The sequence below is a fragment of the Elephas maximus genome, chromosome 3 (assembly GCF_024166365.1).
Source record: "Elephas maximus indicus isolate mEleMax1 chromosome 3, mEleMax1 primary haplotype, whole genome shotgun sequence".
NCBI lineage: Eukaryota > Metazoa > Chordata > Mammalia > Proboscidea > Elephantidae > Elephas > Elephas maximus.
The window spans coordinates 113,186,325-113,474,682 of NC_064821.1; the positions used below are offsets into that span (position 1 = coordinate 113,186,325).

General features: G+C 40.4%; 2 protein-coding genes and 1 pseudogene across 5 annotated transcripts; 2 read left to right on the forward strand and 1 right to left on the reverse strand.

The window, feature by feature from the left end:
• The first annotated feature begins 54,136 nt into the window (after window positions 1-54,136).
• Window positions 54,137-147,451, forward strand: IL12RB2 (interleukin 12 receptor subunit beta 2). The gene is made up of 16 exons (XM_049879540.1): window positions 54,137-54,606; window positions 70,357-70,468; window positions 72,528-72,815; window positions 79,764-79,878; window positions 80,807-80,991; window positions 82,222-82,364; window positions 83,662-83,812; window positions 96,845-96,924; window positions 110,135-110,354; window positions 117,950-118,141; window positions 123,282-123,380; window positions 123,471-123,629; window positions 129,377-129,517; window positions 131,773-131,863; window positions 140,972-141,071; window positions 146,930-147,451. The coding sequence occupies exons 2-16, from the start codon at window positions 70,393-70,395 to the stop codon at window positions 147,449-147,451; spliced, it is 2,562 nt and encodes an 853-aa protein (XP_049735497.1). The 5' UTR covers window positions 54,137-54,606; window positions 70,357-70,392.
• A 13,199-nt stretch (window positions 147,452-160,650) lies between these two features.
• Window positions 160,651-179,265, reverse strand: SERBP1 (SERPINE1 mRNA binding protein 1). Of its 4 annotated transcripts, none has more exons than XM_049879545.1 (8): window positions 178,834-179,265; window positions 174,700-174,850; window positions 173,784-173,924; window positions 173,582-173,653; window positions 172,663-172,737; window positions 169,179-169,356; window positions 164,672-164,845; window positions 160,651-163,254 (listed from the first exon to the last, which is right to left on the reverse strand). In XM_049879545.1, exons 1-8 carry the CDS (start codon window positions 179,144-179,146, stop codon window positions 163,198-163,200), a joined length of 1,161 nt encoding a protein of 386 aa, XP_049735502.1. In that variant the 5' UTR covers window positions 179,147-179,265; the 3' UTR covers window positions 160,651-163,197. The 4 variants fall into 4 exon arrangements, with proteins under 4 accessions (XP_049735502.1, XP_049735500.1, XP_049735501.1 ...); XM_049879543.1 differs by having other exon boundaries at window positions 172,663-172,782; XM_049879544.1 differs by having other exon boundaries at window positions 173,582-173,671.
• Window positions 179,266-260,855: 81,590 nt separating this feature from the next.
• Window positions 260,856-261,175, forward strand: LOC126071334 (vesicle-associated membrane protein 3-like; annotated as a pseudogene).
• The last annotated feature ends 27,183 nt before the right edge of the window (window positions 261,176-288,358 follow it).

The following is a 288,358-nucleotide window of genomic DNA, read 5'->3' on the forward strand; positions in this document are numbered from 1 at the left end:
AATACCTCTCTCTGGCCATCTGTTGAGAGGGCGAAATAAAATAACATTCATGAGAGGGCCTGGCAGAGTGCTTTACACATAGTAGGCACTGAGAGAGATTTTGAGATAGCAAGAATGGAAATACTAGATGCCTGAGAGGAAAGACAGAACATGGCAGTGGGATTGTGGTTGAGGAGGTGAGGAAACAGCTAGGAAACTCTAAAAGCATGCACTTTTAGGTAAAGCAGGACTGCACTTGTCCAACTCTTAAAGCACCAACCCTAACATCCTATCATATGTCTGATCCTTTGTTTCAGTGTTTAGGATTTCATAACAAACATAGAAAATTTGATATTCATTTACTGATGACCGATGTGATATTTATCCCAACTCTTTTCTTATCTGGATTTAAACAAAGGTCAGCTCTCATTTTACTTTGAGATTCAATGTAGAAGATTTATTTTATCTTGGTGGCTGAAATTGGAAATGACTTAAAAAAAAAAAAAACACATTTCATTAAATGAGGAGATTTTTAGAGGATTTTAAGAAGCTGCCAGCTGTGAAATATTTGCAGATTTGTTTTTCTTTTTTAGTATTCATTGCACATTACATTCAATTTGTCACTTTGGAGATTCCGTTCCACTGAATAGAGGCAGCATGTGCAGAATCCAGGGAGAGAAGGACGGGGGCTTGCAGAAGCCCAGAGTAATAAAGATAGGCTATTCTAGTACAAAAAAATAATAAATAAAATAACACAAGCTTTGGGAACACAATAGATGAAAGATTCAACCCATTCTCATCACTGCAATAAATAGAGAAGATTTTTTAAAATGCTCTTTAAAACTCGTGTTTTTTGTTTTGCTTGTTTTGTTTTATTTTATTAAAGCAATAGAAATTCAAATTTATCAACAAATTTCCAGGAAAGCATGTGAATCTACAAAATGTGGCCAACATTGCAAATCGGTAGACTAAACTTTTTCTTTGTTTGTTTTTTCCTTTTAAGAGCTTAGATTAAGATTAAACAGTCAGGTGGGTTTTTGAATTTCAAATCTGCCACAGGCAAAGTATGTGCCTTGGGTAATTCCCTGGAATTTCCTTATTCTCTTTCCTTGTCCTGTTTTCTGAGACAGAAACACAGATCTTCATACCTCGCTTAAAAAAATTTGACTGAGCTGACAACTCTCTCCTTGAAACACTTTCTTCATTTTCACGTGGAGGACACCACATACCCGTGGTTTTCCTCCTCATTCTCTGACCCCTCATTCTTAGTCTCTCCTGTTCTGAGTTCCTTGTCTCCCTGTCAAAGGTCCTGTGACTCAAGTCTTTTGCCTTCCCCTGGGGATCTCGTGCATTCTTGAGGCTTTAAACAGTATCTACATGCTATGAGGAGTCCCTGGGTGGTGCAAAGAATTAATACACTTGGCTGCCAACTGCAGGCTGGAGGTTGGAGTCCACCCAGAGTTGCCTCGGAACAAAGTCCTGGAGACCTACTTCCAAAAAAATCAGCCACTGAAAACCCTATGGAGTACAGTTCTGCTCTGATACACAAGGAGTTATCATGAGTAGGAATCAACAGCAACCACTTGGTTTACACGCTATGAAAAAAAAATTTACCTCTGTCCAGAGTAGCCACAATCAACACCCATGCAAACAGCAGTCAGGAAATAAAACGATGTATTGCATTGGGCAAATCTGCTGCAAAATACCTCTTTAAAGTGTTAAAAAGCAAAGATGTCACTTTAAGGACTAAGGCATGCCTGACTCAAGCTATGGTGTTTTCAATCCCCTCATATGCATGCAAAAGCTGGATAATGAATAAAAAAGACCAAAGAAGAATTGATGCCTTTGAATTATGGTGTTAGAGAAGAATATTGAATATACCATGGACTACCAGGAGAACAAACAAATCTGTCTTGGAAGAAGTACAGCCAGAATGCTCCTTAGAAGCAAGGATGCGAGACTTCATCTCACATACTTTAGACATGTTATCGGGAGGAGCCAGTCCCTGGAGAAGGACATCATGCTCAGCAGAGTACAGGGTCAGAGAAAAAGAGAAAGATTCTCAGTGAGGTGGACTGACACAGTGGCTGCAACAATGGGCTCAAGCATAACAATGATTGTGAGGATGGCACAGGATCTGGCAGTGTTTTGTTCTGCTGTACATAGGGTCACTGTGAGTCGGAACCAACCCGATGGCACCTAACAACAACAATAGAATAGCCCAACATCTACCTGATTCCAGATTCACATATTCAACTGTTTACTTGACATCTCCACTTGTGCATCATCAAGTCATGTAAGACCCAATATACCCAAAACTGAGTTCCTGAGGTGACTTCCCAAATCTTCTCTTTTCACAGACATCCCCAACTCAGTAAATAATAATGCTCTTTTTCCAGTTCTTCGAATATCTTGGTGTCATCCTTAAATTCTTTTTTTCTCTCACTCCTCATATCCACCCCATTGGGAAATGCTATCCACCCTACCTTCAAAATATATCCAGAAATGGAGTGACTTCTTACTACCTCAACTGAGCCATGCTAGTCCAAACCACCATCACCTCTCACCCGCGTTATTGCAAAAGCCTCTTAAGGTCCATTTTCAAGAGAGTAGCTAGATGTAGCAAGATGATCCTGCTAACACAACACTTGTCTGTTCAAAACCTGCCAATGTCTTCCTATTCCATGTACAATAAGAGTCAAAGTCACTACAATGACCAGTTATGCCCTAACTGGTTTGCCCATGCCCTCACCTCTCTCTGCCCCAGGACCCTTCACTGTAATCACTCGGCTCCAGCACTGCCACCTCATGAGCACCTCAGGGCCCTTGTACTTGCTGTTCTGTCTTCCTAAACTCTCTTCCCCCAGGTATTGGCATTGGTCACTAGTACACTTCCTGCAGGAATTACTGTTGTCCCCTCATACAAGCCTTCCTTGGTTACTCTGTCTAAAATTGCAAACCTCTCCTTCCTACACCTAATACTTTCTATTTTCTTTCTCTGCTTTTCCTTCCTTCATAGCAGTCTAAAATAGCACCACCATCTAAAATTGAACATACTGCATATTTTACTCATCTATCTTGCTCATTGTCAGTCACCCACACTGGAATGTAAGATCTATGAGGGCAGAAATTTTGTCTGCTTTGTTCACTGAAAACCCTCCATACAAGAATATAACCAATGTCACTGAATCATATATGTAGAAATTGTTGAGGTAGTACATGTTGTGTTATGTATATCCACCATAATAAATTAAAAAAAAAAAGTCTTCAATGCCTAGAACAGTGCTTGGCACATAGTAGGTGCTCAATAAAATTTTGAATGAATTCTAGAAAATGGCCTGACCTGGTCTTTCCATCTGCTTCCCATGAGAGGGAAAACAATATTATGTGCAGGTACCGAAGATACCAACGTGTTTCCTGAGATCTCCCATAACGCTCATTATTTTTTTAATATCAACATTTTCCCTAAACTGCCACCATAAAATTGATGAGAAAGCAATGATATTATGTAAAAATTTGTGTTTTCTTTTCATAGGAGCAGCTCTCTAGCTTTTATTTTTGGGACCATTCCAACATGACTGGTTTTCAACCATCTTTCTACTTTTGACTGAAATCCTGTCTTCAGATGGATTCATAGTGCAGAGTTAATCACACCTCAATGAACAAACCACATCATGCATTTCTTCGGGAGGAAATGTTTCTAGCCTCCGCACTAATTTAACAGCTGTCTGGCTGATAATCGGGGCCGACAAATGGTGCCGCACATCAAAGAAAATGAGCAACAAACAGGCGTAATCACCATTCAAACCCAAAACCCACTGCTGCTGAGTCAATTTTGACTCATAGCAACCCTGTAGGACAGAGTAGAACTACCCCATACAGTTTCCAAGCTGTAGATCTTTCACAGAAGCAGACTGCCACATCTTTCTCCCAATGAGCGGCTGGTGGGTTCAAACCAACAACCTTTCAGTTAGCATCCCAGCAGTTAACCACTGCAGCACCACCTGGGCTCCTTTGTAATCACCATACAGAACATTAATTAAATATCTTACAAATGAAAAACAACAGTGGAATTCTGCAAAACCAGGCATTCTTGTAGCTGATATGAAGTTTGGCATAAAGAAATGTGTTGCTTCAAATATAGATATGATTCTACTTCAAATAGTCATTGAATGTACTTGTTTATTTATTATTGTTCTTAATACCATCTAATTCAATCCAGTGTGTCAATTTTCCAAATGAAGTGGAATTGGCTGGGTGATTTGCCCAGAGTGGCAGATCTGAGGGCAGAGCCTACCCCCCTGACTCCTCACCTAGTGCTCTGTCCCATCCCACCTCAAATTAACTTTTTGGAAATGGATCAGTGGTTCTCGCCCTGCCTGAATGTTAGAATCACTGAGAGAACTTGAAGGTAAACGAAAAACCCGCTGAAGCCTGAGCCCCATCCCAAGCCCCAGCGGTATTTTTTAAAAGCTCTTCGTGGGTATTTAATGTGCTGCCATTGTCGAGAACCACTAACATAATTGCTCCTTCTGGATCTTGGGAAAGGAACTTTTTGCCTTTGCTCATTATTAGTTAGCATCCACAGTTGTCCTGTCGCTTCTTCTCCTCAGGGAAAATATTATAGATGCCAATCAATGGGTGCCTCCTTACCTCACCACCACCCCATCTATGAGCTTACCTGCATCTTCAACCATCCTCTTGCCTTTCCCCATAAAACAGAAAGTATGTTTCTTCTTATCAGGCGTATCTCCACCCGGCACTGGACCCCACTGTCTCATTCCACCTTAGGAGCTGGCCTCAACTCACTAATGAGTCCCTTTCTTTCTGCTTTTTTTTTTTATCATTTTCCACTCTACTGTTTGTTTGTTTTGTTTTTAATCACATTTGAAATATGCTTAAATCTTCAAACTTGGGGAAAGGTGGGATGCAGCCTTAAACTTCGCTTTATTACTCTTCTATCTCACCAGTTTCCTTCTGTTGTACATAAGGCCTTTATGAGTTGGAACCAACTTGACAGCACCTAACAGCTACAACATCTCACTCCTACCATTGAGAAGCTCCTGTCTCCAATCCTCCCTTCAACTCATTTTCCAACCCACCTCAATCTGGCTTCCTCCCGACCCTTCCTCCTTGATCAACTAACTCCTCCTTCAGCTAAAGCCAAAGGACACTTGATTTTTGGTTCAAGAAGACTCATCTTAATTCACAATTCTGAAGCATTTCACTCACCTGCCATTTTGAAACTTTCTTCCCCTGACTCTTGTGATACCACACACTACTGTTTTTTTTCCTACCGTTCTGGCTACTTCTTCTATGCCTCTCTTTTGGGTCTTTCTTCCTCTTCGAATTGTTAAATATTCATGTCCCAAAGGGTTTTGGCTTCAACCCCCTTCTCGCCCTACCTTTTTCCCTTTGATCATACGCCTTACCCAACTCAGTTACTGTCTATGTACTGATGATTCCCGAATATGTATCTCCAGCCCAGGTCTTTTTCTAGATCCCTGCATTCCTATACTCTACAACACACCTCAAAAATGATCAAAAAGCATTTCAAGCGTCACTCATCTGATACTAAACTCATCATTTTCCCCCTAAGGCCTCCTTCTTGTTTTCTCAACCGTGGAGAATCACCATCCTCCAGATGCCCAAATACAAAGCCTCCTCCTTTCTCACCACTCCTCCCCAGCAAGTTAACAATTACTTCTTGACCAGCTACTCCATAATTATCTCTTAAATCTGTTCCTTCTCATCCTTTCTACTGTCACGTTTTAATTCAGCTACCGTAATCTCTTGCTGGACTACTTGAACGGATTTTTCAGTGGTCTCCATGTGTTAAGTATTACATCATATTGCAATCTCTCTAAAAACATGTCTTTCTAACATGCGGTTTTTGCATTTCTTCCCTCTTTAAAACCCTTTTTTAAAGTTTATTGTGCTTTAAGTGGAAGTTTACGAATCAAGTCAGTGTCTCATACAAAAACTTAAACACATCTTCCTATGTAACCCTAGCTGCTCTCCCCCTAATGTGACAGCACACTCCTCCTCTATATCCTGCATTCCCTGTGATCATTCAACCAGCTCCTATCCCCCCGCCTTCTTATCTCACCTACAGACAGAAGCTGCCAACATAGTCTCATGTGTCTACTTGAGCCAAGAAGCTCGCTCCTCACCAGTATCATTTTCTATTTTATAGTCCAGTCCACTCCCTGTCTGAAGAGTTGGCTTTGGGAATGGTTCCAGTCTTGGGTCCAGGAGCCATGACCTCTGAGGTGCCTCCAGTCTCTGTTAGACCATTAAGTCTGGTTTTTTACGAGAATTTGAGGTCTGAATCCCACTGTTCTACCACTCCATCAGGGATTCCCTGTTGTGTTACCTGTCAGGGCAGTCATCAGTGGTAGCCAGGCACCATCTAGTTGTTCTGGTCTCAGGCTGATGAAGTCTCTCGTTTATGGGGCCCTTTCTGTCTCTTGGGCTCATATTGACATTGTGTCTTTGGTGTTCTTCATTCTCCTTTCCTCCAGGTGGGTTGAGACCAATTGATGCATCTTAGATGGCCACTTGCTAGAGTTTAAGACCCCAGACGCCACTCACCAAAGTGGGATGCAGAACGTTTAAAACTCTTGTAAGTGTCCCTGGTACAAATACCACAGCAAGGCATAACAGTAGCTTCACAAATGATTTGCTGAATTCTGTTGCTTCATCTCTTGCCTCTCTGCATGTCACACTCTGCATTCCAACCATACCAAGATCCTTGGAGTTCCATACTGGGCAAGATTCTCCCTTGCCACCAGGCTTTCACACATACTATTGCCTTTGACTAAATCACCCTACTCCAATCACCCCTTTTAAATTGGGAACTTCAGCAGTCTAGTTGATACCCCCCTTGGGAACTACCCATAACCATCAACTGGAGAATGAATAAAAAAAAAAAAAAGTGTGACATATACACATAAGTTATACTACTCAGCCATAAAGGGAAATGAAGTCCTGATGCATTCCACTACATGGATGAACCTTAAAAATATCATGCTTAGCAAAATAAATCAGTCACAAAAGGACAAATACCGTATAATCTCATTCATATGAAATAAGCAAATATACAGAAACCAAAGATTTCCCCTATGTGTCTGTCAGTTTGCCATACTGTGGGGGCTTGCATATTGCTGTGATGCTAGAAGCTATGCCACCAGTATTCAAATACCAGCAGGGTCACCCCTGGCAGACAGGTTTCAGTTCCAGACTAAGACAGACAAGGAAGAAGGACCCAGTGGTCTACTTCTGAAAAGAATTAGCCGGTGAAAACCTGATGAATAGCAGCAGAACATTGTCTGATATGGTGCCAGAAGATGAGCCCCCAGGTTGGAAGTCATTCAAAAGACAACTGGGGAAGAGCTGCCTTCTCAAAGTAGAGTTGACTTAACGATGTGAATGGAATCAAACTTGCCAGACCTTCATTTGCTGATGTGGCATGACTCAAAATGAGAAGAAACAGTTGCAAACATCCATTAATAATTGGAACATGGAATGTGAGAAGTATGAATCTAGGAAAATTGGAAATCATCAAAAATGAAATGGAACACATAAACATTGATAACCTAGGCATTAGTGAGCTGAAATGGATTGGTATTGCCCATTTTGAATCAGAGAATCATATGGTCCACTATGCTGGGAATGATAATTTGATGAGGAATGGCATTGCATTCACTGTCAAAAAGAACATTTCAAGATCTATCCTGAAGTACAACACTGTCGGTGACAGGATAACATCCATACGCCTACTAGGAAGACCAGTTAATACAACTCTTATTCAAATTTACATACCAACCACTAAGACCAAAGATAAAGAAATTAAAGATTTTTACCAATTTCTGCAGTCTGAAACTGATTGAACATGTAATCAGGATGCATTGATAATTACTAGTGATTGGAATGTGAAAGTTGGAAAATATGGCCTTGGTGATAGAAACAATGCCAGAGATAACATGATAGAATTTTGCAAGACCAGCAACTTCTTCATTGCAAATACCTTTTTTCATCAACATAAATGGTGACTCTACACCCAGACCTCATGAAATGGAATACACAGGAATCAAATCAACTATATCTATGGAAACAGACAATGGAAAAATTCAATATCATTAGTCAGAACAAGGCCAGGGGCTGACCGCGGAACAAACCATCAATTGCTCATATACAAGTTCAAGTTGAAATTGAAGAAAATTAGAATAAGTCCACAAAAGCCAAAGTACAACCTTGAGTATATCCCACCTGAATTTAGAGATCACGTCAAGAATAGATTTGACGCATTGTACACTAATGATCGAAAACCACATGAGCTGTGGGGTGACATCAAGGACATCATACATGAAGAAAGAAAGAGGTCATTAAAAAGACAGGAAACAAAGAAAAGACCAAAAACGGATGTCAGAAGAGACTCTGAAACTTGCTCTTGTACATTGAGTAGTTAAAGTGAAAGGAAGAAATGATGAAATAAAAGATCTGAACAGAAGATTTCAAAGGGCAGCTCGAGAAGACATGACATATGCAAAGAGCTAGAAATGGAAAATCAAAAGGTAAGAACACGCTTGGCATTTTTCAAGCTGAAAGAACTGAAGAAAAAATTCAAGCCTCGAGTTGCAATAGTGACGGATTCTACGAGGAAAAAATTAAATGATGCAGGAAGCATCAAAAGAAGATGGAAGGAATACACGGAGTCACTATGCCAAGAATTGGTGGACATTCAACTATTTCAGGAGGTAGCATATGATTAGGAACTGATGGTACTGAAGGAAGAGGTCCCAGCTGCACTGAAAAAAAAAAAGCAAGGCTCCAGGAATTGACAGAATACCTATTGAGATGTTTCAACAAATGGATGCAGTGCTGGAAGTGCTCACTTGTCTATGCCATGAAATTCAGAAGACAGCTACCTGGCCAACCAACCGGAAGAGATCCATTTTTACTCCCATTCCCAAGAAAGGTGATCCAACCAAATTCGGAAATTATCGAACAAAATCATTAATATCACACACAAGTAAAATTTTGTCGAAGATCATTCAAAAGCTGTTGCAGCACCGTATTGACAGGGAACTGCCAGAAATTCAAGCTGTACTCAGAAGAGGACGTGGAATCAGGGATATCACTGCTGATGTCAGATGAATCCTAGCTGAAAGCAGAGAATACCAGAAAGATGTTTATCTATGTTTTATTGACCATGCAAAAGCATTCAACTGTGTGGATCATAACAAATTATGGATAACATTTCGAAGAATGGGAAGTACAGAACATTTAATTGTGCTCATGAAGAACCTATATATAGATCAAGAGGCAGTCATTTGAACAGAACAAGGGGATACTGGGTGGTTTAAAGTCAGGAAAGGTGTATTTCAGGGTCATATCCTTTCATTGTTTTATCCTTTCACCATACCTATTCAATATGTATGCTGAGCAAATAATCCCAGAAGCTAGACTCTATGAAGAGAAATGGGGCACCAAGCTTGAAGGAAGACTCATTAACAGCTGATGACACAACCTCACTTGCTGAAAGTGAAGAGGACTTGAAGCGCTTACTGATGAAGATCAAAGGCCATAGTCTTCAGTATGTATTGCACCTCAACATAAAGAAAAAAATTCCCACAAGTGGACCAATAAGTAACATCATGATAAATGGAGAAAAGATTGAAGTTGTCAAGGATTTCATTTTATTTGGATCCACAATGAACACCCATGGAAGCAGCAGTCAAGAAATCAAAAGACACATTGCATTGGGCAAATCTGCTGCAAAAGACCTCTTTATATTGTTGAAAAGCAAAGATGTCACCTTGAAGACTAAGGTGTGCCTGATTCAAGATATGGTCTTTTCAATTGCCTCATATGCATGCGAAAGCTGGTTGATGAATAAGGAAGACCGAAGAAGAACTGATGCCTTTGAATTGTGGTGTTAGCGGAGAATATTGAATATACCATGGACTGCCAAAAGAACAAACAACTCTCTCATCGAAGAAGTACAACCAGAATGCTCCTTAGAAGCAAGAATGGTGAGACTATGTCTCACAAACTTTGGACATGTTGTCAGGAGGGATCAGTCCCTGGAGAAGGACATCATGCTTGGTAAAGTAGAGGGTCAGTGAAAAAAAGGAAGACCCTCAATGAGATGGATTATCACAGTGGCTGCAACAATGGGTTCAAACATAATAACAATTGTGCAGATGGCACCGGACAGGGCAGTGTTTCGTTCTGTTGTACATAGGGTCGCTATGAGTCGGAACCAACTTGACAGCACCTAACAACAACAAGATTATTAATGGTTACCTGGGATTGGAGGTGGGGGGAAAGAGGGAGTTTTTGCTTGGGGGCATTGAGTTTATGTTTATGGTGGTGGAATGATTTAGAAAAAGATATGGTGAATGGTTGCACATCTTGAAGAATCTAATTGATATCACTGAATTGTATATGTAGAAATTACTGCGTTGGCATATGTTTTGTTGTGTATATTTTCACCACAATATATAGAAAAAAAGGAAACCCTGGTAGCGTAGTGGTTAAGTGCTACGGCTGCTAACGAAAAGTTTGACAGTTCAAATGCACGAAGCGCTCCTTGGAAACTCTATGGTGCAGTTCTATTCTGTCCTATAGGGTCACTATGAGTCAGAATTGACTCAATGGCAATGGTTTCGGTTTTTTATATTTAAAAAAGTTCAGAAGCTGTTGTCAGTCATGATTTTTCATATGTGGCCAGAGTCAAAGGGGGATGGTCTGTAGACAGATAAGATGGCAAGAAGGATAGACGGATAAACAACATCAAGAAAGCAAAGATGAGAGATCGAATGAGAACCCCAATTGCATTCAAGTGCCTGGTTTCAATTGTTAATAAGGTTCAGTCACATTTGTGACTTACGGTTCATGAAGAAGCCTTTATCACGTGGTCTTCTTTTTTACTTAACCAACTTAGGCCTGTGTTTCTGTTATTTATAATTGAAAGAGATAACAAATACAGCTTCCCAGAATTAAGAAAGCTTTGTATTTTGCTCCCAGAACCTGCATGATTTTTTTTAAAGTAATTATTAGTGTGTGTCATGGATTGATTATGTCCCGCCAAAAATGTTTTAGGCCATGATTCCCAGTATTGTGTGGTTGTCCTCCATTTTGTGATTGTAATTTTATGTTAAGAGGATTAGGGTGGGATTGTAACACCACCCTTACTCAGGTCACCTCCCTGATCCAACGTAAAGGGAGTTCCCCTGGGGTGTGGCCCGCACCACCTTTTATCTCTCAAAAAGAAATAAAAGGAAAGGGAAGCAAACAGATTGTTGGGGACCTCATACCACCAAGAAAGCAGTGCTAGTGTCCTTTAGACCTGTGCAGAGAAGCTTCTAGCCTGAGGGAACATTGATGAGAAGGACAGAGAGAGAAAGCTTCTCCTGGAGTTGACGCCTTGAACTTGGACTTTTAGCCTACTTTACTCTGAGGAAATAAACTTCTTTGTTAAAGCCATCCACTTGTAATATTTCTGTTATAGCAGCACTAGATGACTAAGACACTATGATTGAAGGTATTTGTTTGTTTTATCTTTTCTTCTAATTTACCTGAAATTGGACCAGAACAATTGCACAAAGAAATATTGGATATTGTTTTCAGTAAATTGTTACTCGTGTTAAATCTCAAGCCATCCTGGCAGCTCCCACCTACATCAACCTCTTTGCAATCACAGCCAGAAGAATTGACAATAAGTGCAAGTCAATTGGAAGAAAACACGGTCATTTTTAAAAGCTCCTGAAGGACCACTGGATTGCATTATCAATTCATTATGCATCCTATTTGGAAGACTAAAAGGGAACTAAACTTGTGGTGTTTTTACTTTTATAAATATTTATCACTATCATCTTTCCATCTCAACAATTACACCTGAATAAAGACATTGCGTGCCATCTCAGAAGAGGAAAACCCCTCTAAACTACATGGCTAGTTTCAGAATGTGAGTAGCCTATGGCTAACTGAAATGTTTAAGCAAACTGATGCAGATTTCCTTTTCTGTGACTACATAAGCAAAAATCTTTTGCACGGTACCAAGTTTGATGTGGTGTAGCATGTAAAGAGAAAGCACCCTTCTCTGTGTTTATGTAGAAATCATGTGACCTTGTCATAAGCTGGGGAAGAACTGACTTAAGCATCACCTCCCACATCGTCTGCTGTGAACAGACTTTAAGGCTATTCCGTGTCATAACCACTCACATGCCAACGTGATAGAAATGAAATCTCAGTGTACGTATTGAAGAAAATGTATCTACTGCAAATGAGTTCTATGAACACAAATTAACCTCAAATACATTGTTTCACTTGATTTTTCCTACAACCTGTGAAGTAGGTATTATCATTACCATTTTACAGCTAAGGAAACTGAGTCAGAGAGAAGATGCATCTTGCCCAGTATCACCTAGCTGGTAAGCGGTGGAGCTGGCTTTTGAATATAGGTCACCTCACTCCTGTGTGCCTATTATGCATTGTAAGGTACAGTGGCTTTCTCGAGGGATATGAGCTCCTGGTTTAAATTGTGTCTGTAAGTTAACATTTGCCCCGTAAGACTGGATGCTTCTTCTTGGTGGTTGTGATGCATTGAATTCTGTCTCCCAAAAATATATCTAAAGTCTTAACCTCTGATACCTGTGAACATGGCCTTGTTTGGAGATTGGGTCTTTGAAGAGGTTATTAATAATTAATTTAACGTGAGGTCATACTGGAGTAGGGTGACTCCTAATCCCATCTAAATGGTATCCTTAAAAAAGAGAAGAGCAGAGAGAGAGTCAGAGGAAAGACTGCCATATGAGGAAGGACAGAGGCAGAGTTGGAGCTTTGCTGCAGCTGCAAGCCAGACGCTGGATAGACAAGAAAGCCTCTTTCCCTAGAGCCTTCAGAGCGAACGTGGCCCTGCGAACACCCTGAATTCAGACAACTAGCTACTAGAACTGTGAGACAATGAAGTTCTGTTGGTTAAAGCCACCCAATTGGTACTAATTTGTTACCACAGCCCTAGGAAACCAGTACAGTAGCAATAATGTAGACAACACCAAGGATATAGCAATTATACCAGGAGTAGGTGCTAATTAAAGTCAGCAGGTGTGTGTAGTAGAGCGATTATGAAGGGCACACCTGTGAAACTGGTGTTCAGATTCAGCAAGAATAAATAATTTTAAGACTAGGCTTGGCCACTAAATGCAACACATGATCCTGGACTGAGTCCCTGTGCCCCAGAGGGAGGTGAGAGGAGGGATTTGCTATCAAGACTGCTATTCTTGACATTCAGCAAAATTTCTATATGGACTGCAAATTGGGGGAGGGGGGAATATATATGTAGAGAGACACACACATACATATCAATGTTAAGTTTTCTGAATTTGATACCTGTACTGTGAAATTTAAGTGCTAATCTTCATTGATATGAAATCACCGTGAAGAATTAAAGGGGCATAATGCATGTGAGCCACACGTATCATGATAAAATGAGAGGGGGAGAAAAGAAGGAAGGAAGAATAAAAGAACAGTGGCAAAGTGTTACAAGTGGGTAATGTGGGAATTCTTTGTATCTTTTTCAAGATTTTTCTGTAAGTTTACAATTATTTCAAAATACAAGGTTAATAAATAAAGAGTGCTAGGCTAAGACCCAGGAGTCCTGGATTCTGAGGTTCAGATTGTCCATTATTTGCTGAGTGACATTTGTTGTTTCACATAACCTCTCTTGACCATGCCCCTCTTCCCTAAAATAAAGAAGTTATTTGTTTAAATGCAGATCAGATTCTATTATACCAATAAACCTCTGCTCATCCATTCCCCCACACTGACAATTTCAAGGTTTTCACTATTACAAACAACGGCGAGGTGAACAGTCTTACACATATTTCCTTGTGCTCATGGGCAAGCATTTTCTAGAGTAGATCCATGTGTATCGACATGGATAAATCTCAAAAACATATGCTGAGTAAAAACAACAACAACAAAATAAAGCACACAGCAAAAAGATGCATTTAATGTTTCCCTTTATGTAAATTTTCAAACACTTAAACATTATAAAAACACAAAAACATACAGTGGATCGATACATAACTTTGCCATGGATCTTACCTCTAGGGAGGGAAGTGAAAGAAGGGACAGGGTAGAGTTAGAGCTTTAGCTTTATTTCTTTTGAAAATGAGAGAGACAGAGAATAAAGGGATTCAGCGAGAGAATCTCTCAGGCCCCTTATGGTCTATATTCAAGTTAGATTTGCAATCTCAAAAAAAAAAAAAAAGCTTTATAACTTTTACCTTGCGTATGAGTGTCTGTAGACTTAATTTAACAAAATTCAACAAGCAGGCAGTGAGAAAGTTCTCTACACAGGCCATCGAGCTACCTACCTTCAGTACAGTCAGAGAGAGATAAGACATGGTTTGGAATGCTTTGAAGGGAAAAGGAGTCTGACGTATCTCTAAAAAGCGTGGTTAATCATTTCCTTGAGTTAATAAAACTTCAGGTATAATTAAAAGGAAGCTTTGAACATGGGTGGGGGCTGTGGAACTTTGGTCAGAGATGGCCGCTTTTAGCCATGTATTTCTGATGTGAAAACAGGAGCTTTTCATTCTTAGCACTGTTGGCTCAGTGAACCAACTGAGGAAGTTACACCCAGAAGGAAACGCGTTATTACACATTGGAATTTACTGGCGCTCCTTTAATAGTTACAATTGAATTGCATGTACAGAAAAGAAGAAAATAAAAACACGCAAAGGAAAATATCTTTCATCAAGGATTGGTATCATTTAAAATAAAACGAAGTGGAAATTTGTTAATTTTTCATGAATTTCTGGAGCTTGATAATCCAATTGGATAATTCAAGCAAAACATGGATCTACTGGTACATACAGAATATGGCAGCAAAACATGTCTCTGAGTCACCTTATGTAAATGGTGAACAGAAAAGGGGTATAGCCAAGATGGCTCTTTTAGTATCCAAGAATAGAAAACCTGATGCAAATTAGCTTCAATGAAAATGGGTGTTTATTGGATCAAGTAACTAAAAAGTTCAGGAATGTTGAAAACTTAAGTCCACAAAAAAAAGCTGTATACAAATGTTAATAGCAGCTTTATTCATAATTGCCATAAATTGAAAACAACCCAGGTATTCTTCAGTAGGTGAGTGGATAAACTGTGGTACAATCATACAATGGAATATTATTCAGCAAAAAAGAGAAATGAGTTATCAGACTACGAAAAGACATGGAGGAACCTTAAATGCATATTGCTAAGTGAAAGAAAGCCAGTCTGAAAATACTACATACTGCATGATTACAACTACATGACATTTTGGAAAAGACAAAACTCTAGAGATAGTAAAAAGATCAATGGTTCCCAGGGGCTCAGGGAGAGCACAGGGCTTTTTTAGGGCAATGAAACTATTCTGTATGATACTATAATGGTAGGCATATGACATTATGGTTTTGTCAAACCCACTGGACATTCCAAAGAGTAAATCCTAATGTAAACTAAGGATTTTAGTTACTAGTAATATATCAATATTGGTTCATCAATTGTAACCAATATGCCACAAAAATGCGAGATGTTATAATAGGAGAAACAGTATGCATAGGGAAAGGGGAAAGTGGGAACTCTGTACTTTCTGAACAATTTTTTTTTGTAAACTTAATACTTCTCTAAAAAATAAAGTCTAAAAAAAAAAAAGTGTCCAGGGATAGATTTAACTTCAAGTACAGTTTGATCCAGGAGCTCAAATGATATCATCAAGAGCTAGTTTCTCCCATCTCTTGACTTGCCCTTCTGCAATGCTTGGCTTCATTTTTCATCCTCAAATAGCTGCCCTGGCAACTTCAGACTCAGACCACTCATACTGCTAGCAGTCCAAGGGAAAAAGAGATTGTCTCAGCTGAGTAATTCCTATACAAATTGAAATATTTAGGTTGCTGGGCATAACCTGGGTCACATACTTATCCCTAAGTTAATTAATCACCACTGCCAGGGGAGTGAAATGTTCTCACTGGCCAGGCCAAGTACATGCCCACCAGAGGAGTCAAGGGTGGGGTTAGCTTCACTCTTAGCACATGTAGAAGATGAGCTATTCTCAAATAATGCTTCCCCAATTTTAAGGTGCATTCAAATTGCCAAGGGAGCTTTTTCAAATGCAGATTCTGATTCAGCAGGTCTGGAGTAGGGCTTGTTGTTGTTGTTACTGTTAGCTGACCATTGAGTAGAGTCCAAGTTACAGAGATGCCATGTGTACAGAGTAGAATTGTCACATAGGGTTGGTTTTCAGGGCTGTGGCCTTTTGGAAGCAGATTGACAGGCCTGTCTTTCAAGGTGCCTCTTGGTGTAAGATCACCAGCCTTTTGACTAGTAAACCCACTACTGTCGAGTCGATTCTGATTCATAGCGACCCTATAGGACAGAGAACTGCCCCATAGAGTTTCCAAGGAGCTCCTGGCAGATTTGAACTGCTGACCTCTTGGTTAGCAGCTGTAGTACTTAACCACTACGCCACCAGAGTTTCCTTTTGACTATTATGTTATTGTTAGGTGCTGTTGCGTCAGTTCCGACTTATAGCAGCCCTATGCACAACAGAACGAAACACTGCCCGGTCCTGCACCATCCTCACAATCGTTGTTATGCTTGAGCTCATTGTTGCAGCCACTGTGTCAATCCACCTCATTGAGGGTCTTCCTTTTTTCCGCTGACCCTGTACTCTGCCAAGCATGATGTCCTTCTCCAGAGACTGATCCCTCCTGACAACATGTCCAAAGTATGTAAGACGCAGTCTCGCCATCCTTGCCTCTAAGGAGCATTCTGGCCATGCTTCTTCCAAGACGGATCTGTTCTCTCTTTTGGCAGTCCATGGTATGTTCAATATTCTTCGCCAACACCACAATTCAAAGGCGTCAACTCTTCTTCGGTCTTCCTTATTCATTGTCCAGCTTTCACATGCATATGATGTGATTGAAAATACCATGGCTTGGGTCAGGCGCACCTTAGTCTTCAGGGTGACATCTTTGCTCTTCAACACTTTAAAGAGGTCCTTTGAGGCAGATTTGCCCAATGCAATGCGTCTTTTGATTTCTTGACTGCTGCTCCCATGGCTGTTGATTGTGGATCCAAGTAAAATGAAATCTTTGACAACTTCAATCTTTTCTCCGTTTATCATGATGTTGCTCATTGGTCCAGTTCTGAGGATTTTTGTTTTATGTTGAGGTGTAATCCATACTGAAGGCTGTGGTCTTTGATCTTCTTTAGTAAGTGCTTCAAGTCCTCTTCACTTTCAGCAGGCAAGGTTGTGTCATCTGCATAACGCAGGTCATTAATGAGTCTTCCTCCAATCCTGATGTCCCGTTGTTCTTCATATAGTCCAGCTTCTCATATTATCTGTTCAGCATACAGATTAAATGGATATGGTGAAAGAATACAACCCTGACGCACGCCTTTTCTGACTTTAAACCAATCTGTCTGAACAACTGCCTCTTGATCTATGTAAAGGTTCCTCATAAACACAATTAAGTGTTCTAGAATTCCCATTCTTCACAGTGTTATCCATAGTTTGTTATGATCGACGCAGTCGAATGCCTTTGCATAATCAATACAATACGGGTAAACATCCTTCTGGTATTCTCTGCTTTCAGCCAGGATCCATCTGACATCAGCAATGATATCCCTGGTTCCACGTCCTCTTCTGAAACCAGCCTGAATATCTGGGGAGTTCCCTGTCAATATACTGCTGCAGCTGTTTTTGAATGATCTTCAGCAAAATTTTGCTTGCGTGTGATATTAATGATATTGTTCTATAATTTCCACATTTGGTTGGATCACCTGTCTTGGGAATAGGCATAAATATGGATCTTTTCCAATCAGTTGGCCAGGAAGCTATCTTCCCTATTTCTTGGCATAGACGAGTGAGCACCTCCTGCGCTGTATCTGTTTGTTGAAACGTCTCAATCGATATTCCATCAATTCCTGGAGCCCTGCTTTTCGCCAGTGCCTTCAGAGCAGCTTGGACTTCTTCCTTCGGTTCCATCGGTTCCTGATCATATTAAATGACACAGGAAGCATCAAAAGAAGATGGAAGGAATACACAGTCATTATACCAAAAAGAATTAGTTGATATTCAACCATTTCAAGAGGTGGCATATGATCAGGAACCTTTTGACTATAGTAGAGTGCTTAACCATTTGTACCACCCAGGGAATCTTGGAGTAAGGCTGGAGAGTCTGCATTTACAACAACAATACTTGCCAGATGACACTCCCAAGGAGCATGCTTAACTGCTACCTAAGGATGAGGAGTGCATATTATTCCTGTTACTAGTGACATTTCCCCCACCTCTAAAAAACTCCTCTTACTAGATGATAAGGAGCCCTCATGGCTCAGTGGTTAAGCACTTGGCTGCTAACTGAAAGGCCAGCTGTTTGAGCCCACCAGCTGCTCCAAAGGAGAAAGACGTGACAGTCTGCTTCTGTAAAGGTTGTAGCTTTGGGAAGAGAAACTAGGTAACTGGGAGCTCCCAAAAATCAAACACTTATGCTCATCCAGAGACTTCACCAAAAGAGTAAAAAGACAACCTACAGACTGGGAAAAAAAATTTGGCTACAACAAATCCAATCAGCATCTAATCTCTAAAATCTATAAGATATTGCAAAACCTCAACAACAAAAAGACAAATAACCCAGCTAAAAAATGGGCAAAGCATATGAACAGGCACTTTACCATAGAAGACATTCAGGTGGCTAACAGATACTTGAGGAAATGCTCACGATCATTAGCCATTAGAGAAATGCAAATCAAAACTACAATGAGATATCTTCTCACAAGGCTGGCATTAATCCAAAAAACACAAAATAATAAATGTTGGAGAGGTTGTGGAGACTGGAACACTTATACACTGCTGGTGGGAATGTAAAATGGTACAACCACTTTGTAAATCAATTTGGCACTTCCTTTAAAAGTTAGAAATAAAACTACCATATGATCCAACAGTCCTATGCTTTGGAATATATCCTAGAGAAATAAGAGCCCTCCCAAAAATGGACATACTCATACCCATGTTCATTGCAGCACTGTTTACAATAGCAAAAAGATGGAAACAACCAAGGTGCCCATCAATGGATGAATGGATAAACAAATTATGGTATATTCACACAATAAACAACAATGATGAATCCGTGAAACATAACATGGAGGAATCTGGAAGGCATTATGCTGAGTGAAATTACTCAGTCACAAAAGGGCAGATATTGTGTGAGACCACTATTATAAGACCTGAAGAAAAGGTTTAAACACAGAAGAATACATTCTTTGGTGGTTACTAGGGTGGGGAAGGAGGGAGAGGAGTATTCACTAATTAGAAGACAAGAATTATTCTAGGTTAAGGGAAGAACAACACACAATACAAAGGAAGTCAGCACAACTGGACTAACCCAAAAGCTAAGAAGTTTCCTGAATACAACTAAACACTTTGAGGGACAGAGTAGTAGGGGCGGGGTCCTGGGGACCATGGCTTCAGGGGACATCTAGGTCAACTGGCATAGTAAAGTGTATTAAGAAAACGTTCTGCATGCCACTTTGGTGAGTGGCGTTAAAAGCTAGCAAGCAGCGATCTAAGATGCATGAATTGGTCTCAACCCACCTGGAGCAAAGGGGAATGAAGAACACCAAAGATACAAGGAAAATACAAGCCCAAGAGACAGAAAGGGCCACATAAACCAGAGACTCCATCAGCCTGAGAGTGGAAGAACTAGATGATGCCTGGCTACCACCAATGACCACCCTGACAGGACATACAACAGAGAATCCCTGATGGAGCAGGAGAAAAGTGGGATGCAGACCTCAAATTCTAGTAAAAAGACCAGACTTAATGGTCTGACTGAGACTGGAGGGACCCCAGAGGTCATGGCCTCCAGACTCTCTGTTAGCCCAGAACTAAAACCATTCCCGAAGCCAACTCTTCAGACAAAGATTACACTGGACTATAAGACATAATGAAACCCTGATGGCATAGTGGTTAAGAGCTATGGCTGCTAACCAAAAGTTTGCCAGTTCGAATTCACCAGGTGCTCCTTGGAAATTGTATGGGGCAGTTCCACTTTGTCCTATAGGGTTGTTAGGAGTCGGAATCAACTCAAAGGTAATGGGTATAAGACATAAAATGATACTGGTGAGGAATGAGCTTCTTAGCTCAAGTAGACAAATAAGACTATGTGGGCAGCTCCTGTCTGGAGGTAAGATGAGAAGGTAGAGGGAGATAGGAGCTGGTTAAATGGACATGGGAAATACAGGGTGGAGGGAAGGAGTGTGCTGTCACATTGTAGGAAAAGCAACTAGGGTCACATAACAATGTGTGTATAATATTTTGTATGAGAAACTGACTTGAATTGTAAACTTTCACTTAAAGCACAATTTAAAAAAAAAAAAGAAAAAGAACCATGAAGGTATCCCAGGTTAGATAGAACATTACCAATACTTTTGAAACCCTTTGGGTATTCTAACCCCCCAAGCTGTATCCTCTCCAGCTCAGAGCTAACTAGTCTCACGTTTTCTATTTACCATCCTTGACTTTTCCTTAGAGTTTAACCATCTATTTGTATATGCCTAAACAAGATAAAAACAAGATACTCTTTTTTTAGCCTGTTTTTTCAATTTCTATGTAAATGGCACCACATTGTATATATTGTTTTGTGTTTGTTTTTGCTTAATATTATGCTTTGAAGATTTATCCAAGATGAATAAGGAAGACCGAAGAAGAATCGACGCCTTTGAATTGTGGTGTTTTGGCAAAGAATATTGAATACACCACGGACTACTCAAAGAACTAACAAATCTGTCTTGGAAGAAGTACAACCAGAATGCACCTTAGAAGCAAGGATGGCTAGACTACATCTCACATAATTTGGACATATTATCAGGAGAGATCAGTCTCTGGAGAAAGACATCATGCTTGGTAGAGGGTCAGCAAAAAAGAGAAAGACCCTCAAGGAAATGGATTGACACAGTGGCTGCAACAATGGGCTCAGGCATAACAAAGATTGTGAGGAAGGCGCAGGACCAGGCAGTGTTTTGCTCTGTTATACATAGGGTCACTGTGAGTTGGAACCTACTTGACAGCACCTAACAACAACAACAACAAAGTTTATACATGTAGCTGTAGTTCATCCATTTTCACAGCTGTATGGTGTGTCATTGTATAAATTTACTGTAATGATTTTCCCATTCTAGTATTGATGGATATTGGGTCGTTCCCAGCTTTTTGTTATAATAAACAGTGCAACAACAACAACAAAAAGATTGCAGTCTTGGAAACCCTATGGGGCAATTCTGCCCTGTCCTGCAGTGTCGCTATGAGTCAGAATTGACTCAATGGCAGTGGATTGGGTTAACCAGTTAACTTTGAATTAATCAAAAGGGAGACTATTATGGATGAATCTGACCTAAAGTTGGCAGTTAAAATCCACCAGCCACTCCTTGGAAACCCTACAGGGCAGTTCTACTCTGTCCTATAGGGTCGCTATGACGTGGAATCCACTTGACGGCAACGGGTTTGGTTTTGGGTTTTTGACCTAATGAGATAAACCTTTAAAAGGGTTATCAAGGCCCTTCTTGAGTTTAGATTCTTCTTCTGGCCTTGAAGAAACAAGCTGCATGAATCCACAAAGAAACGAATTCTGCCAACAATCGTGGGAGCTTGGAAGAGGAGCTCAAGCCTCAGACTGACCCAGGCCAACATCTTGATTATAGCTTTGTGAGACCGTGAGTAGATGAGCCAGCTAAGCCATGCCCAGGTTCCTGACTCATGGAAACTGTGAAATATAAATATATGTTGTTTTAAAATGGTATGTTTATAGTAATTTGTTATGCAGCAATGGAATGTTAATCACTAAGGGAAAGAGAATGTAGAAGGAAACAAAGAGGGTCAAAAAAATCGTGAGAAATATACCTACATTTGATTGACTAGTAAAAGAAATAGGGAAAGTAATGGTGATTAGAAGCATTGGTGGTTCGGTGGTAGAATTCCCACCTCTCATGTAGAAGACCTGGGTTTGATTCCAGGCCAATGCACCTCATGCACAGCCACCACCCATCCACCAGGGCATGTTGCAAGGTGCTGAATGGATTTCAGCAGAGCTTCCAGGCTAAGACAAAGTAAGAAGAAAGGCCTGAAAATCTACTTCCTAAAATAAGCCAAAGAAAATCTTATGGATCAAAATGGTCCAATCCACAACCGATCATGAAGATGTCACAGGACCAGGCAGCATTTTGTTCTGTTGTGCATAGTGTCTCCATGAGTGAGGTGTCTGTCAGTTTGTCGTACTGTGGGGACTTGCATGTTTCTGTGATGCTGAAAGCTATGCCGCTGATATTCAAATACCAGCAGGGTCACCCGTGGCAGACACATCTCAGCTGAGATTCCAAACTAAGACAGACTAGGAGAAGGACCCGGCTGCCCACTTCTGAAAAAAAATTAGCCAGTGAAAGCCAGATGAATATCAGTGGAACATTGTCTGATATAGTGCCGGATGATGAGACCCCATGTTGGAAGGCACTCAAAATACTACTGGGGAAGAGCTGCCTCCTCAAAGTAGAGTCGACCTGAACGATGTGGATGGAGTCAAGATTCTGTGACCTTCATTTGCTGATGTAGCACAACTCAAAATGAGAAGAAACGGCTGCAAATATCCATTAATAATCGGGACCTGGAACAGTATGTGAATTTAAGAAAACTGGGAATTGTCAAAAATGAAATGGAACACATAAACATCGATATCCTAGGCATTAGTGAGCTGAAATGGACTGGTGTTGGCCATATGAATCAGACAACCATATGATCCACTATGCCGGGAATGACAACATGAAGAGGAATGGTGTTGCATTCATCGTCAAAAAGAACATTTCAAGATCTACCCCGAAGTACAGCATTGTCAGTGATAGGATAATATCCATATACCTACAAGGAAGACCAGTTAATGTGACTATTATTCAAATCTACGCCCAACCCTAAGGCTAAAGATGAAGAAACTGAAGATTTTTACCAACTTCTGCAGCCTGAAATTGATCAAAAGTGCAATCAGGATGCATTGATAATCACTGGTAATCGGAATGTGAAAGTAGGAAACAAAGAAGGATCGGTAGCTGGAAAATATAGCCTTGGTGATAGAAACGATGCCAGAGATTCCATGATAGAATTTTGCAAGACCAACAACTTCTTCATTGCAAATACCTTTTTCAACAACATAAACAGTGAACATACACGAGGGCCTCACAAGATGGAATACACAGGAATCAGATTGACTACATCTGTGAAATGACACAATGGAAAAGCTCAAAATCATCAGACAGAACAAGGCGAGGGGCCGACTGCAGAACAAACCATTAATTGCTCATACGCAAGTTCAAGTCGAAACTGAAGAAAATTAAAACAAGTTCATGAGAGCCAAAGTACAACCTTGAGTATATCCCACCTGAATTTAGAGACCATCTCAAGAATAGATTTGACTCATCGAATGCTAATGACTGAAGACTAGAGGAGTTTTGGAATGACATCAAGGACATCGTACATGAAGAAGGCAAGAAGTCATTAAAAAGATAGGAAACAAAGAAAATACCAAAATAGATGTCAGAAGAGACTCTGAAATTTGCTCTAAACTGAAAGGAAGAAATGATGAAGTCAAAGAGCTGAACAGAAGATTTCAAAGGGCAACTCGAGAAGACAATGTAAAGTATTTTAATGACATGTGCAAAGACCTGGAGTTAGAAAACCAAAAGAGAAGAACACGCTTGGCATTTCTCAAGCTGAAAGAACTGGAAAAAAAAAAAATCAGGCCTCGAGTTACAATATTGAAGGATTCTACAGGGAAAATATTAAACAATGCCAGAAGAATCAAAAGATGATGGAAGGAATACACAGGGTCACTATATCAAAAAGAACTGGTTGACCTTCAACCAATTCAGGAGGTAGCATATGATCAGCAACTGATGTTACTGAAGGAAGAGGTCCAAGCTGCACTGAAGGCATTGGAGAAAAACAAGTCGCCAGGAATTGATGGAATGCCAATTAAGATGGTTTAACAAGTGGATGCAACACTGGAAGTGCTCACTTATCTATGCCAAGAAATTAGGAAAACAGCTACCTGGCCAACTGACTGGAAGAGATCCATACTTATTCCTATTTCAAAGAAAGGTAATCCAATGGAATGTGGAAATTATTGAACAATATCATTAATATCACCCCAAGTGAAATTTTGCTGAAAATCATTCAAAAGCAGCTGCAGCAGTGCATCGACAGGGAACTGCCAGCAATTCAAGCTGGATTCAGAGAATACCAGAAAGATGTTTACCTGTGTTTTATTGACTATGCAAATCTGGATGCTGAGCAAATAATCCAAGAAGCTGGACTATATGAAGAAGAACGGGGCATCAGGATTGGAGGAAGACTCATTAACAACCTGTGATTAGCAGATGACACACCCTTGCTTGCTGAAAGTGAAGAGGACTTGAAGCATTTACTGATGAAGATTAAAGACTGCAGCCTTCAGAATGGCTTACACCTCAAAATAAAAAAAAACAAATTTTCATTGTCTTATAGTATTGGTTAAGGAGCCCTGAAGGTTCAGTGGTTAAGCACTTGCCTTCTAACCAAAAGGCTGGTGGTTTGAACCCACCAGCACCTCCATGGGAGAAATATGTGGCAGTCTGTTTCCTTGAAGATCACAGCCTTGGAAATCCTATGAGGCAGTTCTACTCTGTTCTATAGGGACACCATGAGTTGGAATTGACTTGATGGCAATGGGTTTGGTTTGGTTTTGTGATTGTGTTGGTTATTTGGAGTTTTCCTTGTCCCATTTTACAGGATTATTCAAGCTTTCCATCAAGGATGGGTTTGCAGCTGATCTCTTACTGTCCTTGAAAGTATTAAACCCGTAGTTCCAAAAGCCTGTAATTGTTTCTTTTACCCCTGTGAGCTATTCTGTTTTATTTCCCACTAGATCCTCTGACTTTGGGCCTCTTATCATTCTGACACATGGGGCTATTTTTCTTGTTTTTGACTTTACCATATATTAAAAAAAAAAAATTTTTTTTCATATTCTAGACTTCTATGTGTTTGGAGTTGGAGAGTGTCTTAGTAATCTAGTGCTGCTATAACAGAAATACCACAAGTGGATGGCTTCAGCAAACAGAAGTTTATTCTCTCACAATCTAGTAGGCTGGAAGTCCAAATTCAGGGCACAAGCTCCAGAGAAAGGCTTTCTTTCTCTGTCGACTCTGGAGGAAGGTCCTTGTCATCAATCTTCCCTTGGACCAGGAGCTTCTTAGATGCACGATCCCTGGGTCCAAAGGATGTGCTCTGCTCCTGGCACTGCTTTCTTGGTGGTATGAGGTCCGCTTTTCTCTCTGCTTGGTTCTTTCTTTTACATCTCAAAAGAAATTGATATAAGACACAACCTAGTCTTGTAGATTGAGTCCTGTCTCTTTAACACTAATACCACCTCATTAACATCATAGTGGTAGGATGTATAACACATAGGAAAATCACATCAGTTGACAAAATGGTGGGCCATCACACAATACTGGGAATCGTGGACTAGCCAAGTTGACGGGTATTTATGGGGGACACAAGTCAGTCTATAACAGAGGGGAACTACTTGTATCCATCTAGTCTGCCATATTATTATCTGGAGGTCTCTATCTGATCCCTTGCAGCCTGTTTTTTAATCCTCATTGTTGTCATTTGTTGTTGTTAGGTGCTGTCGAGTCAGTTCCAGCTCATAGCAACCCTACATACAACAGAATGAAACACTGCACAGTCCTGCGCCATCCTTATAATTCTTGTTATGCTTGAGCCCATTGTTGTAGCCACTGTGTCAATCCATCTCATTGGAGGTCTTCCTCTTTTTTGCTGACCCTCTGCTCTACCAAGCATGATGTCCTTCTACAGGGGCTGGTCCCTCCTGACAACACATCCAAAATATGTGAGACAAAATCTTGTCATCCTCACTTCTCAGGAGCATTCCGGCTGTATTTCTTCCAAGACACATTTGTTCATTCTTTTGGCAGCCCATGATACATTCAATATTCTTTACCAACATCACAACTCAAAGGTGTCAGTTCTTCTCCAGTCTTCCATATTCACTGACCAGCTTTCACATCAATCTGAGGCAATTGAAAACACCATGGCTTGGGTCAGGCACACCTTAGTCCTCAAAGTGACATCTTTGCTTTTTAACACTTTGAAGAGATCTTTTGCAGCAGATTTGCCCAATGCAATGCGTCTCTTGGTTTCTTGACTGCTGTTTCCATGTGTGTTCATTGTGGATCCAAGTAAAATGAAATCCTTGACAACTTCAGTTTTTTCTCTGTTTATCATGATGTTGCTTATTGGTCCAGTTGTGAGGATTTTTGTTTTATTTATGTCGAGGTGTAAGCCATTCTGAAGTCTGTGGTCTTTGATCTTCATCAGTAAATGCTTCGAGTCCTCTTCACTTTTCAGCAAGCAAGGGTGTGTCATCTACTAATCACAGGTTGTTAATGAGTCTTCCTCCAATCCTGATGCCCCGTTCTTCTTTATATAGTCCAGCTTCTTGGATTATTTGCTCAGCATACAGATTGAATAAGTATGGTGAAAGGATACAACCCTGACACACACCTTTCCTGATTTAAACCACAAAGTATCCCCTTGTTCTGTTCAAAAACAACTATGTACAGGTTCCTCATAAGCACAATTAAGTGTTCCAGAATTCCCATTCCTTGCAATGTTATCCATAATTGGTTATGATCCACACAGTCAAATGTCTTTGCATAGTCAATAAAACACAGGTAAACATCTTTCTGGTATTCTCTGCTTTCAGCCAGGATCCATCTGACATCAGCTATAGTGTCCCTGGTTCCACATCCTCTTCTGAATACTGCTTGAGTTTCTAGCAGTTCCCTGTTGATGCACTGCTGCAGCTGCTTTTGAAAGATTTTCACCGAAATTACACTTGGGTATGTATGATATTAATGATATTGTTCAATAATTTCCACATTCTGTTGGATCACCTTTCTTTGAAATAGGAATAAGTATGGATCTCTTCCAGTCGGTTGACTGGCATAGACAAGTGAGGGAAACCCTGGTGGCGTAGTGATTAAGTGCTACGGCTGCTAACCAAGAGGTCAGCAGTTCGAATCCGCCAGGTGCTCCTTGGAAACTCTATGGGGTAGTTCTACTCTGTCCTATAGGGTCACTATGAGTCGGATTCGACTCGACGGCAGTGGGTTTGGTTTGGTTTAGACCAGTGAGTACTTCCAGCGTTGCAGTTTGTTAAGACATCTGAATTGGTATGCTGTCAATTCGTGAAGCCTTGTTTTTCTGCAATGTCTTCAGTGCAGCTTGGACTTCTTCCTTCAGTACCAGAAGTTCTTGATCATATGCTACCTCCTGTAATGACTGAATATCAACCAGTTCTTTTTGGTACCATGACTCTGTGTATTCCTTCCATCTTCTTTTGTTACTTTCTTTGTCATTCAGTATTTTGCCCATATAATGCTTTGATATTGCAACTCGATGCTTGAATTTTTTTTTTTCTTCAGTTATTTCAGCCTGAGAAATGCTGAGTGTGTTCTTCCATTGTGGTTTTCCAACTCCAGGTCTTTGCACATGTCATTATAATATTTTACTTTGTCTTCTCAAGCCACCCTTTGAAATCTTCTGTTCAGCTCTTTTACTTCATCATTTCCTCCATTTGCTTTAGCTACTCAACATTCAAGAGTAAGTTTCAGTGTCTCTTCTGACATCCATTTTGGTCTTTTCTTTCTTGTCTTTTTAATGACCTCTTCCTTTCTTCAGGTATGGTGGAATAACCAATTAGTAAAGTTAATAAAAAGGTTTCATTTATAATAGTGACAAGCAATAGAGCAATAAAGTAAGCCAGAATTAACATAATAAAAATATCAATCCTTTCTGTAGAAAATATAAACATAAATTCTTTATATACAAGTTAATTCTGGCTCTTAACGTCCCTACAGCACAGAGTAGAACTGCTCCCATAGGGTTTCCAAGGCTGTTATCTTTACAGTAGCAGACTGCCCATCTATCTCCTACAGATCAGCGGGGGGGTTCAAACTGCCAACCTTTCAGTTAGCAGCCATGTGCTTAACCACTGAGCCACCAGGGCTCCTATGTATATGGAGCCCTTGTGGTGCAGTGGTTAACAGATCAACTGCTAACCAAAAGGTCAACAGTTCAAATCCACCAGCCGCTCCGTGGAAACTCTATGGGGCAGTTCTACTCTATCCTATAGGGTGGCTATGAATCAGAATTGACTCGATGGCAACGGGTTTTCAGTTTTTTTTAATGCGTGTATATAGTTCTAAATTTAAAAATACAGAATGTAAAAAATATTGTTAAAATATTCCACCCCACCCTTCTATAGCTATGCAATTCCATTCTCCAGGGTACAATCACTGTTAGTTTCTTATGCATTCTTTCAGAAATATCCTAGGCAATTAAAAAAAAATTTTTTTTTATTGTGCTTTAAGTGAAAGTTTACAAATCAAGTCAGTCTCTCATACAAAAATATATATACATCTTGCTATTTATTTTAGTTGCTCTCCCCCAAATGAGACAGCACACTCCTTTCCACTCTCTATTTTTGTGTTCATTCAGCCAGCTTCAGACCCCCTCTGCCCTCTCACTCCCCTCCAGAAAGGAATTGCCCACATAGTCTCATGTGTCTACTTGATCGAAGAAGCTCACTCCTTACCAGTATCATTTTCTATCCCATAGTCCAATCCAATCCCTCTCTGAAGAGTTGGCTTTGCAGTGGTTCCTGTCTTGGACTAACAGAAGGACCATGCTCTCCGGGGTCCTTCTAGTCTCGGCCAGACCATTAAGTGTGGTGTTATTACGAGAATTTGAGGTCTGCATCCCACTGCTCTTCTGCTCCCTCGCGGGTTCTCTGTTGTGTTCCCTGTCAGCGTAGTCATCAGTTGTAGCTGGACACCATGTAGTTCTTCCCATCTCAGGCTGATGTAGTCTCTGGTTTATACAGCCCTTTCTGTCTCTTGGGCTCATAATTACCTTGTGTCTTAGATGTTCTTCATTCTCCTTTGCTCCAGGTGGGTTGAGACCAATTGATGCATCTTAGATGGCTGCTTGCAAGCATTTAAGACCTCAGACGCCACTCTCCAAAATGAGATGCAGAATGTTTTCTTAATAGATTTTATTATGCCAATTGACTTGGATGTCCCCTGAAACTATGGTCCCCAAACCCCGACCCCTGCTACGCTGGTCTTTGAAGCATTCAGTTTATTCAGGAAACTTTCTTACTTTTGGTTTAGTCCAGTTGTGCTGACCTCTCCTGTATTGTGTGTTGTCCTTCCCTTCACCTAAAATAGTACTTGTCTACTATCTAGTTAGTGAAAACCCGTCTCCCTCCCTCCCCACTCTCATAACCATCAAAGAATATTTTCTTCTCTGTTTAAGCTATTATTCAAGTTCTTATAATAGTGGTCTCATACAAATTTGTCCTTTTGCAACTGAATAATTTCACTCAGCATAATGCCTTCCAGATTCCTCCATATTACAAACTGTTTCATGGATTCATCATTGTTCTTTATCAATGCGTGGTATTCCATTGTGGGAATATACCATAATTTGTTTATCCATTCATCTGTTGATAGGCACCTTGGTTGCTTCCATCTTTTTGCCATTGTAAACAGTGCTGCAATGAACATAGGTGTGCATATATCTATTCATATAAAGGCTCTTATTTCTCTAGGATATAGTCCAAGGAGTGTGATTGCTGGATTGTATGATAGTTCTATTTCTAGTTTCATAAGGAAGCACCTAATCGATTTCCAAAGTGGTTGTACCGTTTTACATTCCCACCAGCAGTGTATAAGTGTTCAGTCTCTCCACGGCCTCTCCAACATTTATTGTTTTGTGTTTTTTGGATTAGTGCCAGCCTTGTTGGAGTGAAATATTATCTCTTTGTAGTTTTGATTTGCATTTCTCTAATGGGTAATGATCGTGAGCAATTCCTCATGTATCTGTTAGCTACCTGAATGTCTTCTTTAGTGAACTGTCTGTTCATATCCTTTGCCCATTTTTTAATTAGGTTATTTGTCTTTTTGTAGTTGAGTTTTTGCAGTATCACGTAGATTTTAGAGATCAGATGCTGATCAGAAATGTCATAGCTAAAAACTTTTTCCCAGTCTGTAGGTAATCTTTTGGTGAAATCTTTGGATGAGCAAAGGTGTTTGATTTTTAGGAGCTCCCAGTTATTTAGTTTCTCTTCTGGTGTTTGTGGATTGGAGTAATGTTTGTATACTGTTTATGCCATGTATTAGGGCTCCTAGCATTGATCCTATTTTTTCTTTCATGATCTTTATTGTTTTAGATTTTATATTTAGGTCTTTGATCCATTTTGAGTTACTTTTTGTGCATGGTGTGAGATATGGTTCTTGTTTCATTTTTTTGCAAATGGATATCCGGTTATGCCAGCATCATTTGTTAAACAGGCTGTCTTTTCCCCATTTGACTGACTTTGGATCTTTGTCAAATATCAGCTGCTCGTATGTGGATGCATTTATGTCTGGATTCTCAATTCTGTTCCATTAGTCTATGTATCTGTTGTTGTACCAGTACGAGGCTGTTTTGACTACTGTGGCAGTATAATAGGTTCTAAAATCAGCTAGAGTGAGGCCTCCCACTTTGTTCTTTTTCAGTAATGCTTTGCTCATCTGGGGCCTCTTTCCCTTCCATATGAAGTTGATGATTTGTTTCTCCATCTCATTAAAAAATGTTGTTGGAATTTGGATTGGAATTGTATCGTATCTACAGATCACTTTTGGTAGAATAGACATATTTGCAATGTTAAGTCTTCCTATCCATAAGCAAGGTATGTTTTTCCACTTATGTAGGTCTCTTTTGGTTTCTGGCAGTAGTATTTGTAGTTTTCTTTGTATAAGTCTTTTACATCTCTGGTAAGATTTATTCCTAAGTATTTTTATCTTCTTGGGGGCTACTGTAAATGGTATTGATTTGGTGGTGACTTCCTCTTCGATGTTCTTTTTCTTGGTGTAGAGGAACCCAACTGATTTTTGTGTGTTTATCTTGTATCCTGATACTCTGCTGAACTCTTCTATTAGTCTCAGTGGTTTTCTTGAGGATTCTTTAGGGTTTTCTGTGTATAAAATCATGTCATCTGCAAATAGAGATACTTTTACTTCTTCTTTACTAATCTGGATGCCCTTTATTTCTTTATCTAACCTAATTGCTCTGGCTAGGACCTCCAGCACAATGTTGAATAAGAGTGGTGATAAATGGCATCCTTGTCTCGTTCCCATTCTCAAGGGGAATGCTTTCAGGCTCTCTCCATTTAGAATGATGTTGGTTGTTGACTGTGTATAAATGCCCTTTATTATGTTGAGGAATTTTCCTTCTATTCCTATTTTGCTGAGAGTTTTTATCATGAGTGAGTGTTGAACTTTGTCCAATGCCTTTTCTGCATCAATTGATAAGATCATGTGGTTCTTGTCTTTTGTTTTATTTATATGATGCATTACATTAATTGCTCTTCTAATGTTGAACCATCCTGCATAGTTGGTATGAATCCCACTTGGTCATGGTGAATTATTTTATTTTTTGATGTTGTTGAATTCTATTGGCTAGAATTTTGTTGGGGATTTTTGCATCTAAGTTCACGAGGGATATAGCTCTGTAATTTTCTTTTTTTGTGGTGTCTTTAAAAAAAAAAAAAAAAAAAAAATTTTTTTTTTTTGTTTACCTGGTTTCAGTATCAGGGGTATGCTGGCTTCATAGAATGAGTTTGGGAGTATTCCATCCTTTTCTATGCTCTGAAATAACCTTTAGTGGTAGTGGCATAAACTCTTCTCTGAAAACTTGGTAGGACTCTGCAGTGAAGCTCTCCAGCAAGAGCTTTTTTTTGTTGGGAGGTTTTTGATTACCTTTTCAATCGCTTCTTTTGTTATGGGTCTATTTAGTTATTTTACCTTTGTTTGTGTTAATCTAGGTAGGTAGTGTGTTTCTGGAAATTCACCCATTTCTTCTAGATTTTCAAATTTATCAGAGTACAATTTTTCATAGTAATCTGATATAATTCTTTTAATTTCAGTTGGGTCTATGGTGTTATAGCCCATCTCATTTCTTATTCAGGTTATTTGCTTTCTCTCCCGTTTTTCTTTTGTCAGTTTGGCTAACGGTTTATCAATTTTGTGAATTTTTTCAGAGAACCACCTTTTGGTCTTGTTAACTCTTTCAATTGTTTTTCTGTTTTCTATTTCATTTAATTCTGCTCTAATCTTCATAATTTGCTTTCTTCTGGTGCCTGAGGGTTTCTTTTATTGCTCTCTTTCTATTCGTTCAAGTTGTAGGGATAATTCTTTGATTTTGGCCCTTTCTTCCTTTTGTATGTATGCAGTTATTTATATAAATTGACCTCCAAGCACTGCTTTAGCTGTGTCCCAAAGGTTCTGATAGAAAGTGTTTTCATTCTTATTGGAGTCTATGAATTTCTTTATTCCATCCTTAACGTCTTCTATAACCCAGTCCTTTCTGAGCAGGATATTGTTCAGTTTCCAAGTGTTTGATTTCTTTTCCCTGGTTTTTCTGTTATTGATTTCTGCTTTTATGGCCTTATGGTCAGAGAAGATGCTTTGCAATATTTTGATGTTTTGGATTCTGCTAAGGCTTGCTTTATGACCTAATACGTGGTCTATTCTAGAGAATGTTCCATGTGCACTAGAAAAGAAAGTATACTTGACTGCTGTTGGGTGGAGTGTTCTGTGTATGTCTACGAGGTCAAGTTGGTTGATTGTGGCATTTAGATCTTCCATATCTTTAGTGAGCTTCTTTCTGGGTGCTCTGTCCTTCACCAGAAGTGGTGTGTTGACATCTCCTACTATAATTGTGGAGCTGTCTATCTCACTTTTCAATGCTGTTAGAGTTTGTTTTATGTATCTTGCAGCCCTGTCATTGGGTGCATAAATATGTAATATGGTTATAACCTCCTGGGGTATTGTCCCTTTTATCATTATATAGTGCCCTTCCTTATCCTTTCTGATAGATTTAACCTTAAAGTCTATTTTGTCAGAAATTAATATTGCCACTCCTGCTCTTTCTGGATTGTTGTTTGCTTGATATATTTTTTTCTATCCTTTGAGTTTTAGTTTTTTGTGTCTCTAAGTCTAAGGTGCGTCTCTTTTAGGCAGCATATAGACAGATCATGTTTTTTAATCCATTCTGCTACTCTGTCTCTTTATTGGGGCATTTAGTCCTTTTACATTCAGCATAATTATGGACAGGTATGAGTTTTTTTTTTTTTTTTAAAGTTTAGTGCTGTCATTTTGATGTCTTTTTTTGTGTGTTGTTATTGACAGTCTCTTTTTCCCACTTAATTTTTCTGCTGAGTAGTTTATCTTTATACATTGTCTTTTCCTCTTATTAGTTGTTGTTGATTTTGTTTCTGCTGAGTCTCTATTTTTTTTCTTGTATTTTATTTTGATGAGTAGGATTGTTAGTCTACTTTGTGGTTACCTTAATATTTACCCCTATTTTTCTAAGTTTAAACCTAACTTTTATTTCTTTATATTGCCTTGTCTTCCTCTCCATATGAAAGATCTATGACTACATTTCTTAGTCTTTATAGTTTTAATGTTGTCTTCTTCTATATAATGACATCGCTGTTTCCCTGTTTTGAGTATTTTTTAATCTGGATTTATTTTTGTGATTTACCTCTCTGGGTTGCTCTGTCCTATGTTCTAGTCTTGGGTTGATATCTGTTATTATTGATTTTCTAATCAGAGAAATCCTTTTAGTATTTCTTGTAGTTTTGGTTTGGTCTTTACAAATTCCCTAAACTTCTGTTTATCTGGAAATGTTGTAATTTCACCTTCATGTTTGAGAGACAGTTTTGCTGGATATATGATTCTTGGCTGGCAATTTTTTTCCTTCAATGCTTTATATAAGTCATCCCATTGCCTTCTTGCCTGCATGGTTTCTGCCAAGTAGTCCAAGCTTATTCTTATTGTCTCTCCTTTGTAAGTGGTTTTTCATTTATCCTTAGCTGCTCTTAAAATTCTCTTTATCTTTGGTTTTGGCAAATTTGATTTTAATATGTCTTGGTGCTTTCTTTTTAAAGTCTACCTTACGTGGAGTTTGACGAGCATCTTGGGTAGATATCTTCTCATCTTTCACAATATCAGGGAAGTTTTCTGCCAACAAATCTTCAACAACTCTCTGTATTTTCTCTTATCTTTCCCTGTTTTGGTACTCCAGTCACTCATAGGTTATTTCTCTTGATAGAGTCCCACATGATTCTTATGGTTTCTTCATTTTTTAAAATTCTTTTCCTATTTTTCTTCTAATATATTGTTTTCTTTTATATTGTTGCCAAGTGTTTTATCTTCAATCTCACTAATTCTGGCTTCCGCTTCCACAATTCTGTTCCTCTGACTTTCTATTGAGTTGTCTAATTTTGTGATTTTGTTGTTAATCTTCTGAATTTCTGATTGCTGTCTCTTTATGGATTCTTACAGCTTATTAAATTTTTCATTATGTTCTTAAATAACCTTTTTAATTTCTTCATCTACTTTATCTGCGTGTTCCTTGGCTTGTTCTGTGTATTGCCTTATCTCCTACCTGATCTCGTTCCTGATGTCTTGAAGAGTTCTGTGTATTAATCTTTTCTATTCTGCATCTGGTAATTCCAGGAAGGCACCTTCATCCAGAAGATACCTTGTTTCTTTGTTTCGAGAGCTTGTAGAAGCGATCGTGGTCTGCTTTTTTATGTGATTTGATATTGACTGTTGTCTCCAAGCCATCTATAAGTTATTGTATTAGTTTATTTTATGCTTGCTTACTGTATCCTAGCTTCTTGCTTTGTTTTGTTTTGATATGCCCAAATGGGTTGCTTGAGTGAGCTAGCTTGATTAATTTCACCTTTGAAGCTCTGGCGTCCTGTTCCCAGAGGGCTAGAGCTGTTATCACATGTATGAGCCTAGGAGTCCATTCATGTTTCTCATATGGACTCAGCTCAGGTGTCAGGTAGTTGGTTATCAAGTGTGTGGTACAGGCTCTTTCCTACAGTTTTAGAGGGGCAGAGGTGATTGGTGTAGGTACCGGTTTCTGGTTGCAGCAGGGGGTCATGCTCTGAACAAGGCAGGGGGCTGACAACCATCCCCCAAGTGTCTGTGAGGAAAGGGCATCCCTGTTCCCTAGAGTGCACAAGTGGGTGGGTTCTGCAGATGGACCATGGGCACCCAATGCTTTTGATTGTAAGGACTGGGAGGTACCAGTTATCCTGTTGCAGGTGGCTGGGTGACCTGAGTGGAACGACCAGCTCTTCGGCCCCTGATGTGGGTAGGTAAGGACCCTGTTTAATAGGCAAAGTGGTGTCAAACATCAAACACCCACCTGTCCGCTGCACAGCTGAAACAGTTGCAGTCTTCCAACAAGAGCCTAGTCTCCTGAATAGTCCAAAACAGGTCCATGCAGTGGGAAAAGGTATTCAAAGTCCATGGACCATTTATGCCTGGACAGGAGCTGCTTCTGTCCTGAGTTCCCCAGGTTAGTGGATCTGGCAGGCTATCTTTTCCCCCAGTTGTGAATTTATTCCTTCTCAAAGGCCAGGAGAATGGCTCAGGACACTCAGCAGAGCCTATCTCAGTCCCAGGTTAATCAACAGCCACTGAAGCTGGCTTGAGGTAAAATATATGCAAGTACTTAGCTTTTGCCAAGAGCACCCTTCTTGTCTGGTTCCAGAGATGTGAGTAGCTGTGCAGCTGGGTGTGTCTCCTTGAGGAAACTGTGGCAGAATGCTACCACCAGCCTGCTGCAGTCACTCCCGTGAATGGTGCCTGAGGGTTCCCGGCAATTCAGGTCCGGCAACTCCTCTCTGCTTCTGAACTGTCTCTCCCTCCCCCTGCCACTCAGTCCGTTTTCTAACTTTGTCTATGATGTTCAGGGCTCCTAATTGTCATAAATATGATTGTTTCACTTGTTTTGGGGGGTCTTTGTTGTAAGAGGGTTCACCAGAAGCATCTGACTACTCTGCTGTCTTGGCCCTACCTCCCTCCTCTTTTGTTTTAAACAAAAATGACAGTATAATAGAACATTGCCCTACACCTCATTTTTTTTCATCTATCAATGTATCTTGGGAATAATTTCATATCAGTACACAGAGAGTTGCCTCAGTCTTTTTAAGTGTAGCATTGTATCCATTCACGTAAGCAGTCAGATATAAATGGAGATTAACACTGGTACAAATAATGTTATTGTGAAAATTCTTGTGCATGTATCAACTTCCACATGTGCAAGAATAGTTCTGAAACCCTGGTGCAGTAGTGGTTATGTGCTATGGTTGCTAACCAAAAGGTCAGCAGTGCAAATCCACCAGGTGCTCCTTGGAAACTCTATGGGGCATTTCTACTCTGACCTATAGGGTCACTCTGAGTCAGAATCGACTCAATGGCAACAGGTTTGCTTTTGGTTTAAGAATAGCTCAAATTGCTAGTGGTAGAATTAGTGAGTCAAAGGGTATGTGCCTTTAAAATTTTGATGGAGAGGCCAAACTGCCCTTCATAGATGCTGCACCAATTTACATTCTCAGCAGCAATGTCAGATCAGTGCCAGTTTTACCCCAATGCTCTCCCCATTACAGTGTTTTATATTTTGGTTTTTGCCAGCATGAAAGGTAAAAAATGGTGTCATGCAAATCAAAACTACAATGAGATATGAGATACCACTTCATTCCCACTACCAAAAAAACCAAACCCATTGCCATTGAGTCAATTCTGATTCATAGCGACCCTATAGGTCAGAGTAGAACTGCCCCATAGAGTTTCCAAGGAGCATCTGGCAGATTCGAATTGCTGACCCTTTGGTTAGCAGCCGTAGCACTTAGCCTCTACACCACCAGGTTTTCCTCATTCCCACTAGAATGGATATAATCAAAAGATAGATAATGACAAGTTTTGTCTGGGATGTAGAGGAATCTGAATCCTTATACATTGCTGGTGGGAATGTAAAATGATGCAGCCACTTAGGAAAACAGTCTGGCAGTTTCTCAAAAACTTTAACACAGAGTTACCATTTGACTCACCAATTCTACTCCTAGGTATATATGGAAGATAAATGAAAACATATGTCTGTATAAAAACTTGTACACAAATATGCATAGTTATTCCTAATAGCCAAAAAGTGAACAGAATCCAAATGGATAAACAAACTGTGGTACAGCATGCAATGGATATACCACAAAAAGGAATGAAGCAGTGATACCTGCTACAGCAACCTGAAAACATTACGCTAAGTGAAAGAAAACAGTCACAAAAGACCATATATGATTCCATTTATATTAAATGTCCAGAACAAGCAAATCTATAGATAGAAAGTAGATTAGTGGTTGCCTTGGCTGAGGCTGGCAGGGGGGAGGGAGTAGGGTACTTGGGGGATGATAGGTAAAAAGTGTGGGGTTTCTTTTGTGGGTGATGAAAATATCCTAAAATTGTGTTGATGGTTGCATAACTCTGTGAATATACTAAAAGCCACTGAATTGTACACTGTAAATGGATGAATTGTACAGTATGTGAATTATATCTGAATAAAGTTGTTACCAAAAAAAAAAAGTCTCAGTTTAAATTTGCAATGCTATTATTAAGAGTGAGGTTGAGCATCTCTCCATATACATATTACCCTTTCAGTTTTCCTCTTTCGATAATTGTCTATTTGTATCCATTACTTATTTAGTATTTATTTTCTGTATTTTTCTTACCAGTTTACAGGAGTTGTTTGTACATTTTAGATACATTGAGCTATTTTACAGATTGGCAAAAATTAGAAAGTTGATGTTAGACAGAAAAATGGCCCTCAACCCTATCTGCATCCCGGTCCTTGGAATGTGTGAATATGCTAGGTTACATGGCAAAGGGAATTAAGGTTGCTGATGGAATTAAGGTTGCTAATAAACTGACCTTGAGATGAGAAGATTATCCTATTTTATCCTCATGGGCCCAATGTAATTAGAAGGGTCTTGATAATGGAGGAGACCCTGGTGGCCAAATTGTTAAGAGCTCAGCTGCTAATCAAAAGGTCACAGTTCAAATCCACCAGCCACCCTTAGAAACCCAATGGAGCAGTTCAACTCTGTCCTATAGGGTCACTAGGGGTCAGAATCAACTTATAATGTGGCAGAGAGAGGCAGAAGACAGAGTATCAGAGTGATCTGAAGTGAGAAAGACTTGACTAGCCATTCTAGTTGTTCTGTGTGTTGTTTCTGTGATGCTTTCAAATCACATAAGGTACAAGTCACTGTTATACCTTCAAAATACATATTCATATGCACTCATAATCTGAAAGTAGAAATATTACCTTTGTAATACTCTCTAATGTTAACTATAAGTCATTAGAAACTTATAAGCCATTAGAAAGTTATTTAGAACATTTCTAAACTTAGACATAGAAGCATGTGGAGTATGTGAAGAATGTCAACAAACTTGACTTTGACTTTGACCTGGCATGCTGTAATAGAAGAAAATATAATATAGTTATTCTTTGTAAACTAGCCTTGAGACATAAATCCAAACAACCTCCCTAATCTCTAACTTTGAAGAAAAGGTTCGACATTTGGCTGACCTCTAACCCTGGAGAGAAGACATAGCATACTTGTCTTTGATGTCACATTGGCCTTTATTGTGTGAGGCCAAGGTGAAAAGTTCACATATAAACCCTAAATCTCTGTTTACTCACTGAGAGAAGGCAGAGATGGAACCTCCCTCTAGAATCTGACTCTCTATAAAAATAGGTACTGCACTAAGATTCTGTCCATTGCTACTGATGCCAGACCCTAGCTATGAGGGACCTCCACCAAGTTTGAGCCATGGTCAAGACTTCCTCCCAAGACCATTCATAAAAGGTAAAAGTCTAAAATCTAAAGATCTGGACTCTAAACATTGAACTAACATTGTAATTGTTAATTCTGATTCTCCAGTTTTAAATGAATGTTGTGAGGTCTTACTTGCATGTCTCACCATGACTACTTTGCAATAAACTAAATAAGTTTATACATGACAAACCTGAGTATCTATTAATTTTAAAGATTAAAACCCTACATGGTACCAGCTATGAAGATGGAAAATCAAAAAAACAAACCTGTTGCCATCTAGTCATTTTTAACTCATGGTGACCCCATGTGTTACAGAATAGAACTGAGATTCATAAGGTTTTCTTTGCTGTAATATTTACAGAAACAGACCACCAGGCCTTTCTTCTGCAGCACCACTGAATGGGTTAGAACTGCCAACCTTTAAAAAAAAAAAATTTTTTTTTAGTAGTTGAGCACAAACCATTTGCACCACCCAGAAACCTTCTTGAAATGGAAGGTCCATGAACCAAAGGAATGAAAACATCCTCTGTAATCTCAGAAAAGCAAAGAATAGATTCTCCCCTATATCTTCCAGAAGGAACCAGCTCTGGCAGGACATTGATTTTAGCCCTGAAAATTCATTTTGGACTCCTGACCTTTGGAACTTTAGGAAAATAAGTTTGTGTTGTTTTTAAGACACTAAGTCTGTGGTAATTTGTTTTTACAGGAGCAATAGGAAATGAATACAATTGGATAATACAAAATTCTGGAAAGAATAATAAGAAACAGATTTTTTTTTTTTTTAATCCTCATAGGCTGCTAGCATGAGTGCCAGGCAACTACTGCAGCCATGTTCGGACAGCAGTCCAGCAGTTCTTACAGCAATTAAATGTGTACATCACTTATGACCCAGAATTTCCATTCCTAGGTAGGTACCTCAGAAAAATACTCACATACATGCACAGGAGACGTGTAAAGATGGTCATTTATCAAGGTATTATTTGTGGTAGGAAGGATTTGGAGGAAACCAAGAAGCCTATCAATATGAGTAAGGATATGTAAATGTCGTTTATGCTTATGATGGGTTACTATGCAGCAGGCTGAAGGAATTAACCCAAACTTGCAGCAACATGGATCTACTACAAAAACATGACTTTGAGAGAAAAAAGAAGTTATAAAAGTGTATTAAATTTATAATATAATACTGTTTCTTTAAAGTTTTAAAATATACATATATAAACAAACACATGGAATGTGGATTGGAAAGGAATACATTATATATACATACGAGAGTATCAATGGGAAGGAGAACAGGACTGGAGATGGAGAGTAAATGGGGAGAAAAGAAAAGAAGATAAAACAAAAAATAAAATAAGGTATAGACTATAACAGATGATTGCGTGCCATGTACTCCGCATATTGACAATTAGACTCAACACAATTCTGTTTTTTTTTTAAGACAGGGACCCAAAAAGGTTTTCTGTAAAGGGGCAGATAGGCTTTGCAGGTTACATACAGTCTGTCACATATTTTTCCTCATTTTTTAAATAGCCCTTTAAAAATGTAAAATCCGTTCTTATCTCATGGGCCGTATAAAAACAGGCCACAGATAGGATTTGGCCTGCAGGGTATTAAAAAAGAAAAGAGGCTTCTGCTCCTATTCTTGATGAAGTAAGTAATACTAGATTTGTCCTCCCACCACAAGCAACTAGAAACTGGACAAAATATATGAAAGAACTATTTTCAGGCATTGGACAAAAGGTAGCCCCAGGACTGTGATCTCTGAAAGAAGAAAAATAGATGAGATGAACCTTACCCTTGTCCTGGTTTTCTTCTGGAAATAATTTTCTGAACTGGAACACAAAAAGGAAAAACTCAGTCAAAGCATGGAGGTCTCACTGAGTGAAGGAGACAAAGATCAGAGACAAAGGAGGTGAGGTAGCAAGAATTTGTAAGTCAGAATACCAGAAAGGAGGAAGACAGATACATAGCTATCTTTAAATCTGCATAGGGACCCGTTGGGAGTTGGTGTATGTACTGTGAAATTCCACACATCCAGACATACAAAAATGACTGGGGAGCTGTAAGCACAATTTTCAGAGTTTACACAAGACTATAATTTTTTTTTTTTTAAATATATTTAAGTTCCAACCTTTGAGAGTGGACTTTGTTTAACACCCGGGGCATTCGGTAGAGACCCCAGAAAAGACTACTTGAAACTTGCCCTAGCAAAATTAAAAACAAGACTCAAAAAAACCTGATTTGCAAGTAAATTAACTGTCTGCCAAAAAATTCAATAACTTTTAAAGGAAAACAGTAGAATCCAGGCATTCAACAACATAACGTTACAGTCTCTAGTGTTCAATTAAAAAGAGAAAAAACTACTAGACAGGCAAAGAAGCACAATAACGTGGCTCATAAAAAAAAATAATAATAACTAGGAGAAAAATCAGTAAATAGAAACAGTTCCATAATTGACAGAGATGATGGAAATAGCAGACAAGGATTTTATAACAGCTATATAAATATGCTCAAGGATTTAAGGGTAAAAAAAAAAAAAGGAGAAATGGAAACTATAAAAAAGAACTAAACGGAACCTGTAGAACTAAAAATATTTTAATATATTTTATGTGAACGAGATTAGGGGTTGTTCACTTATATGAAAACTTCATCGAATGGAGTTAACATATTTGACACTGAAAGAGAAAGAGAAACGAACTTTAAGATATAACAATAGAAACTACTCAAACTGAAGCAAAAAGGGAAAAAAAAAGCTGAAAAAGTATGAATAGAGCTCAGAAACCTCTGGGACAATATCAAGTATTCTAACACTGTAATTGGAATCTAGAAAAGGGGAGCAGAACAAACATTGAAAGCAATAATGTCTGAAAAAATTTCCCAAATTTGGCAAAAACTATAAAACCAAAGATCCAAGAAGCTCAACCAACACTAAGTAGGATAAATGCCAAAGAAACCACACCAAGGCATATCAAAATATGATTGCTGAAAACAGTGATTTAAAAAAAAAAATCTTAAAAGCATCAAGAGAAGAAAGACATTGCATTCCGGAGAACAAAGATGAGAATAACTGCTGACTTTTTTTTTTTTCCATCAGAAACAACACAAGCCAGAAGACTATGTTGTTATTGTTAGGTGCCTTCTAGTCCCAATTCATAGCGACCCTATGTACAACAGAACAAAACATCGCCTAGTCCTGTGCCATCCTCTCAATCACTGCTATGTTTGAGCCCATTGTTGCCGCCACTGTTTCAATCCATCTCATTGAGGGTCCTCCTCTTTTTTGATGACCTTCCACTTTACCAAGCATGATGCCCTTCTCAAGGGACTGGTCCGTCCTGATAACATGTCCAAAGTACATGAGATGAAGTCTCACCATTCTCACTTCCAAGGAGCACTCTGGATGTATTTCTTCCAAGATAGATTTGTTTGTTCTTCTGGCAGTCCACGATATATTCAGTATGTGTCTCCAACACCATAATTCAAAGGCGCCAATTCTTCTTCCATTTTCTTTATTCATTTTCCGGCATTCCCATGTATATGAGGCAATTGAAAACACCCTGGCTTGAGTCAGGCACACCTTAGTCCTCAAAAAGACATCTTTGCTTTTGCAACAGACTTGCCCAATGCAATGCGTTGTTTGATTTCTTTACTGCTGCTTCTATGGGCATTGGTTGTAGATTCAAGTAGAATGAAATCCTTGACAACTTCAGCCTTTTCTCTTTTATCATCATGTTGCATCTTGGTTCAGTTGTGAGGCCTTTTGTTTTCTTTACATTGAGGGGTAATCCATACTGAAGACTGTGGTGTTTGATCTTCACCAATAAGTGCTTAAAGTCCTCTTCACTTTCAGCAAGCAAAGTTATGTCATCTGCATATCACAGGTTGTTAATGAGTCTTCCTCCAATCTTGATGCCCCATTCTTCATCATTATAGTCCAGCTTCTCAGATTATTTGCTCAGCATACAAATTGAATAAGTATGGTGAAAGGATACAACCCTGACACACATCTTTCCTCATTTTAAACTACAGAGTATCCCCTTGTTCTGTTTGAACAACTGCTTCATGGTCTATATACAGGTTTTGCATGAGCACAAGTAAGTGTTACGGAATTCCTATTCTTTGCAATGTTATCCATAATATATTATGATCCACACAGTCCAATGCCTTTGCATAGTCAATAAAACACAGGTAAACATTTTTTCTGGTATTCTCTGCTTTCAGCCAAGGTCCATCTGACGTCAGTAATGATATCCCTCATCCCATGTCTTCTTTTGAATCTGGCTTGAATTTCTGGCAGTTCCTTGTCGATGTACTGCTGCAACCTCTTTTGAATGATCTTCAACAAAAATTTACTTGTGTGTGATATTAATGATATTGTTTGATAATTTCCCCATTCTGTTGGATCATCTTTCTTTAAAATGGGCACAAATATGGATCTCTTCCAGTCATTTGGCCAGGTAGCTCTCTTCCAATTTTTGGCATAGACCAGTGAGACCTTCCAATGCTGTATCGGTTTGCTGAAACATCTGAATTGGTATTCGCTCAATTCCTGGAGCCTTGTTTTTCACCATTCCCTTCATGCAGCTTGGACTTCTTCCTTTAATACTACTAGTTCTTGATCATATGCTACCTCCTGAAATGGTTGAATGTCAAATAATTCTTTTTGGTACAGTGACTCTGTGTATTCCTTCCATCTTTTTTTGGTGCTTTCTGTGTTGTTTAATATTTTCCCAGTAGAATCCTTCAGTATTGCAACTCAAGGCTTGAATTTTCTCTTAATTTCTTTCAGCTTGAGAAATGTCAAGTGTGTTCTTCCCTTTTGGTTTTCTAACTCTAGGTCTTTGCACATTTCGTTTTAGTACCTTACTTTTTCTTCTCAAGTCACCCTTTGAAATCTTCTGTTCAGCTCTTTTACTTCATTACTTCTTCCTTTCACTTTAGCTACTCAACATTCAAGAGTAAGTTTCAGAGTCTCTTCTGACATCCATTTTGGCCTTTTCTTTCTTTCCTGTCTTTTTAATGACCTCTTGCTTTCTTCATGTATGATGTCCTTGCAAAATTCCTCTGGTCTTCAGTCATTAGTGTTTAGTGAGCCAAATCTATTCTTGAGATGGAATTCAGGTGGAATATATTTAAGGTCATACTTTGGCTTTCGTGGACTTGTTCTAATTTTCTTCAGCTTCGACTTGAATTTGCATGTGAGCAATTGGTGGTCTGTTCCACAGTCAGCCCTTGGCCTCGATCTGACTGATGTTATTGAACTTTTCCATCTTCTCTTTCCATAGATGTAGTCCATTTGATTCCTGTGTATTCACCTGGAAAAGTCCATGTGTATGGTCACCATTTATGCTGGCGAAAAAAGGTATTTGCAATGAAGAAGTCATTGGCCTTGCAAAATCCTACCATGCAATCTCCGGCATTGTTTCTGTCACCAAGGCCATATTTTCCAACTACTGATCCTTATTTTGTTCCCAGCTTTCACATCCCAATCACCAGTAATTATCAATACATCCTAATTGCATGTTTGATCAATTTCAGACTGCAGAAATTGGTAAAAATCTTCGATTTCTTCATCTTTTTCCTTAGGGTTGGGCGTAAATTTGAATAATAGTCATATTAACTGGTCTTCCTTATAAAACCCAAAATCCAGTGCCATCGAGTCGATTCCGACTCATAGCAACCCTATAGGACAGAGTAGAACCGCCCCATAGAGTTTCCAAGGAGCGCCTGGTGGATTTGAACTGCTGATGCTTTGGTTAGCAGCCATAGCACTTAACCACTATGCCACCAGGGTTTCCTAATAGGCGTATGGATATTATCCTATCACTGACAGCGTTGTACTTCAGGATAGATCTTGAAATGTTCTTTTTGATGATGAATGCAACACCCTTCCTCTTCAAGTTGTCATTCCTAGCATAGTAGACCATACGATTGTCTGATTCATAATGGCCAATACTAGTCAAATTCAGTCCACTAATGCCTAGAATACCAATGTTTTTGGAGTACATTTCATTTGTTATCACTTCCAATTTCCCTAAATTCATACTTTGCGTATTCCAAGTTCCGATTACTAATGGATGTTTGCAGCCATTTCTTCTCATTTCTGACTCAAGGAGACATCGTGTGTGTCAGAGTAGAATTGTACTCCACAGGGCTTTTGGTGGCTGATTTTGGAGAAGTAGATCACCAGGCTTTCTTCTGAGGCACTCCTGGATGGACTCACCTCCAACCTTCCAGTTTTCAGCCAAGTGCATTAACAAGTTTCACCACCCAGGGATTCCTTGTTCTAAGAACCCACAAAAAAACTTACCTGGAGCACCAAATTTCTATCTTTGATGACCAGGTAACAAGCCATTATATTACAGAATCTGTGAATCCTGTAACTCATATGTCTTTAACACTTAGCTGCTGAGAATAGTAGAGCCAGATTGTGAATGAAGTTTATACTTTGTAGGACCTCGTAACCAACGACATCTTAAAATTGCCACACATCTCATTTTGCTCTTTAACCTTTATTTTCATTTAACACTGCTTTTTTTTTTTATTAACTTTTATTGAGCTTCAAGTGAACGTTTACAAATCAAGTCAAACTGTCACATATAAGTTTATATACACCTTACTCCATACTCCCACTTGCTCTCCTCCTAACGAGTCAACCCTTCCAGTCTCTCGTGACAATTTTGCCAGCTTCCAACTCTCTCTACCCTCCCATTTCCCCTCCAGACAGGAGATGCCAACACAGTCTCAAGTGTCCACCTGATACAAATAGCTCACTCTTCATCAGCATCTCTCCTACTCACTGTACGGTCCCTTTCATGTCTGATGAGTTGTCTTCGGGAATGGTTCCTGTCCTGGGCCAACAGAAGGTTTGGGGACCATGACCGCCGGGATTCCTCTAGTCTCAGTCAGACCATTAAGTATGGTCTTTTTGTGAGAATTTGGGGTCTGCATCCCACTGATCTCCTGCTCCCTCAGGGGTTCTCTGTTGTGCTCCCTGTCAGGGCAGCCATCGGTTGTGGCCGGGCACCAACTAGTTCTGCTCTCAGGATGATGTAGGTCTCTGGTTCATGTGGCCCTCTCTGTCTCTTGGGCTCTTAGTTATCGTGTGACCTTGGTGTTCTTCATTCTCCTTTGATCCAGGTGGGTTGAGACCATTAACACTGCTTTTTAAAATCTATTTATATTTTAAATTCTGGTGTCATATGTATTAGAAGAAGCTGTCTAAAGCTCTTTTTGGAATGATGTTAAATATAAATAAATAAATTTAAATAAAAGAAAAAAGCTCTACCCACTGGCCTGTAGAAGCCGGAAGGAATCTGGCTCCTGAGGCCATGGGTAGAGAAAGATGTAATGGCAGAAATCTTAACCCCAAGACCACACTACAGATAGTGATAAGGTCGAATTCACACTGCCCCTGCCAAGTAGGAACTCAGAGCATATAAAAATTTACCATAAAAGCTGGCCTAGTATGGTGAGGAGTGCCTCGCTTAACAAATGGTTAAGCTCCCAGCTGCTAATCAAGAGGTTGGAGGTTCAAGCCCACTCAGAAGTGTCTTGGAAGAAAGGCCTGGTGAGCTACTTCCAAAAAATCAGCCACTGAAAGCCCTATGGAGCACAGCTCTACTCTGACACACATAGGGTTGCCATGAGTTGGAGTCAACTCAATGGCAACTAGTTTTTCTGGTTTTTAGTGTGGTCAAGCTTGTAGGGCCCCAGTACAAGCAAAAGTAAAACTATTCTGTAACGGTCTTCCCATAACTCAGAACATATGGGACTCCCACAGGAAACAGCTCCCACTGGACATGAACCCAAAGTAAAAAAAAAAAAAATTACCAACTACCATGAGAGCAAATGCAACAACGGGCTGCATTCACACTCCAACAACTATAATAAATGAGCACTGCGAAGAGATTTGAATGTTTAAATGAATGTTTAAAATGTTCAAGAAGATAAAGAAAGAAAAGGAAACAGTGGTCAAAGAGACAAGAAGAGAGAACTTAATGTCACGTTACAGAAACCAGGCGAGTTGAGAGACTTAACATAGATGAACCGGTCAACAGTGTCAACAGTTCTGGGGAATAAAAGGTTAAGAATAGCCCAAGATTTGCTGGTTGGTTGACACTATTAGCTTTTAAAAGAGGAGCTTCAGGACAAAGGTTGTGGAATTCTTCTGATGTGAAGACATATGGGGGTGAGAATGAGGTAAAAAAGAATGAGACATCAAGCGTATTTTATTCTTTTCAGAAGTTTGACAGTAAAGGGGGTGATGGGCTACAGTTTGAAGGGCCAGAAGACTCAAAGGGAAGGTTATTTAATTTTTCCTTTTTTAGAACTGGTATACATGAGCCTGCTGAAAGCCATGTAGAAGGAGACAGTGAAGAAGAAGAGCGTAAAAATATAGAATAATAATAATTGATGGAGAAAGCAAGACCCGGAGTTGAGAACATCAATGTTCTTAGCCTTGGCCTTGACCAAGAGCAATGATTTTTCACCAGAAGCATGAAGAATAAAGCACAAACATTTTGAGGCAGAAAGGAAGAAACCTAAGGCTGTTAATAGCAGATAACCTTTATCTTCTCAATTAGATAAGGAAGTGAAGGAGGAATGAAGTGAGAACTTGACAGCAGTGAAAGTTTGTAACTACAGCTGCACAAAAAGTAATGGATGATAGGCAACTTACTGGTTGAACCAAATTTTTGTGTCCTTCACACACTTGCTCAGGTTGGCTTTCTATGACTTCACTACAATTAAATTAATATTTATTGATTGATGATTAACTAATACAGTTCATTAAATTCAACAGATATTTAGCACCATTATGTGCCAGCCACCATCTGTCTATAAGTTTGTTGTACTGTGATGGCTTACATGTTGCTATGATACTGGAAGCTATGCCACTGGCATTTCAAATACCAGCAGGGTGGATAGGTTTCAGTGGAGCTCCCAGATTAAGACAGATGAGGAAGAAAGGCCTGGTGATCTACTTCCAAAAATTAGCCAATGAAAACCTTTTGGATCACAACAGAACATTATCTGACTCACTTGATCTGGACATATCATCAGGAGGGATCAGTCACTAGAGGAGGCTATTATGTTTGGTCAAGCAGAGGGCCAGCAAAGGCAAGGAAGATACTTGGTGAGATGGATTGGCACAGTAGCCACAATGATGGAATCTCGAACATGCTGACGATTGTGAGGATGACACAGGACAGGTTAACATTTCATTCTATTATACGTAATGTCGCCATGAGACAGTATTGACTCAACAGCAGCTATCTCTCTCTCTCTCTATCTATCTATCCATCCATCCATTCATCTATCTATCTACCTATCTAGCTCTATGTGCCAGACTCGGCACTAAGGCTGGAGATACAGCAGTGAACAAGGCAGACGGGGACCAGGCCCCATAGGTTCAGTCTAGCTTACAGTACAAGTGACATGATTTCATATGCATTATCTCATTTAACCTCAGTCATTATTTAAAATGGTGAGCAAAATGTATTTAAAGACAAAGAACCTCTTGCGTTTCTCTATGTCCTCACCATCTAAGTGAGAGCTTCTGGTCATTCACTCAATCATAGGCTGAAGAGAACAGATTTCCCACCCCTGAAAGTGAGGTATAAAATGTAAGATCCTGGGGGCTTAGACTGTTTTGTTCCCTATCATGAAGTGGAGCTGAGTTTGAGGAAAAGAAGCCAGGCTGCATCTTTCCTCTTATCCTGACAAACAAATGACCCATTATCTTTCTACTAAATTCACCATTTTGCCTAGACATTTCAAGTTGGGTTTCTACTGCTGGAGACCAAAAAATCCCGGCTAATCCAATCATGACAATGGCTAATATTCATGGAGTTTTTAAAGGCACAGCTGGTGAGTACTTCTTCATGAATTAACTCACTCCTCAACATAATCCTGTGAGGTAGTCACCATTATCAGGCTAAATTCACAGAAGAGGAAACTAAGGGACAGAGATGGAGTAATTTACTCACCTAGTAGGTAGCGGAATCAGAACTAGAATCTAGTCAGGGGCAAGAGCCTGTGGCCAAAATTACAAAGCGTACTGCCTCTCAGAGTGAGCACTTGTCTACTGGAAGAGATAGGATGTGCATGTAAATAACTGCACTGCGAAGTGTTTCTGTTGTTGCTGTTATTGTTAGTTGCTGTCAAGTTGGCTCTGACTCATGGTGACCCCATGTACAGCAGAACAAAACATTGCCCAGTCCTGCACCATCTTCACGGTTGTTGGTATACTTGGGTCCACCCTGCATTTTAAGTGCCTTCCAACCTGGGGATTCATCGTCCAGCACTATATCCAACAATAATCTGTTGTGATCCATAGGGCTTTCATTGGCCAATTTTTAGAAGTAGTTCACCGGGCCTTTCTTCCTAGCCTTAGTTTAGCTGCTCTGCTGAAATCTGTCCATCATGGATGACCCTGCTGGTATTTGAAATACCAATGGCATAGCTTTCAGCATCATAGAAGCATGCAAGCCCCCATAATAAACCGACAGATGGTGGCAGACTATAAAGTAGAAAGTGGTAAATACCTTGAAAGCTATAGAAAATGCACTTCTTGCTAAGGAGAATCCACCCTGTAGACTTAAGACATTGTTCTAGAAGAAGATACCAGCATCAGGTCAAGTAAATGGCAAAGGAGAGAGAAGGAAGAAAAGTCTTCCTTAGAAACTGTTTATTGTAAAATAACCTATCCCCCTGCACCAATAACTGGACCAATAAGCAATGTCATGATAAAGGAAGAAAAGACTGATACTATCAAGGATTTCATTTTACTTGGATCCACAAACAACACTCATGGAAGCATCAGTCAGGAAATCAAATGGCGTATCACGTTGGGCAAATTGCTGCAAAAGACCTCTTTAAAGTGTTAAAAAGCAAAGATGTCACTTTGAGGACTGAGGTGCACCTGACCCAAGTCATGATATTTTCAATGGCCTCATATGCATGTGAAAGCTGGACAATGAATAAGGAAGACCAAACAATAGTTGATGCCTTTGAATTGTGGTGTTGGCAAAGCATACTGAATATACTATGGACTGCCAGAAGAAAGAACAAATCTGTATTGGACAAAATACAGCCGGCGTACTTCTGGAAGCGAGAATGGGGAGACTTCTTCTCACATACTTTGGACATGTTATTAGGTAGGACCAGTCCCTGGAGAAGGACATAATGCTTGGTAAAGTGGAAGGTCAGCGAAAAAGAGAAAACCCTAGACAAGATGGATTGACACAGTGGCTGCAACAATGGGCTCAAACATAGCAACGACTGTGAGGATGGCACAGGACCAGGCAGTGTTTTATTTTGTACACAGGAACCAGCTTGACAGTGCCTAACAACAACAACAAACCTATCCCCTACCTCCAATAATGACAAAAACAATGTATTCTATAATAGTCTTCTAATCCCAATAACAACAACAAGAAAAAGCAAGTTGCCTGCTGTATTAAGACAACTGTGGTTATAAAACTCAAGGTCTCTTTGAAGCTAAAAAACCTCTTCAAAATGTATTGCTCCTATCCAAGCCATGACATCTTCCATGTGATTCATTCATCTATAAACAACATCTGTGCTTGGTCAATGTCAGCCTTGGAAAAGTTCTGACTCGGCGTTTTTATAATCTTTGGGGATTGCTCATAATCTAAGAATCTTGCATGGCACTGTTTAGACAAGCCTGTTCAGCATATGACGCTGGAAGTATATCTGGAGTTATACTAATACCCTAAAAATATAAAACTCCAGACAAGTGTGTAAACCTGTTAGGTGAGAACTATTAGAAATGAAGCTTTGGCAAAGGTTGGGTGAGTAATCCATCTCTGATGTTGAGTCTCCTTACTATAAGTAAAATGTAAAAGTATATGTCAAAACCTTCTTATCAAACTTAACTGGTACAAGCCTTTGTCTGATGCCCTAAATCACTATCCTGGCAACCATCTCTTGATAATTATTCTAACAAGTGACTTATAGCAGAGCAGAGCTCAGTTGTTCAGAAACTGTGTGATTAAGTATTTTCAGGACTTTTGCTATCAACAATGAACCAAAATAGACATTTAAAGGAATGGAAATGTACCAGAAATGGAAACTGAACTATTTCCTAGAAAAGGCTTTGTCACTGTCAGTGTGGTTATTCTCTTAGACAAGCTTTTGATTCGTAAGTGTATTCATCTAGCTACGACTACACGGAAAGCTATGTCACACCCGTAGGCTTAAAAATAATTATCCTAGCAATCATATTTTGACATTTTGGTTTGTTTGGTAGGCTCTTGCTTCATCAGGTATTTGCCACTGTAGAGGGGTTACTCTTCTGAAAATACAGAAGCAATATTTTTCCCTAATTAGACAAGCAATTGCTGGTAACAGCTATACATCTACTAGGGAATCTCCCCAGATAATAAAAGAAGACAAAGGAGGAGGAGGAAGAGAAAGGGAAAAAAAATAACAGTAATAAAGAAACTTATCTAGAAGTGTTAAACTCATATGGAAGGATCACCGACTTGCTAAGAAAAAGGATATATAATTTTTCAACTGCTTTTTGACTCTGTTGAAAGTGTTGAAGATCCAACAACACCTGTAACTTTGGTTGGCCAAAGAGAGGGAGATCCCTCCAGAACAAGTCAATTCAGCTCAATAATATTTATTAAGCACCTGGCCTATACCATTCACTGTGCCAGGTGCTGGAAAATATGGAGTGAAAAAACAAGAAAGATGTGGCCCTTGCGCTCACAGACCTCACAGTCTAGGGAGGATGCAAGATGAGAGAACTGTTTTTATCAATAACTATTGGCCAAAGCCTTCTCTTGATATTTAACCTTCAGTGGAATGATATACTGATGGACTTATAGCATGATGATGTCTCTGATAATATTTATGTAAGATTGGTCATCTTATTCAATGAATATTTATTTAACAATGCATCTTCTTATTTAGAGAAAAAAAGAAGACTATCATCATTTCCTGCATTTTGTTGTATTTTTGTAATTCCTTGTTCTTGTTAAACAACCAGATTCAAGTCCTGTCACCACCACCTCTCCTCTAGTCCCCCAAAGAAAATGGCTCAGGTGTAGTTGGAACACCATTTTGTGTTTGACTTACCAATGTTGTAAGATATTGTAATTTGAAGTTAACAGACCAGTGGTCTTCACACATTTTAGATTGTGCATTTCTTCAGGGAAAAAAAGGGGGTTTTGAAAGCACATTCTCAATAAATGTTCAGTTGTTGTTGTTATTTACTTAACAAATTTCATATACATTTTGAAATGTATACAAAAACATAAATTAAATTTTAATATGAGATTCCACTGCCATCAAGTCGATTCGATCTGATTCCGACCCATAGCAACCCTGTAGGACAGAGTAGATCTGCCCCGCAGGGTTTCCAAGGTCCATGGAAGCAGACTTCTATATCTTTGTCCTGCCGAGCAGCTGGTGGGTTCGAACTGTCGACCTCTTGGTTAGTTAGCCCAGCACTCAGCCACTACACCACCAGGGCTCCTTTTAATATGAGATAAAGAGTAAAATACATATTTTGGAATAATTTGTTTTATTTATTAACAAAACATTTCTTCTCACTAAAAACTATTATAAAATAATCTAATCCATGAGCTATGCAAGCTCGTTATTAACACTTATCTGTCATCATTAAATTATCCTTGGCATCCATCAGTTGTCATGTCAAACTATTCAGAAGCTGGTGTATCTTTGTCTATTTTCACAAATGGGTTCAAAACCCACTGAAATGTTCAATTGGAAGATTGAAACAGGATAACAAATTGTTTCTGAGTGTTTTAAGAAAATTTGTTTTGTAAGTGACAAACTTACATAATTTCCAGCAACAAAAACACATGACAATGGCAACATCTGAAAATACTTGTTTACAATTGTTCTCTTCATAGCACTTTCTCACTCAGTCTTACGAGGTTAGATTTACCTTGAGGAAATAAAGAGGCCTGTGATTTTTTTTTTTTTCCGAAAAATTTAGTAGGTAGTAAACTACTAAAAGCCATATAACCTGTTGCAGTCAAGTCAATTCTGACTCAGTTAGCCTATAGGACAGAGTAGAGCTGCCCCATAGGATTTCCAAGGAGCGCCTGGTGGATTCAAACTGCTGGTCTTTTGGTTAGCAGACAAGCTCTTAACCCTTATACCACCAGGGTTTCCAAAAGCTGTATGTCATTATAGAAAAGATCAGCAAATTTAGAATATTTGTCTTTTTGTGAAAAAATAAATAAAAATAACTCATCTTTAAATGACAACACTTTTAACTTTGCTACAAATTATTTCCCCGAGCGTTCACTATCTCATTAGACAATAATGCTAAGCTTCTACAATTTCAAAGACTTATTTTTATCAAATATTCACATAGATAAATTGCTGAAGCGTGTCACAAGCCCGTAAAAGCAATCTAGCATACATTCTTAATTCCAAGGGGTACACTTTTCATATTTATTATCTCCGAAATTCGGAGGTCTTAGGCTATTGCCCAGGCAGCGATGGTGATGTAGTTGTCACTGTCTGTAAGTGCTTGAGAAAACTGGGGTTTAGTAAGGGGAAGAATATCCCAGAGACCATAGTGGAGCACTCCTTTAAGAAATGCTGTTTTATTAACACTCTTACGGCCCCAAGGATGATATTGAATGAAGCAAAACAAAACAGATCACAAGGGTTGGACTCTGCATGTGGAGACATCTGAAGAATATCTTAACCAATTTGTCTTGCTTATACTTTCCTTTTTTGAGTGCACAAACTTGACAGATAATAAATACGTCTAAATAAATCTAAAGAAGATATTTCAATAAATAGTTAATTTAAAAGAATCTAAGTGATAAGAAAGTATTGTGGCAGTGTATGGGGCAATCCTTTTCATTTCTTACTGGTACAAAAATAATGGTATTTCTTACGGTTGATGCATTCCTAGATTCAATGAAATATTGCCTCAGTAAGGGGGCATTGCTCTGCATTGTGTAATTTTCCTTCTTTCCTCAGAACCCCACTTATAGAGCATGTGACCATTTAAGGCCAGTGTCATGCCATCTATTAAATGCTTTTCTTTTTTAAATAACAAATGCAAATGAAAGTTCTAATATTTTCTTCCCACACTCCAGTGGATCACGTTGCACACAGCCCACTTTGGAGACCGCAGACAATTACGCTAAAGTGTGGTTAAGAGCTGGGAGGTCCAGAGAACACAGGGGAAGAACATCTCTGAGGGAAGTTCTCTGATGAGCGTCAAAGAAGTGCCACTTCTTTGCGGCTGTGAAAGCTGAGAACACGGTTTCACCACACTTTTTCAGTCAATCCTTGCTCAGTCTTATGAGACAGGCTTTATTATCCTCGTTTTATATCAGGGGAAACTGAGGCGGGAAAAACTTACCTTGCTCAAGGTGACATGGGCACAGCCCACAAGTGACAGAACCCGATCCTGGCCCACTCCAATCGCTGCGCTGAGACCACAGGCGCTAGCCTGGCTGAGCGCCAAGCAGCTGAACGGTAAAGCCTAGTTCCCTCCGCCCTGGGCCACGGCGCGGCCCCCACCTGCCACCGCGTCCGCGCGCGCTTCTGCGCCTGGGGGCCCATCCCCGGGTCCGCGCAGCTGGCGCGGCGGGCGCTGGGACCCGGCACGCCGGAGCGCCCTCGGCGAGCGCGACACGTGCGCCCGGGAGCAACGGGGCCACCCGGTCCGCACCGACCCTGGACACGGCCCCCGGGCTGGCGACCCCTGGTGAGTAACCAGTGGCTCAGATGGGGCGGGAGCGCCGGGACCGCAGGGCTTCGGTGCCTCGCTTCTCCCCGTGGGGCTCGGGTGGAGGCCTCGGTTGAACGCTGTCTCCATGCTCTGGGCACCAACGTTCCCTTGAGGGTGCTGGGTTGGCGTTTGAACCGGTAGAGAGGAGGGGGCGCTCAGACGGATCTGCCAAGGCGGGCGTAAAGCGGTGGGCGCGGAGGGAGGGGATGGTATCTGGAAGAGTAGAGGGCAAAAGGCGCCCTTCCGGGCCCAGCCGTGGTCCAGACTCAAGAGTGTGGTTCGGGCTTGAAAACGGACCTTCTGTGGGTAAGATATTGGGAGGTTTAACATACTTTGGATGGGGGTGACCCTGCCGGTCTCTAGGCAGGCAGCACTTTCCTGTGGCCTCTCTTGACAGATCTGCAGTTCCTCCTGGCCAGTTAGTAGCAGGATGCTGGGGTGGGGGGAGGGAGGTGGCAAGCACTGGACCAGCTTCAGCTTTCAAGGCTGTGAAATGTCAGCTTTAGGGAGCCCCTTCTCACCTCGTTGGGGGGCATTAAATACAGGCATTCAAGCTATTATGTACTTGTATGATTGTATCCAAGCCTTATAAAGAGTGACCCAAAACTTTAAGAGAAGACTTTTTCCGGGCATGTCCCAAGAACAGGGCAAAATTGGTCTTTTTTTATTTTTTGAACTCTGAATATTTTATAATCTACTTCTCTGTGTGTGTGTGTGTGTGTGTGTGTGTGTGTCCTGGGTAAATGAAAATCTTTGCTGAGCACCTGCTGTGTACCTGGGCCTTAGGTATACATTGTTTTCCTACATGTCTTTAAAAACCCCAGTGAAGCTGTTATTAATATACCATTTTATAGATATGGAAAAGTGCCCACTTTCACACGGATAGTGAATTGGAGGTTTTTGGGTCCAAATTCTGTGATCCTTCCATTGACACCTCTGGCTCATAACAATATATTCATCTCCACCTGAGCAAACCAACAGATTCTCATTCTCCATTAACAAAGGATGGTACAGTGCACCGTTTCTCTAAAGTGTATCTGAAAGGATCTTAGTGGCCAAGAGCTGGCACTGTCTTCATCCAATTTTTTACTTTTTTTGGCGAAATCCTCAGTTCATTACTATCTCTTTGTTAGGTACAGCAGAAATTTCTAGATTTTGCAATGTGCTCTTTATGTCATGCATTTCTTGAATGTCATGATGGTTATATTGGATGATAAATTTCCAAATTGTGGCAAGCTCTGTGTTAGAATGAGTTTTAGTGTAAAAAAAAAAAAAATCTAAAGCACATGTATGAGTTTTCTGGCAGAAGAATCCTCAAGGTACAGTGAATGTTGTGCACTGTTTTTCAGTTGTGAATCTATTTTTGTAATACTGCACCCACTTTGGTCTCTGGCAAATTATTTGTTGTTTCTGTAATTACTCTCACAGTGTTGCTCTCCACTTACATACATTTACATATATATGTATTGTATATATACATTTATGTAGAATAGCCCAAAAAGAAATCAAAACCCCAAAAGAAGATTTATCCAAATTTCCTTTGCTCTTGGAATCTTGTGGTGCTCTTTGCGTTTGGCAACAATACTGCTTTTCAAATACAAATATGTACTGAACATCTATCACGTCCAAGTTGTTGTGCTAGGCACACACTGTAGTGCCTATAAAGAAATGTTAAGACCCAGTTCCTATCCTCACGAAGTTGAAACTGTTTGGGGAGACAAAAATTATAAGAACACTTACTAAAAAAACCCAAATCCGTTGCCAAGTCAATTCCGACTCATAGTGACACTTAGTATGTCATAAATGAGCAGTGGTATAAAGTCAGGTGGTCTGGGACGGAGTTTTAAAGAGTAAATCTATCAGTGGTGAGCCAGATGGATGGTCAAGGAAAGAGGTCAAAGACAAGGCTATCCTACTTAATTCTAACATCCTTGAAAAAGTAAGTAGTATTACCCTTTTTTATATAAAAATAATAACAGCAGGTGGTAGTATTTATTGAAGTCTTACTATATGCCAGGCACTATGGTAGGAGTTTCTCATTTAATCCTCAGGACAATCCTGTGAGATTGGTGCCGTTTTTATTCCCATTTTACAGGTGAGAAAACTCAGGCCGAGCAGTAAAATGATTTGTCGCAGGCCACAAAGTGAGAAGTGGTAGAGTTGAGACCTGAGTTCTTTGCTCATTTTGTAGCTACCTCAGTTATTCAGGAGCCCTTCTGGAAGATGAGACTGAGGTGGTGAGGGTAAACATAGTTCATTCCTCTTTGAGTGGATTGCTTTCCGGAGTCAACATGGGGAAGCACTGGCGCTTGCTGAGAATAAATGAGGGATGTAAGCTGAATTTAAATGGATAATTTGGATCATTTAATATCATCATTAATTATATTATTATTATCCATTATTACAATGGATAATTATCCATTTAAATGGGTAATCCCTGGGTGATACAAACGGTTTGCACTTGACTGCTATCCTAAAGGTTGGCAGTTTGAAGCCACCCAGCAGTACCACAGAAGAAAAGACTGGGTGATCTGCTTGCATGAAGATTACAGTTGAGAAAACCCTATGGAACAGTTCTACTCTGCAAGACGTGAGGTTGCCATGAGTTGGAGTTGACTTGATGGTCACTAAGAACAACAACAACAATAAACTGGAAAAAAAAAAAAATTCTAGTTAGACCAGCAGAACATCAGGAGTGAATTTTTCTCTGGTGATCATGAAGTAAGAAGGGAAGTGTGCAAGGTAGTTTTAATTAATCTAATCTGGGTTTACTTCTGGTTCTTCTTTATTATCTTGGTCAATTTGCAGATTTCTTCACCTGCAGAATAGAGATACTACTAGTAACTTTACATAGCACTTTTTTATAAAAGTGAGGTCATACAATATTTGTCCTTTTGTGAATGGCTTATTTCACTCAGCATAATGTTCTCCAGATTTATGTTTTGAGGATATATCATTATTCTTTATGGCTGCATAGTATTCCATTTATATATATACTGCTTTTTGTTTATCCGCTCATCTGTTTATGGGCACTTAGGCTGTTCCCTTATTTTTGCTATTAACATAGGTGTGCATACGTCTGTTTGTGTCACTTATGTTACATTTTTAAGGTAAATACCTGGAAGTGAGATTGCTGGATCATAAAATGGTTCTATTTCTAGTTTTTTGAGGAAGAGCCATACCATTTTCCATAGTGATTGTACAATTTTACAGTCTCACCAGCAGTGGATAAGAGTTCCAATCTTCCTACATCCTTGCTGGCATTTATTGTTTTCTTTTTGTTGCTGTTGTTGTTTTGATCAGTACCATTTTAGCTGGGGTGAGATGATATCTCATTGTACTTTTGATTTTCATCTCTCTAAAGGAGCCCTGGTGGTGCAGTGGTTAAGCGTCTGGGTGCTAACAAAAAGGTTGGTGGTTGGAACCCAGCAGCAACTCCTCGGGAGGAAGATGTGACAGCCAGCTTCTGTAAAGATTACAGCCTTAGAAGCCCTATTGGGCAGTTCTACTCTGTCCTACAGGGTTGCTGTGATTCAGAATCAACCTGACGGCAATGTGTTTGGTTTGGTTTCGGGAATGGCTATTGATTGTGAACACCTCTTCATGTATTTATTGGCTACTTGAATGTCCTCTTTGTGAACAGTCTGTTCTTGTCTTTTGTCCATTTTTAAATTGGATTGTCTTTTTGTTGTTAAATTGTTGAAGCTTTCTATATATTTTAGGGATTAAATCCTTATCAAATATATCGTTCCCAAAGATTTTTTCCCAGTCAGTAGGTTGTCTTTTTACTTTTTTGATGAAGTCTTTTGATGAGCATCCGTATTTGATTTTTATGAGATCCCAGTTATCTATTTTGTCTTTTGGTGCCCTTGCATTTGTAATTGTGTTTAATAGTCTATCCTTAAAAAAAGTCAGTCCCATAGTTTTGCCCCTATGTTTTCTTCCAAGAACTTTATGGTTTTAGCTTTAACATGGAGGTCTTTGGTCCATTTTGAGTTAGTTTTTGTGTATGAGGTATTGGTCTTGTTTCATTTATCTGCATGTGACTATCCAGTTTTGCTAGCACCATTTGTTGAAGAGACTGCTCCTTCTCCATTGAATGGTCTTTGACCCTTTGTCAAAATCAGGTGTCTATAGCTGGATGAATTTATTTCTGGGTTCCGAGTTCTATTCCACTGGTCTATGTGTCTATTGTTGAACTAGTACCAGGCCATTTTGGTTACTGTAGTTATATGGTATGTTCTGAGGTTGAGAAGTGTGAGACTTGTACTTTGTTCTTCTCTTTTCAATATTGCTTTGGCTATCCGGGGGCCTCTTTCCTTCCCATATAAAGTGGGTAATTAGTTTTCCATTTCGGTAAAGAATGTTGTTGGAATTTGGATCAGGATTGCATTATATCTATAGATTGCTTTGGGTAGTATTGACATTTTCACAATATTAAGTCTTCCAATCTATGAGCGGGCACTATCTTTCCATTTATGTAGGTCTCTTTCAGTCTCTTATTTAGTGTTTTATAGTTTTCATTGTACAAGACTTTTACATCCCTGGTAAGGCTTATTCTTAGGTATTTTATCATTTTGGAGGGGGGGAGATTCTCGTTTTTGAAATGAGAAAATGGAGGCTTTGAAATATGGAGTCACATATGATGGTGACAGGTGTAGAAATGGAGGAACCTGGGATGGTATTCGAATCCCCTAGCTCCAGAAAACGCACCCTTTCTGGTACATCAGCCTTCCCAATAGAAGGTAGCTTATTTCATCTATGCTTCTAGAAGGGCACAGAGAGTAAAAATAGAAAAGTTTGGATTTTTAAGATGTTATTGTACAAGTACGATGAAAATTGTAGACTTGTGGGAACTAATTAAGGAAAGAAAAGAGGAAATGTAGCAAGTAATATCCAGTTGATTTGGAAGTGTCTTGTTTCTTTAAGACTCCATTCATATCTTTTTCTTTCTTTCTGTTTCATTGGTATGTAGGGGGAATGTTTATTCAACATATGAAATAGTTCACAGTACAAATGATTCAGGGGTGTGGAAGGGAGGAGGTGGGATAAGATTCCTTAATGCATTTTAGGAGCCCATCTGCTATGTCAAGTGTGATATATCTGAAATGGAAATAAATACAACAGGATTAAAAGAAAAAAAAAAAAAAAACAGAAGAGAAGGGAGAAAAGATAAAGGAAAACTTTTTTAGAAAAATGATAAGGAGGTCCTAAAGAGGGAAAGGAGAAAACACACTGACTGGATTAAAAAAAAAAAAAAGAACAAAAGTTCAGAAGTCTCTAATTCAAGCAAGAGAAGAAAGTTTCTATACTTAGTTAAAACTAGGGTTAAAAAAACTACAACTACAAACACCAGTGAGAGGAGAGAAAATTCAGGGAAGCCTAAGCATCTGTACAAGAGAGAAACAGGTGTGTGCTGGATCAGCTCATGGAAAACATGTTTGGGCTATTGGGTAGAAAGAAGAAAAAAATAAAGGGAGCTGTTGTGGTATCACTTTCCTTCTCCATCAAGCCAATATGCCATTATGAAGGGGCCGATTTGATGACTGGAGTCCAACAGGCCATCTTTTGTTCATGCCATGGCTTATTAGGTTTTTCATCAAATGGTAGACTCAGAAGAAAGAAGCAAGTAAGACTTCAGTCAGGAGAATTTTTTTTCATGATGTAGCTCCTGAAAAGCCATAGACAAGAGAAGGTCAGCGCCAATGGCTAAGCTGAGAGTTAGCAACTTGGTGGATTGCAACTACTGTGCCAGTCCATCTTATTGAAGGTCTCATTCACTCTTGCTGGCCCTCTTCTTCACCAAACAGGATGTCCTCTTATAGCGATTGATTGCTACTGATGTTGTGTCCAAAGCAAGCAAATTGGACAATGTGCTGTTGTGATCCATAAGGTTTTCATTGGCTATTTTTCAGAAGTAAATTACCAGGCCCTTCTTCCTAGTCTGTGTTCTTCTGGAAGCTTCTCTGAAACCTGTCCACCATGGGTAACCCTGCTGGCATTTGAAATACCAGTAACATAGCTTCTAGCATCACAGAAACATGGAAGCCACCACAGTACAGCAAACTGACAAACCAGTGGAGGATATATTGCATACGTGCTGGGTTTTGTTGTTATTGTTTGACCTTCTTTTGAGGGGGGTGGGTATCAGAAATAATGATTCGAGCTTCTGAAGATTAAAGCATGAGACATTTGTTATAAGTAGATTGATATCATAGTGATGAAATGCAATGTGCCTGGCACATGGTAAGTGATCAACAAACTGTAGTATTAGTGTTAGTGTTAGCATTAGGCCTGGTGTTAGTATTATGCTGCCATTCTTGCTATTGATCAAAAGCAATCTCACATGCTAGAAAGAATGTTGGATTAGAAAGCAGGAGACCAAAGTTCTGATCTGGGTTCTGCTATTAATGTGGGCTTAGTCAAGTCAACCTCTTTTTTCTAGACCTTGGTTTATCCATCTGTAAAGTGGGGAAGGTGGAATAGATGACCTCCAAAATATTGCCTTTAATAGATACATCTGCTACATTACTAATATGTTACTGGAAGACATGTCTGTAAGTAGCTTTGCCAGCAGTAAGATTTTATCCCTGTCTCACTGGGTGACTAACATACATTTACCAGACAGCCAGCCTAACAAATCGACATAAAGATGAATGACCGATTAGATCATGAATTGATAATAATGGTGATAGGGCAGCACACTAAGAAAGCTTTACAAAATTTCCATAGAGCTCATCTAGATAATCAGGGCCTATGTTTCTACCTTTAGTCAACTGTAGTTATTGTGTGCCTTCTAAATGGTGGGGACAGTTACCGGTCCTGACTTCAAAACAATAAAATTAATCAATTGAAACATTTTTGGGGGCACAGAGAATGTCAGCAATATGTTAGAGATAAATAGATTCTTTTAGGAGAAATAAATATAAGAAATATAGAAACATTATTTTAATAATTTTTTGAGACTTAACAGTACAATTGATAACCTTAAAGTTAAACTCTGATTCATTATATTTAGAAATCACTGATATTGGTGATCTGTAATCACTATTTATAATCAAAAGTATAATTTACTATGGGAAAAGAAACATTTACACTCAAAGTAAATTAAACTTAAAGTAAGATTATTATAATTTTTTCCAGTTTCCATCTTCTACAAATGTAAATTCACCAATTATTTGTTATGCAAAGAATATAAGACATCAGAAGGCTTGCCCTACTGAGATGTAGTATATTATTTATCAATATAAAGTTCTAATTTAAATTAGATATTCATATTTAATCAACTTTACATCAACAAACATATTGAACATGGCAGTTTTTTACTGTTTCACACCCTTAATGCCATATCTTCTCAACATTTTATTTTGAGTGTTTGATACATTATAGAGGCAATAAATGACCTCCAGGGACTTATTGAAAACTTTGAAATTTTTACACATTTTGGTATGGTATTTTCAAAATTCCTTTCAATTTAAAAATAATTATATGACAGGACAATGCAATTGTTTGTTCTTGAATGTGTATGTGATTGAAAATATCAATAAATTACTACAAATTTTTTTTGAATGCTGAAAAATTACTTACTAAATGTAAAAACCTTAAAATAAGAGTGTCTTGGTTATCTAGTGCTGCTATGACAGAAATAACACAAGTGGATGGCTTTAACAAAGAGAAATTTATTCTCTCACAGCCTAGGAGGCTAGAAGTCCGAATTCAGGGTGCCAGCTCCAGGGAAATGCTTTCTGCCTGTCAGCTCTGGAGGAAGGTCTTTGTCATCAATCTTCCCCTGGTCTAGGAGCTTCTCAGCACAGGGACCACAGGTCCAAAGGACACGCTATTCTCCTGGCTCTTGTTTCTTGGTGCCATGAAGTCCCTCTGTCTCTCTACTTGATTCTCTCTTTTATATATCAAAAAAGATTGGCTCAAGACACAATCCAATCTTATAGATTGAGTCCCGCCTCATTAACATAACTGCCACTAATCCCATCTCATTAACATCTTAGAGATAGGATTTACAACGCATAGGAAAATCACGTCAGATGACAAAATGGTGGACAATCACACAATACGGGGAATCATGGCTTAGCCAAATTGATGCACATATTTTTGGGGGACTCAGTTCAATCCATAACAAAAAGTAATTCACATTGTGGGGGGAAAAAAAAAGATGAGCAGCTGCTGAGAAACCCTTTCCTTTAGAGAAGCATTGATGCACATTCTGGATCATCACTTGGTTGTTCTATGGCAGCCCAGACTGAAATGTCAGCTTTTTTGGGGGGGCGGAGGGGGCAGCAGGTACTTACTAGATAAACTTTAAGGTTCCTTCCTCCCCTGAGTTTTAAAGATTCTTTGATAGACAGGATTAGAAATAAAGATTGCCTAACATGTATCCTAACAAACATACAATTCTAGTATGTTGAAAGTCACAAGTGATATGAAAAAGAAATGAAGGGAAAATGGGAACTAGTCTCTAAGGGGTGCCTACTTAATGCTATGTATTCTCATGGGTCCTTGACATTATCACTTATTCTTCACAATAATTTTGTCTAGGTAAATATTACTATACCCGTCATTGTTGTTCTTGTATGTTGTCAAGTTGATCTCGACTCATATCAACCCCATGTGACATTGTAGAACTGCCCAGTAGGGTTTTCTAGGTTGTAATCTTCACAGGAACAGACTGCCAGGTCTTTCTCCCATGGAGCTGCTGGGTAGGTTAAACTGCCAACCTTTCTTTGGTTAGCAGCCAAGTGCTTAACCGTTGTTGCACCACCAGGGCTCGTTTTATATGGATGAGGAAACAGAGCTCTCACAGTTAATTATATACAGTACAACTGAGATTCAGTAGCCCTTTTCCACAATATCATACTGCTTCTTGCACTTAATATGGGGCTTCAGGAAAGAAAAAAAAAAAAGTAGAAGTAGGAAAGCATCCTACCTATGTGGAATGATCACCTGAAGACGAAAACAAGGGTTTCTTCCTAGCCTGGTAAAAAACGACTTTGAAGGAAATGCATACTTTGTGCTTCTCTCTGGAGCTGTGGGAAAAGAGACTGTCTGAGAGGAAGTTGTCCCCTCTGCCCTCTGCCAGTCACTGTTTCTGGCTCTGGTTCCCCCTCATCTGAGACATTGTTTTCACCGCCTGGAAACTGTCACAACTTGAGCGATGAGTCAGCATGCTCTTTGATTTTCTGATTCAAGGTAGGGTTGTAGTTTTAATGTTGACCCTCCAAGGAGGCTGTATGAAGGATGTTTACAGTTGATAGGAGGTTTCATTTTATTGGAAGATACCTCATTTACTTGAAGGTCTTTGGGGTTCTGAGTTTCTCATAAATGGAGAAGCTGCTTTTACCTAGTATTCAGAGAAAATGAGTGAGTTTATATTTTAGATCAATGTACTATATAAAACTCCAACTTATCTTCTATTTTATCTACTTCTGATACAAATCTTCATTTTAAAACTCCTTAGGATGACCAGTTGAATGTTTTATTTGTTTGGGGAATGTTATAGCTTCATAAATTGCCAAGCACATTGAAAATCCCTGTAAAGGTGTGCTGTAGACATCTTTTGCAGTTAGGAAGCAGAGACCTATTTAATTCCTATGTATTTGTTCATCCCATTATCTTCTAGTTCAATCCATCAGAATATTCCGGATTTTAATGCAGCAACTAAAGTAGCTTCAATAAACAAAAATTTACTAGCGATGTCGACCACAAGGCAGCAGAATAAGATCTGATTATTTTAAACTGAACTTACTTTAAATTAAACTGGAAATGCAATAGATCAGTGGAGAAAACTCATTTAAGTTTTGTCAGGCCAGCACATGTACTGGGTATTTACTGTGTGCCACATATTGAGGCCCTGTTCCTGAGGAGCTTGCAGGCTAATGGAGGAGAAAGGCAAATACCAAAATAGATTAGATCTATTTGATACAGTAGGTGCTAAGATAGGGGTGAAAAAACAAAAAAAAAATTTTTTTTTTTTTTTTTAAGATAGGGGTGGAAGCCCTGGGTAGTGCAAACGGTTAATGCTCTCAGCTACTAACTGAAGGATTGGTGGTTCAAGTCTACCTTGGAAAGCACCTCGGAAGGAAAAAATCAGTGATTTTCAAAAATTCAGCCATTGACAACCATGTGGAGCACAGGTCTACTCTGACACACATGGGGTTGGACATGAGTCCAAACTGACTCAATAATAACCAGTTAAGATAGGAATATGCTAGGATACTGAGTATACTGGTAAGACTTGCTGAGATCTGTTTCTTTCTATTCCCACTTCTTCAACCATGGTCCACATCTCCATCATTTTTCCCGGGGCCTCAGCAATTGCCTCTGCAATTGCTGGTCTGCCTGCTTCCACTCTGGCCCTCACACCCAGGGTCCAGAATAGTTTTTTGTTGTTGTTATTTGTTTGTTTTGTTTTTCCCAATGTAATTAATATCTTGCAGTGCCCCTAATTAAAACCTTTCAGTAGTTTTCCATAGATTTGAAGATAAAATCCAGGATCCCTTCCACAGCAAACAAGCACATGGTCAGTCTGGCCCCTGCTTTCTTCTCTAATTTCATTTCATACCACTCTCCTCACATTCACTTTCTCCAGCCACACTGATCTTATCTCTGCACCTTACCCATGGCAAGCTCTTTCCTCTGCTCCCAGGCTTTGCACTCACCGTTTTTTTCTGTCTGGATTACTCTTCCTCCAGTCTTCACTTGGCTGGTGCTCCTGGTCATTTGAATCTCAACTCATGCATCACCTGCTAGAAATGCTTTCATTGACCATCTTCTCCCCTCCCCAGGCTCTCTCTCCTCTAACTCTCTTTTGTATTCTTTTTAAATCTGAACTTATGTCCTTGTGATTTATTTCTTTGTTTTCTGCCACCTCACTATACAATGTTTGTTTCATGACAGCAAAAACCCTATCTGTCTTGTTCACCCCGTATGTGAGTCCTTGACACGTCATTATTGTTAGCTGCTGATGAGTTAGTGCCAACTCACGACAACCCCTTGTCAGCAGAATAAAACGTTGTCTAGTTCTGCATTATCTTCACAATTGTTGGTATGTTCAAGTCCGTTGTTGTGGTCACTGTGTATTTAGAGTGCCTTCCAACATGGGGCTCATCTTCCAGCACTATATTAGACAATATTCTGTTGTGATCCATAGGGTTTTCATTGGCTAATTTTTGAAAGTAGATTTCTAGGCCTTTCTTCCTAGTCTGTGTTGGTCTGGAAGCCCCTCTGAAACCTGTCTGCCATAGGTGACCCTGCTAGTATTTGCAATACTGGTGACATAGCTTCCAGCATAACTGCAACACGCAAGCCACCACCGTACAGCAAACTGGCTATGGGTGGTGGCCCCTGGCACGTAATAGGTACTTAGTGCATATTTATTGAATGGATGACTGAATGAAAGGTGCCTGAGCTGAGTTTAGACTGTCAGTAAAATTTAGCCAGTCTAAGAAAAGTGCAGAGGTAAAGTGATTAGCATGAGCAAAGACTCAGAAGCATAAATTGGCATAGAGTGTGCAGGGAAACTACAAGCAGCTCAGTGTGACTAGACAGTAGACTGTCAGCAGAGAGTAGTGGTGGATGTGGCTGGTGGTAAAGACAGAAATTAGCTCACAAAGATCATTGTATGTCATGACCTTGGACTTTATAGTTTAGAAGGAGGGGAAACCATCAGATTTTGGTTTAAATCAAAGCTTCTCAAACAGTTTAACCACGACCCACAAGAAACACATTTTATATTATCTGTAAGCTGAGGACCATCCCCAGCTTCTAAAGGCCCCCTTCATCTATCTTGAAAGGCAGCAGTGGGAGGTCATGTTCATCTTACATGACATCTCCCTGACTCACTCTTCTGCCTTCCTCTTCCATTTTTAAGGATTCTTATGCTTAGATTGGGCCTACCCAGAAAATTCAGGAGAATATCCCCATCTCAAGATCCTTAATTTTAATCACATCTGCAGAAGTTCCTTTTTGCCATGTAAGGTAACATTTCACAGGTTCTGGGAATTAAAGCCCTGAGCATCCTTGGGGACCATTATTATGCCTGTCACAAGAATGTTTATAGGGAGTTTTCTGTAGCTCACAGTCCTCCCATTCTTTTCCTTCTTGTTTTAATAGACGCTTATTGAGTACTTACTTCTTCCCAGTGCTAAGTGCTGGTAAACAGCAGTGAGTAAGAGAGTCAACGTTCCTGCTCTCACTGTGGTTTATATTCTAGCATATAAGATAGATGACAAACAAGTAATCGGGTAAACAAGGTAGTTACAGATTGTACCACGAAGGCAATAAATAAGATAATGAGCAGAAAGTAACTGGGAACAACTACTTTGATGGGTGATCGGAGAGGGGCTCTCTAAGGAAGTGGCATATGACCTGAGATCTGGAGGATAAATAAGCCAGCCACACTAAACCAGGGGAAGAGAGTTCTAGCAGAGGAAACGGAAAGTGCCAAGTACCCCAGGCAGCTAAGGGCTTGTCTTGTTAAGGAACAGCCTGAAGGCCAGTGTGAATGGAGCATTGGGAGAAGGGCAAAACAAGTAGAGCTGATGATGTTGGCAAAATGGGGAGAAGTGAGAAGTGCCTGAGAGACGGGGTGCGGTAAGGACTTTCGATTTTATTCTAACAGCCATGGGAACCTGTTGAAGGGTTTTAAATGGTGGCGGTTGGGGGTAACATGACCTAATTCATGTTTTTCAGAGATTAGTTGGTTATGTGAAAATGATTTACAAAGAGTCAAGGTGGCATTGGAGAGACATGGCAGGGGACTATTAGAGTGGCCTAGAGGAGAAAGGACCATGGTTTGGACTAGGCTGAGGATAGTAGAATGGATAGAAGTCGATTGATCTGTGACCTATTTAGGAGGTAAAATTGACAGGACTTAGTGCTGGTTTGGTTGTGGGAGATAAGAAAGAGGATAGAATCAACGATGAGTTTTATGTTTTTGAGCAACTGAGGGGATAAGAGAGTCAGTCACTGAGATAGAACAGAGTTGAAGATGTGGATTGGAGAGTCTTTAGCATAAGGATGATATCTAGAGCTAGGAAACCACGTGAGACCCCCGAGAGAGAGTAGAAATGGAGAGAAAACAATGTCCTTTAAAAATTAAAAAGCCAGGAAGTGGGGGAGGCAAGAAAGACTATTGAGAAAATGCTGATATTATTTGGGGCTTCCAAGAGTCATGACCGGGCTAGAGGTAGACGAGTCCAGGGAGCGAGTGGACACCTTCCTAGAACGCCAGTGAACAGATCTGCTGTATCTCTAGCACCTAACGTAGTACTTGGCACATGAAAGGTGGCCATCAATACTGAGTAAGTAAATTTCTCCTGAAGATCTCTGATACATTTTGGCACATTTCTAGGTATAGGGCTAAGAGGTAAACATTTGTGTTGGCTATTCCCAGTGGTCTGACATCATATGACTTTCCAGCCTAATTTACGGATTTTAGAACCACTTTGAATAGAACTTAGAGAATCTGCTAATAACTAGTAGAGCCATTCCTTAGGTTTAAATTGGAATGGATCAGAAATCAGCAGCTTGTATTTTCTGAACTACTCAAGATGAAAATACTCAGTAAAATAAATAAGAATATACACAAATAAAGTGGGGCTTTACGAAAAACCCAAATATTTCTTTTGGAACCCTTGGAATTCTTTTCTTACTGCCAGAGATGGATTTTTTACTTAGTTCTAGGGGGTGGGGGAAGGCAGGTTGAGTCGTTTTTGTCTACCGTTATTTCCAGAAGCACCTGACTAGATTAGAATTAGTAGTCCTTTTGGGCCTTAACATTGTTGTTTCACAGTCATGATGCAGCCCTCTTTAGAAGAAAAGTTTTGTGTGGCATAATTATTATTTTAACACTAAATATGAAATCCATCTTGTTTTGACAGTTTTGCGTCAGCCTTGGAACAATTGGTAACCACAGTGTAATATCGCACACACTTCTTTGGGAACAGACTGTAACCGTTGCTTATGTTATGGTCCCTTTGATGAAACAATTGAAATTGTGCTAACATCTTTTGCAGAAGTGTGAAGAAACCTCCAGACTATCTAGAACATCTGGATCACTAACTTTTGCTTCAGAGTTCTCTAGTGGGAGGATTTCTCTCTAGTCTAACACATCAAAGCCGAGTGTTTGAACCCCAAGAATATTTTTAATGACTCTCATAGTTAACTTAGTTAACAAAATTCAGAAATATTTGGTTAGGGCTGTCTAGTAGACAGTACATTCTAAAAGTCTTCTCCCATTTTTCTAACTAGACATCCTTCCAACCAAATTTAAATGTCATTTATTTTTCTTGAAAGTGTTTTGTCTTGCTGGCCTGACAGAGACTGGAGAAACCCTGAGAGTATGGCCCCCAGATACCCTTTCAGCTCAGCAGTGGGGTCACTTCTGAGGTTCACCCTTCAGCCAAAGATGGAGCAGACCTATGGAACAAAACAAGACTAAAGGGGTGCAGCAGCCCTGGGGCAGGGACTGGAAGGCAGGAGGGGACAGGACAGCTAGTAATAGGGAACCCAGGGTTGAGAAGGGAGAGTGTTGGCATGTCGCAGGGTTGTTAACGAATGTGTGTACTGTTTGATGAGAAACTAGTTAGTTCTGTAAACCTTCATCTAAAGTACAATTTAAAAAAAAAACAAACAACTTTCTCCAGCCTTTTGTTCAGGGAGACAGTGCTTTGAGATGGATCTCCTTGTCTCCTTACTTGCTGCAAGTAAGAAACTGTTTTCAAAAATAAATAAATAAATAAAGTGCTCTGTGACTATCTTTCCACCCCCTTACTGCCTCACCTCACCAAGAATCAATTGCTCCCTCCTTGGTCCTCTAATAGCTGTGTTCCTTTATTACAGGAATATCACATACCACATTGCATTATAGTTACTGATATTTGTTTCCCTTCCGCCAGCACAGTGTTTGGCATAAAGTAGGTAAATGACAAGTCTTTGGATGAATAAATGAATGAGTGAATCAAAGAAAGAATCATATTGACATTTCAGTTACTTGGAGATGATAGATGTCAAAAGAGGGCCTTACCTGCAAGAGGAGCTCTGGTGGCACAGTGGTTAAAGCACTCTGCTGGTGACCAGAAGGTTGACAGTTCGAACCCACCAGCCACTCCGCAGGAGAAAGATGTGGCAGTCTGCTTCCATAACTAAAAAAGGATTTGGAAACGTTATGGGGCAGTCCTACTCTGTCCTATAGGGTCACTATGAGTTGATAACAGAGGGTTTGGTTTTGGTTTTACATGCAAGAGGAACTTGTCTGTATTTGGATCATAATGCCATTGAACACTGAAGAAGGGGGTAGTTTGTGAACTAATATTATCGAGTATCAAGCACTATGCTTTTATATATATGACTTTTTTATATCTAAAACTCTGAAAGATAAATTTCATAGTTCCTATTTTCTCAATGAAGGGACTGAAGCTCAGAAAGGTTAAGTAACTTACCCATGGTCACAAAATATTTAAAGCTGGGTCTAAAGGACTCCAGAGCCCATCACCTCTCCTCTCATCCAGTAGTGACCCCAAGACTCATAACTTGCGGGGGAGGGTAGCCAAGATTTTCAATGTAGTACTTTTAAAGGTGTGCTTTATTTTTTACAATAACAAAATCTTAGCAGTGTGGAAAAATGAAATGACATTTTAACTCTTCTGAACAATCTTGGTTTTAGTATTTTCTAGATGTATTTTACATGAATGAATTTGTCTCTTTTACAAGGAAGAAGACAGAAGTTCCTTCCAAAGTTGACCGTTCATGGCATGTGCTGTTAGAGGCTGCTCACTGGCATTTATTTGTATAACCACGTGGCTGCTGGTTAAAGCAAAAATAGGTAAGATGGTTCTGTAAGCTAATCTGTGAAAGGATTTGAGATTTAAATTCTCAGTTACAGCTATAAGATGCGTTTCTGGCAAAGGTTCTGGTAGGTGGTCTTTTGTAGTCAGTCTTCTGTCACTTACGTGGTTATGTTAGGTACCCAGGTCTACAGCTAAATGTATTTTTTAAATTTATACTCATTATTAATGTAAGAGCCCAATCATATCATTTTCTCTTAAGAAAGTGGCTAGGTAACCCAGCTAGGCTTCCTATATGCATGTTTTACGTTAGTGTGCATTTTAACAAAGGGTTTTCATGGATGAATTCAGCTATGCTCAAAAAAACAAATAATGGCTGGCATTTTCTTTGCTTTTTATTGGGAGCTTGTTTTTGGCTTTCTTAAAGAGGAAACAGATCAAAGTAGCAGAAAACAAACATATAAATAAGATAAGAGACCGGGAGACTCAGTCTGAAAATAAAAATGAGAACTTTTTATTTAAAATGATTTTCATTCTTGCCTTTACCTGATTTCAATAACTTTTTACCAATTCTTGTTTATGGCAGTTTAAAATCCAAGCAACGTTACAATTACCCAAAGAAGATTTTCAGTGGAGACTTTATATCACATCTGAAAATGCTGGATGAATCTATAGTTCTGAAGTTCTTGTCATCAACAATTACTGAATACCACAGGCAACTGTTAATTTCCTAGTAGCTGTCATACTTATTAATATGAAAGCTTCTGGGGAGTAGGACAACCTCTCTTCTAAATGTAATTTAACGTGGTACCTGGCGTATGGGAAGTAGTATGGAGAGCTTCTTTTTTAAAAGGAGGAATACATTTATGTAATCTCATAGGAGTTATAGAGGGTAATGGTTCACCCAGCCCAGGGCCTTACCTATTGAAAGCCTTACCAGAATACAACATTAAGACTTAATGTCCACCTTTGATGACAACTACAAACACACCAGGGCCCCGGATATTTTCTGTTGTTTTTTTTTTTATAATATAATCTTGCAGATTATACATACTTTACACTACTAACACAGTGTCTCTGTTGTCTGGTGCTGCTGTAACAAAAATACCACAAATGGATGGCTTTAACAAAGGGAAATTTACTCTCTCACAGGCAAGGAGGCTAGAAGTCCAAATTCAGGGTGCCAGCTCCAGGGGAAGGCTTTCTCTTTTTGTGAGCTCTGGGGGAAGCTCCTTGTCATCAATCTTCCCCTGGTCTAGGAGCTTCTCAGCACCCCAGGTCCAAAAAATACACTACTCTCCTGGCTCTTGTTTCTTGGTGGTATGAGGTCCTCCAGTCTCTCTGCTTAATTCTCTCTTTTATAGCTCAAAAGAGATTGATTTAAGACGCAACGTAATCTTGTAGATTGAGTCCTGTCTCATTAATATAACTGCCTCTAATCCTGCCTCATTAACACCATAGGGGCAAGGTTTACAACACACAGGATAATTACATCAGATGACACAATGGTGGACAGTCACACAATGCTGGGAAATGATGGTCTAGCCAATTAGACACACATTTTGGGGGAATACAATTCAATCCATAACATATAGCAAGAGAAGGAATTATTCCTAAATCTGCCCCTAAATTTTCCAATACCCTTTTAGAATGTTTTTTTTTTTGGGGGGGGGGTATGAGTATTAAAGTTAGCATTATAAATTATAAATGGTGATAAAAACAAATATGATTTATTCTGAGAAGCCCTCTTTAGCAGTCTGGTGAATGACTTGCATACAATAGAGGCTGGTTGTTCCTGGAACTGTGTTCCTGTGTGTTTTTCCCAGCCCTGTTTTCTCACCACTTCCTTATTACAGCACTAGTTACGATACTACCGTTTTGAGAAGGATGCATATTTGAATTCAAATACAGTTAAAGTTTAATATGGTTGCCTTCTATTCTCCTTATGTATCACCAATACAGCCAGAACGGTATGGACTATATGTCCATGATGTGATGGGATTCATGTTACCCTGCCTTTGGGAATTACACAGACCCTCCATTCTGAAATAGATTTCCTCTGTGCCGACTGAGTGTTGCATTTGTATCTTATTGCAGACGTGTGCAAGAGAGGAGGTGTGACCGTGAAGCCTTCCCATGTGATTTCTCTTGGATCAGCCGTCAATATTTCGTGCTCTTTGAAGCCCAAACAAGGCTGCTCAAGCTATTCCAGTTCTAACAAGTTAATCCTCTATAAGTTCTACAGAAAAATCCATTTTCACCATGGCCTGACCCTGAGCTCTCAAGTCACAGACCTCCCCCTTGGCACAACCGTGTTTGTCTGCAAACTGGCCTGTCGGAGCAGTGATGAGATTCGAATATGTGGCGCAGAGATCTCCGTTGGAGGTGAGCATTCCATTCTGAATTCCTAAAAATTGCTGTACTTTTGGTACTTGAGATGGGTTAAACAGAAATCCTAATGGAGAACGCTGTTCTTTCTTCCCCTATTACATGGAATATTTTATCTTGATAGCAACACAGGAGAACCTCTATGTGAGAAGTCCAGAAATCAGTAGAATTCGGGGCTTATTTGTTTTATTTTGTCCATTAAGACCATTTACCTGTTTTCCTTGGACTGCAATGACAGGAAATTGGAATTTCTGCAGCTCAGTCTTTGCGCCTCTTGACATGAAATTTTGTTCAAAGGTACAATCACCAAAGGAAAAAAACAAAAAAAGGAGATATCTCTTTCTACTTGCACAGCCCAGGCCAACTACCTAAGCTGAACACCTCTCCCTGTCTCTAACTTAATGTGCAAAAAGCAGTTTGCACTTCTCATAAATAAATAGACAACATCAAAAATACAAATCATGTTTTCAAATATATTTTTTTAGTTAGTTCTCATAGTCTTCTTCGTTCCCTTCCGACCACAATCACCCCTGACCACTGGTTATCTATCATACTTAGCAGAGGTTAAAAGAGAACTATCAAAACCGACTCGACAGCACCTAACAGCAGCAACACCATCACACTTACTATCTTTTTCAGGGTTCTCTAGAAAACTGCCGGAGACAAAACTGACATGCTAACACTTTGTTTCGGGGAGGGAGGTGTGTATTCATGGGAGGCAAAAGTGAGGAAGTGAGCCAGGAGAGGAGGGAAAGCAAATCCAGAGTGGTTAAGTTATTAACTGGCCACGACCTTGACAGAAAACACAGAGGTTGCTTGGTCACTAGGGGCATGCCCAGAAAGAGCATACGGAAATGAAATGACAGGAGAAGGAGAGAAGAATTTATCTGTCTCTCATTGATCAAAGTTCACCCCCGGGGCAGCAACCCAGCACTTCTGTGATGCCCTGATGGTCCCTCCAGCCAGCTGCTGAGAAGTAAGAACTAAGACGTCAGAACTGGCATCTGTGGCGTGAGCCAGCAGCTCGTGTGCCTGCAGCACCTAACAACAGCATCCAGCAGCCTACAGCATCCAGCCTTGTAGACCCAGCCAGGCAAGCCAGTGAGCAGCCATAGCCATTAGTGATCCCATGGTGCCCTGTGCCTCAGTGGTTCCAGGAAGCTTCAGAATGGAGGGAGAGGCATGAGGAGTTGCTGCACCAGGCTGGCTAACCAACATGCAAGTACAGGGTTTCTGCTCTGAAGGCAGCAACATGGAGCTCAATGAGATTCTTTCCAGGAAAGAAGTGAACCTCTCCTCTGTGACCTATAAGGATATGGTTGGTGTCAGGCAGTTTTCCTAGAGGGCCACCAGAAATATTGAGCAGACAATCATGGCCAAGCAAATGAGTGGGGATAAGAAGAGTAAGAGGTGGCATAAACTAGATCCAGCACCCTTTTCCCAGCTCAGGCCTCCCATTTATAGCACTTACAGATCATACACAATCAGCTTAGACTGCCTGTGATGAGTAAAAGGAGCTTGGCCTTGAATCCCAACTCTGCCACTAGCAGTGTACCCTTAGACAACTTACATTGTCTGAGCTTCAGTGTCTCCATTTGTGTTATAAAGATATGAACACCTGCTGCATAAGATGGTTGTAGTGATTAGGTGGACAATGAATAAGGAAGACAGAAGAATTGATACATTCAAATTTATGGTGTTGGCGACAAATATTGAATATATCATGGACTGCCAAAAGTACGAACAAATCTGTCTTGGAAGAAGTACCACCAGAATGCGCCTTAGTAGCACGGATGGTGCGACTGCGTCTCACTTACTTTGGACATGTTATCAGGAAGGACCAGTCCCTGGAGAAGGACGTCATGCTTGGTAAAGTAGAGGTCAGCAAAAAAGTGGAAGACCCTCAAAGAGATGGATTGACACAGCAGCTGTAACAATGGGCTCAAACATAGCAAAGTTTGTGAGGATGGCAAGACTGGACAATATTTTGTTCTGTTGTACATAGGGTTGCTACGAGGGAACCAACTCCACCGCACCCAGCAACAACAACAGCGATTTGATGACACATTATATGCAAAGAGCTTAATCTACAGCCAGCCACATAGGAGGCACTTAGGTAATGAGAGCTAGGATTGTGATTTCGTCCAATTTTACTCTTTTTTTCATGTGTGCAGTCTGCTGGCTACCTGTGCATGTTTCCTTAAAAGAAAGTACAGGCATTGGTTATCCATAAAATGAAATAAAACACACACACACACACACACACCATTGGTCCTTGCTTCCCGTGCCCTCAAAACACTTGAATATTTCAACCAGGTAATTCACTGTCTCACCAGACCAATATTGCATATTTGTATAAGACATTCTCAGCTCTGTGATATCAGTTCCAGGTGTCCACAGTGCGGCTGTTTTCTTCTTTTTTAGTACACCAGCAACAGCCTTGGCAATCAGCTCCCTTGCAGAGGTACTTAGCCATTTCATTCCGTTTCATATCTATGTTGAGTTACATTAGAATACTGCCATCCTCTTTACAGTTTTTACTTTTCCATCCAGTGCACGTGGATACATTTATAACAATTTATGGGATCCGAAGGTCTAGGGAGATGGTGACACTTATCTGTCCTGGTGCAGCCCTGTTGGCTTGTGCAACATGAACAAGTGGTAACCACACCATCAAATGACTGCTTTTTGAGGTGAAGGACTGACTGGAAGTGACACCTTTTTCTGAGTATAGCCAGTCATTCCAAGAAAAGGCACAATGAATTTTGGTTTCACCCAATGTAATACACTCAGTCCTATCTAGTGAGGAGGCAAACAGCCCATTTTCTTTTCTGTGCTAAGTGGTAGTACAGAGAGCTATCACATGTCCCGAGAGGGTCTATAATAAATTTGGCTGGTTTTTCAGAACTGGAAATAGGTAGGCTGCCTAGCCTCATAGAATTGATCCACAAACCATTTAGATAATCAAGGCAATAAATTAATTCTTGCTTGGTGGTTTTTAATAGATGCTTTGACTGTGAATATTTCTGAAAACTATTTTTCCTCTATTTCTGCTAATAAGTAGGACTTTTAAAAACAATAACAACCATAATACTTATAACAATTTATTATATTGTAAGCTATTTTAACTTTTCAAAGCCATTGATTGCTGTTCTTTCCTTGGCACTGACTACATTAAGGAGAATTATGTCTGGTTTCCCCTGGGGCAGACAGACTCTGCCAAAACCAAGTCCGTGTCAAGATCCAGTGAAGGCTTTAGGGTAAAAATGGTGGGTTGAATGTATGTATTTACTTTCATTCCCCCTGGAATAAGGTCAAATTACAAAAATTTCGAGTGGCGTAAACCCTCAAAGACAAAAAGAATAGGGAGAGGAGGACATATCAACAAATTTTTGGAAGCTGGAAAGCAGGTGGGCCAGTGATAACTGACTTAGCCTACAGCTGACAGTGAGAAAAGTCAAGAAGAAATTTGATTTAAGGCAGAAGCCTTCCTCCTCAGACTCAGAAATTGGTGGCAACATGTACTTCTGGGGAAACCCTGGTGGTGTCATGGTTAAGACTTTGGCTGCTAACCAAAAGGTTGGCAGTTCGAATCCACCAGGTACTCCTTGGAAACCCAATGGGGCAGCTCTACTCTGTCCTATATTCTGTCCTATACAGTCAGTATGAGTCAAAATTGACTCAATGGCAATGGTTTGTTTGTTTGTTTGTTTGTTTATGTACTTTTGGAAGTGAGGGCAAAAGTGGGGCTAAAACAAGAAGTTTGATTGAAAATCTATTCAAAATGCAGCTACAGTCTCAAATGCTGGCCCCCTAGTCTAATGTAAGACTGGAGGTTTGGTATGTGGAAAAGTAACAGAAAGAATCTCTGAATTAGGGAACACTTTTTTTAGAGCCCTGTAGTGTAGTGGTTAAGAGCTCAGCTGCTAACCAAAAGTTGGGCAGTTCAAGTCTACCAGCCACTCCTTGGTCAGCAGTTCTACTCTGTCCTATAGAGTCGCTATGAGTTGGAACTGACTCAATGGCACCTAACAACAACAACAACAGTCCCCTAGTTGTGACCCCTGGTGGTGCAGTAGTTAAGTGTTTGGCTGCTAACCAAGAGATCAGCAGTTCAATCCACCAGCTGCTCCTTGGAAACTCAATGGGGCAGTTTTACTCTGTCCTACAGAGTCACTATGAGTCAGAATCAACTCGATGGCAGTGGGTTTGGTTTTCAAGTTTTTTAGTCCCCTAGTGGGCAATAGCGTACTGAAAACCAGGAATGTTAAGGGAACACTTAGAGTTCTCTTCCTCCATTCAGCTCCCAGAATGCTGGCAGCCAGGCCTGTACCCTCTAGGTAGAAGATTAGAAAATTCTTTCCTAGGAAATCTGATGAGGCCAATAGGAAATATCTAAAAATATTGACAATAGGGGTTCCCCAAAATACCTAGCCAGATCACCATTGGATGAAATCCAGAGTTAACAAATGCCCTCCCCCCTCCACCCAGTCAACACACAGGCTGAGCTTCCAATCTGTAATTTAGTGCCCCATTCCCACACAAGTTGCCTCCGAGTCCATTCATGGTGACCCCATGTGTGTCAAAGTAGAACTGTGCTTCATAGGGTTTTCACTGGCTGATTTTTCAGGGTAGAGCACGAGGCCTTTCTTCCAAGATGCCTTTGGTGGACTTGAACCTTCAACCTTTAGGTTAGCAGCCAAGTGTGTTAACTGCATCACTCAGGGACTCTCCTCTAGATGAGTGAAAATACAAGATTTTGAAGAAACTGCCTAACAAGAGAGAGGTAAACCAAAAAAACAAAAACAAAACACATGGTACAAAGCAAATAAGCAAAGTGGAGAAAATAGAAAGTATTTATGGAGAAGAAAATGTTAAGAAAAAAAACTATCTTTAATACCCTTAGAGAATTAAGAGAAAATATTACATACATAACAAGAATAAACCAAAAAACCAAACCCATTGCCATCGAGTTGATTCCAAACAAGAATAGGATGCTATAAAAAGGAAACATTCAGGGAATAAAACACATGCCCCTAAATGAGAAAGATGATAAGCAGAAATTAAAAACTCAATGGGAGGGTAGAAATGGAAACTGAGGACATTTCCCAGATAGTAGAGCAAAAAGACCAAGAGTTTAAAAATATGGACAATAAAAGATAAAATTAGAGGCAGGTCCAACTTATGAATAATAGAAATTTTTAGAAAGAAATATAGGAGGGAGGGAGTCATCAGAGAAATAATTTAAGAAAAATTTTCTCAAACTGAAGGCCAAGAGTTTGCAGAATGTGTGAACCCTCTGAGAACTCATAAGAATGGATGGAAATAGACCCTCATTTAGCACATCTTTGTGAAAATTGAGAATACTGGGGACAAAGAGAAGATTCTACATTCTTTCAAAGAGAAAAACAGACCATTTATAATGGTTGAAGAATCAGAATGGCTTCAGGCTTCTCAAGAGTAGCCTGAAATCTCAACATCAACAGAGCATTCCCTTCGAAAGACCTGGCAATCTGCTTCAGTAAAGATTACAGACAAGAAAACCCTATGGAAGTTCTACTCTGTCACATGGGATCGGTATAAGTCAAAATTGACTTGATAGCACTTAACAACAACAACAATATCTGAATGGAGTCTCTGGTCGGTGCAAACAGTTAACACGCTTGGATGCTAACTGAAAGGTTGGAGGTTCGAGTCCATACAGAAGTGACTTGGAAGAAATATGTGGTAATCAACTTCCCAAAAATCAGCCACCAAAAACCCTATGGAGCACAATTCTACTCTTACACACATGGGGTTGCCATGAGACTGAGTCAACTTGGTGGCAACTTGTTTTGATACTTGAATGGGCTTCACTCTAAAAAAGTTAACTCCCCATCACCCAAGGTAACTAAGCAGGAGCTGGATGTTCACCTCTCAGGGAGAACAGAAGAATGTAGTGGAGAAAGGCTGGGGCTCAGGTGAGCCTCATCTGATTCTTCTACTGCATAACTTTGAGACCTTTGGAAAGCTTCTTAACTTCTCTAAGTCTCAGTTTCCTTGTTGATAAAATGAGGCTAATAATAGTATTTAGGCCGAGTTCTCCAGAAAAGCAAAACCAGTGAAGTGTGTGTGTGTATCTCAAGGAAATGGCTTGTTTTGGAAGCGGCAATTCCTTAATCCTTGGGTCAGGCATCAGGCTGGAGGCTTCTCCTGACTTAAGTAGTGGCAGGGGCCGACAAACCCAAACTGGCAGGTCAGATGACAGGCTGCTGGCTCAAGTTCCAAGAACTGGAAGTCAGATGGTGGTGAACCAGATCCAGGTTTCAGAGTGAGAGCAAGTGTTTCCAGAGCATCTATATATATATATATTGGATGTAGGTTACACCCTTGAGGAAACTCCCTTACATCAGATACTTGAGTAAGGTGGTGACTTGAGTAAGGCGGTGACTTGAATCATGCCCTTAGTAAGGCCGCGACTCAAGATACACTGCACACTAATCCTGCCTCATTTGCATGTAGAGGTTTAGGATTTACAAGACATAAAATGGAGGATGATTACACAATATCACAAAATGGAGGACAATTACACAACACTGGGAATCACGGCCTAGCCAAGCTGACACATAACATTAACCATCACACTCCTCATAAGGCTGCTATGATGTTTAATTGAGAAAAACAGCACATAAAACACTTAGCATAGGCCTTGGTATATACTCAGTGTTTGATCTGTATTCACTACTGTTATTATTGTTATTAGAAAGAATGCATGCCTTGAAGGTCAATTTTAACTCGATGGACTCTATAATGCCTCCCAGCTCATCTGGATATGCGGGAGAGGGGGTGGGGGAAGAGTTGAGTTGGTAGGTATTGTCATCTTGTTAGGCAAATACCTAAAAAGTGACTTAAGTATCACTTATGTGATATTTAAAATGTGAGATTTTGCTCTCTTTCTTTTTAAAGTTGTTCCAGAACAGCCTCAAAATGTATCTTGCACACAGAAGGGAGAACATGGAACTGTCGCCTGCACTTGGGACAGAGGAAGAGACACCCACCTGTACACTGCCTATACTTTACAGTGAGTGAGAAGCTGTATTTCTGCAGCTCTTTCCTAGAACTTCTCTTAGATGACCTTCAAAAATATCCAACAGTTCTATTTTTACTAAAGAAAAAAAGCAACAGACACCTCTAGACCATTAGATCCTTTACAAAAATCCAGCGGTCATCAGTTAAAACTGGTTCATTCACCTATAGCGTGAGGCTTGCTGTCTTGGAAAATAATTTCTGCCTCAGTTCTAACTCAGTGCTTTTCAGGCATCCAAGGCCCAAGTTTTGGAAGTTCTTCCTTGGCCTAGTAGGGTTAAACTAACTGCATAATATAACTTCCCTCTTTTGTAGTCACAAACTCTTGGGGTCATGCTGTGTAATTAAATTCTTCTTGTGGTAGCTTTCTGTTAGCCGTGAAGGCCTTTCTTTTTAAAGCACCTTTTCCTGACCTGAGAGTCCACAAGAAGAGAAGATCTGAAGAGTTGACTCCATGGTCCCATCCAGAGAACCAGCTGGCTTCTAGTAGGTGGCACCACACCTGAATGAGCAGGAGATGGAGCAAAGGAGCTGGGGCCGGAATTCCATCCTGGCCACTGCTGTGCTAGGAACTGGTTCTTTTGTGCATTTGATGCCAAGGTGGCCAGAGATCCTTTGCCTAATGATTGGAATTGCTTTCAGGGGCTGAGATGGTCATCAGGGAATTCAGGTAGTATATTCAGGAAAGTTATTCGTCTATGTGAACATCAAAAACAAAAACAAACTAAGTTCTACCAAAAAAAGAGAGAAGGGAGATATGGTCATAAGAATACAAATATTCTCATGGTGTTTCCCTCTGGTAATAACACTGACCTTAACAAATTGTCTGGAATTTCAAGTATTTGAACACTTGGTTCTTTTATATTTAAAGGAGAAACTAGCACATAAAGTATCTTCCTAACATAATTATCTTTTATTTAAAGGTTAAATGGACCAAAAAATTTAACTTGGCAGAAGCAATGTACGTATCATTTTTGTGATCATTTGGACCTTGGAATAAACCTAATCCCTGAATCACCTGAATCCAGCTACACAGCCATGGTTACTGCCATCAATAGGCTTGGAAGTTCTTCTTCATTGCCATCCACATTCACATTCTTGGACATAGGTACATTTAATTTCACTTTCGATAGGTGTCATTCATTGGCACGTGGATTTTTTTTTTCTCTCAAATTGTCAAATCTTCTGTATGTGCTTGTTTCTTTTACTGGAGACAGTGGTTCATGAAAGTGGCTGATGGGCATAGGCAAAGGGCAGAAGTTACTTCAATGCAAATAAAAGAGCACACTAACCTAGATCTATTTAGAGATGGCTGTACAAGAGAGAGAATAATGTTTAATATCCCATTTCGTACAGCCAACTTCATGAGGGCATCAGCTGCTGACAATGCTATCTGACTGTGAGGTCATTCAAAAAGCTCAAAACAGGCCCTTCTTGGTGGACGTATCTTTTTACCCCCATGGATACTCCCACTGTTCTGAGATGGCTGTATGTTGGCCTGCTGGGCTAGAGCAGCCAGGAGCAAATTATAAGTAAAATGTATCAAGGTACAAATGCAACTTTCTCTGGAAATATTTACCTCCACTATCCGTATCAGTTTGAGAGCTGGAGTGAACCAGCTCTGGCACATTTCTGAGCAAATACAATGGGCCCAGTTAAATCAGAGGCCAACCTCCGGCGTCCCTGAGTTCTCACCATCCCAGGTAGAACTGAGCTTCTAGCATATCTGAAATTCCAGCCCCACACAATGTGTCTATCTTCTTTCTTCTCATAGCACTTTTTGCATACATAATGTTAATTATATGAGTCTGAAAATAGGCATTTTCTATACACTTTCCTACTACACTTGTCCCCACCCTGCTGTCGCTCTCTTCCCATACATAGACCATTTCTAAGCCATCTTCTTTCCTCCTTATTCTTTTCTTCTGCTTCTTTGTTTCTCTGTCCCTTTCCTATGAGTTTTCCTACCAATATTTCTTCTCCTCCTGGGAGCAATCACCGGCAGACTCTGCCTTCTTATCCCTTGGAATCTCCTGGGTTTGGCACTCTGGTTTTTGTTAAGTCATTGGATTAAGTGGAGTCGACACTATCAGGAATGTTGGTATTATTTTATTTGGCAAAAATTAGGGAGGATTAAGGGGAATTGTTTCAATGATTTAGAAATGCATCAAATTTTTTTCTTTTTTTTAAGGCATGAATTTCTCTCATATATTTTTACCAAATATGGCGGTTGTACACCTTAGAAATGAAATTTTTCAGTTCTTTATACCTCATGTTAACGCATCAGCCAATTTCCAAGCATGGAGCCTGAATTACACTTTTTTGTCCTGTTTGCTAGTGAAGCCTCTTCCTCCGTGGGACATCAGAATCAAATTTCTAAATGCTTCCGTGAGAAGATGTACCCTTTATTGGAGAGATGAGGGAATGGTGCTACTTAATCAACTCAAATATCGTGCCAATAACGGCAGGTCCTGGAACATGGTAATGGCCTTAAGAGTAAATAGGAAGGCATTCTTCCTTGATGTTACTACACAGACCTCTGTCTTTTCTTGCCAGCAAAATATGGAGTTTAAGAAGATTTAGCCCAAAAATACATACTTGAGATATATCAGAAAGTCAACTACACTGCCATTTATTAAGAAATATCTTGAATTTTTATTATTAATTCTGAAATCTTTAAGCCACAGACTTCTGTAAACCAACATTAATTTTCCATAATTTATTTGTTGTATAGTATTCATTTCTCCCTGTTACTATATCCCTCCATTATTACTTTTTTAGCAATTTTTTGACATATTGGGAACAGAAATATTAGAGAATACCCATAGAGGCTTATATGGAATAGACTACACTGTCTCATCACTTATTGACTATCTCATTATCTGACATTTCACATTTACGATGATAGTGAAAAATCTACTATCCAACTATTTGGCGCACTAACAACGTACATCTGGCAGTAACGAAGTCTGAGGTGCAAGGCAAGAGTAATGCTAGCTTTGATGGTCAAGGTTATGTGTCAACTTGGCTGGGCCATGATTCTCAGTGGTTTGGCAGTTATGTAATGATGTAATCATCCTCCATTTTGTGATCTGATGTGGTCATCCTCCATTTTAATATAACACCAATCCCGCATAACAACTTAGTTTTTGAAACCTAGCCATGTCAAGAAGTGAGGAGTGTATTGCAAAGCTAAAGCACCACAATTTGATACACTATTAGGCATTAATTTTTTTTTAATAATATAAAGTATAGAATAATGATTTTTCTAGTATTTTTGTAAAATACAATGTCTTACAATAATAATAAGAGATTAGTTCCATATATAGCTGATAATCAAGAGAGATGTAGCTAATTAAAATTTTCTTTTTGAAACCAGTTCTATGCCTGCATTAAAACATTACATTCTAATTATCACCTAATAAAATGTAATCTCAAGTGTAGATTCTCCAAGGTTTTTGAGAACAATGGTTTTTCAGTCTTTATTCACTATTCTGCTGGTTTCAGGGTGCCTCTTAGAATCCACGTAGTTGAGTTCTTAGTCCAGGAGTTTTTTTATGTCTTTCTTTTATTTATTTTTTTAATGAGGTGTTATTATTTCAGATTAGCATCATGTGTATTTAGAAATCCAGTTATTGACATTTCTTCTCACTGAATAATAGAGTTGAAAAAAAATATCTAAAATGGGTCATCTTGTCTAGCTTCTTCCGTTTATGTTAAGATTCTTTAAATCAATTTAATATTAATATGCACCTTTTAAAATCTTGTTTGATTTAAGGTTAATGTTACAAATGCCAAAGGAAGATATGATTTGCTTGATCTGAAACCATATACAGAATATGAATTTCAGATTGCCTCTAAGCTACATCTTCATAAAGGAAGTTGGAGTGATTGGAGTCAAACATTGAGGACAAAAACACCAGAAGAAGGTATGTGTCCAAAAAAAAGAGGGAGATGGAAAAAGAGGAAGGGAGAGAAAGGAAAAAAGTTTTGGAAGGAGAATATCTTAAATTAGGGATGACTAAACGTATTAGTTTGCTCAATGGTTTTTGCTATTTAGATAATCAAGTATGCCATAAATCATGATTGGTTTTATGGAATAACAAAAATTTGTCACCACGGCGATTACCTTGTGAGAATGGTAGTTATTCGCATTTTCCAAGTAAAGAAATTCAGTAGCTTAAGACACTTGCCTGAGGTAAAGCAGATAGTAAGTGGTGAATCCAGTACTTACCTAACTCCAGCTCTCTCCATTATACCGTTACTGTCAGTCTTATCATTAATGAGACATTATTTTTTACATAGATATCAGGATTCATTTTTGTGCTCTTTGTTTTATTTTACATTATTTCACATAGTCTCTTCAATTTATCAGTATAGACCACAAGTATATAATCTCATTCATTCCAGTAAATATTTGATTACAATCATGTGGGATACCCCAACCAGGGTATTAAGTATTGGAGATATAAGAAAAATTGACAAAATCTTTGATTTCATAGTGCTTACATTCCAGTTGGGAAAGATAAACTAAGCAAACAAAAAAAGTAAAATAGCAGATATCTGTGTTATTCAGAAAAGTAAAATAAGATTATATTATAGCAATGGAATGGCTATCCTTTACAAGGAAGTCAATGAAGTGTTCTCTGAGGAGGTAACATTAAAGCTGAATTTGAATGGAGAAAATGCCAATGATATGAAGGCCTGAGAGGAGCAGGATGATATAACAGGTGAAAATAGGCAGGGGCCAGATCATAAAATGTTTAAAAGCCAGAGGAAAGAGTTGGATTTTTTTCCTAAGTGCAATAGGGAGTTATTCGTGAGTTTTCATTTGTCTATATTCTATAACAGTTTACTCCAGCTGCGAGGTAGAGAATAGATTGTGGGAGGTTGGGGGCAAGAGTAAAAGCAGGAAGACCATTTAAGAGGCCACTGCAGTTTTCAGGGAATGGGATAATGGTGGGTTGGGCTAAAATGATAGTAGTAGAGATGGAGAGAATTAATGGATTTGGAATGTATTTGGGGTAGAGTTAACAGAGCTTACCAATGGATACGATGTGGCAGATTAGAGAAAGAGAAGATGAATGATAGCTCCTAGATCTTTGACTTGAGCAACTGGGTATATAGCGATAACTTTTCCTGAAGTGGATTTGCAGAAGGGAAGGGAGAGAGAAATAAGGGTTCTGCTTAGGTCTTATTGAAATGCCTATTGGACATCTTGATGCAACTATCAAGTATGCAATTTGATATACATGTTGAGAGTCCTAGGGAGGGTTTGAACTTGAAATACAGCTTGGGGAGTCATCAGCATAGAGATGGTATGCTTAATGTAATGGGACTGAACGTGACATCCTAGAAAGAGTGTGTACAAGGGACTCCTAAGGCTCCACTACCTTTAGGGATTGGGCTGAAGAGGAGAGGGCTGACAGAGGAAACTGTGAAGGAACAACTAGGGAGGTAGAATGAAAACTGGGAAAGTGTGGTGTCACAGAAGCTGAGAGGAGTGTTCAAGCAGTACTGGTCAAATGTGTTTGATGCTGCTGAGCGTCAAGTAATAGACAGGGAATTCTTGAAGTTTGCCAGCATCTAGGCCATAATGACAATGACCAGAAGGGTCTCCCTGGAGAAATGAGACAGAAGATCATTTGGAATGGGCTGAGAAACAGGTGAGGGGAGGAAGAGGAGACATCTATAGGCAATGAAGTTTTTTGCTTTGAAGGAGAGTAGAGAAATGGTGAGATAGCTGGAGGAGTTTTTTGCTTTGAAGTTTTTTGCTCTGAAGGAGAGCAGAGAAATGGTGAGATAGCTGGAGGAGGGAAGAGGATACAAGGTCAAAGGAAGGTTTTGTTTTCAATACTTTGAGATTCTCAAGTTTGTATGTTTAAGATGAACATATTAAAGAAGCAAGTTACTTGATGAGCCAAGTGGAGATGGAACTAGAGCACGAGTGAAGAGGTTGGCCTTTGATAGGAGGAGGGACAAGGCATCTGCAATGGCAGGAAGGTAGGCAAAGAACCTGGGTACAAATGCAGTGTCTTGGTCTATTGGGGATTAGGATAATATGGGAACTTCTTTCTGATTTTCTCCATAAATACAAGGCAAAATCATAAGCACCAGGGATATAGGATGATGAAGAGAAAAGGAGAAAGAAGGTTTTACTGGAAGAATAGATTATTGAATACAATAGAGAATTATGGCTAAATAGGCAGCATTGAGTGTCCACTTAAGATTTTTGATCATGGATTTAGCATCATTTAGTATTTTTTCTCCAGTATCTTCTTTGATGCAGACATGAATTAGGCTGACAGTTGAGTTTAAGCAAGTTTGTAATTTGGCTAGGTTGAGAACGGTAGAAAGAGAAAATGTGAACAATAAGTGATTTTATGGATGGACTATGGAATTTAAATAAGTAAAGAGAAGTGATGGTATGAGGAAGACATATTTTAAGGGCTATCTTACATTCCATTAGATTACTATACTAAGTTCACTACTTTTCATATTTATTGAGTATTTGTGTGTATATTTATTTATTAATTTTGGATCTTTGTAGAGCTAGGTTTTGGTTTTACATTTACCTGTAATAATTTCCTTGGAATAGAATTTCTAAATTACTGGTGAAAATCAAAAACATGATTATATTAATTAACAAATTAATTTTTACATTATCTTAAGTACTAAAACTGTCCAAGGAGATATGTTTATACTGCTAGCAAATTTTTAACATTAGGTAAGTCCTACTCCTCTTTGCTACAAATCATGTTGGTTATAACCTTATGCCTCAATTCTAATTCTTATCCCTAATACTCTTACATCTCACCAGCACTCCCCTGTTCTGCAAAGCTATAAATGAGTAATTAATCTTATTCCTTAATAGTTAAACCTTGATATATTTTACCTTTTTAATTCTGTGAAAATTAATATGGCTCTGTAAGTCAGACTAAAAGCCTGAAAGAAAGTAGACTCTGGAGACCAGATTTTAAAATAAAATTTAACACCCAGCAATCCTCTCTCCTCCAAATATTACAGCACTGTACTTCTTCAGGGAGTCCCTGGGTGGTGCAAATGGCTGCTAACCAAAAGGGTGGAGGTTTGAGTGCACCCAGAGACTCTTCAAAAGAAAATCCTGGTGACCTACTTCAGAAAAAATCAGCCATTGAAAACACTATGGAGCACAGTTCTACTCTGACACACATGGGCCATGAGTCAGAGTCAACTCAAAAGGCAAACGGTTTAACTTTTAAATAATTCTTTAAGCTTTTGATACCCATTGCTCAGATGAGCATCACCAGGCTGTCTATAAAAAAAAAAAAAAAAAAACCCAAAACTGTTGCTGCAGCACCAATTCCAACTCATAGCGACCCTGTAGGACAGAGTAGAATTGCCGCGTAGGGTTTGCAAGGATCATCTGGTGGATTTGAACTGCCAACCTGTTGGTTAGCAGCCAAATTCTTAACCACTATGCTAACAGGGTTTCCTAGACTGTCTATAATAGCTATGGAGAATATCAAATCTGTTTTTCAGTCTGATGTACTTTTCTTTTTGGTAGTTTTTGGGAAAGCAATTTTATTGAAGTGTAATCATATATTTTATTAAAACAAAAATGCATGCATATACTTTATGCCAATATTAAAAGGTCTTTGGAGACACAAGGAATAGCCATCTGACTTCACATTCAAAAGCACTCAATTAGTGATATCGCATAGCACTTTCCACAATTTGTATAAATTTGGCTCTGAGGAAAAATTATTGACTTTATTTTCCATTGCTTTATTACCCATAGCTTTTCTAGTATTAATGTGAGAAAATCTAAATGCTTTTTTATGAGACTTGTGTGCATGTAAACGAGCCTCATGATTAAGTTGCATTCATTTTCTAGGAGCCACTAATGATTTGTGGTAACTGATCACACTCATCAATGATACTCCAATGACAAGTAAGGACCAAAAGAGCCTATTAACAGAATATATAACACCTAGTACATAAATTGTAGAATAGCTTCTATTCTTTTCTTCTTATCTTAATCACATTTTTCTGTTTTTAAAAAATAATGTTTAAAAATGAAATAGTCCAACAAATTATAATTTGCTTCCTCTCATTTTATGATAAACTCTCTTAAATTATTAAGTCACTTGCTCTCTGTTTAAATACTTGTCATTTTTATAAGCAAAAGCTCACAACTATTAGCCTTATTTTTTTATACAAAGTACTGTATTAAAAAAAAACTCACGATTTAGATTTTGTCTATACACAGTACAGATAAAATTCTTTAAAATGGGCCATATTTTATGTCTAAGTCCAAGGTAGGAAATAGGCTGAGAAATATCTAAGTTATATCATATTAGTCTAAACTATAAACTAGGGAAACTCTGGGACTGTGAATCCTTGTCACTGTTATATTTGATAATGACCTATGTACAGATGTGTGAAAGGTTTTTCTTGTTGTTGGTTTATTTTTGTTTTTTAAGTGTCTATCTATTGAATATAAAACTCTTCCAGATAGGACAGTTACTTTCTCAAATCCCATAAAATACACCACCATCATAACAATGAGTACAGCAGCTCATCTCTGTGTGTGGATGGTTCTGAACTGAACTGAGGAAGGTAGCTTATTCAGAGTAACTGCTGACATTCGTGAAGAGAAAAACCCATACTCTGAGATACACCACATTTACCAGGCTCTGTGGGCTTCCTTTCAACGTCTGAATCTCCCTTTTTTGTGTTTGATCTTTCTGTGGGTTGTTGTAGGATCTCTTTTCTCTTACTCTAAGCTGCCTGGTTTTCACCTCATACCACTGTTTCTGTCATCAGTTTCTTTATGAAATACCAACTGATGTAAACCTAAAAGGTGTGAATTTTTTTTAACACTTCTTCCTTTTAACCCTTTAAGTGTATACTCATATGTAACTTGGCATTTACAAAAATTAATAGTAAGCTTTTCTAGTTACTCTCTAAAACTGTGAATGATTTTATGATAGAGCTCTTTCTTGTAGCCTTTGCCACTCAAAACTGAGAGGAACATAATCTCTTCTCATGGCTTGGGCTCAGTTGTTTATATCGCTTCAGCAGAGTATAAAGGCATTATTTACTCCATATGGCCCTTTCCTGTGTCGTTAAATTTAACTCCTGTCATGGTCCACCATGAGAAATGCTTTTAAATGACTACTAAGTAAGGGATAAGTGTTAAAAAACCACTTTCCCATGTTTAGAAGGATAGTCTCACAATCAGTCATCCATCTAAGGTTGGCCTTATTCTGGGAAGCAACCAACCATATTTTGCTTCTAGTGGGAAAACATTCTTGAGTTTGGGCTTCATGTCTGAAAATATGCTCAGATGGCAGAGAAAGCTGATCCCTTGCCACTTAGAACACCCAGGAGGAGTCTCCAAAATAAAGACAAAGGGACTGTTCCTTAGAGCTAGCTCATCAGTTAAGTGTTTCTCTCTGTTAATTCGCCATCTTTTAAAGTCCTACTTAAAAGTTTTGATCTTGCTCAGCCTTACTGTGGACAAATAATAAAAGAAGCATTGCATGTGAATACTTGGGCCAGAGCATTGAAAAGGAGTCCTCTCCCATCATACTGGTGACACAGGTGACAGGCAAGAGATTACCAGCTCCAGCCACCCTCCCCTACATTGAGAAGCTAAGTCTTTCATTTACTCATTCATTTGTAACTTAACAATATTGCCTTGGTAGGTTAAGTGTAAACAATTAAATACTAGAGGTGGTTTTACCCTTTGGGGTAGCAAGCATTTCGTAACAGTTTAGCTCAGGAGTCAGCAAACGTTTTCTATAAACGGCCAAAGAGTAAATATTTTAGGCTTTGCAGACCATACAGTCTCTGTCACAACTGCTAAAATGTGTCATTGTAGCATGAAAAAAGCCATAGACAGAGCATAAACAAATGGGTACTGAAATTTTAATTTCATATAATTTTCACGTTAGGAAAAATTCTTTTTTAACCATTTAAATATGTAAAAAACATTATTAGTTCATGGGCAGAACAAGAGCAAGCAGTGAGCTAGGTCTGGGCTGCAGGCCGTAGGTTCTTGACCGCTAAACAAGCTAAACTTGGCAGCATCGTGTTGTTGCTGTGGCATCGAGTCGATTCTCCGTCAGTGGCCCCATATGACAGAGTAGAGCTGGCGCCTTAGGCTCCAATCTTTGTAGGAGTAGATCACTAGGTCTTTCTCCTGCAGAGCTTCTGGGTGGGTTTGAACCACCAAATTTACGATTAGCAGCTGAGTGCTTAATTGTTGTACCACTATGATTCCTTGAAAGCATCATACTTGTGTTATACTTAGGTCTTTTTGCCTACGGCTTAAAGAAATGAGAATGTATGGTTCTTTCCCCTTCTAAAGGGACACATGTGCAAAAATTTCATTGGAGAGAAAATGTTATGTTTGAGATCCAATAATAGTCCTTTCCCTCTTTTCTCCTTTTGGTCTCGCCTAAGCCCTACACTTACCCTGGAAGAAGTAAATGCCTGAGCTCAGTCATTTGACAAAATAGTAATCACCTCAATAAGAAGAAATGCTTTCTACGAATCCCTCCAAACAGAAATTATTGAGAAAAACAAAACAAAAATTAAAAAAAGCCTTCTCTGTATGGAGTGTAAGGAATATATGAATCAGGAACTGTGCCAGGTGCTGGGACGCAATGATAACCAATCCGATCCTCAGATTCAAGGGCTTATATTTTATCTTGGAAGGTCAGGGAAAGGTTGCTGGAGGAGGAGACATCAAGATAAAATGCAAAGTCCAAAGGGAATATGGCAGCCTTCCTCCATCTGGAACATATGGCCTCCAAAGTCATTACAGCAGGGGACAGGAGCTATTCCCTCCTTGAAGGACTTGATTTTCTTGACTTCAGTGAAATCTCACATTCCTAGTTTTTAACTCTTGGCCAGTTTGGAAACCCTGGTGGCATAGTGGTTAAGAGCTATGGCTGCTAACCAAAAGGTTGGCAATTGGAATCTACCAGGCACTCCTTGGAAACCCTATAGGGCAGTTCTACTCTGACCTAAAGGGTCGCTATGAGTTGGAATTGACTCAACGGCAACGGGAATTGGGCAATTCTGCTTGATCTCTTTTGCTGGTCATCTTGCCCTTTGCAGTCTCTAGAGATTGGATGCCCAACGATTCTACACTGGGCCTCCTTCTTTTCTCAGGTGACTGCATCCAGCCCATGGCTCTAAAAAGAAATATAAAAAAAGACCACTGCCGTCGAGTCGATTCCGACTCATAACGACCCTGTAGGACAGAGTAGAACTGCCCCATAGAGTTTCCAAGGAGTGCCCGGCGGATTCGAACTGCCGACCTTTTGGTTAGCAGCCGTAGCACTTAACCACTAAGCCACCGGAGTTTCCATATATATATATATATATTAGCCTGGCCTCTCTCCAGAACTTCAGATTTGTATTCCAACTGCCTATTTGATATTTTCACTTAGATGTCAACAGCCATCCCAAAATTCGCATAACCTAAACAAAAATTTTTACTTGTCCTCCAAAGCAAAATGCTTCCAAAATGCTCCACGTTAGTCCCTCCTATCTCATTAAATGACACTACTGTCTTCCTAGTTACTCAAGTCAAAAATCTAGGAATCAGCTTATTCCTCATTCTTCTATCTGAGCAATTGACTCTCTCTTAAATATATTCAAAATCTATTCACTGCTCTCCATTGCCACTATGACCATCCTAGTTCAAGCTACTTGGTAATTACAAAGATGTTTGGTACATGAAACAGCACACTGACTACAATAGACTACAGATTCCTCTTCTCTGGAAGGTAAGTTTCAGTATCAACTTAAAATCCAAGGTAATTACACATTCAGATGATGAGTTTCAAGGCAAAAAAAAAAAAAGATCTTCCATTTCCATAATGGCTTTGCAATGAGACTTCAGTATGCTCGCCTATACACAATATGCCCAACAAAATGAAGACTTGCTAATGTACCACCTGTCTTAGTCATCTGGTGCTGCTATAACAGAAATACCACAAGTGGATGGCTTTAACAAAGAGAAATTTATTCTCTCACTGGCTAGTAGGCTAGAAGTCTGAATTCAGGGCACTTGCTCCAGGGGAAGACTTTCTCTGTCAGCTCTGGAGGAAGATCCTTGTGATGTATCAGTCTTCCCTTGGTCTGGGTGATCTCAGCGCAGGAACCTCAGATCCTCAGGTCCGCAGGAACACTGTGCTCCTGGCACTGCTTTCTTGGTGGTTTGAGGTCCCCCACTCTCTGCTTGCTTCTCTCTTTTATATCTCAAGAGATTGCCTCAAGACACAATCCAGTCTTGTAGGTTGAGTCCTGTCTCACTAACACAACTGGTGCCCATCCTCCCACATTAACATCACAGGGGCAGGATTTACAACATGTAGGAAAATCACACAATACCAGGAATCATGGCCCAGCCAAATTGATACACACATTTTTTGGGGGGACATAATTCAACCCATGACACCACCCATCTTAAGTACTATTATATTACCAATATATTCTTACATCTCTCATGCCTTCTCAGAAGTTACCACTGTTCTAGATTTTGTGTTTATCATCCCTGTATTTTTTTTTCCATAGTTTTCACAAATTTATGTATCTCTAAACAATGTTTAGCCTTGCTTGTTTTGGGGCTATGTCAAAATCGCATACCACATGTAATCTGCTGCAACTCACTTTTCTCCCATCCACACTCCAATGCAATGCTTCCATTGATTTTAGCATGGATGAAACACCTCTGCTTCTAAGAGAGGGCAAGCTTTTCACTTGTGATCTGGATGTTAAAAGGTTATGGTCCCAAAAAAAGGTGGAGGGAATAATCAACTGTATCGAATGCTGCTGAGAAGTTCAATAAAATAAGAACAGAGAAGAGACTGAGTGCTCATCTCAGAAGCAACACATGGCTTGACTCTGACTTGTTTAGCACACATGCTGTTTCATAGACTCCTAGAACCTCAGGGTCTTAGAATTGAAAGAACCCTCGGGGTCATTTAGGCCGTGTTTAAATTAGAAGCACTTTTTTTCATATTGATGGTTTCCTCCTCCTCAACACTGCAATTTTGCCTTTAAAAATAGTAGTTTCGTCTCAAGAGACCTAACTTTCATTTCTCATATTTGTATTTTTAAACATTTGTGCCCTTCTGCTTTGAACATACTGGCCTTAGACTTTCTCTTTCTCACCTGTCTGTAAGATCATAGTTATAGCTAGCTATCTTTTGGTAAATAACACTGAGGTTAGAAATTTAACTGGTTTTTGTGACAGTTGAATGTCAAAGATTCTCTTCAGTTTTAGCTCTAGTGTTGCTTTAAGCTGCAGTGGTTTGACACCTCTGGTCAGGAAATCTTACACTTTGAAACCCATACAGATTCGACTAATGATTTCTCTCCCACATAAACTTACACTGCAGGTGGGCACCATTAAAATTTAAGTTTCACTTGCAATTTATCCTTTGAAGAAATTAGGCTTCTAGAATCCATTTTTAGCTCTGTAATAATCTTTAGGTTGTGGGTTTTTAGTGAGACAATAAGTGTTCGCTCTAAATTTCTTACCAAAATGTAATTACCTGAAAGTATTTAATGCTATGGAACAAGTTACCTGGCTTTGAGAGTAAGCACACTCAAGCTTCCAAATCCTAATTACATAGTCATTGTCTGGATTATGTAGTTTGTGAAGTGTTCAGCCCTTTGCTCAATATAGTGAACTGTAATGAGAAGAGAAAGGGAGTCCTGGTGGTGCAGTGGTGAAGTGCTCAGCTGCGAACTTAAATGTCAGCAGTTCAAACCTACCAGCCACTCTGCGGGAGAAAGCTGTGGCAGTCTGCTTTTGTAAAGATCGCAGCTTTGGAAACCATATGGGGCAGTTCTACTCTGTCATATAGGGTATCAAGGAGTAGGAATCGACTCAATGGCAGTGGGGTTAGTGTTTTGGCTGTAATGGAAAGAGCAGAGTCTTAAGAGGCAGCGAGATGGGCTCAGCTCTCAGCTTAGCCATTTACCAGCTCTAAGTCTTTCTTAAATCATTTAACCTTTGTCAGTCTTCTTGCCCTCAGCTCTAAAACAGGAGTAATCAATTGCACCCTCATGTTGTATGAGGATTAAATGAGATAATGTATATAAAGTGCCCAACATTGACTGGAACATTTGTTTTTGTTGTTAGTTGTTGTCAAGTCAGATTCCAGCTCATGGTGACCCCAGGTGTGCAGAGCAGAACTGTTCCATAGGGTGTTGAAGGCCGTGACCTCTCAGAAGCGGGTCACCATGCCTGTCTTCCAAGGTGCCTCTGGGTGGGTTGGAGCTCCCAACCTTTTGGCTAGTCGTGGAGCAATTAACCTTTTGCACCCCCCAGGGACATAGTAGGTGGTTGGTAAATGACAGATTACTTTTTCCCTCTGTTGCTTGTGGGGTTTTGTTTGTTTTTCATTTTTGCATCCAGACCAGCAGAAAGAAGTCCCTGGCTTGATTCCTGAAGGATTGCGAACATTTTCAGAATGTCTTATATAGACCTTTCTTTACCCCTAAATCCTTGACGCAAGGGTAAATACAACCACTAGTGGGAAGGCAGGGGAAATAAAAGAACGCTTTAGAAAGGAAAAGAAGTGAGTGTTTAGAAAAAACAGAAGAGAAGGAGGTGAGAGAGGCAGGAAGAGGAAGTGACAAAGGAAGAGAATAGAACAAGAAGGAGCCACACATGATGGGGGTGGAAGCATTGTAGAGAAACATAAGCCTGCTCTGAGCCAAACCACTGCTTGGTGCAGAGCAAAGACCATGGGCTATGCACTAAAACAGACCTGTGTCCAAAGCCTGGATTCTTCACTTATTAGTTCTGGGAACTTGTCAAATGAAGAAAATAACAACAGTTAAACTTATTGATGCTTGCTATGTGTCAGTCTATTCATTTAAGTTCTCACAGCACCTCCATGTGATATATAGCATTATTATTCTCATTTGACATTGAGGAAACTGGCTAATGTGTGCTGAAGATCATAGTTTGGCAATTGCCCATAGATGGTCTGGCTTTGGAATTCACCCTTTAACCACTGCACTATGGCTACGTCCCAGGGTGTGAGGAGGCCATGAGACAGCACTGGTGAATGGGCCCACGTACGACTCGTGGTCAGTCCTCCTTCCCTTTTCCGTTTCTCCTCTTCCTGACTGCTTGTCTTCTGTTACCCAAATGAGGACTTACTTTTCTGGAAAATTCCATCTGGTGAAATGGACTTTTGCTACACCAGAAGAAATCCCCATGCAGCCTCACCTCAAATACACATTAAGTTTCACTGTTTAAGAAGTTAGAGTGGTGCCGTTGAAGTCTCTTTTTGTGGTTGTTTCTATTGATTCTCTCCCTGGCTGTGAATCAAAACAAGTACAAGTAATTTATAAAAAACCAGTTGATATGCTTTGTTTAAAAAAGAGGGAGAAAGAAGAAAGGAACATGGGTCTGACAAATCTGCTTATTATCTTATTATCCCAAATGCCACACTAAGAAATAAAGGCCGCACAGTGTGGGGTGAGGTAAACTTAGCTCTGAATCTGTGTCATCGTACACTTTTGCTTCTTGCTTGTTGTTGTTTTTGCTTTTGTTTGGATTTACTTTTCTTGATTATTTTGATAAGTTAGCATTTCAACCATGCCCAAATTCTTGTGCCTCACCCTCTTCTCTCAAATATTTTGGGGAACTTTAAATTTAAAAAAATGGCATTTTAAAATATACAATAAAAGGTGAAATGTTAGCATGTAAAAAAAAAAAAAAAAGTTGCCATCGAGTGGATTCTGACTCATGGCTACCCCATGAGTGTAACAGTAGAACTTTGCTTTCTGAGGCTTTCAGTGGCTGATATTTTGAAGTGGGTCTTCACACCTTTCTTCTGTGGCACCTCTGTGTAGACTCCAACCAGCAACCTTTTGGTAGTAGCCAAGGGCATTAACTGTTCATACAACCCAGATTCCTAAATAACTGATAGTAGAGGAAAACTACTTCACACACTCACAAGCACGCACACACACACACACACACACACCCGGTCATGTTCTTACAAAACACACTCACACACAAAACCAGAAACCTGTAGCCACTGAGTCAATTCTGACTCATAGCAACCCTATAGTACTGAGTAGCACTGCCCCACAGGGTTTCCAAGGAGCAGCTGGTGGGTTTGAACTGCTGACCTTTTGGTTAGCTGCGGAGCACTTAACTACTGTGCCACCAGTTGATTAGTCAATCTCATTTCAAGTATATTTGGTTGACTTTCTTAAGTTAGGTCACTTTGGGCTGTTGTCTTAGTTTATTGGTCATTTCTTCTATCAGTTCAGCCTGGGTTTCCACATCAAATAGATAATATCGCCTGATTTGTTTACTTGTTTGTTCATCATTTAACAAACAGTTATTGAGAGCCTAATGCATTCCAAGTGCTGTGCTAATAAGTGTGCAGAATATTAAGACAAATGGGATAGGTCTTGCCTTCAGATAGTTCATTGCCTAGTCATAAAACTAAATACTTATCTACAACATGATAGGTTTAGGAATGAGATGAACATAGGTTTGCCATTTGTATTTTACTTTTTTAAAGAGGGTTTTTGTTTAACATACAGAAGTCTTTTTTTTTTTTCAAGATCAAAAAACATTTTTCTTTGTGATTTATGTCTTTACTTTTCTGTTGAGAACTCTTTCTCCAGCCCAATAAAATAGAAATAATCATACATATTTTCTTTGTGGTATTTTATTAAAACAGTATGTTTTCAAAATTTTGTTTTTAAAGTCACCTTCTTTTTTCTGGCCAAAGATTTACATGTCCGTTCTGTTATATCCTTCCTTTTTTTTTTAAAGGAAAATTCTGGAGTAAACTGAAAACTAAAGTTATCCTATAACCCTACTTTCCCAGCATCATTTACTGGATGAATCAATTGATTTTAAAGGCTTTATTTGTGTAGATACATATAAAAATGATGTTTTTTCCCTTTCAAAACAGAGCCTGCTGGAATGTTAGATGTCTGGTACATGAAACAACACATTGACTACAATAGACAACAGATTTCACTTTTTTGGAAGGTAAGTTTTCAGTGTCAACTTAGAATTCAAAGGAATTGTATATTCAAATAAACGATGAGTTTCAAAGCAGGAAAGACGTTCCATTTCCACTGTGGCTTTGAAATGAGACTTCAGTGACTGGGTTGGAGCTCTTCTCCTCAGGCATATCCCCATGACACATGGTTCAATGTCATTCGCCTTTGACAGATGCAGGTGAGAGTTCTGACCGTGTTCCCTCCTCTGCACAATCACATCCTTTCCTTATCCCATTCCCAGTCAATCAAGGCCCCTTTCCATCCTCCAGGCATCCTTACCCTCTGACCCCAACTACAGCCTCTCTTCAAAGTTTTCTCAGCTCTGACTCTGTGCTCACTCCCATCTCTCCTACATTCAATATACCCAGCAGTGACCATGCCATCTTACTTATTCACTGCACGGGAAATAAACAATGGGGAAGCTCTGGATGTGGATACTTAGAAATATATTTTCCATAGTCATTGAAAGGGAGAGGATGGAAAGGAAGCTGTCTTACTCTGAAATACTAATAAAAAAACCAGTTGTAGTCACGTCATCTTGGCTTATGGTGACCGCATGTATGTATGTCAGAATAGAACTATGCTCCATAGGGTTTTCAGTGGCTGATTTTTCAGAAGTAGGTCGGGAGGCCTTTCTTTTGAGGCACCTTTGCGTGGATTTGAACCACCAGCCTTTTGGTTCACAGCTGAGCACATTCACCATTCGAACCATACAGAGACTCCAGAATACTAGTAGTAATAGAAAATAATAGGTATAGAAAGCAATGTTATCTCAGGAGTCATAATAAACAGTAGAAAATTGAACAATCTTCCAGAAAACAGTGAGGTCTAACATTATTACAGAATGTGAAAGTTTCACAAAGTACTGAAAGCTGGTGTTGTTATGTCATTTCATCCTCACAAAAGCCCCGCAAGGTAGGTACTAGTATTTCCACATAGATAATAAAAAAATCTTGGGGGTTAGACAGAGCGAATACTTGCCCTAAGTCACCCAGCTACTAAGTGGCAGAGCTGGGACTGAAACCCCACCCAGAACTCTTTCACCCACATCATGACTTATCTTCAATGAAAGAAAATAACTGTTGGAATGGAGCAACTGATAGGCATGCTCATAAGAAGAAGTTTTGAGGTGAGCTGTTCTCTTTTTTATTTCCCCAACCCCACATCTCTTTCATTTCATTTCTTCCAGTTAAAGTTAAATAAATAGTTTTAGAATTATGAATCTGATGAGCATCAAATCACAAGAGTCAGAGTTATGACTATAAAGTCCTCTGATGGGGTTAACGTGATGGGTTTTGGTAATTGCAGTTGCCTTTGGTTTAAAGGAATGAGCTCTTGCTCCCTTTCTCTCTCTCTTTCTCACACACACACACACACAAAATGTCTGCTATAGAAGGAGACCTACTATAAATAGCTTGGTGAGTCATAATCAAACTCTTCATTTTGAAATTAAAACTGCAGCTCAAGATTTATTTTAAAATAACGCCACTTTTAACGGGAAGACAGCTCTCACAGCAAAACATTTAGAAGAGCCATAATTTGTGAATATTATAGAAGAACCCAGCTCACTTCTTGGCTCTTGGTTGTCATTTTCTCAAGTAAGCAACTGGTTAAAACCAAAATTTCTCTCCCATAAAAACTCCTCCCCACCCGCCCCCCCCCCAAAAATTTCCCCAACAGTGATCTGAAAGATAAGTTGTTTTAGTCTTACTTGCTCTCTCTACTCAAGGATTTCTCTCAGCCAAATGAGAGTGAGGCGACCAGTATCTGCATAACTGACTAGACCGTGTGGCGCTCAGTAAATGACAGGCCACAAATACAGACAATTACTAGGTAGGGCCACCAAGGTAAAATTAAATGGCTAATACATCATGAATTTTTACTCTAATAATGAAAGCCCGGTTTCATGGCTGATGGTGCTTCTCACTGTAACAGAGTTTATAAAAGGCATGATCACTCTGAAACCGGTACGATAGTGAAGTCAAAATAAACATTGGTTAGCCACAGGTGATACTTAGCACACAGGCATATGCAGCTCACTCTGATTTTGTTTTTATCCTTCCAATGCTCCCGTTCTAAAACGGGGTTGCGGATTTAGAAAGGATTTGAATGTTCTTCCGGTGTTCCTGGGTGGCACAATCGATGAAGTGCTCAACTACTAACTGCAGGGCTGGCAGTTCAAACTCTCTCAGATGTACTTCGGGTAAAAGGCTTTACAAAATGCGTCTAAAAGGTCACAGCCATGAAAACGCTATATAACACAGTTCTGCTCTGCAACACGTGGGGCCACCGTGAGTCGGAATCAACTCAGTGGCCAACTGGTTTTGTTTTGGTTTGGGTTAATGTTCCTCTAGTCCGCCCTTGATCCAATTTGCAACTGATCATGGGGATGGCACCGAACGGGGCAGCATTTTGTTCAGTTGTGCCTTGGGTCACCATGAGAATTCTAACAACAGCCCACCCTTCCTCCCATTAGAGACATCACTCCTGCTCCAGCCAGGACAGACGGATGTCTCTGATGGGACTTTCTGAGACAGGGCGATCCTACTTTGTAGACTGTCCGTGCTGTGGCTGGACATCTTTTATCATTAGAAAATCTTTCCTTTTATGGAGCCAGAATTGTGGGATGTTTTGGGCTATACACACACACACACACACACACGTATATATACACACACACATATATATATACACATGCATGTCCATATATATATTAAACCAAAAACCAAACCCATTGCCGTCGAGTTGATTCCGACTCATAATGACCCTATTGGACTGAGTAGAACTGCCCCATAGTTCCCAAGGAGCGCCTGGTAGAGTCGAACTGCTGATCTTTTGGTTAGGAGCTATAGCACTTAAACACTATGCCACCAGGGTTTCCATATATGCATATATAGATATATATATATATTTGGTGCATATAAGACCAAAAACATAAATGCCAGAAGCTTCTACAACTTGATGCCAGATGGTAGTCATGACAGGGCAACTTCAAAACCTTCAGTGGTTCTCCAGCCAACCAGGCTTCTTAAGAAAAGGCCAGGTCCCACGCTTTGCAGGGCCATTACAAGATTAAGTCTTGTTCTGTCAAATCTGGGCGTTTTCAGTAGCCCCAAACAGGTTGCTCACTGGGGGGTGCAGGGGGGCGGGGTAGGAATAAAAACACTGGCCAGAGTACCGAGATGAGCAGTCCTGCTTTGTGTCACAGAATCACAGATGGCCAGACTGAGAGGGATGTTAACTGGCATCCAGGTCCACCTCACATTTTACAGCCGTGAAAACCGAGGTCTAGAGATGTAAAGTGGTTTCCAATAAGGGAATTTCAGGTAACATGGCGTTAGCTCATGCGGCCTTTCCAGGGCTGAAATCGCTGCTGTCTGTGTTTTGAACCTTGCCTGTCCCACTCCTGAAATTGGAGATTCCTGATGTCACTCTCCGGCCTTTTTGGGGGACTCGAGGGGATGGTGCAGTGGCACAAGGAACTCATCAAAATGTCAGACGAGATGAATAGATCAGGTGCTTGCGGTAGAGCCCAAATGACATCTTGCTGGGGAAAGGAAGCAAAGACGTGTGTGTGGTGGTTTTACGTTGATTTTTTTTTTTTTTTTCTTTTGAGCAATAAGGGGAAACCAGGTGAGAGGGACACCCAGTCACTGCAGAGAGGGAAATTTCAGGTCTTGGTACCAAAGGAAGCCCCGAGTACAGCCCGGTTAGTGAGAACAAAGTGAGAGCACACCTCTCTTGCAGCTGAGGTGTCCTTTCACTTTTATAGGATGTTTACAATAGAGGAGAACTTGGTGATGAATGGGTGGGTACGGCTTCTGTGTGTGTGTGGTGTGTATGTGATGTGATAGGTCTGAGTGTGTGTGTCTGTGAGCGATGCCCATGTGAGAGTTGTATCTGTGTGTGAGTGAGTGTGAGGGGTACAAGTATGGGTGTGAATTGTGTAGGTGCAAGTGCATGTATGTATGTGTGCATGTATAAGTGTGTGTGTGAGAGCTGTGTATGTGTGTATGTATGTGTGAGAGTTGTATATGTGTGTGAGTGTGTAGGTGTGTATGTATGTGCATAATGCATGTGAGAGTTGTGTATGGGTGAGAGTGTGAGGGGTGTGTGAGTGTGGGGTGCATATGTATGTATGTGTGTGTGAGAGGTATGTGTATATGAATGTGGGGTGTGTATTATGTGAGTATGTGCGGGTGAGGTGTATGTGTGAGTATGTATGTGGGTGTGGATTGTGTGCATGTGGGTATATGTATGTATGTGTGAGTGTGAGTGTGTATGTGTATGAGTCAATGAGTATACGTGCTTGAGAGGTGTGTATGTGTGTATGTAAGGTGTATGTGTGAATATGTGTGTGGGTGTGAATTGTGTGCGTGCGAGTATATGTATGTGTGAGTGTGTATGTGTATGAGTCAATGCATATATGTGCTTGAGAGGTGTGTATGTATGTGAGCGAGCTTGACGGGTGTGAGTGAATGTATAACTGGGTGTCTGTGGAAGGTGTGTGTGTATGTATGTTTATGTGTGAGCGTGTGTGTGTTGAAAGTGAAGGAGCCCTTAGCTTTGTTGCCATGGTTCCTGTATAGTTACTCATTTTCCCATACCTTGGTTCCTCCTCTAAAATCTATTTCCTCAAAGATATCCTGTACTATTTTTTATCATAGCTATTTTTAAGAGAAAAAAAATTATTTGTTGAAGCCAAAACATACAATTAATCTATGAAACAAAACGAAAACACCCAGGTGCTGTTAAAACAGTAAATATAATAACACAAAGCAACTCTTCCCCAACTAGAACGTGCTACTTTATGACAAACAGCCCCAGTGTTATGTTAGACCCTTCACAGTTGGGGTCTTTTAACAATCCTCTTCTCCAAATTCCCTCTGTTATCTCTTTCAGTGCCAAACTCTATGTTGTTTCCCTTGCCTTGATTAAGCAATTCAATCCAGGATTCTTTTCTTCTAGTTGATACAGTGTGTACTTTTTATGAGGAAAATCACCCCGAATACATGGATAATGTGTGAAAAAGATAAGACAACTGGTCAACCTCCCACTAACCTTTCCAGTTTCCTCTGTTGGCTCCTTCAGAGTCCTCTCGCTGGTCTGATCATGGCAAATCACAAACTTCCTGAAATTGTGGGGGAGGCCATGGGTCTGGAGGAGAAATGACGTATGTACAGATCAAGTGGAATTCACTCATTTGTTTATTTATTCATTCATTCCTTCAAGCAAATACATTTAAGCACCTCTTTAGTGCATTTTTTTTTTTTTTTTTTTTTTAGTGCTAGGTGGCGCCCTGGTGGCCCAGTGATTAAGAACTTGGCTGCTAACCAAAAGGTCAGCAGTTCAAATCTGCCAGGAAACTTGGCTGCTAACCAAAAGGTCAGCAGTTCAAATCTTCTAGGAAACCCCATGGGGCAGCTCTACTCTGTTCTAATAGGGTCATTATGAGTCAGAGGGGACTCAATGGCAATGGGTTTGGTTAGTGTGGGACACTGTGCTATATGCCAGGGACATGGATGTGAACAAGACAAATCCTACCTTCTTATTGGTGAGCTCACAGTCCAGCAGGAGGACGGGAAGAGGAGCGGAATGGTAAGAGTGCTTAGGGCACTGAGGATGAGTTCACAGTTCCATGGGAATGAAGGTCAGGATCGCCCAGCAGAAGGGGGCATGAGAGATGAGTCTGAGAGGGACCTCTGGGTAGATGATACTGGACTGACCCTAGAAGAACGGGTTAGCCAGGACAGAGGTGGGGAAAGTGTGTAGCAAGAGGCCCTCGCTGTCACACAGAAATATAACGCAAGCCACAAATGGGAACCACGTGCCTAATCTGAAATTTTCTTGTAGCCACGTTTAAAGAAGTAAAAAAAACAGGTGGAATTAATTTTAATCATGTATTTTATTGAACCTAATATATCCGGAATATTACCATTTCAGTATGTAATCAATATTTTAAAATTATTAGTGAGATATTTCACATTCTTTTTTTCCTACTAAGAAAAACCATAGCATGTTTTACACTCAGAGCACACCTCAGTTTGGGCTGGCTGCATTTTAAGGGCTCAGTAGCCTCTTCCAGAAAGTGGCTCCCACTTGGACCACACTGCTTGAGCGCCTAGACAAGCAGTAAAGAAGAAAATTAAGAAAACTCTTGGTTCCAAAACAAGGAATAAAAGATGTTGTGCTTTTTATTAATTTATTGGAGTCTCTGGGTGGTGCAAACGATTAAGATGATCAGCTGCTAACGGAAAGGTTGGTGGCTCAAATCCACCCAGAGGCATCTCAAAAGAAAGGCCTGGAAAGCTACTTCTGGAAAATCAGCCACTGAAAACCCCATGGAGCACAGTTCTACGCCGACACATCTGGGGTCACCACGAATCAAAATTGGCTCAATGGCAGCTGTTTTACTGATTTATTCATTTATTGAATGAGATAACTCACTTTGATAAATAGCTACCCTCAAACCACAAAAGGAAAAAGAAAAAATAACAAGCCCTTCCACCAAGCTTCCCCCAGAGGAGACCCAGCACAGCCACAGAGAGCTGGTGCGATTGGGAGCAGCTCATTCAGCACCCTCGCTTTTTTGCCCTGCGTTTCTCTTTTTCATACGGGGAATATTTCAAACTATATCACATGTTGCTGTTGAAGGGATAAATTCTTTGCCCTTCTCGTATGAAAGAGGTTCGGTAAAACTAGATTCTTCGTAACCTGTTTTATATTGATGTGGGACAAAGTAAATTCCCAGGGAAGACTGGCTGCTAGGAAACTGAGGCCCTTATATTATTACAGGAGGTATCCAATTTGGAGACAATCCTGAAGTTGTCAAGGATTTAATTTTACTTGGATCCACAATCAACGACCATGGAAGCAGCAGTCAAGAAATCAAAAGACGCATTGCACTGGGCAAATCTGCTGCAAAAGACCTCTTTAAAGTGTTAAAAAGCAAAGATGTCACCTTGAGGACTCAAGCCCTGGTATTTTCAATTGCTTTATATGCATGCAAAAGCTGGACAAGGAATAAGGAAGTCTGAAGAAGAATTGATGCCTTTGAATTATGGTGTTAGCAAAGAATATTGAATATACTGTGGACTGCCAAAAGAACGAACAAATCTGTCTTGGAAGAAGTACAGCCAGAATGCTTCTTGGGTGTGAGGATGGCAGCTTCATATCATATACCTAGGACATGTTATCAGGAGGGACTAGTCCATGAAGAAGGACATCATGCTTGGTAAAGTTGAGGGTCAGTGAAAAAGAGGAGGACCCTCAACAAGATGGATTGACACAGTGGCTGCAAAAATGGGCTCAAATATAGCAACGGCTGTGAGGATACTGCAGGACTGGACAGTGTTTCATTCTGTTGTACATAGGGTCGCTGTGAGTCAGAACCAACTTGACAGCACCTAACAACACCACCACCACCTCAGAATCAATATTTTAATACAACAGCAATAGATGGGAAAGTTTCTATTGTTTTGTTGCAATATTCACCTCTATCTCCTGCTCTTTCCCAACTCTTACCCCATCACTGGCTGGCACAGAATTTCTGAAGATATTTTAAGAAAGAATGAACCATCCTTCCTTGCTTGCTAGTCACACATGTATGTCAGCTGAAATGTAGGGGATTTTCAACTGGTTAACCCAGAGCGTGGCCAGTGACAAAGAGTGTAGGTAGCAGAGAATTAACAGATAAATAGCAGCAACAGAAAAGGAGTAAAATTTTTGTTCTCATGAGTTTTTATTATTTTGCTATTTTTTCTAGCTGCAAAACAAGTTAGAAATTTTTATGCCAGAGTAACATATCATGAGGCATGACTATTAATTAAATCAGTCCAAAACCAGTAGCCACCAAGTGGATTCTGACTCATAGCGACCCTGTAAAACAGAGTAGAACTGCCCCAGGGGTTTCCAGGAGCAGCTGGTGGATTTGAACTGCCAACCTTTTGGTTAGCAACCAAGCTCTTAACTAAGGTGCCACCAGGGCTCCTAAACTAGTCGAGTGTACCAAAACACCTGGGAGTGTCTACGAAGTGCCAGTATGGTACACAGGTTAAAAGTTCATCATCCAGAGAAAGTTGTGCTACCTGGATTCAGATTCCAGATTTACCATTTCCTGGCTGTGTGTTCATGAGTAAGGCACTTGACCTTTCTGTGCCTTACTTACCCATAAGTAAAGGGAAGATAATAATAACACATACTGCATGAGATTGCTGTGAAGATTAATGAGATATTCATGAAAAGTGTATGTTAAATAATTGTGCATGGCACTGAAGATGCAAAGATGAACCAACGGGCCAGCAGAAAGATAGATTCATAAGCGGAAAATTTCAATACAGTGATTTTTAAAATTTCCAGGTGAGAACTGTCCTTTGAGTCACCCCCTTACTTTAGACTGGGGTTGCTAAAGGTAGTCACAAGCTCTGAAATCATGGTGGTGGTTGTTATTAGCTGCCATCGAGTTGTCCCTTGACTCATGGTGGTTCCATGCACAACTGAACAAAATGGCTGCCCAGTCCTTATGCGTCCCCATGATCAGTTACAAATAGGACCATTGTGAATCATAAGGTTTTCAGAAATAGATTGCCAGGCCTTTCTTCCTAGTCTGTCTTAGTCTGGGAGCTCTGCTGAAACCTGTTTAACATCATAGCAACCCTCAAGCCTCCACTGATATGAAGGTGGTGGCTTCACGTGAGGTGCATTGGCCAGAAATAGAACCTGGTCTTCTGCATGGAAGGCAAAAGTTCTACCACTGAACCACCAAACCTGTTGCTGTTGAATAGATTCTAATCGTAACGACACTACAGACAGGGTAAAACTGCCCTGTAGGGTTTTCATGGCTGTAATCTTTATGGAAGCAGACTGCCACATCTTTCTCCCATGGAGCAGCTGATGAGTTCCAACGGCAGACCTCTAGCTTATCAGCTGAGAACTTAACCACTGCATCACTGGGGTCCCTTACTAAACCACCAATGCCTCAAAATCAAGGTACCCAGCCTTCAACCCACAAATTATATATGCATTTTAGAATCAATTGTATGACATTGCTGAAACTTGTATATAGAGCTGTAGTATAAGCCAAGGGTCAAGATGGCATGGCTCTCCATAGATAGATACAAAGGTCCTATGGATATGATAAGAAAAGCACACCAATCATGACAATTTCTATATTACTCAGAGTAACTAAGAGAAGGGAACTCACCAGATCTCTTAACATCTGTTACATGCCAAGCACTTTGAGACAGTTTACATCCCTTAGCTTGTTGAATCCTCCAATGAACCTATGCAGTGCATGGAATTCTTGTTTTACAGATTATCCTTATTTTACAGATAAGGCAATTGAGGCTCAGAAAATAAAATAACTTGCCCAAGGTCACATAGCTGCTATGTGGTAGAGCAGGAAAGCAAAGGATTTGCCCTGATAAGAACTCAAGTCAACGGCTTTCCAAAACTAAAACAAACAACAAAAGCCCTCACAGTCAAAGCTGTGACTAGTAAATGTTCGGATTCCCCCAGCTTTCTCAATGGACTTGATTGTGAATACTCTTCGTTATATAGGCTGAACTCTAACAGTTTCTTTTTATTTGCGTCAGAGGAAGTGTAGAAGTTAAACATTACTTTTTGAGAAATAACAGCGGTTTTTTAATTTTTTTTTTTTTTTGGTAAGTCCTCAGAAGAAATGATTTATCAATTCATAGAAACATTCCTCCTCCGTCATGTTATTTTTAATTTAAAAAAATGTACTGCATTCTGAAATGTGGGTGCCAGATTTCGTCCTTTCCTGGATTACATTCACCAAGTTATTTTGGATGCTGAAAGCCTTTTCAGGCAGCAGGACTCTTATAATAGGCCTATTTAGGGAGCTGTTTGCTCTTTGCTCTTTTCTTCTTGGACAAATATAAGTCAGAAAGGCTTCCTATACTAAAGTTGAGATTGTTTTCCACAGAGAAAAGCAGAAATAAAACCGAAGGAGAAAGGACAGCATTTAGCATACTCTTACCAATGGGAGGCCAGGAATGTGGGCCTGAGAGCCTCTTGAGCACCGCCTGGGGAAATATAACAGGTACCCTGTCTTTAGAGACACTCCCAGGGGTGCCAGACAGCACATCCTGGGTATCTCGTTCCTCCTCACATCCACCAGGGGGCGCACTGAAAAACCTCACATTACTTTCTTAAGGGCCTACTTGAGACAGTTCCTTAATTTCTCCAAGCTTCAGTACCCTCCTCAGAATGGGTAGTTATGAGGGCTAAATGTGATAACTGACCCCTGGTATGTGCTCAAAAAATATTACTTTCTCTCTTATCGCCCATCCAAATAACAAATAAACGCTAGAGGAAAAATAAGCTTATCTGGGAAGAGTCAGCTAGCACCTCAGGTCTGTAGTTCTTCTGGATTTACAGAGTTATCTCCTTGTGACTCAGGGCCTACCAGCTCTGGAAGAAAAGAATTCTGTGTCCCCATCCTCCCCAAATTGCTTAGCGCATGTCAGGTGTTGACACTCCACATTAGAATGTACCACAACGTCACAGTTAGAGAAGCTGCTTTGCAACTTTCTGCAAGAAGGGTGATTGGGATTCCAACTATGAAACATGGAGCCCATACTTACCAGTACATTGTCTCAGGCTTGCCATTGTAAGGAGTAGTACTGCGATGTTGAACAGGTTTCAGTGGAGCTTCCAGACTAAGACAGACTAGGAAGAAAGGCCTGGCAATCTACAGCGAATGGACACAATGCTCCAAACTGCAACTGATAATGAGGATTGTGCAGGATGGAGTAGCGTTCTGTTCCATTTTGCACGGGATCTTCTTGAGCCAGGGGCCAACTTGATAGCAGCTAACAATAACAAAGATCATAACAGAAGTCTAGAAGTCAGGAGCCCTGTATTCCACTCCCTGGTCCTCCATTTATACCTTGAGTAGGTAACTTCACTTTCCTGGGCCTTTGTTTTCCCATTTATAAAATGAAATGTTGAATTAATTGTTAATCTCTGGAATTCCTTCCTGGTCTATGGTTCTCTGATGCTATTCCATTCCATCAGGGTCAAACTAATTATACTGTTGCCCAGCTGACTAAATACCTGTTTCTCATTTGATGGCCCCTGTTGGACAAGTTAGGCTTGTTTTCCAATTTGGTTAAGGAGAGCATTTACCTGAAAGACAATAACCTTTATCCCAAAACTTGTGCTTTCACAAGCATATCACACAAGCTATTTATTTGCATAACTACATCTATCTCGCCTCCCCCCCACCTTTTCATTGATATTTTCAACCCCGAGACATGGAATATGGAGGTGAAAATACAAGGCTGTGGGTCTGAGCCTTCACTACTCTCTGGGAACCTTCACTTCTCTTTCAGATGCACACCTCTGTTACTACATGGGTGTGACTCAGCCACATTTCCACAGCAGTCACTATTTAAATTCATGGCATCCAGGACAACTTGACATTTTCCCTCTTTTAGCAGTTTATCATCAGTTTGAATGAGATTTCTTGGTTGTCTATGAAAAACAGTGAGAAGGAAATGATAAAGGATGAATTGCAAGGCTCTCTTTCCTTAATTGTCCAGGTAAGACTGAAACCCAGTTGGTCCCTGGCATGTGAGAGCTCACTTGACTGTCGAGGACCATCTTAGGGTTGGGATGCACGGGTCTGGGGGAAGCAAACAGCCCTACCCCTGAACCTACAGAATAGAGCTACAGAGAATGGGGTAAGAGATAGCTGAGGGAATGACCTTCCCCAATCAGCTTTTGCTTTAATTTAATCTATTCCATGTTGTTTATTAGTAACAGTTTAGAACATTACAGTTTAAAAAGCGCTTGCATATTTTAATCCACACAACCACTGTATGAGATCAGCTGTGAAGTAGATCTGAAACACTCATACTGTTGGCTTTTGCCAGTGCACAGGGGTATCTCCTAGGGAGGACACTTGGCACTCACCTCCGTGCGGTGATGGTGGTTTAAGATCCAGTCTTGGGCCTTGTAGGTCCAGAAGGGCATCCAGGACAGGACCCGCCTTAATTGAGCTCCCGGCGACTGAAATAGAAAAAGCTGGATGCTCGTGGATTAATTTACATGAGCAATGCAGCTGTTGGGCCAACCAGAAAGCTTGAGTCAGCAGATCGAAACAGTCCCTCCCAGTATGCTGATTGTTTCAGCAGCCAAATTATAATCAGATGGCCAATTTACTCGCTTAAAGTAAAAAATACAAACCTTAAGTGGACCAGATGTTCATATTAGCCAGCCTCTTCTCACAGATAAACTACACAGGAAACCAAATTATTAAAAGACTCTTTGATAAGCAGGGAAGCAGAGCAAGGGCCATTTGCTGGTCATAAGCTGTGTCTCTCAGCAAAGACAGCTGAAGGCCCCCTTCTCATGGAAGAGAGAAGCTTGCCAAGAAAACAGTAACATCGAAGTCTGGTTAGCCAGGCTTTCCTCTCCCTGCTCGAGGCATGAATGGGCACTGCCAATGCTGGTCTCAGCAATTTTCTGTGCCCAAAATTCTCCATTTTCTATACTTCTCTTTCCCATGGTCCTTGTCCAAACTGGGTTACAATACAAATAATTAATTTTTAGCCTACTTGGTGGGATTGCTCTCAAATAATCTCAGTTGGAATTTTTGTAGCTTTAAAACTCTTTAGTCACTCATTTTTAAACAGTGTCTGAGTTTCCTAGTACAGATGGCTAGTAATCCAGTTCACCATGTGTGGATTTTACTAGTTTAGCCCTTGAAAATCTTATTTTTGATTTCTTAAGCAGCACTACACTTTCTGTATTTAAAAAGCTCTACTGTGTGTATGTGTGTTTCGCAAATTTCGCTCAGAGAGGCTGAGCACCTTTCCCTGGATCAAGCAGCTGGTGATTGGTGGAGCTGAAACTCAGACTCAGATCTTCTGAGTTCAGACTCCATGCTTGTTCGTCGGATATGATCAAACTGGCTACTTTTAGTAAATTTCATTTTGAACCAAGAGAGGGAAGTCAATGTGCTTTTAAGAATTATGTTTAGAGAATGTTAACTGGTTCTGTTTCTAAATGAGGGGGTGCATAAAAGTGTGTGGTGGAAGATAGGAAAAGATGTAAACAGAAAGGTCACTCGGTGTAGCCCTCTGCTGCAGTGGGCCATGAGCTCTAGGCACAGAGTATCTGGCAGTCTTGTCTGAGAGTAAATAACAAGTGAATGTGTTTTGTTGCAGAACCTGAGTGTATCAGAGGCAAGAGGAAAAATCCTCCACTATCAGGTGACCTTGCAGGAGATGGCAGGAGGGAAGGCCACACTACAGAACATCACGGAACACACCTCCTGGACATGGGTCGTTCCCAGAGCTGGGAGCTGGGCTGTGACTGTGTCCGCAGCCAACTCAAAAGGCAGTTCCCTGCCCACTCGTATTAACATAACGGACTTGTGCGGGGCAGGTAAGCAGCAACTTCTCTTTAATGTTGCCCGTGGGAAACTGTCTTATTCATCCCTTGTCTCCAGCTGGCCCAGCCCAGGTCCTGGCATGAGTAGCATAGGAGGTAACGCTTTGGAGTCAACAGCTTTCAAGGCTGTCTTTCCACTCAGTCTGTGAGTGGCCTTGGGCAAGTGAATTCACACTCTTGGGCTTCAGTTTTCTCCTATCTAAAATAGAAATTACATTTCCTGTCTTGCAGGTCATTGTGAGATTAAATACAAAGACTTGTACATAGCAGGTGCTTAATAAATGTCAGTTAAGGAAATAGTAGTCATATTAAATTGGACATTTGGCATCTGACTAATGTTGACATAAGCAAGAGTAATATGTGTTATCAAGTTCTAGAAAAAAGCATTTTACACTTATAGTCAAAATATTTTAGAACCAATACCCCAAAACCAAACCCGTTGCTGTCAAGCCAATTCCGACTTATTAGCGCCCCTATAGGACAGAGCAGAACTGCCCTATAGGGTTTCCAAGGAGCACCTGGTGGATTTGAACTGCTGATCTTTTGGTTAGCAGCTGTGGCTCTTAACCACAATGCCATGAGGGTTTCCCCAGAAGTATATGGTGCCACCAATTTCTGAGTCTGGTTAAATACATCATGGTCCTCACCTGCCTTAATTCCATGCCATAACTTAGATTAAAGTGATGTTAGTTACAGCTATGTTTTTACTGGTATGGAAAGATGCATATAGTACCCTAAGTAAAAAAGTAGGCTTTCCAAAGTATATATGGGACGATGCCATTTAAATTATATATTTACATGGCAAGACTTCGGTTCACAAACGTTGGACATGTAATCAGGAGAGACCAGTCCTTGGAGAAGGACATCATGCTTGGTAGAGTAGAAGGTCAGTGAAAAAGAGAAAGACCTTCCACGAGATGGATTGAGACAGTAGTTGCAACAGTGGGCCCAAGCACAGGAACAATTGTGAGAATAGCACAGAGGTGGCCAAAGTTTCGTTTTGTTGTACAGAGGGTCGCTATGAGTCTGACATCAACATTTACATGAGAACATATTTTTACATACTTAAAAAAAAATGTCTACTAGAATATACATGGAAATCTTAACAGAGGCTATCTGTGTATTATGGGATTATAGGTGATTTTTCCTCCTTTTTGCTTTTTGTATATTTAAAAAATTTTTTCTTCAGGCACCTAACAACAAACAACAACAACAAGACCACATTTGAACCATCCAATACAAGTAGATGTGCTTCTCAGGGTGATCTGGAGGACAAATTGGCAAGTTGTGGCTCTGTCCTTGAGGGCACTTGCCTCGCATATCTGTAGGAAAATAGTCCCGTGATTTTGTGTTTCCCTTTCTTTTAATATATGCTTACACTAGTCACATATACATTTTCCTTCTAGGAAGGGAAAAATAATGCCCTCACAGGCAGAATTATGTTGATTTTGAGAAACTAGGGACACGTTTATTGTAAAAGGCAGCTGCCCTGGCATTGTATATTAATATTTCAAAGACCCAGTCCCTGTGCTCAAGAACTTTTGAAGCGTGGGAAGAGTCAGAAGCCAGCCCAATCATAGACAGAGGCCCAACCAGATGTCAGAGTCTGAGGCACCAAGAGGTGAAGCAACTTAGCCAAGATCATACATCCAGTCAGTGGCAGAGCCAGACTGAAAAACAGGCCACCTGTTGCTTAGGTGGACACTTTTTCAAATGTCCTGTGAACTGCTTAACTCTATGCAGAAGCTCTCAGTGAAAATAGAAATGGAAAGTTGAATGATTAAGGCTACAGGAGTAATTTGGAAAGGCAACAGGAAGAACGTGATTTGTATGCAAAGTTTCGAAGGAGAAAAACATGCCCTGACAAACATCGTTGGGGAGAGGAAATTTCAGGCTGTTCCTAGCAAGTATGGTGACTCAGAGGCTGAGGCTGTGGACAATGCAAAGTGGATTTGCTTAGGTAATTCCAGAGAAAGCAAAAGCAGTGGTTAGACAAGCTCTTTGGCAATATTAGCCAACCACCTGGCATGTTGTTGTTGTTAGGTGTCGGTTTCAACTCATAGCGACCCTATAGGACCATAGGGTTTCCAGGGAGCAGCTGGTGAATTTCAACTGCAGACCTTGTGGTTAACAGCTGAGCTCTTAACCACTATGCCACCAGGGCTCCTCATCACCTAGCATAGGGTCTTCCAAATCTTAGGTGCTCAAAAAATATTTGCTGAGTGGATAAATTTGATTCCCCCAGACAATCCCATGGCATAGTCAGGACAGCAAATACCAAAGCGAATGAAGGAAAAAAAACCACCACTAGGGAATTCCAGATCCTAACGGGGTGGCCAATACACCGGCTGTAGGCTCTCACCACCAAAGCCCTGAAAATGCCGCAGGAGAGAGAGGGAGGTGGATGGCCAAGCTCCTGTGTAATGGGGAATGTTGTTAGCTGCCAGAAGCTGGATTGAACAGGGACAGGTCATGAAACAGGGAGAGCAGTGGGAGCACTTTCTAGTTATACTCCTTCTTTTTTTTTTTCTTGCCCACATTGTCCTGGGCTGATCATTGCGCAGCCACCTCTACCCCCGGGGACAGGGAAGTGACTGCAGTTGCTGCAGCTGGAAGCAGCACAGCAGAGCAGAGAAGCTTCAAGGAAGCCCTGGAATTCAACTGGGGAGGGGAGCTGAGAACAGAGTGCCTGTGAGCTGGCTGGCATTTCCTCTTGCCACCCACCCCATGAGCCTGGCAATTACAAAAGAGAATAGCAGCCTTCTCCCCCCATGAATAGTGTGTGCAGTGGAAACACTGATAGGTTCTAGGGGTGCTAGGTATGCCTACAGGGAACCTGGGGACTGAGAGAGGCTCTACGTGCTGGAGCTCTCCTCTCTGAAAAGCTCTTCTTCCCTGCCTTAAGCTTACCCAGAGTAGCCTGAGTACAGCTAAGCCTTCACTCCTCCCTCCATGAAAAAAATAAAGGCCAAGGTTGCTGATCAACCCAAAAAAACAAAGCATGATCCCAACGGAGAAAATTAGGTGAAATCTGAGGAACGCAAGTACTGAAAAAGAAAGGCAACAAACAGAACAATCTGTACCATAGGAAACAGAACTAATGCAACAGAAAAAACAAGAGTTTAGAATAAACATAATAAATGTCCTTATAAAGATTAAAAAAAAAAAAACTAGAAACATAAATCAGAGACAGATGGAGGTGAGGAAGCCGCAGATAGAGAGATTCAGTACTAAAAGTATATTATTGAAATAAAGAATTCAGTCAATGGATTAAGTAGCAGAAAAGACTCATCTGAAGATTGAATTAGTGAGTGCAAGATTGGTGGACACACTCTTCCAGAAGGCATCAAAAAAGATGAAAGAAATTGAAAACTGAAAAAAAAATTAAAATACTGAAAGAACAGAAATAGAAGTGATGATAACCACCTCAAAGGAGTTCCAGTAAGAGAAAGAAATAAATGGGAGTGAGGAAATATTTGAAGACTAATGATCAGAAACATTGCAGAATTCACCTCAGATCGCGAGGCCTCAGAGAGTAGTAAACTGGACATAAGAATTTTTTTTTTCTCGTTTTATAGTGAAATATAAGGACCTCAAAGTCAAGGGGGAAAATTCTAAAAGCATTCATGGAGAAAAAACAAATTACCTACAAAGGAACCAGAAGGACATGAGGTATCTCAACAATAGCAAAGCATATAAAAATATGGCAAAGTAATATTTTCAAATTGAAGACAGTAAAGAACTTTGAATCTGGAATTTTTTGTCCAGCTAAACTGTCATTTAAAAATAAGGGAAATAAAGGTAATGAACTCAGAGAAGTGAGAAGTAAGGAAATAATAAAGGCAAGGACAGAAATCAATAAAATGGACAATAATAATAAATTTTTAAAACCCAAGAGAGGTGGTTGGTAAAATCTAAAACTGTTTTGTTGAAAAGCCTGATAAGATAGACAAACTTCTGATAAGACCAATGGGGTAAAAAAGAGAGAGATGATGCAAATAAACAGAACAACAACAACAAAAAAACCAGGGGAAAGAATATTTTTCCCCAATAAACTTTAAAACTTAGATGAATAAAATTTGGGAAAAATATAAAATGTCAAAATTAGCACAAGATTAATTTTTTAATTGATTAAAAGAATAACCATTAAAGAAGTTGAAATAAGAATCAAAAACTTCTTCATACGCAACATGCCCTCACTAAAAAAGCTCCAGGCCCAGACTGTTTTACAACTAAACTCTAAAAGTATAGATAATCTCTACTATTCAAGTTGTCACAGAAAATAGAAAATAAGGAAAGCTTCCCAACCTACTTTATGGGACTAATTTAACTTTGTTATTAAAAACACATAAGGACAGTACAGAAAAATTGTGGGTTACTATCATTGTGAACATTGATACACAACCTAAATAAAATATTAGCAACTTGAATCCAATATACATATTAAAAATTAATGCAGAATACAACTATTGGCCTCTACTCAACTGGAGCAAAAGAGAAAGAAGGAAATAAAAGACTCAAAGAAGAAACTAGTCTTCAGGACTAACACTCTATACCTTGAATCACAGCCTCATCTCCCCTGAGACCAGAAGACCTAGATGGTGCTTAGCTACCGCTACCACTATTCTGATCAGGGGACACAATAGATGGACCCTGATAGAATAGGAAAAAAATGTAAAACAAAATTCAAATTCTTAAAAAGTCCAGACATACTGGACCGGTTGAGACTAGAGAAACCCCTGAGACTATCACCCTGAAATAACCCTTAAACTTTGAACTGCAACTACTCCCGGAGATCACCTTTCAGCTAAATACCAGATTGGCACAGAAAATAAATAATATCACCCATGGGAAGAAAAAGGACTTTAACTTTATTGGTAATATTCTACTTCATTTAAATTAAAAAAAAATGGAAACAAAATAAAAAATATTAAATGTTAAAAAAAAATTAGTGCAGACTGATCAAATAGGGTTGATCCCTATTTGTGTCTGTGTAATTTATCGCATTAATACTAAAAGAGAAAAAGAAAGGCTACCTTCTTAACAGATGCAGAAAGAGAATTTAGCAAAATTTAACACCATTTTATAAAAACTAAAACTCTTTGAAAACTAGGAATAAAAGAGAGCTTAATACTTTTTGAAGACTTTCTATCAAAAACATGCAACAAACCTCATATTAATAAAGAGACATAGGCACATTTCCTTTAAAATTAGAAATAAGATAAAAACGGAAAAGGAAGAAGTTTAATTAAAAGATTGGAGGAAGAAAACCAAACCCATTGCTGTTGAGTCAATTCCAACTCATAGCAACCCTATAGGACAGAGTAGAACTGCCCCATAGAGTTTCCAAGGAGCGCCTGGTGGATTCGAACTGCCGACGTTTTGGTTAGTAGCCATAGCTCTTGACCACTATGCCACCAGGGTGTTCATTGGAAGAAGGAAATATGTTAAATTTGCAGCTAATATGATTGGTTTCATAGAAAATTCAAGAAGGCTAGTTAAGAGACAAATTATTAGAGCTAGCAGGTTTTTTTTTTTTTAGCATGTTTACCAGAAATAAAATCAACATACACAGATTAAAAGTAAAAAAAAAGAAAGAAAGGAGTAGAAAATAAGATGCCACTTAGATAGCAAACTAAAAGGATAACGTATCTAGGAATTAAGGAATTAACCTAACAAAGAATGCATAAAAAGTTTGAGGAAGTTTTAAAAACTCCAATAAAGGGATATAAAAGGAGATTTGAATAATTGAAACAAACAAAAACCCAGCATTTTTAATGGGGCAATTTAACATTGTGACAATATGAATTTCTCCCCTCAATTAAACTATAAATTTAATTTCAATAAAAATATCAGCTGGAATATTTGGGGACTCTGACAAACTGATTCTAAAAGTTACATGGAAAAGTAAAAAAAAAAAAGGCTCATGAATAATACCACTTTGAAAAACAGAAGAGGAAAAAGAGGAAGAGACTTTGCCAACCAAATAGTCAGATATTACAAAGCCTGATAAAGTGGCAAGTATGTTCTGATGAAGAGGCAGACCCAGAAACAGATCCATGAGTATAGGAAACTTGGTATATAATAGGGATGGTATCACAAATCCACAGGGAATGGAGGGATTACTTAAAAATGGTTTTGGGAAAATTGATTGGCTCACTATGTGAAAAATTAATCAAGTTCAACCTCTTCCTCATACCGCTTTTAACAAAACCTTCGGATGCATGTGGATCAAAAACCTAAATGTGAAAAGCAAAACTAATTGCTAATAGGAGAAAATGTGACTGAGTAGCTTTGTGAGCCCAGGAGGGGAAAGGATTCCATACACGAGACCCAAAATGCACAAACCGTAGATAACGTTTACCTAAATCAAAGTAACTACGCGCAACACACATCATAAAGTCATCAGACTGTTGAAAACTGAGAGGTGATTAATTTCTAGAACACAAAAGGCATTTTTGCAAATCAGAGAGAAGACAGGAAACTCAACAGAAGAAATGAGCCATGTAAATGATTAGGCAGTTCACAGAAGGGGAAACCAAAAGCCTAGTAATATGTGAAAAGAAGCTTAGCCTCATAAGAAATCGGAAGATAAAATTAAAACCTCAATTAGATACCGCTTTACTAGTATCAGATTGGCAAAAATTAGAAAGTCAGAAAATACCAAGGGGGAAATGGAAACTCTCTTGTTTTCCCTGTTGGAGGTCAACTGATGGGCTATTTTCGAGAGCAAACTGGCATTATTTAGTGAAATAATAATGTGCATTTACTCTCTAAGTGAGCAATTCTGTGCCAGTGTACCCGGAGGCACTCTCACATTACACACAAGAGGCATTAGCAGGGAGTTGGGGGGAACTTGGAGACTGGCCAAGGAGCGGGTTTAGGCAGCAGTTTGAATAAATGAGCTGGATATAACAGTAGGATGGGTTATATCCCAGAAACATAACGTTGAGTAAAAAAAAAAAAAAGAAAAAGCATTAGATTGATCTCACGATACGTTCCATGAAAATAAAATACAAGCACAAAGCAATACTCACTTTCAAGAATACATATATTGTCTAAATAAACAATGGAATCCCTTGGTGGTACAAGTAGTTAATGTGACTGGCTGCTAACCAAAAAGTTTGAGGTTTGAGTCCACCCAGAAATGCCTCGGAAGAAAGGCGTGGCAATCTACTTTGGAAAAATCAGCCGTTGAAAACCCAGTGGAGCATGGTTGTACCCTGACATATGCAGGGTTGGAATCGCCTCCACTGCAACTGTTCCTTCCCTCCCCCGGTTAAATAAACAACGGAAGATGGATTTGAAGGACGTAAGTTACATTCGCTAGAGCAGGTGCTTATGGAAACGCAGGACTGGAAAGAGGAACGGAAGATCAAGGGGAAAATCATTTTAAAAATAACACTACACGGAGTTCTTACACAAGTTGATGATGCTAGTTTGCCCTGAACTGAGAAACAGGTTGAATTTAAATGTGTGAACCTGAACTCCTTTAAAAAAAAATCATTTCTTCCTAAAGCTTTACTGGGATGAGTTTTCTGTAGATCTTTAGCCACTGCAATTTTGTCCCCTTTTCCCCTCCTCCAAAGGACTGCTGGCTCCTCGCCAGGTCTCTGCGCACTCAGAGGACGTGGACAACATAGTGGTGACTTGGGAGCCTCCTGGGAGGGCTGTCCAGGAGTATGTGGTGGAATGGCAGGAGCTCCATCCAGAGGGCGGCACGCAACCCCCTCTAAACTGGCTGCGGAGTCCATCCTCCAGTGTGTCTGCTTTGATTTCAGGTACCTAATTATTCATTTTCCCTCTGGAGTGTTACTGAGTTCACATTTGTTTGGGGAAACTGCTGGACTCTGCCTCAATGACAAGAGGCTCCATGGTAAGAGGGAGTAGGATGACCTAGAGTCCATCAAGACAGCACCTCAAAATTCACCAGTGCAGCCACAGAAGGCCAACTGAGTGTCTGACAAATTCACTATTTAAGGGAAATTCACATGCCTAGCATAGTGGAGCCCTGGTGGTGCAACGGTTGAGGGCTCAGCTGCTAACCATCCCAGCGGCTGTGTGGGAGAAAGACCTGGAGATCTCCCATAAAGATTACAGCCTAGAACACCCCGTGGGGGCAGTTCTACTGTCACATGAGGTCCTTATGAGTCAGAATTGACTCAGTGACACCCAACATCAACTACAGCACAGTGTCCAATAAAATGAATGAATAATTGCGTAGAGAACTAAGTGGAAACTGGTCAGTGTGATGGACACCTTGACATTGAGAAGCTCTTTTCATTCTCAAAATAACCGTGTGCAGTAAAAAAAAAAAGTTATTATATCCATTTTACAGATGAGGACACCAGGAGATCTAAGTTTCATTCCCAATTCTGTCACTTATACGTGTGATAATAAATCCAGAATTACCTTTGTAATGATTAGTGCCTCTGATCCTCAGTTTCCTAATGTGTTTATAGTTAGACTCAAGTGAGAGAGAGTAGTTGAAAATATATTAAAACGGTTGGACAGAACTTAATGTCATTTTTAAGCAAGAGGCAGTTCTGCATAGTGGTTAAAAGTCTTGATTCTGGAGCAGGATTACTTGGGTTTGAGCCTAGACTCTGTCACTTACTAGTTGTGTGATCTAGGGCAAATAACTTCTCTGTGCCTCAGTTTCTTTATCTGTAAAATGGGGATAATTGCATGACGTACCTCATTGGGTTATTGTAAAGACTCAAAGAATTAATACACTGAGAATGCTTTGAACAGTGCCTGACACGTTTTAAGTGCTCAATAAATTTATCTGTTGCTATTATATGTGACAGAGCTAAGAATTGAGTAGGTTTTTAAACGCTTAAGTCCCATAATATTTTCATTAGACCATGACAATCATTAGGCCTGTCCAGCAGGATAAACACAAACCTGTTTAAGAAGACAAGACTTGCACGAATGAAATAAACAGAGCACACGTATTGATAATACATAAGCCCATCCTTTTATAGCCTGGGTTGCTCAGACTTCTAGCAGGTTGTGTTTTTTGTTCTGTTTTGTTTTAATTGTGGTGAAAATATACATAACAAAACATACCTTACTTCAACAATTTCTGTGTGTAGAATTCAGTGACGTTGTGCAGTCATTCTCCCTATCCTCTTCCAAACCGTTCCACCACCATTAACATAAACTCAGTGCTCCCTAAGCAAAAATTCTCCCTTTCCCCCTCCCTTCCACCCTGTTGTTATTAGTTGCCATTGAGTCAATTCCAACTCATGGCAACCCCATGTATGCAGAGTAGACCTGCTCCTTAGGGTATTCAATGCTATGAACTTTCAGAAACAGATCACCAGGCCTGTATTCCACGGCCCCTCTGGTAGGTTCAAACTGCCAATCTTTTGACCAGCAGTCTAGTGCTGAACCATTTGTGCCTCCTCAGGACTCCCTCCTACCCTTGGTACCTACTAGTAGTCTTTGGTTCCTATGTATTTGCTTATTTCATGTCAGTGAGGTCATACAAACGTGTCCTTTTGCGACTGACTTGCTATCAAGTTTCATCCATGTTGTGGCATGCATCAGGACTTCATTTCTCTTTATGCCTGAGTAGTATTCCATCGTGTGTATATACCACATTTTGTTTATCCATACTGCTGTTGGTGGACATTTCGGTTATTTCCACCTTTTGGCTATAGTGAAAATGCTGCAATGAACATTGATGTACAGGTTTCTGTTTGCGTTCCTGCCTTCACTCCTTCTGGGTATATAACAAGGATTGGGATTGCTGGGTCATATGGTAGTTCTATGTTCAACTTTTTGGGGAACTGCCAAGCTGTTTTCCATGTTGGCTCTACCATTTCACATTCCCACCAGCAATGGCTGAGAGTTCTCGTGCTCTGTTTTAGTCACTATACTTAAAGAGAATGCTACCTTAGATCACCTAGTGTGCATCCAGGGAAGGTGAACAAGTCATTGAAAGGTCTGGAACTTTTTATCTAGAGACCATTTAGCCTGTAGAAGAGAATTCTAAATGAGGTTGGAGTGGGGAGGCTTGATGGCTGTTGGTGGCTTTGACTGGTACACGTGAGAGAGCACGAGTCCTTTGCGGGTCCAGAGGGTAAAACTAAGACCCCTGCATGGAAATTATAAGAAGGCAGATCTCAGCTCAATTTGATAAAGAACTTTCTTCGCGTTGATAGTCTCTAATAGAACAATCAATTGCCTCTCAAACTATTGTGCTCTCTGTCCCTTGAGTTGTTGCAGTCAAACCAGTTTTCCTTAAGGCCTGTTCTGCTCTTCAAATCAGAAACACAGTGTATCAAAAATGCCCTTGCTGAACTCTAAAACACTACAGAATTGTAAACACTTACTATAGGCTGTTTTAGGACTAAGCCTGGTGGGGCAGTTTGAACTATACAGTACCTACAATTCCTTCCTTCTAGAAATTCTATAATTCTACTCAAATATCATAAAATAGATGACAAAAGAATGTTCAACACACTTAGGAAAATAAAATGTTATTAAGTACTTTAGATATGTTCATTGAATAACATTAATATACTAATGGGTAAAATAATTAATTAAAGCTGTTTCCGTGCTTAAAAATACTTGGTTAGCTAGGATTTTGCATTTGTGTCACATTCTGGAAATAAATACTTAAAAAAAAATCAGGTTATTCACATGTATCATGAATTTTAAATGGCCCTCTCCAGTCAGTAAGGTGATTTATTGCCATTGGAACTTCACCAGCCTTCTCCCAGCATCTGGGGCAGAAGTGGGTGTCTTGGAGCAGGGCCCGAATACAGTCCAACTCCTGGATTATAAGTTGTTTGGACCAGTGCCAGAGGCAGTTCTGTCCTGTCTAGGTGAAAACTGTTCTGACCAGACAGAGCCACTCCTCTTGTGAATATGCAAACATTAAGGTATCTAGAACACCTTCCTTGATGCCTAGACCAGTTGGGCCCCTCTTGTACCAGCTCCTGTTCTCCTTCCTATATGATTGTTGTTGTCGTTAGGTACCATCGAGTCAGTTTCAACTCACAGTGACCCCATGTGTGACAGAGTAGAATTTCTCCGTAGGGTTTCCTTGGCTGTAGTCCTTATGGAAGGAGATTGCCAGGTCTTTCTTGCACAGACCGCTGGGTGGGTTCGAACCGCCAACCATTTGGTTAGCAGCCGAGAGCTTAACCAGGCAGCATTTCATTCCGTTGCGCCTAGGGTCGCCATGAGTCAGGGGCTGACTCCACAGCAACTAATGACAACAAAGTTAGAACCAGGCAACAAGCCTGCCAAGGTGCGAGGTTGCTACCTTTATGGAAAGAAAAACGTTGGCTAAGTTAGATGGCGCGAGGATGTTCTGCCTCCTTCACTAAGAGTGGGCTCTTCGTAAGGGGAAGCCTATAGCCCCTGAAGCAGCACTTACCAAGGCCTCTGCCTTGAATCTCATACCTGGCAGAATGCAATTAAACCATTTGCCTCCTGAGCTCGTCTGAAACTTCCAGGCCTCAACATGGCACAGTGGCTGGTTGGCCACTTTCATGACTAGGGGCAGAAGAGCAGGCACTAGGAGCATAAGGCTACTCACCAGCCCATCCCGAGTGAAATGTTCCATATTCTGTGCTGTCCTTTGGGCGTCTGGGCCTAGATGTCGCCCACGAGGAATCTCTAGGTTACAGGACTGAGCTGACTGTGCCCTTGCCTCCATCTCACTCAGTCCATGAACTCAAATTGGATCTGGCACAATCATCACCCACCCGTGGCGTGCGTTCTGATCTTATTACGGTCTCTTCCGACAGTACTGGTTGCACATCTGAGCTTTATGTGCCATCTACTTGTTGGGATATTTAAGGAACTGTGGATTTTCATTGAAATTGCACACAATTTAGTAAATTATTCTTTGACATAAAATTCCTCTTCCCAGAAAATGTTAAACCCTCGTCAGTTGTCAGTATAGGGGACCAGACCTACCTATTGACAGGGTATTAAACAATATTGGGAGTAGCCGACATGATACCATAGTTACCTAATAAGTATTGTTTCTCTTTTTCCTTAAAATTCTAGTTTGGAGTTTAAAGATATGTCATGGGCAGTATCAATGAAAGGGATTTTTTCTTCACAGGAAGTAGAAATCTGAGATTCATGGAAATAAGGAGCTTTGTCAGGCAAGAAGAGTGACTTGCCAATAAGCTTTAGGACCAACAGAAAATTGCAGTGCGGCTCTCAGAAAGCTAGAACAGTCCATCAAAAAGAGAAGAACCAAAATATACCAGATGCTGTGTTGCATCCCTTCTGACTCCTTCCCCAGGAATCTTCCAGAACTGCCAGGCTGTGAAGCCTCTGAGCTCTAACTGGAATGTGGTGAGGGAAGGAAGGAGGAGAGCTTGCCCACAGTATAATCTGGCTCTGCACTGTCAGACCCCAGTGAGCGTCTGCGGAATTGTAAGAGATGCCCAGGCTCTACGCCTGCAAAACACCAGCCTCGCATATCTGTTAAACAGCAAATTATTTACTTGTAGAAGTCAAAGGTTTTTGTTTTGTTTTGTTTCTTGAAGGCAAGTTTTGTTTCAAAAGTAGTCTGTGTTCACATGTCTGTGTGGTTATAGTGAACCCCCTGTTGGAACTTGTAAACCTCTAATCTCCTTCTCTGTTACCATGACCTGGTTTGTTTATATCACAAACTCAGGTTTATTTTGGTTTTTTTGGGTTTTTTTCTTCATACTTGGGTGTTGGGAGCAGTGACTTCCAGAAGCCAGCAACATGGCAAAAAAGATGCTGAGAGTTTGTAACTTAGGTCATCCCCTCACCTTCAGTCTAGACTTGAACCACCTGCAAATGAAGGAAAAGCAAGAAACGCCATCAAGAAGCCTGTATCAGATCTGAAAATGGGTGCCTTTAGTGACTCACTCGTGATGCCACATCTGTTACAATAAGAAGTCTCTTTTCTTGCAGAGAACATAAAACCCCACGTTTGTTATGAAATCCACGTGTATGCACTGTCAGGGGACCAGGCAGGATGCAGCTCCATTCGCGGTAGCTCTAAGTGCAAAGGTGAGTCTTGGGACCTTTTGCCAAATTTTGCTTTGGTTTAATGATTTGTATTTGGAGGGTGATGAAAGCCTCCTGTGTTCTATTTCTCAGCACCCTTGAATGGCCCCCATATTAATGCCATCACAGAGGAAAAGAGAGGCATTTTAATTTCATGGAACAGAATTCCAGCCCAGGAGCAAATGGGCTGCATCCTGCATTACAGGATCTACTGGAAGGAACGGGACTCTGATTCCCAACCTCGGCTCTGTGGTATGTGTGAGAACCAAATGCAGTGGGGCTTTCTTGCTTAAAAAAAGTAGGGAAAACACTGGAACGAGCATGTGCATGGGCACATATGCACACAAGTGCTAGCACTGCGCCTGGCACTTAATAGGTACCCAGTGCTGTCAAGTCGATTCACTAAGTGAATATTTGTGAAATTAATTGAGTGAAAAAAATAAAAGACATCTAGACACATTGTTGGTTCAGTGGTAGAGTTGAGGCCTGGGTTCAATTCTCGGTCAATGCACCTCATACGCAGCTACCACCGATCTTTCATGGAGGCTTGCTTGTTGCTGTGATGTTGAACAGGCTTCAGCAGAGCTTCCAGACTAAGGTGGACGAGGAAGAAAGGCCTGGTAATCTACTTCTGAAAAACCAGCCCATGGATCACAATAGTCCAATACACAACTGATGACAGAGATGGCACAGTCAGAGACCAACTCAACAGCAGCTAACAACAACAAATTTACACGCACACAGACATAGTCACTGAATGTGAGTTGCATGCTGAACAAATTGCTAAGAACACAGAAGTGAAAAGCATGGACTAGACTCTCAAGTTGCTCAGTTATATGGGGAGACAGTGTTTCAGAAAGCAACAAAGGCGCCTCAGTACTACATAGGCCATGGAGGTGCACAAGTAATGCATATGGAGAACCTTTAAATCTCCACATTTGTAAATACCCATCATAACGTATTATTTTCTCCCTAAAATGATAAACTACAACATAATTAAAGCAACTCTTTATGACCCATAGTTACTCTGTGTTTAAGACTAAAACAATTAAATTCTGGCTGGAGCATTATCTCGATGATTTCATGGATCACTCATATATGTAATAGCTCCATGTCACTTGCCAGATCTGATGTTCCATCTTTGATTTATTCAGAGCTTTATTCCCTTCCCCACCCCCTAGGTAGGAGCAAACTCTTTGGTGTAGTTCTACTCTGCACCCATGGGGTCTCCATGAGTTGGAATCAACTCAACAGGAACTAACAGCAACAACTAGGCACCTGCATTTTATAGGTTCCACAGGTGAATCTGATGCATAGCCATTCCTCTGAAAGTTTGTTGATACTGTTACACGCATCAATGGCAAGCTGCCCCCCTTTACTGGAATACACATTGTACTTTGTTACTGCTTGGTTACTCTCCAGGAGATGAATTGACACAGTGGCTGCAACAATGGGCTCAAGCATTAACCGTTTCAAGGATGGCACAGGACTGGGCAGCATTTCCATTCTGTTGTACGTAGGGTTGCTGTGAGTCGGAACCAACTTGATGGTGCCTAACAACAACAATGACAACTTGATTGTCTTCACCAACAGACTCCAAGCATTATGAAGGCAGAAGTCATGGCAATTTTTGTTCACTATTGTCTCCCCTGTACCTATAATAGGGCCAGGCACATAGTAGGTGCTTCATCAATACTGAATTTGTTGAATAACAAATGGTTGAACACTGTGAAGTACCTGGGTGGTGCAAATGGTTAACCCACTTGGCTGCCAACGGAAAGGTTAGAGGTTCAAGTCCACCCAGGGATGTCTTGGAAGAAAGGCCTGGTAATCTACTTCCAAAAAAATCAGCTGTTGAAAACCCTGTAAAACATAATTCTGCGCTGACACACATGAGGTCACCATGAGTCAGAATTTACTTGATGGTGACCAGTTTTTGTTTTGGCTTGGTGTTGAATACTGCTCCCACGCTTTGTCAAACAAGTGGAGATTGTTACGTAAAAACTCATTTTCAGCAACAGTGCAGCTATTTTTCTTGATACCACTAGACCTTCCTATCAGCAGCCTTTTTGAGGACTGGCAACTATCACATCTTCCTAAACTGGTGCCTTTGTCATTTAACCACCCTTAGCCTAATGTTTCAGACTGCCAAGGACTGGATGGCCCTCTTCATCTCTGCCAGACATAAAAGCCCAGAAATCAGCAGGACTGGTTTTTCCTGTCTGACTTCTTTCTCTCAATATTCAGCTCACCCTAAGCTGGCACTGTCACCCTCCTCACTGCTCCCCATATAGAGTTACTATTCATGTTCTTCAGATATACCCATGTGTGTGTGTATATATATATACACTTTTTCAGTCCAGCAAAATCTTCCAGATGCCTTTCCTGTTCCAATGTCCTGTTTCACCCCCATGGCTAAGGATGCCTTTATGCAGCTGGACAGTTAACTCCCTGATGCTACTGATGCTTTGCTGCAGCAAGATGAGCAGAAGATCTCTCTGAAATTAATAATTTAATCTCCTGCCTTAGGAAGTAAAGGGTTTTTGAGTTTAATCATTTGGCTTAAATGTGTGCAAGCAATTTCATCAGGCTAGAGAAGTCTTGGGAATTTTCCACAAGGTACTACTTCTCTCAACAGGATGTGAAATGTAGAAATTGCTCTGAGGCACACAGCTGTTAAATGATCTGTTCCGGCCTCAACCCCTTTGGATAGAGTAGAGCTAATATTAACGGGATCCATCTTGTTGCTACCAGAGAGTAAGCTGAGACTGGATAGTGTAAGAAACCCTCTAATCGTGAGCTCTTTGAGGCAGATTCTGTGCTTTGGTGTATTTAGGGCCTCGTCCAGAGTGGGTGCTTGTGATCGTTAAGGTTGTGTGTCAACTTGGCGGGGCCGTGATTCTCAGTGGTTTGGCAGTTATGATGTAGTTTGGCAGTCATATAAAGATGTAATCACTTCCATGATGAGATCCGGTATAGTGTGATCACCTCCATGATGGGATTTGCTGTGAGTGACCAATCAGTTGAAAGGGAGTTTCCTTGGGAGTGTGGCCTGCATCCAGTATAGGTGGACTTTCTGGCAAGGTTCTTGGGCTTTTGCTTGCTCTGGATCCTGCCGCTGGCTCCTGTTCATCTGACCTCCTGTTCATGGGACTTGAGCTAGCAGCTGACCTGCCAATCTTGGGATTTGTTAGCCTCCACAGCCTGTGAGCCGGAGGCCTGTTGACTGACCTGCTGATCTTGGGTACGCCACCCCCTGCAGATACACGACTCAGGAGGAGCCTTCAGCCTGACCCACAGACTTGGGACTTTCTAGCCCCTACAACTGTGTGAGCAGTTTCCTTGACATAAGTCTCTCTCTCTCTCTGTAAATAAATACACTTAAAACATCTATATATAGACTATGTATAGTCTATATACTATGTATAGTCTATATATATGTATATAGTCTATATACTATGTATAGTCTATATATATAGACACTTCACTGATTTTGCTTCTCTAGAGAACCCAGCCTAAGACATTTGGTACCAAGAGTGGTTCTAGAGAAACAAAATTATGAATTTTCTAAATTGATTCTCAAGTCTGGTTAGTCTTAAAGATGTTGGTGAGTCTGCTCCCAGCAAAAAAAAAAAAAAAGTATAGAGGGCACTGCTAATCCATGGCATGAGGTGGCCATAGAAATACACAAAATATCACCACAAATAGACCAGGTATTGGTGAGAGGCAAGGCTTTGGGTGATCGCATGTTTGATACCTTTCTATAATTCTGTCATAATGAGATGTATCAGGAAGCTGGTTGGTTGCTCCTACTTTCGCTAGACAAAGTGGTGAAAAGAAAGAGATGAGCGCAGGGCTTCACAGTCAAAGCTCAAGTGCCACATAAATGAACCCAAAGTTTCCACTTGTGCCTTGAAAGAAAGCTTTATTCCTTGTAGTAACAGAGCTGATATTGCCAAAAACCAAACCCAGAGTCTTATCGTGAGAGTGGCTGAAATACAAGACCAGCTTAATTCCCAACCTCGAATGTTGTCTGAAGTTAAAGTGAAGGCATTGATTGGGAAGAAATGGGATCTTAAAACTTGGGATGGGGACCTCATGTCACCAAGAAAGAAGCACCAGGTGTGGAGTGCATCCTTTGGACCTGGGGCCCCTGTGATGAGAAGCTCCTAGATCAGGGGAAGATTAATGACAAGGACCTTCCCCCAGAGCCAATGCAGAGAGAAAGGCTTCCCCAGGAGCTGGCACCCTGAATTCGGACTTCTAGCCTCCTAGACTGTGAGAGAATAAATTTCTGTTTCTTAAAGCCACCCACTTGTGATATTTCTGTTACAGCAGCACTAGATAACTAAGACAGTGCTCAATAAATATTTGTGAACGTCAAAATAAATCCAGCAAACAGGTTCATCGTTTGACCTTCCTTGGGGTTTGTGAGCCAGTGTATGATGTTCAGGCACAAAATGGTGAGCTCTAATCTTCACTTTCATCTCCAGCTCAAGAGCAGGTCTGCTGAAGTTCTGGCCTTGATTTTATCGTCCTACCCAGCTTTTGAGATGTCACTCCAAAACCCAGGACTGGCAGATCACTGGAAGAGAAGATTGCTTACTTACTAAAGGCTCCCATCACTCATGTTTCTTCCAGGAGAAAAAGAGCCTCAGCACATTGCTCAAAAAACTCAGTCTTCCCCACGGAGAGCCTGCAAGGGTGTTGAGAGCATAAGGAACTAGGTTTAGCCTGACAAAATGAATCAAATCTAAGTACCATTGCTCCAATTCTTAATAATTTTATGTCAATTGAAGCAGATCCATCATATTAAGTCCTCTAAGCTCAGAACCATCAGTCAAAAAAAGAAAAGCTCAAAATCAGAATTAATAAATGTTACTTAAATGCCTATTTTATTGGTCCCAACCTACCTGGATTAAAGGAGAATGAAAAACATCAAAGCCACAATGAAAATATTAGCCCAAGAGACATAAAGGGCCACATAAACCAGAGACCCCATCAGCCTGAGACCAGAAGAACTAGGTGGTGCCCAGCTACCACCAATGACTGCCCTGACAGGCAACACAACAGACAGTCCCTGACAGAGCAGGAGAAAAGTGGGGTGCAGAACTCAAATTCTAGTAAAAAGACCAGACTTAATGGTCTGACTGAGACTGGAGGGACCCCAGAAGACATGGCCCCCAGACTCTCTGTTAGCCCAGAACCGAAACCATTCCTGAAACCAACTCTTCACAGAAAGATTAAACTGGACTGTAAAACAAAAAATGATACTCTTGAAGAGAGTGCTTCAACTCAGGTAGAAAAAAAGGTAGATACATGAGACTAAATCGGCAGCTCCTGTCCAGAGGCGAGATGAGAAGGCAAAAACGGGCAGGGGCTGGTTGAATGGACACAGGAAATCTGGGGTGGAAAGGATGAGTGTGCTGTCATATTATAGGGAGAGCAACTAGGTTCACATAACAATGTGTGTATAGATTTTTGTATGAGAAACTTACTCGAACTATAAACTTTCACTTAAAGCACAATAAAAAAAAAAAGCAAGAAAAAAAGTCTTTTTTATTACTTGCTAAACTTAGCTGTCTTAAAAATTCCATTACCTTGAAAACAGTTTGTACATTTCATCCCCCCAAAAGAATTTTCAAATATACCTGATAAATGTGTGAAAAATTAGTCATAGGAAATAAAAGTTTACTGCAGCTCAGTAATTTCAAAAGCCAAATGTTAAAAAATCTTTCAAAAGATTTTACCGGAGAAAAAAATGATATTTAGTTTGTCTGATGTGCTGTGGAGTAGGGCCTCCTTAAGAAAGACTATCTAGGGCCTATTAAAGTTTTAAGTACTGAGGAATTAGAACTATTTTAGAATAGCAATGTGTTTTTGTTTTTGTTTTCCTTTCAAATTATATGAAGCATTAAAAGATAAAAATGAGTAAAACCCACATTTAAGCATTTCTTCTAAAATGTGCCTTTCTTCTTTTATCATGACCCTCCTTTCAGAAATTCCCTATAAAAGGGTATCCCAAAATTCACACCTAATAAACAGCCTGCAGCCCGGAGTGACATACATCCTGTGGATGACAGCTCTGACAGCTGCTGGTGAGAGTCCCGGAGGAAATGAGAGGGAATTTTATCTGCAAGGTAAGAGACCACTTTAAAATGGCAAGCGCACCCTGAATTCTGAATGTGCACCCCCACTACATTCAGCATGGAGATTATCAGACTTTTTTTAATTCACTAATTTCTTGCTGCTACATGTCTGCACATGTTCTCTCCCAGGAGTGCTCTAACACTTCATTGTCTGCTTGGAGACAGTGTCTCTTTATTTTTCAAAACTCAGCAGAAATGTTTCCTCCTCAGGAAGCCTTCCCAAATGCACCTCCCCAAATGTACCTCCATACTTCCTTCATAATCCACAATGGCACTTATTACACACTTGACCCCCACTCCTCACTCTGAATCCAGTAACTAGGGCAGGGACTGATAACTGTTTATCTCTGTCGCCAAGGCCTAGAATAACATGCTTACAAAGTATCTGTCCAATGAATAATGAGAATAACACCAACAATAAAAACAGCAACTGTGTATCAGGTGGCTATTACGTGCCAGTCATTGTGTCAAGTGCTATGCACATCTTTGATCTTTTCATCCTTACAACAACCATGTAAAGTGCCTGGCCCATACTACCAGGCACTCAGTGTGAAATGAATAAAGGAATGGCAGATAACTATGCCTTTTTACAAGTGAGGGAACCAAAGTACAGAATAGTTACCCAAGGTCATAGAGGTGGTAAGTGGCAGAATTATGAATCCAACTCAGATTTGAGTTATGTAAATTAATTTAACTTTGAGTATCTAAGTGGCCCAGCTAGCATGGACTTCCCCTCCCGCTAAATTAGCACAGTTCTCCTTGGTAAGGCTTGCTTGCCTCTGGTCCAAGCATAAAACAAGTGTTCTTGCTTTGCGACGTGGAGCATCTAATTCATCATTCAGGACCTTGCTCTGTGCCAGGTACCTCTCCAATGGGGAAATTGACATGCCCATTTCTCATCTCCTCAGCACTCTTGTGAAGATTAACTTGTGAGCAGTTAATGTGGATTAAGTCCTCAGCATCTTTCTACAAGTGGTGCTCCAAACTTGTCCCATCTGCCCAGGAAGGAAGGCAGATGCTGAAGAAATGTCACATTGTGCCAACTGTGGGGCTGGTAACAAGGCTACCTTCCATTAACTCCCCAGTTCAGGCCCTGTCAACACACCTCTCACAGTGGCTAACTGGTTCAAGCCCGTCCCCACACCTCACCCCCCCTCCCTCCCAGCCAGAAGACTCCTTTTGTAAGACATCCAATCCTGATATTCCACCTCTTGCTGTAATCCATCAGAGGTTCCCCAGGGCCTTCAAGCTAGAATTCAAGCTCTTTAGTTACCAGTCCCTGCATGATCTGGCTTTACCCCTGCTACATACCCCATCATTCTGTATGCTAAAGCAAGATCAGACTCCTTGCAGTGTCCTGCTCTGCTCCTTCCAGGCCTTTGCACACTTTCCTTTGTCTAGTCTGCTCTTCCTGAACTTGTCCGCTTACCCGACTCCTATGCATCCTTCAACTCTAAACTTTTGACATTGTCTGTTGTGAACCTTCCTGAGCTGTTTATGAGGAGTTTCCCATGCTGTTCTCTGCTGCAGTGCCGTGTCCATGCCCCTGTTTTTTCACCTGCCCCATGGCATTGTGATTTATGGTTTATACATTTACACATCTGTCTCCCATACTATTTTTATGACTTCTTAAGACAGCAGACCCCATGTCCTATTCATCTTTGTATCCCGGCACCTGATAGAACTGGGTGAGTACTCAGTAAATGTTGGATGAATGAATGAATGATTTCAACAAGTGGTGAAATGCTGTATTTCTTTTCATAGGAAGGAACAGGGACAACTTCTAAGACCTTAGTTAGATAGAGGGCCTATCCAATGGTTTGGTAAAATTAATAGTTACTGCTTCTTGAGGGCCTCCTATGTCCAGACACTCTGCAATGTACTTTACACCATCTCTAATCCTCACAACACCCTGCAAGGTAGACATCATCATTCACATTTTATAGATCATGAAACTGAGGTCCCAGTATTATACGTCTGTTAGTGGCAGAAAAAGACCAGGACTCAGGGTTCTCAATTCACAACCAGTGCCTTGTATACCACACCCCATTTTCGTCTGTCCCTTCTTCCTTAGAGCCATGGTATCATCACCCTTAGGGCCAGCTGAATGGACATAAACTAGTTGGCCTTGTTCCTGAGGCCAGCCACCCAGGAGCTGTGGGTAGGGACCAGAGGGTTCACACAACAGTCAGTATTTTGAAATGTTCATTGAAAAGAACTCAGTGAAGGATTTGCTAACTTTTTAGGTAAAGCCAATTGGAGCGCATTTGTGGCACCAAGCATTTGCATCGCTGTCATCACGGTCGGCATTTTCTCAGTGTGTTACTACCGGCAAAAGTGAGTTGGTTACACCTGCCAATTTGGTAAATATATGCTTTTAAACGGTAATAACTGTTGCTGCTAACTGTCAGAGAAATGAACACGCTCCTGTATTGTTGATGGAAGACTAAATTTATTCAGCCTCCCTGGGTGACAAAAGATTTTTAAAATATTATGCCTTCTGACCTAACAGTTCCTTAGGAGAAGTTTATTCTAAGTATATCATAGATGTATGCAGATATTTAATGTCAAATATGTTCACTGAAATATTGCTCATAAAAGGAAAAAAAACGAAACCCAATGGTTTAATAAATCACAATACATCCCATACTATAGCAATAGTAGGCCTCCAATGAAGATAATGTAGAAGAAAATTAAATAGCATAGGATATTTGCTATATTATATATATATATAAAAGAAAAGCAGGTTGCAAAACAATACGTACTTGCATTTTTTAAAAAAATAGTGTGTATACACATACATACGTGCATATACACAATATGTTAGTTAGCACCAATTTGGTTGTATGTATCATAAAAGCCAAAATAATATGGTTTAAACTACCTAACATTTTCTCACTCAGGTAAAGGAAGTAAACTCTATTAAAGGGCTGGTGTGGTAGTTCCATAGTCATCAGGGACCTAGGCTTCAACTATCCTTCTGGTCCACCATCCTAATGTTGGCTTCCATCCTCAAACATCCCTCATGGTCCAATGGCTGCAGAAACTGTGACTACAAAAAGAAGGAAGGAAGGTGCCCACACTTCCCTTTTGAGGAGCTTTTAATAAGTCACTCATGACACTTCTGGTTACATCTCATTGGCCAGCACTTAGTGAGACAAGGGAAGGCCAAAGTGTGTTCTTTTAGTCGGGCCAATTGTCACCCAAAAATCAGGCTTCTCTTCCTAAAGAAGAGGGGAAAATTGGTACTGGGTGGCATTTAGCTCTCCCTGCCCTAAGGATGGGTCCCTAGGTGGTGCAAATGGCTTGTACTTTACTAACTTAAAGGTTGACAATTGAGACTCACCCAGAGGCACCATGGAAGGGAGGCTTGGTGATCTGCTTCCATAAAGATTACAGCAAGAAAACCCTATGAAGCAGTTCTACTCTGCAACACATGGGGTAGCCATGAGTTGGAATCAACTCAGCAGCAATGGGTTTGGTTGGTTGGTTGGTTGTTTTTCCCCAAGGATATACACCAAAATATTAATGTGATTATATCAGAGGATAGGAGCATAGATGATTTTAGATCCAATTAACTGTATTTTCTAAAATTTATTTAGTAAACATGTATTATTTTGTAAAGAGAGAATTTCTTTTTTTAATGAGTTATTTTTCAGATGCTGTGTAAAGTAACAGAAGAGCTCAAATTAAACTAGCTGAAAGTCATTCTCCTAGTCATTAAACTTGTCTGAAAGGCTTTACATTTATTGACGATCCAATGTGTGATGTTGTCGTTGTTGTTAGGTGCTGTTGTGTCAGTTCTGACTCACAGTGACCGTATGCACAACAGAATGAAACACTGCCCAGTCCTGTGCCATCCTCGCAATTGTTGCTATGCTTGAACCCATTGTTGCAGCCACTTTGTCGATCCATCTCGTTGAGGGTCTTCCATTTTTTCACTGACCCTCTACTTTACTTTACAATATGTGATAGATGCTTCAAAACACAATGCTGTTTGGGTAGATTTTGAAAAACTTTAACTCAAAAACCATCAACTAGGATCACATGTATCATCTTCTGGGTAGGAGTGAGTATGAGTCAGGTTAAAGGCTAAACTGCTGTAACAAAGTGAACCCAAAAAACAGTGGCTTAAATACAAAGGAAGTTTAATTCTCTCTCATGTAATAGTCCTGAAGTAAGTCATCCAGGCTGGTGGGCAGCTCTGCTCCAGAATCATTTAGGGACACAGTTTTCTTTTGTCTTTTAGCCCATCAATAAGGTGGCATTGTCTTCATCTGCATGGCCTATACTAGGTCACAGGCACCCCTGCTCACATTTGTTTGGAGAGAAATTAGTCACATGGCCATGTTTCTGGTTTCAAAAGTTTTGAATGCCACCACAAAAAAAAAAAAAAAAAAACAGTATGATAGCAATAAACTTATACCGACAATTACACTGAAGGTAATGGCTTAAATGCACCTGTAAAGAGACAGAGAGTGGCAGAATGGATTTAAAAAGCACAACCATCAATATGCTGTCTACAAGAGACACATCTTAGACACAAAGACATAAATATATTAAAAATCAAAGGATGGAAAATATATATCAAGCAAACAATAACCAAAAAAAAGGCAGGGGTGCCAATACTAATCTCAGATAAAATAGACTTTAAGGTAAAATCAACCATAAATGACAAGAAAGTACATTAAATAAAGATTAAAGGGATAATACACCAAGAAGACATAACCTTAATAAATATCTACACAGCTATTGACAGGGCTCCAAAATACATAAAACGAAGTCTAACAGCCCTGAAAAGAAAAATAGACAGTTCCACAATAAAAGTAGAAGACTTCAAGAGACCACTCTTGGTAAAGGACAGAACATCTAGAAAGACACTCAACAAAGATACAGAAGATCTAGAGGCCAAATCAACCAACTTGACCTCATAAACACATGTAGAGCGCTCCACCCAATAGCAGCAAAGTATACATTCTTTCCAACGCACATGGAATGTTCTCCAGAATAGATCACAAAGCAACCCTCAATAAAATCTAAAGCATTGGAATTATATAAAGCATTCTACCTGATCATGCCATAAAAGTAGAAATCGATAACAGGAAGAATAAGAAAAAAAAATTAAATACATGGAAATTGAATAATAATTTGCTTAAAAACAACTGGGTAATAGAAATCAAAGAGGGAATAAAAAATTACTAGAATCAAATGAAAATGAAAACACATCATATCAAAACCTTTGGGACACAGCAAGGACAGTGCTCAGGGGTCAATTTACAGCAATAAACACACACATCAAAAAAGGAGAACGGGCCAAAATCAAAACGTTAGCCCTAAGACTCGAACAAACAGAAAGAGAACAACAAAATAAGCCCACAGCCACCAGAAGAAAGGATATAGTAAAGACGAGAACAGAAATAAATGAAACAGAGAACATAAAAACAATAGAATCAACAAGACCAAAAGTTGGTTCTTTGAAAAGATCAACAAAATCGACAAATCATGGGCCAAATTGACAAGAGAAAAACAGGAGAGGAAGCAAATAACCCAAATAAGAAATGACATGGGGGACATGACAACAAACCCAACTAAAATAAAAAAGATGATAACAGAATTCTGTGAAAAGTTGTTCTCCCGCAAATTTGAAAACCTAGAGGAAATGGACAAATTTCTAGAAACACACCACGTACCAAAACTAACACAAGCTGAAATAGAAAATCTGAACAGATCCATAATAAGAGAAGAGCTTGAGAAGGTAATACAAAGCAAAAACAAAACAAGAACAACAACAAAAAACTCCAAACAACAACAACAAAAAAGCCCTGGCCTGAATGGCTTCACTAGAGAATTCTACCAAACATTTAGAGTAGAGCTCACACCAGTACTACACAACCTATTTCAGAACACAGAAAAGGAAGGAATACTCCTGACTTCATTCTACGAAATCAGCATAACCTTGATATCAAAACCTGGCAAAACAAAAAAAAAGGGAAATTACAGACTAATATCTCTCATGAATATAGATGCAAAAATTCTCAACAAAATCCTAGCCAAAAGAATACACCATGACCAAGTGGGATTCACAGCAGATATGCAAGGATGGTTCAACATTAGAAAATCAATGAATGTAATACATCACATAAATCAAAGAATCATATGATCATCTCAATCAGTGCAGAAAAGGCATTCGACAAAGTCCAACAACCATTCCTGATAAAAACTCTCAATAAGATGGGTATAGAAGGGAAATTCCTCAACATAATAAAGGACGTCTATACAAAACCAATAGCCAACATCATTCTTAATGGAGAGAGGGTGAAAACATTCTCCTTGAGAACAGGAACAAGACAAGGATATTCTTTATCACGACTCCTATTTAACATTCTGCTGGAAGTCCTAGCTAGATCAAAAAGGCAAGAAAAAGAAATAAAGGGCATCCAAATTGGTAATGAAGAAGTAAAATGGTCCCTGTTTGCGGATGATATGATACTATACATAGAAAACCCAATAGATTCTACCAGAAAACTACTGGAACTAATAGAAAGACTGAGCAGAGTATATAAGATAAACACATAAAAATCAGTTGGATTCCTATACACCAATAAAAAGAATGACAAAAAGGAAATCAGGAAAACACTACCATTTATAAATAGCCCTTAAAAAAATGAAATACTTAGGAATAAATCTAACCAGGGATACAAAAGACCTATACAAAGAAAACTGTAAGACACTACTGCAAGAAACCTAAAGAAGAAAAAAAAAAAAAGAGATCTACATAAATGGAAAAGCACATGCTGCTCATGGATAGGTAGGCTCAACAGTGTGAAAATGACAATTCTACCCAAAGCAATCTACAAATGCAATGCAATCCCTATCTAAATACCAATAACATTCTTTAAAGAGATGGAAAAACTCATCATTAGCTTTATATGGAAAGGGAAGAGGCCCTGGGTAAGTAAAGCACTATTGAAGAAGAAGAAAAAAGTAGGAGGACTTGCACTACTTGACCTCAGAACCTACTGTACAGCTACGGTAGTCAAAACAGCCCGGTGCTGGACGACAGATACATTGACTAAAGGAACAGAATTGAGAACCCAGATGCAAATTCATCCATCTGCAGTCACCTGATCTTCAACAAGGGCCCAAAGTCCGTCAAATTGGGAAAAGTCATTCTTTTTTAACAAATGTTGCTGGCAAAACTGGATGTCCATCCACAAAAAAAAAAAAAAAAAAGAAAGAAAAAAGACCCATATCTCACACCATACACAAAAATTAATTCAAAATGGATCAAAGACCTAAATATAAAACCAAAAACTATAAAGATCATAGAAGAAAAAATAGGATCAACACTAGAGGCCCTAATACATGGTATTAACAGGATACAAAACATAACTAACGACACACAAACTCCAGAAGATAAGCTAGATAACTGGGATCTTCTAAAAATTAAACACCTAGGCTATCAAAAGACTTCACCAAAAGAGTAAAAAGAGGACCTATAGACTGGGAACAAATTTTTGGCTATGACAAACCTGACAAAGATCTAATCTTTAAAATCTCTAGGAAAATCCAACATCTGTACAACAAAAAGACAAATAATCCAATTATAAAATGGGCAAAGGAAATGAAAAGACACTTCACAAAAAGAAGACATTCAAGTGGATAACAGACACATGAGGAAATGCGCACAATCACCAGCCGTTAGAAAAATGCAAATCAAAACCACAATGAGATACCATCTCACCCTAGCATTACTGGAACGAATCAAAAAAAAAAAAAAAAAAAAAGAAAAGAAATGTGGGAGAGGTTGCAGGGAGATTGGAACTCTTATGCAGTGCTGGTGGGAATGCTAAATGGTACAACCATTTTGGAAAATAATATGGTGCTTCTTTAGAAAGCTACAAATAGAAATATGATCCAGATGGATGTCCAGCTGTAAAAAAATGAAACAGGACCCATACCTCACATCATACACAAAAACTAACTCAGAATGAATCAAAGACCTAAATATAAAACCTAAAACAATAAAGATTATAGAACAAAAAATAGAGACAACACTAAGGGCCCTAATCCCATTGCCATCGAGTCGATTCCAACTGATAGCAACCCTATAGGACAGAATAGAGGTTCCAAGGAGCGGCTGGTGGATTCAAACTGCCGACATTTTGATTAGCAGCCAAGTTCTTAATCACTGCATCACCGGGGCTTCAGGGGACCGAATACATGGCATAAATACAATACAAATCATAACTAACAATGTACAAACACCAGAAGATAAACTAGATAACTGGGAGCTCCTAAAAATTAAATAGTTACATTCATTGAAAGGCTTCTTCACCAAAGAGTAAAAAAAGAGAACCTATAGACTGGGATAAAAAATTGGCTGACATATCCGACAAGGGTCTAATCTCTAAAATCTATAGACTACTTCAACACCTAAATAACAAAAAGACAAATAATCCAGTTAAAAAAATGGGCAAAGGATAGAAGCAGACACTTCGCCAAAGAAGATATTCAGGCAGCTAACAGACACCATTAGAGAAATGCAAATCAAAACTACAATGAGATACCATCTCACCCCAACATTACTGGCACTAATCAAAAAAAAGAAAATAACAAATGTTGGAGAGGTTCCAGGGAGACTGGAACTCTTATATACTGCTGGCAGGATTGTAAAATGGTACAACTACCCTGAAAAACAACACGGTGCATCCTTAAAAAGCTAGAAATAGAAATACCACAGGATCCAGCAATCCCTAGGAATATGTCCTGAGAAATAAGAGCCTTCACACGAATAGACATACACACAGCCATGTTCACTGCAGCATCATTCACAATAGCAAAAAGATGGGAACAACCTAAGTGCCCGTAAACAGATAAATGGATAAACAAATTATGGTACATATACACAATGGAATACTATGCAACAATAAAGAACAATGATGAATCTGTGAAACATCCTACTACATGGATGAATCTGGAGGGGCATTATGCTGAGTGAAATAAGTCAATCACAAAAGGACAAATATTGTATGAGACCACTATTAAAGAAAACAAAACAAGAAAAGGTTCATACCCAGAAAAAAAGCAACCGTTGATGGTTACAAGAGAGGGGAGGGGTGGGGAGGAGAAATCACTAATTAGATAGACAAGTGTTAACTTTGATGAAGGGAAAGATGACACACCGTATAGGGGCAGTCAACACAACTTGAACAAGGCAAAGTCATAGAAGCTTTCTTGACACATCAAGCACCTTGAGGGCTGGGGACCATGGTCTCAGTGGATATCTAGGTCAATTGGCATACCATAGTTCATAAAGAAAATGTTCTACATCCTACTTTGGTGGGAAGCACCTGGGATCCTACAAGCTGGAGCAGCCATCTAAGATACATCTGTTGGTCCCAGCATGTTTAGAGCAAAGGAGAATGAAGAAAACCAAAGACACAAGGAAAATACTAGTCCAAAGGACTGATGGATCACGTGAACCACAACCTCCACCAGCTTGATCCCAGAAGAACTAGATGGTGCCCAGCAACCACCAACAAGTGCTCTGACAGGAATCACAATAGAGGATCCTGGACAGAGCAGGAGAAAAATGTAGAAGAAATTCAAATTCAAAAAAACAAGACCAGACTTACTGGTCTGACAGAGACTGGAGGAACCACTGAGACTATGGTCCCCAGACACCCTACTAACTCAGAACTGAAGCCACTTGTAAAGGCCATCTTTCATTCAGTGATTAGACAGGCGTATAAACAAACAATAATACACATGAGGAACGTGCTTCTTCGTTCAACCAAGAATATGAGACCAAAAGGGCCACACCAGCCCCCCAAAAAAGACGAGACGGCAGGAAGGGACAGGAAAACTGTAGGAATGGACACGGGTGGAAAGGGAAAGGGGGAGAGTGCTGACACATTGCGGGGATTGCAACCAGTGTCACAAAACCATGTTGGCTTAGTCATCTTGTGCTGCTATAACAGAAATACCACAAGTGGACAAGTGGGTGGCTTTAACAAAGAGAAATTTATTTCTTCACCGTAAAGTAGGCTAAAAGTTCAAATTCAGGGTGTCAGCTCCAGGGGAAGGCTTTCTCTCTCTGTCAGCCTTCTCATCAATCTTCCCCTGGATTAGGAGCTTCTCCACGCAGGGACCCCGGGTCCAAAGACATGCTCTGCTCCTGGCACTGCTTTCTCGGTGATTTGAGGTCCCCAACTCTCTGCTTGCTTCCCTTTCCTTTTACCTGTGAGATAAAAGGTGGTGCAGGCCACACCCCAGGAAAGCTCCCTTTATATTGGATCAGGGATGTGACCTTAGTAAGGGTGTTACAATCTCACCCTAATCCTCTTTAACATAAAATTACAATCACAAAATGGCAGGTAACCACGCAATACTGGGAATCATGATCCAGCCAAATTGATACACACATTTTGGGGGGGACATAATTCAATCCATGACAAATGTGTATAAATTTTTGAATGAAAAGCTAATTTGTGCTATAAACTTTTACTTAAACACAATAAAATTTTTTAAAAATAGCAACCTGAAATGGCATTATAAGATAAAATGGCATCATTAATAATGGTTAATAATTAAAATAAAATCCTAGCTTCCTTTAAAAAAATGTTAAAAAAACAAAATCTTAAATGCATTCCAAAAGTTTATCATTCTTATTGAACATCAAAGCTTATTAAAGCCAAGGCTACTTACTGTCTTTAAAAAATTTTCATATTGGTCTTGAGTTTTTAAAAGATATTCAAAATATTTAAGTCAAAAGGATTTATAAGAAACATTTTTTGGATTTTTTCCTTCCACATTATAAAAGTAATATATACTCATTTAAAAATATTTTCAAAAACTCAGAGATGTAGAAAGAAAGGAAAAAAAAAAAAAAGACCCATTTTTCCCCCCATCACCAAATACAATCACTGTTAACAGCTCAGATTTATTTCCCTGTGATTTTTTTTTTTAACATAGTTATGTTCAAGCTATTTATACCATTTTGTACCCTGGTTTTTTGTTTTTTGCTTTTGCTTTTAGCATAAAAATTTCCCAAATTAGCTAAATAGTAAGCTTCCCAAGGGTAGGGATCATGTCTTCTTTGCTGTTCTCCCCATAGCATGTGGCACTGTGCTGGGCATATATTAGGGTTCTATCAGTGTTTGCTGAATTAATGAGTGGTTGACAGCTAAACGTTGCAGAGTGTAAGTTCCATAGTTTAATAGCAAATCCCAAGTGGCTGAACCACAATTCTATCAAGTGAAACTTCACAGAAAACTACTCCAGCCTTGGATAATGCATTATATTTCTCCTTTTGTGTTTATATTTTACTTAATTTGGTTACAAAAGCAAGCCCTACACTGAAGTCATGGCACTAAGAACCTATGCTTCCAAGTGAGCGTGTGCACATTTAATCAGAAGTCACTGTCTGGTTTTTCTCTGTAGAGTACCTGTTCTCCTTTCGGCCCTCAGACCTCAGTGGTACAGCAGAGAGATTCCAGACCCAGCGAATAGCACTTGGGCTAAAAAATATCCCATCATGGAGGTAATGTATAAAGTCTTAGTGGCTAGCCGATGGAGTACTAGTGGCTACCCTAAGTTTGTCCTTAGAAGGAAACCTGGGTCCTTAGACCCTGTGGATGAGCTGAAGTCACTTGCACTAAGTTACCATCTGAGTCATCGCCCTGTTTTCTTCCTGGATTTAAGAGCAGCACATATACAGGAATTTTCTGAAGCTTGTGACCCAAAGACTAAAAGACCCATAGCTTTGTGCTCCTTTATATTTAGACGCAAAACCCGTTGCTGTCAGATGGATTCCGACTCATAACGACCCCATAGGATAACAGACACATGAGTAGAACTGCCCCACAGAGTTTCCAAGGAGCACCTGGTGGATTCGAACTGACAACCTTTTGGTTAGCCGCCGTAGTTCTACTCTGTCCTACAGGCTCACTATGAGTCAGAACTGACTCAGTGGCAACGGGTTGGTTGATTATATTTAGATGCATATAGATCAATCTCATTCTTTTAAACAGTTGTATAATATCCTGTGGTATGAAAGTACCCAAATTGTTTAACCTGTACCTTCCCCTCCTCATCCCAACTTATTTGAATAAACAGTAAGCAAGTATTTTTGCCATTTGCCGAGCACTAAATGGCAATGGGGGTTTGGGTAGCCTGAGCACTGATTCATCAAAATCAGGAGAACTGAAGCTTTACTGTGATGTTTCCAGTCTTGTCTGAGCATAGAACAGATAAACAGAGCACAGACTATTTTGGTTTTGGCAGGAAGCCATTCTGCTCTGCAAGGAAAGGGTTTTAAAGAAGGTGAGGTCACTCAGGAGGCAGAGGAGAGTGCTGAGGGTAGAAAAAGAGAAGGGGGCCGCTGCAGTGCAGTCTGAGAAGGTGAAAACATGCTCACGAGTAGGCATGGGACTCCATCTCTGGTGGAAGAGGCTGCAAGTTGAAGGCATCTGAAGATGGGGCAAGAATGGATGCATTTAAGGGGAGCAACTGGGGAAGGAAGCTGTACACCAATCCTCTTCCCATTGCCTGGGGCCTTGGCAGCCCCAGACTCCCTTTCTCCTCCAAGATTCTTCTCTTCAGTTACCCAGTACATTCTGTCATCTCCAGTCCAAAAGCCAGCAGTTCCAGTCGTGTCTGCCTCAGTAGGAATTTAAGTCACTGAAGTTTCATGCCTTTGGAATCAGGCTTGGATCTAAACCCTGCCTCTGCCACTTACTACATGTATGACCCTTGGGCAACTTGCCTGAGTTTCATCCTCTATAAAGCACAAATTGACAATACCGACCTTGTATACTGTTGTGAGGTTTAGATAAGATGCCACGTAAAGCATGTGGTTCATGTTTTTGTTGTTAGGTGCTGTCAAGTCACTTCTGACTCATAGTTACCCCATGTACAAAAGAATGAAACACTGCCTGGTCCTGTGTCATCCTCACAATTATTCTTATGCTTGAGCCCATTGTTGTAATGACTGTGTCATTCCATCTTGCTGAGGGTCTTCCTGTCTTTCACTGACCCTCTTCTTTACCAAGCATAATGTCCTTCTCCAGGGAATGGTCCCTCCTGATAACATGTCCAAAGTACATGAGAAGTCTCACCATCCTTGCTTCTAAGGAGCATTCTGGCTGTACTTCTTCTAAGACAGATTCGTTCATTCTTCTGGCAGTCCATGGTATATTCAATATGCTTTCCCAATGCCATAATTCAAAGGCATTAATTATTCTTCAGTGGATCATAAAAGGCAAAAATCATCCAGTTTCTTCCCAGGAAATCTCATACTTTAAGTCCCTTCTGTATTGAGGGGTTTTGTCCCTGTTAAGATACAACAGCAAGAAGAGTAATAACAACAGCGATTAAGATATCTGTAACTTTCTATGTGTCAGGCGCAGTCTTAAACATTTTCTATACGTTAACGTTTAACCCATAGAATAGCTTTATGAGATTGTGCTGTTAGTATCCTCATTTTTCAGATGAGGAAACAGAGGCACCGAGGACTAAGTAACTTGTCCAACGTTAGTCAGCTAACACATGGGGAATCCTAGATTCACGTCCAGGCAGGCTGGCTCCAGACCATGTGCTGTCCACCACCGCACTAAACGTTCTAGAACATCTTTTAGCACAGGATGAAGAGAGTGCTTCTAGCAGTCAGCACCTCTCAGCTGAGCACACTAACTAGAGAGGTATCCACACACCAGGCCCTCTCCTGGGGGCAATACCATGTCGCCCTATGGAAAAGCACTCTATAAGCTGTGAAGCCTTATAAGCTGCCATTCTAGTGTTAGAGGGGATTCAAGGACCAGGAGTTGAACCCACTGAGCTTTCAGATAGCTCCCAATACTGAGATTCCACACTTCCATGTCCCAAAAGCCTGAAACAGCACAGTGGAAGGCAATTCTGGGTCAATCACAGACAACTGCCTCCAAAACTGGTAGCTCTGTTAGCCTCTGCCAAGTCATCAGGGAATACAGAGGCATGGAGAGCCACTGAAGGGCCGTAAGAAAACCTAGAAGGAGTGCTGGGAAAGATACACAAAGGGTTAGAAAAAGTCACACAGGTAGACAGTAACCCAGAAACTGCCACACAGGTGCCCAAAATTGTGTAGTATACATATGTTCATTACAACGTTATAAATAATAGCATTACAACATTATAGATAATTATTTTTAAAAAACTGAGTATAATGTAAAAGTCCACCAGAGGGGCAGGTTATACAATTTGGGTACATTCACACAACAGGACATTATACAACTGTTTAAAAGAATGAGATAGATATATATGTTCCCAAATATCTCCAAGATATAAGTGAAAAAAGCCAAGTTTTTTTTATACATAATAAAAAAAAAATTTTTTTTTTAATACATAATAACAATTATGTATAGTGGGTTCTCTTTTGCAAAAAAAAAGGAGATTTTACACACACACACACACACCTCCAGCATGTGCACAGGATATTTCTGGAAGCATACATGTAACACATAGAAACTGATAATGGTGGTTGCCTTTGGGGAAGGGGATGAAGGCTACCATTACACAGTCCCCTTGAACTTAAAAAAATAAACAAAACACTATGTGCATATGGAAACTCTGGGGGCCTAGTGGTTAAGAGCTACAGCTCCTAACCAAAAGGTTTGGCAGTTCTAATCTACCAGGCGCTCCTTGGAAACTCTATGAGGCAGTTCTACTCTGTCCTGTAGGGTCGCTATGAGTCAGAATCGACAAAATGGCAATGGGTATGTGCATATATTTTTTAAAGAACCAGACTGCTCTCGTGGTGCCAGGCTGAGGCAGAAGACAGAAACACAACAGTCTGTCCTTCACCTCCAACAAAATGTGCTTGGAGCCGTCAGGCCTTACATGCCTCTACCACTTCCTGAGATGTGGCTGAAAAACCATGCCTTAGGGCTCTGGAGAAAAGGGGGTTACGGGGATGTTATCCATTTTGAGCTCATAAATGCCTAAAATAGTATCCGTGAAGTGCCTGAGCCAAGAGTAGTTTCAGAGGGCTTCCTCCCGGGGCTTGTCAGCCAGAGATCCTGCTTTATAAAAGTACCAAGGAGCAGACTCAATCAATATTGCCAAAGCTTTAAAGAAGGCGGAGCAAACACCCCACCTCACATAAACAACAAGCCATTCCCACACCCTGTGTAATCTCTCTCTCATCTGTGGAAGCAGCACTTTGGCAGCTCGGTTTCTCAAAGCTGCCAGCCACGTTCCAAGCCCAGCCAACTTGCCAGGGCCAATTTGTGTAGTGATCAGAAACAAGCAGTCTCCTAAAAGAGAAGCACACGCACACACACCATCGCTGGTCAGGGCCCTTCATGGCAATCTGTCCTGAAACAGCTGCCTCTTTCACTTTCTGGACACCTGCCAAGTTCAAGGCAAAGGAGGACATGTTGAGCTGGGGAGCATCAGAGGCCGATCCAGACCAAACCATCTTGTACAATTTGTCATTTGATACATGAGGGAATTGAGGCCCAGAGAGGTCAATTGAGTTTTTCTGGGCCTTAGAGGCTCAGAGTTGGGACTAGTACCCAAGGTTTTCCCTGTCCCAAGGCTACTTTTTATCATCCTACTTCTCCCTTAAGGTTCTATTGGGTGGCACAGTCTACACTGATCCACCAAACAAAAGGTTGGTGGTTCGAACCTACCCCTCAGCACCATGGAAGAAAAGCCTGGCAATCTGCTTCCGTAAAGATTACAGCCAAGGAAACCCTATGGAGCACAGTTCTACTCTGTAACATATGGGGGCGCCATGAGTCAGAATCGACTTGACGGCAATGGGTTTGGTTTTTTGTTTACTCCTTCCTTGAGACGTGGTCCCTGCATGCAGATGACTTACAGACATGTAAAATAAGTGACAGTACAAAGCATCCACATGTCAAGAACCCCGTGGGTGGCTTCTTCATTGTTATAAAGTGGAAGAACAGTCACTAGGGGCTTATACAAAAGCAGGCTTCACATAAGAGATGGTGGAGCACACGTACGCAGAGGAGAGACTGGCAGTGGACACAAGTGTGGTGGCAGGACTGAGGGGAAAACGGATTTTCAGTAAAGACCAGGACAGTGTGCAGTAATAGCAATTTCTGAAGGGAAACGTGGGGAGACGGAGGAAGGCAGTTGTGCAGGAGCTCGACTGCCTGGGTGAGGGCTTAGGAAGTTTTACTTAAAAGTGGCAGTCATAAACGAGTCTGGAGCTCTGCCTAAGAAGGATCAGGGCGTCGGTGCATAAGGTAGTTTCTTGCATGTAAGGAGAGGCTGAGGCAGAGGGACCAATTAAATCTATTAAAAGAAATGTTGGGGACAGCGATGGTTCAGTGGTAGAATTCTCACCTTCCATGCATTTGACTCTTAGCCAGTACACCTCATGCCCAGCCGCCATCCGTCTCTTCAGTGGAGGCTTGTGTGCTGCTGTGGTGCTGAGTAGGTTTCAGTGGAGCTTCCAGGCTAAGACGAACTAGGAAGAAAGATCTAGTGATCTACTTTCGAAAACCAGACAGTGAAAACCCTGTGGATCACAACAATCTGGTCTTGTTGTGCATGGGGCCGCCGTGAGTCAGAGGCTGACCTGATGGCAGCTAACAATAACCAAATAGAGGTTAATAAGGCAGTGAGGACTTGAACTGAGCAATAAGTTTGGAAAGGAAAGAGATATGATACTGAGGAGCTGGCAACCAACTGGAAAGAGAATAAGCGAGACAATTAATAGGCAAAATAACTACAGAGAAGGAAGGAAGAAAATTTCTTCCAGAAAATGTTATTCTGGAGAGGTCTTTCTTAAAAGGTGATCTGACAAGGTTATTACCCTGCCTAAAACATTTCAGTAGTTCTATCAAAGCCAAACTCCTTAGCATCCCTTAAAAGGCCCTTCATGTTGTGAGGCCCCTCCTGCTCGTCATAAGAAATAACTAGCAGATTCCAGAATACACCAGTCCTCCTTGTCTGCCGCACCTTCCCACCTGGAAAATGCTATACATCTTTCAGGGCTTAGCTCAGCGTCAACTCATCACCTGTGAGGTGTGACCATAAAGCCTTTCCTGGCTCCTCCCCCAGAGAGAGGCAAGACCAACCTTTCCTTTGCACCTACTGTGCCTTCTCTGCTAGAAAAGCAGATAGTACACTTCGATTCACATTAGAGACAGTCTGGCTGAAATTTGAGCTGGGTTGTATAGGTTGGAGAAAGTCCTGTTCCAGCCTCTCTGCCTGCGGGTAGAGACTCCCTGACAACGTTTACTTCTCTTACCTAGCAAAAGCGGAGGTCCCAGTATCCCACCCAAGCTGAGTAGGCAGTGCAGGCTGTGAGGCATCTGGGAGGAGTGGAGAAGTCAGGTGTCAAGGTTACTCACACTGCTTTAAGAGCTTCTTCTACCTCCCTTCTCTCAGGAGAAGACGCATTTGCCTGTGGACAGGTTCCTGACAGCTGCGCACACTCCTGAAGAACCTGAGACAGTGGTGATCAATGAAGTCATTCATCAGGTGGCCCCAGCCTTCAGACATCCCCATTGCCCCAAATGGCCAGAAAGAGGACAAGGAGTCCGAGGTCACTGTACCTCTGAGGAAGACATAGCACCTCCAAGAGCCCTCACAGCTGAGGCAAGACAACTAGGTGATCTGTACAAGGTGCTGGGTGGCAGGGGCCCTGACTCAAAGCCTGGAAACCCAGGCAGCCCCTTGACAGTCCTCCCAGTGGACTTCCTTCCCACCCATGAGGGCTACTTACCCTCCAACATAGATTATCTCCCTTCACATGAGGCTCCTGTCCCTGACCCTCTGGAAGAACTGGAGCCTCAGCACATTTCCTTTTCTGTTTTCCCCTCAAGTTCCCTTCACCCGCTCAGCTTCTCCTGTGGTGAGAAACTGACTCTGGATCAGTTAAAGATGGGGTGTGGCTCCCTTATGCTCTGAGAGATGAGGCTTGAAGCCTGGAAAGTCAGTGAGCCCCCAACCAGCACAGCACACCCCATCTACTCAGCTACCTCTCCAAAAGGGATAAAATTACATACTCTAGTAGCCATCACCTCTGGGTGCTGCCATCAGGCCTGGGTGCTGCTGGACAGATGGCAAGCCAGCTCATGGTGAGTCTTGGGAACTGAGCATTGGCCTTCACCCAGATACCTCACCTTGCCTTCTCCAGACCCTTAACATTACATCCTCCACCATGTGGACCTGCAGACTTCAACCTGGGTTCCTGGCAACTTTCTTGGCTATGCTGGCCAGAAAGGGAAAAGGTGAAGAGAAGCTAAAACTCCTACTAGCAGTGGCCAACAGTCTAGAGGACCATTCATGCAACAAATATTTATAAAACATCTACTACATACCAGGCCTTATGCTCTAGATCAGTACTGTTCAGTAGAACTTTCAGAGATGGTAGAAATGTTCTGTATCTGTCCAATACTGTAGACACTAGCAACATGTGATTACTGACCACTTGAAATGTGTCTAGCATGACCAAGGAACTGAATTTTGATTATAATTAAAATACTCACAGTGGTTAGTGGCTACCACATTGGACAGTGTAGCTCTAAATGGTGAATACACTATTGAGAATTATAGGGAGCCTTCAAAACAAATTTTGACTTGCATGAACACCAGTATAAAAGGGCCCCCAGGACAATTACTGTGCTATTTGATGAAGCCTATGAACACATCTTTTTTTTAATTTTTCCTAGTTTTGCTAGCGTACTATGATTTTATTATGCCTTCACCCTCTTTCAATAAATCAAGAGCAGTTTGGAGTGCTCCTGTAAACGCACTGTAGGACTTTGGGCATGCCTTCCTCATGAAGACTTCAAGCTGATCCTCATGCAGCTCAAGCTGAACCTGGAAGATAATTCTCTTTCCAAGGCATGAACTGGAACATGACCCATGATTTACACCTTTAAAGCTGTGGCCTCTGGCTTGTCACCCTTTCCTCTCCCATCTCTCTCTATGGCTTCATTATCATCATTTCTTCCACTGAGCTGGTAGGGAAGTAATAGTCTGAACTTCTAGTAGTTACTGTGTCATTCAGATATTAATGCCCTTTCCAAAAGAATATAGGCTGAGAAGTCCAAAAAGGATCTATTTCTTAAATCTCTCTACAAACCTGGGGCCTACCCCCACCTACACCCTAACACTGGAACTGAGGCAGCTTCTCCACTTTCCTTTGTTTGGATTTTCATTGAAAAAAAATTTTTTTTTTTTGGTTACAGATGTGTACTTCTTCCCTAACCTACCAAATTAGAATGTGTCCATACTGGTTCACTGCCCAGTTCTGTATAAATAACTATTCACAGCCTTTTGGTTTATCAGACTTCCCTGTGCTCTACAGGATGAAGTGATGAACATTTGCTGTGCTTGTTCATGTTGAAACTCGATTCATCCTTGCTTCCCAACATCCCAGACCTCATACATTTAGCCCTCGCAGGTTTTTTTAAAAAAAGCTTAAGGTCCTTCCTTCCATCAGCTGTTGTGCAGCCCCTTCAGACCATGGTTCCTTGCCTCTCAGTATTAGCTGTGGCTTGTGTGCACCCAGGATATAGTGTCCCTCCATCAACTTGTTTGAAACAAGAGGTCTCCTCCTCAGAAGCAGGCCAACCTATTACCTCTTGGCAGTGGGAGCTAATTTTACTTTCTTGCAATAGCTGTTTTCCCTTCCTTTGATTTCCTCTGGATTACGTGATATCAGTTTTTTGGTTGCTGTTCCCATTCTCCCTTGTCTCCAGCACCCAGTCTCCCTTTTACCCCTACTCCCTCTCCCTTCCCTTCAAGCCCCAGGTGATGCTGCAGTCATTTGTCTCCCTAAAAGAAAAATTAAAAAGTTGCACATCACCTCCTCTGAGAAGCCTTCCTTGACTCCTTTAGGCTGTAGCAGATTCCCATCCTCCATGCTTGCACGACACATACTTCTTCTACTGGGCTGTAAACAACTTGCAAGCAGGAACTGTGGCATGTTTCCCCAGCACCATGCTTTGTGCAGAGTTGTTGGGTGCCGTCAAGCTGATTTTGACTTGTAGCAACCGCATGTGACAGAGTAGAACTGCCCCACAGGGTTTTCTAGGCTGTGATCTTTATGGGAGCGGATTGCCAAGTCTCTTCTCCCTTGGAGAATTGTCAGTCTTTCAGTTAACAGCTGAGCGCTTAAGCATTATGCCACCAGGGCTCCTTTGGTCTGTAAAAGGCTCTCAATAAAAAGTAAAAGATGTCACCTGCCATCTCTTTTATCTTGTTCCTTCTGTTTCAAGTCAGTCTAGCTGTGTCTGCCTCCTAGTTTATTGGGACAATTGACAGCTTGCATTTGTTCTTCATTCTCAGTTCCCACTCTACCCCATTTTCATTGAAGGCACTGCTGTGATACATGTAGAGGAATTTATTTTAAAGACATATTTGAACATATCTTTGGTTGCTCATTCAGCCAGATAAAATGTCCTGTTTCTGTGAATGATGGAGGATGGGTAACCTTACCTTGCCCTTGCCAAGTAGTTTTCACAATTCCTTCTCTCCCAATCAATACTCCAGATCAGGTTGCCAGCTTTACCAGGACTGGAGGGAACTCACCAACATTCGTACACCCAAGCTTTCATTCCACAGGAAAATGAGCAATGATATTAAATCCTCGCTCCTGATACACATCCCAAAGCCAGCCCAGAAATTTCTGCTCTACTAAAACTCACATATTCCTTAATTCTCTGGGACCTAAATAACTATAAATACTGTTGTTGAGTTCATTTTTAATGAATTCATGGGAATTTCCCATACCATTTCTTATGGAGAGATTCTTACCATGAATTGTTCCTTGAAAAGACATCTTTCCTAGAAACCAGAGACTATTTCCTTGGCCCATCTTCCTTATTGACATTACCAGTCAATTCTGACTCATGGTGACCCCATATGTGTCAAAGAACTCTGCTCCAGGCAGTTTTCAATAGCTGATTCTTCAAAGTAAAATTGCCAGGCCTTTCTTCCAAGGCACCTCTGCACATTAACTATTCGCACCACCCAGGGACTCCTTATAGGCATTAGGAAAAGTCAAACTGATACCTTCCTCCACTCTGTCCCAGTTTCTCAGCTTTCATTAATAGCCTACAGCTGCAACTCACCAATACTCTGGAGGCCAGGGAAAAAGATGCCAAGATGAACACATTCTATTTGCCAACTCTGTGTGTTAGAATCTTGGATTTTCTCCACTGGGTTCTTTTTCTTTCACCTGATGCAGCTGTCACCTGTCCCAATACCGATCCTCAGGCCCTCCAGAGGAGCCCTGTTTTCCTTTTCTAGGCGGCAGGACTCACAGAAGTTCACATTATCCATCCTTATTAATGGCTGGTAGGTGAACCCTTATGAGTGAAGCACCATTTCAAGTAAAAGATCAGAAGGGTCTCCCTTTACCTCTAAAAAAAGACAGGCAATTTAGTCAATTGGCTAACTGACCAATGGAGAAAAACAAGTCAGATCCTTACATCACAACGTAGACCAGAATAAATTTCCAATAGACTAAAATGAAAACCTTGCAATACTCATACACACACACTTCGATAAAAAGATTGTAACATATGCCAAACATAGCTTCCTTAATGAGGAACTCTTACAGATCAATATGAAAAAAGCCAACACTTCAAAGAAAAATGTACTGTGAACGGGCAACTCACAAAATACATATAAATGCCCAGTAAGCATAAAAAAAAACCCTATATATTAAAGAAATAAAATTTAAATAAGATAGCATTTTTCACTTATCATTAGCAAAGATTAAAAAATCAGCCAGTATTAATAAGGGAAACTGGTGTCTACAATAGGGGCGTAAGTCAGCCCCTTTCTGGAGGGCAGTTGGGCAATACTGAATAAGGTGTAAGTAACTTTTTTTTTTTTAAGTAACTTACTTCTAGCAATGCACCTAAGGAGCAGTATGTATATTCTAAGTCGAATGCAGCATTCATCACAGCATTGATTGTAATAGCGGGAAAGGCCTAAATAGCCTTCAGTACAGACTTGCTTAAATCAAGATAGCTGTACAATGAAATACTGAATTTCACAGAATCTAAGACTTGTTGTTGTTGTTGTTAGGTGCTGTCGAGTGGGTTCCGACTCATAGCAACACTATACACAACAGAACAAAACACTGCCCGGTCCTGCGCCATCCTTAAAATTGTTGTTATCCTTGAGCTCATTGTTGCAGCCACTGTGTCAGTCCACCTTGTTGAGGGTCTTCGTCTTTTCTGCTGACCCTGGACTCTGCCAAGCATGATGTCCTTCTCCAGGGACTGATCCCTCCTGACAACATGTCCAAAGTATGTAAGATGCAGTCTTGCCATCCTTGCCTCTAAGGAGCGTTCTGGCTGCACTTCTTCCAAGACAGATTTGTTCGTTCTTTTGGCAGTCCATGGTATATTCAATATTCTTCGCCAACACCACAATTCAAAGGCATCAACTCTTCTTCGGTCTTCCTTATTCATTGTCCAGCTTTCACATGCATATGATGTGATTGAAAATACCATGGCTTGGGTCAGGTGCACCTTAGTCTTCAGGGTGACATCTTTGCTCTTCAACACTTTGAAGAGGTCCTTTACAACAGATTTGCCCAAAGCAATGCATCTTTTGATTTCTTGACTGCTGCTTCCATGGCTGTTGATTGTGGATGCAAGAAAAATGAAATCTTTGATAACTTCAATCTTTTCTCCGTTTATCATGATGTTGCTCATTGGTCCAGTTGTGAGGATTTTTGTTTTATGTTGAGGTGTAATCCATACTGAAGGCTGTGGTCTTTGATCTTCATTAGTAAGTGCTTCAAGTCGTCTTCACTTTCAGCAAGCAAGGTTGTGTCATCTGCATAACGCAGGTTGTTAATGAGTCTTCCTCCAATCCTAATGCCCCGTTCTTCTTCATATAGTCCAGCTTCTCGTATTATTTTTCAGCATACAGATTAAATAGGTATGGTGAAAGAATACAACCCTGACACACATCTTTCCTGACTTTAAACCAGTCAGTACTTTTAAGACACTCCACCACTTTATGTTGAGTAGAAAAAATGCTAATTAAAGTGTAGTATACCATCTACCTTCAATTATGTGATGCAATTTTTCCCAAAATTTTAACATGTCTGAAATTAGGATGGATCTTAGAAGTGATGAAAAGCATACTATACTGTGCAGTCTTTTTTAAAAATGTAGAACAGGACTTGACATGGAAAATAGTTTACAAAAGGCTGAATGGGATCATCGCCACTTTTATAAATTTTCAGGGCACCAAAAAATCCAAAAGAATATCTACCAGAATGTAACAGTGATCATCTCTAGGCCATAGTTTTTGTTCCCCCCATCATAAATACGCATTACACTTATAATTAAACAGAAAGCCAACAATACCAATTTCTTCTCAAAGCTCTGAAGCAGTGGGTCTAGTGACAGACACTGCTAACTACCTTGAAGACTTTTCTTGGTGGCCCATCACCCTCCAACTTCATGTGTCAGCGCTTAGCACTTTCACTGACCATATTTGTACTTTTGTCAAAGACACTAGAAAAAGCCAAACATGACACAGGTGAGGCTGGGGGTTGGTGATAAGGTATTAAGGTAATACTGAGTCAGTGGATTTTTGAAATCCAGAGTTTGTGTAACAAGCCAATTTTTGCCCAATTCCCTTTCTAATAAGAATTGTTAATAATGATTGATAATAGCATCCAACACAGTACTCAGTACGTGCAGGCAGTTCTCAAGTGTTTTAACTCCGTTCTCATAACCACCAGTTAAGCAGGTGTTACGAGGAAACTGAGACAGAAGGTTAAGTAACTTGCCAGGAGTCACACAACTAGTACCTAATACCAGGTAGTCTGGTTTCAGACCTCATTACTTTATAATTCCTTTCTGTGCAAAAGGACAACTTTCCAGATACATTTATATCAGGGTTCTACTGTAATTATAAAATCTTCGAAGTTATTTTTACTAGGTTTCCCCATACCTGTGAAGTTCTAGTTCATACTTAGTTCTTGCAGTAACAACCTAAAAAACAGGTAATTTTAAAACAAACACCACCAGGACAAATTTGGCACTCCTGGATTTGTTAGTTTATCTCCCCAGCTACACTAAATCCTGTAATACAAGACACAGGTAAGCCACAGAAGGGAAATGCCGCTCCCAATAAAGTACGTTTTTTTTAAGGAAATTGATAAATGGAGTAAAGCTATAAATAAAAGCATTAGGCCTTTTAAATAGAAAAGCAATCAAAGCAATATGCTCCCCTCTTTGAATTAAAATGGCTATAATCAAACCCATTGCCACCGAGTCAATTCCATTCTGACTCAAACGCAGTTTAGCTACTGTTTAGGTATTAGGGCCGCATTTGACTCAGTCTTGCTTGTATGAATCTTACGACCTATATACCTGCCTTTCCTACATCCTATGGTAATTGGCTCCATACTTGGTAAGTGAAGTGGTCACTTCTTTTTTCATTTACAAGGGACAAAACCATTCTAAAACTGGTTCCACTGAGATTTCAACCACATCTCTAAGAAACATAAAAACATATTATGTAAATACCATGGGGTCCCTTTAAGTTAATTCAGGCCACTAAAATTTCCACAACTCAATTTAAAGGATTCTTCCAGATACCCTGTTTTTACCCTGAACAATGTCAGGTGAGGTTCAAAACCCTTTCCCCTTTCACTATCATACTTTTTACCACCTACAGGTAGGTAACAGGAACCAAAGAAACACAAAGCTATTACTGGGTTCTCCAGAGAATAATCTTAAAGGACCTAAATTTTCACTGGAAAAATAAACTCATGATTAGGGCATTTTCGCTAATTCAAGAAAACTGTACTATTTCAAAATTGGGTAACTTGTAACAAAACACCTGATCCTTTATTAAAGAAAATCTCAACACACTTGCTAAAATGGCAATTAGGTATCCCTGCAAATTTGCGGAGAATATTGTCTGTGTAACCTGGAGGTACTTCTCTTGCGTGGGCCAAACCAAGAAGCCAAGATACTACCCTATGAAAAAAAATATCTCCCAAGCTGAAAAGAGGATGTCCCAAGATTCATATAAACACAGAAATCACACTTTATCCCATCACAAAAGAGTAAAAGATCATTTGTCTTCTTTTCACAGCGTTGTAAGAAATACTTTTTTCTAGGGTTCTTTCTTCTCCACCTCTGGTGCTTGAACTAAAATCCCATTTGACTAGACTGCTTTGTATTCCTATAAAAACTCTCACCCTTTAGTTGACCCTCTCGGATCTATGGCAGGGTAGCTTTCAAAGCAAATGCAGAAACAGCTTTTAACACCCACATTTGACCTGCTTGCAATAGATTAAAAAAGGGTAGTAGTTATAAATAACTTGGAAGGGTAATTAAGTCAATAAAAGTCCTTTCTCCAGCCACAGATGCAATCTTCAGAGCATTTTTTTTTTTTTCCTCTAAAAACCTGCAGTCATCTTTAATAACCCTAAGTAGCAAGAGATAGATGATCCTGGGAAAAAAGGGAACATCGGTGCTCTCCTGTAGCTGAAGTGCTGGTTATTTAAGTTCTTCAAGCAAGTTTATTGGCAATTTTCTCTATTAAGACTGCCCATTTTCTGCTGAAGAGAATTCCTTTCTCAGATGGTTTGCACTGCACAGCATCCAAAGAAAGCACTTCTCTACTTCTTCAGTCAAAATGACTTTCAGCTCCAGCATTTGGCTCAGGATGGAGGGGGTCATCCAACTGTTAATAAAAACACGTCAACCTACCGATTTTGTTAATGCAGAATTGAGTAAGCAGCATGCAATCTTGAAGAGATTCTGTCATTAGGAACAAAATAGTGTTCTGAAGCACTCAGAAAATACCTGCAATATACATTTTTTCCAAAGACAAACTCTACCTTAAAAATAAGTTTTATTCAATCCAATCTCCCCATTCTTCAGAAGCTCTTAATTTAGACTTCAGCACCTAAGTGAACCCTTGGCAAACATATAAGGAGTATATTACAAAATGTGGAACACGAATCAAGTTGACAGCAAACTACCTGTAGATTTTAAGGAAAAGCTCTTTCCTGTTACCTTAAAAAAAATACGGAAGCTACACTAGAACCTGACATTCTTCAGGGAAAATGGACAAACCAATCCTGTATCTCTGAACAGAAACGTTACCTCAGTGTTTAGTTCAATTCACTAATCATTTCTGCCTAAACATGTTCAGCCATGAAACGTGCGGGGTGGGGGGAATAAACCCACCACCCACCTTTAGTCATCAGTTTCTTTCCAAAACAATCCCAGCAGTCTGAGCACTTTAACAAAACGTCTAAAAGTATGTTTGTCTAAGTATTGTCAAAGTGAGTGCCAAATGAAGCAACATTTCACTGTGGATTATTACACCCAAGGTGTGAGACCAGGAACTCAGTATGCAAAGCTCCCAAAACAAAATTTCTCAGATTATAGTCATCAGCTAACAGAAAATTTTAGTTATATTTTAAATCTGACAAAATTCTGGGCAAATTTGAAATATGAAAAAAAATGCCATTTCTTCAAATTAGAGATCTTTTAGACCCTGTTGTTGTGTGCCTTGGAGTCAATTCCGACCCATGAATCAACTACCACAGCAACCGAGATACAATGAACAACAGTTCAAAGATAAGCAACTTCCCATGTTCCCTACTCAATTCACCAAACAATATCAAAACTCAGATTAGTCTGTAGCTTTCCAATTCATTGCAAATATCTTTTTTCAACAACACAAATGTTAAATATACACATGGACCTCACTGGATGGGATACACAGGAATCAAATCGACTCTGTGGAAAAAACGGATGGAAAAGCTCAATATCATCAGAACTAGGCCAGGGGCTGACTGCCAGAACAGACCACCAATTGCTCATATGCAAGTTCAAGTTGAAGCTGAAGAAAATTTGAACAAGTCCATGAGAGCCAAAGTACGACCTTCAGTATATCCCACTGGAATTTAAAGACCATGTCAAGAACAGATTTGACGCTCTGAACTCTAACAACTGAACACGAGTTATGGGATGACATCAAGGACATCAGACATGAAGAAATCAAGGTCATTAAAAAGACAGGAAAGAAAGACCAAAATGGATGTCAGGAGAGACTCTGAAACTTGCTCTTGAATGTACAGTAGCTAAAGCGAATGGAAGAAATGATCACGTAAGAGCTGGACAGATTTCAAAAGGACAGCTCTAAAAAACAAACTTTTTAAATAAAATGTGCAAAGACTTCGAGTGAGGAAACCAAAAGAACATGCTTGGCATTTCTCAAGCTGCAAGAACTGAAGAAAAAAATTCAAGCCTCAAGTTGCACTACTGAAGAATTCTATGGGCAAACTATTGAACGATGCAGGAAGCATCAAAAGATGGAATATACAGTCACCGTACCAAACAGTAAGAACTGCTTGGCATTGAACCATTTCATGAGGTAGCATATGATCAAGAACCAATGGTACTGACGGAAGAAGTCCAAACTACACTGAAGGCACGGGTGGAAAGCAAGGCTCCAGAAATTGCTGGAATACCAATTGAGATGTTTTACAAACTGATGCGGCGCTGGAGGTGCTCCATCATCTATGCCACCAAAACCTACTGCCGTCGAGATTTCGACTCATAGCGACCCTATAGGCAAGAAATTTGGAAAACAGCTACCTGGCCAACCAACTGGAAGAGATCCATATTTGTGCTCATTCCAAAGAAAAATGACCCAACAGAGTGCAGAAATTATTGAACACTATCATTATTAGTATCACACAGGTGAAGTTCTCCTGAAGATAATTAAAATACAGTTGCAGGGAACTGACAGAAGTTTCAGCCAGATTCAGAAGACGTGGAATAAGGGATATCACTACTGATGTCGGATGGACCTTGGCTAAAAGCAGAGAATACTGAAAAGTATTTACCTATGTTTTATTGACTATACAAAGGCATTTGACTGAGTGGATCATAAATTATGGATAACATTGCAAAGAATGGGAATTCCAGAAGACTTAATTATGCTCATGTGGAATCTATATATGGACCAAGAGACAGTCATTTGAATGTGGTTTAAAGTCAGAAAAGGTGTGCATCAAGGTTGTATCCCTTCACCATACTTCAATCTGTATGCTAAGCAAATAATCCGAGAAGCCAGACAATATGAAGAGAATCCAGAATCACAATTGGAGGCAGACTTATTAACCTGCGATATGCAAATGACACAAACTTGCTAGCTGAAAGCAGAGAGGACTTGAAGCCCTTCCTGATGAAGATCCAGACTATAGCCTTCAGTAAGAATTACACCTCAACACAAGGAAAACAAAAATCCTCATAATTGGGCCAATAAGCAACATCGTGACAAAATGGAAAAAGATCAAAGTTGTGAAGGATTTCATTTTACTTGGAACCACAATTGACACGCATAGAACCAGGGGTCAAGAAATCAAATGATTTCTTTTTTGTGCATTGGGCAAATCTGCTGTGAAAGACCTCTTTAAAGTGTTGAAAAGCAAAGATGTCACTTTGAGGACTAAGGGGCATCTGACCCAAGTCATGATTTTTTAAATAGCCTTATATGGACAGAGAAGCTGTGCAATGAGTAAGACAGAAGAACTGATGCCTTTGCATTATGCTGCTGGTGAAAAATACTTGAATATACCATGGACTGCCAGAGAACAAATCTCTCCTGGAAGAAGTAGAGCCACAATGCTCCTTTGAAACAAGGATGGCAAGACTTTGTCTTACGTACTTTAGACATGTTACTGGAAGGGACCAAGTTCCTAGAGCACATCATGCTTGGTAGAGGGTCAGGGACTAAGAGGAAGACCCTCAATGAGATGGACTGACACAGTGGCTACAACAATGGGCTCAAACAAAGCAATGATCGTGAGGATGGCACAGGACCAGGCAGGTTTCATTCTGTTGTACAAACGGTCGCTGATTCAGAACTGACTTGACAGTACCTAACCACCTTACGCAGCCATTTCAAGAGTAAAGCCACAAGATCAGTTTATAGCAATTGACTCAAAACAACCATAACGAATCAGTTGCCAGACAGTTATCAACGCACAGGGTTTAGGAGAGTACCCTTACAAGTATGAATCCACTAGGGTTGCCATACCCTACCAAATGGGCAACAAAAGGGATAAACATCACTGACTTAAAACCTTAAATACCCACATGTAATAGTTCAAAGAAAAACATCATTTGATAAAGGATATTCTGACTTGTGTGGGCCATTTCTCACCTTTCCTTCCATATTTAGAAGTGAATAACTGACTCCCAGCTACTTAATACAGAATGTCACAAAAGCTGTAATTCAGCCCAAATGGGTATTCTCCTGACTAATCTGAGAAATGCATTCTCCAGAAGCCATTAATCCTTGTGGCCACTCAGCCTGGTCACCTGCCCTGTAGTTGACCAGACTCATGGTGATCTCATGTGCTACAACGAACAGCTCCATAGGGCTTCTTGCCTGAAATCTTTACTATAGTTTATTGAAACACGTTTTCTCACCTGTAACAAAATGTTCAGAAAGCTGGGGAAAATTAATTAGCATAACAGCACAAGCTTAACACGAAGTACTTTGAGAAATGCCACTAAATGTCTAGCATTAAACTATAATTATGCTTATTTTTATAGATTTATACTTTCCTTAACAGCTTTCAGAAGAATATATTTAAGCCACCAGCTGCATGATTTTTTAAATTAACAATATATCTTTACTAAGAGGCTACCAGATTATCTTGCCCTTATTCCAACTCATTTCACAATTTTCCATAGGACGTAATTATTACTGTGTAACTAAAACTAAATTTTTATTTTAAAAGAGCTCTTGGATGCCGGGAAGTGACAGCTTAGTTCAGGTCAGCAAGCTTTTTCTGTAAAGGGCCAGATACACATTTTACATTTTGCTGGCTACCATCTCTGTAGCATTTTTTTTTTTTTAACCATTTCAAAATATTTAGCTCAGAGACTACAAAAACAGACCACAGAATGAAGTTTGCTGACTTAGATATAGCACTTTATTGAAATGATAGTCATTACCAACGTTGGCACTCTCATGTGTGGCCAAAATATTGATGACTTTAACCTATTTCCGTTATAACCCAATCACTTTTTGAAACTATTAAGCTTCTCATCCTTCAGGTTACAACTTGCTTTCTCTATATTCTTTCCTTTTTTTGAATTCCTCTTGGCCTGAAACCAACTTATTTCAAAGGCTTCTCAGATAACTTCCAAATCTCTCACCCAGAAGATTCTTAAATTGAGAGAACATGGCAAGGCTAAGCAAAAAATAACTGCACTCAAATTTCTGAGAAGTGCCACTTAAATTCATCCCAATGATAAAATTAGATGCTTCATTTTGCAATGTTGATTTTTTCATATTACTAGTGTCTGGAGGCTTCGATTAAATTTTATTGCCTTGTTACTAGATACACCCTGCAAAGCATACTTATAATCAAATTTTCTGGGCTTTCTGTAGTTAACTTGGAGATCTGGCTTTTAAGCGTTCAGATTCACTGAACGCTCATTTATGTTAATCTCAGAACTATAAAAGTTTGGGTTACGATCTACTTTCTAAGCATAACGGAAGTAGAACTGCATGTACCCGAGACCCCTAGAATTTGCTATTTATCAGTTAGCTCATCAACATATCTAGCATATTCTTACCTTTAAAGTCCACTACCAACTGGGTTCTACCAACTTCATATTTCTCCTTAAATTGCTTTTATACCTTTTAACATGTTAGTTCTTTTTACATAAAGCTAGTGTATTCTTAAAGATGTATTTTAAAAATCCAATCTACCATAGTTAGACTTTGTATGCAACTTCCCAAAAGCATTAAGAACATTACTCTTTCAGTGCAGCCATCTCTAGCAATTAGAAAAATAAAACAATCAGAACGGAATATTAAATCCTCCCTCCAAACCCATACCAAAAGTAAGCCCCATGTATATTTACAACCCGAGATTGTGTGGCCTTCCATTTCCAAAATAAAACTGATAAAACAGCTACCACGTTTATAGTACCTGATAACGTTTTTAAATCCTTCAGAGGTCCTATAACATATCCCCAATTACTTCATTGCAAGCTGAAAATACCTTAATTACAATTTCAGCTGTTATTATTTCTATTTTAAAAGTGTCAAGAAATAAGTTCACTAGAACATTCCATCAGAGCCACCATTTATATTTTAGGATGTGTTCATTAAGGGATTTTGTCATTAAGGAGTATTTATACCTATTGTCAATAAAAAGTAGCATCCGGTACAATTAACTTTCATGCTCAAAATGTGGTTTGCTTAGAGACATACCAATTGTCATGTGTCAGCCCTTAAAATTTATGTGACAAGTTTAAAATTTAGTATTTCTAATTTTAACACTCATTAAGATAGAAATCCTTCCCAAATGTGACTCAACAAGCCTGGTTTAACAAAAACCCCACATAAACAAAAAACTAACCGTAAGAGGGGAAAATTAAATGAGTGTTATCTTGGGGGTGCACACACAGGTCAGAAACCAGGAAACACATGACGATAAATGGGCTTCTATTTGTTTTGATAACTTTTAAAAAATGAGCATGAAAATAAATCTTTATTTTCAGTTATTACCCACCAATAAGAGAAAGTAAGGTTCACAGTTTTAGCTCTTGACAAAGTGAACTAGGAGGCAATTCACATCCATCAGATACAACTAATGGACCAACTTTTAAGTTTAGGCTATCTTGAAAGCTTGCAACATATCAGATATTGCTGTGTTCCTTTGTGACAAACTGCCAGCTATGGATGACAGTGAGCAGAACTTCCAAAGTGTTTTTACTTAACAGCAGGTGTTTTCTGTAATGCTGCTAGAAACCAACAGATTTACCACTAATGTCACATGTTCAGAAACGAGTTAGATGCAGAAATCTCAACACACTCATTTAGGAGTATGTATGTTGCAGTCTCAAGAGGGGTCAGTAGTCCATGTGGACTAAATAATACTTGCCTCTGGGTAGCAAGGTTTGTTTGTAAATATAAAATTGTATTAGACATTAGCACCAGTGCAGAACATGCTCAGCATCATAAGATCCAAAACACCAGCACAAGTTATCCACCATTAAAGAATAGTTATCCTACCCCAAGATGTCAGACTAGTGATCAGGTGAATAAATCTAACCCAAATAAATAATTCTTATACTGTACAATTTCTGTGAGAAGTATATAGGAGAACCAATCAGTTAGACATTTTAAGATTTTTGATCTTCCCTATTTTTAAAACGGGGCATTAGTATATATAGGCAGAAAATTACTAAAAATTATTCAGTGACCAAAGACCTTTGAAACAAAACACTTCTTTCCTGTTTATCAACGAATGGTGGCAAAAAAAAAAAAAAATTCCTAGAAAACCTGTTTATTGATCAGTCTCTCCAGGTACGTTTTAATAAGAGGTGATGCTCCCATTCAAGGAATCATTATTAACCTCATTTTCTAATCGTGGAAGAGGAAAGAGATACTTGTCACCTTCTGTGGAGCAACCACTCATCTAAAAACTGAAGACCAATATTAATAGCAATGTAGGAAATTCGGAAACAGTAAGATTTTTGGTTTGTATTTCATGGATAGTGCTGCTGTTCCAACCTTATAAAGTAAAGCTGCCTGCTTTCCAAATTCCAAAAATTAGAATACTCCCCCTCTCACCATAGTAACCAGTGCCCTTTGGTTTCTTCAGAACAAGGAAGGGTTAAAGAGCTGTTTAAAGAAGCACAATTTTGATTTTGGGTCCTTTCAAATATACAAATCATACTGAAGGGCCAGACACTTATTTTACATAGTTTAAATATTATGCATTAGCCAAATCAAACTATTCCACCACTCTGTTGGAGGGGGAAAAAATCCATACCCATGTAACTACTTTACTCGACAGATTTGTCTATCAACAATAAGCTTAAACAACTTTCACCTATAATGTATCTAATTTGTTTTTTTAAATGGAAAAGTCATATAGTTAAAATCGTGAATCAAGTATAATTTGAATCTAATGAACCATGCATCACTGCAGGAGCAAGGGTTAATAAACCAATGTGCTTTGAATTTGTTCAAGTACTGATATTTTTGTATATAAAGATTGAGCATATATAACAGCTATCATGAGAATTGAAAAAAGATTTTTCCCAAAAAATGAAAATATTAAAACTAAGTTAAAATACATAAAGTAGTTAGTATTCCACACAGCATAAAATTTGACAAATCAAGTTTACATGTCTCAGCTGACCGTGTGTGAAAACGCAAAGCAGGTATTAAAACCAATATTATGTCCAATATTTAAAATCACTTTGTAATTGAGGGAACATCTAAATCCTTAATTAAAAAACACAAATGAAGTGAAAGCTTTAAACTGGTACACACTGTTCACACCTATATTTCAAGTTTGGAAATGCATATTTGCAAGCAGCAATACAAAAGTATTCATGAAGAATGCATAATCTCTGAAAATTATGAAAACATCCCTGCTACCAATACATTTCTAAATACAAAACTGACTACCATATTTGTTACTTCTGTGTAGCAAGAGAAGTTCATTTTCAAAACAGATAAAATTCAGTCTTTAGGTGTGAATGGTATGAATGAGTCTTTTTTTTCTTTTTTAAATTTCTTAGTTGTTTGGGATCCTTAAGCATGCAAAGCCTCAGAGAGGAGGGTCCACGAAGGAACCAGGGTTGTCTTATGGCATCCAGTTAGGCCAGAGCTGGGAATGCCTCTGGGTCATCTACATCAGGGGCAGAAGCACTTGACTGAAAAAGAAACAAATCAAAATTAACCGCAATTCTCAAATCTTGAAAATGGACTACCAGTGTCTATAATCCAACACAGAACTCTAAAAAATCTTGACGTTATAACACTAAGTAAAACGTGTCAAAGCGTTTACTTAAAAAGCAAAATTATGGATCAAAATAGGAATATAAATATTTGCAATGAGCTTTGTACTAAATTTCAAGATCTATGAAAATTCCCTAGTAATTGCCATGAGATTTTCGGTTTTTGAATAAAACACAGTAGATTCACGTAAGTATAAGTGTGAATTCTTACTTTTGGTTCAGTATTATTATACTTTGCCCATTTCCTAAAAAAAGCAGGTAAGAAATCAATTAGCAATTACTTAAGTAGCATATTCATCAATCTAGGAAACGGCCCAATGGCTAAGTATAACTCAAAGTACAAATAACAAAACTTTTGAAGAAGGTACTGAAAGGCCCATATGGACAACACTGGCCTTTAAAAATTGTCAGATGAAGTAACAAAACAAAATAGCTCTACACTGCCATTGATAACCATAAAATGTATAATACTGAGTTACCATTAAAAAATCAAACCATGACAGATTCAATCAAGGGGTCATGTTCCCAAATTTGCATATCAGGGAGAGAATTCAGGAGGGCATTATGGTTGTTCCCCAGCTAAACTCTAAGAGACGATGAAATAACCAAGTAGTTTAATAGCATATAGTCATTAAAAGCATGGACGTTGGCATCAGGCAGATCTGAGTTCGAGTCTATTAACTACAAGGGTCTCTATAAAGGTATTTCATTAAGAACTTATTTTCTGCCACACTAGGCATGGGACTGCAGACTCTGTAAGACAGTCGTGAATGCTAGCCCTTACACGGCAGTCTAGTAAGAAATGAAAACCAACAAAAACAAAAAAGATGATCACAGCCATCTAGTAAGTGCCACAAGAGGAACTATAAGATGGACACAGACTACATTAGGCTGAGATGTAAAAAGGAGTGAGGAATTATCAAAATTATCAAAGTAAAGGGAGCGGGTTGATATTTCAGGTAAACCTCAAGGGTTAACTTGGTTCCCTGTGCCTGAGATTCCTCTTCTGTAAAATGGAAGTCACCGTACTAGTGATACTATGTACATAAATGCCTAGCACAGTACCTAATAAGCACCCAATAAAGGGTGGAAACTTAACTCCACTGAAAAGCTCTAAGCAAAACAAGTTCAAAACAATAGCTCTTGGCAAATTATTAAAAACTGGATTGTATTTAAGTGCTTTAAACAAAAATATGATCTAAAATGTAGCTTCTTGGAGGCTATCATTTTCTTCTTCTACTTCTTTTTGCACCCCCCAAAAGCACAGAGCCACAGCTTTACCACAAGAGGTACCTCAATTACTTAAAAGGGGGAAAAGGCGTCCTAAAATTACCTTGTCAGTCCTGCTGCCACGATTGGGACGTCCACCACGCCCACGTCCACCTCTTCCTCCCCTGCCACCACGTCCTGGGCGGCCAAGGTCTCCAAAGTTGATCTCCAGCTGGGACGTTATATCATTTGCTGGCTTCCGGAAATGATGATCCATGACCGAATCTTCAGCATGAGCCTACAAATGTTAAGTGAATGCCACTGGGTAATTAACAGAAAAGCACATTGCAAAATTCCTAAATAATTAGATTCACCTTAAAAAGACTAAAAAATTCAACTGGTACTTAATGAGAACAAGTAATATATCAATAGCTCTAAGGAGTCTTGGTGACACAGTGGTTAACAGCTCAGCTGTTAACCAAAAGGTCTGCAGTTCTAATCCACCATTGGCTCCTTGGAAACTCTATAGGGCAGTTCTACTCTGTCCTATAGGGTCCCTGTGAGTTGGAGTCAACCCAACAGCAACAGGTAAGGATAATACAGGAGTCCCTGGGTGGTGCAAAATGGTTAAGTGCTACTACTAGCTGAGAGGTTGGCAGTCTGAACTCACCCAGAGGTGCGCCTTAGCAGTCAGGCCTGGCGATCTGCTTCTGAGAAGTCGCAGCCCTGAAAACCCTATCGAGCAGCTCGACTCCACACATGGGTTGCCATTATAACCAAATTAAATGCCATTCTTTTGTGCCATGCCAACACAATTTAAAGGCAACAGAATTAAGGTTTTTTTCTCATTAATTTTAAAAGGAGCTTAAAAACATACATAGATGTAAATCCACAAAACTGCATTTAACTATACATTAACTGCCTAACTTTAGAATGTCTGCTATTTCAAATCAACGCCATCAATTCTTTTACTAGGATTTATAACTTTCTAGAGCACAGACACAAAAAGACAAACTGATATGCTACAGAAATACCAGGAAAGTTTTACTGCAATTAGGAAGTTTGGATGAAAAGTCCCTGGGTGGCAGAGTTTCCGTTTCACTACTAACCTAAAGGATGGCGGTTAGAACTCACCCAGCAGTCCAGTAAAAGGCCTGGTGATCTGCTTCTGTAGAGATTGAAGTCAAGAAAACTGTACAGAGCAGTTCTCCTCTGTAATACATGAGGTCACCGAGAGCCAGAATTGACTTGACAGCAACAGGCTTTTGAGGTTTTTTGGCGAGTTTTCAGAGCACATCCTTAACCCGTAAGGTAACTACAAGGATAAACAGCCCCCCCAAATTATTCTTCCCCCTACGGCAACAAATGAGGATGAAGATACATAACACTGGAAGAGTGCTTCAAGTGCTACATACAGCCATGCCCCGCATAACATACATTTGGGCAACGTCTGACCACATACATATCCATGGTCCCATAAGGTTGTAACAGAATTACAGCATTAACCTACGTAACCCATATATTATCTTGCCAAACACATTAGCCGAAATACAGTACTGTGTATGTGTACAGCATCTTGGCTATCTAGTCAATACAGATACACTACACTATCCCATATAGCTCTGCTAAGTACGGGCAGTGCCTTGGTTACAAACATCTGACTTGCACACAACCTGCAGTTATGAACCAACTCCTATAAAGCCTATTAAAAATTCAAGGTACATACAATGGTCCATAATAACAAATAGGCGCTACTTTGCAAGGTGCATCAAAACGTTGTTATTATTACTGTATTATGTTGAAGATGTTTTACTGTATATGGAAGTGCTTCCTTACGTTTTTTAGGCATAGAAAAGGCACACCCTGTAGTATATACTAAGGACCAACATTTGACTAACTGACATTAGATACAAACCATACTTAATCGTTCGAATTTACATACAAATTCACCTTAAAGACACAGTTAGGAAGAGAATAGTATGTAATCCGGGGGCTGCCTGTATATAATATGGTGTGCATACAATGTCCAAATCACAGTGTCCTATTTTACAGAATGTATCGTGGACATTAAGCAACTCATGACTGTATAACACGCTTCAAGAAATGGTCAAGTGATAAGGCTGTATGCCAACAGAGGGACAGCTCCAAACAAGTATCCACATCACAAAGGCACAAAAACTATGAAGGTTCAGATGCAAAAGTGGCTCAACAGTGCAAATATCCTTGATTCAAAGTTACTCATAACCATTATCTCATCTTGTAATTTTCCAAAATGTATACTCACAGACATTGCTTTGTGTAATAGTTATTTCTGAAAAACTGGGTCTCAAATACCTAAAACTGGGACACCTGAACCAATGTCTATAAAATACACGAAGAGGTTTCAGGGTATTAATGAATCACCAAAAATTACAACCAGAATGTTGTATGCACGTTATGTAGCTTGCTTTGGAAAAAAGAGTCCATAGTTAGGACCCTTGTTGACAAGTTACAAGTAACTGTTTTAAAGAAGTTGTACATAAATCTTTTTTATATTAAACAATTGCATATTAGTCAATTGATCAATCACCCCCAAAATGAAGTTTCATGGTTCCTGAATGAGGAATTCATTTGTTTTACCCTGATACATTAACAAATTTATATGCAAGAACCACAAAGAAAATAAGAAAAAAAAAATAAACGTTCCAAGTTTACAGGACTTGACCCTTAAGACAATGACCTCATTTATTACTTTATGCTTTTAGATGAAAACCTACACATTTGAAACAAAAATAGATCCAAGCCAATGGAGCATAGTGACATTGAGATTTTTAACCAGGTAGTAAACCTGTAATTATGACTCATCACACTAGAATAGGTAATTTGAATAATTTTAAAATACTTAAAGAAGTTGCTGAACAATAAACGGATTCCTAGAGATTTTACAGATGAGGATGAGAGTAAACTGTCAGATATTTTATCCACTCTCGCTTCTAACTCTCAAGGAACGCTTTAATAATATGAGCACTCAGGTTTCATCTCCTTGCTGGCTCATCTTAATTCAATAGCACCAGCTTATCCTGTTTTATGTTCAAAATAACTACAGGCATAATTCATAAAAATGGAAGCCAATGTTAAATATTTCTTTTCTAAACGTAAAAAAAAAAAAAAAGGTCTCTTCAACCTCCATGTTATTTTAAAATGCTTGCCTCACAGCTATTTTTTTGTTAGGAATATTAAAACAAAAAAAGAACGTACTGAATCTTGTAAGTTGTCCTCATAACATTACAATCTGACTTCATTTTAGGAATTGACAGAATTTGCACTCTGGACTTCTGGCACAGCCTGATTTAAGCACATGAATAAATTGCAAATGTCAAATGTTTAAAGAAAAAAGAATTTAGTAGGAGCAATAATTTAGATTTGGCTAAAAGTATGATGGGAAGCACTGGTGGTACAATGGTTAAGTGCCTGGCTGCTAACCAGAAGTTCAGCAGTTCGAACCCACCAGCTGCTCCGAGGGAGAAAGATATGACAGAGTCTGCTTCCATGAAGATTTCAGCCTTGGAAACCCTACGAGGCAGTTCTACTCTGTCCTATAGGGTTGCTATGAGTTGGAATTACAATGGTCCATAATAACAAACAGGCACTACTTTGCAAGGTGCATCGAAACGTTATTACTGTAGCATGCTGAAGATGTTTTACTGCATATGGAACTGCTTCTTTACGTAGAACTACGAGGCAGTGCTACTCTGTCCTATAGGGTTGCTATGAGTTGGAATTGACTTGACGGCAATGATGAAATTATGACTAAAAACTCATTCTTACACAGAATGGAGTACTAGGACATTCCTCTAAAAATATATCCCAAGGCTTAATTTGAAGCCATCAAAAGACACCAATGTGACTTTCTCAAGTATTTTCATTAATTTCCATGCTTTCTAAGTAAAGGAAACCCATAAATTAATTCTCTGGTCTTTACAAGGCATCATTCATCAAGAAAGAAGGGGACTATCACTGAATGACTCTGATCATTATATGTAGCACAGATCAAGTTTCAAAAGTTTAATCTAAATAAAGCCACTTATACTTTTGGTTAAACCATATGAAAAGGCCAACATTTCAACCTGATACAATGAAACCTGTGAGAGATGGAACTGGACAGAACTGCCTTTGTTTTTCAGGGTCTAGCAAGTCTTCCATCTTTGATAGGGTGCAGTCTTACTATTTTCCTACTGCTCATTTTAGTGGAAAATACTCACACTTTCCTTCTTTGACAGGTTTTCATCTTACATAGGTTCTAGCTTTTGCAGGTTTTACTGTACTTTATAACTCCCAGTTACATGAAATTTTTAAAAATATAACCACAACTTTGAGAAGTACTACCATATTTCTGAAGTACTAATAAATTGTACGCTACACCACTAACAGCTTTTCAAGAGACATTAAAAATACTAAAGGATTGAAGGACTAGAGTAATGGTAATACAGTTTATGTTCCTTTTTAATCAAAAGTTATCTACCCTTAAATGATCCTATGTAAAGTTTCTTTTTTAGAAACTGTATTATCCATTTGAAAATTTAAAATAAAAATTACAAATAATATTTAAGCCACATCTGAATATTTTCCATCACCATAAAACTTAATTTTACCTCTTCACTCTTTGACTTGTGAAGAACAAATCCCTTCTTCCACTGCCCATCAGCACCTTCATTTGGTTTTCGGATATTAAATTCTACTTTTGCCCGGTCCTTATTTTGAATAGCCTTCCACTCATCCAATGTCATCTCTTTTGGACCCTCTTCCTTTACCTCTTCAACTTCGTTCTCCCTGTGAAAAGATTTTTAATTTTATACCTGATAGAGGGCTGATATAAAAAATATTTCAAACTTATGATTAAGAAAGTTAATCTTGGCTGGCTGACAAGAGTCCTAGAGAAGTTCATACAGGTGGGAGGGATCACAACTTTCTTTATAACCTAACTGCTAACATGCAACTTGTCAAAGATCAGGAGTTTAAGGCTTGTAGAATTAAAGTATGATTTCAGAATATACAATTTTATATAGTCTCAAAAAGAAAAAAAAAAACAAACCTAAAATACGCATTTCTTAAAACCAGTTATTTTAAAGCTGTACTCTCTTGTTATTAAAACCCTTGGCCTTTCCTAAGACACTTTTAATGTCCTACAATACATAAGTCATGATAACACATGCGATAGTAATCATCTAAGATGCCTGTGGGCAATCAAGCTTCACATCTAAGATATAAAAGAACTCTTTCCTCTACCCTTGATTCCAGCAACTAACAGTTAAGGCAGAACAAAACAAACACACGTCAAGTTTCCATAAACTCTAAATATTCCAAATTTCAAGCTAATTTGTGATGAAGCTCTCCATAAAACACACTGGTTTCCATACTCAATACTAGTTATTTCCAAATACAATTCTCAGCTTACAACTATTTTATATTATCCTTTTCTCTTTTTTACAGAAACAACGCACAGGCCTATAAACCCATTATTTTAGTCTAATCTCAATTTTCAATTGTCACGAAACCAAGTTGTTTGCTATTCTGGGAGCACCAATTCTTTCCAAAGATAGCAGGTGATTCAGTTAGCCTTAGAGCTCAAATATCTCCCTGCTGTGATGCTGCCCTTTACTATCTGACAAATCGTATCTTAAAGCCCCTAGAGCAAGTTTACACTGAATTGATGTGATCTTGGCTACCAAGTCCAATTCTGTCAGATTACAGATGAGAAAACTAAGGACTTACAAGAGTTAGATACACCTAGTTACTCAGAAACTTTGACAAAGCCAGGAATAGAACTCAGCATACCTTTTTATCACACCGTGAAGCCACGACACCTACTTCAAGGGTTGCTGGGAGAATCAAATTAGACTCAAAAAGCAGCCCTGCAAACCACGTATAAGGGAACTAGATCAAAGTTACCAGAAGCTGTGCTTTTTCAATCTGTATTTCCGTATCCAAGATACAGCATTATGCTCAGATTCTCCCCTACTCCGGAGCCAGACAGACCAGAGGCTGAATCCCCTGCTTAGCCACTTACCAGTTGGGTGATCTTGAGTAAGATCTGAGAAGTTAACTTTCTCCTATCTGTAAAATGAGGATAACTATCTCATAAAGTTGTTGGTAAAAGTAAGTAAATGTATTTAAAAGAGCTTGTTTCTGTGACTGCTTAAGTGGAAGATAGACCAGCAGAGGATGGTTAGATAAATAAAAAACTAAAAAACCAAACCCGTTGCTGTTGAGTCGATTCTGACTCATAGCGACCCTACAGGACAGAGTAGAACTGCCCCATAGAGTTTCCAAGGAGCGCCTGGTGAATTCAAACTTCTGACCTTTTGGTTAGCAGCTGCAGCACTTAACTACTACGCCACCAGGGTTTCCGGCTAGATAAATACATGGCTCTAACTATTCTAGTAGACGGTTTACCCCCAAATTTTTCTTTTCAAATGCTATTGGGGATCAAAATTTCAAGCACAAGTAGCCTAACTTTATTGCTAAACATACACACACACACGAAAACAAAGAAAACCGGTAATAATGCTTCTCTTCCAAGCTAAAGACATATTATTCATTCTCTAATGTGATCATGTTCTTCAGACCAAGTATTCCTAATTTTGCTCCTATGTCCTTAAAAAAAGCTGGGGATTTTCTCCAATACCCTATCAACAAAGAATTTCCTTCCCAATAAACAGGTACAAGCTTTGCGGATCACCCTAAAGGCTACTCAAATATAGTTTCTTTATTAAAGCAACAATTGTGTCGAACATTGTAGAATATTTAATATTACATATGTTGAGGGTCATTTAACTCACTCATTACAATTTCATTCTCAATAACACAGAATTATGACTCCATAGTTTGTTTTAATTTATATCACAATCTTAAGTTCAACACCTTACTTAATAACATGTACTTTTAAGTATTCCCACCAACATTATATCAACCTTTTTTCTTTATCCCGACAAATTCATGGAATACGACACTCCCACTATTAATAGTGGTTCACTGTAAGAGCGATTCTCCCCAGAGATAGAATGTTTAGAAAAAGCTCCCACCCCGTGATTGATTTATATATGCTCTGGTTGCGAATCACCATCCTAAATTATCTGTAACACGAAACTTTAAACCACAATACCGTAATTAATGGCTGGTGTATAACTTCTACCTGGATTGATGGAAACTAGAGGGAGGTGTTAAATTATTTCTACCACCATAATCTGAATCTTTAAAACAACTCTCTCACCCCTGAAAAAAAAGAAAGCTTAAAAACTGAGTTTTCTATCTAAACTCAGAAAATGACTAAGAATGGTAGTGATCTAATATATTCTAGTCTTTGCTTTTATCACACATTTTAAACATGCCAGTAACATTGTATCCCAAATTCTACGTTGATGTTAAAACTTGAGAGATGGAGGAAATAATTTTAAAATAGTCATGTTTTCTACTTTCTGTCTCAGAATAAAATAGGTACACTTATAAAGAGTCAAAAGTACATTGAGCCATGAATTCTAAATACCACAAGTTCTTTTATTTCAAACATTTAGACTAATTTTTAGAAATGCCCGACTCCAGCTTCCAGTTCCCACCTATTCAATGTCCCAGAACATCCATCACCAGCGTTACCCATTACCATTTCTCCACCAAGTAAGATAGTTAGGTCTAACACATAGCATCTTATTCCTGTTCTCCATTCTCAGATTACGGTAGGTAGGTAATCGTGCTTAGGGGTAACAGGCTTTACACTAAACTACGCTTACTCTTTTTAACAATAAAATTTTTTTAAAAAGTACACTCTATAACCTTTTAAGCATATGTGTTACAATGGAAGAATGACTAATCAAAGTGAAATCAACCACATTAAAAACCTTCCATTTTTCAAATGAATAAATACATATATACATACACACACATACATACACGTGCAAAACACTCATTTAAAATAGACATTTGAGGGATGGGATATGTATAACAGTACAAAGTTCTCTCCTATGAAAAAACACTCAAGTGACAGCATTAAAACCCATGGATTATGTTATTATCTCATTAGTAAAAATTTAAACCGGTTCCAATGCTGGAACATTAAGCATTACTACATATAAAACCACTTACTTATTCTCAGTGTCTGCCACTGGATGTTCTTCACCTTCAGGTGTTTCCTCAGTCACATTCGATTGATCCAAGTCACTGCAATTATAAGACATTTGTTTCTGAATGTATTTGGGGCACTCTCTAAGGAAAGAAAGAAAAACAGAGGGATCTAGATCCATTTACATGTAGCTGAAGGGCTTTTTAATATAAAAATATTAAAATCTCTCAAGTTCCCCCAAGTCTTTTTCTATTAAATTTACTGTCCAGCAGATAGCCAAGAGAAAACAGTTTAAAAATGTATACTGGTTAAGCTGGTTCAAATATTTTATTCAAAAAGTTACAGGATGGTTAGTTCTAAAACAAAGTTTTAGTGGCTTATAAAATTTTCTAATGACCAACAGAATAGCTAAAAAGAAGGAATTATAAAAGAGACAAAGATAATCAGAAGACCCAAATAACTCCAATGTAAGATGATTTCAGGAAAAGCTATATATCCATATGAAAATACACACATAAAACCCCAGTGCCATCAAGTCGATTCCGACTCATAGCGACCCTATAGGACAGAGTAGAACTGCTCCATAGAGTTTCCAAGGAGCACCTGGCGGATTCGAACGGCCGACCCCTTGGTTAGCAGCCATAGCACTTAACCACTATGCCACCAGGACTTCCAACATACGTAGGTGTATGCATATATATATATACACACACACATACACACACACACACAAACGCAGAGAGAAATACAAGTCATTTAATAAATTATACCCCAAACATAGCCAATAAAATAATATCAGTAGTAGTTCTGCAATACAAGCACCTGCTCTTGCCCAGGCCAAGTAAAACTTAATAGAAGTATGAGTGAACCTCTAGTTGACCTCAAGTAAGGTACAGAATCAATTTTATTAATATTATTTATTTAAAAAATCAGAATACCAACGTTAATTCATCTTTGACAGTCCCCCAGTTGTGAGATCCGCTACCTCCACGTTTGTCTTCGTGTTTCAGGCCACTATAATGTGAAAAAGAACTAAAAAAACTGAGTTAACATAATACTCTTTAGTAACAGAAATTCAAATTTCATTTTGTTAAAGAAATAGCTTAAAACTTAAGAATAAAACAAAAACCAATATAAGACTTACGATCTATCACTTCCACTATGCCTATCAAATTCACGTTTGCCACGAGAATCAAATCCATCTCCTCGGCCCATTCCACGTCCACGGCCTCCTCGACCTCTTCCAAGACCACCACGGCCCCGAATAGGCCGGTCAATGATTGGTCTACAACACAAAAAACATGTTTCCAAGGCTTCTAGAAAGAGAACTAAGGCAATCCTTTCAAGAGTGCAAAAATACATAATCCAACAGTTAAATACCTGTTTTAGGAAATTCAAAACACTTCTTCTTAAAACACATAAATCAAAACAATTAGGTAGCCCCCAAAAAACAATTAAGGAAATTATTTTGCATTTTCTAGCGCACATAGCCTTTTTCATCACGGCACATTACAATCTAGGCAGAACTGCTTCTGACCAACACACTTAAAATAAACGCATCTAAACTGCTTAAGATTTTGCTATAAACAATTACTTAAAAGGATTTTACTTTTAACTCAACACATGGGGACAGCAAGGAAAAGATATTGTCGTGGTATCCTGTGCTGCTGGGTCAATTCCGACTCACAGCAACCCTACAGGACAGAGTAGATCTGCCCCATAGTGTTTCCTAGGCTGAATCTTTACAGAGCAGATCTCCAGGTCTCTTCTCTCAGAGCCACTGATAGGTTCAAAGTGCAGACCTTTCGATTAGCAGCCTATCATTTAACCATTGTGCTTCCAGTGTATCAAGTTATCAATTCAACTGATGTGCTTCATTACAAGAAATCGAAGTTTGAACACTAAAAATTGTTACTAAAATGTGTACGGTGTCACAAAAAACTGATAGAAGTAAGTAACCATACTGCTCCCTGGCAATTATGTCCAACTTGCAGCTTTGTATTAAGATGTGACACTATAAACTGACAGAACATGAAGAGATTTAAATAAAATAATCTTACCTATCAACTGAAAATTCTCCTCCTTCACCCTTTTCTTCAAGTGGTTTTTCAAATCGTCTTTCCCGAGGTGGTCGCCTTTCTGGTCTTCTATCAATTATTTTCCCTTCACCCTGAAGTTGCTGATCAGGTCTTCTTCCAACACGTCTAATTCCTAAAATCATAACAGCAAATTATTTTTGTAACAGAAAAAGTTTAGGCCTAAACTATTAAATCATTACTTTCAGTTCATTAAATAGCACTTCCTGTTGGAAAAACCACAACAATGAATGTCACTGAAGTACAACACTTCAGGGAAATTCATAATTTAAAGACCATAAACTTGCTTCAAATTTCTATTTAGTTGCCCAAGTCACTTTTTCCCTCTGGAGTATTCTCTATAACTGATTTGGAACTCATTTGGGAAGCCATTATTCCTCTTTTCAATCTCTTAATTCACAAATTTAAGTTAAAAAAAAAAAATTTACGGAAATGAGATTTTTGGCTTTAAAAATACCTAAGAAGGTTTAAGACTAGCAGCCATTCATAAATAATAATCAAATCAATACACTTAGCAGATATGGCCCCTCAAAAACCAGGGAAGGGCACACTATTTTATTCTACATTATCTGGAAGAATAAAAAACATAATACTCAAAATTCTCTAAGTCTGAAAGGAAAGCAAATTGTACTTATTACTGGTGTACACTCCCATAGCTTAAAATAGCTATTTTTATCAGAAATAGTACCATCGGCCTTTATTACATAGTTTACATGTATAAATGTATTATGTATGTCCATATGTACACACAAGGAGTCCTGGTGGCACAGTGGTTTAAAGTGCTCAGCTGCAAAACAAAAGGTCCATAGTTCAAACCCACCAGCCACTCCTCAGAAGAAAGATATGGCAGTGGACTCCCGTTCCCGTAAAGATTTACAGCTTTGGAAACCCTATGGAACAATTCTATAGGGTCGCTATGAGTCAAAATCACCCCAACGGCAGTAGGTTTGGTTGGCTGTGGTACATGTATACACATACCACCAAACTTTTTTAATATTGTTACGTAACCACTAGGAAACTGTTCAGTTATTTTTTATTATGGATGGAGAGGACTTTTTTTAGTTTGCCCTTAGAAATATCTTCTCGAAAAACCTTTTAAAACCATACTAAAAAAAAAAAAATTTCCTCTTTAAGCAACATTTAAGAAATAGTAATTTTTGGCACTAAGTGACAGCTGAAGCATTTACTGATTTCCCTCATTATTTTTTTCCCTATTAGTGTCTGAGGCCCACCAAAGGCAACCAGTGTGCTTTACTGATGTCCTAAAGGATAAACAGATTAACGGGTTAAATTCATAAATTCACCTGTAAGATTTTAGATATGCTATTATCCTCAAGCCACAATTTCTGACAAAGCCAAAAAGCAGCTGAGGGATTGGTTTTGTAACAAGATCTTAAGTTGATTCATTTCGGTTCTAAGAAAGTGGAACACCATCAGGACACACCCAGTTCTTCAATTCATTTTAACCAAAGTCAGAGCAGTAAATATCAAGCTCTTTAATAAAAATTTAAAGTTCATTCCATGTAAACTCTCAGAACAGGGCACAAGTGTTAGACCTTACACCAAGGCATTTAAGTAAGTTTCTTCAGAGGTATAATGTAGTGGGGCGGGGCTATGGAACCAGTCCTTATAATGACATCCAAACTAAACACACCCAAATGAACAATAGCTTGCTTCCCCACCCAATATTCAATATTAGGCTTAATTACAGAAACTAAAAAACTTAATAAATTCACCCAATGAAAAATAATTGACATAAAATCACAGGTTTGTCTTGCTGTACTTCTAGGCCGATTTTCACCAGATTCCAGGCTTTTATTATTCCCATAAAACCTTGACTGGTCTACATCCTCAGTAACATTCTGTTGTGTCAATTCTGAAGTTCTTCAAATGGACAAATGACAAGCTACAAAATTAATTCATATAATACAAACACTAAATACTTATCAGAGTTATGTCTACCACTGTACCTGGACCTATTATTCATCCCACTACAAGAGGGTAGGGACTTTGTTTACAGGTTTATCCCCAATGCTCAGAACATTGCCGAACAAGTGCTAGAATCTCAAAACAAATTTTGGTTTTCATTCAAGTTTTTTTTTTTATTATCTATAAACTTACGTTTTATGCAACTCAAGTTCAAGGGTGCTCTACAATGTTGATCTAAGGAAAATGTTGAGTTAATATGGAATAATTTTCCCATGGAAAAAATGACTCCAGAATGGCGAACTTTGTCCCAGTTATAAATTTATGAAAATATTCTCTTTATAACGTAAAACACTAGTTTGTCAGTAAGAGCTTATTTTATTTCAAAGATGGGCTTTTATGATCAAAACAACTGAGGCATTAAACCACACTTCGTATGCTTTCAAAATTCAAAACGTGTGAACACACCTACCTGGTAACATCTTAGATGTTTCATACTCAGTTCTTTCACGTGCTTTCTTTGGATGAGTGTAATCAAGGAAACAAATCTGGGCAGTTCTAATATTTACTCAAATGTGTGTTCCCTGAGACAGGAATTAAATGTTTTATTCAATTGTGCTACAGGTGGCCATAAGGCTTAATTGATCTAAGTGATATACACATGTTTTCTAAGATTACAAATTGTGCTTTCCCCCAACCTATAGTTCTAATACAACTCTTTCACTCACCACCTAGGTTTTTCCACATTTTGCTGTGTGCTGTCGAGTCAATTCTGACTCATAGCGACCCTAAAGGACAGAGAACTGCCACATAGGGCTTCCAAGGAGTGGCTGGTGGATTCGAACTGCTGACCTTTTGGTTAGCAGACTAAGCTCTTAACCACATTGGCACCAGGGCTCCTTTTCCACATAGGCTCAAAAATATTTAGCATAAAAATGAAAATTTCTTAAACCGAATTCCAATACTCTCAACACAAGTGAAATTTTGGTTTGCTTTTTTCCATTAACTGAATACTACAGAATTCAATCAAGGCTAACGAGAAACAACTCCTTCCAAGAGCACGTGGCAGTAAAAGGTAATCTCAACTTTCAACATATAAAAGCAACTCAGGTCCTATACCGTTTTTCTTTTACCCCCAATTATTTTGCTCTTTTCCATTCACCAAAACAGATAAACCAGTAATGAGAACGCAAAAATCAAACTCAAGACAATTCTACGAAATTGACAGTGCCCTGAAAGCAACTATCACCGGCCAGTAAAATCCTGACCATGCTTCCACAGGTGGAGAAAAGGCTGCAGACTCAAAAGAGCTCCAGCAGCGGCTAATGTTGTGACAGCCTCTGCACTCACTTCACACCACGAGGCCCAGACAACGCCACACCACATGGAACATTACGTGCGGGGAGTTGGAAGAGCAGAAGAGCGATTCTCAAGACTTTCTGCAACAAACATAGTTTTCAGAATTCCCGCTTCTGCTTAAAAGAGTGTAGCCAAATCCCTCTCCTAACAGCTTAACTAACTCCAAGTTATAAAATACTTGCCGGGGGGGGGGGGATGAAGCACGTGTGGCACACCAAACAGCAGCCTACTCCACAGTATCTGATCATCTCAAATACAGAAGCAACTGAGGTCTAAACTCCGACTCCCAGCTTTTCACCGGAGTACTCCACGCCATCGTGGGACAAGATGGCAGGACAGAAGACTAAAACAGACACCACCTCAAAAAAACACGCTGAAAAAGAACTGCGCAGGAAGAAGCTGTGGACCCCAAGCTCCTCCTCAACTACTAAAGCTGCAGTAAGTGGCTTGCTTCCCCGCACCTCTGTCCACGCGCTCGCCCGCCAAGGAATCCGGCGGGAAGGCAACAGCCTCCCAGGACGCCGAGCACGATCAAGAGCAGCTTATCTCCGGACCACGCTCCTCTGCTCCGCTCAGAACCCGAGGCGGGAAGGGGGTGGCTCCGGGGATCCTTGCAGACAGTGGCTTGAACTTGGGACTACCACGCTCCCTGCACTTTACAGGACCTGGCTTTTGTCGCGTGGGAGAATCATGAAGAAACAGGCGGCAAAATCTGTCGCGGCTCCTCGGAACTCCAGAAGCAAGTGGCAGCCGCAACTCCCCTCGCTCCTGCCCTCCGTCCCCGGTCTTCCCCACCTTCTACCCAAGCTTTACCTTCTTTCTTAAGCGCCACGGGTGGCTGCGTCTCCTCTTTCTTGTCAACCACGCCAGCACTGGGAGGCAGTGGGTTCTTCCGGTCTTTCTGGGACTCTTTACGCAGCTGTTTCCCTGCCGCGTTGGAGTTGGTCTGGGCTGCGGCCTGAGCTGCGCTCTTGGCCCCAGGGCCCCCAACACCGCCCCCGCCGGCTTCTTTTTTCTTGTTCTCTGCCGCCTTCAACACCTCGAAGGGATCCGATTCGTCGTCAAATAACTGATCGAATCGGTTGGTGACCACGCAGCCGAAGCCCTCCTGTAAGTGCCCAGGCATGATGGTGGCTGGGCGGCGCGTTCCTCCACGGATTGCAGCGGGCCGCGCCGAGCCAAGAGTGCCTGCTTCAGCTCTTCCCACAAGATGGCCGGGCCGAGAGAGGGGGGCCTTCTTCTCTTCCGGCGCCAGGCACATATCCGGGAGCGGCCACCGCCGCACGGCACCATGGGCTATGTAGGCCAGAGTCGTTTCTCCAGAGGAGTCACCCGGCACTGCGACTACAATTCCCAGAATGCATCACGGAACAACTCTTCGCGCGCGCCTGAGAGGCAGGACCTCGTGAAGGGAATGAAGCGTGCGAGCTGAGGGAGGAGAAGTGCGGTGGTGGGCGGAGTCCTGCCACCTGCTCTTGCCACCCTTAAACTCTCCAGATATCTAGCTACCCTGAAAACAGGAAAACGTGACGGCGTATTTTACTTGCGAAAGTGCTGTTTTTGGTTTTACTCTCCTCGCCGCAGGCTCAAGGCTAACTTTCTCCATCTCTTCGGGAGGGTCAAGGTGACTCCTAGATCTTTCAACTGGAGACTCACAAACTTCCGGGGGAGGGGGAGTACGGAGGTGCTGGCTGGCCTCCGGTAAGCAGGACCCTGTATGTTCTAGTCCCTAGCCGCTCAGTGGCTGGAGTTGCCCTCCTTCATCCCCCTAGTAATGAATTGAGGCTCTTAATGTTTAATGTGAGGCGGAGTACGCTTCCTCTCGCGGAGACTTGAACTCCGGTAGCAAAATTAATCGAAAAGACAAATTGAACTATCACATGGGACGGTTACGCGCCTTTCCCACGCAAGAAATGCCCCGTTGCAAAGGGTGCTTTAGAGCTGTTAAGTCCCTACAGTGCAGCACTAGACACTGGGCAAGTCTCGAAAAGGCACCGTTTGTAACAACACTTTATAGAGCTAATCTAATTGTCTATTTTTTTTTTTTTTTTACTATTATTGTTTGGGAGGCAGGGGTAGGTGGCTGTGGTGTTAAGTAAAATGTGCTCAGTAAATATTAGATTTAGAGTATTTTAGTTTGTTTGGAGGTGCAGTGAGGGGAGGGAAACATGGCAGCAAATTGACATTACTAAAAGCGTTGCTATTACTTGAAAATATTAAAGTCTATAAAGGAGCCCTGGTGGGTCAGTGGTTAAAGCTCTCCGCTAATAAACGAAAGGTCGAAGGTTGGAATCCACCAGGCGCTTTATGGAGAAAGATGTGACCTTCTGCTTCGGTAAGGATATACGGCCTTGCAAACACTACAGGGCAGTTCTACTCTGCTCTTACAGGGTCACTATGAGTCGGAATTGAGTTGAAGGCAGTAGGTTTGTTATGGTTTTTTAAGGTAATTCAGTGTGAGTGCATATTCAAACACATTTGTTAACACTGTAAATGTTTAAATACAGCGTGTAATTTTTAAATCTTACGCCATTACCACACAATATAAAAGATGAATCTCTTATGTGCCAGGTGCCATGAGTAACTTTAATCTCAACAACTTGTAACGTTTCCCCTTTGCACAGATGATGAAGCCATTTCAGAGAGGTGGAATGATTTACCAAGTTCACACTTCTAGTAAATGCCAATGCCAAGAGTTAACCCGGTCTTTAAATTCCACTGTGAGAATGTTGATATCAACTTTTTTTTTTTTTTAAAGATTGGGCTTTAGGTGAGAGTTTATACAACAGATTTGTTTCCCATTCAACAATTCGTATACCAATTGTTCCCTGACACTGGTTGCTATTTCCCCTTCTCCACCAGCAATGGGTCAGCGCTTCCCCCATTTCCACCCTACCTTCTCCATTTCCATCCTTCCAGTTTCCCTTCCCCTCTTTGCCTTCTCATCTTTGCTTTGGGGCAAATGTTGCCCATTTGGTCTCATTTAGTTAATTGTTCTAAGGGGCACGTTCCTCAGGGGGTGTTACAGTTCATTTTTATATGCCAGTCTGTTATTTGGGTGAAGGGTGACCTCTGGAAGTGGCATCAGTCCAGGTTGGAAAGATATCTTAGGGCGATAGTTTGGGGGCTTTTGCAGTCTCTATCATTCCAGTAGGTGTGTCTTTTTTTATGAATTTGAGTTTCGTTCTACATTTTTCTCCCATTCTACCCAAGAACTTCTCTGTGTTCCTGGTCAGAGCAGTTGATATTGGTAGCTGGGCACCATCTAGTTCATCTGGTCTCAGGCTGCAGGAGGCTGTGGTTCCCATAGGCCATTAGTCTTTTGGACTAATTTCTTCCTTGAGTCTTTAATTTCCTTCACTCTCCTTTGCTCCAGACAAGAAGAGGCCAGTAGTTGTATCTTAGAACATAGCTTGCAAGCCTTTAGGACCCCAGGTGCTACTCACCAAACGGATGTAGAACCTTGTGTTTATGAATTATGCTGTGCCAGTTGAGCTAGATGTCCCCTGAGACTTATGTTCCTTATCCTTCAAGCTCAGTGACTCAGTCCCATGAGGTGTTTGCATATGTCTAAGAGGTTTCCATTACTGTGCTCCCATATGCTCTTTTATATATATGAATATATATGCAGTTTATTTAAGTTTGTATATACAATTACAACTATATCCATACAGGCATGTGCGTACACTCCTATACGCCCTCCCACCTCTATATAGCATATGTATCTACCCACGTAACCACTCACAGATTTTTGGGTCGTTCTTACTGTTGTTGCTCAACTGTATATGGTATGGTCATTACTGTAGTCATCCTTTATTCTTGTGTACCTCTCAGTGTCTTCATTTCCCTTGGTCACATTGTGCTAACTTCCCCGTATTATTTGCTGTCTTTTCCTTCACCAGAATTAACATGTGTCTGCTGTCTATTAAGTGGTTCTTCCTCCCTTCCCTTCCCATACCTGGTAACCATTAAAGAATGTTGCTTTCTGTGAGTAAACCTTTCCGTAACTTATCATAAAAGTGGTATCATATGGTATTTGACTTTTGTGATTGACTTATTTCATTCAGCATTATGTCCTCCAGATTCATCTATGTTGTAAGATGTTTTGTGGACTCATCATTAGTCTTTATTGTTGAGTAGGATTCCATTGTGTGTACGTACCGCATTTTGTTTATCCATTCATCCATTGATGGACGCTTAGGTTGTTGCCATCCTTTTGCTATTGTGAATATTGCTGCAGTGAACGTGGATGTGCATGTGTCTATTTGTGTCACTGCTCTTATTTCTCTAGGATAAATGCCTAATAATGGGATTGCTGGATCATATGGTATTTCTATTTCTAGCTTTTTGAGGAAACACCATATCGTTTTCCATAATGGTTGTACCGTTTTACATTCCTATCAGGGGTGCATAAGAGTTCCAGTCAACCCACAGCCTCACCAACATTTGTTGTTTTTTGTTTCTTTGATCAGTGTCATTTTTGTTGGCGTGAAATGGTATCTCATTGTGGTTTTGATTTGCATCTCCCTAACGGCTAATGATCATGAGCATCTCTTCACAAGTATCTTATTTGGTGAAGTGTCTGTTCATGTTCTTTACCTATTTTTTGATTGGACCATTTGTCTTTTTGTTGTTGAGGTAGGTGTTTAAGTTTTCTATGTATTTTAGAGATTAGACCCTTTTCAGATATGTTGTTGCCAAAAATTTTTTCTCGGTCTGTAGGTTCTCCTTTTACCTCTTTGCTGAAGTCTTTTGATGAGCACAAGTATTTAATTTTTAGGAGGTCCCAGCTTCTAGTTTCTCTTTTGTTGTTTGTGCGTTTTTAGTTATGTTTGACAGTTGATATATGCCACAAATTAGGACCCCTAGCTTTGTCCCTGTGTTATCTTCCAGGATCTTTATAGTTTTAGGTTTGACATTTAGGTCTGGTCCATTTTGAATTAATTTTTATGTAAGGTGTGAGGTATGGATCCGTTTAATTTTTCTGCAAATCAATATCCAGTTTTGCCAGCACCATTTTTTTTAATTCATTTTTATTGTGCCTTAAGTGAAAGTTTGCAAATCAAGTCAGTCTCTCATATAAAAACTTAAATACACCCTGCTTTACACTCCTAATTGCTCTCCCCGCAGTGAGACAGCACGCTCCCTTCCTCCACTCTCTCCTCATGTCCATTCAGTCAGCTTCTGGCCCCCTCCGCCCTCATCTCCCCTCCAGACAGGAGATGCCAACATAGTCTCATGTGTCTACTTGACCCAAGAAGCTCGTTCTTCACCAGTATCATTTTCCATCCCATAGTCCAGTCCAATCCTTGTCTGAAAGAGTTGGCTTTGGGAATGGTTCCTGTCTTGGGCTAACAGAAGGTCTGGGGACAGGATCATGACCTCTGGGGTCCTTCTAGTCTCAGTCTGACCATTAAGTCTGATCTTTTTACAAGAAGTAGGGGGTCTGCATCCCACTGCTCTCCTGCTCCCTCAGGGGTTCTCTCTTGTGTTTCCTCTCAGGGCAGTCATAGGTTGTGGCCGAGCACTGTCTAGTTCTTCTGGTCTCAGGCTGATGTAGTCTCTGGTAATGTGGCCCTTTCTGTCTCTTGGGCTCATGATTACTTTGTGTCTTTGGTATTTTTCATTTTTCCTTGCCCCAGGTGGGTTGAGACCAATTGATGCATCTTAGGTGGCTGCTCGCTAGGGTTTAAGACCCCAGATGCCACTCTCCAAAGTGGGATGCAGAATGTTTTCTTAATAGATTTTATTATGCCAGTTGACTTAGATGTCCCCTGAAACCATTGTCCCCAAACCCCTACCCCTGCTACGCTGACCTTCGAAGCATTCGGTGTAGTCAGGAAACTTCTTTGCTTTTGGTTTAGTCCAGTCGTGTTGACCTCTTCTGTATTGTGTGTTGTCTTTCCCGTCACCTAAAATAAAACTTACCTTCTACCTGATTAGTGAAAACCCCTCTCCCTCACTCCTTCCCTCCCCCGTCTCATAACCATCAAAGAATATTTTCTTCTCTCTTTAAACTGTTTCTCCAGTTCTTATAATAGTGGTCTTATACAATATTTGTTCTTTTGCAGCTGACTAAGTTCACTCAGCATAATGCCTTCCAGGTTCCTCCATGTTATGAAATGTTTCATGGATTCATCATTGTTCTTTATCCATGTGTAATATTCCATTGTGTGAATATACCATAATTTATTTATCCATTCATCTGTTGATGGGTGCCTTGGTTGGTTCCATCTTTTTGCCATTGTAAACAGTGCTGCAGTGAACATGGGTGTGCATATATCTGTTCGTGTAAAGGGTCTTATTTCTCTAAGATGCATTCCAAGGAGTGGGATTGCTGTATCGTATGATAGTTCCATTTTTAGTTTTTTAACAAAGCACAGAATCGATTTCCAAAGTGGTTGTACTATTTTACATTCCCGTGAACCATGTGTAAGTATTCCAGTCTCCCCACAACCTCTCCAACATTTATTATTTTGTGTTTTTTAGATTAATGCCAGCCTTGTTGGAGTGAGATGGTATCTATCTCATTGTAGTTTTGATTTGCGTTTCTGTAATGGTTAATGATCGTGAGCATTTCTTCATGTATCTGTTAGCTACCTGAATGTCTTCTTTAGTGATGTGCCTGTTCATATCTTTTGCCTATTTTTTATTTGGGTTATTTGCCTTTTTGTTGTTGAGTTTTTGCAGTATCATGTAGATTTTAGAGATTAGGCGCTGATCAGAAATGTCATAACTAAAAACTTTTTCCCAGTCTGTAGGTAGTCTTTTTACTCTTTTGGTGAAGTCTTTGGATGAGCGTAGGTGTTTGATTTTTAGGAGCTCCCAGTTATCTAGTTTCTCTTCTGCATTTTTTGTAATGTTTTGTATACTGTTTATGCCATGTATTGGGGTGCCTAACGTTGTCCCTGTTTTTTCTTCCATGATCCTTATCATTTTATATTTTATGTTTAGGTCTTTGATCCATCTTAAGTTAGTTTTTATGCATGGTGTGAGGTGTGGGTCTTGTTTCATTTCTTTTGCAGATGGATATCCAGTTATGTCAGCACCATTTGTTAAAAAGACTGTCTTTTTCCCAATTAACTGACTTTGGGCCTTTGTCAAATATCAGCCGCTCGTATGTGGATGGATTTATGTCTGGATTCTCAATTCTGTTCCATTGGTCTATGTACCTACTTTACCAGTACGAGGCTGTTTTGACTACTGTGGGTGTATAATAGCTTCTAAAATCAGCTAGAATGAGGCCTCCCACTTTGTTCTTCTTTTTCAACAATGCTTTACTTATCCAGGGCCTCTTTCCCTTCCATATGAAGTTGGTGATTTGTTTCTCCATCTCATTAACAAATACCATTAGAATTTGCCTTGGAATTGCACTGTGTCTATAGAACCAGCACCATTTTTTAAAGAGACTATTTCTTCCCCGTTGGATGGACGTTGATCCTTTGTCAAAGATCATCTGCCTATAGCTGGATTTACTTCGGGGCTCTGAATTCTGTTCCCCACTGGTCTATGTGTCATTGCTCCAGTACCAGATTTTTTTGACTACCATGGGTATATAGTAAGTTTTTGAGATTGGGAAGTGTGAGGCCTCCTACTTTGTTCTTCTTCTTCAATAGGCTATTTGGGACCTCTTTCCTTTCCATATAAAGTTGTTAGTTATTTCATTTCATTAAAGAATGTTGTTGGGATTTGGATCGGGACTGCATTATAGACATCAACTCTTAAATGTAGATTCTGCCTTCTGGTAGAAGTTAGTCAATTATTTAGTAATTTCTAATACTTAATAAGATGTAGATATTCCTGCACATTGGTCAGAGCTGGTGAGAGTTTTGAATGTAATTTTATCAATTTTTTAACTGGGAAAATAGAAGACAGAGTCATATTACAGGCATGCGGCAGCAAGACTTGCTTCTAAATCCTCCCCAAAGCCAGCCTATTTCCCTGTTGCCTCAGTCCCTACCGTACACATCCCCATCTCACCCCTTCTTCCACAGGCTCTGGCTTTTGTGACTCCTAACAAGACAACAGACAAGCAGCTTTTGACCATAGTCTTCCCACCCCTTTGAAAATAGCTCAAGAGAAATTTGGAAAATCTTCATACTTTAGCAAACCCTTTCTTTTCACCAAAACCAAACCAAACAAACAAAACCCCCAAATCCATTGCTGTCTAGTGGATTCTGACCCATGACGACCTCACGTGTTATAAAGTGGAGTTACTCCATAGTGTTTTCTTGGCCCTAGTGGCTCAGTGGTTAAGCGCATGGTTGCTAACCAAAAGGTTGGCAGTTCAAACCCACCAGCCACTCTATGGGAGAAAGATGTGGCAGTCTGCTTCCTAAAGATTTACAGCCTCAGAAACCCTATGGGGCAGTTATGCTCTGCCCTATAGGGTCACTATGAGTCGGAATCAACCCGACGGCAGTGGTTTTTTTGTTGTTGTTTTTTTTTTTAATCTTTACAGAAGCAGATTGCCAGGCCTTTCTTTCGTGGTGTCTCTGGGTGAGTTCAGACCACCAATCTTTAGGTGAACAGCCAGTTGTAAACCACTTACGCCACCCAGGAATGTTAAAATCTGCATCCTTGGAACATCTGCTAAAGCGCCTCTTCTTACCTCTTTCTGGCCAGTGCCACAACAGTATTAACAGCTAAAATCTGATATTTTACTACTTGCTTGATGCACTTTACGTGTATAATTTCATTTAATCCTCACATTAAATCTGTGAGGAAGGTATTATTATGCTTGATTTAAGGTGAGGAAAGTGAAGCATAGAGAGGTAGTGTAACTTGCCCACTCCTATCACAATGTGGGGAGAGGCGCAGGCCTCTCTTTAGTCCTTTTTTTCCTCCTTAGAGCTCCCTGTTGTCCTCAACAGATCTTCATGACCACCAAACATTATTACAGTAAAAATATTTGAAGATAGTCTATACATAAGGGAACTGAATGGTCATGAATTTATGAGGTTGACTTATGCCCCTCAGAGAATTTACCTATTAGGATAACATAAAAATACAAACAATCATTTGGGGGAAGAGAGGGAATCTTGTAAAAACTTTCAAATTCCTTCTTCCCTTTTCTCTTCTGGAATTTTGGTTAATCCAGAAAAAAAGCCCATTTTTAAAGTACAGTATACAAAGAAAGATCAAAATGGTAAGTCTTTTACATCACATAGTCAATTATTATTTTATAACTCAGTATTTTCACTAAAGTTTCTTTTAGGAAGTGAAGAGAGTCTTTAAAAATATTAAAAAGTTCCTGCTACTCCCCATAGAAAAATATTGGCCAAATAAACCACAAGAGAGGAGGGAGAAGAGACTTCCTGGTAGACTCTGTTTTTCAATTTAAAGGCATGAGTTATAAAGTGAGAAGTCTGTTATAAGATACCACCAAATAGAACTGTGGCTTAAAATATCATCTCTCTGTAGCAATACTTGAATCACATATTGTTCTCTGAAAAATACTCCTGCAACTTGATGGGTCTTATCTATATATAGCAAGCTCCCAAAAGAGTTTTCCACCAATAAGTGCTGAAAACTATCCAAATACCTTGACTGAATATCCAATATAGCTGCCAAAAGTTAATGAAATGAAGAAAGACGAAGTTCTACCCTCTTCCAGCCCTCAACTACTTTTAGGATTCTAACGCTGAATCCTCCGCCACATTACAGTCTTTTCACACATTCCTTATTAATAATCTCAATATTCTTTTATTAATTGTTGCTAAATGATAATAACTAACAACTATTATGTAGGCCCTTGGTGGTGCAAACGATTAACATACTTGCCTGCTAACCAAAAAGTTGGAGTTTGGAATTTACCCAAAGGTGCCTCCAAAGGAAGACCTCAAGATTTACTGAAAAGTCAGCCATTGAAAACCCTATAGAACGCAGTTTTACTCTGACACATGTGGAGTTGCATAAGTCAGAATTCACTTCATGAGAACTGGTGGTGGTGAACAACTGTGCAATTTAAGCATTTACTATGTGCTAGACACTGCTGAGTAGCTTCTGTGGGTTATTTCCTTTAGTTTTCAGAATAACGTTATAAGGTAATATTAGTGTCCACCCTTTTAATGATGGGAAACTGAGGTTAAGTGCCTCTCCCAAATTCACAGACCCTACAAGAGCCCCAGCACTCTGATCACACCTATCAGTACTTGCCAGAGACATGGTTAGAGGAAATAAAGTCCTTCATCCTTACATTGCTACCACATACAGCAAAACAAAAGTATTATTCTGTTATAACACATTGGGGGCATTGGATACAGGCACCACACAATTGTAAATAACAGACTTTCTAATTTGTAGTATACTCTGAATATGTGATGCATTTTTACAGCAAAATCAATAAAGGTGGCTCTTGTGAAGAAAAAGAATAGTCATCTCTGTCCAAGGGTGGAATGCTCAGTATACTATTGCAAGCTCGGCTCTTGCTTTAGTTAGAATATCAAAGCTAAAAATAGGCATAATTGTACTCCGTATTTTGCTACCCCAAATTTACTCTGAAGATCAATCCTCTTGATTTTAACCCTCCTTTATTCCCCCTACATTATACTCTTTTTTTTTAAAAAAAAGCTTTATTGAGATATAGTTCACCTGCCATACAAGTCACCCATTTAAAGTGTAGTACTCAATGTTGTTTTTACTCAATGTTCTTAGTATATTCACAGAGTTGTGCAATCATTACTACTGTCTAATTTTAGAATATTTCAATTACAGCAAACAGAAACCCTTACCCATTAGTAGTCACTCCCCATTCCCTCTGCTGCCCAGCCCCAGGTAACTGGTCTGCTTTCAGTCTCCATAGGTTTGCCAATTCAAGACATTTCATATAAATGGAATCATACAAAATGCGGTCTTTTGTGACTGGCTTCTTTCACTTAGCATACTGTTTTCAAGGTTGATCCATGATGTAGCATGCTATCTGTACTTCCTTTTTTTTTATTGTCAAATAATATTCCATTGTATGGATAGACCAAATTTTATTTATACATTCATTGGTTGATGGACATTTTGATTATTTCTAATTTTTGGCTGTTATGAATGATGCAATCATGAGCATTTGTGTAAAGGTCTTGTGTGGACATGTTTTCAGTTCTCTTGGATATATAACTAGGAGTAGAGTTGCCAGATCTTGTGCTAATTTTATGTTTAACATTTTGAGGAACTGCCAAACTATTTTCTAAAGAGGCTGCACCATTTTCCATTCCCATGACAATTACTAGGGTTCCAGTTTCTTCACGTTCTCACCAATGCTTATTATTACCTGTCTTTTTGATTCTAGATGTTGTAGAGGGTGTGATGTGATATCTCATTGTGGTTTTGATTTGCATTTCCCTAATGGCTAATGATGTCGAGCATCTTTTCACATGCTTGTTGGCCATTTGTAGGTCTTTTTGAAAAAATGTCTATTCAGATCCTTTGCCTGTTTTTAACTGGGTTTTTTGTCTTTCTATTAGTTGTAAGCATACTTTATATGTTTTTAAGCGTTCTTTATATGTTTTAGATAACAAGTCCCTTATTAGATACATGATGTGCAAATATTTTCTTCCATTCTGTGGGTTGGCTCTTCATTTTTTTGATAGGATCATTGCAGCACAAAATATTTAAAATTTCGATTAATTTTTTTCTTTTGTCACTTGTGCTTTTGGGGTTGTCTCAAACAAGCGTTTGCCTAACCTAAGGTCATGTATGTATGTTTTCTTCTAAAATTTTTATAGTTTTTGTTTTTTTTAAGTAAGTTTAGCTCTTACATTTAGGTCTATGATACATTTTAAGTTAATTTTTGTGTCTGGTGTATTCTTCATTGTAATTTAAATAAATTTTGAACATGTCAAACCAAAAAGAAAGATTTAAAAGAACAATGTCTTAGACTGAGTTCTCTAGAGAAGCAAAGACCAGTAAAGTGTATAAATACCTATATGGAGAGATTTATATCAAGGAAATGGCTCCCGCGGTTGTAGATGCTGGAATATCCTAAGTCTGTGGGTCAGGCTGGAGGTTTCTCCTGATTCATTTAGCCACAGGCTGGCAAACCCAAGATCAGCAAGTCAGACAACAGGATTCTTGCTCACAGGCTATGAAGACCAATTGAATCCCAAGATTGGCAGGCAAGACAGCAGGTAAGCTGCCAGCTCAAGTCCCAAGAACTGGAGGTCATACAAACAGGAGCCAGCTGCAGGATCCCGAGCACGCAAAAGCCCATAAGCCTTGCCAGAGTGTCCACTTATATTGTATACAGGCCACACACCCAAGGAAACTCCTTTTCAACTGATTGGCTTCTCACAGCAGATCCCAACATAGAGGTGATCACATTATATCAAATCTTATCATGGAAGTGATCACATCATCATAAAAAAAAAAAAACATAACGACTGCCAAACCACTGAGAATCATGGCCCAGCCAAGCTGACACACAACTTTAATGATCACAAACAACAATAAAAAATATAGCTATTATTCATCTTATTTTTCTTTAAAAACATTTTATTTGGGGCTTTACAAGAGTAAGTTTTTAAGTTTAAATACATCCCTTGAAGTTCCAAATGCATCTATATAAACTCTTTTGGATATGAAAATATATTTCACACTTAAGACTATTTGTTCATTTTGGTAAACATTTAATTCAACAACTATTTATTGAATACCACCCAAACACTGTTTTAAGCCCTGGAGATTCTGTGATGAATGAAATAGGCAAAGCCCCTGTTTTGATGGAGTCTACCTGCTGGTGGGGAGAAGTGAAGAGTAAACAAGTAAATGTATCACCAAGAGCATTTTCAGAGGGCAATATGTACAATGAAGATACTATGATGTGAGGAGAGGACAGGTATTTTGGATGGCATGGTCAGAAAATCCATCTAAACTGGAGCCTGAATGATGAGAAGCCAACTTATAGTGACCCTATATGATAAGAGTAGAACTGTTCCATAGAGTTTCCTACCCTGTAATCTTTATGAAAGCAGATTGCCAGGACTTTTCCCCTGCAGAGCCGCTGGTGGGCTTGAACCTTTAATGCGTCGTTGGAGTGGTTAGCTGGAAGACAGACCTTGTGATGAAGCACCTTATAGGTGATTAAGTCTTTGTGCTTTCTAGTTGCTTCCAGTTTCCACCTTAAAAGAAGTATTCTTCAACTAACATGATAACAAATTTTAAAATTTAAATCAGGAAAATATTTTGTAGTCAAAATTTGTTCTAAAAGAGGCCAGCTGAACACATTTTTTTTATTCTTTAGCTGAAGGTTTACAGAACAAACTAGCTTCTCATTAAACAATTAGTACACATATTGTTCTGTGACATTGGTTACCAACCCCATGACTTGCAACACTCTCCCTTCTCAACCTTCACTTCCCTATTACTAGCTTTCCTGCCCCCTCTTGCCTTCTAGTCTTGCCTCTGGGCTGGTGTGCCCCTTTAGTCTCATTTTGTATTATGAGCCTGTCTAATCTTTGGATGAAGGGTGAACCTCAGGAGTGACCTCATTACTGAGCTAAAAGGGTGTCTGGGGACCATACTCTCGGGGTTTCTCCAGTCTGTCAGGCCAGTAAGTCTCAACTGTTTTTTGTGAGTTAGGATTTTGTTCTACATTTTTCTCTAGCTCTGTCCAGGACCCTCTATTGTGATCCCTGTCAGAGCAGTCAGTGGTGATAGCCGGGCACCGTCTAGTTGTGCTGGACTCACAGCTCAACACATTCTTGAAGTTCTAACTTGATACCTTAGCCGTGGAGAGGACGCAGACATGCCCACTTGATCACACATCACTGTTTTTTTTACCACTTAAGAGTCTCCTCTTCACACTCCAGATGTTGTTGGCTTCTGTGAAGTGAATCGGCGGCAACAATAACAAAGATTGTTGGCAGAAGCCTTCTCCAGGTTGATGCCACTTTAATTACCAGCTGTTACCATAGAGCTCAGAGTCCGTGGGTGGTGCAAATGGTGAAGGTGCTTGCTGCTTAACTGACAGTTTGGAGGTTTGTGTCTACTCGAAAGAAAGGCCTGGCAATCTACTTTCAAAGACTCAACCATTGAAAACCCTCTGGAATACGTTCTACTCTGACACACGTGGGGTCATTGCGAGTTGGAATCTACTGGAGGCAACTGGTTTTGTTTTTACCATAGAACTGAGAGTACAAATGTCCAGGTGGTGCCCCTAGAACTGAAAAATTAAAAGATAAAATTAATAGTAAGCTCCATGCTCAGCCATAAAACCAAACTAAAATCAAACCTATTGCCATCAAGTCAATTCCATCTCACATGTTCAGCCATAGTATGCACATAATAAATGGTAGCCATTATCTCAAAGCTTTGACCAATCTTCAGATAAAACACTTGCTCTTCGTTGTTGGCTATAATCTCTCAAGTTTCTGCGGCTTCCAGAGGTAACAAATGGGAAGGGAAAAAGACTTTATAGCCTTATGGCTGGCTTGAACATCTGAGATTATCTGTAGAAGTTTTGGAGCAAAGTGCGTGTGTAGGGATCTCAGGTCAAGCAGATGGCAGGAGTGAGGGCTACAAGGTCCTACTGCGTCCCTCTCCCCCACCAGCGCTGGGAATGTCTCCCTTTAGTGCCAACTTTGGAGAGACTGGGTTCTAGTATATTAAAGGTATTCCTTTATAAATTTTAATCCAAGGTCTCAGACTTCCTGTAAATTGCGTGCATAATTAGTATGTATTTCCACTTTTTCGGGGTAGAGGTTTAATAACTTTCACGAGCACTTCAAAAGTATCTAAGAGCAAAGCCCTTGTCTATTCACCTCTTCCAATAGTTTGTAAATATTTGGGATTGGTGTGTTTTATTTTACTATTATGCCCCTGTTTAGCATATAAAATGTCTATTGAAGGAATAATTATGCACTACATTTCCCCTAAAAATAAAAATTTTTTTTTTTTACACATTTCCCACTAGATTACAAGTACCTTTTATTCCTTCTGTTTAATAGAAATGCCTGTATGTCCCAAGTATCTGTTCAGTAATACCCAATGCTTATTGAGCATTTACTATGTGCCAGGCACTGTTCTAAGTGTTTAATATAGATTGTTGTTGTTAGTAATTGCCGATGAGTCGATTCCAACTCACGGCATCGTGTATTCAGAGTAGAACTTCACCATAGGGTTGTCAAGGCTGTGACCTCTCCAAAGCAGATCGCTAGGCCTGTCTACCAAGGCAACTCTGGGTGGGTTCAAATTGCCAGTCTTTTCAGCTAATAGGTCTGACGCTTAACCGTTTACACCACCCAGGGAGTCCTTAATATGAATTAACTCATTTAAAACTCATAATAGTTCTGCGAGGGCAGTGTTATCATGACCCATTTTGCATAAGGGACCTGAGGCACAGAAAGGATAAATAACAAGCTATGTTTTAGCAAGTAAATGGCAGAGCTACAATTCAAACAAAGCAGCCTGGTTGCAGAGCCTACGCTCCTAGTACTGTGCCATATTGTCTGTAATTCGAATGAGGAAATGAGTAAGTAGAACCTTCTGCAACCTTCACAGGGGTAGAAGCCTAGGAGTCCCGAGCCACTTTAAGGAGGGAGGATAGAAGATACATTAGGAACTGGAATGCCCTTAAAAATTTCTCAAAGGAAAAATGTCATAGGTTTCATTGGGAATGATTGCAATATCATGAGCACTTCAGGTACATCACAGGCTGTGTAAGCAATTGTGAATTAGCTGAGGCTTATGCTGGAAGGTGGGAGAACTGGGTCTTAATCCCGGGCTGTGTGAATTTGACTATACCTTGCTGCTATGGAATAAAGACCTTCCCACCAAACCAATACCCCATGTAACCTGGGGCACATTTCTTAACTTTTCTAACCCTCAGTTTCTTTATCTGTTAAGTGGAGATACAACTAGTAGGGTTCTCTTAGGGTTATGTGGACTCAATGAATTAAACACTTTCAGTGAGTTTTAATGAGTAAAACACTTAGGACCAAGCAGGACATGAAGTGCTCAAAAAAAGGAAAATTAAGAAAAAAAAAAAAGTGTTTTCCCTCGGGGTGGAGGACCAAAGCCGAGCAGTCAGATGAGTGGTTTGTGAATAGCTGCCAGCACCTTTTCTAAACCAGTAGAAGAAGGAAGAGAAAGGTCCAAATGTAAACAAGTTCTGCTATTTTCAGCAGATATGGGAGTTAAATGTTAGGGAATAGAAGGCCATTGTAAATACTCACTGAAAGGAAATGTTGGGCATGGGGACAGCAACAAAAATAAATAATAACTAACTTCAGGGATTCTCCATAGCTCATTAAGAGGTGCCTGACCATGTATTTATACCTAGAGAGCACCTCTCGAGGAATTTAGGCAGCTTTTAAAGTTAGAGCCCTGCTAGCTCAAGGGGATTCTGAATTCTGTTAATATTTTTAAGGGCCCTGTTTTCTCCTTTCCTTCCATTGCCTTTCCCCACCCTCTGCCCTTCCAGCTGCAAACTTTCCCTTACAAGCAGCTTTTAAAATGCGTGTCTGCTTGTAAAATCTCTGAGTTCCTTTTTGTTTATTTTGAGAGGAAAAGGTTAAGAATGAAAGTAAAAGAAAACAGAGAAATACTCAGTCCCTTTGGCTGCCTGCCAAGAAAAATGCCAAATGTCAGAGGCCTTGCTGAAAGCTATCCCGCCACATGCTTGAGGGACTGGCCCACCACAAGGCCCACCCACTCCAAGACAACCCTCTGGGGAAATGTACACCAACAGCCTAAACATCAGAAGGTTTTAGAGACTTCTCCATGTCTTAGTTTCTTAGTGCTGCTGTAACAGAAATACCACAAATGGGTGGCTTTAACAACCAAGTTTATTTTCTCACAGTTCAGGAGGTTAGAAGTCCGAATTCAGGTTACTGGCTCTAGGCAATGGCTTTTGCTCTCTGGGCTCTGGGGGAAGGTCCTTGGCTCTTTTCAGCTTCTGTTCCTGGGTTCCTCAGCAATCATGTGGCATATACCTTCTCCTTTGTTTGTGCTTACTTGGTTCTGTGCCTAATCTGCTCCTTTTATATCTCAAAAGTGATTGGCTTAACACACAGTCTGCACTGATGTGTCCTTGTTAACATAACAAAGAAAACCCTGTTCCCAGCTAGGTTACAGCCACAGGTGTAGGGGTTAAAAAAACAAACTGTTGCCTCCTCAAGTCCATTCCACTCATAGCAACCATCACTGTATGGGTTAAAAAAAAAAATATGGGTTAGGATTTATAAATATTTTAGGGGGACACAATTCAATCCATAACACCCACCAAGGTCCTACAGACTGACTTGATAAAATATGAAGGCCTTAGCTCCCAAACCAGTCACCAAACAAAAGGCTGGGATCTGAGGTCACATGCAAAGGATTCACAAATGTGAAGGCTTTAATCTGTCCAGGAGACTATGTATCATGATGGTTTGGCAAAGGCACTGGGGGCAGAGACCTCAGTTGGGATCCTGGCCCAATACTTCATGCCTTGGTGACTGGGGAAATTGCTTATTCTCGAGGCTTTCAGCCAACATGGCACCATAGGCAGAAGCACCACACCGTCTTCCATAGCAAAGGCCCGAAAAACTAAGTAAAACAGAGACAAAAGTCAGTCCTAGAACCCGAAGTGTCGAATAAAGAGATAAAGAACTCAGCCAAGCACCAAATGAAATAAGAAACTGACAGAGAACAGAAAGTGAAGTGCGATACATGCAGAGTTCCCCTATCAGCTAACGCAGCACTGATTCACCATCTTGGACTCCTATCAGAGATTGGCCGACAGCAGGGGAAAGCAGCTTCATGGAGCTCCCAGCAGGAGACGGAGCACCTGGTGACCAGTGATACACACTTTCCCACCCCTCGTCCTCTCCCCAGTGCTCTACCTCCACACTTCCTGGCAGGCAGCAGTGGCTCAACCAGCTGAGAAGTGTCACAGAAGGGCTGAGGGGCAGGTTTGAAATGATGGAAGACAGGATCAGCGAAATTGAAGACAAACACTTGGATACAACTCTGTTTAAGGAAAAGTCAGAAAAAAGGATGAAGAAAAATGAAGAAATCCTGAGAATTACATGGGATACGATCAAAAGCAAAATTTATGAGTGATTAGAGCTCTAGAACAGGGGGAGAAAATGGAAAATACAGAGAGGATTTTGAAGAATTGCTGACAGAAAACTTCCGTAATATCGTGAAAGGTGAAGAGCTGAGCATCCAAGAAGCTCAATGAACCCAGTATAGGATAGACCCCAAAAGAAAATCACCAAGGCATATCATAATCATACTCGCCAACACCAAAGGCAAAGAAAAAGTCCTGCGAGCAGCTCAAGAAAAACAAAAAGTTACATACAGAGGAAAAACAATAAGCTCTGATTACTCAGCAGAAACCAGCAGGCAAGAAGGCAATGGGATGACATATATAAAATCTTGAAAGAAAAAAATTGCCAACCAAGAATAATATATCCTACAAAACTCTCGTTCAAGTATGATGGTGAAATTAGGACATTTCCAGATAAACAGAAATTAAGGGAATATGTAAAAACTAAACCAAACTTACAAGAATTATTACAGGGAGTTCTTCAGTGTGAGAACAAACAACATCAGGCCGCAGCCTGAGTCTAGGATGCAAGATCGTACCAGCCAGATACCAACCTAGGAAATGAACTCTGAAAGGCTATCCAAAACCAAAACAATTGCAACAGGGAACCAGAGAGGTTAATCTGTAAATGACAACAACGTCAGAACAATAAAAGAGGGAATAAACAGTGTAGGTATAGAACTTTCTAATGGAGAGGAAGGCAAGGCGATACCAAGTAATAATAGACTGGTTCAAATCTAGAAAGATAAGGGTGAATTTCAAGGTAACCACAGAGAAAGTTAACAAACCTACTCATCAGAATAAAAAAGAAAAACATAAAGTCTTAATAAAAACAAAATCTACAAAAACAAAAGGAATGAAAAAAAAATCCACAAACAAAAGGAGTTCAGCATGGGAGAGTACGAGGAACAAAGAAAATGTCAGCACCACAAAAAAAAGCACTACAAAATGACAGCAATAAACTCACACCTATCAACTGAATGTAAATGGCCTAAATGCATCCATAAAGAGACAGAAAGTAACAGAACAGATTAAAAAAACAGGATTCATTAACACGTTCTCTACAAGAGATACACCTTAGAAACAAAGATGTAAATTTATTAAAAATCAAAGGATGGAAAAAATATATATCAAGCAAATAACTACCCAAAAAGAGCAAGGGTGCCAATACTGATCTCAGATAAAATAGACTTTAAAACAAAATCTACCATAAAAGACAAAGAAGGGCACTATACATAAAACATAAATACATAAAACAAACTCTAACGGCACAAGTTGCTTATTGTCACCAAACTACTATTTCTTCATCTCTAAAATCAGGAATTAAAGTTACTACCTCACAGGGTTGTGGTGAGGATTATGACACATTGAAGTACCCTGCTTAGTATATGTTAGTTACCACTACTACTAGTTTTGCTAGACCTCAATATTTACAGGTGGAAACCACACCTCGAATCACAGGCTCTAGCACAGAAGTTTATGAACCATGCCACACTTGGGTTGTTTTCATTATAACCCCACCAGGTCAAAGGAAGTCTAAAAGAGTAACTTGAATCAAGGATGTGATACACTTATTAATAACTTCTTCCAGTTGCTGTTGAGTAGATTCCTACTCATGGTGACCCCATGTGTCTTAGAGTAGAACTGTGTTCTATAGGGTTTTCAATGATTGATGTTTTGGAAGTAGGTTGCCAGGCCTTTCTTCCAAGGCACCCCTAGGTGGACTCAAACCACCAACCTTTTGGTTAGTAGTCGAGCATGTTAACTATTTGCACCACCCAGGGGCTCCAGTTACTAATAACAGTAGCCATATATTTTGAGCACCTAATACATTAGTTGGAAACCCTGGTGGCATAGTGGTTAAGTGCTACAGCTGCTAACCCAAGGGTTGGCAGTTTGAATCCTCCAGGCGCTGCTTGGAAACTCTATGGGGCGGTTCTACTCTGTCCTTTAGGGTCACTATGAGTCGGAATCAACTCGACGGCACTGTGTTTGGTTTTTTGGTTTGGAATACATTAGTTAATTTATTCATCACAGCCACCCATGGGAATAAGTGTCATTAGTCCTTATTTATAGATAAAGAAACTGAGGTTCTCAAAGGCTTACCTACCTAGTAAGTGGTAGAACTGGGATTTATTCTCAGGTTTATCAAACTCCAAACTTTCTCTGCTTTCATCTCCATTATAAGGAGTTGGAAGGAGCCCTGGTGGCACAATGGTTAAGTGCCCAGCTGCTAACCAAAAGGCCAGTGGTTTGAACCCACCCAGTGGCTCCACAGGAGAAAAGACTTGGTGATTTGCTCCCATAAAGATTGCAGACTAGGAAGCCCTATGGAACAGTTCTACCGTGTCATATAGGATCTCTCTGAGTTGGAATTGATTCAACAGCACATGACGGCACACAACAACAACATAAAGTATTGGAGCTGAAAGCTTCCCATTTGACAGTGTATCTGGAACGGTTCAATATTTTGCTGAACATGAATTTGTGGCAAGAGCTCAAAAAATAATTCCTTTCTGGAGCCTCCCACCTGACCTCAAGATCAGAATTCTCCTTAAGCACGTTACTCATAGGCACACACTTAGTTTGAAGAGATTCTAAGCAAGGCTAATTTTAGTCATGTATTAGAAAAAAAAAAAAAAAAACACAGGCTGACATCCTAAAGCAGTCTAGTCTAGCCACACTTGGTAATGAACACCTACCATTAGGGTGGAGTTTGCAGGGAAGATTGAGACAGGCAGAGCCCTGAAGTAAAGCCCTGATGCACCCCAAATACCCCTGTGGCAGAATATATTTTCCAAGATTGAACACAAGTACCTTTCATCCCACATGCTCTTCTGCAATGTGATCTTGCATCAGGAGGTGGAGTCTAATTCCCTTACTTTTAACTTGGGGTAGTCTTAATGACTTGCTCAACCAGTGGAATATGTTGTAAGTGAAATTCTGGGTCTTCTGAGGTGAGGTCATAAGAATCATTTCAAAGTTTCTGCTTGGGTTTCTTTGAACCTCTCACTCGTGAGATACTTGAGAAAAGCCAAAGCCTTTAAAAGCAGAAAGAAAAGAGGGAAGAGAAGTCACATGTGTCTACTCCAGGTGACAGCCCCACCTGAGCTCCTAGCCAACAGCCAGCATTACTTGTCAGCCTTGTGAATCAGCTGTCTTGGATGTCCAGCCTACTCAAGCCTTCAGAGGACTGTAGCCAGAGCCAAGATCAGCTACATAATTTGCAGAACCCAATGCAAAATGATGATTCAGAGTCCCTTGTTCAGAAAGTATTAAGAGTTTCAAGATAGCAACAGCAGAGATTGAACCAAGCATAAGACCCTTGTAAACACGGGGCCCTGTGCAACTGCATTAGTCACATGCCATAAGTCAACCCTGGCCCTAGCAGACTTTCAGCTGCAACTAGCTGAGAGACTCCAGGTAAGACCATCCTAGCTGATTCCAGTTAATCCACTGTACCATGAGACACAATGAAAAATTAAGTCACTAAGTTTTGTTATGCAAAAATAGATAACCAGAATAGTCCCACAAAATAGCTGCGGGGAGTCGTAACTAGAAAGGTGCTAAAAGTAAGGAGTCTATGAAAGGACCCCCTGCTCAAATTCACACAAAGAGGTTGGTTTTGTGCAATGAAACACATAAACTCCAGATTCAAGAGTAAAGCTTCCCTTGGGATCAGAGAGCTTGCTTTCTCATTTGGGCAGACCCTGGGAGTAGGTAAGCATTATACCTGTCCCAGAAACAGTTGAAGAGGCATTCAATTGTTAAAAATAAAAGTCAAACAAAATGTGCGTGAAGTTGTACTCTACAATAAGATTTATTGCAGCCACAGAAAAAAGTTAAAAATGAGGAAGTTTGAACCACTTTTGTTATCACTCTAAGGCATCATGGAGAAAGGTTCCTGGAGATGCATAAATAGTCTGATTTTCTAAAAAGTCAAGAAAGGTGGATTTTACAAACTACAGCTTAGTGACTTCAGTGTGTATCCTGGGCTAGATTCTGGAGCAGCGTGTTAAAGAAATAGTTTATGAATTACTGAAAGAGGCAGGATTGGTCACTAGGATCCACGCTAATTCATGAGGAATGAATCATGTTAGACGCAAGGAGTTGGCACATAGTAGGTACTTAAAGAATTCTTGCCTCATCATTTAATCTCATTTCTTTTTTCTATTTTGACAGAGTTACTACTGCACATTTCATAAGAAATTCAAGGCATTTAGCAAAGCATTGCATGAATTTCTTGAGGAAAAGAGAGAGTTATGTGGGCCACGGAACAGAGTTCGGTGATTGGTAACTGACTGTAAAGTCGGACCATCTTGCCTATATACCATGGTGGAATAAAACATGGATTTAGATACTGTTGCTTTACTATCAACTAACTGTAAGACCTTGAACAAGTTACATAACTTTTCTCAAGTTCAGTCTCCTCCTCTGCAGATAGAAGCTAATAACTCATATGGGACAGACAAGAAGTAGCTCAACAGAAAACCCCAGGTCAATCGGCTGCATTCCGTCCCCAGAGAGCCAGGCAGGTGGTTTCTCTGCCAGGGAGACAATTACAGTGGGAGGCAGGAAACAACCAAAGAGGAAAAGAAGAGGGTCTTCCGTTCAGCACTCTTTTTCAACAGACCGAAGCCACAGAGGTCCCTAACAGCCTGTCCTTCCACCACACTGTGGAGAAGAGTTCCTGGCATTCCAGAGCCTTCGGAGGGATTTTGACTGGTGGGAGAGTCATGGCTCCTGCGGGTCTGTTTCATAACAATTAGGTACAGAAACAAAACATAAGAATAATATAAATTCAGTAACAGAAATACATAATTCAAGGAAAAGTCCACCCTTGAAGGATTCAACTTGGCAGCTCCAGTGACTGAGAGTTTGAGCATTTGGCAGATCAGCCTTAAAACAGAAAAGCAAACAATCCAAGACAACCCAGGAGGCCTGACACAGGGTTGCCAGGCGAGCTCTGTGACCTGGGTGTTACGTTCAAAGCCCTCAAATTTAGACTTTTGACGTTGTCTCTAAATGAGGTTATGTTTGTCCATCCTAGAGATATACTTACAGAATTGAAAGAAGATAACGTTCACTATCCAGCTTTAAGCTTGTGTCCCATTACTGGACCAAACCACCTGTAATGTGTTATCAATTAAAATTTTTTAGTAATTTAAATAATACTATAATTATTTGGTGACTAGCCAAGTACATTGCTTTTATTATATGTTAACAAAACTGTTACTGAAAACCACTTATTGTAAGCATTACGCCAAGTTTGTGGCCCTATTTTAGCATTTAAAAATATGTATTTATCAAGATCCTCAAAAATATGCACACTCTGGGAGCCTATGAGAGAAGGTCAATGAAAGCCAGATTCAGAACCATGACAGTAAAAGAAGACAATTCAGGCCAGAACAGCATGGATGCCACCCCTAGCTAAATGTATCCAGAATCAGAAGTTCTGGCCCCAGCTTTGTAAGTAATCATTTGTGTGCTTGGAGACTCTTACTATACAGATGTTAGTTTTCACCTGTTCAAAAAGAATCAAAACCCACCAAAATTTCATCATCATTCTGAGCAGTTATTCTATATGCATATAAAACCAAACCCAATGGCTGTCAAGTCGATTTTGACTCATGGCGACTCTATAGAACACCGTAGAATTGCACTATAGCATTTCCAGGGAGCGGCTGGTGGATTCAAGCTGCCAACCTTTTGGTTAACAGCCAAACGCTTAACCACTGCACCACCAGGGCACCTATATGCATAGGGAGGTCATTTTGATGCCAGAAAAACCAAATGGCTCTTGAAGAAGCTGGGTACAATGGGGTTTATAAAAAGAAGAGGAGGAAGAAACATAGACAATCAACCACTGGCTAATCTGATTGAGTGAACCCTGCCTTCCCCTCTACTGAACTCAGCTGGTATCAGTTCACTTCTGGTCTGGCTGCTAATAATTTGGCAGCCAAGGGTCTTTGTGAGATTTAAATTAGGAGGTAATGGTTTGTTGACTACCGTTTTCTAGCTGGATAAGACAAATTTACATTGCTGTAGAGCTTGATTCTGGCAGGCTTTTCATGGTTAATATTAGGTTTTGTGGATAAGAAAAACTTTAAAATCAAAGTAAGATGTCCATTATTGATTTTCCTCTTCAACACACCCTTTAAAAACGGGAAAATGTTGGACTTAATTTTCATTCTTCAACATTTTTATGCAGCTATTAATACCTAAGTCTAGAAAGATGGTCCTTAATTTGTTATCCAAAACCTTTGGGGCCAGAGATTTTTTAGAATTCAGAATTTTTCAGATTTTAGAAAGACAATCCGTACATATAAATTACATTATGTAACACTGTAGTGGGGTCTACAGCAGACCCATAATTGTAATCAAACTCAGTATTTCTGAGGCAAAACGTATGAATAGTCATCTGAATGGGAAATAAAAACTATAAATAGCCACATGACATGTGAGCTCACAGTGCAGGTTTTGCCGCTAAATGAATTCAGATCAGGTTAGGTCTTGTCAGGGAAAAAGTCGCACACACAAAAAAGAAAAATTCAGTTTTTAGAACTTCTAGAAAGATTTCTAAGTTTTAACTCCAGTACCACTCTGAAGGTATGTCTTCATATTGAATTCAATTATGTATCTATATATATGCAGATATAAATTTGTTAAGTGCCTTGCCCTTTGCTTTTTCTACACTGATCATTTTTGTGTTTTTTTGTTCTTACAAAGTCCAAAGGTAAAAGAACTTCAGATAATGGGAAAAGAAAGGTTACTGGTAATTGCAAAACTAGTTTTGCATATACAACGATAGCATGTTAATTTTAAATACCCAAAAACAAGTCCTGAGCTGCCACTTACTATGTACTTGTTTATAACCTGAATAGAATTGTTGTTTTTTAAAGATATACGCAAAGAATTATACATTGCATTAAAACTGAGTCAAGCAAAGGTGCAGGGTTAAAAACTGTCTGACACATCTTCCCCTGTTTAAGACTCTCACAAGATTTGTTAGCTTTGTTTTAAATTTCTACTTCCCAGGTTCCCACAGAGGTTGGCAGCTTTTCTTGAGTTTATTAGGTGTTTGTGTTCCCCCCAAAACCTGTTTCTATCTGAGAGAGCCCTTTTAGAATATGGAGATAGAGAGTGGATTGGAGGGTGGACAAAAAGGGAATGTGTGGGGGGTGGGTGGGTTAGAAGAGGAGGTAGTTAGGAAGAAAGTAGAAAATAGGGAGGAAAAATCAGGCCCAATTATCTGTCCTTCTCATGGAACCTAACGATCTTTCTTTCCTGGGGGCTGCAGTCTCTCAACACCCACCCCTTCCCTTTTGTCTTGGAGTTAGATCCATTTTCTCACAAGCTGACTCTGCTACATTCCAGGATAACTTCTTTAACCAAGACCTTCTTCCCTAGGAATTGGCATCCTACCTGGAGAGAGTATAAGCCTCAAGGGTAGATGATGCTTAGTCCTGAACTTGGTCTTTTCCCATGTAGAAGAGCACCTGAGGACAAAGTGTGGAAGACAAGGACGATGTATCTCAACCAAGCACAGAGAAAAATCTTGTCATTTCACTCTGGTGTTGCAATCCCCGCACTCTTGACTATTTAACACACTTAAGAACTGGCAATTATCACCAATATCTTATTAGACTAAACAGAATCCTAGTAGGAGAACCCCAGTGGGTTTACCCAATAGGTAAATCCCCAGTGTCTTTGGCTGTCTTCATTAATCTATACAGATAAAGAGCATGAACGTTGAAAACAGACTGAGATACCTTGGAGTAGGTATTTAGCTTCTTTGAGCCTTAGTTTTCTCATCTATAAAATGTGGGTTTAAAATACCTACTGCTAGCGAATCTCTGAGTAGTAGAGAGAAAGAATATAGCGTGCCTAATGCAATGCAGTGGCGGAGCATATCAGGTACCTACTAAATGCTGTTCTGTTGTTGTTGCAGTAATGTCAGCTCTGACTCACGGTGACCACAGGCCCAACAGAACCAACCGCTGCCCAGTCCTGTGCTATTGTCCATTGTTGCTGCTATTGATTTAAAATTGAATCACATATTGCCCTGAGTTAATCTTTAAACCTTAAACCAAAAATATTCCCTGAAGTCTTCTTAAAACCAAACAATAGTTTAGCTTAAGTAGTAAAAAAATATCTATCTGCCTTGAGCATTATACTCTTTTAAGAACTATCTGTATGGTATCAAATTGACAACAGTAACTCGAAAGATTAGATAGGAACCTTAGGGGCAGTGAGTTTATGTTAATGGAGGAGGAACAACTCAAAAAAGGAGGGTGAGAATGGTTGCACAACCTGAAGAATGTAATCACTGTCACTGAATTGTACCTGTAGAAACTGTTGAATTGGTATGTTTTGCTGTGTATATTTTCAAAAGCAACAACAACAAAATAAAAAAAAAAAAATTGGATCACATCCTTTTTCTTTTAGTGGGTCCCTTTTGTCCCTGAGTGGAAGTTGAAGACTCCTTAACATGGCTTGTTGTTAGTTGCCGTCAAGTTGGTACCAATTCATTGTGACCTCAAGTACAACAGAATAAACCTTTGTTTCGTCCTGTGCCATCTTCATGATCATCTGAATGTTGGCATCCATTGTCGAGCGCCTTCCAACCTAGAGGGCTCATTTTCCAGCACTATATCAGACAATATTCTGTTGTGATCTATAGGGTTTTCATTGGCTAATTTTTAGAAGTAGGTCACTGGGCCTTTCTTTCTAGTCTATCTTAGTCTGAAAGCTCTGCTGAAACCTGTACCCCATGGGTGACCCTGCTAGTATTTGAAATACTGGTGGCATAGCTTCCAGCATCATAGTAACATGCAAGCCACCACAGTATGAAAAACTGACAGACGGGTGGTATTAGTAAGTGTTAACTTCCCCCCTTTCTCCTTATTTTAGGAATCTGTGTCACCAGCAAACTGATGGAGAAATTATGAAAGTAGACAATGGAAGGGGGGCCGGGGTCTGAGATCCCTGAAAAGCTAGACCTGCAGAAAAAATTGGCAGATATATATTTTTTTTACATATGAAAGCTGTTGGAGGGGGGAAAAAGGACAATTTACTAGAATCTAGTTATTGCCACCAGTTAATCTGGTATTTGAGACACATCTCTTGCCTTGATCTCATTTCTATTGCCTTCATGACTCTGGCAGAAGTATACTACAGCAGTAGTGTATCATCTCTGTGATTTCCCCTGAAAGCAGTGAGGCATGAGGTCAGTGGTTAGCGATCAGGCTAGAATCCAGTAGACCTAGTTCCCAGTCTTGGCTCTACCACTTACTGTGTGACCCTGGGCAAATCTCAGAGCTTCCGTTTCATCATCAGCAAAGTGATAGAATCCTACCTAACTCATAGGGTCATTCATTTGCTCACAAATATATTTTTGAGCACTCATTACGTGCTAAGAATTGTACTAGATGCTGGGGATAGACAGTGAACAAAACAAAATCCCTGCCCTTATAGACAGTACATTCTTCCGGTAGAGACAAAAAGATACCAATAAACATAGGAATGTGTCAGATGGTGGTTTATGCTATGAATAAATAAAGGTAAAAGGACTATGGATAAATAAAGGTAAAAGGAGTGGGGCAACGAGTTACTCTTCACATAGGGTGATCTGAAAAGCTTCCGTAATTAGGTGACCTTTGAGTAGAAACTGAAGAAAGTGAGAGAATGAAGGGTGTTCCAGGCTGTTGTGAGATTTAAATGAGATAATGCAGGTAAACTCTTAACACAGTACCTGGAATACACTGGATGCCATGTCAATGTCAGTTGTTTATGTTGAAGAAGGTGTTGCATTACAGATAAGGCTGTTATTAGCTACTGTCGAGTCAGCCCTTCCCTCATGATTACCTCATGCACAACAGAGTGAAACAGCCCAGTCCTATACCATGCCATCACTGGTTGCAGGTCAGAGGCTGTGAACCACAGGGTATTCACTGGCCAATTTTTAGAAGTCTATCACCAGGCCTTTCTTCCTGTTCCATTTTAGTCTGGAAACTCCGCTGAAACCTGTTCAGCATCGTGACAACACTCAAGTCTCCTCTGACAGATGAGTGGTGGATACACATGAGGTACATTGGATGGGATTGAACCCAGGTCTTCTGCATGGAAGGCAAGGATTCTACCACTGAACCAACAATGGGTCATATAGAAAAGGCTACAGAGAGATGAAAACCTTTCTAGTTCTACCTGAGACACTCCTGAGGGACCCTTAACCATTGTGAAAAAGAGGGGTGGAAAGCTCAAGGGGCTTCTTATCACACATTTTATTGCTGGGGAAAAAAAAGCCAATTCTATGAGCAGAAGTACTTCTATGGGAAGGGGATGTTTTAAGCCAACAGAAAGGAGAGTGGGAAGAGAGATGTCCCATTTAAAGTCTTCAGGTTCACACTCTCTATGACAAATATTGTCAACTCTTAAGTTTACATGTACACTGAACCATTCCCCTTCATCAACAATAATATGATGCTGATGCCATTAATTATCCTGTTCATAGGTTTGTAAATGCTTTCCTTCCAAAGCCCTCAACTGTTTTATAGACATGACCTAATTCACCCTCACAACTTCCCCAAAGACAGGTCGGGTCTCATTGAAAATATGAGGAAACTGAGGCGTAAGGAAGCTAAGTAACTCCTTCAAAGTCAAACAATTACCTTGGAAACTCAGTTCTGGATCCCAGAATTAATTTTCAGGTCAGCTTCCTTTTCATCTGATTCTTTATCTCTCTGGATCTCAGGCCTAGTGGGTGCATTGGAAGGAAGCCATGATGTCAGATGTCCCAGTGCCTGCCCCCTGCTCATCATGCAGTCAGTGATCAAATATTAAAAGGATAAAAAGGAATCTTAGTAATAACTCTACACTCATAAATTTGACAATTTAGGTGAAATGGACCAATTTCTCAAAGAACACAAAGTATTTCAACTTACCCATTATGAAACATAATTTGTGTAGCCCTCTATTCAAAGGAGCCCTGGTGACACAATGGTTAAGCTCTTGACTGTGAGCCAAAAGGTCATTGCTTGGAACCCAACCCATATCATTGCTGTTGTGTGCCATTATCAGGTTGATTCTGACTCATAGGTGTGACCCTATAGGACAGAGTAGAACTGCCCCACTGGGTTTCCAAGACTGTAAATCTTTATAGAAGCAGACTGCCACATCTTTCTCCCACAGAACGGCTGGTGAATTTAAACCAGCCTTTAGGTTGGCAGGTGAATGCTTTAACCACTGTGCCAGCCTAGGAAACCCTATGGGGCAGTTCTACTCTGTCCTATAGGGTCGTTATGAATCGGAATCCATTCCACGGCACACGACAACAACATAACTATTAAGGAATTTGAATTCATAATATAAAAATGAAAACTCTAAGCCCAGATGATTTCACTGGAGAACTCAACCAAATGTTTAAAGAAGAATCAACACCAATGCTATACAAACTTTTCCAGAAAATGGAAGAGGAGGGAACACTTCTTTATTCATTTCATGATGCTACTATTGCCCTGGAACCCTGGTAACACAGTGGTAAAGCACTCAGCTGCTAACCAAAAGTTCGTCGGTTCAAAACCACCAGCTGCTCTATGGGGGAAAGGTGCAGCAGTCTGCTTCCATAAAGATTTACAGCCCTGGGAGGTAGTCCAAGATGATGGAATAGGCAAACGCTTCATGACATCCTCTTACAATAAAGACCTGAAAAAACAAGTGAATCAGATATAGATGGCAACTTAGGATTCCTAGGCATCAAAGACAAGGCAGAAAAATCAGACTGAGCGCCAAATGGAAGGAGAGACGATACAAAAACAGTGGACACAGAGAATTATGGATCGCTGGTGCACTGCTAACTGAACCTGCACAATGCAGCCTTATTGAGACAAAGCAAACAGCGTTCCCAGCTGAAACCCCCATCACCTGGTACAGCCAAGTAGAAGTGACTCAGCTCGTACATCCAGAGCCAGGCAGGAGTGCTTCCCCCCTGCAAAAGTTCAGTACGTGCACCCCACTCACCACACTTACCCCAGCCCCTTGTGCTGGAGGTCTGAGGGCCTATGGGGCACTCCTACCCTTTTTGCCCATCTCCCCTCCCTGCTTGTGATTGTAGGCCAGTGGCAATCAATCACCACTGCCCCACCCCCTAAGCCAGGAGCTCACAATCTGGAGACTCCCACCCTTTCACTCAGCCACTTATGCTGGGGGCCCACCAGCCTGCAGTGTCTTCTACTCCCTCCAGTTACCTGCACTGGTGCCCTGCTAGCCAAGCCTGCAGAGTGTGGCCATACTGAGACAAAACAAGCAGCGTTCCCATCCAAAATGCCCATCACCTGGTGCACTCATGACCAGAGCCAGGCAGGAGTGCTTCCAGCCCAGCAAAGATCAAATGTATGCATCCCACTTACCATACCCACCCCAGCCCCTGTGCTGGGGGTCCAGGGGCCTGTGGGGCACTCCCATTCTCTTTGCCCATTCCCTCTCCCCACTCATTATCAAAGGCCAGCATCACTTACCACTACCCTACCCCCTAAGCCAGGAGGCAATGGTCAGGAGACACCTTCCCTTTTGTTTAGTCATTCACACCAGGGACACATGGACTTGCAGCACTTTCTACTCCCTTGAGCCACCTGTACTGGGGGTCTGAAGACTGGAGGTGCCTTCTACCCCCTCTGGCCACCCAAACAGAGGGCTTGAGGGCCAGTGGTGCCCCCCACTCCCTCCAGCTACCTGTGCTGGAGGCCTGAGCACTAGTGGTGCCTCCTATACCCTCTAGCCACCCATTCCAGGGACTCAAGGATTGGCAGTGCTGCCTATGCCCTATAGCCACCTGCACCAGGGGCCTGATGACCAGCTGCACAACCTTCCCCATGATGTGCTTTAAAGGACAGGAGCCACCCTCCAACTGGCCACCCATGGACAGGAAACATTCCCCCTGGAAGACAGAATCAGTGAAATTGAAGACAAACCCCTTGACACCAATGTGTTTGAGGAAAAATCATAAAAAAGGATGAAGAAAAATGAAAAAAGCCTAAGAATTATGTGGGACACTATCAAGAGGAAAAACCTGTGTGTGAGTGGAGTTCCATAATGGGGGGAAGGGGTGGGGGTGGGGTTGGCGAAGGCAATGGAAAACACAGAGAATTGTCTAAGATTTGTTGGCAGAAAACTTCCCTAATACCATGAAAGATGAAAAATATCCTTCCAAGAAACTCAATGAACCCCACACAGGATAGACCCCAAGGGAAAATCTCTAAGACATATCGTAATTAAACTTGCCAAAACCAAAGACAAAGAAAGAAACCTGAGAGCAATTGGGAAAAATGAAAAGTTACCTACAAAGGGGAACCAATAAGACTAAGCTCTGATTACTCAGCAGAACTCATGCAGTCAAGAAGGCAATGGGATGACATATATAAAACCTTTAATGAAATAAATTGCTAGTCAAGAATTATATATCCACCAAAATTGCCTCTCAAATATGATGGTGAAATTAGGACATTTCCAGATAAACAGAAATTAAGGGAATTTGTAAAAACCAGGCCAAACTTACAAGAAATATTGAAAGGAGTCCTTTGGATAGAGAATGAACATCGGATGACAGTCTGAACTTAGGACACAGGACAGATCAACCAGATACCAACCCAGATAGAGACTGTTCGCAAATAATACAAAACTAAAAGACTGAAAACAGGGAACCAGAGACATCAACCAGACAACATCAAAACAAAAAAGAGGGAATAAATAGTGTAGTTATGGAACTTTCATATGAAGACCAAGTCAAGGCAATACCAAGAAATAAAAGACTGCTAAATTTAGGAAGACAAAGGTAAGTGCTAAGGTAACCACAAAGAAAGTTAACAAACCTACCCATTAAAATAGAAAAGAAGAAAAACATAAAGATTCAGTAAATACAAAATCAACAATAATGAAAGAAATGGGAAGAAAATCCACAAACAAAAAGAACTCAACACAGAAAATTAAGCAGAACAAAGGAACTGTTGACACCACCACCACCACCACAACAATGAAATGACAGCAGTAAACTCATACCTAGTGATAATTACACTCAATGAATATGGCTTAAATTTACCAGTAAAGGGACATAGAGTGGCAGAATGGATTAAAAAACACAATCTTCTATATTCCCTGTACAAGAGGTACACCTTTGACACAAAGACATAAACAAACAAAAGCTCAAAGGACAGAAAAAATGGTATCAAGGAAACAATAACCAAAAAAGAGCAAGAGTGGCAGTATTACTGTCTGATAAAATAGACTTTAAAGCAAAACCTGCCATAAAAGATAAGGAGGAACATAAAATAATGATTAAAGGGTCAATACACCAGGAGGACATAACCATAATAAATATATATGCACCCAATGACAGGACTCCAGAATACACAAAACAAACTCTAACAACATTGAAAAGGAAAACAGACAGTTCCGCAATAATGGTAGGAAACTTCCACATACCACTTTCAATGAAAGACAGAACATGTAGAAAGAAACTCAACAAAAATTCAGAATACCTAAATGCCACAATCAACCAACTTGACCTCATAGATGTATACAGAACACTCAACCCAAAAACGGCAAAGTATTTATTCTTCTCCAGTGCACATGGAACATTCTCCAGAATAGACCACTTCTTAGGCCACAAAACAAGCCTTAACAAAATCCAAGACTTCAAAATACTACAAAGCATTTTCTCTGATTACAATGCTGTAAAAGTAGAAATCAGTAACAGGAATAGCAAGGAAAAAAAAACCAAATACATGGAAACTGAATAGCACCTTGCTTAAAAACCACTGGGTAACAGAAAAAAATCAAAGATTGAATAAAAACAATTCCCATAATCAAATGAGAATGAAAATACATCTTACCAAAACCATTGAGACACAGCAAAAGCAGTGCTTAGAGGTCAATTTATAGCAATAAATGCACACACCAAAAAGGAAGAAAGGGCCAAAATCAAAACATTAACATTACAACTTGAACAAATAAAGAGAGCAGCAAAAGAAGCCCACAGTCATCAGAAGAAAGGAAATAATAAAGATTAGACCAGAAGTAAATGAAAGAGAGAACAGAAAAACAGTAGAAAGAATCAGCAAGATCAGAAGGTGGTTATTTGAAAGCATCAACAAAACATTGGCCCAATTGACAAAAGAAAGCAAGAGATGAAGCAAATTACCTGAACAGGAAATGAGATGAGTGACATCACAATAGGACCAACTGAAATAAAAAGGATCATAAGAGAATACTACAAAAATTTGTACTCCAACAAATTTGAGAACCTAGAGGAAATGAACAAATTTCTGGAAACACACCACCTACCTAAACTAACACAAACTGAGGTAGGAAAACTAAACAGACCCATAACAAAAGAAGAAATTGAAGAGATTAAAAAAAAAAATAACACCCAACGACAACAGAAAAAGACCTGGCCCACACGGCTTTACTGTAGAATTCTACCAAACATTCAGAAAAGAGCCCACACCAACACTACTCAAGTTATTTCAGAGCATAGAAGAGGAAAGAATACTCCCCAATTCATGCTATTAAGCCCGCATAACCCTGATACTAAAGCTAGGCAAAGACACCATAAGAAAAGAAAATTATAGACCAACATCCCTCAAGAATATAGACACAAAACTTCTCAACAAAATTCTAGCCAATAGAATTCAACAGCATATCAAATATATATATATATATATAAAATATACCACAGCCAAGTGGAATTCATACCAGGTATGCAAGGATGGTTCAACATTAGAAAATCAATCAACATAGTCTACCACATAAATAAAAGAATCACACAATCATCTCTATTGACTTGAAAACGCATTTCATAATGTCCAACATCCATTCCTGATAAAAACACAACAAAACAGAAATAGAAGGGAAATTCTTCAATATAATAAAGGGCATTTATACAAAACCAACAGCCAGCATTATTCTTAATGGAGAAAGACCAAAAGCATTCCCTTTGAGAACGGGAACCAGACAATGAGGCCCTGTATCATCACCCTTATTCAGCATTGTACTGGAAGTCCTAGCTACAGCAGTAAGGCATGAAAAGGAAATAAAGGGCATTTGAAATGGTAAGGAAGAAGTAAAACTATCCTTATTTGCAGATGATGTGATCCTATACATAGAAAACCCCAAAGATTCCCCAAGAAAGCTACTGGAACTAATAGAAAGATTCAGCAAAGTAACTGGATGCAAGATCCACATACAAAAATCATGTTACAGGTGGAAGGATAGACACATAGATCAATGACACAGAATAGAGAATCCAGAGATAGACCTACACAAATCTGTTCAAATGATTTTTTGACAAAGGTGCAAAAGCAATTCAATGGGGGTGGAGGGCGGAGGGTGAAGACAGCCTTTTCAACAAATGGGGCCGAATTGGTGAAAAAAATTGCCAATTTTTCAAATTGGCAAAAAGAAGACAAAAAGGCAATAAATAAACAAATAAATAAAATAAAGGAACCCTGACCTAATTTCACACCTTATACTCAAAATGGATTAAGCACTTAAATGTTAAGTAGAAAATTGTAAAACTTTTAGAAAAAATAACAGAAAATTTGGGAATATGGGACTAAGTAAAGAGTTCTTAGACTTGACACCAAAAGCATGATCCATAAAAGGAAAAATTAATAAATGGTACTTCATCAAAATTAAGAACTTGCTCTGTGAAAGACCTCGTTAAAAGTATTTAAGAAAAAAAAAGCTACAGACTTAGAGAAAATATTTGCAAAGCACATGTACAATGCACAGTATCTAGAATATATGAATCTAGAATATATGAAGAACTCTCAAAACTCAACAGTAAAAAAACAATTCAATAAGAAAATTGGCATAACACAGGAAGAGGCATTCCACCAAAGAAGATATCCCAATAGCAAAGAAGCATATGAAAAGTTGTTCAACATCATTACCCATTAGGAAAATGCAAACTGAAACCACAAGGAGATACCGCTACTCACCCATAAAAATGGCTAAAAAAAAAAAGGAAAACACCAAATCCTGGCAAAGATGTAGAGAAACTGGGTCACTCATGTACTGTGGTGGAAGTGTAAAATTGTACAGCCACTCTAAAAAATAGTTTGGCAGTTTCTTACATAGCTAAAATGCAACTAACTTGTGCCCCAATAATTGTATTCTTGGGCATTTATCCCAAGAAAATGAAAACATATGCTTGCACAAAAACCCGTACACAAGTGTTCATAGCAGCTTTATTCTTAATAGCCCCAAACTGAGAACAATACCGGTGTTCTTCAATGGATAAATAGTTAAACAAATAGTGGTATGTCCATACTACTCAGCAATAAAAAGGAACAAACTATTGATACATATAACAACCTGGATGCATTTTAAAGAGAATTACACTGAGTGAAGAAGGCCAATCCCAAATGGTTATATAGTGTATGAATCCACCGGTACAGCATTCTTGAAATGGCAAAATTATAGAAATGAGGAATAGATCAATGAATGCCAGGGGTTAATGCAAGGGGTTCAAGTGGTGGTGGAGGAAAGAAGCATAGCAGGGAAGTGGGTATTGCTATAAAAATATGAGGGATCCTTGTGGCGATGGAACTGTTTTGTCTCTTGACTGTACCAATGTCAATATCCTGGCTGTGACATTGTACTATCTTTTTGCAAGATATAACTATTGGGAGAAGCTGGGTAAAGCATATAGCTGATCTCTTGGGTATTGTTTCTTGGAACTGCTTGTGAATCTACAATTATCTGAAAATAACACAGTTTAATTAAAAAATTACCATGTGGTTTCTGCCTCCTGCATGGACCCTGACTTACACATTCAGGGTCCCTTCAAGATTCACCTTTTCTTTAGTCTTCCCAGTCTTTGCCTAGGCAGTTCCTCCTTCTGTCTTCTGAATCCTTCAGCATTTTCCATGTTTCTTGAGCAAAACACATAGTTTGTGTTTTAAAACCATTGTTTCTACATCTTCCTTCTTTCTTACACGTTGAGTGGGTAATATCTTACTTATTTTTCTATACCAGCATCTACTCAGTGCAGTAAAAGTTGTCTGAACAAATGAGTGACTAGACAGAGCAAGCTACTTACTTGGAGGAATTGAGACCAAACTAATTCTTGCATGGGGTCAGAAAGTGTTTATTTACTGTGATCCACTTCAAAGCGCAGGCACAGTTCTAAGCTGCTACCCAGTCTGTCTCACAGGAGAGCCTCCTTGGATTTATAGCTGTCAAAAGTGGCATTGACCAATGAGCAATGAAAATAGAGAAAATTAAACATAGGTAATGCCAGCTCTATGTCCTCAGAATGAATAATTTCTTTATTTAACAGACCTGACCCTCTCTCTCCTTTTTCCCCTGCCTCAACTCTCCAAATTTTGCCACCCCTTCCTCACTCTGCTACTCTAGTCTTAGAACCAAAAATTCTGAATTAAAAAGAACCATAAAGGTTATCTAATACAGCTTCCTGTTCAATAAATGAATACCCTATAGTCACTATAGTCAGTACAGGGGTGAGCTTACTAACACCTTTAGCAACAATCGGAATGTAAGGTGTAAGTTCAGTGACTGAGGAAATGAGAGACTCTGTGAACCTCCTTAACCAGTGTAACTACTAAACACATAAAGCCAGACCTCTTTTTGAAAACAGCCTAAGTCAAAAGCTGGAAACACATTCCAAAGGTGAGTGTACAAAAATCACTCAATAGACTTACTTGTTACAAGTCTGGTTCTACTCCTAGAGAACTACAGTTATGATGGAATCCTCAACTATATATAGTCTTGACAACATATTTCCTGGCTTCTGTAGATGTGTTTAAGTTTTGTTCTTTTCCTTCATAACTGATAGTTCAGCTGACCGGCTGGCATAGTCAATATACTGTGTAGTTATAGATTTCTGAATGGGGATGAATAAATGGCTTTCTAATTTTTATGCATTTCTTTCTTGTGAGTTTGGTAAATTAGACTCTCAGCATCTGATCATCCTTAGTATACTTAAATGGAATTGGCGCCTCAGAAGAAAGACCCGGCTATCTACTTTCAAAAAAGTAGTCATCGAAAACCATATGGAGCACAGTTCTACTCTGACAACACATGGGGTCACCATGAGTCGGAATTGATTTGGTGGCCGCTAGTTTTTTTTTTTTTTTAGCTGTAACTTACCTCCTTTTTCTTTTCTTCTCATTGATCCTAGTTCTACGTTGGGGTTATGCTGAGAAAATTTAAGCTTTGGTTCACTTAAACCAACGTTAAAAGCCTAAAAAAGCAAACGAAATGAAATAAAATAACCAAGTAGGAGCAATAATAATGTTATCTCTGCACTTTTATTTTTCTTTTGTGATAATTAAAAAGAAGAAAATTACAGATACGGGAATTATCACTCCCATCCACAGCTTCACCTGAGGGCCAATCCCAGAAGCAAGAGCATCTTGGGAGCTAGAGCTGCAAGTCAGCAGCAATTACTCTCCCAGTCTGAAGTCATCAGGGCCAGTGGTTGATGTTGCTTCTCACCAGCCTAGTTCAAGGTGTGTAAGAACTGGCATGATTACAGCCTACTTAACAGCGTGTGCTGTCTGGATACTGAAGTAAGAGAAAGACCAGTGCGACCTGTTTTTCAAGATCCTGAAACTAGACTTTTCTTGGTTATACGTACAACAATGAGTACCAACAACGTTAAATAATGACACGAGTGATGAGATCAAAAGCTTGACTCTTGGTCTGCTATAATTATTGGATGATGTACCTGCAAATAGGCTGGCATTCATATTTCTAACTTAGAAACATTCTGCATCTTATCTTCATCACGTGTCTATCAGTTTGTCATACTGTGGTGGCTTCCATGTTGCTGTGATGCTGGAAGCTATATCACCAATATGTCAAATACAAGCAGAGTTACTCATGGTGGACAGGTTTTAGCAGAGGTTCCAGACTGAGACAAACTAGGAAGGAAGACCTGATGATCTACTTCTGAAAATTACCCAATGAAAAGCTTATAAATCTCAACAGAATAGTGTTCAATTCACTTGCTTTGGATTCGTTATCAAGAGGGATCAGTCACTGGAGGAGAGCATCACGTTTGGTGAAGTAGAGGGCCAATTAAGGCCCTCTCGGTAAAGGGTTTGGCATAATGGCCAAAAGGATGAACTCAAACATGCTGGTGATTGTGAAGATGATGCAGGACCAGGCAGCATTTCTTTCTGTTGTACATAAGGTTGCCATGAGTCAGAGGAGACGCAACAGCAGCTAATAAGAACATCTTACCTTAGCCTTAAGATGTATGTTTGGCTTAAGTTACAGTCTCACCTTTTCTTTATTTTGTTGAATCTGGGTTTTCATTAATTAGAGAGTGTTTTACCCCTGGGGAGGTTATAGGCTAGTTTATAGAAAATTTGAATCCTAAAAAAAAATTTTTTTTAGAGCTAAAGTGTTCCAAGTAGCTGCTTGGAGGTGATGATTGAAAACTTTAGGTTCCTCAAATAGATGGGTCAGTCTGTTCTACATTTGAATTTTCTCCCTCCCAGCTTCTAATTCCTGTTGAGATGCTGACGTGATTTGAGTTTGGAATACTACACAGTTGTCTGTGAGGCTAACTGTATGCTTTTAAGACATTTGTAACTGTAGCTTCTAGAATAATGATGATAAATGACACAGCATGACCTCAGGCCTAACAGACTAAACATCTAGTTCTGTTCTTCCTTTTGAGTCCCCTGGGCCATTCCATGAGATACCATCCGCCCAGTCAACCAGGCTGAAAGGCTGGGGCTAATTTTCTTCACCTTCCTCTTCCCCCACATCTCGTTGACGTTACTTTGAAACATTTCTTGCATCCGTCCACTCCTTTCCATACCTATTGTCAGTGCTCTTTACTTTTCCCATGGGTCATCACAAAATCTCCAAACTGAAAAAGACATCAAACCATTAATAGTTATTATCTCTGATGAGAAATTATGAGACATTTTCACAATTTTTAGCTGTGTATGTATACAGTCTTTGGAATTTTTAGTTAGCATTTACAGCTTTTGTAATCAGGAAAAATATTTTTTATTAAAAGAAGGACATGAGGAAGGATATGTCTTTCAAAGAGGTCTCTTGGTGTGATGGAAAGTAGGTGGGAAAGGGACATTTGAGAACAAATACATTTTCTGTGAATTTTACTCATGTGATCTGGAACCAAACTTTGGCTCCGGTAGTGGCTAGAGCAGCACCGCTGTCTTCTATAAATAGAGTCAGAAAAAATCAGTCCGGATTCTTATACAATATCATCTGACAGACAAGATGGAAAGGCACGTTAGTCACAGACTGAGAGAAGTAAGGGGAAGGAATAAAAGAAAAGAAGAAAGTCGTAAACAACCCATAATACAAATAGTGTTTAAAAATATTTTTTAATAACTATTTTTTAGAACAGTTTTAGGTTCACAGAAAGTTTGCGCAGAAACTTTGGAGAGTTCCCACATTCCACCTCTCCCTCCTACACACTGCTTCTATTATTAACATCTTGCAGTAGTGTGGTACATTTGTTATGAGAGATGAGCCAGTATTGATAGATACCCTGTTGTTAGCTATCGTAGTTTCCTTAGCATTCGCCCTGTGTGTTGTGTAGTTCTATGGGTTTTGACAAATGTGTAATTTCATGTACCACCATTACAGTCTCATGCAGAATAGTTTCACCGCCCTTAAAACGTCTGGTGCTTCACCTATTCATCCCTCCTTCCCCTCCCCCTGAGCCCCTGGCAACCACTGATCTTCTTACTATCCCTATAAAAAAATAGTTTTACCTTTTCCAGAATGTCATATAGTTGAAATCATACATTATGTAGCTTTTTCAGACTCGCCTCTTTCACTCTATATGCATTTAAATTTCCTCCATGTCTTTTTGTAGCTTGATAGCTCTTTTTTTTTTTTTATCACTGTTTATCCCCTTGCCTATTAAAGGACAAATTATTGTTTTAAGGGACTCCTCAGTGTTTGTCAGAGTAGTATAACATTCACACCTATGTAATAGGAACTATCTTTTCTCCCAGAGATGCACTATTTAGACTCACTGATTTACAATCACCAAGAAGACCAGCATGTATTGCTGACCCCCTCCCTTTTCACTCTCACCGGTGCTATTTATGGAGCTGCCAGTCCTAAGGCTCTGGCCCCAAAGAGGCCTTGTGTACTTTGCAACTCGCTCTAATGGGGCAGGGTGATTTACAAAACCGGCCAACAGCTGCTACCAGTTTTTAAGGAGAAATGCTAACTGGACAAGGCACAGTGCAACAGAGGAGACGCCTGGAAGAAAAGACTGTGTTTCCTCATTTCCAATTAGACCCAGGCTGTATATGTACCACACCAGATCCTCACGAACCCAAGGCTCTAATCTGAAGGCTGAGAGGACTCAAATGGCTCTCTCTGGGCTGTGAGTCACTCTCCTTTTGGCTCATCTTCCCTGCAATTAGTGCTTGTGGGGACTCTGGGATTAGGCCACAGGCTTGTGTTTTCATCTTTGGTCAAATGGCTTGCTGAAGTATGGAGAGGGCTCTGAAACCCTTTACCAAGCATTTCTCCACTAATGAGTACATGCCCCAGCCAGAGCACATGGGTTTTATTTACAATGGACAAGGAGCTAAGAAAGCAAAACATACTGAACAAATGCCTTGTTGAGTGATAGTAAAGCCTAGTGAATGAAAGCACAGGCTCTGGAGGCAGCCTCACTGGGATTCCAGTCCTACTTAGCCATATGACCTTTGCAAAGTTTAACCTCTCTAAGTAAGAATATTTTGCTTCTAGTACAGATTCTAGCTTAATAACTGAGTGCTCTTGGTCAAGTCATTTAACTTCTCGAAGTCTAATCTTTCTCATTTATAAAGTGGGATAATTACACCTGCCTAGTTTTTTTTTTAGTTAGTCTACCTCACGGGGTTGTCAGGGGGGTCAAATGAGATAATGTCATAAAAGCCCTTTGTAAATTAGAAAATGCTATACAAATGCAAGCTGTTATTACGGTTAATTCTAGTGATTAGTGAATAACAAACTGGTGGAACGAAAAACCCCATTGTCACCAACCTAAATCTTACAGCGCGATTTCCCAATTCCACCTGCTTTCTAGGCACTTCCATGTACCTCCTCTCATGACCTTAATAAAAGACAAAAGAAAGAGAGTACCATAATAATTTTCTTTAATTAACATTCTCCATCAGAGCCCTAGGAAAACATATCCCAAAGAAAAAGGACTAGGGTAGCAGAATGTGTCCTGTTTCTTCTAGGTCAACTCTGTTTCCCCAGTTTTGTTTGTTTTAATGCTGAGTCTGAGGTTATCTTCATGCTGTAATATGGGTATAAATTAGCAGGCTAGGGTTCTGCTCTCCATTTTGCCACAGTTGGCTATGTGAGCATGGGCAAGTTACATTGCTCCCTGGACCTCGCTTTGTCCTGCTTGTAATTAAGGATTAACATAGATGGTCCATGTGGTCACTTCTAGTACCGAGGGTCTATAATTCATTTGGAATCAGGTTCCTTGACCAGTCTGCTTACTCCAGACAATTTTCTTCAACCTTTTTGGCATTGAGCATGTGCATTTTGTGCTGAGATGAGATTAAGTGCAAAGGAAAAAAACACAAACAGGATAATCACAGGAGGTGTCTGCTAAGCTTCTTTACAAATCCCCTCCCCATCCCCTTTGTAGCTCTTCTCTGGCATGAGTTAAAAAGGCTCTTTTTTAAGAGCTGGACACCAGAGTTGGGAGGTTGCAGTGGATTAACTGGATTAGATCCTTGGCCCGGTTTTCATTTTCTGCAACTTTGGGCCAGTTAATTAGCTTCAGTCTCGGTTTCCTCATCTTTAAAATGGGGCTAATACTGGCCTTATTTATTTTATAGGCTTGTAGTTAGGAGCAAAAGTGCTTTGTAGTTATTTACAATACAACAGAGGTTGATTCTGGAATCTGAGGACATAACAGGACACTTGGATCCGTGCACACTGAAAACCAAAAATAGATTCACGATTGCACAGAACCAAGATTAAAAGCATTACTAGCTGCCTACCCATCCTTCCCTTCTCCACAGCAAATTCTTCCCAGGACCTTTGTGTTGAGTTGGTTGTCAAATGCTCCCATTCTTGAATGATTCAGGCTTACTTTCTTTAAAATGCCTTAGAAGTCTAACACATAACTACCACTGTATTTAGAAAACTCTAAACAGAGCCATGGGATTTAGAACTACTTCCCACAGCCAAGCTTCATAGGTGCAAGACATAACTGCCAGCCACATCTCATGGCAAATCTGCTTGATCCAATTGCACTGACAACTACAACCAAATATAGGCCAGTAACAGGGGTTCACATTGGCTAAATAAGCCAGCTTACACACTGGAGAAAGACTAGGTAGGACAATTCACTTCCCCGCTTACTCTAATCACCCTTAATAGGTTTAGGGATATCTACCTGCAGGATGAGAACAACTTGCAAGGGTCTAGAGACTTATCGTCTTGTTCTCACTTCACACTCTTCCCTGGATGATCTCATCATTAGCACTCTTTTCTGATAACTTCTAAATCTCATTCTTCAGCCCAGATGTTTCATCTGAGGACTAAACTACCATTTGCTTACTGCTTGCCTCACTTGAATGTCCTACCAGTACCTCAAACTCAACATGTCCCAGGCTGATGTCCTCATCTAGACACCCACAACCTGGCTTCTCCTCCTTCTGGTGATCCCTATCTCAATAAATGACACTCTATCCACCCAACTGTCTAAACAAAAACTGGCTCTTGATGTCTCCCGCCCACAGCCAGTCTTTCATCAAGTTTTATCAGTTCTAATTCCTAAATATTTCTGGAATTCATCTCCATCTCTCCATCCCTACTGCCACCAGCCTACTTCAGGCTAGTGATTATCTTTTGCCTGAATCATTGCAACAGCCTCTCACCTGGTTTTCTTACTTCTACTCCTGCCCCTCTAATCCATATTCCACACCAAATGCAAGTCTGATCATGCCATCCATTCTCTTGCTTAAAAGTTTAAATAGCTTCCCCGTGCCCAAAGAAGAAAATTCCAGCTCCTTCACTTGGCCTTCCAGGTCCTGCATGATCTGATCGAGCTTACTTTACCAGCCTCACCACTCCCTCACTTTTATCCCATGTTCTGGACCAGTGGCTCTCAACCCTGGCCGCACATTAAAGTCACCTGGGAAGCTTTTAAAACAAACCCAAGGCTGGGCTCCATCCCAGACCAATTAAATCAGAACCTCTGGCAGTAGAGCCATACCAGACTGCTCCTCTCTTCCTGCAAAGCAGCAGGCCCTCTCTCATCTTTTACCCCTGGACATGTTCTTGGCTCTGCCTGAAACACTTTCCTTTCACCTTGCCTCTCCTCCTGTCACCTGGTGAACTCATTCATCCTTTAAGCTTCGACTGGGGCACCATGTTGACCTCCAAGAAGCCCTAGCCAAGCCTGGGCCCTACATCTGGGTGAAGTTTCCTCCTCCAAGTGCTCCCAGATAGGTCACCCTGTACTTTCCCTTTCCCCAGTGTAGAACCTATCACCTGTATTGTACTTATCTGTATACCAGGCTAGACTTTAAGCTCTATGAGGGCAGGGGCTGGGCCTCTTTGCTCACCACTGAATCCCCAGCATCTAGCACAGTGTCTGGCACATCAGTGCATTTGTGGAAATAATTAGTTTACTTTATAAATTCACCCTGGTTACCCTAGACTTGCCAGTTACTAGCAGTAACAGGGTCCCTAGTCATAGCCACTCCTATATATCTGTCGGTTTGTTGTACTGTGGGGATTTGCGTGTTGCTGTGATGCTGGAAGCTATGCCACCAGTATTCAGATACCAGCAGGGCATCCACGGAGGACAGGTTTCAGCTGATCTTCCAGACTAAGACAGACTAGGAAGAAAGGCCCGGCAGTCTACTTCTGAAAAGCATTAGTCAGTGAAAACCTTATGAAAAGCAGCAGAACATTATCTGACATAGTGCCAGACGATAAGCTCCCCCAGGCTGGAAGGCACTCAAAAGGCAACTGGGGTAGAGCTGCCTCCTCAAAGTAGAGTCAACCTCAGTGACGTGGATGGAGTCAAGCTTTGGGGACTTTCATTTGCTGATGCGGCATGACTTAAAATGAGAAGAAACAGCTGCAAACATCCACTAGTAATTGGAACTTAGAATGTATGAAATATGCATCTAGGAAAATTGGAAATCATAAAAATAAAATAAAATACATAAACATCGAGACCCTAGGCATTAGTGAGCTGAAATGGACTAGTATTGGCCATTTTGAATTGGACAGTCATATGGTCTGCTATGCCGGGATTGAGAAGTTGAAGAGGAATGGCATTGCATTCATTGTCACAGAGAACATTTCAAGATCTATGCTGAAGTACAACACTGTCAGTGATAGGATAATATCCATACACTTACAAGGAAGGCCAGTTAATATGACTATTTTTTTTAAATTAACACACCAACCACTAAGTCCAAAGATGAAGAAATTGAAGATTTATACCAGCTTCTGTAGTCTGAAATTGATTGAACATGCAATCAGGATATATTGATAATTACTCGTGATTAGAATGTGAAAGTTGGAAACAAAGAAGGTTTGGTAGCTGGAAGATATGGCCTTGGTGATAGAAACAATGCCAGAGATTGCATGATAGAATTTTTCAAGACCAAAGACTTCTTCATTGCAAATACCTTTTTTCACCAACATAAATGGTGACTATAACGTGGACAGATGAAATACACAGGAATCAAACTGACTACATCTGTAGAAAGAGATGATGGAAAAGCTCAATACCACCAGTCAGAACAAGGCCAGGGCTGACTGTAGAACAGACCATCAATTGCTCATATGCAAGTTCAAGTGGAAATTGAAGAAAATTAGAACAAATCCACAAGAACCACAGTGCAACCTTGAGTATATCCCACTTGAATTTAGAGGCCATCTCAAGAATAGCTTTGATGCTTTGAACGCTAATAACTGAAGGCAAGACGAGTTGTAGAATGACATAAAAAACATCATACCTGAAGAAAGCAAGAGGTCATTAAAAAGACAGGAAAGAAAGAAAAGACCAAAATGGCTGTCAGAAGAGACTCTGAAACTTGCTCTTGAACGTCCAGCAGCCAAAGCAAAAGGGAGAAATGATGAAGTAAAAGAACCGAACAGAAGATTTCAAAAGGTGGCTCGAGAAATAAAGTAAATTATTATAATGACATGTGCAGAGCTGGAAATAGAAAACCAAAAGGGAAGAACACACTCAGCATTTCTCAGGCTGAAAGAACTGAAGAAAAGATTGAAGCCTGGAGTTGCAGTAGCAAAGTTTTCTATGGGGAAAATATTAAATGATGCAGGAAGGATCAAAAGAAGATGGAAGGAGTACACGAATCATTGTACCAAAAAGAATTGGTCGACGTTCAGCCATTTCAGGAGGTAGCATATGATGAGGAACCAATGGTACCGAAGGAAGAAGTTCAAGCTGGACTGAAGGCACTGGTGAAAAACAAGGCTCCAGGAATAGAAGGAATATTAACTGAGATGTTTCAACAAATGGATGCAGTGCTGGAAGTGCTCACTCGTGTGTGCCAAGAAATTTGGAAGACAGCTACCTGGCCAACTGACTGGAAGAGATCCAACCAAATGCGGAAATTATCGAACAATATCATAAATACCATATGCAAGCAAAATTTTGCTGAAGATTATTCAAAAGCAGCTACAGCAGTATATCAACAGGGAACTGCCAGAAATTCAGGCCAGTTTCAGAAGAGGACATGGAACCAGGGATATCATTGCTGATGTCAGATGGATCCTGGCTGAAAGCAGAGGGTACCAGAAGGGTGTTTACCTATATTTTATTGACTATGCAAAGGCATCTGACTGTGTGAATCATAACAAATTATGCATAACATTGTGAAGAATGGGAATTCCAGAATGCTTAATTGTGCTCATGAGGAGCCTGTACATAGATCAGGAGGCAGTTGTTCGGACAAAACAAGGGGATAGTGCATGATTTAAAGTAAGGAAAGGTGTGTGTCAGGGTTGTATCCTTTCACCATACCTATTCAATCTGTATACTGAGCAAATAATCTGAGAAGCTAGACTATTTGGAGAAGAACAGGGCATCAGGATTGGAGGAAGACTCATTAACAGCCTGCGTTATGCAGATGACACAACCCTGTTTGCTAAAAGTGAAGAGGTCTTGAAGCACTTATTGATGAAGATCAAAGACCACAGCCTTCAGCATGGATTACACCTCTACATAAAGAAAACAAAAATCCTCACAACTGGACCAATAAGCAGCATGATAAACGGAGGAAAAATTGAAGTTGTCAAGGATTTCATTTTACTTGGATCCACAATCAACACCCATAGAAGTAGCAGTTAAGAAATCAAAAGATGCATTGCATTGGGCAAATCTGCTGCAAAGGACCTCTTTAAAGTGTTGAAAAGCAAAGATGTCACCTTGAAGACCAAGGTGCGCCTGACCCAAGCCCTGGTATTTTCAACCACATCATATGCATGTGAAAGCTGGACAATGAATAAGGAAGACTGAAGAAGAATTGATGCCTTTGATTGTGGTGTTGGCAAAGAATATTGAATATACCAAGGGCTGCCAAAAGAACAAAAAACTCTCTCTTGGAAGAAGTACAACCAGAATGCTCCTTTGAAGCAAGGATGGCAAGACCCTGTCTTATATACTTTGGACATGTTACCAGGAGGAATCAGTCCCTGGAAAACGACATTGTGCTTGGTAAAGTACGTGGTCATCAGAAAAGAGGAAGATCCTCAATGAGATGGATTGACACAGTGGCTGCAACAATGGGCTCAAGGATAACAATAATTGTGAGCATGGAGCAGGACCAGACAGTGTTACATTCTGTGGCACATAGGGTTGCTATGAGTCGGAACCGACTTGATGGCTCCTAACAACAACAGCCATATCCATTTCTGAATTTCTTTATTCATTCATTCATAAATTCTATAAACAAATATTTGAGAATCTATTGTGTTGTTGTTGTTGTTAGGTGCTGTTGAGTCAGTCCCCAACTCATGGCAACCCCATGCACAACAGGACTGTACTGTTATAATCCATAAGATTTTCGTTGACTGGTTTTTTCAAGTAAATCACCTGGCCTTTCTTTCTCGTCATTATCTGGGAACTCCACTGAAACCTGTTCAGCATCGCAGCAACATGCAACCTTCCACTGACATTTGGGTGGTAGCTGTGCTTCAGGTGCATTATCTAGGAATAGAACCCAGGTGTCCTGCATGGAAGGCAAGAATTCTGTCACTGAACAACCACTGCCCCCTCTATTATGTGATAGACATTGTTTACCTGAAATAAATTTAGACTTCCTATTTGAAAAATTCCGCACATTGGGACCTGAGACATACCTGAGGAGAAGCAAGGAAAGGGTTTTGCAATTTCAGTTTGCCTGGGTCGAAGCACCATAGTCTGTAGGCCCGGGCAGCTTCCTCTGTTTGTGCTTGCCCTACCCTCTTCCTTACAGGGAACTAGGCCAGGAATTACTCACTCTCATTTCTGAGGATTGCCTCTCCGGACGCCTGAGACCTTGAACAAGAAAGGCCAAAAAACCTAAGGGATTAGTAAACTCTTAGTTAATGGTCCAAAAAAGCAGAAACTGGCTTATTGAGCATCCAGTAAGGGAAAATGAGTGATGACTCAACTTACCCCACTCAGGGGACCTCTCTTTACCCTGACAGTCTTAGAGGCCCACTGTGGATAACTGAAGCCCCAACCCATAAGCTGGAGCAAGGTTCCCAGGACACCTAGAAAGTTATCAGCACTTCTCCAACCTGCACTGAGATGGTTCTACCTGGTCAGAACTCTGTGCCACCACCAAGAAGACCTGGTGAGATCTCAACTGAACCTCATATAATGAACCAAGGAGAGTAAAATGGGAAAAAAGGGGGAGGGAAGGAAAAGAAGGGACAGGAGGTAGAAGAAAAGAAGAACCTTTAATTATAATAATTAATGATAGTAATAAGAATGGCTAACATCTATTGAGCACTTATAATGTGCCAGGCATTGTGCCGAGTTCATTTAATCCTCATAGCACACCTCAAACCCTGGTCACTGGCTTGACTACAACCCCTCATTCTTAGCCATGACACCAGACATCTGCAGGGAATGAAGTTGAGAGAAAGCTAATGAGCTTGGGGATTTGAAAAATTGAATAGTTGTGTAGTTTACTGGAAGTGGGATAATGGAGGGCTGAAAGATACGGAAGTTTCGAAGAGAGCAGAGTAGTTCCAAGCTGGTGATGTTTGAATGGGAGCCTCAGAGTGTGATGAGGCAGGCCAGGTGAATGCTGTGTGGGTACCTGTGTGGTATGGAGGGTAGATGAAGGCTAAGGAATCAGGTGTCAAAAAAGTGGATGATGAAACCATCAAAGACGGCAGTGGGGGGGGGGAGTAGGAACGTAAGAACTTCATTCATCTAGCCTACAAATATGTATTCAGCTCTGCTATGGATCAGGCAATACTCTAGGCTCAGTGGATACAGTGATGAACAGAACAGATTAGATCCTGTGATCATGGTGCCTATGTCCCTGTCAAACCAGCAACAATCAATAAACAAATACACACAGAAAAAGAAAATGCTAGAAAGTGCCAAGTACTGAAGGTGACAGACAGGGTGATTCAGGAAAGACCTTCTTAAAAAGGTGACATTTGAGTGGGATGTGAAATGCAAGAAGGAGTGACCCCTGCAAAAATCAGGAGGGAGAGAATTTCAAACAGACAGAACAGCAGGAGCAAAGGCCCCAAGTGGGAACGAGCTTGACAAAAGAACAACGAGAGGGCCTGGGTAGTTGAAAAATAATGAAAAGCTGGAGAGCGGTGCAGACTGAGGTCTGAGAGGTGGACAAGGGCAGAATCATGTGGGACCTTATTGTCCATAGCTAGATGTTTGGATTTTAACCTAAGGACAATGGGATGCTATGAAGAATTTTATTGGAGGAGGGATGATCTGGTGTGTGCGTGTGTGTGTGTGCGTGTGCGTGTGCGTGTGTGTGTGTGTGTGTGTGTGTATAACAGTTATCTTACCTATGGAGTGACTTAAAACAACAAGGAATGGATTAAAAAGGGGAAACAGGGCCCCCAGCAGAATAAATCATCGTTCACAAGGGGTTGTTGGGTTTTGTTTTGTTTTCTCAGATCTTGAAGTCCAGTGTATTTCCAAAGGTCATCTCCCAAGGTCAAGGGTAATCTGAGGAGTCTGCTGCCTGTGGTTGTTTGTGAGGAAGTCAAAGACAGGCGCAGACCAAACCCCTCATTACAGAGGGGAGGGTGTGTGTTTTCCTTTCCACTGAAAAACTGATAACAGTAAAAGAAATGTATTCATTTGAACCTCTCTCTCCAGATGATGTGCTACCTCCCACTTGCAGGTACCTGCAACCCCTTTCCCAGCATCTTTATCCTTCCAATGGTTTGACAAATTAAGCCAGCCCTAATTTCCTAAACTGATTTCTGAGGGCTCTGGCTTGGGGAGTCCCTTCCTGCCACAGGAACCAGCTGGCTGCCTTTGTTTTCCTTTTCTGCCCTCATCACTAGAGCAATGGAGGTGGGTGTCATTTCCTTGACTGCACACCACCTTCCCCAGGCTGCAGATTGTCCCCCTGTGGCCTCCATTTCTCCTGCTCATTTGGTGGTCCAGACTCTTCGTTTTTACCAGACTTTACCTAAACAGCATGCTGGAGTCAGGGAGGGATGATCCAGGCCAAAGCAGTCTTCAGACGTGTTTTTGCACCCTAGGCAGTGGCTGCTCTGGTTTCCTGGGCTGGGGGCAGTAGGCAGGCTGTGCCTGGTCCCCACTTGGGTTCCATAAATACCTGTGGATGATTCAGAGCAGGGAGCCAGCCTTTTCTGGCTCTTGCTTCGGTTCTGGTTGCCATGACACTCCATTGAAGGCCATCATGCAAGAGTGACTGATGCCAAGCAAGGACTTGCTGTGTGTCCTGTTTCCTGCTAAGATCTTCACAGGCATATCCCACTAAATGCTCACAACATTCCCAGACAGACCAGATTGTCATCTCCATGTTTATAGAGGAGAAAACTGAGGCTCAGCAGAGTCAAGTAAGTTGCCTGCCTGAAGTAATAGAGACTGGATTCATACCCAGGTAGTCAGGCTTCAAAGCCCCATGGGGCTTAACCATGATGTGCTTACTGAGGCATTAACCCTCATTTCTCCCCGAGTAGGAATTCAATCATGAGGTCACCTTCTGATGCAGTTTATTTTCAGGATCTCAGTTCCATAAAATTCCCCACCATGGGCCTGACTACCCACACTAAGATTCTGTCTTTGTTCAGGCACACGTGGAGGAGGAGGTTCTGATCGGTGATGTCGAATCTCCCAAACAACGTTGTTTTCTCAATGAATGGACATTCCAGTGTCACACATGGAAGTGTTAACATTTGCCACTGGGTAATGGAATTACAGATTTTTTGTAATGTTCTCAATACCCAGCTGTTCCTTCCAGAGTCTTTTCATCAAACATGTATTTATTTTACCATCAAGAAGGAAAGAAAAAAAAAAAAAAGAGGAAGCGAAGGGAATAAAATGATGGTGGAATAGAAAAAAAAAGGAAAAGAAAAGAAAATTGTTTAGATTTGCCTCCCTGTCCAAACTAATGAGTTCCCTGTGCAGAGAATTTCCCTGAAGTCTCATACATTATCCTTAGGCTCAAGTTCTTGCCTGGCTCAAGGCCGAGGTTTTGTATCTGCAGCTCCTGGTCAATGCCCTTGAGCAGAGGTGGAGCTCAACAAAGATTGGTGGGTTGAAATGTGGTTCCAGAATACATGAGGTGTGGCAATATTTGGCCAGTTTGGACAATGTGAAGTTAACAGCCCCACAAGTGTGTTCCCCGTTAGGCATGCAATCATTTTTAGTGGAACTCAATTTTTAGAAACTTGAGAAGAAAACTGGTGTCCTGATTCAACACAGTTCCTCAGGAAACATATGGAATTTTTGGCCATATATTCTCAGCTTTTTGGTTTCTTTGGCATATCTCCATGCTAAATTTAAAAGCAAATGTCAAGCGTATTTACTGTGTATGCAGAAATTCACCTCCCAGGGAATTAGATTTCTCATCTGGAAAATGTGGGGGAGGACCAGGTGCTCCCTAAGGGTCTTTCTAGCTTTTGTGTTCCCTGGTTTATGTATTTTGGGCATTTTATTTAACTTTTTGTTTACTACAAACGGAAAAGAGAGAAAAAGGATGATGACCAGCCTCCAATTTCCCAACCATGTTATAGCTGACCTACAAATTGGATGTCAAAAGGCTTATGTTACCTTGGATTAAATAAACAGGATAGGTCAGTTTTCTGAGAGGATGCCTGGATTCTGGCCTTCTAGATGAGCCGAGGGCCCAGGTATTTGCTATGACTGCCCCATGTCATGGACAAATGGGGTTTTCCATGCTTTTAGAATGTAAATATGAGAAGGAATGAAAATGAGGTACTAAACCAAAACCAACTACGGTATTCAAGCATGTCTAAATTTGTGTTTTAATTTATGATGTCTGTGTTCTTTTTGGGAACCCTGGTGGCGTAGTGGTTAAGTGCTATGGCTGCTAACCAAAGGGTCAGCAGTTCGAATCCACCAGGTGCTCCTTGGAAACTCTATGGGGCAGTTCTACTCTGCCCTATAGGGTCGCTATGAGTCAGAATCAACTCAGCACAGGGTTTGGTTTTGGTTTTTGGTGTTCTTTTTAGGTTCTTTTATTTTTTCTTCTTTGCTTTTTATTTTTTTTAAGGCAAGTAATCTATAAATGGCATTTATTTAAAAGTCACTAGAAAAAAAATTTTTTTTTTTTAACACTGCAAATGAACTCTCTGATGCTCAAGTACGTGTGAGGTAATAGTTATGGATAGAACCATGTAGTGGTAAATAGCAGAAGTCTAAGATCTCTGCTCTGCCACTTAATTAGCTGTGTGACCTTGAGCAAGTTACTTAATCTCTCTGAGTCCTCATCTATGAAATGAGGATATCGAAAATTCCTTTTTTTCTTGCCTTCCTTCCTTTTCTCCTTCCCTTCCTTCTTCACTTTCTTTCTTCCAGAAAAATTTCTGAGTATCTCAATGTGCCATTCAAGGCTCTGGGGATAAATAAAACAATGAACAAAAATAGACAAAGTTCCTTTTCTCATGGACCTAACAATCTAGTTGGGGGAAACAGACAATAAAGAAAGAAGGAAGTATGAATATCATGACAATTCATGACAAGTGCAATGAACAAAGCAAAGTAAGGGATATGAGGAATGGAGGTGGGCTGTTTAGAAGGAGTGGTCAGGGAAGACCCCTCTAAGGAGGTGGCATTTGAGTTGAGATATGAGCTAAGAATAGGGAAGAGGATTCTAGGTAGTGGGAACAGCAGGTGCAATGACCCTAAGCTGAGAGGTATGCTTTGAGTAAGTGTTTGAGAAAGAGCAAGAAGGTCAAGGTGGCTGGGACATTAAGCCCATGTAAAGCCTTTAGATTTTACCCTAAATGAGCTGGGAAGCCACTAGAGGGTTTTGAGTGGAAGAGTAGTAACATGATCTAACGTATGTGTTAAAAAGATTTATTTACCAGGATTGTTTAACATATAATTTGGCTACGGGTTTAAGGATGATATCTCAGAGGTGTATCAAGATTTGCCAGAGCTAGTGAGGCAGCATACTGCAGTGCTTAGCCCAGTGCCTGACTGCAGATGTCACTCAAGGGGTAGCTCTTATTATTACTCTACTAGTGAAGCTGATATGCCATCACCAAGGTTCTGGACTGATTATTGGACAGCGGCTGAGGAAATGGGGAGGGAAAACAAACATTTATTGAGCACTTCCTTGGTGCCAGGCCTATGTGTAGTATTATGGATTGAATTGTGTTTCCTAAAATATGTGTTGAAATTCTAAACCCTGAACCTGTAAGTATGACCCCGTTTGGAAATAGGGTGTTTCTTTTCTTATGTTAATGAGGTCACCAGTGTAGGATGGGTCCTAAACGTAATCATTCTGAGTTATAAAAAGAGCAGAATAGACATAGAAACACACAAGGGGAAAGACAGACACCAAAGAATGCCAAGGATGGCCGGCAGCTATTAGATGCTAAAATAGACAGAGGGCCTCCCCCTACAGCCATGCCCTGAATTTGGACTTCTAGCCCCTAGAACTGTGAGAAGAAAAAACGTTTTTTCCTTTAAGGCACTTGCAGTGCAATGGGTTTCTTTATGTGGCCTTTCTGGCCTTGGGTTTGTAATTCTTCCAAAATGATTGGTCATACCGCAATCTTGCAAGTGATTGGTTGGTTTACTATCCACAGAAGAGGCTGGCAAATCCACCCAATAGGGTTGATTGGTTTACTATCTGCCTAAGGGATTGGTCAGTTCATGAAAGCCACATCCTGAAACTGACAAGGAGTGTTCCTATATAAATGGCCAGTCTCAGAGGTTTTTTGGGGCTTTATGTTCAATGGGAGCCAGGAGAGGCACATGTCCTTTTGGACACAGGGCCCTGCACTGTGAGCCTCCCAGACCGAATAAACCTATGGCAGTTATAAAGGCAGCAGCTGTGATGGTACCAGAAGAAGCAGAGACAACGAGCGGGCCCAGATGGTGGCAACAGAGTGTAAAGACCAAACCTCGGCTGAGAGCTGAGGGGAGAGTCCAATAGCCAAGACTGCCGAGGGATATCATTGAGTTTCCTGTTTGAAAGTTTCCTAAGAATAAACATTGGTTTCTGGGAAGGGTAAGTGGGTCCCCTCTGAGACATGAATGGGTCTTTTTTTTTTTTTTTAATAATTTTTATTGTGCTTTAAGTGAAAGTTTACAAATCGAGTCAGTCTCTCACATAAAAACTTATATACGCCTTACTACATACTCCCTATTACTGTCCCCCCAGTGAGACAGCCTGCTCCCTTCTTCCACTCTCTCTTTTCCTGTCCATTCTGCCAGCTTCTAACACCCTTTACCCTCCCATTTCCCCTCCAGGCAGGAGATGCCAACACAGTCTCCAGTGTCCACCTGATCCAAGTAGCTCAATCCTCATCAGCATCCCTCTCCAACCCATTGTCCAGTCCAATCCATGTCTGATGAGTTGGCTTCAGGAATGGTTCCTGTCCTGGGCCAACAGAAGGTCTGGGGGCCATGACCACTGGGGTGCTTCTAGTCTCAGTCAGACCATTAAGTCTGGTCTTTTTATGAGAATTTGGGGCCTGCATCCCACTGTTGTCCTGCTCCCTCAGGGGTTCTCTGTTGTGTTCCCTGTCAGGGCAGTCATTGGTTGTGGCCGGGCACCATGAGTGGGTCTCTTTTTAGACACTGAGTCACTGTGGTGAGACCCCTCCTGAACCTCGCCATTTGCATATTTTCATTTCTGTTTATATCATTTGTTTATCTCTTTCTCTGTGATTAAAGTTGTTATTGCAGCTATGTTGTTTCCATGAGTTCTCTGTGATTATTCCAATGAATTATTAAACCCAATAGAGAAAGAGTACCATGAGGGTGTGGGGGGCGGCGGGGGGAGGAAGAGGTGGTGTCAGAAATGATGGAGAAGTTGGAGAACAGGGGTGTATTTGACCACCTCACAGGGACTAGTTGGAGCTGATTCTTATAGTCAGAGTTACTATTACATCACCCTGTGTGATATTTCTATTAATGGCATAACTAGGTAACTAAGATACATAGCTAGCTCAGATATGATCTAGGACAAAGCAATGCTCTTTGAGGAAAAGCAAGAAAAATGACTCCTGTCCCAAAATAGCTTCTCTATCCTCTACCAGTCTTGTCCTGGGGCCCAGAACTAGTCACAACTTTGGGCTGAGATCACTATTAAAGTCTAGAAATGAAGTCTTGATACATACAATAACACAGATGAACCTTGAAAACATGCTGCATGAAATAGGTCACAAGAGGACAAATACTGTATGATCCCACTCATATGAGATACGTAAGTTTATAAGTGGTTACCAAGGATGGGGTGGGGGAGGGAAAAGGAGGGACTCATTGCTTAGGGGCATTGAGCTTCTTTTAAGAGTAATGGAAAAATTTGTTAACAGACAACATTGATAGTTGTATAACACGCTAAATGTAATTAATGTCACTGAATTGTACATGTGAAAAATGTTGAAATGGCAAATGTTTTTGTTTTATTAAAAAAAAAAAAAGTGGAGATGTTAACCTGGGATGGTAATATTTGTCCTGTTCAGCCACCTTCACCTTGGTGTACTTTCATAGATCAGATTAACCAACCAGACACGCAATTGGCTCTGGAATCTTGTGGCCTGGGGTCAAAGTCCAGCTCAACTTCTTACTAGCTGTGTGATTGTAGGCAAGGTACTTAACCTCTCGGTGCCTCAGATTTTTTATCTGTACCTTAGAGATGATAGTAATAACCATCTTTGAGGGTTTCTGTGTGCTCAAGCGAGATAACACATGTAAAATGCTTTATCTGGCTTAAGTATACTATTAGCACAGTTAATTAATGAGCCGATCAGAAGAGCTTTGAAGGGGTGTGTTATGGCTTGAATTGTGTCCCACCAAAAAAGATGTTGAAGTCCTAACCCCCAAACCAACCCGATCACTGTTGAGTCAATTCCTACTCATAGCAACCGTATAAGACAGAGTAGAACTGCCCCATAGGGCTTCCAAGGAGTGCCTGGTGGATTTGAATGGCTGACCTTTTGGTTAGCAGCCATACTCTTAACCACTACACCATCAGGGTGTCCATCCTAATCCCCAGGACCTATGAATATGACCTTGTTTGGAAATAGGATCTTTGTTATCAGTTAACTTGAGGACATACTGGAGTAGGGTGAGCCCTAATGCAGTATGAATGGTATCCTTATAAAAGAGGAGTAAAGATGCACACAGAAGGAAGATGGCCACGTGAAAACAAAGGCAGAGATTGGAGTTATGCTGCAGCTACAAACCAAGGAATGCCTGGGCTATCAGAAGCTGGGAGAGAAGAAAGTGTATTCCCCTAGAGTCTTTGCAGAGACCATGGTCTTGTTGACAGGGCCTGATTTCTAATTCCTAGCTTCTAGAACTGTAAGACAATAAATTTCTGTTCTTATACGCCGCTTACTTTGTGGTACTTTGTTACGGAAGCCATAGGAAAGTGATACAGTGTGGAACACAGGACTGGTGTGATTTGAGGAGAAAGCAAAGGGCCAAAAATTTTACTGGTCACAGAAAAAGGCAGGTGCCAAGGAAAACCACTAAGAGACTTAGAAAGTAGGGAAAAGCCTTCCTTTGAATTTGGATAAAGAGAAAGAGACAAAGGGTGTTGGAAGAATTAAAAAGACACGTTCTGCCTGCTTCTCAGTTTCGCCAGGGACCCTTTCTGTCAAAATAGTGTCTTCATAGTTAGGCCCCTGGGTATGGTACAAGGCCTTTGATTCTCTGAAAGAAGACGGTCTCCATATACATCGTGTAGTCGCACCTTGCTTTAAACCAACCTGACAAAGAAATGTGGCAACAGAGGTTAAGAATGGACTCATTGGTGCTACGAGGGCCTTTAGAGGGCACCTTTTTCAACTCTGTCATTGAACAGATGAGGAACTTCCTGTCCAGAGAGGTTAAGTGGCTTGCTCACAGTTACACTGACAGTGGTGTGGCTGGGACCAAATTCAGCCTGCCTTTTTTTCAAACCAGTGTTTGTTACTGCCTCCCATTCTGCTTCTGCATGAAAGGTAAATAGGTAGAGGTTTGCTTGTCAAAAAGAGTCACAGTAGAATTTCTTTTAAATGGCCAGTTACCTTACAGCCCAGGTCTATTCATCAGACACGTAATGTGAGCCACCTATGTAATTAAAAAATTTTCTAGCAGGCCACATTTTATAAAGTAAAATGAAACAGTCAAAATAAATTTTAATAATATATTTTATTTAACCCAGTATACCCAAAATATTGGGAAACCCTGGTGGTGTAGTGATTAAGTACTGCAGTTGCTAACCAAAGGGCTGGCAGTTCAAATCCACCAGGCGTTCCTTGGAAGCTCTATGGGGCAGTTCTACTCTGTCCTATAGGGTCACTATGAGTGGGAATCGACTCCATGGCAACAGGTATCCAAATATTATCACTTTAACATGTAATAAATATTAAATATAATTGATGATATTTCACATTCTTTTTTGCATTTCTTCAAAATCTAGTGTATATTTCACACCGGCAGAATATTGTGGCAATTTGGACTAGCCATATTTCAAATGTTCAGTAACCACAAATGGCTAGTGGCTACCATATTGGACAGCATAGCCCTAGAACATTAAGAATATAGTTTAATTTCTCTTTTACAGTTAATTTTTTAATTCCACTTTTAAGGTCAACTTTTAAAAGCATAAACATTACATAAAATGAGGAGCAAATGTCTGTAAATAATCTTTATTTATCTTGCAGTCATTTAGTCATTTCCTCATTTAGTTATTCAACAAAAAATAATATTTATTGAGCATCTACTATGTGTCAGATACTAGGACATAGCACTGAACGTGACAAATTTGTTCCTGCCCCTAATAAAGCTTCTATTCTAAGGGGAGAGACAGACAATAACAAGTTTTCTCATCAGGAAACAAGGAGTAAGTACCAAGAAGATCATGAAACTGAGTGACGTAGTCAGAGTGCATGTAGGGAAGAAGCCCTTCTATTTTAGTTTGGGTGGTCTAAAGAGTTGTTATTTGATCTGAGCCTATTTATGTGCAGCCATGAGAAGTACTGCAGGATTAGCATTTTCAGGAGTCGGGACACCTGGTAAAAAAGATGCTGAAACATTAAAAAAAAAACTTAGTTTTTTCAAGTTTTCAACGTGAAGGCAGAAGATTCAAGTGGTTCAGCAAGAACAGCTGATCAGTATACCGCAGGGCGATGGATAATATGGAGCCACACAGTGAGATGGGCCATATGAGGAGTTCATACTTGGCCGCAAGACAAATAGATAAATGTGGGAAAGTCAGGATCAGTAAATTCAGAGTGGGAAATACAACTTGAAAATGAACTAGTGAGAAAGTGTTTGCCGAACAAGTTAGCAAGGATTAAAAAAACATAAAAGTAATATTAATTTCCTCGCAAATATGGCAAAAACGGGTTCACTTATACACTATTGGAGACAGTGTAAACCAATAAAACCATCTGAGAAAGCAATTCGGTGATGTAGATCAAGCATTTCCAAATACTAATTCTCTTTGACTTGGTAATTCCAATCCAATTCTGGATTTTTAAATACCTATTTATAAATTTTAAGAAGTCATGGTGGTACAGTGGTTAAGCACTCAGCTGCTAAGTAAAAGGTTGGCAGTTTGAACCCACCAGCTGCTCAGGAAGAGAAAGACATGGCAGTCTGCTTCCATAATGGTGCAGCCTCGGAATCCTAAGGGGGAGTTTTACTCTATCCTATAGGGTCACTGTGATTCAGAATAGACTCAATAGTAACGGGCTTGGTTTTGGGTTTATTTACAAATTTTTCTAGGTTTTATTGATTTATTTGAAAAAAAATTACATGTAGAAAAAAGTCTTCATGGGATTTATTGTAGCAACCCCAAATTCGAAGGACTAAAATATCTTTAAATCAATTGCATATTTTGTAGCCATTAAAAAAAAAAATGAGATTCACATGCAAAAGAATGAACTTGAACCCCTTCTTCTCACCATACACAAAATTAACTCAAAATGTATCATACACCTAAATGTAAGAGTTAAAACTATAACCCTATTAGAAGGAAATACAAGAGTAAGTCTTTGTGACCTTGGGCTAGACAAAGCCTTCCTGGATATGACGCCAAAAGCACAAGCAACAAAAGAGAAAACAGACAAATGGGACCTTGTTGTTGTGTGCCATTGAGCCAATTCCGACTCATAGCAACCTATAGGACAGAGTAGAACTACCCCATAGGGTCTCCAGGGCTATAAATCCTTATGGAAGCAGACTGCCACATCTTTCTCCCGTGGAGGAACTGGTGGGTTCAAACCACCAACCTTTTGGTTAGCAGCTGGGCACTTAACCACTGCCCCACCAGGGCTCCTTAACTGGACCTTATCAACATTAAAAACTTTTGTGCTCTAAAGGGCACCATTAAAACAGTGAAAAGGTAACCTACAGAATGGGAGAAAATATTTGCAATTCATATATCTGATAAGGGAATTGTATTCAGAATATATTTAAAAAAAAAACTCTTACAACTCAAAAATAAAAAGACAAATAATCTAATTAAAACGAGCAAAGTTTCTGAATAGACATTTCACCAAGGCTTATAAAAAAATGGTCCATAAACACATGAAAACATGCTCGACATCATTAGCCATTAGAGAAATGCAAATCAAAACCACAATGAAGTACCACTTTATACCCACTAGGATGTCTATACTAAAAAAGACAGATAATAACAAGTGTTGGAGAGGATGTGGAGAAATCTGAACTCTAATGGTATTGCCACTTTGGAAAATAGTTTGGCAGTTCCACAAAATGTTAGACATTATTACCATAAAAAAAAAAAAATGACCCATCAATTCTACTCCTAGGTATGTACCCAGGAGAAATGAAAATACATACTTGTACGTGAATACTTCATAATAGATAAAAAGTAGAAACAAGCCAAATGTCCATCAACTGATGAATAGATAAAGAAAATGTGGTATATCCATAAAATGGAATATTATACAGCAATAAAAAGGAATGATGTGGGCCATGTAAGGTATACATATATCATGGATTGAATTGTGTCCCCCCAAAATACGTGTATTAATTTGGCTAGGCCATGATTCCCAGTATTGTGTGACTGGCCACCATTTTGTCATCTGATATGATTTTCCCATATGTTATAAATCCTACCTCTATGATGTTAATGAGGTGGGATAGGCAGCAGTTGTGTTAATGAGGGAGGACTCAATTTACAAGATTGGATTGTGTCTTGAGCCAATCTCTTCTGAGATATAAAATAGAGAAGTGTGCAGAGAGACCGGGAGACCTCATACCACCAAGAAAGCAGTGCCGGGAGCAAAGTGTGTCCTTTGGACCTGGAATTGCTTCAAGGAGAAGCTCCTAGTCCAGGGGAAGATTGATGAGAAGGACCTTTCTCCAGAGCCAACGGGGAAGTCTTCTGGAGCTGATGCCCTGAATTTGGACTTCTAGCCTACTTATATACATATACTAGACAGTGAGAAAATAAATTTCCCTTTGTTAAAGCCATCCACTTCTCGTATTTCTGTTATAGCAGCACTAGATAACTAAGACAACATGCTACAACGTGGTTGAATCTTGAAAACATTATGCTAAATGAAAGAAGCCAGTCAGAAAAGACCATGTATTATATAATTCCATTTTATAAGAAAATGTCCAGAACAAGCAAATCTAAAGAGAAAGAAAGTAGATTAGTGGTTGCCTAGGGCTGGGGGTGGGGTAGGGATGGGAATGGGGTGTGACTGCTAATATGGATGGGGTCCTTTCTGGTGTGAAGAAAATGTTCTAAAATTGATCATGGTGATGGTTGCACAACTCCATGAATATACTAAAAACCACGGAGTTGTGTGCTTTAAATGAGTGAATTGTATGTGAATTACACCTCAATAAAACCTTTAAAAATACATTTTTAAAGTATAGACTAATGGAGGAAATGTTTATAATATGTGTGAGTAATTTGAAATTATTTATTATAAATTCTGATTATAATTATAAAAACCCAGTGCCGTCGAGCCCGTACAATTATATGGAGGAAAAAAAAGCTCTGATATAAATCCTGCCAAGAAATCTACTAACATGTTAATGAAGGTTGTTTTTGGATGGTGGATTATGGCTAGGTTTCTTTTCCTCTTTGATGAGCAGGCTTTACTTTTGTAATGGAGAAATTTTTTTTTGGAAAGAAATGATGAGGCCTTATTTCCAAAACAGTCCTGAATATAACCCTTATTAAATACTGCCAAATAGAAAGCAAATGAATATTTCAACTGCCACTTTTCAGAAAACAAAGTCTGACTGAGACCAAAAATGATGTTTTCCACACTGCCTCCTACCTCCTGTTTCTCCAGCCCTCAGGCCTGTAAAAGAAAGTCCTGAGCAAGTGAAACCGGAAATATGCTCTGCTTACATCTGGCAGCCTCATGCCCTGGAAGTGAGAAGCAGCCGACTTACTAGCTGAGGCTCCTGACAGAAAACAGGCGGGGGCTGGGGGTGGAGGAGTGCATATGTCCCCAGCCGGGAGTGTGAGTTATAGCCAGCCTACCCCATATATAAAGCGAAGTTTTATTTTTGCCTTAAGCACACACCTTATACTTACCTCTACCAAGAAAACCAGAGTTCCTGTGTGATGCAAATAGTTAACATGTTCAGTTGCAAACTGAAAGGTTGGAGGTTCGCGTCCACACAAATGTACCTCAAAAGAAAGCCCTGGCCATCTACTTCTGAAAAATCAGCTACTGGAAACGCTATGGAGCATAGTTCTACTCTGATATACATGGAGTTGCCATGAGTTGGAGCCAACTTCTTAGCAAATGAGTTACTGGGCAAAGAAAATGAGCTTTTCCTTCTTGCCCCCCGAGAAGAGGAGCCAGTGTTGAGCTCATGTTCCTGGACAGGGTTACACTTCCCAGCTGGCCCCTCTCCAGGCCAGCTAGTTGTCCATCTCTATCTTGGAAGACCAGCTTTGACAAAGTACTTGGCCCTATTTGGAAATCCCCTTTCCCTTACTCTCCCAAACAAAATTAATTTAAAACAGTTGAGCTAATCTGACATTTTTCTTCCGAGGAGCATTTGTTCATTTGGAAGGGGGAGGATCTACTGGAGACAAGCCCCCAGGCTGCCTGATTGGATTCCACGTATCTCCCCAAGACTGAGGATCTGAAGTACCTTCAGAGGTCAGTGCCCAGGGGAGGGCAGGCTGGGGATCAGTTCTCTGGGGAATGGTTGAAGGACCTCGTGCTTCTCAGCTTGCAGAAGAGGACACTCAGGGAGATCCCAAGAGCCATCTCAAAGAGCTATTAACATGGAAAAGATTTATTTTGGAATGCCTGGGAGAAAAATTGGAACCAATGTGATGAAATTGCAAGGGGGCAATTTGACTAACATCGGAAAGAAATCTTAAGAACTAGAATTTTCCAACATACAACAGGCTCCATAGCTGAGGTTGTGAGCTCTGGTTCAGAATGTCTGTGTAATAAGTTTATTTCAGGCATCATCAGCTTGAGAGTGCAAAAAATTCTTTTCAACAATTATATAATGCTTACTATGTGTAAGGCACTGTTCTAAGTACTTTACATACATTGATTCCCTCAATATTCACAACTACCTTCTAAAATAAGTATATTATTATCTCCAATTTATAAATGAGGAAACTGAGGCTCAGACAGGCTTAGTAACTTGCCCAGGGTCATGCTGTGATTCAGTCACAGGCAGTCTGGCTCCAAAGTCTGTGTTCTTTACTACTTAACTATACTGAGGCCACACATATCTTAATACCCCAAGATGTAACTGCAGGACCCTATATGTTAAGTTATAGGACTTTATCATCCTCACCCACAGATACCACAGTCATTTCCAGGAGTCCCCAAGAATGCCTACCTATGCTTATAACCTTGTCTGTAGGCTACAGATTCCTGTGTCATGTACCATGACTTCCCCCTCAGTGATGTCCCTGTTGTCAACACTGCTCACATAGCTTTGTTGATGCCTCCACCAATGATGCCAATTGTGAGAACAACAACGTCTGTGTCAAAGGGGCTTCCTCCCAGTGTAATCATAGTTCCTAGGCCTCAGGGTGCCCATATGATGCTGAATTCTCAGCAGTGCTGTGGACAATGGTCCCAGTTCTGTGCCACAGTTTGTCAGCTGAGTCCCAACAAACAATACTCTTGGCCGGAGTCCACCTCTGTCCACAACAAGATGTCTCGCCCAGCTACTGGCCCTCATCTCCCTGGTTATAGAGTTTCAAAGACAGTCCAACAGTTGGAATTGGCTCATATGACAAACTATCCCACTCTGTCACTTTGAACTCTCTGTCAACTGTCTCCTGTCACTTGGATAACCAAAATAACTAAAACATAAAACCCGTCTTTTTCCTCAGCCGCGAAACAGAGCCTCCATGCACCAGGGAAAGAGGCATGCTGAAGAAATGACCTAACTTCGCCTCAGGCCCTCTGCAGTCAAAAATGACCAGTGATACTTGTAAGCAGAAGCAAGGAGATGGTTGGGCAGGGATGCTGAGGAAAGGGGAGAAGCATCAGGCTCGAGGCTGAAAGGATGGTAAGATTACTTCAATCTTAAAGTGTTAGAATCAGTTTGATAGTGTAGAGTTGGGACAGGATCTGTTTGCTTAAATTGCCCCCATTAGATTTGCTTACGGAACAGTAAGCTGGGTTTTTGGGTAAAGTTTTAAATGGCAGTTTCTGGAGTTTACTTCATTTATGGAAAGTGAAGTGTGAAGCAACTATCAGCGTAGTGCAACTCACCTTTAGGCAAGCTGAAGAGGCCGGGAGACGGAAGGCTGAGGTGGTTTTATTGATGGGAAACAGTCAATGGCACTATTCAATTAACCATTTCTCTGAGGGAGAATTCCAGAGATGAGATTCCTGTGTTGGTACCCCAGTCTCTCTCATGCTCTTCAGGAGAACAAAGGAAGCAAGAATTGATGCAAATTTTTACTGTCTCCTAATTAACCAGTATCCTTCTTATTGTCTTTTATGATTAATGTAGGGGAGTTTGAGGCTTTCAAATTCTTTCAAGGTTGTTTGATCACTTTTGACTGAAATAGGGGAGAGAGAGAAAGACAAGAGTCAGGCATGTCTGAAACAATCTGATTATGAAGAAAGGGTGTGGTAGCCAACCTCCAAATGGCTTCCAGCAATCCTCTTCTCCTGGCATGTCTACACTTACACTGAATTCATGTTTGTCTGTGTGATCAATAAGATAGCAAAAGCGACAGTGTGTGACTTCCTAGGCTTGTCATAGCTTCCATTGTGGTTTCTAGAATCACTTGCTTGAGAAGAAGCCAGCCACCATGTTGTGAAGGACACTTAACCAGCCCCGTGGAGAGGCCCATGTGGGAAGAAAACTGAGGCCTCCTGCCAACAGACAGAACCAACTTGTCATTCAAATATGTGAGCCACCTTAAAAGTAGATTCATCAGTCCCAGTTGAGCCTCAGGTGACTGCAGCCAAGTTGACACCTTGACTGCAACCTCATGAGAGCTCCTAAGCCAGAACTGCACAGTCAAGCTCTTCTTTACCTACGGAAGCTGTCACAGATATTTTTGGTTTAAGCCACTGAGATTTGAGATAATTTGTAACACAGCAGTCAATAACTAAAACGAAGAACACGTCTGATTATGTGAGGGACTCCCTAGAATGGGCTCTGTGAATTAGACACCCTCATGTACCATATCCTTGAGAAGTTTTCTTATCCTGTAGCAGGAGCTGGCAAACTATGGCCCACAGGCTAAATCTGGCCCTTTGTGGGCCAAATCTACCCATGCCCATTTGTTTACATATTGTCTATGGCTGTTTTCCTGCTAGAACAACAGAGTTGAGAAGTTGTGACGGAGACCGGATGACTCACAAAGCCAAAAATATTTACTAGTTAGACCTTTACAAAAAAAGCTTACTGACCCCATCCTATAGGAATTTATAGACTAATGGGGAGATACCTTTCTCACACACATACGGGTACACACACCCTCCCCATACAACGGCCTGAAGCTCACACTTGCTATTTCATCTGTCTGGAGAGACCTCTCTATTTTTTCCCTCTGGCTAACTCCTACTCATCCTTACAAAACTCAGTTCAGATGTCACCTCCTTCAGTCACAACTTCTACACCTGGCAAAATCGCTCTCCTCTTTTAAGGCTGGTTCATATATCACCTCCTTCTCTCATTCCGAACAGTGATTTTTTTCATACCTCTTTCATAACTCTCATCACACTTGATGGGGTTTTGTTTTATCTCATTCCCTCCCACTGAACTGGGCTCTTCAAGGACAAAAGCTGTGTGTTATTCATTTTATAGCCTCAGGGCAATATACAGTGTCTTTATTTATTCATTACAAATGCTTATTGAATGCCTATTACTTGCCAAATATTTTGCTGACACTGAGGTACAAAGAGAAGGTCGCCCTCAGGTTGGTTACTCCAGGATGGAAGCAGGAAAAGAAACCGATATTAGGATAAAATGTGATGGAAGTGTGTACAAGTTGCATCGTGAGCATATTTGCTATAACTATTTAACATGTGCAAAAAATTAGTTTTCAACACTTTCATAGCATTTACTACTTGTCAGACACTCTACTGATCACTGACCATATTCTTACTCAAATAATGCTCACCTTCTACATTTGTTTGCCAACCATGCCCTCCCCCTGCAAGGTATTTTCATAAGCATCCTATGCTAATTTTTTATAGAAATACGTTAAAAAAAAAACTGATATAGCAGAACTTGTGAAAATGTCTCATGAAGGAGGTCACAGATGGCAAACAAATGGAGAAGGTATGAGTTATTTGCATAAAAGTATGGTATGCATATTAAAATTTGCTTAATCGTTACACAATTCTATGAGGTGAGTCACTAGAAAATGTCAGCGGAAAGGTGGGAAACCCTCAATGAGATGGATTGGCAAAATAGCATCAATATTGAACTCAAACTTACTAAAGATGGTGAGGATGACACAGGACTGGGCAATGTTTCATTTTGAGATCACCATACTTAAGGTCGCCATGAGTCAGAGCTGACTTGACTACAGCTAACAAAAATGAGGTAAGTATTACAATTATTTCCATTTTACCGAAGAATATTGAGACACAGAGAGGGATCACAGAGCTAATACATGTCAAGTGAGTTTCAGAGCAACTATTTGGTTGACTAATTAATTCCAAATCTCAAAAACAATATAAGTTCAGGGAATTGAGATAATGTTCTTCTTTCCTCTTTGAACATTAAGCAGATGGTTTCTGTCAAGCTGGAAATTCCTGCTCCAGAGGCTTTCTGATGACTTGTGCTATGCTTGGCGTTTTATTTCGAGGAATCGCCTTCTGGGAGATTCTGCTGTTTTAATGAACGTAAGCCTGATTTCCTCATTAAACTGCACTATTTGCCACTTTGAAGTCATCTTGAGTTGTCAGTTCTACTTTCCCAGGGCTCTGCAGGTGGAAGAACACATTCAACAACAAATTTGCTTTCCTACTCCCAATTGTGTTTTGATGTTTTTTTTTTTCTTAGCCAAGGTCAATAGGACTATGGATTGTCCACAACTGGGATGGTGGGCCTGGGCCCTGGCGCCTTTTTTCTGCCATCACTTAACCCCAGCTAAATTTTTTTTTTTTTTTTATGACTTAGTTATGGGATAATCATTCTGGCCTCGGGAGTTTCTCAATTTTAAAGAGATTTTGTGTACAGTAGTGTGTACAGTAATTTATACAGTAATGTATACAGTCAATTATACAATAAAAGATGATTCAGGCCAGAACAGCATAGATGCTACCTGTAGCTTTGAGAGCAATCATTTGTGTGCTTGGAGACTCTTACTATATTGATGTTAGTTTTCACCTGTTAAGAAATGATCAAAACTCACCGAAATTTGAACATTATTCTGAGCAGTTATTCTCTATGCATATAAAAACCTGTTACCATCGAGCCGATTCCAACTCACAGCAACCCTATAGGACAGAGTAGAACTGCCCCACAGGGTTTCCAAGGAGTGGCTGGTGGATTCCACCTTTTGGTTAGCAGCCAAGCTCTTAACCACTTTGCCACCAAGGCTCCTTTCAAAACACAGAACTGGGTAATCTGAGCGACTCACCTACTCTGTTCAGATCACTGGTTTGTGCTTTGTTCAGTCTTCTTCCCAAAAGATTCGGTCGCTTTGTGATGAAGACCAGACAAAGGGAAATTCCCTACTGGGGACAGTGATGGGTGTCGAAAGCAGGCATATCTCTGGCTTAAGAGTTCAGCAATTCCCTCCAAATAGAAGGCTGCAGGGTGAAGTGGTGAGGAGTGGGGCCAACGTGGGCTGGGAGGGGGCAAAGCCAATATATTCATTCATGTTTTTCAGCATATTCACCCATGCATTTAGCAAGTGCTGACTGAACCCACATTATGCACCAGGCCTTGTTTACAAAGAGGCCCTGGAATTTACAGTGGTGAGTAAGACAGACATGGTTCCTGCCCTCCTAGAACATTGGGAAGATCAGAAAATAACCAGCAGATAATCACAAATTATGGTAAGTGCTGAAGGGAAATAAAGAGTGGGCTAATAGAGAGCGGGGATGGAACAGGACATTTATTTTGAATGGAATGATCAGTGAAAGCCTCTCTGAGGCAGGAAAAGGATTGAACTTGAAGGATAAAGAAGCCAAGGGAGAATTCCAGGCAGGGGAATGGCATGTGGGAAGGCTCTAAAGCTGAGGTCAGCCTCAAACCAAATCAAAACAAAAACTTTGCCTTCGAGTTGATTCTGACTCATAGTGACCCCATGTGCTACAGAGTATAACTGAGCTCCATAGAATTTTCTTAGCTATAAACTTTATGGAAGCAGATCACCAGGCCTTCCTTCCATGGTGCCACTGGGTAGGTTTGGACCATCAACCTTTAGATCCTGGAGATCAGCCTAAGCAAACTGAAATAAACTAAACTGCACTTGGGGGAGGGAGGAGGGGAGGACAGGGTTCCAGCCTCCCTGTCTGGGTTGTTTGCCCCAAGAAGTATCCTCCCTGCTCCAGGCCCAGTGCCTTCCAATGCTTCCCTTTGTGTCATCCAAACATGCTTCTTGTGAGAGCTTGAGAACCAGCTTGGACACCAATCCAAGGGCTAACTTGAGCCCCCAGCTTGGAAGGCACTACACAATAACTGCAACAATGGACTCAAACATACCAGTGCTAGTGAAGATGGGGCAGGACCCTGCAATGTTTCTTTCTGTTATACATAAGTTTGCCATGAGTTGGAGCCAAACCAATGACAACTAACAACAACAAGAAATAATTCATCTGGAATCTTAGCCTCAGCTGAAGCTCTGAGGTAGAACAGCAAGCACTCATCAAGAAGGGAGAACACTCTAGAACTTGAAGGGGTCCCTCTTCTCTTGTTTTAGGATAAGCAAGCCTTGGTAAAACCTACTGTTGTTACAAATTACATAGATTCTCCAGAGCCAAACTGCTTGGGTTCAAATCCTCGCTCTGCCATTTGCAAGCTATAGCTTTTGGCAAGTTACTTAATTACTCTGTGCCTCAGTTTTCTCATCTGTAAAATAGGGCTTAAAAAAAAGTACCCAAGATTGTTAGAATTCAATGAGCTAATAATAGTCAGGTGCTTAGAGCAGTAGATGGCACATAAACGTTTAACAATTGCTGCTGTTATTATTACTAAGGAGAAGTCATACTTAAGCTGTTGTACTCCACTGACACCTTAGACAGTGGTGGAAGTGGAATTAGGCATTCCTCAGGCAGTGTTCTCACTGGAGTCAAGGTATAGCCCTGATTATATAATTCAATTCAGAAATCGTGTTTACACCAGGCACTTCCTTAGGTAGTTTGCATACATCATTTCTTTTGATCCTCACAACTACTCTAAGAAGCAAGTATAGGCATGCTTCAGAGACATTGTGGGTTCGCAATAAAGCAAGTCACATGAGTTTTTTGGTTTTCTAGTACATATAAAAGTTATGTTTATACTATACTGTAGTCTATTCAGTGTGCAATAACATTATGGCTAAAAAAAGTGCATAACTTATTTTAAAAATACTTTATTACTAAAAAATGCTCACCATCATCTGAACCTTCAACGAGTCATAATCTTTTTGCTGGGGGAGGGGCTTGGCCTCAATGCTGATGGCTGCTGACTGATCAGGGTGGTGGTTGCTGAAGTTTGGGGTGGCTATGACAATGATGAAGTTTGTCACATCAACTGACTCTTTCTTTCATGAAAGATTTCTCTGTAGCATGCGATGTTTAATAGCATTTTACCCACAGTAGAACTTCTTTCAAATTTGGAGTCAGTCCTCTCAAATTCTGCCACTGCTTTATCAATTAAGTTTATGTAATACTCTAAACCCTTTTTTTGTCATTTCAACAATGTTCACAGCATCTTCACCAGGAATAGATTCCATCTCAAGAAACCACTTTCTTTGCTCATCCGTAAGAAGCAACTCCTCATTCATTAAAGTTTTTTTTTAATTTTTATTGTGCTTTAAGTGAAAGTTTACATATCAAATCAGTCTCTCATACAAAAATTCGTATATACCTTGCTAAAAAATTTTTTTTTTATATACTCCTAATTGCTCACCCCCTAATGAGACAGCACCCTCCTTCCCTCCACTCTCTCTTTTCGTGTCCATTCTGCCAGCTTCTAACCCCCTCTGCCCTCTCATCTCCCCTCCAGATAGGAGATGCCAACATAGTCTTGTGTCTACTCGATCCAAGAAGCTCGTTCTTCACCAGGATCATTTTCTATCCCATCGTCCAGTCCCATCCCTGTCTGAAGAGTTGACTTTGGGAATGGTTCCTGTCTTGGGCTAACAGAAGGTCTGAGGGCCATGACCATCAGGGTCTTTCTAGTCTCAGTCAGACCATCAAGTCTGGTCTTTTTATGAGAATTTGAGGTCTGCATCCCCCTGCTCTCCTGCTCCCTCAGGGATTCTCTGTTGTGTTCCCTGTCAGGGAAGCCATAGGTTGTAGCCAAGCACCATCTAGCTCTTCTGGTCTCAGGCTGATGTAGTCTTTGGTTTATGTGGCCCTTTCTGTCTCTTGGGCTCATAATTACCTTGTGTCTTTGGTGTTCTTCATTATCCTTTCTCCACGTGGGTTGAGACAAATTGATGCATCTTAGATGGCCGCTTGCTAGTGTTTAAGACCCCAGTCATTCATCAAAGTTTTATAATGAGATTTCAGCAATTCAGTCACATCTTCAGGCTCCACTTCTAGTTCTAGTTGTCTTGCTATTTCCACAACATCTGAGTTTCTTCCTCCACTGAAGTCTTGAACCCCTCAAAGTCATCCATGAGGGTTGGAATCAACTTCTTCCAAAGCCCTGTTTATGTTGATATTTTGACCTTCTCCCATGAATCATGAATGTTCTTAATGGCATCTAGAATGGTGTATTCTTTCCAGAAGGTTTTCAATTTACTTTGGCCAAGATTCATCAGGGAATTACTATCTATGGCAGCTATAGCCTTATGAAATGTATTTCTTAAATAATAAGACTTGAAAGTTGAAATTATTCCTCGATCTATGGGCTGCAGAACAGATGTGTTGAAAGCAACATTAATCTCCTCATACATCTCCAGCAGAGCTCTTGGATGACCATGTGCATTGTCAATGAGCAGTAACATTTTGAAACAAATCTTTTTTTTTGAGCAGTAGGTTTCAACAGTGGGCTTAAAATAACCAGTAAACCATGTTGTAAACAGATGTGCTGTCGTCCAGGCTTTGTTGTTCCGTTTATAGAGTACAGGCAGGGTAGCTTTAGCACAATTCATAAGGGCCCTAGGATTTTTGGAATGGTAAACGAGCATTGTTTTCAACTTAAAGTCACCAGTTGCATTAGCCCCTAACAAGAGAGCCAGCCTTTCCCTTGAACCATTGAAGTCAGGCATTGACTTCTCCTCTCCAGCTATGAAAGTCTTACATGGCATCTTCTTCCAATATAAGGCTGTTTCATCTACATTGAAAATCCGTTGTTTAGTGTAACTGCCTTCATCAGTTATCTCAGCTAGATCTTCTGGATAGCTTGCTGCAGCGTCTACATCAGCACTTCCTGCTTCGTCTTGTACTTTTATGTTATGGAAAAGGCTTCTTCCTTAAACCTCATGAACTAACCTCTACTAACTTTAAACTTTTCTTCTGTAGCTTCTTTACCTGTCTCAGCCTTCATAGAACTGAAGAGAGTTACGGCCTTGCTCTAGATTGGGCTTTGGCTTCAGGGAATGTTGTGGCTGGTTTGATCTTCTATCCAGACCGCTAAAACTTTCTCCATATCAGCAGTAAGGGTGTTTTTCTTTCTTATCATTTGCGTGTTCACTTTTAATTTCCTTCAAGAACTTTTCCTTTGCATTCACAACTTGGCTAACTGTTTGGTGCAACAGGCCTAGCTTTCAGTGTATCTCAGCTTTTTACAAGCCTTCTTCAAAAAGCTTAATCATTTCCTTTAGTCCAGGGACTAATGGACCACATCTACCACGGTCTCCACCAGACTGAGCCCAGTACAACTAGGTGGTACCTGGCTAACACCAGTGACTGCTGTGAAAGAAATCACAGTAGCGGATCCCAGACAGAGCTGGAGAAAAATATAGAAGAAAAGTCTAACTCAAAAAGAAAGACCAGACTTGCTGGCCTGACAGAGTCTGGAGAAACCCTGAGAGTATGGCCCCCGGATACCCTTTCAGCTCAGTAATGAAGTCACTCCTGTGGTTCACCCTTCAGCCAAAGATTAGACAGGCCCATAAAACAAAATGAGGCTAAAGGGGCACAACAGCCCAGGGACAAGGACTAGAAGGCAAGAGGGGACAGGAAAGCTAGTAATAGGGAACCCAAGATTGAGAAGGGAGAGTGTTGACATGTCGTGAGGTTGTTAACCAATGTCATAAAACAATATGTGTACTGTTTAATGAGAAACTAGTTTGTTCTGTAAACCTTCATCTAAAGTACAATAATTAAAAAAAAGCTTAAACCATTTCCAGTTTTTGATTTGAAGTGAGAGATGTGCAACTCTTCCTTTCTCTTAAATACTTAGAGGCCATTGTAGGATTGCTAGTTGGCCTAATTTCAATATTGTCGTGTCTCAGGGAATAAGGAGGCCCAAGGAGAGGGAAAAACATGGGGGAGCAGTCAGAACACACACATTTATTGATTAAGTTCATCGTCTTATATAGGAGCAGTCATTGGTACGCCAAAACAATTACAATGGTAACATTAAAGATCCCTGATCACAGATCACCATAACAGATATAAAAATAATGACTAAGTTTGCAATACCATGAGAAATACCAAAATGTGACACAGAGGCATGAAACGAGCACATGCTGTTGGAAAAATGATGTTGACAGACTTGCTCTGATGCAAGGTTGCCACAAACCTTCAGTTTGTAAAAAATGCAATATCTGCAAAGCACAATAAAGTAAAGCACAATAAAACGAGGCATGTCTGTAGTATTAATCCCATTTTGTGAATGCATAAGCCAAGGCTTAAAGAGGTTAACTGACTGACTCAACATCATGAAACTAACAAGATTCCTAGGCCAACCTCTGAGGTTCTGATTCAGCAGGCCTGGGGTAAGGCCCAGGAATCTACACTACGACAAATGCCCCTCCCCCCATCTTCCTAATTCTGCTGAGGGTGGCTCCTTTACTGTCCTTTGGAACACTCCGGCCTATATGATCCTTAAGGCTTTCTTTGGCTCCAAAGCCTGTGAAAATGAGAAAGTCCATCCCTGTGGAGTGCACAGTATAGTGAGGAAGACACTTTGTTACGCCTATCGACTTTGTTTGTTTGGAAAGTGAATTAACTCAGTTCACATCATTGGTTTCTTGATACATTCTCCAACAAGCACTCTGAGGCTGAAAATGTTCCCCAGGTGTTTTAAATTATAAAATCTTCTTTTTTTTTTTAATCTACAGTTCCAAAATTAAATAAAATAAACATGCTCTGAGACTCAAAAGTCTTTTCTTAAGTTTGGAGCAATTCATTTGGCAGTCAAACCTGACCTGAACTAAAGTGAAGTTATTTACAGATGTTATTTAAGCCAATTTTTGTAAACATCTATACATTTCACTGCAAAAAAATCAATATACTTGATTTTGGGGTTTTATTGTTTTATTAGTGATCCATGGTTTGCTCTTGACTCCTAACCTAAAACTGGGTGGTTTGAACTTACCCAGTGGTATCATGGAAGAAAAAGCCTGGCGATCTGCTTCTGTTAAGATTTCAGCCAAGAAAACCCTATGGGGCAGTTCTCCTCTGTCACACATGGGGTTGCCATGAATTGAAGTCAATTCAACAGCATTTAACAACAACAATTGTGTTGTGTTTTTTTTGTTAGGTGCCGTCAAGTTGGTTCTGACTCATAGCAACACTACGTACTACAGAATGAAACACTGCCCGGTCCTGCGCCATCCTCACAATCCTTGTTAAGCTTGAGCCCACTGTTGCAACCGCTGTGTCAATCCATCTTGTTGAGGATCTTCCTCTTTTTCCCTGACCTCTACTTAACCAAGCAGGATGTCTTTCTCTAGGGACTGATTCCTCCTGACATGTCCAAAGTATGTAAGATGCAGTTTCGCTATCCTCATTTCTAAGGAGTATTCTGGTTGTACTTCTTCCAAGAGAGAGCTGTTTGTTCTTTTGGCAGTCCATGGTATATTCAATATTCTTTGGCAACATCACAATTCAAAGGCATCAATCCTTCTTCAGTCTTCATTATTCCTTGTCCAGCTTTCCCATGCATTTGAAGTCATTGAAAAGGCCATGGCTTGGTTCAGATGCACCTTAGTCTTCAAGGTGACATCTTTGCTTTTCAACACTTTAAAGAGATCCTTTGCAGCAGATTTGCCCAATGCAATGCGTCTTTTGATTTCCTGACTGCTGCTTCCATGGGTGCCGATTATGGATCCAGGTAAAAATGAAACCCTTGACAACTTCCATCTTTTCTCCATTTATCATGATATTGCTTATTGGTCCAGTTGTGAGGATTTTTGTTTTATGTTGAGGTGTACCTATACTGAAGGCTGTGGTCTTTGATTTTCATCAGTAAGTACTTCAAGTCCTCTTCACTTTCAGCAAGTGAGATTGTGCATTTGCATAACGCAGCTTGCCAATGAGCCTTCCTCCAATTCTGATGCCCCATTCTTCTTCATGTAGTCCAGCTTCTTGGATTATATGCTCAGTATACAGACTGAATAGGTAGGGTGAAAGGATACAACCCTGATACACACCTTTCCTGACTTTAAACCATGCAGCATCCCCTTGTTCTGTTTGAATAACTGCCTCTTGATCTATGTACAGATTCCTCATGAGCACAATTAAGTGTTCTGGAATTCCGATTCTCTGCAACGTTATCCGTAATTTATTATGATCCACACAGTCGAATGCCTTTGCATAGTCAATAAAACACAGGCAAACAAAACTTCTGGAATTCCCTGCTTTCAGCCAGGATCCATCTGACATCAGCAGTGATATCCCTGGTTCCACGTCCTCTTCTGAATCCGGCCTAAATTTCTGGCAGTTCCCATTGATATACTACTGAAGCCACTTTTGAATGATCTTCAGCAAAATTTTACTTGCACGTGATATTAATGATATCGTTTGATAATTACCACATTGGGAATAGACATAAATGTGGATCTCTGCCAGTTAGTTGGCCAGGTAGCTGTCTTCCAAATTTCTTGGCATAGATGAGTGAGCACTTCCAGCGCTGCATCTGTTTGTTGAAACATCTCAACTGGTATTCTGTCAATTCCTGGAGCCTTGTTTTTCACCAATGCCTTCAGTGCAGCTTGAACTTTTTCCTTCAGTACCATCGGTTTCTGATCTTATGCTACCTCCTGAAATGGCTGAACATCAACCAATTCTTTTTGGTACAGTGACTGTATGTTTTCCTTCCATATTCTTTTGATGCTTCCTGCATTGTTTAATTTTTTCCCCATAGAATTCTTCACTACCGCAACTCTAGACTTGAATTTTTTCTTCAGTTCTTTCAGCTTGAGAAAAGCCAAGCATGCTCTTCCGTTTTGGTTTTCTATCTCCAGCTCTTTGCACATGTCATTAGAATACTGTGTCTTCTCGAGCTGCCCTTTGAAATCTTCTGTTCAGTTCTTTTACTTCATCATTTCTCCCTTTTGCTTTGGCTGCTGGACGTTCAAGAGCAAGTTCCAGAGTCTCTTCTGACATCCATTTTGGTCTTTTCTTTCTTTCCTGTCTTTTTAATGACCTCTTGCTTTCTTCATGTATGATGTCCTTGATGTCATTCCACAACTCATCTGGTCTTCGGTCATTAGTGTGCAACATGTCAAATCTATTCTTGAGATAATCTCTAAATTCAGGTACGGTATACTCAAGGTCATACTTAGGATCTCGTGGACTTGTTCTAATTTTCTTCAGTTTCCACTTTAACTTGTATATGAGCAATTGATGGTCTGTTCCACTGTTGGCCCCGGCCTTGTTCTGACTGATGATATTGAGCTTTTCCATCATCTCTCTCCACAGATGTAGCCTATTTGATTCCTGTGTATTTCATCTGGCTTGGTCCATGTATAGCATTGCTGTTTATGTTGGTGAAAAAAGGTATTTGCAATGACAAAGTCTTTGGTCTTGCAAAATTCTATCATGTGATCTCCGGCATCATTTCTATTACCAAGACCATATTTTCCAACTACTGATCCTTCCTGTTTGTTTCCAACTTTCACATTCAAATCATCAGTAATTACCAATGGATCCTGATTTTATTTTCGATCAATTTCATACTGCAGAAGCTGGTAAAATTCTTCCATTTCTTCATCTTTGGCTTTAGTGGTTGGTGTGTATATTTGAATAATAGTCATATTAACTGGTCTTCCTTGTAGGTGTATGGATATTATTCTATCATTGACAGCGTTGTACTTCAGAATAGATCTTGAAATGTTCTTTGTGATGATGAATGCAACGCCATTCCTTTTCAAGTTGTCGTACCCAGCGCAGTAGACAATATGATTGTCCTATTCAAAATGGTGAATACTAGTCCATTTCAGCTCACTAATGCCTAGGATATCGATGTTTATGCATTCCATTTCATTTTTGACGATTTCCAATTTTCCTAGATTCATACTTTGTACATTCCAGGTTCTGATTATTAATGGATGTTTGCAGCTGTTTCTTCTCATTTTGAGTCATGCCACATCAGCAGATGAAGGTCCCGAAAGCTTTACTCCATCCACGTCATTAAGGTCGACTCTACTTTGAGGAGGCAACTCTTCCCCAGGCTTCTTTTGAGTGCTTTCCAACCTGGGGGGCTCATCTTCCAGCACTATATCAGACAATGTTCCACTGCTGTTCATAAGGTTTTCACTGGCTAATGCTTTTCGGAGGCAGACTGCCAGGTCCTTCTTCCTAGTCTGTCTTAGTCTGGAAGCTCACCTGAAACCTGTCTGCCATGGGTGACCCTGCTGGTATCTGAATACTGGTGGCATAGCTTCCAGCATCACAGCAACATGCAAGCCCCCAGAGTAAGACAAACTGACAGACACGAGGGGGACAACAATTGTAGTAGCTTAAAACAATCTACATTTATTATTGCACTGTTTCTGTGGGTGAGGAATTCAGAAGTGGCTTAACTGAGTGGTTCTCACTCAGGGACTCTCATGTGATTGCAGTCAAGATGTTTCTGGGCATTGTGGGATATACAATGGTACAACAATGGTAATAACAACCAAAAAATATATGTTCAGTTGCACAGATATAAAGAACCAGGACCTGGTACTGTCGAGTCAACTCTGACTCATAGCGATCCCATAGGTTAGAGTAGAACTCACCCATAGCATTTCCAAGGAGCAGCTGGTGAATTCAAATTGCCGACTTTTGGGTTAGCAGCTGAGCTCTTAACTGCTGCACCAGCAGGACTCCGTATGTATATACATGTTTATGTGTGTTGCATATATTTTCAAGTATAACATAAAGCACAAGGGGGCAAAAAAAAAAAGTCTTTTATTGACCACCCAACATGTCTGTAACAAAAACATGTATGAAATTGAAATTAAAAAAAATTTTTTTTCTCTTGAAAGAAAAAAAAAGATGTTTCTGGGGCTGAAGCCATCTAAAGGCTTGACTGGGGCTGAAGGATCCACTTCTAAGACAGCTCAGCTTGATCACATGGCTGTTGGCAGGAGAAAGCCCAATGCCTTTTTTGACTAGTCTCTGAAGTTTCACATGGTTACTTTATTTCACATGGTCTACTTTATTCTATCTGTTAGAAGCAAGTCATCAAGTTCAGCCTGTCCTTAAGAAGTGGGGAATTAGGCTCCACCTCTTGAAGGCAGGAGTATCAGGGAACTGTGGACATATTTAAAAGTCACCACAGAGGTGCTGGAGGTGTTCTGTGATGTATATGGAGTACTAGTATCCTTCTAAAGCCTGAAAAATTCTGAAGTTCATTTGGCACCAAGAGTTTTGGATGCTAGATTGTGTTTCTGTAGTATCATGATAAGCTTCTAGTATGACTTTTATAACTTTAAATAAGCTAGAACAAAGTAGACTGCTTTAGAATATTTTCAAGCTAGAAGGAACTTCATGGATTATCCAGTAACTTCATTCTTGTCCAATTTCTTTTACTCTACAGACAAGTCACTTGAGACCTAGAGAGGAAAAAAGAAGTATTTGCTAAGAACATACATCCTATGTTTTAAGCATTGTGCTAAGTGCTTTATATGTTATTAAATTCTCCCAGCAAACCCATTACTATCTTTGCTTTACAGATGAGAAAAATAAGGATCAGAGGTGAAGTAATGTGTCCCAGATCGCACATTGTTTGTCTTGGAGATAAGGCTAAAACCCATATCTTCCAAGTGCCAGCCACAGCCCTGTCTGTCTAACATTCCTACTGATGACCCCATGGGATGTGACAGCAGAACTGGCCAAGGCCTACGTACCATATCCCTGGTGGATCAAGGTGGAAGGCCTTCTGTCCACACAGTCAAGGTTCTCTCTAGCCTGTAGATCTTTCCTGCCTTCTGCTTCCTCAAACTTAGACTCTTCTCTGGTAACCAGAAAAGAACCACAAAAGTTGCAGAAGACAGTGACCCCATTGCTTACTGCTTCACCCTCAGCCTGGGATTCTGAACTTCAAGCTCTGCAGGTGCTGCTAAGTTGTGACAGGGTAGGCTCCCATTTTGGGATGCCTTCACAGAGCACATGGCATTTTTAGTCTCTCATACAAGAGGAGCTCCATAACAGGACTTCATTTTCAGGGGACTAGCTGGAGACAGCCTTCCCAAGGGCTGTTGACTTTAAATTCCACTAAGTTATGCCATCATTTGGGATCTAAGTAAAAAAGTCATAATACCGGAGGTCATGGTAACAGTACCAGTTAGGAATCTTTTGGTGAAGCATGTCAGAAACCCCAATCCAAATGACTTAAACTAAAGGAGAATTAACTGGAAAGTCAGTCCAGGCGTAGAGTTGACTTCAGATATGCATGATGCAGAAAGTCAAATATTCCAGAAGGACTTGGTTTCTCTTTCGTTTCTCAGCTTGGTTTACTCTGTGTTGGCCCTGTCCTCAGATAGCCTGAGTTGGTCCCTGAGCCAGTCATGATCACCAGAGGAATGCATTGTTCTCAGCCCTGGGTCACCTGATACTCCTACGTGAGGGTCTGGGGGAGGATAAAAGTGGAGGCTGTTACTGAAATACAGTAGTGCCCCTTGTCTGTGGGGGATACCTTCCAAGACCCCCATGGATGCCTGAAACTGTGGATAGTACGTACCGAGCCCTATATGTAGTATGTTTTGTCCTATACATACGTACTTACGATAAAGTTTAATTTATAAATGAGGCATAGTAAGAGATTAACAACAATAAGTCATAATAAAATACAATAATAACAATATACTATAACAAAAGTTATATGAATGTAGTCTCCAGTGTGGACGGAGCAGGATGGCATGAGATTTCATCACACTACTCATTTCATTGACATTTTCAAACTGTAGTTGACTTCAGGTAACTGAAACCATGGAAAGTGAAACCATGAATAAGGGGAACTACCGTAGAAGGAAGGGATGCTGCCAACAAATATCAGCAACAAACTTTTGAGCTCTTACTATGTATTAGGCTCTGTGCTGAGTCCTCTACATGCCTGATCTAATTTAATCTTTATAAATAACCGTAAGAGGGGGGAACCCATGAGACATGTATTATTATTATCAACATATAACAGATGAAGAAGCTGAGCTCAGAGAGTTTAAGTAACATATTCATAGTTACACAGCTAGTAAGTGATAAAGCTAAGTCTGAACTAGGATCTAAGAGTCATTCTTGTTCTGTTTTACAAAGGTGCCTATGGCATCACCTTCGTCTGAGTCATTTAGGCTGGAAACATCAGAGTCTTTTCCAACATCTTCTTTTTCGTCTCCAAAACCCCATTAATCATCAAATTCACTTGACCCTGCTTCCACCATGTCTGATCTATCTGTTCCCATCGCCGCTGTCCTGGGTAAGAACTTGATCATTTCTCCCTGGACTATTAAACAGCGTACTCTTACCTCAGAAACCACACACTGGTGGCCTGATGGCCATTTTAACTTAAAAAGTCATATTCAAAAGGTTATTGTTGCTGTTAGTTGCCATTGAGTCAGCTCCAACTCATGGCAACCTTATGTATAACAATGGAACATTGCCCAGTCCTGTGCCATCCTCACAAGCTTTGGTATGTTTGAGCACATTGTTGCAGCTACCATGTCAGTCCATGTCATGGAGAGTTTCCCTTGTTTTCACTGACCCTAACTTCACCAGGAGCCCTGGTGGCACAATAGTTAAGAGATCGGAATCAACTCGATGGCAATGGATTTGGTTTTGGCTTTACTTTACCAAATATTTAGTTACATAAAAAATTCTTTTTGTCTGGCTTTCCTTGAAAAAAAGAAAAATCTGGCAACACTGAGTCCACAATTTACATGGCAATGTGGTTGAAATTGGGCTGCAGTTGCCCACAATGAGAAGACATCCGTGTTTCAGTCAACCCAGTCCCTCTTGCTTCCTTCATCCAGATCTCCTCACTCGTTTAAGTTCCCTGCCTGCCCCCTGTAGGCATCTAAGTTTGCTAGACCAGTACCTAGTCCCTCCGCATTTCCCATAGTCACTAGAGTTAATCTTCCTAAGTCGTGATCTGATTATTCCACTTTCATATTAAAAAAAAAAAGTTAACAGTTCCTCATTGCTTAAAGACACACTACAATTTTGGCTCAGACCTACTTTTCCAGGCTTATCTCCTGCTGAACAAACCACCACACCCTCTACTGTAACCACTCCTATTTGAAATATGTCAAGCATTCCCTCTTCCACAGGTGTTTGCTCAAGCCTTATGCTCTGAGTCTGTAATGTCTTTTCTTGGTCTTCTATACCTCCTCACACCTACTCTTAGAGGTCCCACATACTTCTTTTTTTTTTTATTTATTTTATTGTTGTTGTTGAGAATATACACAGCAAAACATGCACCAATTCAACAGTTTCTACATGTACAATTCAGTGACAATGATTATATTCTTTGAGTTGTGCAACCATTCTCACCCTCCTTTTCTGAGCTGTTCCTCCCTTATTAACATAAACTCACTGCCACCTAAGATTCTCATCCAATCTTTCGAGTTGCTGTTGTCCATTTGATCCCATGTAGATAGTTCTTAAAAGAGCATAATGCTCAAGGCAGACCTTTTTTTACTATTGAAGCTAAACTATTGTTCAGTTTTAAAAGGACTTCAGGAGATATTTTTGGTTTAAGATTCAAGATGATCTCATGGCAATAGATTCAGAGGCTCATTCACCCTCCATGGCTCCAGAAAGTCTAGAGTCCATGATAATTTGAAATTCTGTTCTGCACTTTCCCCCTTTTGATTAGGATTCTTCTATAGAATCTTTGATCAAAATGTTCACTAACGGTAGCCAGGCACCATGCAGTTCTTCTGGTTTCATGACAAAGGAGGCAGTTGTTCATGGAGGCAATTAGCCACACATTCCATATCCTCCTCCTACTCCTGACTCTACTTCTTCCTCTATTGTTCCAGGTGAATACAGACCAATTGTTATGCTTTGGATGGCTGCTTGCAAACTTTTAAGACCCCAGGTACTACACAATGAACTAGGGGTAGAATAGAAGCATTAAATACATTATTAGGCCAAGTAACTGGGAAGTCCCACGAAACCACCACCCTAAACCTCCAAACCAGGGAACCAAATCCCATGAAGTAGTTGCTTGTACATAAAAAGCCTCAACGGAAACCCTGGTGGCATAGTGGTTAAGTGCTACAGCTGCTAACCAAAAGGTTGGCAGTTCGAATCCACCAGGCGCTCCTTGGAAACTCTATGGGGCAGTTCCACTCTGTCCTACAGGGTCGCTATGAGTCGGAATCGACTCAATGGCAACAGGTTTGGTTTTTTTGGTTTGGTTTAAGCAGCCTCAGAAGCTACTGCTTTTTTTTATTTTGTCTTTGTGGTAAATATATTTATTATACAACTTTTGCCAATTCAACTTTTTACAGGTGTACAACTTTTTAATGACAAGACCAGTTTCTACCTTCACCATGAACACTTGTTAAATACCCTCCATAAAAATTAATATGTTTCTGCTCTGTACATCACCAGCACATTTTTAGAGCATCTATTATGAATGACATTTATCATCATAACAAATAGTTTTTATCAAAATAAATAGATTAGTAATTAAATAAAGAATAGTTAATATTTATGGAACGCGTCTGTCAGTTTGTCATACTATGGGGCTTGCATGTTGGTGTGATGCTGGAAGCTATGCCACCAGTATTCAAATACCAGCAGGGTCACAATCCGTGGTGGACAGGTTTTGGTGGAGCTTCTAGACTAAGACAGACTAGGAAAAAAGACCTGGCAATCTACTTCTAAGAAGAATTAGCCAGTGAAAACCTTATGAATAGCAGCAGAACATTGATATAATGTGGGAAGATGAGCCCCTCAGGTTGGAAGGCACTTAAAAGATGACTGGGGAAGAACTGCCTCCTCAAAGTAGAGTCGACCTTAACGATGTGGATGGAGTAAAGCTCTTGGGATCTTCATTGGCTGATATGGCATGACTCAAAATGAGAAGAAACAGCTGTAAACATCCATTAATAATTAAAACATGGAGTAGACAAAGTATGAATCTAGAAAAACTGGAAATCATCAAAAATGAAATGGAATATGTAAACATCGATATCCTAGGCATTAGTGAGCTGAAGTGGACTAGTCTTGGCCATTTCAAATCAGACAATCATATGGTCTGTTATGCCAGGAATGACAGCTTGAAGAGGAATGGTGTTGCATTCATCATCACAAAGAACATTTCGAGATCTATCCTGAAGGACAGTGCTGTCAGTGATAGGATAATATCCATAAGCCCACAAGGAAGCCTGGTTAATACAACTATTATTCAAATATACACACCAACCACTAAGGCCAAAGATGAAGAAATTGAAGATTTTTGTCAACTTCTACAGTCTGAAATTGATCGAACATTCAATGAGGGTGCATTGATAATTGTGGTTCTTGGAATCCAAAAGTTGCAAACAAAGAAGAAGGATCAGTAGTTGGAAAATATGGCCTTGGTGATAGAAACGATGCCAGAAATCACACATTAGAATTTTGCAAGACCGACGACTTCTTCATTGCAAATACCTTTTTTCAACAATATGAACGGCAACTCTACACATGGACCTCGCCAGATGGAAAACACAGGAATCAAATCGACTACATCTGTGGAAAGATATGTCGGAAAAGGTCAGTACCGTCAGTCAGAATAAGGCCAGGAGCTGACTGTGGAACAGACCATCAATTGCTCATATGCAAGTTCAAGTTGAAGCTGAAGAAAATTAGGACAAGTCCAGGAGACCCAAAGTATAATCTTGAGTATATCCCACCTGAATTTAGAGACTGCCTCAAGAACAGATTTGACGTATTGAGCACTAATGACTGAAGACCAGACAAGTTATGGGGTGACATCAAGGACATCCTACTTGAAGAAAAGAAGAGGTCATTAAAAAGACAGGAAAGAAAGAAAAGACCAAAACGGATGTCAGGGTCCCTCCTGGCCTAGCCTGGTGACGTCATTGCCTCCGCACCACCCACCACTGCCCCTCTCCCCGACTGTGCGCTGTCACTGACCCCTGCCCGCTGCTCCGCCACCACCAAAATGTCTACAAGTACGCCTGCAGGTTCAAGCGCTGCCTCTGGCAGTAATAGAAAACTGTAGCAGACACAAAACCAAGTGAATGAGGTGGTGACATCATGCTTGTCAACGTGGACAAGGTGTTAAAAAAAGATCAGAAGCTCTCTGAGCTGGACAACTGTGCAGAAGCACTGCAGGCAGGAACGTCTCAGTTTTAAACAAGTGCTGCCAAGTTGAAGAGACAATACTGGTGGAAGAACTGCAAGATGTGGGCAACTGGGATTTGTGTTGTGGTTATCATCATCATCATCATCATCATCACTGGGTGGATTATTTCTCCATGAATATCCCGTGAAACTCAAGCCTCCTGTTCAAGAAACCTCTCCAGGACTTTTGACTCGGAAATCCTGGTGATGTAGTGGTTAATTACTGTTATATCTAAAATTATTTTGGGTTAGTTAATGTAAAGTTTAACTTCTGTGAAGTGTGCCTTTGTTTTTTGACATGCACTCTAAACTAGAAGTGTAGTTAGCCCAGTCCACATTCTGTATAGTGTCTTTACAAACTTACATACGGGCTGATGAAGGGGACTTCTAAAGTTGCAAAGTGTTATAATCCAGAAGTAATGTTGTCACTGATCAACTGCTGTTGATTCCAGTTAAGGGAATTTGTTCCCAGTTAGCTGTCCCCTTCATATGATAACTGTTTTCAGAGCCACATTTTAAACCTTTGAGTAATTGGATTTCCAGCTTGTGCCTTCCTGAAACAACACTGCTACTTAGCCTAAACCTATGACAGTAACAGGTTGTGCCTTATTTTGATATTTTTCTGAGTGCCTCTAAAAGAACCCACTACTGTTGATAAGCACTACTGGTGCTTTCACTGCATTTAAAATAAGATGCTGGTAAAGAATTTTTGCTCTTATGTTAGATATGAAGATGTTTACATTATTATTACGTATCGCTTGCTAAAAAATAGAATTTTGATTAGAAATAATAACCCCTTTAAAAGCACTGTTTTTATAGTACTATGCCTATGATCAAAGTTTCTGTTTTGCCAAAAAGTTAAATCCCAGTAAATGTCCTATAAGTCTGTTCCTCACAGATAAACGAAGAAAAGTGCCAAATGGAACTCAAGATACCCTTCAAAATTAAAACTGTAATACTGTGCTGAACCCTCTACACGTTGGCAGGCCATCCTTGCCTTCTAGATGCTGTAGACGATGTGACTCCCCTTCCACTTCAGCGTTTTCCCAGGGGCTACAGGAGGTTTGTGCCAGATTCTTCATCTCAAAGATGCGGAGTGTTACCCAGCAGTCTGCAGATTATCAGCTGTGGACTCCAATATGTTTCTAATAACCATGTGAGAAACAATTCTGTAGCTTCAAGTTAAGACTATCCATGCATTTGATCATTATCTGGCCTAATTCTCTTAGACTATAGCTTTTCAGAGTTTGTTTCCTATTTTTACTCCATATTCTACTTCCCAAATCAGTCTTCCAAATTATGCTTTCGATTAGGCATTGTTCAGGGGTGAATAATGACTTTGCACAGAGGATAGCTCACCAGAGACTCTGATGTTATAAACTGTTTGCACAAGATTCTGCTATCTGAGAGACTTTGTTGTGTACTGTGGGCCTTCCAACCCCAGGGCATGTGGCTTAAAGACGGGAGTGGAGGTATGGAGGGAAACAGACAAGGGGGGCACAAGGGAGCCACACATAGGCTCCACCACTTTGTGGCCCATCGTTACTAGAATGTTCTAAAATTCTTGTTCACGTGCTTTTATGTGACTTACAAAGCAAGAACAGCTGAGGGGCACCAGGACACAGCTTCCATTTCTTAATACCTGTTCCCCCAACATCACTAAAATGATGTAATGTTGAAGACCTGCCTTACAGTGTGCCCAGCTGAGAGCACAGTGCAGCTGTCAGTGTCAGGACATTAACTGATCTCTGCACAGGTTCTCTGGCCAGGTCTGACTCTGAACCACGGTGCTCTGTCCGTGGCCTTGATGCTCAATTCCATGTAACCCACTGGCTTCTGCGTTAACCTAGAATACCTCACTTGTACATGTTTACTTAGCTGGAACTTTCCCAACATAATGGACTGAATAAAGTGTTTCTAAACATTAAAAAAAAAAAAAAAGATTAGGTGTCAGAAGAGACTCCGAAACTTGCTCTTCAACGTCCAATAGCTAAAGCAAACAGAAGAAGTGATGAAGTAAAAGAACTGAAGATTTCAAAGGGTGGCACAAGAAGGCAAAGTAAAGTACTATAATGACATGTGCAAAAACCTGGAGTTAGAAAACCAAAAGGGAAGAACGGACTCGGCATTTCTCAAGCTGAAAGAACTGAAGAAAAAAATTGAGCCTCAAGTTGTAATGCTGAAGGATTCTACAGAGAAAATATTAAACGACGCAGGAAGCATCAAAAGAAAATGGAAGAAGTACACAGTCACTATACCAAAAAAAAATTGGTCGACATTCAGCCATTTCGGGAGGTAACGTATGATCAGGAACCCATGGCAATGAAGGAAGAGATCCAAGCTGCACTGAAGGTATTAGCAAAAAACATGGCTTCATGAGTTGACGGAATACCAATTGAGATGTTTCAACAAAAGATGCAGCATTGGAAGTGCTTACTCATCTATGCCAAGAAATTTGGAAAACAACTACCTGGCCAGTCAACCTGAAGAGATCCATATCTATGTGTATTCCAAATAAGGTGATCCAACTGAATGTGGAAATTATCGAACAGTATCATTAATATTACTTGCAAGCAAAATTTTGCTGAAGATCATTCAAAAGCGGTTGCAGCAGTACATCAACAGGGACCTTCCAATAATTCAAGCCTGATTTGGAAGAGAACGTGGAGCCAGGGTTATCACTGCTGATGTCAGATGGATCCTGGCTGAAAGCAGAGAATACCAGAAAGATGTTTACCTGTGTTTCATTGACTATGCAAAGGCATTCGACTGTGTGGATCTTAACAAATTATGGATAACATTTCGAAGGATGGGAAATCTGGAACACTCAACCATGCTCATGGGGAACCTGTACATAGATCAAGACGAAGTCGTTCCAAAAGAACAAGGGGATACTGCGTGGTTTAAAGTCAGGAAAGGTGTGCACCAGTGTTGTATCCTTTCACCATACCTATTCAATCTGTATGCTGAGCAAATAATCCAAGAAGCTGGATTATATGAAGAAGAATGGGGCATCAGGATTGGAGGAAGACTCATTAGCAACTTGTGTTATGCAAATGACACAACCTTGTTTGCTGGAAGTAAAGGACTTGAAGCACTTACTGATGAAGATTAAAGACTACAGGCTTCAGTACAGATTACACCTCAACATAAAGAAAACAAAAATCCTCACGCCTGGACCAATAAGCAACACCGTGATAAACGGAGAAAAAAATTGAAGTTGTCAAGGATTTCATTTTACCTGGACCCACAATCAACACCGTTGGAAGCAGGAGTCAAGAGATCAAAAGACACATTGCATTGGGCAAATCTGCTGCAAAAGACCTCTTTAAAGTGTTGAAAAGCAAAGATGTCACCTTGAAGACTAAGGTACACTTGACCTAAGCCATGGCGTTTTCAATGACTTTGTATGCATACGAAAGCTGGAAAATGAATAAGGAAAGCCAAAGAAGAAATGACGCCTTTGAATTGTGGTGTTGGTGAAGAATATTGGATATACCATGGACTGCCAAAAGACCAAACAACTCTCTCTTGGAAGAAGTACAACCAGAATGCTCCTTAAAAGCAAGGATGGCAAGACTTCATTTCACACACTTCTGACATGTTAGCAGGAGGGACCAGTCTTTCTAGAAGGACATCATGCTTGGTAAAGTAGAGAGTCATTGAAAAAGAGGAAGACCCTCGATGAGATGGATTGACACAGTGGCTGCAACAATGGGCTCAAGCATAACAACAATTGTGAGGATTGTGCAGAACCCGGCAATGTTTCATTCTGTTGTATATAGGGTTGCTATGAGTTTGAGCTGACTCAATGACGCCTAGCAGCAACAACAACATTATACAATGACCACCATCCTTCTGTCAGTTTATCTTACTCTGGTGGCTTGCATGTTGCTGTAATATTGGAAGCTATGCCATCAGTATTTCAAATATCAGCAGGGTCATCCATGGTGGACAAGTTTCAGGGGAGCTTCCAAACTAAGACTGAGTAGGAAAACAGCCTGGTGATCTATTTCTAAAAATTAACCAATGAAAACCCTATGAGAATCCTGTCCAGAGCAAAGGAGAACAAAGAAAGCCAAAAACGCAAGGAAAACACTAGCCCAAAAGACTAAAGACCCACGTGAACTACAGCCTCCACCAGACTGAGCCCAGAAGAACTAGAGGGTACCCAGCTACCGCTGCAGACCACTCTGACAGGGATGACAACACAGAGTCCCAGACAGAAGGGGAGAAAAATGTAGAACAGAATTCAAATTCACAAAAGAAGACCAGACTTATGGTCTGACAGAGACTGGAGGAACCCCCCAAGACTATGGCCCCTGGACACTGTGCTTACTCAGAACCGAAATCACTCCCAAAGCCCACTTTTCAGGCAAAGATTAAACAGGCCTATAAAAAAAACAAGAAACGTGAGGAAACTGCTTCTCAGTTCAACCAAATATACGAGACTGAATGTGCAGCTACAGCCCAAAAGCAAGATGAGAAGGCAGGAAGGGCAGGAACTGGATGAATGGACACAGGGAACCTAGGATGGAAAGCAGGGGCGTGCAACCAATGTCACAAAACAATATGTGTTTAAATTTTCGAATGAGAATTAACTTAAGCTGTAAACTTTTACCTAAAGCACATAAAAAAAAAAAAAACCTACATAATAAGCAATATAATATTGTCCTCTATGGTGCTGGAAGATGAGTCTCTTAGTCTGGAAGGCACTCAAAATACCAGGTGGTTGCAACAGTGGACTGGGGCGCAACAGCGATTGTGAAGATGGCACAGGGCTGGGCAACATTTTTTCTGTTGTACATGGGGTCACCATGAGTTGGAGCCGACCTAATGGCAACAATAACACTCTACATGTGCTGGGCACAGTTCTGAGTGTTTTGTGCTCACAACAGCTCCCCTTTTTATTTTTGTGTCTAAAATATACAGAAAAAAAAAATTTGCCAGTGCAACAATTTCTCCATGTATAATTCAGTGACACTGTACATTTGTCATGTTGTGCAACCATTATCATTATCCTTTTCCATATTATTCCACCACCATTAACTGCTCAGTGTCTCCTGAGCAGTAACTCCCCGTTTCCCTTCCTTCCACCCCCAGAAACCACTAATGAGGTTTCCCAACAGCCTTTGGATGTAGATTCTATCATCATCACCAGTGGACCACTGAGGAGTCAGAGGCACGGAAAGCTTGAATAATTTGCCCAGGTTCACACAGCTGGGAAGCAGTAGAGGCAGGCTGGAATGCAGACAATCAGGCTCCGGAGCCTGTGTGCACAGCCACTACTTTGTATATGTTTTCGGCACACATTTGTAAGGAGCTGCTGTGTGCCAGGCACTGCAGGAGCTGCTGTAAATGTGAAGATGAATGACAGCAAGCTCTCAGCCCTCAAGGAACTCACAAGCTAATGAAAGGAAACTGACAGGATAGAAATAAGAGGAATAAGTATTACAGGTGTCATGATAGAAGTAGGAGGAGAATTTGGAAATGGTGCACAAAGGAGGTCACCCACAAAAAAAAGGAGGTCACAGCCATCTGAAAAAGGCAGGAAAGATTGCAGAGGAAGGGAGTTTTGAATTGTCTTTAAAGATGAGCTATACAAAAAGCCACGGATTATATGCTCACATTTATATGAATATCCAGAATAGATAAATCCATAGAGACAGTGAGAAAATTAGTCTTTTGCCAGGAGTGGGAGTGAGTAGAGAAGAGGAGGAATGGGGAAGTGACTGCTTAGTGGGCACAGGGTTTCTTTTTAGGGTGAAAAAATGTTCTGGAATTAGATAGTGGTGATGGTTGCACACCATTATGAATATACTGGAGTCCACTTTAAAATGGATAAAATGGTGGTTTTTATGCCATGTAAATTTTACCTCAGTTGAGAAAAGAAAAAAAAAAAAAGATGAGTTGGTGTTTATCAGGCACACAAAGCAGGGGACAGGGTAGTGGTTTGATCAGAGGTGGCGAGGGCATTTCAGGTAAAGAAAGCAAGTTTGGAAAACAGTAAGCTAGTTCAGAATGGCTGTCATTATAGGGTTCTTGGGGTCTCTGGTGGCCCAGTGGTTAACAGCTCATCTGCTAACCAAAAGGTCAGCAGTTAGAATCCACCAGCCACTCCTTGGAAACCCTATGGGGCAGTTCTACTGTGTCCTACAAGGTCTCTATGGTTCAGAATTGACCCAACGGCAACGGGTACTTTTTTTTGGTTTGGGGTCTATGGTAACAGGGTCTAGATTGTGGAGCAGCAAACCAAGGCTCCGGAGGCAGATGGGGCAGCATAATGACCTAGTAGACCATTCTGAGGAGCTCAGACTCCATCCTGCAGGGAAAGGAGCGCTGGTGAAGACTTTCAGACTTTGAGCTCGGGTGTGCTTTTTAAGAAAGATCAAACTGATCCCTGTATGGAGGAATGGAGCAATGGGTAGCAACAGAGAGGCATTAAGGAGCTTACTGTAATGGTCCAGGTGAGAGCCACCAAGAATTGAGCACTTAACTGTCACCACATGCTGGAGAGCTAGATCATCTTTGTTTGTGACTCCCATTTGTTCATTTAATGATTCCTTCAATGAACTCAAGTGGGTTTCCGTTACATGGTAGGCCTATTATCAGCTGGTGTGTGGGACACAGCAGTGAACCAGGCAGGCAGGGTTCTTATCCTCCTGGAGGTATGGTCTGCCCAGGGTGGCAGACAATAAACTAAGAATGACACAACTGATGAATTATAATGTGAAAGGTGATATAAAAGGACAAGAACAACATGCCAGCTCTCACCATGACTAGGATGTTGCCCAGCAGTCAAATGGCCCTAGGTTCAAATCCTGTTCCTCGACCACTCAGGCGAGAGGTCTTGGGCAAGTTTCTTGGGCTCTTCAAGCCTCAGTTGCCTCATTTGAAAATGTGAATAGCAACAGTACCCACCCACAGGGTGGTTAAATTGGATTAAAGTTAATGCTGTTGGTGGAAGTGCTTACCGGCAAGCAGCAAAAGCTCAAGAGGGGTCAGTTACACGGTTTCAGGGTACGCCTAAGTCCATTGGCATAATAAAATCTATTAAGAAAACATTCTTCACCCCACTTTGGAGAGCAGTGTCTGGGGTCTTAAACACTAGGAAGCAGCCATCTAAGATGCATCAATTGGCCTCAACCCACCTGGAGCAAAAGAAAATGAAGAACTCCAAGGACACAAGGTAATTATAAGGCCAAGAGACAGAAAGGGCCACATAAACATCAGCCTGAGACCAGAAGAACTAGATGGTGCCTGGCTGTAACAGATGTCTCCCCTGACAGGCAACACAACAGAGAACCCCTGAGGGTGCAGGAGAGCAGTGGGATGTAGACCCCAAATTCTCGTAAAAAGACCAGACTTAATGATCTGACTGAGATTAGAAGGACCCTGGTGGTCATGGCCCCCAGACTTTCTGTTAGCCCAGGACAGGGACCATTCCCAAAGCCAACTCTTCAGACAGGGATGGGACTGGACAATGGGATAGAAAAAGACGCTGGTGAAGAATGAGCTTCTTGGATCAAGTAGACACTTGTGACTATGTTGGCATCTCCTATCTGGAGGGGAGATGAGAGGGCAAAGGGGGTCAGAAGCTGGCGGAATGGACACGAAAAGAGAGTGGAGGGAAGGAGTGTGCTGTCTCATTAGGGGGAGAGCAGTTAGGAGTATATAGCAAGGTGTATATAAATTTTTGTATGAAAGACTGACTTGATTTGTAAACTATCACTTAAAGAGGGGTCAGTTGACTCTTCCACATGGTTGTTGTTAGCTGGTATGGGGTCAACCCTTGACTCATGGTAACCCCACGTGCAACGGGACAAAATGCTGCTCAGTCCTACACCATCCCTCTAATCCATTGGGATCCACAGGGTTATCACTGGTTGATTTTTGGAAGCAGACCGCCGTATCTTCTAATTCCATCTTAGTCTGGAATCTCCACTGAAACTTATTCAGCATCCCGGCAACATGCAAGCCTTCACTGACAGATGGGTGGTGGTTGTGCTTGAGGTGCTTTGGCTGGGAATTAAATTCACATCTCCTACATAGAAGACACCAGCCACCCAGGAGAAAGATGTGACGGTCTGCTTCCATAAAGATTATAGCCTTGGAAACACTATGGGTCAGTTCTACCCTGTCAGGGTCGCTCTGAGTTGGAATTGACTCAACAGCAACGAGTCGGAATTGACTTGGTGAAGAACAACAACAAAAGTGGCTAATTGATTTGTGAAGAAACCCTTTAGGAAATCATTTTTGAGCAGAATGGGAGGCCTGCCTCAGCACTGTGGAAGGCACTGCCCTCCCTCTGCCACCATGTAGGAAGCAGCCCTGGTTTTGTTCTTCCTGGCATATTACAAAATATGGAATGGCATTTCCTGGCATATTACAAAATATCCTTTTGACCTTCAGAGTCCAATTTGTCCATATTCCTTGCAACTGCACTAGAATCTATACTCACCAGCGTCTGCATCTTATAAGGTTCAGGTCTGGGTGCAGGGGCCTAACTATGGAAAAAAGCGCCTAGGGCAATTAGTGTTAAATTGTTGAATGATCTCTCACAGCTGTTGCTGGAAATTGTGATGGCCAATAGAAACTTCACCCTTGCTGCCCCTCTAGTCCTCTGCCCGAGTAGAGTTGAAACTCCAATCTTTTGATTGGCAGCAACTGTGTTAACCGTTCACACCACCCAGGAACTTCCTGGATATGACTAGAGCCTGCCAGTCAGATGTTCTTACAGAGCTCAAAATCAGAACCAAGTTGAACTAAGTGGGGATGAAGGTGCAGTTGGTTAGGTTCCCACTTGCTGGTGTAAGTCCAGCAGATTCAGAAGCAACACAGATGATGATGGCTCCCTGATTCTGGATTGTGGCTAAGGCAGTAGGAGACTGGAGTTAGCAGTTGTGATACCAGCTTGGCCAGCTAGTCTGAGTGTTGTTCTGGGTACCATTTCTGGAGGCCCACCTAGAAACTGCTCCTCCAGCTGTTCCATCAATTTTGTAAGCACCTGATTTTCTGTATTAAGTCCTTTTCTGCTTAACATAGCTACAGTTTCTCTCTCTCTCTCTTTTTTTTTTCCCAAGAGGAGCTAGAAATACAGATTTCAATGTGAAATCTCTTGATTTGTAAATATGGACTTGGGCAAGGTACTTAACTTTTCTGAATAGGCTTCCTCACCTACAAAATGCATTGTATGAAACCACTTCCCATGGTGTAGTGGGGATGATTCTATGAAATATCATTTGCAAAGTACCTGTTACACAGTAGCTGCTCAATAACAGAAAACTTTGTGTTCTACAAAAGCATGGATTTTGTAGACAGATTGGGCTCACCGTGACAATGCTGCTTACCGGGTGTGTGACCACTGAAAACTTTCTGAGGACCAACAAGATGCAGGTGATAAAATATCTAGTATCATACGGTCTTTTTGTTTGTGTGTTTGTTCTGGTATTAATGAGTATTAAATGAGCTATCATATATAAAGATGCCTAGCATAGTAGGCTCTTCTTAAATGTCAATCCCTTCTTTATCTCCCAAAGACGCCTAGCATAGTGTTCAATGCCCATGGAAGCAGCAGTTAGGAAATCAAATGACACGTTGCATTGGGCAAATTTACTGCAAAAGACCTCTTTAAAGTGTTTAAAAGCAAAGATGTCACTTTGAGGACTAAGGTGCACCTGACCCAAGCCATGGTGTTTTCAATCACCTCATATGCACGCAAAAGCTGGACAATGAATTCGTAAGAATATTGAATATACCATGGGCTGCCAGAAGGATGAACAAGTCTGCCTTGGAAGAAATACAGCCAGTGTACTCCTTGGAAGTGAGGATGGCAAGACTTTGTCTCAGGTACTTTGGACATGTTATCAGGAGGGACCAGTCCTTGGAGAAAGACATCATGCTTTGTAAAGTATAGGATCAGCAAAACAGAGAAAGACCCTCAGTAAGGTGGATTGACACAGTGGCTGCAACAATGGGCTCAAACATAGCAATGATTGTAAGGATGGCTCAGGACCGAGCAGTGTTTCATTCTGTCGCTGTGAGAACCGACTCGACAGCACCTAACGAACAACAACGGTGTAGTGTTTGCCAGGCGCATAGTAGGCTCTTCTCAAAGGTTAATCCCTTCTTTATCTCCTATCCCGTCTAATTCATAGTTGTGGTTGTTACTGTTGTTAGCTGTTGTGGAGTCAGCCCCTCTACTCATGGCAAACCCATGAACAATGGAAGGAAATGCTGCCCGCTCCTGCACCATCCGCATGAATGGTTGCAGATCAGACCATTGTGACCTATAGGGTTTTCATTGGCTGATATTCAGAAATGGATTACTAGGCCTTTCTTCCCAGGCTGTCTTAGGCTGGAAGCTCTGCTGAAACCTTTTCAGCATAATAGCAACATGCAAGCCTCCACTGACAGATGGGTGTTCGCTGTGCTTGAGGTGCATTGGCCAGGAGTCGAATCTGGTCTCCTGCGTGGCAAGTGAGAATTTTACCACTGCCCCTACCCTGACCTCATGGTAGGTGTTCAGTATGCTTGTTGTTGATGAGAACACTCGGAAAGAAACTAATTATTTGAATAGTTATGCAGGATAGAATTATGCAACTGAGTGCTTGCTCCCTAATAGGAGACTGGCTCTTTTTTTCCTTCCATAATACAGGAAATAAAGCTGTATCTGTCGTTTCAGTGGGTGTGTCTGGGTTCTCTGGAGACTGTTCTGTTCCCACCTCTTTCCTACCACCAACCGTACTGTCTCCTGCTACCAGAGCCCTTGCTTGGCTCTGTTTCAGAAGATAGGACCGTCACCCTGGGCTTCTGGGGACTGCCAAGTGAGATAGCAGTGGATTGGGGCAGGAGACACCCTCTACGATCCTTGGGAAAGTGTCAATAGGTGGAAGAGGAAAGAGGAAAGGAGGGTGCTGGGCACACAGTAGGTCTGGTAGTTTGTTGAAAGACTTGTAGGATCCTGGCATTATCTCTGGAAGGGATAGTCAGGTACAGAGTCAGTGCAAGAAGAAGAGTTGGAGCTAGAGAAGAGCTGATAGAATAGGGGCAATAGTGGCTATTCTAGATTATTCTTTAGTCTTTTTTGTTGTGAGATATACTTCTTGACAAGAAACATAACCAGTGGAATCTATTGAAAAGCGTTTGTAGAATCCATTCAGTAAGCATTTATGGTGAGTACTGTACACCTCAGGAGGGGAAGGGCAGTGGTCGTTTGTTTGTTTTGTTTTTTATCCCTCCCAGAGCCCAGCAGTGGTGAGTGACTCACAGTGATGGGCACACAACCCATAGCTGATTGTTAATGTAGGCAGGGCATTTTGTGGAGAGAATTGACCATTCAGCAAATATTTATTGTGTCCCGCTATGTTCCTGCCAGGCATCCTGCTGAAGTCTGAGGATATGAAGATACAACAGTCATCCCACCCAAGGAGCTTACATTCCAGAGAGAAAGGCAGACATAGGCATTTGCCTATCACTAATGGAGTACCTGCTATGCTCCTGGGCTCCCTGGTGGTGCAAATGGTTAACATATTTGGCAGCTAATCAAAAAATTGGAGGTTTGAGTCCACCAGAGGCACCTCAGAAGAAAGGCCTGGTGATCTACTTTCAGAAAAACCAGCCATTGAAAGCCCACTGGAGCACAGTTCTACTTTGACACACATGTGGTCACCATGAGTTGGAATCAACTTGGCAACAGCTGGTACTATGTTCATGTACCTACTAGTACCTGGGGCTGTGGTAGTGAGCAAGACTTGGTCCCTGCCCTTACAGATCTTATAGGCTGGTGAGTGCAGGGAGGCAGGAAGGAGACTGTGAGATGGACAGGCAGTTACAATACAGTGTGCTTCAAGGTGCCATGGAAGACCTGGGAAGCCCCCTTATCTAGAATTGGGGCCAAAAGTGGGTGTCCAGGGTGAGGTATTGGGTGAAGAAGGAGTGAGCAGGAATTATCACCAAGGAGGGGTTGGTGTGTGTGTTTCTACCGCTGGGGGTGGGGAGAGGCCATTCCAAGTGAGGAAAATTTACTGGCAAGAGACAGGGCCTGGAGGCTTGAGAGAACAGGGCAAGTTCAATATTGCCGGAGGGTAGGTACAGGGCAGGGAGGGAGTGGTAGGGAGTGAAATTCGAAGCAAGTTGGGACTAGATCTTGCTAAAACTTGTTTGTCAGGCTAAGAACCTGAACTTTATTCTGAAGGCAATGGGAAACCAGAGAGGTATATGGAAAATTAGATTTAATTCATTATTTCTACAAATATTTATTGAGTGCTGTTTATTCATTAGAAACCCTGGTGGCAAAGTGGTTAAGAGCTATGGCTGCTAACCAAAAGGTCGGCAGTTCGAATTCACCAGGTGCTCTTTGGAAACCCTATGAGGCAGTTCTGCTCTGTCCAGTAGGGTCACTATGAGTCGAAATCAACTTGACGGCAACGAGTTTGGTTTCTGGTTTATTTATTCATCACTTGGCTGGATTCTGGGAATTAGATGGTGTGTAAAACGTGTTTTTTGTCCATGCGGAGCTCATGATCTAATACGAGAGAGAGAAACTAATTTGTACAAGGAGAATGTATTTGGGTAATATTTATGTAATTAAAATTCAGTTTAAAATAATCACACACTAAACAGTCATCTGGAGCCCTGGTGGCTCAGTGGTTAAGAGCTTGTCTGCTGACCAAAAGGTCAGCAGTTTGAATCTACCAGCTGTTCCTTGGAAACCCTGTGGGGCAGTTCTACTCTGTTCTATAGGGTTGCCGTGAGTTGGAATTGACCCGACGGCAATGGGTAGCCACCCAATGTAAATATATAGTTATGAAGCATGGTAAGTGTCATGAAGGGTACTTTAACTCAGCTGGTGGTAAAATGCCATAATAATGGCTAATTATCATCAGTGTAGACATCTGGTGAGTGTTCACTGCACGGCTTCTACTGTGCTTCTTTTGATTTATTCAGTCTTCCAAACCATCACATGAACACTATCTCCATGTGGAAACATATGTCTGACTCCAAAACCTGTGCCCCTCATGGAGGTTGTAAAGGGGCATCTTCATTTTCATCTTCTGATATGAGCGTTATTCTGTAGTCGGCAGAATAATGACCCTCCATGAAGATGTCCACGTCCTAATCCCTGGACCCTGTGAACACGTTACTTTACAAGGCAAAAGGGACTTTGCAGATATGATTAAAGACCTTGAGGTGGAGAGATTATTCTGGATTATCTGTGTGGACCCAGTAGAATTACAAGGGCCCTTAAAAGAGGGAGGCAGGAGAGTCGGAGAGAGAGAGAGGAGAGCTGACAGGGAAAGCAGAGGTTGCAGGGGTGTGCTCTGAAGACGGAGGAAGGGGCCGGGAGCCGGGAGCGAGGAAGCTGGAAAAGGCAAGGGAACAGCTTCTCCCTTAGAGCTCGCAGAAGGGAACACAGCTCTGGGACACCATGATTTTAGCCAGTAAAGCTCATTTTGGACTTCTGACCTCCAGAACTGTAAGATAATGAATTTGTGTTGTTTTAAGCCACTCGGATTGTGGCAGTTTGTTACAGTGGCCATCAGAAACTAATACAGCTACTTTTTTGGGTAGCTATCCCACACAGTGGATCAAAAAGCCCACAGCAGAACATTCTGCTTTGCATAAATTGAGGGCAAACCAAATATTTTAGAAGTGTATAGCTCTTTGATTCAGTGGTAGAAGTCTCACCTTCCATATGGGAGATCAGGGCTCAGCCCCTGACCCATGCTCCACAAGTATAGCCACCACTCATCTGTCAGTGGAAGCTTTAGTGTTGCTATGATGCTGAACAGTTTTCAGTGGAGTTTCCAGAAAGGCTAGGAAGAAAGGCTTGACATTGTAGTTCCAAAAAATCAGCCAGTGAAACCCTGTGAATCGCGATGGTCTGATCTCATTGTGCATAGTATTGCTGAGTTGGGGGCTGACTTGACAGCAGCTAATGACAACGAATAGATCTCCAGTCAGGGAACCAGTCTGAAAGCAAAAGGAGGATGGTAGGAAATGGGTGAGAAGGTATTTAAGTGAAGGAACCAACAGAAACAAAATCACAGGGGCAGGACATATAGGGCGTGAATGGGGACAGCTAAATCTAAAACCATCAGGCACATCAACGGGGCAGAGTGTGAAGTAGGATTGGGAGTTTTTGGGGGAGTCAGATCATAGAGGCTGACGGCTAGACTTATCTCAATAAGTACGCAGTGAAGATCGACGGAAGGGTTTGAGGAGGGAGTGACATAATCAGGCAGTGTTTTATGAAGAATTCTCTCTATGGCTGGGAATGGTGGGAGCATAGAGGCAAGGAAACCAGCTTTGAGGTTTTTGCTGTAGCCTGCCCGATATAATGCAAGTCTGAACTGGGCTGGTGGTGGTGAGAAGGGAGAGAAGGGAAGTCTCCTTGCGATAAACAACACCAGCCTAAACATTCTTGTACACCAGTAATTCTCAAAAGGTGGCCCAGGGGCCTTTGGGGAGTTTCTTGAGACCCTTGGTGGGGGTGGTGGGGGGGTGGGTTCCACAAGGTTAAAACGATTTTTATCTCTCATTCTCTCTGAGTGGACAGTGGAGTTTTTCAGAAGATACATGATATGTGAAATCACTGCGGATTCAACGCAGAAGGAGAATTCAGTTCTCTTCTATTAAACCAGACATTAAAGAGATCTGAAAAAGTGTATTTTGTTTTCTTTAAATATTATTTTTTCATAAAAAATGCTATTTGTGCTAATATATAATGATTTATTATTGTTATTTTGAAATGAGTAAATATTTGAAGTATGTGTCAATATTAATTTCTAATATGTTAAGTATTGGGAGGTATTACTCATATAAACAAAAGCTCTTTTGGGGGCCCTCATTATTTTTTAATATTATGAAAAGGGGTCCTAAACCAAAAAGTCAGAGAAATGTTGCACATATCTGTCTTTATTTACTTGGGATAAACTCTTAGACTTTCGTCAAGGGTCAAACTTTTTAATCCTGATACAGGCAAAGCAAATGTGATTCTTCCCAATTGACAGATGAAGCTCAGGGGGGTTAAGGGATGTGCATAAGCACACAGCTTGTAATAGTGGAGTAAGGGCTGAAAGCCTTGTGTTTGGTCCCAGATCTTGGGCTTTTCCCATTGCCCCATGTGTCCAAGGAAGGGTTGAATTGCTGAAAGGAGCCCTAGTAGTCACCAGGCTGGCGCTTCCCAGCCTGTGCTCAGGGCTCCCTCTACAGGCTGATAATAGGTGCTACACTATTCTTGCTTTATCCTGCTCCTAACTTTTAGCAGAAAGGAGTTGAAGTTCACAGCCACCTGATGCCTTGAAGCAGGCAATGGGCAGCAAGTAGAAGCTCAATTTTCATATGAGGAGACTGAGGAGTTGAGAAGCAGGATGTTGCAGTAGCGAAACCACTGAATCTTGGTTCAGGCTTAGCCCACAACTGGTGGGGTAGGGTGGCCACTTGACCTCTCTGGGTTTCAACTACTCAGGAGGAACCAGCCTAGATGATTCAGCCACAAAGATCCTTCCAGCTCTAGCAGCCTTTGATTCTAGGTGATAAGTGTCCCCACAACATTCATCAGTGAGAGAAGATGTCAGAGAGCGGGCTTGGTCCTCTGGGATGCCATCTTTTAGGGTTCTCCTTGCACTCACGGGTTTGGCTCAACCTGAATCTAACTTCAGGACAAATCAAAAACCAAACCCATTGCCATAAGTCAATTCAGACTTATAATGACCCTATAGGACAGAGTAGAACTGCCCTGTAGGGTTTCCAAAGAATGGCTGGTGGAGTCAAACTGCCGACCATTTGGTTAGCAGCCAAGCTCTTAACCACTGTGCCACCAAGGCAATTAAACAGCCCACTGATTCTGTCCTTTAGCAAGCTCAGTTTTGAAAAACCTCTCTACAAATTCATTCATTTATTGAACAAATCATAGTAAGCTAGCATTGACTGCAGTATGTACAAGGCACTGGGTCAAGTGTTAAAAGAAGAATTCAACACATTTCCCCAAGTCTTTCTCTAAACAACTCTTCCTTGCCGATGTTATCATCATTCTTGCACACTACCAGCACCCAAACACAAACTAGAGCTAGGACAGCTATTAGATATCATCTTTGGTGCCAACTTTGATTAATGATTTATCAAAGATAGAGAACCGTGCTAAGGATTTTAAGATGGCATCCAGCATCGGGAGTGATATAATTAATGAAAATATTTCTGTCATGGGAATAGGAGAGAGAAATGACAGTGCATGCCATATATATGCTGTCTCTGGAGTAGGCTCTGTCCTTAGGAGTTAAAGAACTGGGTCTAGAGAGCCAGTGCTGGCAGGCACCAATATGAATACACAGGTCAGCGAGGGCCATGACTGAGAACATGGCTGTTCACGGGTAGAGAAGGCAGGTTCAAAGTTAAACTGGCCAGGCTTAGAGCAAAGGGAATTCTGGATAAGAGACATCAGCCTGGGGATTAAAGCAAGCTTGCTAAGCTGGGGAAGAGTAAAAGTTCCTAGGGGGAAGACAAGGAGCAGATGCTTTCTTGGTCAGAAAATCCTCAAAGCCTTGGGATGGGATAGGGTGAGGGCCAACCAGGTATACTAGCTAGGATTTCTCCTGAGCTACTGAGTTCTCTCCTCAAGAAATACAAGGCAATGGGGGGGATAGGGTCCTGGGATAATCTCCAGTGTAAATGAAATCAACCAGGGACAGTGTAAACAGGGAGAGGAGAAAAGGTTGGTTGGGACTTGGATTAACAATCCTCAGAGACCACCTTGAGTGAACCTAAACTCAACAGGGAAACGTGTAATGAGGATGGAGCTGAGACTGTGTCATGGAACCCCAGGGTAGAAATGTCATGGGCCTCCACAAGGGTCTGGAACCTGGGAACTAGAACATCATCTCAAGATTTCTCCATCTCTTGACTTTGGTTATCTATGCTTGTGTGCACCATTCTGCTTTCTCCTGACCAATGACCTTTCTCTACTTCTTAGTCTACTTACTAGAATGAGGCTGCCTCTGACTCTCAAGTCCTCTTGTCACATTTTCAGCCGAAGATGAGTTCAACAAGAGTCTGCTCTCAATTCCTAATTCTTGGGACCAAGAATCTGATTGGGCCAACTTGGGTCAGCTGTCTACCCCTGAGTCAATCAACTGAGGCCAGGAAGGCAGGCTCAAGCAGTACGATGAGACTGTTAAAGGCCCGTCCCCGTGGATGTGGGAAGGGGATGTTCCTAAGAAGAGGGACTAGAGTTGGCTTGTGGGCTGGGAAAATGCCCCAAACAATATCTACCACAGGGTCTAAGGACCAAGCACTGAAACACACCATTATTTATTGGCTTTTAGAGAGAGGAGCTGGAGAAGGAGTTGGAGAAACACTCTCCAGACAATTACGAGGAAAACCGAGAGAGAAATCATGGACGCTAAGGGAGAAGAGAGTTCATTTAAAGAAAGAGGGAGGCATAAAGGGTCAAATATTACAGAGGAGTGAAGAAGGATGAAGGGCCGGAGACCATATGATTACAGGAAGTTTCTGAAGACTTCTCAAAAAGCACTTTGAGGAGCAAGATAGCAAGAAAATCAGGTTTCTATGGGTTAAAGAATGGAGTTAGTTATATTTTTACAGATAAACATAGATGTGCTGCCAACTTTGGAAAAAGAATCATAGATACTGTGTTGATTGACATTATTCAAAATTTAACGTATATTAGCCTAAAACCAAAAACCAAACCCACTGACATCAATTCGATTCCAACTCATAGCGACCCTATAGGACAAACTACAGTGGTTAAGAGCTCGGCTGCTAACCAAAGGGTTGGCAGTTCGAATCCACCAGCTGCTCCTTGGAAACCCTATGGGTCAGTTCTGCTGCATCCTATAGGGTGACTATGAGTCGGAATTGACTCAACGGCAACAGTTTGTATCGATGGCACTGGTAACTGGGTTAGAAAGAGTAAATTTATTTTTTCGATTTTTAATACGGGTAACACACTGTGTGAAATATGTAAGGTCTTACATAGTTTTTATTACAGAAACAAATAATATACTTTAAATAATTATTTTTTTTTTTAAACAGGGAATGGGAATCCAAAAGGCTAATAAACATACGAAAATGTGCTCAACCTTATTTCTAATCGTTGAAATGCAATTTAAAACCACAGTGAAATACAATTACATACTCACCAGATTCAAACAATTGAGAAGCTCGCAAGTTTCAAGAGTTGGCAAAAATATGGAACAATAGGATTCACTCTCCAAAACTGCTAGTGGGAGAATAAATTTTTGGAACTCCATTGATGGAGCTAAAATGTTGTCACTTCACCTTAGAGAAAGTGCCATAGGCATATAACACAATGAGGGTCATGCTCCTTTTCTCTAGCCAGTTATGCGAAGAGGTGGTCTACTTTGGAAAGCAGTTTGGGATTTTTTAGTTAAGATTCACATATTTTACGACACAGTGATTTCACTGTTGGGTATATAGCTAGAGAAATGCGTGCATTTGGGCACCAGGTTACAAGGCCAAGAAGGTGCATAGTGCTATTATTCAAAATAGCCCCAAACTGTCAACAACCCAAATGTTCACAAAAAAATAACGTAGATAGATAAACTCCAGTGCCTTCCTAATGGAATATGACACAGCAAAAAAACTGAACAAATCACAGCTATCCTTAACGTGGACACATCTCACAAACATGATGTTCAAGGAAAGAGGCTAGACACAGAAGAACACGTAAAGTATGATTCCCATCAAATAAAGTTCTATATGGTACAGAGATGACTACTGTAAAGAAAACTGAAAAGTAAATGAAAAACAGGTGAAAGATTTTTAGAAAAGCCAGAATGGTGGCTACCTCTGCTGGAGATGGGGCTGGGCTCTGAGTTGGGCAGACTGAGGCTCCTTGTGTGCTGGCAATGTCCTGTTTTATGATCTGGGTAGTGGTCACACGAATCTTTGTTTTATAATTATTCATTAAATTATATGTATATATATTTTATGTACTTTTCTACTTTTATGTCATATTTTAAAATTAAAGAATAGTAGGGGGGTAAAGGGTGAAGCGGGGACTTCTGAGTAAAGATGTGTTGAGCACGCATATTTTATTTTGCTCTCTCCCGAAAGTCAGTTAAAATGTCACACGTGTGCGTGTGTGTGTGTGTGTTTTCTATAAACTCACAAGATCAAGGAAAGCAAGAAAGGACAGAACAGATGGAGGGATGGTGACTGGCTCAACAGACTCCGTGAAGCTGAATCCTAAACTGGCAATAGGAAAAGCAGAGAACAAACTTGATTTTCACCACAGAATCATCAAAAGGCCTAGGAATTTGTGGTACCTGTAATCTCTGGGAATAGTGCTAAATAGTCAAAATAAGGAGAATTTGTCGATAACTGCATAAGAAGTAGTTAGACCTCTGGGTCCCCTCCCTCGCCCTGTACTGATGACTGCTCCTTTCTTCCTCAAGCAGAATGTTGGAGGTTTATTTTCTGGAGAGGGGTAAACACGGGGTCTCTGAACAGAGAACACCAGGCATAGCTGAGGATGTGGATGCCATAATGGGCACAGGAAGATTACTCAAATGAAATGCTGAGGCCTTGTCATGGGTTGAAATGTGTCCCCTGAAAATACGCCTCAACTTGGTTAGGCCATGATTCTCAGTACTGTGTGGTTGTCCTCCACTTTGTGACTGATATAATTTCCCTATGTACTGTAAACCCTAATCTCTGCCAGTGGTTAATGGGGCAAAATTAGATTACATTAAAGAGGTTTAGGGTGGGATATAACACCCTTGCTCAGGTCACATTCCTGATACAATGTAAAGGCAGTTTCCCTGGGGTGTGGCCTGCACCATCTTTTATCTTACAAGAGATACAAGGAAAGGAAAGCGAGTAGGGGGACCTCATACCACCAAGAAAGCAGCACCAGGGGCAGAGCGTGTCCTTTGGACCCGAGGTTCCTAAGTGGAGAAGCTCCCAGACCAAGTGAAGACTGATGACAAGGACCTTCCCCCAGAGCCGACAGACTAAGACTTCCCCTGGAGCTGGTGCCCTAAACTTGTACTTGTAACCTACTAAACTGTGAGAAAATAAATTTCTCTTTCTTAATGCCATTCTCTTGTGGTATTTCTGTTATAGCGGTTCTAGATAACTAAGATAGGCCTCATCCTGCTTTCCTCACCCAGCTCCCAGAAAGGTGGCCGCCAGGACTCTGCCATCTGTGTCTGGAAATGGGAAGAATCTGTACTGGTTAATCAGACCAGCTCAAGTTAAAAAACCTAAAGTCACTGACACCAGAAGTTTCCCAACAAATGGCCAAGGCAGATCACTTTATAGTGAAACCCAAAGTCAACAAGCCATCCAATTCATTGTTTATTCCCTCAGTCGCTCTCTCTCTTTCTCACTTTCACCCTCTTCTTGCTCTCTATGTCACGTGTGTGCTCTCTCTCTTTAAAAATGCTTTATTATGGAATATTTCAGAAATAAACTGAAGTAGAGAGACTAGTATAATGAAGCTCATGTTTGCGCAACTTCAACAATGACCAACTCTTGGCCGTACTTGTTTCCTCCATACTCTTATCTCCTCTCCAACTCTCACCCCAGGTTACTTTGAGCCACACCCTTCACCTCATATCATTTCATCTGTAAATATTTCACTATGACTCTCTAAAAGACTAAGACTACTCTTAAAATATAAGTACAATAATATTATCAACCTTAAAAAAAAATTCCTTAACAACATCAAATATCCAATGTTCATTTTTCCTTGATTTTTCTATAATTTTTTCCCTATTTTGTTAGCCTGGATTGGGATCAAAACAAGGTTTGCAACTTGATCCATATGCCTCTCAATAATTTTTTTAATCTCTAAATTCTGCCATTTATTTTTTTAACTGAAAAAAATTATTAAAGAAATGGCGTTTTTGCCCTGTAGAGTTTCCTTCAGTTTGAATTTTGCTGATTGCATCCTTGTGGTGTAATTTTAACAAATTTCCCTGTATTTCCTGTTAAACGGTGGGTAGCTCCAGAGGCTTGATTAGTTTCTTCTTTCCTTCCTTCCCTCTTTCTTCTTTTTCTTTACACAGCTACTTTGTAAATTGTATTGTGTACTTCCACCAGAGGGCATGTAATTTCTCTTTTTGAGATGTTAGTAGCTACTGATGGCCACTGACAGGCCCTGTTAATCGTTTGGGGTTGCAAAATGATGATATTCTGTCATTTATCTTCTATTATTAGCCGAATACTTAAACAGTCCTTATGTTGCTGTCTCTTCAGATTTTCTAGGTGCCTAAAGCTTTTTCTCAGATAGATCCCTCAGAAAGGACTCTTGGAAATACTGTTTCCTAAGTTCTTACATGTTCCTAACTGTGTGTTTTTTTGCCTTTATATTTGAAGATCAATTTAACTGGATTTAAAATTCCAGCTCGCATTTACGTATCTTCAGTAAGTTACTCCATTGATTTCCGGAATGAAACATTGATGTTGAAAGTCTAATGACAATCTGATTTTCTTTTCTTTTTTCTTTAAATTGTGCTCTAGGTGAAAGTTTACAAAGCAAATTAGTTTCCCATTCGATAGTTTGTACATGAAGTGTTTCACGACCTTCCTTTCATTCCCCACAATGTGTCAGCACTCTCCCCATTTCTGCCCTGGTTTCCCCATTTTCTTTCTTCCTGATTTTCTACCTCATCCTGCCTTGTCATCTTTGCTTTTGGGCAGATAATGCACTTTCGATTTCCTATAATTGATTGTTCTAAAGAGTACATTCCTTTCGGGTGTTATTGTTTTTCTTATGTGCTTGTCTATTGTGTGGCTGGGAGGTGGTCTCCAGGAATGGCTTCCTTTCCAAGTTAGAAAGGTGTCATAGGGTCATAGTCTAGGGGGTTCCCCCAGCCTCTGTCAGACCAGCAAGCTTGGTCTTCTGTGAATTTGATTTTTTGTTTTACAATTTTCTCCCATTCTGTCCAGGACACTGTTGTGATCCCAGTCAGGGCAGTTGGTAGTGATAGTTGGGCACCATCTAGTTCTTCTGGTCTTGGGGTGGTGTTGGCTGTGGTTCATAAGGTCCATTAGTCCTTTGAACTAATTATTCTCTTGAGTCTTTCACTCTCCCTTGCTCTGGACAGTATGAGACCAGTCTTTGTATATTAGATGGCTGCTCGAAAGCTTTTAAGACTCCAGACTCACCAAAGTAAGAGGCAGAACATTGTCTTTATGTACTAAGTTGTGCTAATTGATGTTGATGTGGTCCTTTGTCTTCTAGCTTAGGAACTTCATCTTGCAAGGTGTTTGGTTATGCCTAAGAGGCTTCCCTGACTATACCCTTTGTGTGCTCTATATGAGCTGTGCCTACAGTCATGTGTGTAGAAATACCCACCACCAAACTTATATTGCTAGTGGGTGTGCTCCTTTATATCCTCCCATACCTCTTGGCACATTTATCTACCTATTTGTCCATTCATAAATTACTATTTGTTACTACTATCGCTGTAGGATTGTCTAACCTAGTTACCGTAGTTGCCCTTTATTTTTGTGTTCCTCCCAGTGTTCTCTCTTGCCTTGGTCATGTTGTACCGACTTCTCCCATATCATGTATTGCCTTTCCCTTCACTGGATCCCTGGTGGCATAGTGGTTAAGAGCTCAGCTGCTAACCAAAAGGTCCACAGTTGAAATCTACCAGCCACTCCTTGGAAACCCTAAGGGCCAGTTCTACTCTGTCCTATAGGGTCACTATGAGTAGGGATCGACTCAGTGGCAATGGGTTTGGTTTTGGTTTTTGGTTCCTTTCACCAATATTAACTCTTGTCTTCTATCTAAATGGTGATTTTCCTTCCTCCTCCTCTCGTCCCTGGTAACCATCAAAGAATGTTTTTTCTTTTTTTCCTGTGTGTAAACCTTTTGTTGTTACTTTATAGCAGTGGTTTCTCACAATATTTGTCTTTTTGAGATTGACTTATTTCATTCAGCCTAATGTACTCCAAATTCATTCATGTTATGAGATGTTTCATTAATTTGTCATTATTCTTTATTGTTGCATAGAATTCCATTGTGTGTATATAGACGGTTTGTTAATCCATTTATCTGTTGATGAGCACTTGTTTCTATCTTTTTGCTATTGTGAATAATGCTGCAGTGACCATGGGTGTGCATATGTCTATTCATGTTATGGTTCTTATTCCTTTAGGGTATATACCTAGGGGTGGCATTTGCTGAATCATATGATATTTCTATTTCTAGATTTTTGAGGAAGTTCATTACCATTTCGAAAGTGGTTATACCATTTTACATTCTCATCAACAGTGTATAAGAGTTCCAATCTCCCCACAACCTCGCCAACATTCATTATTTTGTTTCTTTGATTAGTGCCAGTAATGTCAAGGTGAGATGGGATCTCATTGCGGTTTTGATTTGCATCTCTCTAATAGCTAATTTCTTCATGTCTCTTAGCTGCCTGAATGTCTTCTTTAGTGAAGTATCCGTTCATGTCTTTGCACATTTTTTTAAATTGAGTTGTTTGTCTTTTATTGTTGAGATCTTGAAATTTTCTATAAGTCTTAGAGATTTGTCCCTTTTGGATATGTCATAGCCAATTTTTTTTTTTTTTTTTTCCAGTCTGTAGCCTGTCTTTTGACTCTTTTGGAGAGGACTTTTGTTGAGTGTGTTTAATTTTTTAGGAGGCCTCATTTATCTAGTTCATCTTGTGCTGTGGTTGCATTTTTAGTTACATTTGGTACTCTATGCCATATATTAGGGCCCCTAGTGTTGTCCCTATATTTCCCTCCATGATCTTTGTAGTTTTAGGTTTTATATTTAGGTCTTTGATCCAATTTGAGTTAGTTTTTGTACATGGTATGAGGTATGAGTCCTGTTTCACTTTTTTTTACAGATGGACACCCAGTTTTGCCAGCACCATTTATTGAAGAGACTGTCTTTTCCCTATTTAATGGTCTTTGGTCCTTTTTTGAAGATCAGTTGACCATAGATTTATGTCTGGGTTCTCAATTTTGTTCCATTAGTCTATATATCTGTTGTACCAGTACCAGGCTCTTTTGATTACCAAGGCTGTATAGTACGTGCTGAGATCAGGTAATGTGAAGCCTCCTACTTTGTTCTTCGTCTTCAATATTGATTTACTTATCCGGAGCCTCTTTCCTTTTCAATAAAGTTGGTGATTAGTTTTTCCATCTCTGTAAAGAATGTTGCTGGAATTTGGATTGGGATTGCATTGTATCTGTAGATCACTTTGGGTTGTATTGACATTTTCACAATGTTGAGGTTTCCTATCCATAAGCATGGTATGTTTTTCTATTTATGTACGTCTCTTTTGGTTTCTTCCTTTCTTTTTTGGGGGGGGGTGGCTTTAACAAACAGATATTTATTCTCTCACAGTCCAATAGGCTGGAAGTCCGAATTCAGGGTGTCAGCTCCAGGGGAAGGCATTCTGTCTCTGTTGGCTCTGGGGGAAGGTCCTTGTCATCAGGCTTCCCTTCGTTTAGGAGCTTCTCAGTGCAGGGACCCTGGGTCCAAAGGACAAGTTCTCCTCCTGGCTCTTCATTCTTGGTGGTAGGAAGTCCCTTTGTCTCTCTGCTCACTCCTCTGTTTCATATCGCAAAAGAGAAGGACTCAAGATACAAACTAATCTTTTAGATTGAGTCCTGCTTCATTAACATAACTGCCTCTAATTCTGCCTCATTAGCATCACAGAGGTAGGATTTGCAACACGCAGGAAAATCACATCAGATGACAAAATGATGGCTAATCACACAGTATTGGGTATCATGGCCTAGCCAAGTTGATATATAGTTTTGGAGGACACAATTCAATCCATAACATTCCACTCTTTGGCCTCCCAAAATTCATGTCTTTGTCACATGTAAAACACACTCACCCCATCATGTCGTAGCAAAAGTCTTAAAACAACTTCAAGTCCAAAATCCAAAAATTCCTCTTCATCTGTGAAATCTAGAATACAAGTTATCTGCTTCCAAAGTACAATGGTGGAACAGGTACAAACTAGATATTTCTATTACAAATGGGAGAAATTGGAGGAAAAGAAGGGATAATAGGCACCAAGCAAGTCAGCAGAACAGATTACATTAGCTCTCAAGGATTGAAAATAATCCTCTCTTTTCTGTGGCCATTTAGGCAATAGCCCTGCCCTCTAGACTCTGAATGTTGGTCACACTCTCTGGATTCCGGGTGGAGGCCTCTTGGCCCTGGGCTTCAGCTCCCTCTTCCAGGTTCACTGGAATAGCAGCTCTTGCTCTCTTGAATTTGAGTGGCCCCATTCTCCTAGTCCATCCTAGTGGCAACTCTACCCCTCAGCTCTGACAGTCCCGGTTCTTCTGACCCTTCAGAATGGCAGCCCTGCCCCCATAGCTTTGGGCAGCGGATCTGACCCTATCCTGCTGGCACTCCTAAATAGCTCCATATTCCAGAACCAGGCTGGTGAACATCTGACTCTGAAACCTAGGAGGCTGTGGCCCCATCCTTTGAAACCCTAGGGGCCATGGCTCTACCCCTTGAGACTCCAGATGTCGTGGCCCTACACTTTGAGACTGAAGCAGCTCTGTTTCCTGTTTTTCTCATCTCTTTAGCTTCTGCTTTCTGGTTCCTTGCCCTCTTGGCCCCTCAGGCCTTGGGCCAGCCTGGTATCTGCCCTGCTTGGGGAAGTGTTCCAAAGCTCTTTAGCTCCACTGATAAGTGCCCAGAGGCACCCCACTTCACCAGGAAGCCTTCTTTGCAAAGGCACTCAGCTCTCTTGCTCCATGGGTCAGCTCCAGTGCTGTCTCACGCTGGTCTCCTGGTTCTGCTGCTGCCGTTTCTCTGCTGCTGCCGTTTCTCTGCTGCTGCCGTTTCTCTGCTGCTGCTTCTCCAGTGTAACAGCTCTCCTCACTTCCTTCTGAGCCCCTTCAGAATTGTCTTTGATGTCCATAAGTCTATCAACAGTCTCTTCAAGACAATCTAGGCTTTTATTATCAGGCATTTTAAAACTCTTCCAGCTTCTACCCATTCACTGTTTCAAAGCACTTCCACATTTAAGTATTTGTTAGATCAGCAACCCACTCTCTCAGTACCAAATTCTGTCTTAGTTACCTAGTGCTGCTGTAACAGAAATACCACAAGTGGATGGCTTTAACAAACAGAAGTTTATTCTCTCACAGTCTAGTAGTCTGGAAGTCCAAATTCAGGGTGCCAGCTCCAAGGCAAAGCTTTCTCTCTCTGTCAGCTCAGGGGGAGGGTCCTTGTCATCAATCTGCCCCTGGTCTAGGAGCTTCTCAGTGCAAGGACCCCAGGTCCAAAGAAATGCTCTCCCCTCCTGGTTCTTCATTCTTAGTGGTAGGAGGTCTCCCCTCTTTTGGTTTCTTGCAGTAGTGTTTTGTAATTTTCTTTGTGTAGGTCTTTCCTTGGTTAGATTTATTCCTAAGCATTTTATCTTATGAAGGGACTATCGTAAATGGTATTGTTTTCCTGATTTCCTTTTTGAAGTTCTCTTTGTTGTTGTATAGGAATACAACTGATTTTTGTATGTTGATCTTTATATCCTGCTGCTTTGCTGAATCCTTCCATTAGTTTCAGTAGCTTTCTTGTGGATGACTGTCTTTCCCTTATAAAATACTTGTTCTTTTTGCCTAGTTGCACACAGATTTTTTTTTCTTTTTATCCAAAACCCAATAGTTTCAGAGTGGGACTGTTGTGGACTGATTTTTCCAATATATGCAGTGTCTGTTCAATATGTAGGATTTTTTTTTTTCAAGAAAGTTCTCTTGAATTTAAACTTTTAGTAATTTTCTGTTTGTTTTTTGTTTTGTTTCATTGCTTTGGATTTCTTCTTTGGGCCTCTTTTTTTTCTTTCTATTGGATATTCTTTGCCTATTTTCTGTATTTATCCCTTTCCATCAAATTCTTTTCATCTCTTTCTTCTTTTTCTTTTTGGTTTCTACAGTTTTTACTGCTTCCTATCTTCTATTTCTCTTAAGGCATTTTCCATGTGGTTTATTCATTCTCGTGTTCCTTCTAGTTTGGCCTTTATTTCTGAAATGATTCTTCTTTTATTACCAATTATTTTCTGAATTCTTTCACTTCTCTTCAAATCCTCCTTTTCTTAACTCACCCTATTTTTTAGTTTTTCTTATTCTGATTCATTTTTCTCATTCATGATTTCTATTATTCTGTTAATTTCTTTCAGTTTATTTTGAAATATTAAGTTACAGCTTTCACCTCTTTTGTGTCATGCCCTCTTGGTATTCTTTCATTGTTTGTAGGGATATTATTATCATGCTCCTGATTCTCTTTTTCTTATAATAACTTTGTATCTAGTTTGGCCACAATCCTTTTCTGTTGCTTGT

Bases quoted from the DNA above. Each gene is read 5' to 3' on its own strand.
- IL12RB2 (XM_049879540.1), top strand. From the start codon at position 70,393: ATGGCATGTGCTGTTAGAGGCTGCTCACTGGCATTTATTTGTATAACC. The intron at 72,816-79,763 runs GTGAGCATTCCA...TTCTTTTTAAAG, and splicing joins CGCAGAGATCTCCGTTGGAG to TTGTTCCAGAACAGCCTCAA. The intron at 141,072-146,929 runs GTAATGTATAAA...CCCTTCTCTCAG, and splicing joins AAAAATATCCCATCATGGAG to GAGAAGACGCATTTGCCTGT.
- SERBP1 (XM_049879542.1), bottom strand. From the start codon at position 179,146: ATGCCTGGGCACTTACAGGAGGGCTTCGGCTGCGTGGTCACCAACCGA. The intron at 173,925-174,699 runs GTAAGATTATTT...TTTGTGTTGTAG, and splicing joins GGAGAATTTTCAGTTGATAG to ACCAATCATTGACCGGCCTA. The intron at 163,255-164,671 runs GTAATTTTAGGA...TTTCTTTTTCAG, and splicing joins GTGGCAGCAGGACTGACAAG to TCAAGTGCTTCTGCCCCTGA.